Source organism: Stegostoma tigrinum, chromosome 28 (genome assembly GCF_030684315.1).
Source record: "Stegostoma tigrinum isolate sSteTig4 chromosome 28, sSteTig4.hap1, whole genome shotgun sequence".
Lineage (NCBI taxonomy): Eukaryota > Metazoa > Chordata > Chondrichthyes > Orectolobiformes > Stegostomatidae > Stegostoma > Stegostoma tigrinum.
Genome location: NC_081381.1, coordinates 15,829,976 through 16,118,333, shown reverse-complemented (window position 1 = coordinate 16,118,333; position 288,358 = coordinate 15,829,976). Strand labels below are relative to the sequence as shown.

Sequence of the window (288,358 nt, the reverse complement as noted above, 5' to 3'; positions counted from 1 at the left end):
TTTTATTGCTAATGTGTACTACTCAACATAAACCATGCAATCTTGTTTGCACATACAAGATTTGGCTGGTCTTGATAATACCTACTGTATATTTAAATGGATTGGGCTCAAGCCAATCTGTTTACAAAACAGGATAGCTGCTGGAAAGCAGGAAAAAATAATGAGGTCTACTGGAATACTGTGCATGCTAATGAGAATCAACACAATCACTACTGACAAGATAAATCATGCAGAAAATGCACATATTTCTCAGCAAAATAATAAACTTGATTTGAAGCATGATCAAGCATAAACTGGCAGCCAAAAAGGTTGTTTGTGTGACTTATACACAAGAAAATATACACTTCAATACCAAAGGCACAGAACAAGTTTAACCTTTTTTTTTTAAAAAGATTTATTCAACTTACTTCTTCAAATCCTAATGTTGCAAAAGGCATTCCACTTCTACACCGTTACAGTCAGCTCACCACAAATTCTATTTCCTTCATATCATTTTCTCGTAAGTGCCTTAACTTGTATTTAAAACCTTTCCCCCTGCTGAACAATCTCAAATCAATTAACTCAGCACAGTTTGAGAATTTCAAATTTGGATTATTCCATAAATAAATACAGTACTCAAACAGTCAATAACTGAGTCAACTTGCTAACAAACACAAGCAGTTTCCAAAACTTAATGAACATTTTCTTTACAGAAATAATGGATTCTTCAAGTACCAAAACATGACATATTTTACATATTTTAACATATTGCCAGAAGCTGAAATCTAAAATAGCAATTCAACTTTCCCAATAGGAATGCAAGAATGATGAAAACTTCAGGGCTTTCTTTAAATTGGTCATGGTCTAACAGAGAAAAATAGAATGCAACCAGTAATTCAAGGATAGAGATAACCAACACATGATTTGTAGCTTCAGAAAATAAACCAACAGATTTAATTTTTTTTTGGTAAGGAGCCGGTTAAGGCACCAACAAGTTAAATAAAGGCAAAGGGAAGGAAGGTGTAGGATGGGGGGGGGGGGGAGGGGGGAGAGACAAAGGAAAGGGGGATGAGATAGAGGAAAACAGGAGCTCGGGGAGAGGAGGAGGAAACTGGTGGGTGGAGATGGGAAAAGGAACGTCAGGGACGGCGCAAGTTTCAGAGACGGGGAAGTGTGAAGAAGTGAGTGGAAAGGAGAGAAGGAAACAAGAAAGAGTCTGTTAGTTTACAATCACTTGCAAGTATGCACAAAGTGCATACTAAGCAGACTATTATTCAGCTCTTAGCAACATCCCTTTTACTTTAAATATCAAATACAATGCATCAGTATCAGAGCAGGCATGCCTCACAGAATAGGACGAAGGAGTAAAGCATAAACATGGAGTGTCAATTCCTCCAGTTACATTTAGGAAGGAAACATGTAACTCTTACTTTCAAGAAAGTTGGAAAGAAGAGCATTGCACTCCAGGCAACTTAAGTATATTAATGCAAATCTAAAGATGCGGAAATTTCAGTGGATGCATCCTGCATGAAACGTACAGAATGGCAGAATGCTGTTGAGCTACAGAACTATTTTGGATTATCTTAAGTGTAAAGAAAGAGGACAGTGAATGCTACAATTCAGACAACATGCATTCCAAGACATCATAATCTCATCTCGGGGGCCGAAGGAGTGCAAGCCAAGGTTTAAAAGACACCCGAGACAGGCTGCTGCTCAATAAGTGGAGTAGACAAAGATTGACTAGAAAGAGCAAAGGTTTCAAAACAAAACGTTACAGATTATCAAAACCATAAATAATAAAACCTGCTAGAAATATTCAGCAATCCTGGCATCATTGTAGGTACAGAGTTAATACTTCATGTCAATTGCCTTTCGTGAGATTCTTTTGAACTTGGAGATCAATCACAAAGGTAAGAGATGGCATAGGATCCTCCTCCCATACTTCACTAAACATCAAAATGTGAAAAATACCCCCTCAACCCTCCTCTCATCAAACATTAATACAAAGCTATTAAAAACAGCTTGATTTAATAGGTGATTGATTCTCATATCTCTGTTTTTATGGGAATGTGGCTTAAAGAAATAGGCATAAAGAAAATTATTAACTGTCTGTACAACGGAGTAGCCTTAAAAGAATTTAACTCATTTCTGTAATGCATGAATCTTTATATGCAGCCACAACTCCTTCTGCATTTCTGCAGTGATTTGAAGGAACAGCAGTTACTGTGAAAGTTTAATGGTCTGCAATTCTGCTTGGTACAAATGTAGCCAATAGATGCTACCTGTTAGCTTTACTCTTGCATTTTCACGCACTGGGACATTCTTGGCTTCCATAATTCTCTTCAATTGTGAACTTTCACTCCAACAAACATCTAATTTGTGTGCCAAGAATTTCCATCTTGAACAACTGTTAACATTCTGTTAAGTCTTCAGATTTTTGTTCCAATGAATAGGGTATCTCCAAAACCTGTGTGTTTGCCTGGACAGGACATTTGGGGGGGGGGGGGGGGGAGAGAAGAGAGAAAGCAACCCAACTGACAAGCACTTCATTGTTAGCATCCAGCCTCCTTTTCAACTGCTGCTTTTACACTAGAGTTAAATTAGCTCATCCATCTGACATTCATGCAAAAAGCTACAAACCTTTCAAAATTGCTTTGACCTGATCCTCACCAAAAATGCTAACTTGTCTTTACTAATCAATGAGAGCATTTTCGGCTTTTTGTCCCAAAGAAAGTTTGCTAACCTAACCAAGTCTAGCTACCAAGAAAACCGCCTCCAGCATCCAGACCTTGGTAAGTTCATTTTGAGGATACTATTCACTGCACAAGGCAACTTGTGAGGATCCAGTAGCCCAAGCACAGGTCTCACATCCAATGTGAGAACTTTATGTTATTTCACAGTCAGTATGTCAGTACATCTTTAAGAGACATGATCACAATATAATCACTGCAACACAGCAGGTACTGGAGGATACAGGGATCGTTTATTCCTCTTCCTCAGGATCACTTGAAGCTTGAACTATTGGAAGCATGCTGCTCTGTGTATCTTCATAGCTGAATGTTAGCCAGACGCTAATGTGCCTGTGAATATAGTTAACTGCAGTAAATGCGTGTTGGATTTTTCAATACCACAAATATTCAATTCCAGTTTGTGTTACAGGAGATAACAATCTTTGCCACATCAGGTACGATGTGCTACTGATGCAAATTCTCAGTTCATAGTAATATTGCCAGAAGAGTTATGTTCATTATTACTTTGAACTTTGCACTTTCATCTAATGCCCCAAATCTACTCTACATGTTGTCCCGTCCTTTCTTAGTTTCACTGTGTTGCAGTCACATTTTTGTTGGTTTTCCCCTTGAATTAGTATCCTTGCAAGTTGTTCTGATAATTGCAAGATGAACACCTTTAACAAAATGAGTCCTGATTCAGCAAGTCATTCATTTCTGCTATAACTTAGAGTCCCAGATCTTGAATACTGTGGCACTCATATTTTTAACATTTGACATTTTAAAAGGCCATGTTTACCAACAAAATATTCTGATTACCTTATCTTCTATCCTAACCTTTTCAGTCTTTATGTCCAGCAGTGTGGATCATTTGCCCTTAAGACAGGTTGCTCAATAAAATGAATGCTGTCCAGTTACCTGCAATCTACTCCCCAGAGCTGGTAAGGACAGCTGTCATGCTTAGCAAATCCAGATAGTAATACAGTATTTCCAACAACTCACTATGATCTATATCCAAGAGATCTACTAATTGCTTATAACAGAAATAGCTGGAAAAAAAGGTTCTCAAATTGATTCAAAATTACAAGTATTTTGCTTCGAAAAAGGGTTTGTGACTGAAATATTTCCACATCAAAACACTCACTGAGCCAAATCACAGTACTATTATTACTCACCTAGATGACTAAAATTCACACAAAAATTGAAACCCATGATTGAACATTTCTGACACTAAAGCATATGTCAGCATCCCATAAACAGAAATAAAGATACCAAATGTTTTTTTTAATCTTATGCAAAATATCTACGACAGACAAATATGCATTCAGATTTCATTTGCTGTGTTTGGGCATAAAAGACAAGGAACCAAGCAATATAAATTCATCTATTTATAGCAGAAATTCAACTCGATTGGCACAGTTTGCAATGAAATTGCTAAATATTACAATTCAACCAATAATACACAATAAAAACAATTAAATTAAATGCAAAGTACCACTCTTATAACTGGGCTTGTGTGTGTGTGGACAAATTGAAATGTCATTGCTTATTCCTGACTGCTTGCTGTTTGATGTTAAATTCCCAGACACACTGTTTTAGGCAGGATACTTACCAATTGGAGAAATTGTCTGCAATCTGTCCTGCCTTCAATCTTGTTACTTTTCACTTTTGTTCCACTACCCCTTTTCCTGCCATTATACCTGCTTAACACCTGCTTATACCTCTAATGTTTTCCAGATGCAACCATTAACGAGACTCAGAGTACTCCCAGCATTTGTTCTGTAAAGAACATATCTTATCATTTCTCTTAACTTTTGAATGGGGCAAGGGCTGTTTGACATTAAAAAACTGCTATGCTTTTTTAAAGAAGCAAGTCATTGAAAGTCTGTGGTGTTTAAACTGCTGCTTTGAACTATCTTGAAAGTAGTAGTACAGATTGCTGGGCCTGCGTGCAATGAGAGCTTTGGCTGGCAATAGGCTGCTGATTGGTTTGTGAAATTATGATCAGTTATGAATGCCAAAGGCCATCAACCTGGCAACAACTATCTGACTGGCTCTCGAGTAGCTGAACAGCTTATTGGTATGAGAGATACTTGCACAAGCCTGCTGATAGAGCAGGTGGTGTGTTTCTCTCACCAGAAAAATTTCTGAACTCAAGTTTATTTTCTTCTAACAGTTGCTTTTAACCAATAAGTTGAAGAGTCTATAAATCATGAAGCAGTATTCTGTGTCTCTTGTCAACAAGTGACAGAATCTAAAGGAAAAGAGCAGAGAACAAAGATTTGCAAAAAAAAATTCCATCGAGCCCCAATGACAAGTGCTATTAAATCAATTCCCTAGTAAGTTTTTGCCCTCCGCCAATAACAACAATTTCTTTTATCTGTGTGTAGCGAATTTTTACGAGGTGGTTAGAGTTTTAATTAGTAGAGAGTTATATGTCAACAGTTCATTTCAGTTTTCTGGTATTAGAATATACTTCCTCCTAATAGTCATTCTTGTCAGGTACTGAAACCTAGTGTATTTTGTGTTAAGCTAAATTAATCAGACAAGAAAGAAGTTTTAACTTCTGTGACTATTCAGTGCCTCCTTGGTGAGTATACATTCACTCAACAAACCAGGATATTAATTTCTACTTTTTCCTCCAAATTTTCCATATAGAGGAAGGATCTTGCTCCAGGAAAATGTAAAAAGAATTGCTGGATCAAATTGTTGCCAGCAGGTAGTAATTCCAAATGGTACATGATGAACACTGTCAACAAAATCAATTGTATTGGACACGGTTCAGAGATTATCATCTAAGAAACCCACTTGAAAGCTGTTGCACCATAAACCACGCAACCGTTCAAAATACACATACAGGAGGGAGACGACCGGGCCTGGGAGCAAGAGAGAGTGAATGAGTGAGAGAGTTTGTGCGCACGCGCGCACACACACACACACACACACACACACACACACACGTGTGGGAACGTTGCAAATGGGGAAGAGATGGTCAAACAAAGCAGTAAGGGTAATAAGAGTCTGCAAAGAGAAGGTGAGGAGCTGAAAAGTGGATGAAATGGGAGTTGCAAAGGGAGACAGCAGCTTTAAACGTTTCAACAAAATACTTAAGTAACTCAGAACCAGGGAACCCAAAGCAATGAATTCCTTGCAAATGCATCTTGCTCAAGACTGCAGTAGTTCAACAGCCGTTCCATGGGGCAAATAGATTGGTTGCCATTTCGGCGGACTCCATATCAATTGCATAATTCAATACTGTAAATTTACATTTCAGGATTTGTATTCGCATGTTATAACTTCTCACACAATGAAACTTTTTTGGAGATACAGTGACTATGTTAACGTCAAAAATGCAATTCTTGAGTTGTGACCTCACCACTACATAGTCTGTCTAGAGTGATAATGTGTTAAAAAATAAATTTGCTGCTAACTTATGCTACGAAAAAAAAATTGACCCCATACCATACAAAATGCTGCAAGAAGGAAAATTCAGCTGAAGTAGTCAGCAGCTCCAGCATAGCACCAATGAATCACATACAAAAGTGTAACCCACAAAAACACTTGAGCAAGCAATAGATTTTGCACAAAAGAAAGAATGAAAAAGAAAAAAAGTTCGTTACCTGGAGGAGTATTTAGTGTCATTGGGACATTTATATTTAATTTTCCATGAAGCATCAGAAATATTACTGCAATGTCTCATCTCTCTTCCAAGTAGTAAAAAAAAGTGTTGTCTAATTGCAACATTTGTTGAGAAATTTAAAATTAGGTCCAATGCAAAATAAATCATTTAAAATCACAGATACAAGTGGGATGGCAGTCATCTAGCTAGTAGACAACCATACAGAAAAATACACAAGTCTGCGTGGAAAGAAGTGCAATTTATCATCAAAATTACCATACTACTTTTTTTGGCTCCATTAAGAATAAAAGTTTAAACAAGGAAAGTTAGGTGCAATATGAAAAGTCGAAATATACAAATAACAAAACAAGCAACATAACAAAGTAAAGCAGAATTACAGAAACGGGAATGCCCCAGCAAGAGAAAAAAAATCTATTATGGAAAGACACAAAACAGTTGGCCTGGATAGCCTGACATTAAGGCAATAACACAATCAAAGGAATCAAATAACTTTGAACTGTAAACAAGCTACTGGTGAGCTGACCTCAAAGCCAAAGAAATAATAATTAAGAGCTGTGAATCTGTGAAATAAACTACCTGCACGACGATGAAAATTTAATCTTTATAAATCATTCGAGACAGGGAGACAGGGAGATGAGGGGGGAGGGGAAAGGTGGGGTGGAACCTCAGTACAGATTGTATGGAACATGAAAACATGCACCAAAACTACTCCCTATCCATACTGATTGAAAGTCTAGTTTGCTGACAGAAAATAAGTTCCTTCAGTCTTCAAAACTGCTAAACCACAAATTCATCTTCCCACTTCTGGTACTAATAGTAAGTAAAAAAAAGTAACAAAGAGAACTTTATAAAAAGTTCTTAAAATCCATAATAATCAGGTGTGCTGACTTTCCTACCAACAGAATGTATGTACTGAATGGAAAAAATGAAAGATGAAAAATATATCTGTGGTGAGAGGCTACACACCAGGGAGCTGTTAGATATGATGTTAGTTATCAAAAGGAAAACCAGAACAACAGTGAACACCAAAACTGAACGGTAAGATACGACACTGTCTGTCTGATAAATCAGTGACCCCTGCATGAGTATGAACAGATTTAATACTTTCCAATTCAAGCTAGGTTAGGTTTTAAAAATAATGCTGCACTTGTTATCAGATTACAGACTGTTCCATTTGGCTTAGAGATTAACATAATTAGTAATTAGACCGCAAGACCATGAAATTTAGAAGGATGCAGCCAATCAGCCCATCCAGTCCAGTTGCTTGAATCAGAGGCCGAGTGTTCCATGCAGCTTTATTGAGATGGGACTTCAAGATCTGGACATTTTTTCTTTCCTTTTGGCTCAGTTTCTTATATTTCTGTTGCTTTTAAAGTCTGGTTTTTGTAACCAAGATGGTACTGGAGAATGGCAACTTTGTATACTTTTTACTTGACTCCAGTATTCCTATACTTGAGTACACATGACAATAAAATCTAATGCTAATTCTAAGCATGACTGATCTGATAATCCTCAACTCCACTTTCTTGTCTTTATCCCATAACCCTCTATTCCTTCACTGTTTAAAAATCCATCCACCTTAGCCTTGAAAATACTCAATGATCCAGCACTTACAACTCTCAATGGTAAAGAATCCCATATATTCATTACCCTCAAAACAAATTTCTCCTGCTATGTCGCTTAAATGAGCAATGCCTTATTCTGAAAATGTGTTGGCGAGTCTAGGACCAGAGGCCACGACAAACAACTTGTACACATTTATCATCTCAAGGCCCTAAGAATCTGATGTGTTTCTATACAGGTATCGCTCATTCTCCTAAACTCAATGAACATAGGCTCAATCTCTTCTTAGAAGTCAGTCTCTCCATACGCAAGATCAATGAACCATCTCTAATGGATTGCCTCCAATGCCAGTACATCTTTCCTTATGTAAGGGGAGTAAAACTGTTCACAATTTTCCTCCAAGAATTCTAAGAAATACGATCAGCATGATTTACCCTTTATGAGGTCATGCTGACTATGTATTTCTAAATGCTCTGCTATTACATCCTTTATAATAAGAATCTTAACATTTGTTAAGCTAACATTTTTTTTGTTTCCTTCCCCTTTTTAAATAAAGATACTTCATTGCTTATTTTCCATTCCTCCAAGACATTTTCAGGAACCAAGGATTCTTAGAAGGTTACTACTAGTGTATCAATCATCTCTGTAGCTGTTACTTTCAATTGTAGGATATAATCTATCATGTCGAGAGGACTTGGTTGATCTTTAGCCCCGTTAGTTTCTTATTTATTTTGCTCCTTTTCCGCCTTGGATAATATAGTATTTTTGGAATGTTATTACTATCTTCTACTGTAAAAGACCAAGGTAAAAAAGTTTTAGATTCATCTGCCATTTCCTGGTAATCCATTATTATTTCCTTGGCCTTGTTCTCCAAAGGGCCCGTATTAACTTTGCACTCTCTCTTCTCTCTTAAATATTTAAAACAACTCTTGCTATCAGTTTTGATATAACTTGCAAATTTACTCTCAAAGTTTATCTTCTCCTTTATTGCTGGTTTTGGTTGTCATTTGTTGATTTTTAAAGCTTTCCCAATCCTCTGCCCTTCCAGGGATCTGTGCCACAGCACGTTATTTTTCTTTTAATTTGATGAATTGATTATCTTGAACATTAAATTAACTTCTGAAAGAACTGATGAAACCAGGTGTCAGCAAGCACTTTGTGCAATGCCAGAACAGAAAAGAGTACCCCACAATACGAAAAGCAATAACAAGTGGAAGGAGCCTGAAACTGATATTTTCTGGATGCTCAAGATGCTAAACTCAGGAGGGATGAGAGCTAAAGCAATTTAGAATCACTAACTAGGAGCAATATTGAAATCATTGATCTGGAGGCTGTTAATGGTAGGGAAAAGTTGCAACAAGGCAAAAAGTGGTCTGGAAAAGAAGGGGTTGAGAAAATAAAAACAAGTAAGCTGACAATTCTGCTAATAAAGGAAAGCAAAAGAGTGTGCAATGGAAGCAGAGATAGACAATAAGAGTTGGGGTTTAGGATACAAGAAGCAGATTGCAACAAAGCAATTGAAACACTTGAGAAGCAAGGCCAGGGGTACCAGAGTGGTTGGGAAAGACTAAAATCGTAAGCAAGCTGGACTCAGCATGGGCTGGGATTAGGGTCTGCAACTGTGATTAAATATATACCTGGAAGTTTCATTACAATGATTTGCCCACACACACACCAGCTAATAGTTGGCTAACACCCATCCTTGAGGTACTGTATTCCATTCCAATTGGTAACCAAAAGGACACATTGGATAAAGCTCAGGCTGACAGCCAAACATCCATTTTTCCTACTTCCAACATTTTTTCTGACAAAACAGAAATTTTTTTTAATGACAAGATGATCTTTAAGCTCAGAAGGCCACCAGTCAAAGTATTAGAGGAAGCGAAACCTGAGGCAATGTGGCTGGATAAAGTAAAAAACAAAAGAACTGCGGATGCTGTAAATCAGGAACAGAAACAAAGTTGCTGGAAAAGCTCAGCAGGTGTGGCAGCATCTATGAAGAAAAATCAGAGTTAACATTTCAGGTATGGTGCTATCTGTTCTGAGGAAGGGTCACCAGACCCAAAACCTTAACTCTGCTTTCTCCTCCACAGATGTTGCCAGACCTGCTGAGCTTTTCCAGTAACTTTGTTTTTGCAACTGGATAAGAAGTTGTTTGATGAGGATGAAACTTCAAATTGTATCCATTATTCTTTAATAAAATAGGGTACCAAAATTTGTGCACCAATTGGCATAACCTTTGTAAACAAAGAACCAGGGGATTCAGGGTGTAAAATCATGGAGTTTTTAAAAAGGCTAGCCAAATAAGTCAAATTCAGTTATCTCAATATCTAATCTATAGTTTGATGGCAAAACAGCAACCTAACAAAATTACTTGTGGAATTGAATGCCCTGACAGAAAGCAAAGGCTAAAGTTTATATATAAATGCTGACTCCGAGACTACTTGGCTGGTGGAAAGACTGTTTTTCTTTTGCAATTTCCAACTTTATAAACAATTCAAAACAATGGTCACACACTGGAATATAATTGGAAAGTTCCTGCATTACTGCGCCCAGATTTTAATTGCTTCATAATTGATGATCGCACCTTCAGTTCGAACTCCAAGCTCCAGAAAATCCTAACATTTTGACCAAGCTTTTGTTCATCTAATACCTCATGACTAGGAATCATACTTTGTTTTGTTGTGCTGATGGAATCTTGAGTTTTGTTGCATTTCAGCCACTATAAAAACATTTGTTGTTGATACTTGTAATACATTCCAGCCATCAGATATTTTCAAAGTAATTAATGTTCCCCTCATCTGAAAAGGAATTACCCGATACACTTCGCTTCTCACACTTTTACATTCCAGTTTCAAGGTGCTACTGAAAAACAGCACAAAAGGAACAGCCAAAATAGTCAAAGCATCAAAATATTCTACACAACCATATGGGGACATATGCCAAACTCTGACATAAAGCTTTGTTCAATTGCTTCTCCTTCACCCTGGAGCTCTCACAAAGCGCAATGACAACTCAAGCCCAAATGCCAGCTTGTGGAATCAAACCTGTTTCTCACCATTCAATTCATGCCACTGTGCACTCAAGCACCAACACATTTCCTCATACCATTTTGAGTGTTGCTAAAAGAAAACACATTTTCTTGAAGCTTTTTGTCTTGCACTCAGAGCATTTCCCCACTTCAAAACATACCCACATCATAAACTCACTTAAATGGAAGTGGTTTGGCAACACAATTTACAATGCCACTAAACACATAGTAAATCTTTGATCATGTACTGTCTGAAACCAAGGAATTTGTTCTTCTGCATGGTTTCAATTCTGATGAACCTTCATCCCTCAAATGTGGAAAGATATTTGCTGAGTTCAAACTCCCGTACTCCCAGTTTTCCACCTCAGTTAGCGTCCACTGAAAACAGCGAATCCACGGATGCATGCCAAGCTCATCTAGTGCATGCATATTATAGGATTCTAAACGATTTGTCCAATTTTCACATTCAATGTGAACATCTGACAGCCTTGCAGGGATTGAAGGCCAATGTGGACACAGATCATAATAGTTGAAAAAAGGTGCTGAAATAGATATCCTTAATAAGTATGATTATAGCAACAGAATGCATGCCATTCTTAGTGACAGGTGAAAATGTGCTGCCAGGTGATGTACATGATATAGTTTATCTTTGCAGCTCACAGAGGACAACTGTACAAATTAAGCAGACCACACAAAACTGATGTCCCTTTACATGATCAGTTCTGCAATGAACTGGCCACATGGTTTGGTGAACAGCTCGAACCAATTTTGAGCAAGTTCTTCAATCACAGTGAAGCATGCTTCCACATTCACAAGGACCTCCTTATCAATAGTGATGTAGTGTCCATGTTTTCATTTGACATTGTTAGCCTATTCAAGTATCACTTGAAGAAGCTGTAGATATCTGCCTTAACTTGCCCACATCATGGCATTCCAAATCTGCCACCATTGCATGTATCAACTTATTAACTCAGCAAAGTTCAATTTCAACATGTTGCCAATATCTAAATTTTTTATTAAATTTTATTCCTTTTTTGATTATGGACTGAAATGGGAAATGGACTGTTTATAAACCAAGTGTTGTGGTACAAATTGCTGCACTCTTGAACAGCAGGTCACAAACTTACTACAGGTCATACTTACACTGCTGCAGCATACTGCTGCATACTTACACAGGCGTAGCAGCATGTCTGTTTATAAAACAACCTGTTACCAGCAGGTGTACACAAATTGAGAGTGAGTTAGCAACAAGAAGCAAACTCATTTGTGAAGTCACAATCAGTTGTGATTGACAAAGGCCATCAGCTTTACGATGAGTACCTGATTGGCTTGAGTACTGAACAGCGTGTGGACATGAGCAATATTAGCAGAAGCCATCAGACTACTGCAAAAGGAGAGAGAGATGGTGTGTTTTTCTCTCCAGTAAAACACCTAAAGCCTGAAGCAAGCCTGTTCATTTTCCTTCACCAGTTACAGTAAGCTATGGCTTTAACCTGTAACTAACAGACTTTGCGGGGGATGTATCATTCACCGGTACCTCCTGCAAGAGGTGAAAAGGGCATAGAGGAGAGACAGAACAGCAAATCCTTGGATACAAAAGGGCTGTCTTGTGAACCCTGTGCGCTGAGGTCACTGAGCGGTCGTCTTGTTTTTTCTTTCCAACCAGAACACCAAATGTTCTTTTGCGTGTCTGTATGTGCGTGTAAATGGGACAGCTTTAGGAGGAGTTATGAGTTTTAACTAATAGAAAATGTCAACAAACTATAGATTCATTCGAACAAATGACTATTTGTAATAATTTGTAATTCTTGGATGTGAGTTTGCTCGCTGAGCTGGAAGGTTCGTTTTCAGACGTTTCGTCACCATACTAGGTAACATCATCAGCGAGCCTCCGACGAAGCGCAGGTGTTATGTCCCGCTTCCAAGGAAACCTAACCAGATAAATAGGAAGCGGGACATAACACCAGCACTTCATCGGAGGCTCACTGATGATGTTACCTGGTACGGTGATGAAACATCTGAAAACGAACCTTCCAGCGAGCAAACACATCCAGAACCTCAACCCAAGCTACAAATCTGCTCAAAACTCGCTAGCACCTATTTGTAATTCTTAAGGGCAAAAACCTACATTGTTTCCCCCTGGATCCATTCTGACAGGCAAATTGGGGACATTTTGTACTTTGGTAACATTATTAATTTGGGACAACTCCAGGAATAATATGACTTGATTTCCATGTACTGCTCCAATAAAATGTGACACATAAGATTCCCACTTAGCATAGAACCCAACAAAGATATTTGTGAGCACTATGAGAAACATGCCTTCAATGGAAGGAAACAATCTCTTCCCCCGTGCATACGTCCAATATGTTGACAATATTCTTGCTGTATTTAAATCCCCAGCCGTACGTAAGAATGCCTTAGTGGGCTCTATCCTATGCTCAAATTCACATTTGAAACTGAACAGTCAAGTGAGCTTGCTTTCCTCATCAAGAAATCAGCCAGGGCATTCTCTGCTACAGTTGACCACAAACCTACTATCAAAGTGTGCACAAACACTGGTATTCCTACAATGCCGAATGGATCTGCTTGGTAAGAAATCGTGTAAATAGGGACCAAGCTGTTTGTTCACCATACAAACTGGATACTGAAATGGTTGCACTTGGTCCTGAAAAGAGCTGAGTGTACTTCAGAGCTCCAAAACTTTGAGCAACAAATGAAGCAGCTGTTTCACACTGCCACCATGCAGTACTAAATAAGTAGTCTTTTCCAGAAATAGGATGCTGTCATCAAGCCAAAAAGATGCGCCACCCGTCATACATTAAGTAAGGTAGCGTATGCTTTCAGTGCCACTGTGGAGGCAGGAATAATGGCTATGCATCACAAAGTTTGGCATATTGTGTTAAATAGCATATCCCTTTGGCTATTTGCAAAATTCGCATGTGTATTTAACATTAGCTGAGATTCAGCAATTGGCAACAATTGCTGGCTAATTCTGGATGGACTGGATTTAAACGGTAACCAATACAGGATTGCCAATTTGCAAGTTAGATATGTTAATGCACAGGGCTCTGTTACTTGCAACAGATAGTACATATAAACAGAGTGCCTGTTTCATTGCAGCAAAATAGGTAACAGTCATTTGCTGTTTCATTTCTCAGGTCGATGTCCTAACCAAACAGAATCAACCTGTCTGATTTAAAAAAACAAACACAAAAACTAAAACAGAAATTATGGAAAAGCTCAACAAGCCTGGTCAGCATCTGTGAAGAAATCTGAGCTAACATTTCGTGTCCAGTGACCCTTCCTCAGAACTGACTGATTTAAAATTTAATAAAGCCTGGTTGATAAATGTCAATCAGCATTGGCAATGCCTCTTTCAGAGTTCATTTGCCAACTGCATAGCGATCTCCTTTCATGCAGTGTACATGCTGTGCTTTTTGGTGAAGTGCCCTGACAGGTGCAAATCAAAGAAATTTTACAAAACGTCTTTTTCACAGAAATATTCAAGTTGCATACTATTAAACAACTCTTAGAACATAGAACATAGAACAGTACAGCACAGAACAGGCCCTTCAGCCCACAATGTTGTGCCGACCATCTTATACACCATTACCCCATAGCGAAGCATATGCAAGAAGAGGAGACCATCAAATCCTGAGTGATGGATGGATGGAGCAAAATAAAAATCTTGCATTTATGCAATATCTTTTAGGGCCACATTATGACCCAAAAGGTTTTACAACTAATAAGGTACTTTTGAAATGCCACTACTGTCGTATCACGCTCAAAAAGCAATATAAGCTGTTTTGGTGATGCTGGTTGAGAGGCAAACGTGCTTCAAAATACTGGGAAAAATTGATTATTTTAGTTCGTAAAAGTGGTGTCCAAAAACGTTTTATGGTCTACTTCAGACGGCAACTTGGAAATTGGATTAACACCTCATTCCAAAGACAAAACATGACACCCAAACCCTCAAGATGACAATGAAATGAAAGCAGGTGTACCCTCGAAGTAATGTGCAACCATCTATACCAATAGTTCCCATATAACTTTGCAAATCTCTGGGGCAGACAAAAGAAGAAAAAATTGTCTTATTACTTTGCACCATGTGTATCTCCATGTGACAGGATGTGGTGCCGCATTTTGAAGCTACAAACGTTAGGAATAAGGGCACCTGAATTTCAGCCGTACGAAGCATCTTTTAATCAGGTTTCACTATTAGTGCGGCTTTGGAACAATTTTATGGACAATAGTATACCATCACAGTTGGCAAGCAGTCTCGTCAGTCTACTGAAACACAGGAATAAGATAACTAGAATTTCACAAATTGATAATCTGTTTTTAATCTTAATGAAGTAAAGGTCACTTTGTTTAGCAAAAACTCTAGACTATGCACATTTCAAAGACATCTATAATCTGGTTATAAATTATGCAATTATATTACTGTATATAAAGCACAGAAATGGCAGAGGAGCTTTTCATCTCCTTTTTAATGAATCCCATTAAAAAGTTCAATAAAGCTTGAAATTTCAGGATTTCTATTCACTCATTACTAATCCCATCAAAAGAACATTTTTCAGATGTAACTTGTCCACTAATTAGCAACAATGAACTAATCGAAACATCTCTCAATGAAAATTATCATGACTAGTCAACATTAACAGTCAGGATCATTATGGAAAATTATTTTTACTTAAAACATCCATATACCACCTACCTTTTTCCTCCTCTCCCAAAATTAGAAAGCATTTCATAAACTGATTAGAAAAGGTTCAAATACAGTACAGCAAAATGTCAGCTCATTGAAAATTTATTGGTTAAAACTTCAAGTCTCATTTAATAGGCCCTATTAAGAACCAAAACAGCAATTTAAAATGCCGACATGTAAAATGCTTGTATTCTTTATTGAAGTGACTTGAAAGAAAACATAAAATGATTTCTACAGTAAATAGATACTGAATTACAAATCACTGACCATGGAAAAAAGCCTTTGATTTAAAAGAACATAACCCTATAAGGCATCTTCAATAAGTCAAACTCAGATGTAACCCATAAATTACAGTGAATGTACAAAAGTAAATTGCCTGAAAGACACAACATTTTTAGCTAAGAACAATCCAAAACTGAAATTTCCAAATAGTTGGAGAGCCCATGAATAAGCAGATATAATGTGAACACGTTATAAGCAAATGCAAACAATTTAACAAAGACAAATGGAGCAGACGATAATACTTTTAAAATTTAAGCTAGGCCAACAGATGTATTTCTGTTGATAACACGAAAATAATGACATTCCATATTGCCATCAAAATAGCTAACACGTTCGCTGCTGCTAGCAGCTAATTAAAATGAAATTGAACTAGTTAAGAAACAGGTTGCTCCTATCTCAGTTAAATACTGTTGCCAACCACAACATACCATTAAAATTAGGACTGCAGCCCTCAACGGATATCCATGTCAGTCATGGCTTTGATGATCACACTCTTACCTCTGAACCAAGGAGCTGTAGATTCAAAGTCCACCCGAGAGGCTTGAGCACAATAATTAATAATTCAGTGCGGTACTGAGGGAATGCTGCACTGTCACAAGTTACATCTTTCCAGATGAAAAGTTTTACTGAGGCCCAATCTATTCATTTAGGTGAAAGCAAAAGATTGAGTGTCAAAGATGGTATCCTTGGTATCCTATCCAACATTTATCCCTCAATCAACATCACAAAATTTTAAAAAAAGATAGATTTATCTGGACATTATCATTAGTTTCCTGCTGTGTTGAAATTGGGTGCTACTTCTTCTTGCATCACACTTTAAAAGTACCTGTAATGTCCCAGGCTTATGAAAAAAGCATCATATAAGTAAAAGTCTTTTAATGAAGTACAACCATGAAGACCCACAGGTTTCTATGTTCAATCCTCAAACCAGAAGGCGTAGCAGGAGTAGGCTACTGATCCATCCAGTCTGCACTGCCATTCAATTAGATCACGGCTGATCTGATAATCCTCAACTCCACTCAATTTATCTTTCCCATAACCCTCGATTCCCTTACTGATTAGACACCTGTATGTCTCAGTCTTAAATTTACTTAATGATCCAGTCTCACTTCTCATCAGCAGTACAAGATTTCCACAGATTCACAACCCTCAGAAGAAATTCCTCCTAATGTCTTAAAGGGCGACCCTTACTCTGACTTAAATGCTTCAGTCTAGACACTCTCAAGTCAAAACAATCTCTCAGCATCTGCTCTGTCAGGCTCAAAGAATCTGGTGTATCAGTAAGGTCACCCCTCACGCTTCTACCTCCAATAAATGAAAGTCAAACTTACTCAACCACTCGTTTCAAAAAATCACCAGAATCAACCCAGGGATGCATCTCTGGACTGCCTCCAATTGAAGTGTATCTTTCCTTAAATAATGGAGCCAAATCCATTCACAGTATTTTGGGGATTTTTATGTGTTTTTTTTTCCCCCCACAAAAGGTGGTCAGGGAGGAAAAGTAGAAATTAATCAATCAATGTCTTTAGCATTGAACATTATCCACTAACCACTACTAAAGGGTTGATTCCCCCATTGTATCAGATGAAGGCAGGATTAGGATTAACTGCATGATACCACCAAACTCTCAGATAATGGCCATTGTGAGTAATCATGAATTTGACTGCAAATTTTATTTTTCCCCACATGTAAAAGATTGTTATTGAAGCAGAAATGCCTCAGAATGTGTTTAATTTAAAGGCATAGAAAGACCTAATAATGAAATTTTGGGCAATCTGCACCTTTACATGGAAATCAGTTTAATAAGCAAATTCAGGTTTAACTACTGAAACTATATGTTAAAACTTAATACAATCAATGCAGATCCAGCCCAATAGTTGAAGCAGAGAAACATCTGCTTCCTTTCTAACTGAACGAAATCACCAGAATGGATAGGAACGAGTTAGCTCTGGATCCTTCCTGAGAATCGGGGTCTCAGGGCAAAAAGTATCATCAGCTGTCAAGAACTGCCAGCTAGAGGCCAGTGGCACTACTCAGAACTGTAGGTAACTTCCAGGGTCTTCACCAGAGCAAATGACAGATCACTGGACTTAGATAAGCGGAAACAGCTTTGAGATCATGGAGGTGGCACAGGGATCAAAGGCTGACGTAAGGGGTAACAAAGGTGTGGAACTGGATGAACAAAGCAGGCCAAGCAGCATCTTAGGAGCAGGAAAACTGACATTTCGTCATTCATTTTTCAGACTGAGGGTCTAGGCCTGAAATGTCAGCTTTCTTGCTCCCAAGATGCTGCTTAGCCTGCTGTGTTCATCCAGCTCCACACCTTGTTATCTCGGATTCTCCAGCATCTGCAGTTCCTATTATCTCTGGAGGTAAGGAGTGTAGCTTTCAGCTACCACCTTGGCCCTAATGACAGGTTCCTCAAACAGGGATTAGAAAGAGGAACTCCCTTAGAAGGCTGCAGGTAAACCCATGAGAAATTGCAAGATGTCCTTCAGGACGCATGGAAAAGCTGAGCTGCTTGCATTTAATCCTTGAACCAACCGTAAATTTGTAAAATCACAGAACTGATAGAGCTGGAAGAGGCTGCTTGCTTGGCCCATTGTCTCTACACTGCCTTTAAGCATTTTGTCATAGTGCCAAACTCCTGGTTTCCCCCCATAACCCTGCACATTGATTCTATTTAAATAATCATCCCATGCCCACTTGATTGCCTCAAGTGAGCCTGTTCCAGGGATAATTGGTGTCAACTGGCTCGATAATGAGCCTAATTGACATTCCACCTCAATCAGGTAAGTTGCATTCCTTCCAGACTCCAAGTTAAGCACAGGTTTTACTAATATTGATGCATGAGGTACAGCCTCACCCAAAAGTGGCACCATTAAACTTAACCTTAACTTAAAGCTCTGGCTAACATTACTCTATGTAGCAACACTGTACAGCTCTACTTCATTCACCATAGTCAATGCATTTCAGGAGCAACACGACAGACTTTTTTTTAAGATCAATAAAAGGGTACAGGTAATCTGTCCAATTCAAACATATTCGAGCAGAACACTTGCTCTTTACGCACCAATGCAGTGACAGTTGCGACAGATATTCAATGGACTTCCACAGTAATGTAGTAACGTAAAGAGATACTGCAAGTAAAAAAGGTAAACTAAACACCTTGAGACAAACAATCCTTAAACTACATTATTTATTTAATTACCTCATTTTTGCTTTTCTATTTTGTAAATTGTTTTAAGTATACCATGTGGTCAGTCCCATGTGTATAACATGCTGTGTGTTAAAATACTGCAAACATGTCAAAATCAAAAATAAAATTTACACCACTTTCTACATAATGTCCAGATAGAAAAAAATCTGGATATTTGCGAATTTAGTGCCAGGCCACAAAATGGGTACTTTAAACATTTTAATATTTTAATTATTTCAGCACAATGAAGCATTACCGTGCTTCAACTACTGCTATTGTTGGATGTTTTGATTATTAAGTATTTATACAAATACAGCCTCTATCTTGCCAAAGTAATTTCATGCTTCCAAACAAAATTCTTTTGCAATAAATACAAAACAATTCTGTGGGTAATGTGTTACATTTACCAACAGTAACCAGACAAAATAACATTAGCAATTCCAGTGTCTAAAATGAGAGCAAGAAAGAGAGGAGTATATTTCACTGTAGGAATGCAGCTCTTTGAAACAGTTATCAAATTAATCCCACATGTCAACTTTTACAATTGAGCCTGCAAATTAGTCCTGTTCAAGTACATGACCAATGTCCAATTATTCTAAATGAATTCTGGATCTTAATGATTTGTGTGGAGAAACCCTTCTTTAAAATGCATTATATAGCATTTTTAACACAAATTCAATATCTAAGTATTGTGCAATGTGAGTTTTCTCTTTCCAATAACGTAAGCTAATTTACAACACAAAAACCATTTTCAGTTACAAATCTTAGTTTGATAAAATTGTCTATATCTGAAATAAAATTATGTTGACTATCAACAGCAGAAAGCCAGTTTCCCATGAGAAATTATCAAGAAGTAGACAATTAGCAAGAGTAAATAACAAACATATTTCCAAAGGTATGGATTTTCTTGTAGATGAAGTAATTTGTGGCAAGTGGTAGATATTGAAAGTACTTTTTCTGCATAACAGGGGAATTTGCAATTTGTGAGCAGGTTCTTCCAAAATGGCTCGTGGATTTAAAGAGCAAGAAGAACTAACGGTTCAATTCAACTACTATAAACAACTAAATTGCCCGCAGTCAGTGTTCTCATCTGCACTTCGGAGTTAAATTCATAGACCAGTATTGAAAGCACAGAAAATGCAACATTTTCAAATGTATAGCAGTCCCATGTTGGGTGCTTCATCAGATTCATTTACTTTCGAACTTCAATTGTTGAAATTGGTATTTGAATTGATCCAATATGATTGGGAAAACTGGCAGGTAACTGCCACAGTGTTCATTAATCCCTATTTTTTAACCGTTAAGAGCAAATCAGGTACAGAAAGATGATTATGAAATATTAATCATTATGTTAGTGCACAACTCCTATTTGTTCAAAGATACTGAATGAATTTGCAATTTGACTTTTCAAAAATAAATTTACCGTCCTCTGCTTTCAATTGTGGTTAAAAAAACTGATTACCTAAAAAGCAAGCAACATTTTTAGTGTGTAGAGCAAGTCAGGTGAATAATTACCACAAATGCACAATTGCAGAAGTATGTTAACAGAAGAGTTACAATTTTTACTATGAAACTTAAAATCCAATGGCAGTGCTCTGAAATCAAACATAAAAAGGTTTCTGCCACACAAAGTTTGTAATAGCAGCTTCAAATTGCAGGGAATGGTCATTTACAATGATATTACAGGAAGCGCAAGGGATGTTTGAACCTGAGCTGTTCATTTAATTATAATGTCTATGATACGCAACTGTCTAAATTGTTCCAAACACCTCATCAAAATTATGGGCCTCACATGTATAGTGACAAAAATAATAATAGTTTACCTAGGTAATTCTTTGGTTGAATTTAATTTGAATAGGTCAGCTTCCAAAATGGTTGCTCGTTGTAAATCACACAAGACCAAACAATTGCATTATCATTTCTATATGTCCTCAATCACCTAATCTTGGAACAAAGTATTTTCAATTGCTTTCAGTGACCAATATTCATGTCTTATTACTTTTTACGTACATTTATTTTTTAAGAATTCTGAATCAGTATAGAACCATTTGACATTTACAAATGTTAAAATAGCAATTTAACAACCACAGACTGATAATTATTTCCAGATGTTATACTTTTGATAAATAAAATCAAACATTCATTTTTATTTATGGTTTGAATGTAGTATTTCTCCAAAGCTTAAACTGGGCTAATTCAACATCCTTTAGTGAATATCATTTCCCTTTCTTCCCAATAATCTTCATAAAATGAAGCACACATTGCTTTCAACAAGTTAACAGTAAAGTAGTTGTTGTTCTTCAAAGCTCAGAAATAGCCACCTTAGTTCAGAGATTTTTACTGAAAGAAACAAATTACATTGCAGATTCCCCCTGAAGGCTGGTGTAAATTTAACAACCTTCACTTCCTTTTCCATTGTTATACATAAAGGTAGCCTGCTTCCCCACTTGCCACTAACAGCTCTGATCTAAACTTTACGTCAATCTATTTGACAAAATACAATACTGGATGCAGAGAAATTGTATGTATAAAATGTTTCCATTTTTACGTGACAGTGAATTTTTAATTTTAGAATAAAAATAGTTTATTTTAACATTCATGTCTTCAAATGTCACCTTTCAGAAAGTGAATTTTACCTCACTGCAGTTTAAATGTCATGACTGAAGCAACACAAAGAATTCAGATCAACATGTCATGCCAAGAGATCTAAACTAATATAGAGGGAAAAGATGCAATTCTGTTTCAACAGTAATGTTTCATCTCAAGCAACAAAATTCTGTTTTGTAACAGCACTCAAATCAGTGCATAAAACTCAAAGTAATTCAATCCCTGAAGTAGAATACTACAATACGCTGCAACTCTCATGCTGCGGAAGAACAATTCTCATTCTGGAGTATCAAATATTATCCAATTCCACTACCCCCACAAATAATTAAGACCTTCTTCTCAGGCACTATAAATTGTCTTTCCCTTTAAGAATTGGCATTTTTGTGGTTCTGTCTAATGAATGCAAGATTGAAAAAGCCAAACGAGACCGTTGAAACATACATACGTACATTTAATAAAATTACAAAATCAGGAGAAGGTAGAGTCCAATCACACTCAAGTCTACACCAATACTTAATAAAATCATACATGATCCAATTATTCCACATTCCTGGCTACCCACAATAACTTTTCATACCCTTGATTATCAAAAATCTAACTACCCCACCTTAAAAATCTTCAGAAGTTCTGTTTCCACTGCCCTTTGAGGGAGGAGTGTTCCAAAGATTCTAAACTCAACTTTTGTCTTAAGAGGGTAACCTGTAGTTCTGGGTTCCTCACAAGAAACAGTCTTTACACCATCCACCCTGTCAAGGTCCCTCAGGATCTTATATGATCTATCAAGTTGACTTTACTCTTCCAGCATTCTCTACCAAACCTAGCCAGTCCAGCTTTTTATCACAAGACAAACCTCTTACCCCAGGTATTATTCTGGTAAAACTCTGAACACCATCCAATGCATTTACTTTTTTTAAAAGGGGATCTACACTCTGGCTGTAGTCTCAGCAAAGCCCCAAGTAAACGAAGCACATTCCCTACTTTGTATTAACTTCCCCTCATGATAAACTATAACGTTCTATTCTTTCCTAAACAATTTGCTTTCTTACCCACCAGCGGATTTAATCAATGATCTCAATGGTATCTTCATCCAAGTCATTTATAGATACGGTAAAAATTTGAGGCCGCAGCATTGACCCTCGTGGCACATCTTTTGCTACATCTAGTCAATCAAAAAATGACCAATTTATGCCTACTAGCTTGTACTTTGTATTGCAGACTTCCAGAACTACATGCAGAAATCTACACAGCAAAACTAGTGACACAGTAACATTTCACCAATTCTTATTTAGCACCAAATATCATTGAAGTCTTCCAAAAAGAATGAGTGCTGCAGAAATAAAGTACCGTTTGGTGCTCAACATTATGAAGTTTCAAGTGGATGTATTTAACAAATTGCTCTGGGAATTTAGGCTGCTTTGAGAACTGCTACAAATACAGGGCTACACCTTAACTGTTTTCCAGGTAACTGCTCATGGGTCAGTTAAATATTATTTTGTTACATGGAGTCATTTTCCAAGCAAGTAAAAATCATTTGCACTTTGATACATTTTCCACCAGAGCTTCTTGAGTTACTTCAGGCTTGTTGACTCATGAATGTGATCTTGTGAGATCAGTGACATTTTGGGCGACTGTGCCTTAAAAAAACGGTCCAGTCTTTAAATGGCAGAAAACCTGATTGATCCAGACCCACGTTATCCTAATACATTGTAAACAATCTGTAAAATGCAGTTCACGTAGAAGTTAAACAAAATGCTTTGAAATCATTTATTAGCTTGTAATAACAGAAGTTTAACATTAATTAATTTGATGAACAAGTAATGAAATAATATTTTAACTGCCACTGTAAAATGAATGATTCATTCCACTTAATCGCTCACTGACATTGGCTGGCATGACTATGACCCCTATTTCAGAAAAAGTTGTGACTACAACGAAAACCATAGATACTGGAAAAGCCCACAAAATTAGCTTTTCTAAAACATTACTAACGTTCAAAAGAAGTACCTCTTATTGTGAAATTATTAAGCATGGAGTTAAAGGTAGTTTTAAGGTTCTACATTTTAAAGCTGCAGTATTGTCCTATTGTTAACAGCTCCCAAGTGGTGTAAATCAAGATTAAACAATGCATAATCAGTGACACAAATTGTTTTATTTGGATCCTCTTTTTGGAAGAGACATTATCTGTTACCTCCTTTGCTGAATAATGCAAAAAGTGGAATAAAAGAAATATAAGGAACTGTGAGACTTTGTGTAGTTTATGACTTATTATGTCAAAAGCACTGATAATCCTTTGATGTCCTTATTAAAAGGGATGCATCATTTAACAAAGGAAGTGATTTTTATATTTTAAAGACTGTTGATTGAAACATTGTCTCCCTTAAACATACACCATAGAGTATCATACATCAAGTTCACATTTCATCCCACATTTGCACTTTAAGTATAATAAGACTAAGAGTTACACACAATGTTACATGAACGAATGAGTTCAAGATTTTAAATAATGCATCTTATAAGCTTTCAGGATGTTACTATAAATCTGTGTCAAATTTACACACATTTTATCTGATCTACGCATTGTGGATGAGGATAGAGATATTGTAATCATGCCATAGTGCAAAACACCAAAACAAAGAAAAATGGAAATAGTGCAAAATATTTTACAAAGTACTGAACTGATACAGACAAAACTAGTTTTACAGCGGTTATTAGAGGTTGCCATTGAAGTCTTATTGTGGCATTTTATTCTGGTCACTGGGGAATGAGGAAAAATGATAACAGGAAATTGTGCACTGTATATTCAGACCCTGCTTGTTTTAATCTCAGACACACTGAAGATTTGAAGCTTAGAAATATGAAACAAAACTCAAGCAAACACACTAATGCATAAGCCCACTAAAACAAACAGACCAAGTCATTAAAATTTGTTACTGAAGACCACTCGCTGATGCACCACTTTCAACTGCCATTGAAAATACTAATGTAATCCTAGCCAATTCTATCATGCAGTCAGATCGAATGACATTCCTAGAACTGCCTGCCAAGCACCAATTGCCAAAGTACAATAATCACTCAAGTACTCTAGGTTTCGGAAGCTTTTCTATCAACAGTTCCAGAGTAGTGTTTTTTTGTGCAAATGTGTATAAAACAGTTTTTTTTTGCCTTTTTAATTTTCTCTTTGTGTATAATTAAGACCGCTGGGTAGCTGACTAGGTACGCTGTGCTCTGTGGTGATCAGAGACACATGTGCAACACAGTAGCATGGAGATGATAATGAGACAATGGCAATAAAGCTTTTTAGTTTCTCCACAAAACAATTCTTGTATATAAACAGGTCAAGCAGGTCCCTTTTTTAAAAAAAGTGGCCAGTCATTGCTAAATCCAAGGTATTGTGTAAACACATGATGAAAAGCTAATCACATACTTTGTACAGCTACCAGACAAAAACATAAAAAGGCATTCCACTTTCAGACACTCCCACACAAGTTCTGCCACATTAGAAAAATTGTGATAAAAGATAACTGAAAGGAAAGGAAAAGGATTTTGTTTCAACTTTCATTTTTTTCTCGTGTTAGTCCTTCCTTTCAACCTAGTCTGTACAATCTGTTAATCTTCAAAATTCCTTGAGGTGACAGCAACAACTTTACCGCAATTCTAGCAGCTGTTCAGCTGACCCCAGTGGACCTTCTCCGTGGCCTGGGCCTAATCCAACAACCAGGCTAAACAATGTCAGCGCTGCTGTATCCGTTAACAGCCACAGCCCATGGAGAGAAGGCACTTGCTAACAAAGAGGCCTGCTGCTTTGCTCCTCAGTCAAGCTTGGCCAGGACAGAGCTGCCAAGTTAAAAAGAACACACCGTTGTACATGTACAGCAAAGGAAATCAGAGCTGAATGGTTACCGGAGTCAGTGCAGATTGTGGTTTCTTTCACACTCTACGCTCAGCTGTGCTGCAGACACTCCACATGCCTGACGTAGTCTTCTTTATCCAGACACCAGTGAAGGAGAACAAACCTCCAACAACAAGCACCAGGAAAAACCAGGACTGGAATCAAATACACAAAGGAGCTGGATTGTGATTGATGACTGTTCTTAATGGCATGGTCAGCCAGAAAATGCATCAGCAAGCAAGATATTAGAGGCAGTATCCCTGGAGTCTTCTGCATCTCAGATCCATAGCTATGTGTGGAATATAAATGCACAGCTCAGATGAATATATGCAGATCAAAAAGGATCGACAGGATAAAGAACTGTCTTTTGACAATTCAAAGCAGCCAAGAAATGCACCTATGCTTTGGATTGCAAAAGGACTCGAAGCAAGCATTCGCATGGCAGTTAATTAAAACAATGTTGCCAAAATTCATGACCATAAAAGAAAGACAGACTTTTTCTTTAAAAAAATCAGACGAGTTTATCAACAGTTATGCCTCTCTCGCCCTGAAAGCATGACAGATCAATAAAAATTGAACACCACATAGCTTTAGCTGGCTGCGCTGAGAGACACACTGTACATTAGCCTCTCAATAAGTGCTGCCTCATGGGAAAAACACTGCTTGAAAATAAGCTCCATAACCAAGTGTCTTTGTAAGTGTTCCACACCTGTCACAGCATGAAATCAATCCCAAATTCCCAAAACCACAGAAGCAAGCATGCCATTTTCAACTGTGAATTAATCAAAGACAATTTTTCTAATCAACTATGGATGTAGATAGGGAATAAGAAAACTGCAATGAATACTATTATTCTCAACAACAAAGCATTCATTAATTCTTGAGTACTACGATTGAAGCTCACTAGAGTGTGTAACATGAAATAGTCCAAAGTAGTTTGTGTTGGGTTTTTAAATAACCTTTCACCAGGTCAGCAAATAGAACCACTTGACTAAATTAGCACTAATACCTCGTTTCTAACCACTGTTTCCAATTGTTTGAGCCATCCATTTTAATAGTGGGACTTGAGAAGGGACTATTCAGGCAGAGCCTAAAACAACCATGTTCAGTTGTGCAGCTGTATTTTAGTAAATTAGGCATATCAGTAGAACCACCATAGAAACCAATGGTAACTATGCATTAACCCTTTACTGAAAGTGGGTATGACAGATTTATTAATGCATTAGTTAATGCATTTAAATTGATTCTGCATTCCAAAGATCTGAATTCAAGTCACTTCTCACTAACACATAAAACACAAGCTACTGGAAAATAAAAACCCTTACATGAGTGTGAAGGCAGTGAGATTTTAAAATCTCAAATCGTGAAGTAGATAGGCCTACGTAATGTTGCAATGTATTCATATGGGAAGTACAATACACTTTTTTTGTAAGAGAAACACAAAATTACTGCATTTCAATGAACAATAAACTCCAGAAAAAGGTCTGACCTAATCTCCTGCATTTCATTATGCTCAACCAGTTTCAATCACTCCAGTCCATAAGATTAGTTTCAAGTATGACACTTCTTTTCCATTAATGTTCAGCAGACTGAGTAGCAACAATTCAATGTCATGTTCTATTTCTGAGTAGGTAAGGAATAGAAATATAAACATTTTCTATTTATACATTCAGTTATAAATCAATTATTAAATGGTTGTATCATAAAAAGATGCCCATTTGGCTATTTTCACCTGCAACCAAAAAAAACTGATCAAGATTAATATTCCCTCAGCAAGTGGGTGAAACATTTACCTAAATCTCTCAGTATTAAACTCATTTGTGAAAGCATTCAACACTATCAAAATTACCTAAGGGAAAAGTTCCTGCTTTGGGTTAATGCTAACAGTCTTGCTTTTCAGCCAGAAAGTCATGAATTGACACCTCAATTTAGAGACTTGAAAACAAAATCCAGCTGACATCTGCACGTTTATCACATTCCAGAAAGAATATTTCATTATCTACATCTTCTTTCATGTTCATTTGCTCCCTCAGATATTTTGTCTGTGCTCTGTGCTTTTGGGGCAATACTGGGAGCACTGCATTCTATGGGATAGAAGAGATGGCAAACAGAGATGCATCAACTCTCCTAGATGGGTGAAGTTCCAATGGTGTACCTTGAATTAATAGAGGAGAGTTCTCCCTGCCTTTCAAACAACATCAGGAAAAAAGTGAACTCATCACGTACTCATTACTATTATGGAAGCTTGTGTGTTACATTTTCCAGAGTTTCAAAAGTGACTATATTTTAAAGTTAGCTGTAAAATGATATAGGATTTCCAGAGGTGGTGACAGGGGTTACCTAAATGCAAGTCCTTGCTTCTGCTTTATGACAGTTGCAACCCATAGCGAACAAAACAGGCAGCATATTTCAGGGAATATTTCAGGCTTTGCTAAAAACAGAACACCATTTTCTCTTGAAGAGCTTCAATGTACTGTTTCTGAGTTGATTATTTAATAGGCATCCTACAATGTCTTGTTACAAGTAAGTACACATATCTACAGCTACAAAGCAAGCATAAACACTAATACTCAGTGACAAGAATCCAGCTCCATGTTTCACTGCAGCTTCCATTTATCACACAACCCTGTCATGTTGAGCACCATTAGCAGATAATGAAAGGAGACAACGGGTGCAGTTACAAGCAAAGCACTCTGCATTCTACAGGCCTAAACATGTAGCCAGGGGAGCTGACAGACTCAGCTGAATATCCTAGACACTTAACAGTCTTTGTAACTGAAACAATAAAAAAACTTTACTTTTCCTGAATCAAAACACCTTTTGTTTGAACTGTTTGGTAGCAACAGTGGGCATTATGTATGGGATGGCCCCAGAGAATGAAAGATAAGCAAGAATAAAGTAGTTTAGTGACTGATTAAATCAGACAGTTATGCCATTATTTTAACTCAGCCTATAAAACCTGAAGTCTGCTCGAACACACAAAAAAGAAACTAGATTCCGGAGTCAACAAGCTTCAAAAGAACATAGGAAGGCTGATGGCTCGCTCAGTGGATCATTGTAAGCAAATAAGAGGGGAGCATTGGATGACCAAGCTAGACAGTTCACAAGTTCATTAAGACATAAACAATGACCACTCAAGCCCTCAGATATTTTGGACCTTCACTGGATAAATTTAGCGAGGCAAGGGTACATGTTTACATTTTATGAAAGTAATTTAGACAGTATGCAAACATGACCAAAGACTAGGTGTATCCAAAAAGCATGAAAACTAATATAGTCATTCAAGAATTCAGTTAATAAGATAATCTAAGCAATTGTGATCCAAAAGCATTTTAAAACAAATAATACTTTATTTTGTCACCCTACACCAAAAGAATTTTGAGTATTCCACTGAAACATAACACATCTTTCCACATTTTTAAGCCTTCAACTTTTCTCCCCTCTGAAAACATTCAGAATGCCAACAGCATCCGACAAAGCCAACGGACAACACGAACCTAGAAACAGGTAAATGTTTCTGAAGGGTCCAGACCCGAAACGTCAGCTTTCCTGCCCCTTTGACGCTGCCTGGCCTGCTGCGTTCATCCAGCTCTACACCTTGTTATCTCAGACTCCAGCATCGGCAGTTCCTACTATCTCTCAGAGTATGATCTGCTTTTTCCTCAAAAGAAATTATGGTTCTATTGCAAACACAGCTTCAAGAAACAATAAAATAGATTAAAACATTGAGTTATTCAATAAAAAGTATAACTCATGGTTTTGGAATTACTAAATGAACCTTCACCAGCAACAGAGAACCAAATGTTGTGCATCTGCCAATGTTTCCTTTATACTTTCCATCAATTCAAGCTGATGTTCACCCTCCCTCAAACAAGGCATAGAACATAAAAGCATTAAAAACTTGATTGACGATATGCAATTAATCCATTATACAAGTATGACCTCTCATCAGACTCAGGACAGATAGTTATCTACCATCAGGACTTTAGAAATATCAACATATGCTTGCCATAAAAAATAAATACAAATGTAAAATTATTTGCCAACATAGTTCAAATGCAGTACATATAAAGGCAGTCTATTGAAAAGTATTCCTTCTCCACACGTCCTGCACTTCACATTCCCATGTTCATGGAACGAAAAGTATCATGGAAAAGTATATAGTTCATGGTTTTGGAATCACTAAATAAATGATTATCAGCAAGAGAAAGTCAAATAAGATTTCCTGCCAAATGTTTCCTCTTAGATGTTTATCATTTCAAGCTGATCCACCCCTCCCCACCTACCCAAGATTAAGCTGAGAAGATTTAACTGAATTGTATAAAATCAAGAGGGGGCACATTTGAGTGGCCAGGAAGGACTTCATTCCCTTTGCAAAGTGCTTAATAATCAGGAGGTATATATTCAGGTAGAAGGATTAAGCAGCAGTTGAAAAATAATATTTTCACCTGGAGTGTGCTGGAAACTCAATGCCTGAAAGCATGGTAAAGAAATCTTTGCAATTAAAATGATCTTGGGATATGTCCTCAGTTGTATAACTTGTAGGATTACAGGCCAAGAGGTGGAAAGCGGAATTCCACTGAACAGTTTGTTCTTCAGTAACACAGACACAATGGGTCCAATGGCCTTCTTCCATGCTGTAAATTTTGAAGATTCAGCAAGCCCACGAAAACAAGTTAGATACATATCCATTTATCCAGTGACTCAACAATGGTGTACCCACACTGCACGGGAAATCCAAGGGTCACAAAAACGAAGGAAATTTCCAGGATAGATCAGTTACATCAGCACAAATTCCAAAATGCAGAAATTAACAAGAACGAAATTAAAAAAAACCAAAGCAGTGCATATGAAGAAACAACATGTAAACTGCAGGTCGCAAAATTCTCCACGACCATGTATTAACAAAAATCCTGAAATACAACGAAGGACCAAATAATCTATTTTGGTGCTATCAAATTGATGGTGTAAACATTGATGAGCACACAAGACCAAACCTGCTCTTCTTCAAATTCTGCCACTGGACTTTGATTTGTTTTTTTTAAATTGCCTTAACCTTCTACCATCTTCGTCGTAGGAAATTCCAGGACACTGATCCGATGACAATTATGCACAGGACTTTGTGGTGGGAAACATATGAATTCCTACACTGCTGTTGCACTTAGCTTACTGGTAGGAGTCACTGGTGTTGCTGTTGCATTATACTTTGCGAATTGCTGCAGTATATCCTGTAGCTTGTCCACACTTGAGGGTTGGTTTAGATCAGTTGGCTGGGCAGCTGGTTTGTGACACAGAGGCAGGTCAACAGCCTGAGTTCAATTCCTGCAACGATTCAGATTTCCATGACGGATTCTCTTTCTCAACCTCTACACTCACCCGAGGTACAGTGGCCCTTCAGATTAAACCATCACAGTCATCTCTCTCTAATGAGAAAGCAGCCCAATGGTCCCATTGAAGGCAGAGCAAGTGAATATTAAATACACCGTGCAAGGTTCTATTCCAGCCAACAGTTCTGTCTCATAGATAGTAAGAACTGGAGATGCTGGAGTCAGAGATAACAGTGTGGAGCTGGGGGAACACAACAGGCCAGGCTTCTTCAGAAGGGTCCCAACCCAAAACGTCAACTTTCCTGCTCCTCCGATTCCGCCTGTTCTGCGTCCCTCCAGCTCCACACTGCATTAGTTCTGTTTTGTACATATGGAGATACTCCTGTTTCAGCCACACCCATAAAGGAATATGTTTATCATTCCAACATAAGCCTAACTTGAGTCTTGTAGATAGTGAACAAGTTTTTAAAAGAGTCAGGAGATAAAGTGCACAAAGTTAATGAGCTAAACCTTTGGTCAGTGGTGATGTGCCTCAGACAAACATTGATCACTACTTAACGTATCATCCAAAACTGGCACCTCTCAAAAGTCAGCATTTCCTCAGTACCAACGGACACGTAGTTTACATGACAAAGCTCCAATTTTTAGAATGCAGCTTGAACTCAAGAATGTGTGTCACGGGGAGGAAAAAAAAAGGTCCTAATAGATTGAGGCTTAACGTTAAGATAGATAAAGTACCAACGGAATTAACTGAAGTTTACCCATTCAACACCGCAATTCACCCAAATCAGAATCATGGGCTGGTGAGCAACTGAGATTAAATGAAAATGTCTAATTGGCACAGAATTAGGACATGGTTTAACAAAGTAATACAATGCTGATTCTACTTAAAGTAGTAGAAATATACAGTGCAGGTAGATTATGACATGTGAGATAATTTTAGGCTGTTCAGATTATTGGTCATGGCAGTAATGAAGCAGTTCACTTTAACAGAAAGTGCCTTGGGCTTTGCAAAATACAATTTCTGTACTGCATGTTTCAGTGGAAACTTCTTCATTGCACCGGAAGAAATGAATGCTTCAGTTATAAATCTGAAGGAAACAGTGTCAACGTGAGACTCTGTTCATGACAGCAGCTAAACTCGCTTAACCTTGCATTCCAACATACCGCAAACAAACTATTGAAATAACTTGGCTCAAGTACTCTGCCTTTCAGCTTTGATGTTCTTTAAACACTACTGAGGAAAGCTCTCCATATTTTAGAGATAGATATTACATGCTACAGGCTAAATGTAGATTATTATTGGATTAAAACAAATAAAACAATGCTACAGCACAGCCTAATAGCAAACTAAATAAAATGATAAGTGCCAATTCGAAGCATAGAAATGCTGCCTCCAGCCTTGGAGTCAACAATGCAGATTAGCTCCTTTAGGGATTTATGATAAGCAGCAACAAATTCTGTCTTCTGTACATTAAAATTTGCTACATAAAATCAAAAAACCCTGAATTAACCCAAGATCATATTTACAGATTGAAAATAAAATCAATAAAGTATGTTGAATGACAAACTCTCCTGATAAAAATATCCAGTTACTTCAATTTCACTGCCTCATTAGCTATCAATTAAACACAGCTAAAATTAAACCCTTGCATTCTCCCATCTGAGAACACAATCTACATTCAAGTCTTCACCTCAGAAAACAGCGAACATAAGAATAATGCTGGTGTCAAGTAAAAAGGGTAAAGTAATTACCATTATCAAAATCCACATTCGTGATTTAACTTACAAGTAGAAAAACAAGAGGAATACATGGATTTTTTTTAAAAAGTTGGAACATTAAAAATATATGCAAGGATACTGTATATATGGAAACATTATTGAAGAACTTGACTTGCATGTCTGAGGAAAACATCTAGAATGTGCTCATATTTAAGAACAGAAAACTTTAATTTAATGTGGACAGACATTTTCATTCCAGGGCTTTAAAATAAAAATGACTCTCCTAATGCCGCAATGAATAAATGCACCATCCACTAAGAAGTTAAAGCCTGGAGACCAAAAATACTGGATTTTCTTGCCTACAGGGTGCAGGTTTGACTCAGCAGCATTTCAGGCTTTATTTCTCCTCTCTGACACAGACTAAAGGAGATAACAGTGTTGAGTGAACAACAGCCAAATCTTCTAATGATCACTATCCAGTGAATGTGGCTACAAAGTCTGAAGAGAGGGCAGGTGTGGCTTTGATCATGAAACTTCTCAAAAGGTGAGCAGCCTGCTGGCCCCCTCAGCCTCTGGTTTCATATGAAATACAACTACTCTCACTTAGTACTGGCAAGCTAAGGGCTGCAAAATTGTGTCATAGCAGGAATATGAATCGGAAAGAAATTAGAAACAAATAACAAAAAAAAATTCTTTCACATCTATATCATCTCCTAACCCTTAGGGCAATTTGTTCCTAAAACTGTTTATTAAAACAAATCAAAAACATAAAAACCATCTTTACAGCTGCAAACGGGTTGGGTTAGGGTTAGGGTTAACCAGCTAGACTCAGAAGCAGTTGAGTCACAAAGATCAGACAGGTCTGTAGTTCCATACCAAATTGTTTTCAATGGGCATCAGCCAGGACATCAGTACATTTGGTGTAATTTGACTCAAAAATTAAGGGAAAACCACCAAGCATTCTGATCCCGGTCACTAGTTAGTGATGCTGCTAAAGGACAGATTTGCATGCAAGACTATCGAGTGGGCTTTGCCATGATCTTCCGGTAGTGGATTCACTGTTTATGTTCAGAAATAAAACATGAGGTGGCATCAGCAGGGAAAGTGCATCACAGAATTACGTATATGAAGTAATTCAAGCAGTGCTTCCCAAATGTTTTTCCACTGTGGCCCCACCAAGGTTTGAAAACTGTTGGAGCCCCTTGATGAGAATTAAACTACTACAAGGGCACAGTGAGGTAGAGAACATTTATGAGAATTGGAGGCAAGGGTCATGTCAGCGATTGCTTCCTCAGAACTCACTAACCTAAAATGCTCAACTTGCAACTCCACTTTGGGAAGCCACTATAAAGGACAGGTGGCAGTCACTGAATCCATGCCAGTTCTGTGCAGCAATTAATTCAGTTCCTTTTGCTCAATGTAACCCAAAAGTCATGAAAATTTACTTCCTGACGATGATGATTCAATTTTCTTTTGAAGTCATTGATCAGTTCTACCTCCAGTGCCCGCAAACAGAGAATTCTAAGTCATTTCCTTGTGTGTACAACACGGTGTAAATAAGTTCTTCCTTACATACTCTTATTCCCCACTCCACCAAACAAACAAGCCTCTTACCCACATATACCTGCACCACACTCCCCATCCCCAAAGTCCCTGTACCACAAACTAATGGGGAGAAGTTTACTTTGTCTCTTACATAATCTTGCACATTCTATCAAGTTTCCCCTCAGTCTACTTTGCTCCAAAAAGAGAACAAACCAAACTTCTCCAACCTAATGCTGGAGCTAAAATTATTCATGCAATTATGCCAGTAAATTCCCTCTGTAACCTCTCAAAAACCTTTACATCTTTCCTAAAGGGTGGTAATAAGAACTAGAAACAGTACACGAGCTGTTGACCACCGAATTTTTGATAAGGTGAATAGTCAAGGTCTGTTTCCCAGGGTGGGGGGAGTCCAAAACCAGAAGGCATTGTTTAAGATGAAAGAAGATAGATTTAAGACAGACATGAGGGGCAACTTTTTCCACATGGAGAGTGGCCACAGAAAGTGGTAGAGACAGGTAAAACTACAACATTTAAACATTTGGACAGGTACATAGTTAGAAAAGATTTAAAGAGGGATATGGGCCAAACGCAGGCAAATCAGACTAGTTCAATTTAGGAAACCTGAACAACATGGAACAGTTGGGCTGAAGGGCCCGTTTCCACACTATATGACTTCGACACAGGAAGTTAAAGGTAGAACATGATTCCAAAAAGACGAAAAGCTTCAAGGATTTTCAAATCCATCATTTTTATTTTAGTAGAATCCCTACAGTGTGGAAACAGGCCCTTTGGTCCACAAGTCCACACGGAACCTCACGGCATCCCCACCCAGACCTATTCCCCAAAAACCCAGAGATAGTAGGAACTGCAGATGCTGGAGAATCTGAGATAACAAGCGTAAAGCTGGCTGAACACAGCAGGCCAAGCAGCATCATAGGAACAGGAAAGCTTGACGTTTTAGGCCTAGACCCTTCATCAGAAATGGGAGAGGGGAAGGGCATTCTGAAATAAATTGGGGGGGGGGGGGTGGTGGACAGAATTTGGATAGAGGAGAAGATAGGTGGAGAGGAGACAGACTGGTCAAGGAGGCGGGGATGGAGCCAGTAAAAGGTGAGTGTAGGTTTGGAGGTAGGGGAGGAGAAAGGTCAGTCCAGGGAGGATGAACAGGTCAAGGGGGTGGGATGAGGTTAGTAGGTAGGAGATGGGGGTGGTGGGACTTGGGGTAGGAGGAGTGGACGGGTGGGAGGAAGGACAGGTTAAGGAGGCAAGGACGAGCTGGGCTGGTTTTGGGATGCGTTAGGGAGAGGGGTGATTTTGGAGATTGTGAACCTGACTGCCCTAGTCGACCCATTGTCTCCACCTACCCCTGCCCCACGGAACTCTTCTCCACCTCTTTGGACTCCACCTTCTCCCCCTTGGTCCAGGAACTCCCTACCCAAGTCCATGACACCACCCATGCCCTCCACCTCCTCCAGAACTTCCAATTCCCCAGTCTCCAACACCTCATCTTTACAGTGGACATCCAGTCCCAAAACACCTGCATTCCCCATACAGATGGCCTAAAGGCCTTCCACTTCTTCTGGCCCTGCAGGCCTGACCAGTCCCGGTCTAATGACATGCTCATCTTCAGCGACTTCTCTTTCAATTCCTCCCACTTCCGAAAGACAAAGGGGGAGGCCATTGGTACCCACATGGGCCCAAGCTATGCCTGCCTCTTTGTAGGTTACATAGAACAATCCCCCTTTTGTATCTACACTGGTCCCAAACCCCACCTGTACCTCCATTACATTGGTGGCTGTATCGGCGCCACCTCATGCTCCCACGAGGAGCTCGAATAGTTCATCCACTTCGCCAACACCTTTCACCCCAACCTTGAGTTCACTTGGACCATCACCAATACCTCCCTCTCCTTCCTGGACCCCTCTGTCTCCATTGCAGGCAACAACCTAGAAACCGACATCCATTTCAAGTCCACCGACTCCCACAGCTACCTGGAATACTCCTCTTCCCATCCACCTTCCTGCAAAGATGCCATCCCCTATTCCCAATTCCTTCGTCTCTGCCGCATCAGCTCCCAGGATGAGGCATTCCACTCCCGTACATCTCAGATGTCCTCGTTTTTCAAGGACCACAACTTCACTCCTCAGTGGTTGAGAATGCCCTCGACCACGTCTTCTGCATTTCCCACAACTCACTCCTCACACCCCCGCCCCGCAATAAAAACCTAAACAGAATCCCCCTCGCTCTCATGTACCACCCCACCAACCTCCAAATCCAACGCATTATCCTCCGACATTTCTACCATCTGACCCCACGACCAAAGAAATTTTTCCCTCCCCACCCTTGTGCTTTCCGGAGGGACCACTCTCTCTGTGACTCCCTTGTCCGCTCCACACTCCCGGCACTTTTCCTTGCAACCGCAGTTCCTGTTGTGTCTTGGAGACCACTTTGCAGAACACCTACCCTCAGTTCTCACGAAACAAGTGTACCTCCCAGTTGTGAACCACTTCAACTCCCCCTCCCATTCCGCAGACGACACGTCCATCCTGGGCCTCCTGCAGTGCCACAACGATGCCACCCGAAGGTTGCGGGAACAGCAACTCATATTCCGCTTGGAAACCCTGCAATCCAACAGCATCAATGTGGACTTCACAAGCTTTGAAATCACCCCTCCCCCTAATGCATCCCAAAACCAGCCCAGCTCATCTCTACCTCCTTAACCTATCCTTCTTCCCACCTGTCCACTCCTCCCACCCCAAGCCCCACCCGCATCTCCTACCTGCTAACCTCACCCCGCCCCCTTGACCTGTCCATCCTCCCTGGACTGACCTTTCTCCTCCCAACCTCCCCACCTACACTCACTTTTACTGGCTCCATCCCCGCCTCCTTGACCGGTCTGTCTCCTCGCCACCTATTTTCTCCTCTATCCATCTTCTATCCGCCTCCCCCTCACTCCCTATTTATTTCAGAACACCCTTCCCCTATCCCATTTCTGACGAAGGGTCTAGGCCCGAAACGTCAAGCTTTCCTGCTCCTATGATGCTGCTTGGCCTGCTGCGTTCCTCCAACTCTACACCTTGTTATCCCCTATAACCCAACTAAACACACATCCCTGAGTGCTACAGGCAATTTAGCATGGCCAATCCACCTAGCCTGCACATCTTTGGACTGTGGGAGGGCACTGGAGCACCCCGAGGAAACCCACGCAGACATGGGGAGAATGCGCAGACTCCACAGAGACAGCTGCCAGAGGGTGGAATTGAATCTGGGTCCCTGGCGTGTGAGGCAGCAGTGCTAGCCATGGAGCCACTGTAGATACATTTTTACTTTTTATTGTTAAATCAAGAATTTAGACAGCACATGTTCCCTTTAGTTCCGAAGAAACATCAAAATATTAATTCAGCTAAAGATTTGTTGTCCTTACACACGTTCACTACACTGCTCAGACTTTGTTGATTCAAATTGGAACTTAAGACATTTTTAAATTATTTCAAAATGAATTATACGTAAACAAAAAGCTGAACCATTTTTTGAAAACTAAACTGAAGATGGACTGTTACAAGCAAGACAAATTATAAATTGTGCACATACATAACCAATAAAGCTCCAGAGCAAAATCTGTTAAAATACTTAAAGTCTCTAATATTCCTTGTTTTGAACTAAATGATCTGAATACTACAAGCAGAATTATAAACAAAGCAAATGGTTGTTAATTCAAAAACGTTGACCGTGTTCATCTGTAATATGCTATAACTTTGTCCAAACTGTAATTATGTTTGCAGGAACACCAGTGGCTTCCCAACAGCAACCCCCCCCCCCCCCCCACCCTAGCTAATTACAGGCATGATCAGCAGGAGATTATTGTAAATAACTGTCTCAAAATAGGTGAAATATAGCAAGAAATACAAATTTAAAAATGAGTTGCTGATTGTTTTCCTCAAGAAGACTTTTTACACATCTCAATGTAACTGAAAGCTCAAATAAATCTTAAGGAACAACAGGGTATTAAAAACCTCAGATCATGTTCTCAGACTATTTATTGCAATTTAAAAACAATTAGTACTGTGGAGAAATTTCATTTCTCATCGGAAATGCTTCAAGTAAATATGGAAGGCACCAAGCTATATCGAGAAAGCAAACACGGTTTTACTCTGATCATAAACAGTACCTCCAGCCTCCACTCTGCAACAGAGGTTACAACACTAACGTTATTGATGTATATCTAAAGCTGGAAGACAGCATAGTTGCTTAAACGTGTATGTGTTGTGTCACTCTCATTCAAGTGTGTGTTCTCAATGCCGGGCTTTCCAGCTTTGCACTCTCCACTCTCTCCCCATTTCCTTTTCTTTGGAACAAGCGCCTCACTGCAGCGTTGCTGGCAATCATGACTCTATAGGCAATGACCGCACAGTTTGCGGTTGTGATGTTAATAAACAGCTGTCTGGCAGCATCTTGGACAGAGAAACAGGACTAACATTTCAAGTCTAAATGACTTTTCCTTGGAACTCATCTATACCATCATAGGGAAGAAAATCTGCCACCTTGCCGGGTTGATCTACTTACGGCTCCAGGCCTACAGCAATATGCCTATCTCCTAACTGTTCTTCGGACAATCAGTGACAGGTAAAAACTGGCCAGTTAAAAGTGCATCCTATTAACAAATAAAAAAAACAAATTACGCAACTATTACTACTCATTGACTCTGACGTACATAGCTTACATAGAAACCATATAGTGATTTACACTTGTGCATAAGGCATGTTACGTTTGTCACACACTGGGGATTTCTTGGCACATTTCTATGACATCATTAGAGTTCATATTCGCAAAGCAGCAGCAGCAGCAGCAGCAGCAGCAATCATAAATGGAGGTTTCAACATGAAAAAAGCTAAAATTAAAAACTAATTAATTAGAATACGCTAAGCAAAATTGGCAGGGTAAGCAAAATCAGACAAGTCAAAAGGAAAGGTCAGGTGAACTTATGGGCCACACCCTTTGTTTTCTCAGAAACCAGAACACATTACACGAATAATGAGGCTATGATTAACACACAAAAGATTCTGCATTTCACAACATCATTAAACTTATTTGTAAAACATATTTTGTGCTTTTGAATCTTTTCTTGTTTGCCTGGAGGCATCCAAATCAAAAAGCATGGAGTCATAGTTTACAAGTAAATTACATCAGAGCTCCTTTTGGTGGAATTTCTAGGCCATATTTATCCTTTTAATAGTACTGTGTTTCATATGCTCAGTCACTGATCTACACATGCTCTACCATAGCATATTCTATTCTGTGGTATTAAAATTTCTTATTTTCAGCTTTCAGGCAAGTTTTTTGTTTTCTTTCCTGTCCTCTGTAGAGATGGCAATAAATAGTTATCCAAATATTCAATCATGCACGCACAGCCTTGAAACCAAGATTCTACACCTATTTCACTAAGGGTTAGTTTCAATTTCACAATTCTGTCATTTCTTAGAAAGATTTGTCAGGCTATATTGCACACCTTTAGTCTTCTTTTATGTTAAAAAAACCTCTTGATTTATTTTCTAAAACCAAAACAAACTTGTTTTTAAACTCCAACAATTGAAATGTGCAACACTGATTTCCAAAGCCATCATTGCTTCCAAGAGCACAGACTTGCTCACCACAAGTAACGATGTATGTGGTTTGATCAGGATAAAAGAAAAAGTTTGAACAAATCAATCAGTTAACCCATTAAATCTACTTTGTTCTTTTGGTTTATTTACTACCAAGTGAATACATGAAAAATACCATAATATTATTACAATTCTCCTGAAGATACTTTTAAAGTGCACCAAATGGTATTTCAGAATCAGGGCTACCTAATTTTTTGGATAAAGTGCATTCAAAGAATGAAGAAGTTACAGAACAAAGATGGACTAATGGAAAATATGGTTTCATATAGTTATAAACTGCAATATTGCATTCACATGGTACAATAGAACATGCACATATATTTTCTCAACAGATTAGTTTTAGCCTCCTGAAAATTCTTATTACTTCACAAAAGTAGTTTTCTTCAATTGCAGCATTCATTCAAAAACAACTAAACATTGAGAAGTAGACAATTTCACACTAAAGTGCTCAAAACCAGAACTATGATGGGTATCCATATATGCTGTGATAAATTCATCAAAATTCTTTTTGAAATTATTGATAATACAAGGAAGGTAGGTTGCATAATATTGGAACTATTATGCAAGCATTTATTAGCTGGTTTTCAATCATATTTTTGCCATCAGAACTTGAAGCCTGAATATTACATAGTATATGACCAGTACATTTCAATGCAATCCAACATAAGATGAATTTTTGTTAAATTAGTTTAAAAGATTTTTGAAAATAAACTTTATTAAAGAAATCAACTATTGTTTGGAATGTAAATACAAGCATAAGGTCGTGGCAATACTACTGAAGTCATGCAGTACCAGCAAAGGTAAACAGGTTAGAATTTCTCAAGTATCAAGATGTCCTTCAACACATGTTGCAATCTGTAAAACATCAGCTGTAATGTTCAGACTGCAATTTCCTCATCATGCTCTGCCTACTGTTTTTCAGATGCTAGTTTAAATTTATGTTTGGTGAGTCAAAGTCTCCATAGGTTCCAGCGTACAATCCCACAGAACGTGTCACATCGCAGTGGAAGTTGCAGCAAATTGGTAAAGTCACTGGATTACTATTCCAGAGTGCCATGCCCTAGGGACATGGATTCAAATTCCAGCCTTTGTTGTGCCATTCTATACACACATCCTCAAGTCTGGGTTTAAGATGGACTGTTCAAGAAGGCAGGGTCAAGTACTGACTTCAGCTTAGATTTCTCTATAACGTTGATTGTTTTGATCAATTCATTTTCTAATTCATTTGTGCAACGTGGGCATTGCTGGCCGACCAGCATTTCTTGCCCAATCCTAGTTACCCTTGAGAAGGTAGTGCAAGTGAGTTGCCTTCTTGAACCACTGCAGTCCACGAGCTGTAGGTGACCCACAGTGCCATTAGGGAGGGAATTCCAGGATATTGATCCAGCAACAGTAAAGGAATGGCAATATATTTCCAAGGCAGGGTGGTGAGTGGTGCTCCCATACATCTGCTGCCCTTGTCCTTCTAGATGGAAGTGGTCGCAGGTTTGGAAGGTGCTGTCTGAGGATCTTCGATGAATTTTGCAGTGCGTCTCATAAATACTACACGCTGCTGCCAATGACCGTCAGTGGTGGAGTGAGTGGATGCTTATGGGTGTAGTGCCAATCAAATGGGCTGCTATGTCCTGGATGATGTCAAGCCTTTTGAGTGTTGTTGGGGCTGCACTCATCCAGGCAAGTCGGGAGTATTCCATCATATTCCTCAATTGTGCCTTGTAAATGGTGGACAGGTTTTGAGGTGGTGAGTTACTTGCCATAGTATTCCTAGCTTCTGATCTGCTCTTATAGCTACTGTGTTTGTGTGGTGAGTTCAAATGAGTTTCTGGTCAATGATAACCCCAAGGATGTTGATAGTGGGGGATTCAGTGGTGGTAAGATATTATTTGTCAAGGGTTGTGGTTAGATTATATCTTACTGGTGATGGTCATAACCTGGCAGGTCTGTGGCACAAATGTCACTTGCCACTTGTCAGATCAAGCCTGGATACCGTCCAGATCTCGCTGCATTCAAACACAGACTACTTCAGCATCTGGTGCTCAACACTGTGCAATCGGTAAACATCCTTACTTCTGACCTTATGATTGAGAGTCAGTCATCGATGAAGCAGCTGAAGATGGTTGGGCCAGAGACATTAAATATTACAATACACCGTAATCAAGGTTATAATCTTAAAGCTACACAAGTGAAAAATTATTCCATAAATTTTATTAGTTCATGCTAATTAGTCTACTCTGCATATTTCCCTGCGCACGTTCCTCTTTCTAGTCTTTGACATCAATTCCATCACCGTAAGGATGCACCACAGTCCTAAAGTCCTGACTCAAATCCCAACATAGCAACTGGCAGAATTTGATCCAATTAATCAAACCTGGAATTGAAAGCTAGTGTCACCTATGGTGACCGAGAAAATATTGGCCATAATGAAATAGTAACTCTTTTGCTAATGCTCATGGAGTAAGAATATTTGTCACTATACCTGGTTTGACCTAAATGCAACTCCAAATCCACATTAATATTAATTTTAACTTCCCTATGAATTGATCCCTTCTCTTTAACTGGTATTAACAGAGCAGAAGGAGGGGCAGTAGTAAGGTAAAATGACTAGGCAAATTTTGTTAAATTCAATATAAGAATTAAACTCAGTTTAATATGCTGATATATCTAATGTGCATTTCAATTTTTTTTCCATTTTAAACAACTTTTGAAAGATTCCCAACTTCTTACTCAAGGTTCCTCTTCAATAACAAATTGAGGACTGCAAGCAAGACCGTTACAGTTCAATTTAACACGTGTTCATAGGTGCCGATGTGTTAAAGAGTCATGATTCAATTATTTTACTGCGATTTCTATTTTTCAACAAATACACGAACCAGGTCTGACCCATTAGAACATCTAACCGCTTTTTTAAAAAAACAAACCTTTCCACGTCTGAGGTCTTTCTTGCAATAACTTTGCTTTAAGAAGGTGCCTACAAAGTGTTCTCCAAATGCACAATTTTCTTGTATGGAAATAGACCACAATGTCCTTGGGAAGTAACAGTTCATATTTTAATCTGCGTGCATAGTAAGTTTACTAATGTTGATAATTGCTCCAATTCAATTCCATATAGCACAGTAACAGGTCCTTCAGCCCACCAAGCCTGTGCAGATTCCTAACCCTTATTTAGGCCCACTAACTATTGCCCACGTGCAGTTTCTATACCTCAGTTCACCTCTCTTTCAGATGTCTATCAAGATATGACTTAAACGTTGCAATGTTGTTAACATGCCTGCTTCCACCATCTCCATTAACAGCGCATTCCATGCGCCCTCCATGTTAAAACGTCCCCCTCTCATAGTTGACCTTTCCATCCCAGGAAAGAGCCTCCATCTATTCACCCCACCCTCTGAATTCTGTAGACCTCTATCAAGCCATCCCTCAGCAACCGGCTTTCCAATGAAAACAATTCACGTTTATCCAACCTCTCCTAAGAACTAAAACTTTCCAGATCAGGCATCGTCCTGGCAAACGTTCCTGCAGCTTGTCCAAATCAATCACATTCTTCTGGTAGTGTGATCACCTGATCTGTATGCAATATTCCAAATGTGGCCCAACTTAAGTTTTGTACAGCTGTAACAGGACTTGTCAACTTTTATATTTAATGCACCAGCCGATGAAAGCACATGCGCTGTACGCCTTCTTGACCACCTTATCCATCTGTGTTGCACCTTTCAAGGATCCATGGACCTGTACGCCCAGAACCCTCGGTATGTCAGTGCTCAAAGGTTCTGCCATTCACTGCATAATTTGCACCTGAAATTGATCTACCAAAATGCATCAACTCACATTTGTCCAGATTAAACTCCATCTGCCATTTATCTGCCCAAATCTGCAATCTATATCACAGGCATTTTCTTTTGCCTTCATCAGAACAATTCACATGGATACTAACAAGAGAGAAACCAATAGTCATACTGCATTAGAGGACAGTGCAGACTGGCTAACAAGTGGACTACAATTGGTATAACTCAACAAAATAGGTGGCAGTTGACAGCTGCTATATTTCTCAGGGCAATTTCCTGATCAGTCAGCCTGCCCGGTTTGAAATCTAGATATTTTCTCACCTGTTCAGAGATGTTACGTATAACTCTGGAACAGGTAGGACTTGGAATGCAGGCCTCTTGGTCCAAAAGTAGTGGCACTACCACTGGGCCACCACAGCCCTTATAAGAAATTTAAACAAAGCCAAGCAGTCACCAATCATTAGCTACTGCATTCTCTATGGCAATCCCTCTAACTTGCTAAATAAATCAGCACTCCCTTCTCATCCAATACAAACTGTTCCCCATTACGTCAGTATTTCTTGCAAACATTCTGATGAATGCAAGATGAGAAGCTTTGACAAAATGTCCTATCAACAATACTCAAGTTCTATGATGAAATAGTTAGTTATTAACATTTGTTTGTTGCTTGTCTCTTTAAAATTTGTATTCCAGGAAATGTTTAACAAAGCTCATGGCATATTGTAGACAATAATATAGTTCATATGTAAAAGTGACATTCACATTCAGACATGTCTCACTCACTTACAATTTTTACTTTCATTAAGTTCAGGTGACAATTATAAACATTGAATTATGATGCCTGCATTAATCAATGACCTGCCAAAACAAAACACTCAAAGCACATCTCATAACTTGAATAAGAACTGACAAAACTCAAATCGGCAAACAGGGTAAGCAAGGTAGCCAATGGAATTAAATCTACAGAAATCTGTTTCGATGATATATAAGGTGCAACCTTAGTTACCAGGCAACTCTGAACACGCATCTTGAAACAAAGTGAAATATTACAGCCAATGTACGAGTTTGAATATTGACAGCTAAATAGACTACTGCCTTCTGAACGCCACTTCCTAAACTTCTCCACCTTGAAATTCCTTTCCTTGGTTGCAAAATTATCCTAAACAATTTTTAAAATAAATTTTGATGTGGCCTTTCTTCAAAATGCTGTCACTGCAGCATTCTTCTCTGACCTTGCAAGGTACATCATCTGGCAGCATCTTAGGAGCAGGAAAGCTGACGATTTTGGGCCTAGACCCTTCATCAGATATGGAGATGGGGAAGACGGTTTTGGAATAAATACAGAGAGAGAAGGGGAGGCAGACCGAAGATGGGTAGAGGAGAAGATAGGTGGAGAGGAGACAGACAAGTTAGAGAGGCGGGGATGGAGCCAGTAAAGGTGAGTGTAGGTGGGGAGGTAGGGAAGAGATAGGTCAGTCCAGGGAAGACGGACAGGTCGAGGGGGGCAGGATGAGGTTAGGAGGTAGGAAATGGGGGTGCAGCTTGAGGTGTGGAAGGACAGGATAGGTGAGAGGAAGAACAGGTTCCTCTATCTCTAACACCTCCCTCACCTTCCTGGACCCCTCCATCTCCAACCATCTAGAAACCGATATCCATTTCAAGTCCACTGACTCCCATGGCGACCTAGAATACTCCTCATCCCATCAACGGGGATGAGCTGGGCTGGTTTTGGGATGCAGTAGGGGGAGGGGAGATTTTGAAGCTTGTGAAGTCCACATTGATACCATTGGGCCGCAGGGTTCCCAAGTGGAATATGAGTTGCTCTTTCCGCAACCTTCGGGTAGCATCATTGTTGCACTGCAGGAGGCCTAGGATGGACATGTCATCTGAAGAATGGGAGGGGGGACTTGAAATGGTTTGCGAATGGGACTTGCAGTTGTTTATTGTGAACCGAGCGTACGTGTTCTGCAAAGCAGGCCCTAAGCCTCCGCTTGGTTTCCCCGATATAGAGGAGGCCACAACGGGCACAGCGGATGCAGGAGACCACATTAACAGATGTGCAGGTGAACATCTGCTTGATGTGGAAAGTCTTCTTGGGGCCTGGGACGGGGGTGAGGAGGGAGGTGTAGGGGCAGGTGTAGCACTTGCTGTGGTTGCAGGAAAAGTGCCGGCTGTGGTAGGGCTAGAGGGGAGTGTGGTATGGACAAGGGAGTCACGGAGAGAGTGGTCCCTCCGGAAAGCAGACAAGAGTGGGGAGGGAAAAATATCTTTGGTGGTGGGGTCGGATTGCAGATGGCGGAAGTGTCAGAGGATGATGCTTTGGATCCGAAGGTTGTTGGGGTGGTACGTGAGGACGAGGAGGATTCTGTTTTGGTTATTATTGCGGGGACGGGGTGTGAGGGGTGAGTTGCGGGAAACATAATCGAGAGCATATTCAACCACTCGGGGGGGGGGGGGGGGGGGGGGGGGGGGGGGGGGGGGGTGGGGTGGAATGTTGCGGTCCTTGAAAAACAAGGACATCTGAGATGTACGGGAGTGGAATGCCTCATCCTGGGAGCAGATGCGGCAGAGGAGAAGGAATGTGGAAAACGGGATGACATTTTTGCAGGAAGGTGGGTGAGGGTGGAGGGGGACAAAAGGTGAGGGGGGTGTTAGAAGTAATCCAGGTGAATGTAAGGTTGGGGTGGAAGGTGTTAAAGTGGATGAACTGTTCGAACTCTTTGTGGGAGCATGAGGCGGCATCAATACAGTCATCAATGTAACAGAGAAAGAGTTGGGGTTTAGGGCCAGTGTAGGTGCGGAAGAGGGGCTGCTCCATGTAACCTACAAAGAGGCCAGCATAGCTTGGGCCCATACGGGTACCATGGCCACCCACTTTGTCTATAGGAAGTGGGAGGAATTGAAAGAGAAGTTGGTGAGGGTGAGGACGAGTTCGGCTAAGTGGATGAGGGTGACAGTGGAGGGGGACTGGTCAGGCCTGCAGGACAGGAAGAAGTGGAGGACCTTTAGGCCATCTGCATGGGCATTGCAGGTGTATAGGTACTGGACATCCATAGTAAAAATGAGGTGTTGGGGACCAGGGAATTGGAAGTGCTGGAGGAGATGGAGTGTGTGGGTGGTGTCACGGACATAGGTAGGGAGTTCCTGGACCAAGGGGGAGAAAATGGAGTCCAGATAGGTAGAGAAGAGTTCAGTGGGGCAGGGGCAGGTGGAAACAATGGGTCGACCAGGGCAGGCAGGTTTGTGGATTTTGGGAAGGAGACTGAAGCAGGCGGTGCGGGGTTGCGGAACAATGGAGGTTGGAGGCTGTGGGTGGGAGGTCACTTGAGGTGATGAGTTTGTGGATGGTCTGGTGCTCTGGAATGGGGTCATGATCCAGGGGGCGGTAGGGAGGCGGTGTTGGAGAGTTGGTGCCTAGCGTCAGCGATGTAGCGATCAGTGTGCCATACAACGACTGCACCTCCCTTGTCAACCAGTTTGATCGTGAGTTTGGGATTGGACCGGAGGGCTGCACGTTCTGTGGTGGAAGAGTTTTGGAGTGGGTGAGAGGGGTGGAGAGGTTGAGGCTATTGATGTCTCGACAGCAGTTGGAGATGAAGAGGTCGAGGGAGGGTAGGAGGCCTTGGGGTGGTGTCCAGGGGGAGGACTTGTGTTAGAGGTGGGGTCTGCAGAGGGAGGGTTCGGCTCATGGTTAAAGTAGTAATGTCTCAACGTACAAACGTGACTAGTATTTGATGATGTGTGGGTGGAGGGGGACAAAGGTGACCGTTCGTCCTCAGTAAGGGGGGAGGTCGGGGGGGGGGGGGGGGGTGGTGGAGAGATGGTGAAGACTCGCCGCCTCTTTAACTTGTTTGTCTCCTCTCCACCTATCTTCCCCTCTATCCATCTTCACTCCGCCTCCACCTCCCTCTCTCTCCCTATTTATTTCAGCTCCCTCTTGCCCTCCCCCTTTTCTGAAGGAGGGTCCAGGCCCGAAACATCAGCTTTCCTGTTCCTAAGGTGCTGCTTGGCCTGTTGTGTTCATACAGGTGTTCTACACCTTGTTATCTCGGATTCTCCAGCATCTGCGGTTCCTATCATCTCTCTCCAAGGCACATCATCTTCCTGGAGAAGTGTCTTAAATCGGTGTAATCGATCATACTTATTGTAGAGGGATAAACAATGTTTTTTTCTTCACAGATGCTGCCAGGGCTTTTCCAGCAACTGTTTTTGCAAACAATAACATATCATGATCTAAAAGAAAGTAAACTGCACCGTTATGTCAATTTTATTTTAAATTGAACTCGTAAAGATGGGGAATCTTTCTCAAGTGACAAAACACAGCATTGTACATCTTAAAACAATGTATGTTTAGCAAATTTCTAGAAACCCAATGAAAAGCAGACATTAATATATTTCAGAGAACAGAAAACATTAAGAAATTCAGTCAATTTTCAGCATCTCTTTGCAATTATTTTTACTAATAAGTAATAATCAATTATATTTCTCAATTTTCTTTTAAGCTGTCAAAAAGGTAGTAATTGAAATAACTGATACATATAAAACGCTTTACAGAAAGTACTTAAAACATATCTGTAGAATAAGCAGGCTACCTTTTAATTCTACCAAGCTTGTAGCAGTTCACGGCAAAAAAAATGCATGATTGAAAGGACTTGAGTTTCGCTGCCCTCTAGTGTCAACAACCATTTATTTCGCTGAGAAGTTAAAGCACTCGAAACAGCAAAACCCTTAATCATAAGCAAAGACATTTCCTACTTTTAAAGATAATAGCAGGCATCCAAGTTATATATTTAGTCTAAAAGCCCAGCAGCAAATTCAATAAAAACATCCTCAAAGCAGATCACCCAGCACTGAAAGGAACTTCAAAGGGCTTTCAGTCCTCCCAGCAAGACATAATTGAAGAACTCATCCCCAGGCTGCCGCCAGTAGATCTTAGTTATGCGCAATCTTGCTCATACAGTCACTGTTTCATATACTTATGTAGTCATTATGTAGTCTAAACAAATTTTAAACAGGGATTTTGCCACTATAGAATAACTCACTGTGAAACACAAAGCTACAGTACATTGCTGTAGATTGACTGGAGCTTTGTGATTTTTCAGTGAAAACTGACATTGCATTGACGCTATTCTTACTGTGAACACAGGTCTCAATTTATGCAAGGTTTGAAGAAGAAAACAGTGCTTTTGAGTACTAAAGGCAGGAAGATTCAAAATGACTACAGAGATAATACGAACTGCAGATGCCGGAGAATCCTAGATAACAAGGTGTAGAGCTGGATGAACACAGCAGGCCAAGCAACATCTTAGGAGCAGGAAAGCTGGTGTTTCAGGCCTAGACCCTTCATTGACGTTTTGGGCCTAGACAATGAAGGGTCTAGGCCTGAAACGCCAGCTTTCCTGCTCCTAAGGTGCTGCTTGGCCTGCTGTGTTCATCCAGCTCTACACCTTGTTATCTCAAAATTACTATAGTTTTGTTAACTGCTTCTAAATGTAGTATGGGGTTGGGAGGGGCTGCACAATTTAACAGGAGCTTTTGATCAGCTTTTTTTAAAACGAAGTGTGCAAGAAGCAGAAATTTCAATCCTTTGCAAAATCTGCTAACAGATTATGGACTAACAATTTGCAAACAGCTTAAGGATTTATGGGATTGCAATACAGATATTTTAAACTTAATGATCTAATGGTTTTTGTATATTGAACATTTTTGGTAAAAAGCTAAACACCCAATTTCCCACAAAGTAATTTGCACAAAAATTCTTCAAATTCAGACCAGGCATCAAAACCATGGCTTAGCATCAAAATTTCATTTTTATTTAAAAATAAATTCCTTAGGGGAGACAGTCAAGCAGAACAAATGTGTGAAGTTTTTTTTAAGTCATTCTTGGGATCTGATTTATGTTACCAAGCCTACGTTTGCTAGTCATCACCAACTACCCCAAGAATGATTGGTCTTCATGTACCACTGTAGCTCCTTTAGCAATGTTGTTTCCACAAGCTGTCAAATGGGAAATTTCAACAGTAACTTAAACACATCCCTCAAATGTATTTTACTGCATGCTGGTAACTGATGATAGAAATAACATTTGAGTTTCAATGTTGTTGGTAAATATGCTGGTGGTTAATGAATTTTGCAGCATATTTGTTTAGACTTCATAAATTCTGAGTGCAGACCTAATGTTCTAGTTGCACTCTAATCTACTTGTTCTTCATTATGTAGATGGTCTCAAACTGCCAAGTTGTTTTACGTAATGGCCAAAGAAAACAAGACCCAAATCCCTTATTCGTGTTTACTATTCAGCAGTAATTCTAAAAGGACTGAACCTTGTTCTCGTAGGCTCAGCACTGTTGTGACCTCTACTATAGATTTTAATGAGAGAAATAAAAGCTCAAGTACAGTCACCTAAATTAATGGTACAGATGAACAGCAGGCAGTAAATTAAACAAACATTAGATAATAGGATGATTCATCTGAATAGTTTTATTCTCATTCGAAGTTATGATGTCATGTTGGGTTAGTGGGAGGTGGGGGGAATACTTTGATCAAAATATCTTCTTTAATGGCAATCATTCATGCAAAGAGCAACAACGGAGCAAAAATCTCTTTCACAAGTTATGGTATTTCCTATGATCATGGTTCCATTACATGTAAAGGAGAAGGGAAAAGGTCATTAAATCCTTGAAAAAGAAACAAGCATGCTCTCATTATCACCTCTGCTGAGAGTTTTAGTTCCCAATAATAAAATCTAGATCAAATCCCCATGTCAATTAGAGGGCTTTAAATGGTTTCAGTTGATGCCTAAAGACTCAACAAAGTAAACCAGTAGTAAAATTTAAGGTTAGCTTCACTTTTGAAGTAATTCCTATTTAATTCAATGCCACTGCCATTCCAACATTTTAACTCACTAATTGCCAAGACCTAGTTAAGGATCATCCATCCAGGTTAATAACACTTAAGCTTGGCTGGGCTAAATGTACGACTTTAAACTGGAGAAGAGGTAACAAAGGTTGATGAAAAGCCTGCATATATGTAATCGTGTTTTTAATAGTGAAGGAAACAATTACACAATTGGAGCTGATGTTTCAAACAAATCTGAAAAATGTGTGGACGGTGGGGGGGGGGGGGGGGGGGGGGGGGGGGGGGGCCCAAAACAAACAAATTGAGGCCTGACTCTTAAAAATACGACAGTCAATTTACAATTTGAAAATAAAATTCACATGTTGGCTTTCTACACCAAACAAGTATCCTCTATCCACACATTCCTTCAATTGTGCTGCAGTGAGCAATTCAGCTCCATAAATATAAACATTGGACAGCCATGGACTCTAATCAAATAGTTGAGGTGATGTGATATACTTAAAGAGCAAAGTTCAGGAAGTTTAGAAGCCTTCTATAAATGGAGATTAGATTCTTATTTGGCTTTGTATTTAACATACAGTTTCAGTGGAAGTTTTATTCTGTTTCTTTGGCAATTTCTGCACCAGAGACTGTTGATCAGCTAAAAATTGAAGGAGAACACACTAACTCGATATGACTTCTATTTGAACTGTCAAGTCAGGCTGGCTGGTCACATATGGATCAGACAGATCTACACACTGCCATGATCAATTAGATTGTAATGGAATTTAGAACTAGGATTAGATTTTATTGTCACATGTACTCAAGTGCGGGAATAAATGAGTACAATGTAAAGTGTAAGAAGTCACCATTTTCTGACACCATCTTGATCGAAAAACTAGGAATATTAAAAAAAATTAAAACAGCCAAAACGTAAAAAAATGTCGAGATCTTAAAAGTCTGATGTCTTATCTCCATAGAGGTGTTTGGAACACTCAGCTACTGATGTAGACACTTGGGTCTAGTCACAGCCTGGAGTCTAGGTCAGTATGCAAATTGATTACCACTTGGACTCATGCACTTGCAGCCTTTGACGATGAAACAAATAGTATGGGAATGGGGTAGCAAAGTGAATTAAGGCTAAAGTTAAACCATGGGCACTGAATAATGTAGCAGGCTCAAAAGGGCCACATGTCAACACTTTCTCTGTCTATAACAGAAGAAATATCACTGGGCCTATGCAGACTAAAACTAAAGCAATTAACTATTATCTTTATCTTTAAATGTTTCAAACACAACATAAAAGCATTTTTTTGTGACTTGTACTTTAAAAACATTACTCCTTCTTCTTTGTATGTAAGCTACACAACCTATCCAATGGCATATTGCTCCCCAAAAATCAATTTTTAATTAAGCCTTTGTTAAATTTGGGGAAAATAAACTTTGCACCAAGCATCGAGGGAGAGGAACTGTTGATCATTTTTAAGAATCATCGAATACAGGATTAAATTTGAAACAAACAAAAAGGACAGTGTTAGTCAGACATCAACTGTTTTTTTCCCTACAGATACCAAGCAAGTAATTTATACTGTTTAAACTGAGCATTTTAGGTAATTAACATGCATTTTGCAGATAGTCGTTCTGAAAAGGCATACTCCGCAGAAACGACAGGAAAAGATGACAACACAAACATCTGAAATTCTAAAAGTCACTATCATACAGCATGCAAAGAGGCCCTTCAGCCCAACTCACCCATGCCACCCAGGTTTCCCTAACTGAACTAGTCCCGCATGCCTGCTTTTGACCCATACCTCTCTAAGCTTCTCCTATCCATAGTACCTGTGAAAATGGCATTTAAATGTTGTAACTGTACCTGCATCTATCACTCCATAAACGTACCACCCTCTGTGTGAAAAACTTGCCCTTCAGTCTCCTTTAAATAGAGTCATAGAATCATACCGCATGGAAACAGGCCCTTCACCTCACATCATCCATGCCAACCAGGTTTCATAAACTGAATTAAAATCTTGTCCCTATTGCCCCACCTATGCCTTCTAGCTTTGGACTCCCCCACCCAGGATAAAGGACCTTGGCTATTTAGCTTATCTATACCCCTCATCATTTTATGAACATCTAAGCTCAGCCCTTAGCTCCCGACGCTCTAGAGAAAAATATGTCCCAGCTTATCCAGTCTCCTTTTAAAACTCAAACTCTCCAGTCTCAGTAACATTCTTGTAATTCTTTTCTGTACCCTCTCCAAATTAATAATATCCTTCCAATAGCAGGACAACCAAAATCGTACACAATAATCTCCCAACACTCATTTTCTGATCTGCGTCTGCCTCTCAGCCAGTACCACGGCCTGTGGTCTCCTGCTTCCTGGGATCACATTGATATTCAGCAAAATCTAGCTGAGTCTCTGCCTCTACCAACCTTCCAGTCTTTGATGCTAGATATCTCAGGGAGAGTTCCAGTTCCTAAGACGTCCCGCTGCCCGTGACTGTGATGAACCTCAGAACGGGGACTCACTTCTCTCAACTGACTTGGTCCCTGTCCTGCTCTCACTTTCTATCAAAGCTGCAAGATGTTGTTACACAAAATCTGCTCTCTTCCGTGATAGAAATTTACAGGGTTGTCAACCATACTAATCTTTTCCCCTTTTTTAGGAAACAAAACCTAGTGAGGTGTGCAATAGGAAATCTGCAATATATATTTCTTGACAGCTTAAGATATTTACTCTGTTGGTGACCACCTCACCCTGATTGTTTGCATTTGATAAAGATCAATAGCTGGCCAGAAACAACTTGGCACCACCATACAACTCTGGATTTCCAATTTTGAAGGGTCATACGTTCTCAAGTGGATCGAAATATTTTGCGGAAGCTGCATATTAGTTCAGTAAAAATCAAAGACTGGACTTCCATACTGTTCATCGCCGGATTTAAAACTTGCACAACTTCCAGTTTTGAAACTTACACTGTACCAGAACTTAATATACAGGCACATCGATTGTTCCACAATAATAGCTGTTGTATTACATATAAAGAACACCTCAGCTGAAAAAGAAATTTATTCATCCAAGACTATAGACTTAAAAGATAATCTAAAGCAATTCATGACGTGGAGGCACACATCAAGACATCATTGCCTGAAAAAACAATCACAGCTACAGCCAATAAAAGTGCCAGCTATCCAATGAGAAGTTGTACCTGAAGCAAGCTTTGAAAGTGCTTTTTAACCCCAAGTAAAAATAATTAAACTTAGAGTTTCAACAGAAATTTTAATCTGATAAAAAACTGACTTAGACTTTAGAGTCATTGTGAATTGGGGCTTACGACAAATTGTTCTGACAATGCATATATATTGAACTGCAGGTTACAAGTGAAACACACTCCTTTCAAGGATACCTTGTATCACTCAAAAGTCAAAAATGCATTTCTCACCTTGGAGCCTTGATAAAAGAAAAACAAATCATAAAAATTAGCTTGCACATTGTTACAAAACAGTAGAGTCCATTATGAAAGATTTAATAGCAGATTGGAAAACAGTGACAGGATCAGACAGAGTCAGCACTGATTTACAAGAGTAAAATCAGATGTGATCAATCTATTAGAATTTTGCAAGGATGTAACGAATAGAATTGACATTTTTGAAGGTTTTCAATAAGATCAGCATATGAAATTAGTGAACGGTACTGGCAGAGAGAACAAAGTGTAGAGCTGGAAAAACACAGCAGGCTGAGCAGCATCAGAGGAGCAGGAAAGCTGATGTTTTGAGTCAAGACCCTTCTTCAGAATTTCTGAAGATAGGTCTCGACCAGAAACGTCAGCCTTCCGGCTCCTCTGATGCTGCTCAGCCTGCTGTGTTCATCCAGCTCTACACACTTTGTTAACTCAGATTCTCCAGCATCGGCAGTTCCTACTATCTCTGTAACACTGGTATTGGCAGTTGTGTCCTGACATGGTAGACAGGAGAGAAAGGAATCCAATTCATCAATGGGTCTTTTTCCAAGAGGCAGGCCATGACTAGTAGGGTACAGGGATCAGTGCTTAGGCTCCAGCTATTCAGAATGTATATTAGCGATTTAGATGAGAGCGCCAAATGTAACATTGCTAAATTTGCTGGCAATACGAGGCTACGTGGGACGGTGAACTGCAAGGAGGATGCACTGACGTATCAGTGTGATTTGGACAAGTTGAGTGAGTGGCAAATGCACAGCAGATGCAGTATAATTTTGGATAAATGAGAGATTATTCATGCTGGTAGCAACACCAGGAAAGCAGATAATTACTTGAACGTCAATAGATTAGGAAACAGGGAGGTGCAACAAAATCTGGTGCTGTACACCAGTCACCAAAAGTAAGCATGCAGGCGCAGATGGTGAAGGTCGAAAAGGTTTTGTTGGCTGTCATAGCAAGGTGATCTGAGTACAGGAGCAGGTATATTTTGCTGCAATTATACAGGGCCTTGGCAAGACCACACCTGGAGTAGCGTGTATAGTATGCAGGGCTGTCGTAAAGAGAGAGACTGGATCAGTTAGGATTATATCCATTGGAGTTTACAAGAGTGAGGGAGGAGGAGAAATCTCATGGAACCCTAAAAATTCTAATGGGATTAGACAAAGTAAACGCAGGACAGATGTTCCCAATGACTGGGAGTACAGCACCAGAGGTCACAGTCTAAGGATACGGGGTAGGTTATTCAGGACTGAAAAGAAGAAAAATTTCTTTACTAGAGAGAGGGGTAAGCTTCTTGAATTCTCTGCCACAGCAAGTGTTTGAGGTCAAAACATCGAACGTTTTCAAAACAAAAAGAGATAGATTCAGTTCCTAGGGCAAACAAAATCAAAGGGTATGGGGAGAAAGCAGGAACATGGTACTGTGTAGGATGATCAGCCATGATCATCCTGAATGGTGGACAGGCTCAACGGGCTGAATGACCTACACTATTCCTATTTTCTATGTTCCTATGTATCTTCTTGCCATAATTCACAATTGTGAAGAAAGCCTCTTTGTGGTCTTCCCTACAAATATTGACTATACAGCCGATCTTTCCTCAGTTCTCTTAACATTCAGTAAAGCAGCCAAACAACATTGCAAACTCTTTTACATTAAGTGGCGCCACAACTATCTGGATCAGTCAAATATATATCAGTTAACTAAAAAAAAGGGAATGTGCAAGCCTGGATACATTTTACAGCCACTGAATTAACCATGGACAAAATGCTTCCTTTACAGTCCATCAAATAAGATTAGTCATTGCTGTTAACGTTTCAGGTCCGGTGACCCTTCCTCAGAACGCAGAACATTAACTGTTTTTTCCTTCAGAGATGCTGCCAGACCTGCCGAGTTTCTCCAACAACTTTCTTTTTGTTCCTGATTTGCAGTATCTGCAGTTCTTTCAGTTTTTTTCTTATGACTCTATGGGTGCAGCCCCAACACTGACGTAGCTTATCATCCAGGACAATGCAATCCACTTGACTGACACCACATCCACAAGATCCACTCCCTCCACCACTGATACTCAGTAACAGTTTGTACTCTTTCCAAGATATACGGCAGAAATTCACCAAGGCCCCGAGAAAGCATCTTTCAAACCATTCTACTCAGAACAACAAGAACAGCAGATACATGAGAACACCACCAACTGCAAGATCCCTGCCAAGACACTTACCATTGTGACTTGGAAATGTGTTGCTGTTCCTTCACTGTTGCTGGGTCAAATCATGGAATTCCCTCCCTAAGGTCATTGTGGGTCAACCTACAGGACGTGGGCTGCAGGAGTTCAAGGTGGCAGCTCACCAGCACTTTCTCCAGAGGCCCGAAACGTCAGCTTTTGTGCTCCTGAGATGGTGCTGGGCCTGCTGTGTTCATCCAGCCTCATATTTTATTATCTTGGATTCTCCAGCATCTGCAGTTCCCATTATCACAGAGCCAATAAAATGTTTGCCAGCCAGCAATGCCCACAAGTGAAATTCAAGAAAACAACTTTCCCTAGCCTCCCCGTCACTCTCAGCAAAAAGGAGACTGACTCCCAAAGCAGGCCTCTCCTCTGCTCGTGCTCTCTGGTGCAAGCATCCTTTGCTCCTGCCAACAGTGCAGGCCACCCTACTCACTGCTTCTGGCCTTTGACCTACACCCACCAAGGTCTCATTGATGGCATCACTGCACAAGGAACACAGCAACTCATCTGGGGATGCATGAATGTTTCCTACATGCATGCCCTGTCATGGGCAGGTGACTTTACGTGTCAAATTTGTGGTCATCATGTCACGTTATGGATAATCACCACTTCAAAACTAAATTAACTTCCGTAGAATGACTTTGACCAGCCAGTACTCCACGCATGATATTGGCCATTTACAATAACTGGTTTTCTATACTCCAGATCTACATTTACACGCAACAGGAGATCACAAAGGTACTTTGACTATGTATTTGACGAAAACCATCATTTGCCTCATTATAATAGTCAGATTTGAAATTGGTCACAGAAATGATATAGATCTAGCTTTGGTGTGAGTGGTTAAACTGTTAAGGTTTCCAACCCAAAACGTTGACTTTTCTGCTCCTCAGATGTTATCTGACCTGCTGTGCTTTTCCAGCTCGACATTTTTTGACTCCAGCTTCCAGCATGTGCAGCCCTTTCCGTCTCCAAACTGCAGCACCAAGCCTTGAACATAAGAACTAGGAGGAGTAGGCCGCCCAGCCCTTCAAGCCTGCTCCGCCATTCAGTAAGATCATGTTTCTACAAGAACCCTCCTCAATCTTCTGAAATTCCAATGAATATAGTCCTGATCTACTCAGTCTGTCCTCGTGAGCCAAACCCCTTGACTCCGGAATCAACCTAGTGAAACTCTTCTGCACCCCCTCCAGTGCCAGTACATTCTTTCTCAAGTAAGACGACCAAAACTGCACACAGTACTCCAGGTGTGGCCTCACCAGCACCTTGTACAGTTGCGACATAACCTCCCTTCTTTTAAACTCAATCCCTTTAGCAATGAAGGACAAAATTCCATTTGCCTTCCTAATTACTTGTTGCACCTGCCGACCAACCTTCTGCGATTCGTGCACAAGGACACCCAGGTCCCTCTGCATAGCAGCATACTACAACTTTTTACCATTCAAGTAATAATCCTTTTTACTATTACTCCTACCAAAATATATGACTTCATATTTATTTACATTGTATTCTATCTGCCAGGCCTTTGTCCACTCAATGTATCTACGCTCCTCTGCAGTTTCACAGTCCTCTGCACACTTTGCTCTGCCATTCATCTTCACGTCATCTGTAGACTGTGACATCCTACACGTGGTCCCAACTCCAAGTAATCTATACAAATTGTAAAAAATTGCAGTCCCAACACCGATCCCTGAGGCACACCACTGGTCACTGTTTGTCAGCCAGAATAGCACTCATTTATCCCCACTCTTTACTTCCTGTTAGACAACCAATCCTCTATCCATGCTAATATTTTACCCCTAACGCCATACATCCTTATTTTATGCAGCAGCCTCTTGTGCTGCACCCTGTCGAAGGCCATTTGGAAATCTAGGTACACCACATCCACTCGGTCCCTACTGTCCATCTTGCTTGTAATGTCTTCATAGAATTCCAAAAGATTTGTCAAGCATGGCCTGCCCTTCATGAATCCATGCTGCGTCTGCCCAACAGGACAACTTCTATCAAGATGCCCTGCTGTTTTTCCCTTGATAATAAACTCAAGCATCTTCCCCACTACAGAGGTTAAGCGAACCGGTCTATAATTCCCCATCTTTTGTCTACCTCCCTTTTTAAACAGTGGCGTAACATTTGCTGTTTTCCAATCTGCTGGGACTGCTCCAGAGTCCAGCAAATTTTAGAAAATTACCACCGGTGCACCTGCTTTTTCTCCCACCATCTCTTTTAGTTCTCTTGACAACCTACTTTCATCTGATCCAGTCAAATTGTTCCTTCTAAAGAAACCGGTAATTCCTACCTGAACTGAAGCGCATGTTTAAGTTTGTCTCACTATGGACAGCTATCAAGTAGCTCATGGTACAAGGAGATCTCTATCACCAAAGCTTCCAACGGAGAACAGTTTAGAGACCTGTAATATTACACAAGTACATAGTTTCAAATCAATTTTGCAGAACCAGATGTCTGTGATCATTGAACCCTTCACATCTACTGTCAGGGGTGCTACCAGTTCAAGCTCAAGGCATACTTTTAACTGCAAATCGAGACTTTTCAATATGTGAACTGCTTCCTTTAACTTTCAGGTAGCAAAAGGAACTACACAGTTGACAACAAAGTTTTTAGCATTTCCAATTTGCAATCACTTATCTAGAGTTAACAAATTACATCATCAAATCTAGCAAGCTGTTCTTTTGCAAAAGAGTAAGGTAATAGACCAATCAAGAAATGTTATTTTATTTGGAATCAAAGGTGGAAATAAAGCAGCTTTTTAAAAACCAACTGTTCAATTTGCAAACCATGGTTCACTAAAAGGTGCTGATAAATCATGTTAAACTTAAGATAAAAACTGTAGCAAAAAAAAATTTGACCCTGATAGAATTATGTAAATCCTAATCAATAGCACAAACATGAGACCAACTGGCTCATGTAATTAATGAAAAGCTTCCTCAAACAAGATTCTAATTTTAAGGTAAAATTTGGGACGGAGTTGACTGTCATAAAACATCCCATAAATCATCTTTATTGTCACAGATGGTAAACTGATTAAAGCCAGATAGGCTCCAGGTTCAAATCCAGTCTGCTTTACCTAACAATGGGTACAATCATATTAGCTCCAAGCCAACAGGTCAGGACTCTGCATCCTGATTATTACGTACGTATATTTAAAAGATATTGCAGGATACAAGATGTTAACATATATCATGTGTCTAGGATTTGGCATTTGCAGTTAACATTGTCCATAATCCTCTATAATCCTCCATAAACTGGAGGTCATCCAGAACGCGATTGCCTGTATCCTGACTCATGCCAAATCCTTTTCACCCATCACTCCAGCGCTCGATAACATAGACTTTAAAACTAGCAATTCTCTGATGTTAAATGTAATCCTGGTTTTCAAATGCTTTCTTGGGCTTCTCCTTTTCTACCCATAACCTGGTTTAGCTCAACAGTTCTCCGAGATCACTGTCCCGTTCAAATTTGGCCTCTTGCACATCCCTGATTTTCATCATTTCACCTCAGCAGAGGCCGATGCAGCAGACTTGACCCCAGCCTTTGAAGAGACATCACTACACCTTTGCCCCTCTACTTCTCTCATATTCCAAAGGAGCTCCCTAATACCTACGTCCTTGACCAAAATTTTATTGTTTGCATTAACATCTCCTTACCCGGCTCAGCATCAGATTTCATTTGAGTATGTTCCTATCACGTGCCTTGCAACAGTTTACTACATTAAGGGGGATGTATGCGTCAAAGCTGCAGTTGTTGAAGTCATGATCTTCATCTTTGATTATAAAAATACGTAAGATATTGCGACAATGCTATGGCTTCAAGAGATGTATTTTAATTTTCATTGACAAAAACAGGACGAGACAGTGGTATCAAATAATCCACTGCAAAGCTAATAAATTAAACAGCTTGTAAGACCTTGGGTTTTTTTAAAAATAGTTGAAGCAATAGAAGCAGCCTGTACTGAAGGGATTCCACGATTCTTGGTCATTGGTAACCTCAGGTTCATTAGTAGGGGTTCATTAATGATAAGTGAACATCAACTTTGAGTCTCATTGGTGATGGTCATTGTTTAGTATTTCTTGTCTTGAATGTTACTTGTCACTTTTCAGCCCAGCCTGGATATTGTTCAGGTCTTGTTCTGAGGAACTCCTGCAGAGATGTCCTGGAGTTGAGATGACTGACTTCCGACAAACATGACGTCTTCCTGTATACTGGGGTAAACTCCTACCATTAGAGAAATTGCCCCTCATTCCCACTGATTCTAGTTTTGCTCAGGGCCCCTAGGTGCCACAGTTCATCGAGTGAGTAGTTCAGTCAAGCTTGCACAGAACCAGGAAATTTCTCTTTGGGGTTTAGCTTTCTGTAGCACATGCTAGGTTCTTGAAGCTAGATGTGAAAGGTCTTATTTCTTTCTGTTACAGCTAAAAGTTGGGTTTCTCTTCCTGTTGCTAGAATTGCATATGAGACAAATCTACTTTACTGAATTTGCCTTTGCCAAGAGAGTGTTTGAGATGTTACTAGATTGGAACAATTACTGTTTAGTAGTTTAATAATCTATGATTCTGTTAAGTTACCCAATAGAGTTGTTATTCTAATTCTCTTTTTTGTTGTATTTTAACTATAGCATATAAATAAAGACTATTTTGCTGCCAGACTGGTAGTTTGACTAACTGAATTGTATCTAGAATGCAACGCCTGGCACTTACTTTTAAAATAGAAAAGGTTAGGGTCTAGGCTGTCTCCTTGACGCATTTTGAGGGGATTTGGTCTGGTCCATAACAATAAAATGTAAACAGGATATTCATCCTAAGTCGGCCAGCATTTAGGCCTCAATCAAGTCTTATCTTTCAAATTAGGAACATGCGTATAGGAGAAGGGCTTCCAGCCCATTAAGTCTGCTCTCCCATTTAATACAATTATAGCTGAATGAACATTCCAGTGCTTTTTACCCAGGCTATCCCCACACCTCTTACACCATTGCTAATCACAAATTCTATCTACTTTTACTTCAACTCTAGAAAGGCTAAGCTTCTCTAGACTTTTAGGCTATAGAATTCCAAATATTCACAACCCTCTGAAGTAAAAAAATCCACTATGGTCCAAAACTGCATTTCCCTTATTTTTAAACTTGCATCTCCTGGTTCTAATCAGGGCAGTTTGTCTATCTTTCCTTAAATTTATCTATACTATTCTCTTCAATTTCCTTTGCTAGCAAGAACCAGATTATCTCCTCTTTTGGGTAAAGAACGGTCTTCAAAATTTCTTTTTGAATTTCTTGGTAACAAGCTTATATTGACAATGTCTAGTTATATGCTCTTCATCAGGAGAAAGAATTCTCTGCAATAACCCTGACAAAAAATTGCATAATTTTACTTCAATTACATTTAGGTCACCTGCCTTCTTTATCAATTTTTTCCTGAAATGCATACCCGTGTGTTTGTTATCCTCCTTACAAATCTTCTTTACACCTTCTCAAGTACTTCTGTATCCTTTTTAACAACATGGCTACCAGAACTGTATGCCATATTCTAACTGTGAGCCAATCAAACTTTTTTACTGGTTGTGCATAGCCTCCCTACTTTCTAATTCTACACTTGAGAAATCTAGCCAGCTACTTGTTTTGTGACTTTTATACCTTGCTAAATGGTGGAATAACTTTTACTGATTGATGTACATGTACTTCAAAATCCCTATGGTCCCACATAAACATTGCACCTAAGTAATGTGACCTCTCTATCCTTTCAGTCAAAATGCACAATGCCATATTTATCTGTGCTTAATTTCATTACAGTGCTGTGTAGTATCGACCACCCACCCACCCCAATTTCAACCAGTCATCTCAACTCCAGGACATCTCTGCAGGAGATCCTCAGAACAAGGCCTGAACAATATCCAGGCTGGGCTGAAAAGTGACAAGTAACATTCAAGACAATAAATACTAAACAATGACCAATGAGACACAAAGTTGATGTTCAATTACCATTAATGAACCCCTACTATCACATCCTGAAGTTGCCAATGACCAAGAATCAGGTTAGATTTCAGGAATATGCAGCAAATAATTCACTTCCCAATTCCCCAAAGCCTGTTAACCATCTACGAAACACAGGTCTAGAGTGTAATGGAATTCTCCCAGCTTGCCTGGGCAAGTGCAGTTCCAATACTCAAGCAGCTTGACACCACCACAGACAAAGTTGCCCACTTGATTGGCATCACATTCACTCCCTCTACCAACGCTCAGTACCAACAGTGCGTACTATCTACAAGATGCACTACTGAAATTCAACAAGGCTCCTTAAACAGCATCTTCCAAATCAACGACCACTTCCAACCAGAAGGACAAGGGCAGTTGACTCCTGGGAACACCACCACCTGCAAGTTGCCTAGCAAGTCACTTACCACCCTTCACTGCTGCTGGGTCAAAATTATGCCATTTCCTCCCAAATGGCGTTATATGAGTCTACCTACAACACATGGACTGCAGTAGTTCAGGAACGCAACTCTGCGCCATCTTCAAGGGCACCTAGGGACAGGCAATAAACACTGGCCAAGCCAGCAAAGTTCACGCCCCACAAGTGAATTAAAAAACAGGGCAGCATTAAAAGAGTCATGAATTTGTGGCAGCAAGTCTATGATGGCAAACAATTAATTCAGAAGGAAAGGCAAATAAAAAGAGACAAATTGAAATGAGGATGTGGCTACAGCTCAGGAACATATGCTAGAAATTAGCATCTATAGGAAATTAATCCCATCCCAGAATTGGTTCTACATTGCTAGGTGATATTTAATTTACCAATCAGCCTGTGATTTTAAGTATGTATCCAATCATTCCAGTATTTTGTTTGGAACTATGCCACGAAGATCATGAAAATGTTTGGTTCAAATCAATGGATTCAGTTGTTAACTGATCTAAGCCAGGAAGGGAATAGGGAGGCCGAATTCGCCCAAGCACACGAGTTTGGAAAAGACAAGGAGAGAGAAAAAGAAAATCAGAGGCTTCCCTCTCAATTGCTATTTTTAATATCCTTTTCAAACTGCCTTAGCAGCTGAGGACAAGTGCTGTAATGCCTGCCATAATCCTCTTTCTTCTCTCAATATCACCAAACAAATGATTCAATGAACCCAACGAAAGGGCATATCAACATTGGAGGGGTGTTGAAACCACAAGTACACAAAAACGATCTGCAGCTGAGAAGGCAAAGAAAATAACTACTGCAAACTGAAAATGTATTGATAGCTGAAAAAATCCTCAAGGCATTAGATAGCATTATTCAGCTCACGCAAGCTCACAGATCAGTATTAATGTAGCAACCAGTATCCATCAAAGCCAATTACCCAAGGGAGTTACTCCTGCTAGGACTGTGCTGTATGTACACCTTCTGTAACTGTCAAAGACTGCACTCGAGAGATCTTTGGGCATCTGTCACACCCAATTACTCAAATGTTTTCTTAATGCCAGGATCAAGCTGATCAGTGTACAGAAATCTTTTTTATGAAGGCATGGAAAAATGCACTGAGAAAACGTTAGTTCAAGTAATGATTTATTGTAAATGCATTATTGTCCAACTCCTTCATTTTGCATTAGATAGTTGAGGGAAATGCTAATAATCCAGCATAGTACCTTGATGTTAACTTGAACGTGTATGAAATGTTCTCTCAAATGTGGTGCTGTTAGACATTCATGCCACCCTCAACTAATTATTCTAATATTTATATTTTATTTAATTTTAGTAGTTCTATTGTATTACTGACGTCAAATGTACAATAGAGTATCAATAGTCAACTATCACGCATGTATATAAAGTGCAAATAAAAATAACCATGTAGAAATCCTAGAATTGTTTAAACTCACCAATGGAATATGACAAGTATAAATGAAAAGAAAACATATTCCATGCAAGTAATCAAACTAACAAAAACTGTCTTCATGAAATGTATTAGATTTGCTTTGTCAAGATCTTGAAAAAAGTAGTTAGTAAACAGCATTTTCTGCTTTGATGAAAAGTTATCTGCAAAACAATGATCACTTGCTCAGCCATTGGAATTATATGCTAGGATCAGATGCATGCTTACGTGGAAGAAATGTGCTTAACTATTTATTTATGCAACTGTTACAGGATATTTTCAAGGGCACATCGCAAAACAGGCTGAACCATGGAATGAGAAGATATTTTAGCAATAAAATGTGGGAATCTCATGTAGTAAACAACAAGCAGCCCCTGTAAAGTAAAGGAACGCTAGCAATTCAAAATATATACAGATTCTTATGTTTATTTTCAAACCACATCAGAGGAGACTAGGCTTTATAAAAGCAGAAATAAAAACATTATTGCACATGCTAGAACAAAGTAATTTGTCTATTTAAAATGAAACCTAGACATGTCAACAGGACAACCACTTAATTACTAACACACCAAATACAATGATTGACGTGTGCAATGACTACCTATTTCTTCATATCATAAACAGCAGGTACAAAACAATTGCCAAATATAGGTATTACATATCAAATAAATTATAACAGCTGGAGGTTTCTGTCACTATCCAATTGTATAACGTATTAACTCTGTTGCAAGTATTCAGTTGCAGATCACTTGATAAACTTGTGTCATTATTTAACATTCTTCACATGATTGTTCACCTACTATTTCAATTGTCCTAACAAAATCTATTGCGATGCCCACATTAGCAAACAAAAAATAACTTATTATAAAGGGAACAAATGCAGCAATAGCATCTGTGTGTTAATATGACAATTGGGCACTATTTCAGTCATAACTTCTCTAAATGCAGCGCTGTCTGAAGTTTCAAAGAGAGGCCAGGACACAGTAATGAGCATTTGGTTATCAACTGCTGATTTTTGATAACTCCTGACTTTTAGTTAAACCATTACTGCAACCACTTGTACACCATCTTTAATTCACTAAATCATCCCAAGACAGGTGACAGGAACATTATCATTTGTTTCAGTACATTAATGACAAAAGTACTGAAAAATTAATCCACAAACTCTTGTAATAGCAACAATACCTTGTACATCCACAGTAAAGGATTCAAGCAATTAGATCAAAATTATATTCTTCTGTGCAGGTAGATAATTTGCAAAGCTTGTATTTTCAAAATTCTTTCAGCATAGCAAAGATGTCACTCAATTTTTTTCCCTTCAGTGCACTGGGGCAATAATAAAACATTCACCCTCGGCTGGGCAAAGTATCACTGTTTTTAACAAGGACCAGCAACAAAGAAGGGCTGAAAGGTAAATAATTTGAGCTTTAATTTAAACACTTAAAAAAAAAACTAGCTACATTCCTCAAGGCTATTATAAATTTATCATATTCAACCTCAGTGCATTCATTATGAAATAATATCCTCATATTCAAATATTGTGTGTTTAAGGGCAAATTGTGTATAAAAAGGAGAAAAATTCCCAAAAATTAAATCTTCAATGTGGTCAGCTATACACAATAAATTGGTTTCTACCACAGAAATGAGATGTTTATCTTACATTTAGTAGCAAGAAAATATTGACACTATTTTACTTATAAACACTCAATATTGATTTTTTAAAGAAGTGTTATGAAATGCAATCCTCCTCAACTAAAAATGCAAGCATTACTTAAGCTGCAGATCAATATAAATGATTCATGGTTTTGATATCATACTGATGCAATCTTCTCCCGAGGAATCTCCATGTAATTCTTCATGGGGCTCAAGCTGCTTCTTGGGAACAAAAATCAGTGTACTGTATTTTAATATCAAACTGCATTAGTTAGGCGATTAAATCACAGCAGTGCCTTTATTTCCATTTTAAAATATCAAATAATTTTTTGAGCTGCTCTGAATGTGCTTCAGTGTAACATGCATTGTCGAACAAGGTTTATTGATTTCATCACTCACCTTGCACCCAAGCCAAATTGAGAAGTGACAAGTAGACATGGGAAAACAGACTTAACAGCTGATCTCTTCAAAATACATGCACCATTAAGAACACAGCTAGGCAGCACTGTGACCAGAAAGCAACAGGGTGAACAATGCTGCTCATGTCTATTCAACTAGAAATTTGAGCATGAGCTGTCTGCAATGGACAAAAGACTTCTGATACGTGTCAACAGAAAGTAGATCATTCACATAACCAGATCTAGAGAGATCAAATTTACACATTTTAAAACCTATTTTCTCCATAGTTTAAAAAAAGCCAGAAGGAACACAAGTCAAACACATAACAACCATTCGTTTGTAGACATGCACAGATATAACACCAAAATAAACTGAACAACTTTCCTCTTTGTACCTCAAGCTAAGTTACACTGTTAGTCACAGAAAATAATGTTTTAGTCTGTATTTCACTAATGATATACATGACTTGGTTGCAGTCAAGTGTTTCTATCACATGCCACCAAGGTTTATTCACTTCTTCAAAATTCATAACAATCAATTTCACATGACATTGAACGCAAAGTCAAGATGAACTGAGATTTGAGGACAGAGAATATACCAGTGTTGTAAAGAACATTTTTACATATTACTGATTGTGGGCTGAAATGGCGAAAGGACTGTTTTTAAAACCAAGGATTAATCCACTTTTAAAAAGCAAATTACCAGCACTTATTGTCACTGCTGTTTGTTCAACTAGTGGGGAAAAATTACTTGCAGAAGAACACGGAGTTGGGGGAGTGATAATGGGAACTGCAGATGCTGGAGAATCCAAGATAACGAAGTGAGGAGCTGGATGAACACAGCAGGCCAAGCAGCATCTCAGGAGCACAAAACCTGGCGTTTCGGGCCTAGACCCTTCTTCATCCTCTCTGAAGGAGGATCTAGGCCCGAAACGCCAGCTTTTGTGCTCCTGAGATGCTGCTTGGCCTGCTGTGTTCATCCAACTCCTCACTTCGTTATCACAGAGTTGGGGGAGATGTACATAGTAAGATTCAGCTAGTAACAAGTAGTTGATTGACTGTTGTTCACAACTCCACAGAAGACCAATAACAAAGGCCAAGCCAGACAGGTAAATTGGAGATAACACAGCATGGAGCTGGAGGAACACAGCAGGCCACGCAGCATCAGAGGGGCAGGAAAGCTGACATTTCGGGTTGGGACCTTTCTTCAGAAGAGGGTCTGAAGAAGGGTCCCGACCCAAAACATCAGCTTTCCTGCCCTTCTGATGCTGCCTGGCCTGCTGTTTTCCTCCAGCTCCACACCTTGTTATCTCTGACTTCAGCATCGGCAGTTCTTACTATCTCTAAGTAAATTGGAGAATTTTGCATACTTTGATAAATTTTTTTAAATTTTGTGACAACTCCATGAATGTGGAGGTGCTGGTGTTGGACTGGGGTGGGCAAGGTCATAAAATCAGGCAACACCAGGTCAACAGGTTTATTTGAAATCACAAGTTTTTGGAGCATTGCCCGCTCGTCAGGTAAAGTGAGAAAGAAGCACACAGGCACAGAATTTATAGGCAGAGAGGTCAAAAGATCATACAAATAGTTTCTATGGCGTGTCATCAGGCCGAATAATAGGTCACTGCAGGTTACCAAGAGTGTCAGACAGCAGGAGTAAATTGTCAACAGCTGAATAACAAAGGGACGACCCATAATCCGATTAAATGGGGCAGAAAGAAAATTACAAAAAATTAAACATAAAGTGGTGCTGGAGACCAATCAAATTATTGGAATAACATAATAAAGCGTAAGAGTCGCATGTTGAGGGTCTACCCAAAGTAGTATGTAATCCAAAGCTGTACAAACTAATTAGAGAGAGATCATAATTTATCAATGTAATGATGTCGAAACAGGACAGTAAGGAAGATTTTATAGGTACAGAACAGTGTGGTAGGGTCACGGTTAAGCCCATCTTCATGAGTATGGAACTCAGGAATAGTGCAGCTTGATTTCCAGTACATCATCCCAACAAGTTATGACAGTGTGAAAAGGTTTGGATCAGGAAGCAAGTGTAATTAAGTTCTCGCTTTAAAGTAATGCATTCTGTCCTTAATTTTATTGTTCTCTAACAAATTAAAATATCCTAATTTACTACCAACCACAAATATAATAATGTTAGCCTACGTCAATGGAAATAGTGTACATTACATTTTACACCCCTTTTAAGTACTTTTTTAAAAATTTTAACACTTCTGTTAAGATTTGGTTTTTAAAAACAACTTCCAAAAAAAAGAGGTAACAAAATTATTAGAACTTGGTGTGGGATAAATGAGCAGCAATGTTTTGGGTGAACTGAATTGCCAACTAAGGAGCATGGGAAGCCAGTCAAGTGCACTGGAGTGCTCCCGTCTGGCTATGCAGAGACAAGTGACAGATTCAGTGGCACATGAGCTGAGAATTAATATTAGATGTACATGCGAGCTGTTACAATTACATAGACAACATCAGTTGGAAAGTCAATGTAGCAAATGGTCGAGTTCAATGACAAAGCACCTGGGAAGAAAGAATCACAGCTGCCAGGACATAATCATTGGGAAGAGTCTGAGACCTGAGCCAGGATTAAAGATGATTTTGCTTGTGGAATCCTCAGAACTACTCATGATGTTGCATGAACTGGTAGGTTTGCCGCCACCATCCTCTTTCCTAGTATGATCGATAGGACCCATGTCTAGTATGGTAGAGGAAATCCACTCGGTAGTCTAACAAGGACAGAGTCTTAAAACAAAATGTAGTTTTGACAGCAACTAGGAGGCAAGTTAAATTCATATGATAGCCTTTGTTAAAGAGGCAAGGAATACCTAAAAGTTAGGTCATTCACTTTTGAGATCTTAAGTATTCTACCAGCAATCCTCATGATATTATCATGACAGGCATTGAATAACAAACACTTTTCAGACCCTCACACTTTTATAAAATCTTCAGTCTTTAACTGAAGGGAACTGCCACTTTTCTACAGCAGTCCACTCCTATGAGTTCAGGTGAACTTAGTCTTCACCACTTGGATACAATTAACCCCTGACATGAAAACTAATTAAAACTCCAACTCTTTCTGCATAGTTTTCTGATTTTTCTAGGGATAGAATAACAAAAACTGCTGAACAAACAGAGCTGCTATTCCATCAAAAAATGTGAAACTCAAGGAAGGGGATATAGCCTTTGAGTAAAAACTTCGAGCTGACAATTTTGGCTCATTTAACAATGTTAGATACGGTGACACACAGCATTTCGCTGTCAGTTGGTCCAAATAATAATAAAAATGGCATTTTATTCAAGAAGTACATTCACAGCCCATTACTACATTGCAGTGCAATGTACTTCTGAAACGTTCTTATGTAGGATAAGTAAACAGGTTAAAAACATGCAAACACACAGCAATCACGTAGGGCTCGTGGTAGTCAGTAGAGTCTTCATCTCTAGGTCTGATGCCCATCTGATCTGCCCACAGTTGTGACCAAAAAGGTTGAGTAAAAAATACAAATTTTAAAAAAGGTCCAGTAGCAATAACAGACAAATCAGCAAGTAACAAAAAAAAACTGAAAATGGAATGACATTTCATTCATGTTAGACTTTTAACGTTGCAAAACATCCCTATGAGTAAACAAAATTTGGCATCAAACTACACAATAGAATATTAGGACAAATGACCAAAAGCTTGGCCAGAGATTAGTTGTAAAGAAAACTTAAAGGAGAGAACGGAACTGGCAAGATTGAAGTAAGAGATTCTTTATCATCTTTCATGTGACATGGGCATCATTTGCAAGGTCAGCATTTGTGTTCCATCCTCAACTGGACTTAACTCAATGGTTTGGTGGATCTTTCAGGTAGTCAACCACATTACTGCGGGTCTGGAGTCACATGTAGGCCATACAAGATAAGGATAACAGATTTTCTTCTCTAAGAAAGGACATTAGTGAAGTGAGTGGATTTTTACAACATTTGTTGATGACCTCACGGTCACCATTTCGGGAGGCTAGTTTTCAATTCCAGATGTTATTAATTGAATTGAAATTTCACGAGCTACCATAGTGCAAATTTAAACCCCTGGCCCTAAAGTATTAGTGTTGGCTCAGATTACTGATCTAGGAACATTACCATTATACCACCATCTTCCAATAATTACAGTGTTTCATCCTGTAGGAATGCCCACCCAATGGCATAACTACAGGAATGATAAAGAGGACACAGAATGGAGAAAATTAGAGGTAGAGAAAATGAGAATCTATGCAGGGATTTGAAAATAAGCTAAGGATTTGTAACAGCAGTTTCTTGATCATTCCTAAATAGAGTACGGGTTTTATTTTATAAAAGGTGGTCTGCAGTCATGAGCTAATCTCTGAAAATTTTGATTTTTATAAACTTTGTCCCATTTCTGGCAGATTAAAAACTCATTTTTTAAGTTGAGATATATAACCGACTACTTCAAATGTGACAAAACACTGGGCAAAGAAATAACATGCAAACACATGAAGTGCACTGTTGGTAATATTCTCAAAAGTAATTTCTAGGCATTGGTCTTCAAATAAATAAAATAGCAATATATTCTATAAATAATAACAGTTCATCACATTAATTGCCACATATTCATGAAACAATGGCAACCTATGTTTTATAGACTTGAGTGAGTCACTATCTTATACTTTTAGGCAGAAGTCAATACAAAATACAAAAAGAGGACGTTAGTTTAGATCCACAAATGCAGTCTTGTTTTGTTTGAGGCAAGAACTGGTTTTCTGTTGTCAGTTCTCTTCATCTTTCATTGTATCCAAGTTAGTTCATATTTTCACTGCCATACCAGTCTTCAAAATTGGAATTTGGGATCGTAAAAATGAACGTGGGCAAAGTTACCCCCAAAAAAAGTCTTAAAAGGATTGCTAACATATCAAAAGCGAAAGAATACAAAACTAAAATTTTAACACTTTCAAAAAGAGGTGACATAATCAGATGACAGTCAAGCAAATCAATTTACGGATCACAAACCACCTCAAATTTGACTATTAATGTGGCTCTTAAAATTTCTGTTGAAACTGTATCAATATTTCACTGAGTGTGGGGAGACAATAAATTATAAAAATGTTAAATATGCATGATGACAATGTACGCTATGATATATAATGACTGCATTAAAGTATGTATACAGTACATACAAAACATAATGAATGCTAAGCATTAAATAGCATATTTGAGCTTTATTCATACAATAGCCTCAAGAAAATGAGAATACTAAAAACTTTGCTAGACCCCCTTGCGAAGTAATAAGAAAAAAATTATTTTACTTTAAAATTAAAACTAAAGTTAGCAGGGCAATAAACAGTAAGGCCAAATTCTATTGGGCTGAAGAAAGAGGTACAGTATTTGTATTATGCAAGAGAGTGATCATTGTTATTTGATGGAGGTTACCAAATCTGAAAGTGGAACATCCAATAGCCAACTTCGCTCATGTGCTATTCAATTTGACTGTTGTTTTAGGAATTATTAATAAAATATACACCAAATCATACAATAATTGGTACCACCAGTTCACAATGAGCAGTGAAGTCATAAAAATTCTGAACTATGCCGGCACAACCCATAATTTGTAGACAAAGCCTTGGGTCCTAACGCTAAGCAGTAATTTTTTTGCTACTTTGATATAGCACGGTTTCATTAAGGATATTTATATTCTGTCATAAAACAACACTAAGGACACAGGTAAATTGTTTAGGAAACTGTTTTCAGGCATGTGGTCCACAGTAAATATGACCACAAGTAAGAAAGCTAAAGAAAAGAGAAAATAGTTGGTTTGAAAGTAAATTGTATTGAAATTTTGTCATTTTGTGCGAATGCATTGCTTGGAAAGAGAAACAACTGTGTCCCAAGAAGAATTCGGAGTAATGTTTTATGGAGATGAAATCAAATTTCAAGTTATACATTATTAGATAAAGTTCACAAGAAAGCGAGAAGTGGAATGGAGAGAAAAGAGACAGGAACTTACTGGAGCAAAAGATGTCAGATTATTGCTTTTAAAAATGCTCTGCCCTGCAACTTTCTAAATGTGTCTATACATATGAAAATAAAAATTTAAATAGATCCACGGTTTAATTTCCATCATCTCACTGACAATGTGAGAAGACGATTTTTGCAACATATTCCTCAAGTGATGATCATTTGAAAAACTATTTTTACAGATTCACATTGCAACTAAGTATGCATTTCTCCGAAAAGTACATATTTTGTAAAATCTACATTCACGCAGTGTTTAGAAAAAGAATTCTCTTTAAACTATCACCAGCAGAGATGAAACAAACAAAAAAAGAAAATTAAAGGATAAGATAATACTGGACTGAAGTCTGGGAGGTCAGAGTTGAGGGTATGCCCTCCAAAAAATGAGAGAGATACAAGTTGCTGTTTTTGAAAATTGCACGCATATAAAGCCTTCAATTGCCCATGCCATTCTAAAGTAAAGCAATGTAAAACAAAGCTGTCACCAAGCCATATAAGATGATATCAAGCTATTTGAAAGAGATGGATTTTAAAGAATGAAACTGAGGTAGTTTAATGTAAGGAGGGTTATATGCAACTAAAGGCATGGCCACTGATGGTGCAGCAATTAAAATAAGAATGGAAGAGCAGCCAGAATTAAAAGGAATGTGATTATCTCATTGGGTTGAAGGAGATTCCAAAAGGTTGGGAGGAGTGATGCCACAGAGAAATTTAAAAACAAGGATGAGAATTTTAAAATGAAGAATATTTTCAAAAGAGTAGCTCCATTTCCTGCAAAAAGGAACTTTTTTCACTTCATCATTATTTGGAAAACAAATATCCTTCAAGTGGAGATTTTTCAAACTTCACAACAAAATTTCTGGAGTTACAAATGCACAATATTTTGGGACATTCTGAATAAAGGCTTTATAAATGCTTTGCGACTGGAGATTAGCAATGTTGAATTTCTCAACTAAGACAATTGCATATTTTGACTGATTATGGACATGTTTTGTGATCATTCCAGTTCTAAACGGCATCACCCATGAAAAGGCAATGACGGAAAGCTCTTACCACGTATACATTTTAATTGTTTAGGGTAAAAAATAAAAAAATTAGGAAGGGTCTAGGACAGAAACGTCAGCTTTTGCGCTCTTAAGATGCTGCTTGGCCTGCTGTGTTCATCCAGCTCTACACTTTGTTATCTCTGACCAAGATGCATCAGGTTAGATGTTCAACAAACTGTCTTTTTAGTGGCAAAATTGGAATGTGATTGTAAAGTTAAGGAACTGCATGATGCCAAAAGCATACATTCCCCCATTGTGACTCGTGTAACTCACGGCAAGTGACATTCTCAACACGAGACAGAAATAAGATTGGAACCTCAACTTTACAAAACACTAACAATCTGGAAGATTGATGGAAGTTTTCCATTCTATTCATGCAGTTTAGAACTACAGCGACTACCCCTTTTTATGGTTGAATTGAAACAGACTCTGCTTTTAGAGATTTAACTGCACTTGTTCAAGTACTTCCCATGGCAATATGTAGTTTTTACATTTAAATTTAATGGAACCCACATGACAGTTTGTGGTACTTGCTACACATTTTAAATTTTTCATTTTCATTTCTGAATTTGAAAGTTATCCAGGCAGTATGATAGCAGCTGAATTCGATATCAAGCTCTAATCCAGAATGTACTCCAGACAACAGTAGTGAGAGTCACATATTGTAAGTGCTGGATCAAAATCATGCACTTCATTTCACAATGATTCCGCCCCCCGGCTTATTTACACCATCTTTTAGAGTTGGTAGTTTCCAAGAAACCACAAAAGGAAATCAGAGAGGCCAATTCCAAGAATGTCAGTTTATGTCAATTAATTTACAATGTACTCCACACAAGTCATAAACATCTAGATATAGAATGTGCAGAATAATAGGGACACAACCAAGGAGAACTTTGGGTTCAATACAAAGACCTGATCATGTTCTCAAGATAATGCACAGAAATGATTCAAATGAGCTGCAGCAATTCAAACTGAAGGCAACCATGGCTTCCACTCCCAATAACTATCCAATAACCTTCTGGGAAATGTAAGCAATAGAAATAAACACAGGTATGAACACACAGTCACAGTCAGCTGTGAAAGTTCTCATTACAGACCACTGACACTGAGTATGCAAGTCAGTCAAGTGAACCTTCAGTTTCATTAAACTGAACTCTATCATTAATGCTTCAGGATGGGGAGAATAAAATGAAGAATAATAAAAAAAATTTATTCTCCATCGCAAATCTTCACTTTATTTATATTCAATGTAACTCATCAATTTTACAGCTAGCTTTGAACATTGATTCTTACCCAAATCATCAAGCAACTTTCTTTCCAATCTCAGTTGGGTTCAATTACCAGTGGATCAATTTTTTTTTTAAAAAAATCAACAAAATTCGAAGTCTAAATCTAAAGAAAATTTTCGTATGGTTTCAACAACAGCTTGATCCTCTAACAGCCTCAGCCTACCATGGCCAAAACAAGATTTCACACCCACAAATACCCAGTTAGTTCAAACTGGGATTTTGGCAACTTACAAAAAGGCATTTGGTCAACAGATTCCACAAGGGGAAACTTGTTTTTCAATGATAAATCAGTCAGTCATTGGGGCAACTCCTGCTCATCTGCTAGCAGTGATATTGTCAAGTCATGATGAAGGCCCAGAAGGCCTTACCACTTTCTCAGTAGTGTTTGATGTGAGGTCTAAACAAGTGTATTAGTCAATGATTACTGAAAAAAATACACACTGGTTCCTGCATTGCTCTATCCTCATCATTCCTTAAATAGGCGAACAAAAGAAACTAAAACATCAGTGGACTATCAAATGTTTTGGCAGGACTTACAAAATGTCTCCTCCATTTCATTTGCAATGTTCATTTGAAATGACAAATTCAGTCATCAATATGGTTCCACAGAGAGTTCCTCTCTTCTGCTCTTACACACAGCTTAGAAAAACAAACATTCATTAAAGATCCATTATCCCTACGAAGTATTTCACATCGTGTTCTTCTCTCTTTGCAAGCATAAAGTTTACCAAACACTTAAATGAGCATAAATGGTCTCTAAAAGCATTTTTACACTAAAGATTATTTCTACTATATTTCACTCTTCAATTCTAAATAATACTTCACTAAATATCTTATTGGGAAACATACATGTATTGCTATAGAATTCAATCACACTGAGTAAAGATCAAACTTCAGTCGTGGGTGTCTCTTCAGTTAGAGAATTTCTGGCAAGGTAGTAACGAGGGTCTCTTAGTATTTCCACAAAACAACACTGTTTCCAGTCCTAATTCTAGACAAAAATAGAAATTGCTGGAAAAGCAGAGCAAGTCTGGCAGCATCTGTGGAGATAAGTCAAAGATAACGTTTTGGTTCAAGTGACCCTTCCTCCTCAGAACCAGTCCTAATTGCAATGAGGCATTGATAGTTTTAGAATCAAAATAGAAAACAACTCCGTCTCATATCACCAGCAATATCTTCAGCACGCTAACTAGTGTGGGTATTGCAAGTGTCACAACTCCCTAGGATAAGGCTCTGAAAATCAAGCCCTGGTTTTCCCACAGTCATCACAGAAGTTAAAGTTTAAAGCAAAAAGACCCAAAATTCTCGAAGCAGGACAACAGCAAGGACAGACCCATTTTCTTTACAACAAAAACTGCTATTTATTGCAAGTAAATAGACTTTAGCTACAGGTGAACAGTTATGAACTATCAGGGTATAAATTTCACTAATCAAAATTCTAATCCCCTTTCGCAAAAGACAGCATCATAAAAAAACTACATGGATTATGGACAGAGAGAAAGGCTAGGCAAACAATTTTGCAGTTCCTGCACACAAAGGTTTCTGAGATGATTTTTACGACTCTTATGCTGATCAGATTGTCAGAAAAGCCCATCTGGTGCACTAACGTCCTTTAGAGAAGGAAGCTATCATCCTTATCTGGTCAGACCTACATGTGACTCCAAACCTGCAGCAATATGGTTGACTCTTAACTGCCCTCCGGGCAATTACAGGTGGGCAATAAATGCTCACCTGGCCAGTGACTTTCATGGCCAGTGAATGAATTTTTAAAAGCTGGACAGGGCCTTGGCAAGACCACATCTAGATGTTGTGTGCAGTCTCCTTATCTGAGGAAGGATGTTCTCACAATGGGGTAAATGCAGTGTTCCTCAGGATGGCAATGACTGACATGTGGGGAGACACTGAACAGATTAGAACTACGTTCAAAGGGGTTTGGAAGAATGAGGGGAGATTGTGTAGAAATCCCACTTCCTACAGACTAAGGGGGTGGCCATGGGGACCCGCATGGGGCCCAGCTATGCCTGCCTCTTTGTAGGTTACGTGGAACAGTCCCTCTTCCGCACCTACACAGACCCCAAACCCCACCTCTTCCTCCGGTACATTGATGACTGTATCGGCGCCACCTCTTGCTCCCCAGAGGAGCTCGAACAGTTCATCCACTTCACCAACACCTTCCACCCCAACCTTCAGTTCACCTGGGCCATCTCCAGCACATCCCTCACCTTCCTGGACCTCTCAGTCTCCATCTCAGGCAACTAGCTTGTAACTGATGTCCATTTCAAGCCCACCGACTCCCACAGCTACCTAGAATACACCTCCTCCCACCCACCCTCCTGCAAAAATTCCATCCCCTATTCCCAAATCTTCCGCCTCCGCCACATCTGCTCCCACGATAAGACATTCCACTCCTGCACATCCCAGATGTCCAAGTTCTTCAAGGACTGCAACTTTCCCCCCACAGTGACCGAGAACACCCTTGACCGCGTCTCCCGTATTTCCCGCAACACATCCCTCACACCCCGCCCCCGCCACAACCGCCCAAAGAGGATCCCCCTCGTTCTCACAAACCACCCCACCAACCTCCGGATACAACGCATCATCCTCCGACACTTCCGCCATCTACAATCCGACCCCACCACCCAAGACATTTTTCCATCCCCACCCCTGTCTGCTTTCCGGAGAGACCACTCTCTCCGTGACTCCCTTGTTCGCTCCACACTGCCCTCCAACCCCACCATACCCGGCACCTTCCCCTGCAACTGCAGGAAATGCTACATTTGCCCCCACACCTCCTCCCTCACCCCTATCCCAGGCCCCAAGATGATATTCCACATTAAGCAGAGGTTCACCTGCACATCTGCCAATGTGGTATACTGCATCCCCACCGCATCCCTAAACCAGCCCAGTTTGTCCCCTCCCCCCACTGCACCACACAACCAGCCCAGCTGTTCCCCTCCACCCACTGCATCCCAAAGCCAGTCCAACCTGTCTCTGCCTCCCTAACCTGTTCTTCCTCTCACCCATCCCTTCCTCCCACCCCAAGCCGCACCCCCATCTACTACTAACCTCTTCCCACCTCCTTGACCTATCCGTCTTCCCTGGACTGACCTATCCCCTCCCTACCTCCTCACCTATACTCTCTCCACCTATCTTCTTTTCTCTCCATCTTCAGTCCGCCTCCCCCTCTCTCCCTATTTATTCCAGAACCCTCTCCCCATCCCCCTCTCTGAAGAAGGGTCTAGGCCCAAAACGTCAGCTTTTGTGCTCCTGAGATGCTGCTTGGCCTGCTGTGTTCATCCAGCCTCACATTTTATTATCTTGGATTCTCCAGCATCTGCAGTTCCCATTATCTCAGGACTCTAGTAGGACTGGACAAGCAGGATGGATGTTCCCAATAACCAGGTGCTTCAGAACCAGGGGTCACAGCCTGGGGATAGGATGGACTATTGAGGGCTGAGCCAATGCATTGGACTTTTGCTGCACTCAATCCAAAGCATACAAGATGATCACAAGAGTCCAATCTCCAGGAGCAGTGCCATCCAGTCCTCATCCTTTATAACATACATGGCTAAGAGGCCATTGTCACTGGCACCCGATAACCTTCCATCACCATCATGAAATGGACACATAGCGAATCAAATCCTTTGGGGCCTGGGGAGCTTCGTATGTTGCACCTTTGCTGTTAACTGAGGAGACACAATTCCTGAGAAGTGGGATCAGCCAATATCACCTTATAATGATGGCCAGCATTTCATAATTGGCCAGAGCTCACTTGCCAGCACCATTTTATAATGCTAGGTACGATCTGGCATATGGGGATACTCGCTGCCACTAGTTTAATTTGGAGTTTTCATTTAGGAATTTAGTTTGGATAAATGCGAGGTATTGTATTTTGGTAAAACAAACAAGGGCAGGACTAATGCGACTAAAAGTGAGGCCTCGGGTAATGCTGTAGAACAGAGACACCTAGGCGTTTACATACATAAATTTTAGTAGTTTTCATCGCAGAGATAGGGAGGTTCAGAAGGTGTTTAGCACACTTGCCTTCATTGCTTAGGCCTTTGAGTATAGGAGTTGGGACGTTATGTTGAGAATGTACAGGACATTGGTGAGGCCTCTTCTGGGGTACTGTGTTCAGTTCTGGTCACCATGTTGTAGAAGGTCATTACTAAGCTGGAGAGGTTTCAGAAGAAATTTCCCAAGATATTACCGGGTATAGAAGGTTTGAGTTATAGTGAAAGGCTAGAAACGCTGGAACCTTTTTCAATGGTGCATGAGAGATTGAGGTAACCTTATAGAAGTTTATAAAATAATGAGGGGTATAGATAGAGTTGATGGTAGTTGTCTTTTCCCCAGGATGAAGTTTTCAAAACTAGAAGACTAGAAAAGACAGAAAAAGACATGAGGGACAAATCTTTTACACATAGGTAGTTCATTCCACGCAGTAACCATTCTAAGAAGTGATGGTTGCAGGTACAGTTACAAAGTTTAAAAAAAAATTTTGGATAAGTAAACGAAAAAGGACAGGTCTGGAAAGATACAGGATGTGGAGGTCCAGTGTTGGACTGCGGGGGACAAGGTCAGAAGTTACTGGACAGCTGGTTGTAGTCCGGCAGATTTGTTTGAGGTCACAGGCTTTTGGAGGGCTGTTCCTTCGTCAGGTAAAAATGGAGCAGCTTGTGAGGGGATAGCACTTCGAGGGATTATGATTTCAGCTGAATCTGTTGGACTGTGGCCTGTTGTCATGCGACTTCTGACGAGGGATACAGGACATTACATGTAGGTGGGGCTCACTTAATTTAGGATTACGGTCAGCATGGGCTGGTTGGACAAAAGGATTTGTTTCTACGCTATACGATGCTGTGGGAGGGTGGCACGGTAGTTCAGCGATTAGCACTGCTGCCACACAGCGCCAGGGACACGGGTACAAATCCACCCTCAGGCAACTGTCTGTGTGGAATTTGCATATTCTCCCCATGTCTGCGTGGGTTTCCTCGGGGTGCTCCCGTTTGCTCCCACAGTCCAAAGATGTGGGCAGTAGGTGGATTGGCCATGCTAAATTGCCCGTAGTGTAGTGTTCAGGAATGTGTGAATTAGGTGGATTATAGGGGAATGGGTCTGGGTGGGATGTTCTGAGAGTCAGTGTGGACTTGTTGGGCCAAAGGGCCTGTTTCCACACTGTAGGAATTCGATGATGCTACGACTATGATGAGAACGCTGCTGCTCTTTCCTTTTTCCAACACTTTCACTGGGTTGCAAGAGGCAGAAAGGTGCTGGTTCACTTATAAAAGGTTTTGAACTCATCAATTAAAAAAGCACAGCTAATCACAACCAAGGGAAGATTAAACCTGAAGAAATTCAGTTCAAGTGGCTTACTGCAGAAAATAAAGAGCACATTCCTAAATTGGTGGTGACCAAAGGTTTCTCTACGCTGTTCACAAAAAAATTGTTCAGCTACTTGAAAACCAATTGCATAATTGCTGGCAGGCGGAAGACCTTTGTCATTGGTAACTTGTCACAAGTCAACAAATCGTTCCACAGCTTCTTGCCAAACAAAGCTCTGTCAGGACATAAGCCTTTAGTTCCAGATCTTCTGCAACCACTTCTGTAATGCACAGCTGTGTGAACAATGTTCACACCAAGTTATTTACTTTCAAACAATGCAGCAATCCTAGCAATGCATTGTTTTAAAATAGTTCTTCTCTTATTTCAGCCCAATATTTTTGTGGTTTTCAAGAATTAAAACAGAGACAGTCTTTAGACAAGAATCTCCAACAATGCCAAATCAAAATATTGGCAATTTTGCAGCACACTTCAGAGTCAGACTTTATTTTTGTAGTTTTCTGAAAAGAGAGAGCAAGCAACAGGAGATTGATGAGTACCGATATGCACAACACACAGGGCAAGGAAAGGGATGAGGTTGTGCATAGAGAATACAGGAAATTAGGCAGGAGGTTAAAAAGTAGGTCCTCAAGGGTCACAATTTCTGGACTACTACTGGTGCTATGGGCTAGTGAGATAACGAATAGGAGGATAGAACAGATTCTGGAGGAAAGAATCCACATTTTTGGACAATTAAGATCTTTTCAGAATATAAATAACTTGGGATGTAAGTTTGCTCGCTGAGCTAGGTGGTTTGTTTTCAGACGTTTCGTCACCATTCTAGGTAACACCAGTGAGCCTCCGGTGAAGCGCTGGTGTTATGTCCCGCTTTCTATTTATCGGTTTAGGTTTCCTTGGGTTGGTGATGTCATTTCCAGTTCTTTTTCTCAGAGGATGGTAGATGGGCTCCAAATAAACGTTTGGCCAACAAACACATTGATTTGGAGCCCATCCACCATCCTCTGAGAAAAAGAACTGGAAATGACATCACCAACCCAAGGAAACCTAAACAGACAAATGGAAAGCGGGACATAACACCAGCGCTTCACCGGAGGCTCACTGATGGTGTTACCTAGAATGGTGACGAAACGTCTGAAAACAAACCTTCCAGCTCAGCGAGCAAACTTACATCCAGAACCTCAACCTGAACTACAAATCTTTGCAAAACTCAATATAAATAACCTGTTAACGAGATGGGTTCCACTTGAATTGGAAGGGGACCAATATCCTTTTGTGCTAGTCAGGAGGCTTTAAACTAGTAAAAGCGGGGAGAAATCAAAGCAACCATGAGAAAAATAGGTTGAGGCTGGTACAGTAGAAAAGGGAAGCAAGTCTAGTGGTCAAGGCAGACAGGAGCTGGGCAGAGAACAAGGTAAGACTGACAAATTAAACTGAATTTACGTCAATGCAAGAGGCCTTAGGACAGGTAAGACCATAAGGCACAGGAGTGAGAGAGTAAGGCCATTCGGCCCGTCGAGTCCACTCCGGTAAGGCAGATAATCTTTGGGCATGCTTGGGAACATGGCACTGGGATCTCATAGCTAATACAGAAGTGTGACTCAGGGATGGTTAGGACTGGCAGTTCAATGTTCCAGAGTATAGATGCTATAGGAAGGATAGAAAGGTAGACAAGACAGAAGAGGGAGAGTGTTTTCGGTTAGGCAGAACAATACGGTTCTATGTCGGGAGGATATTCCTGGGAGATCAACAAGTTATATGGATGGAACTGAAAGAAAGGGACAATCATCTGGTTGGTTTTGTATTATAGGCCCTCCAATATTCAGCAGGAAATTGAGAAGTAAATACATAAGAAGATCTCATATCTGGAAGAATAATAGGGTATTTATGGTAAGGGTTTTTAACTTTCCAAAAATAGACTGGGAATGTCAGTGTTAAGGGCTTAGATGGGGAGGAATTTGTTAAGTGTATACAAGAAAATTCTTATTCGAAATGTGGATGTACTTACAAGAGAAGGAGCTACTTCTGTTGGGAAATAAGCCAGGGCAAATGACTACGGTGTCAGTGGTGGAACACTTTGGGTCAAGTGATCATATTCTATTAGTTTTAAAATAGATCAGTTCTATCCTTTTCCATAACTAAAAGTTAAGTTTAAATTGGAGGAAAGCCAATTTTGACAGTGTTACGAGCTTTCAAAAGTTGATGGGGGAAACTATTCACTGGTAAAGAGATGGTTGGGAAGTGGGAGGCCTTTAAGAATGAGACAACGAGAGCTCAGAGACAGTATGTTCCTGTTAGAGGGAAGGACAAGGCTGGTTGGTGTAGGGAATGCTGATGACCAGAGAAAGAGGCGCTCTGGTCAACAAACAGGTGACAGCATATATCAGGGATAGACAGCTGGGATCGAGTGAATCGTTGAAAGAGTATAAGGGCAGTAGGAGCACACAGAGGTAAAAATCAGGACTGCAAAATGGAGACATGAGATAGCTTTAGCAAACACAGTTAGGAAGAATCCAAACAGATCCTATAGATACAACAGGGGCAAAAAAAGAGTATCTGAGAAGGAATAGGGCCCCTTAAAGATCAGCATGGCCATCTATGTGTGAAACCACATATGGATGAGGTACTGAACAAATATTTTGCATCAGTATTTACTGTGGAGAAGGACTTGGAGGCTAGGGAATTTGGGGAAATAAACACTGATGTCTTGAAGAGAGTTCATATTACACTCGAGGTGGTGCTGGAGGCATAATGGTGCATAAAGGTAGATAAATCCCCAGGACCTGATCAGGTATTTTCCAGAACTTTGAGAAGCTAGGGAAGACACTATTTGCATAATTGACAGCCATGGGTGAGGCACTGGAAGACATGAGGGTGGTTGCTATGGTGCCATTATTTAATAATGGCTGTAAGGAAAAGCCAGGGAACTACATAGCAGTGAGCCTTACATCAGGGATGGGTAAATTGTTCGAAGGGAATCTGAGGGACAGGATTTACATGCATTTGGAAAGGTAAGGACTGATAAGGGAAAGTCATCATGGTTGTGTGTGGGAAATCGGTGTCTCACTAACTTGATTGAGTTTTTTTGAAGAGATGACAAGATTAAAGGAGGCAGAGAGGTAGAGATTGTCTATATCGACTTCAGCACACTATTCAACAAGGTTTCACCTGGTACTGGTTAGCAAGGTTAGATCACATGAAATCCAGGGGGAGTTAACCAATTCGATACAAAATTGGCCTCAAGGTAGGAGATAAAGGGTGGTGGTGGATGGTTCCTTTTCAGACAGGAGGCCTGTGACCATGGTGTACCACAGGGAACAGTGTTGGGTCCACTACTTTTCATCATTTATAAAAATGATATGGATATGAATATAGGAGGTATGGTAAGTTTGCAGATGACACCAAAACAGGTGATGCAATGGTCAGTGAAGAAGATCTCAGAACAATGGGACCTTGATCAGATAGGGCAATGAAGAGTACTGAGATAAGTGGGAGGTGTTACACTTTGGTAATGCTAACCAGGACAAGACTTATACAGTTAAATGGTAGGATTGCCAGGGTGATGAAGGCGGCCTTTGGTTCACTTGCCTTTATTCATCAGTGCAAAAAGTATAGGAATTGGGATATCATGTTGTGGTTGTCCTGCACATTAGTGAGGCCACTTTTGGAACACTTCACACAATTCTTCCTTCTACAGGAAGAATGTTAAACTTGAAAGGGTGCAGAAAAGATTTGAGGATAGTGCTGAGGCTAGAGGGTTTGAGCTACTGGGATAGGCTGGTGCATTTTCCTCTTGAGCATCAGAGATTGAGGGATATAAAGGTTTATAAAATCATGAGGGGTATGTAATAGGATGATTAGCTAAGGTGTTTTTTGTGGGGTGGGGGGGGTCGAAAACTAGACAGCATAGGTTACAGAGAGGGGCAGTGGGAGGACTGTTTAAAACAAAGAGAACTTAGAGGGGGGGGTAACTTCTTCATGCAGAGGGTGGTGCGTGTGTAAGTGGCCACAGGAAGGGGTGGAGGCAGGTACAATTACACATTTAAAAAGGCACCTAGACAAGTATGTGAATAGAAAGAGTGCAGAGGAATATAGATCAAATACTGACAAATGGGACTAGGTCAGGCTGGGGTGTCTGGTTGGCATAGATGACTTAAATCAAAATGGTCTGTTTCCATGTTGTATGACTATATTAAAAACAGCACTAATATGTAATATTACTGATTCCTATGCTATGTAAAAACACATTTCAGTAATAAGTTGAAAAGACTTTAGCAAACGATGGAACATTAAATAACGCTAAGTTAAGACTGCCAAGTGCAAGTAATTTATATGCACCACTGGAACCTGCTAGAATACGTTACAACCTTAGACGACTTAGCATTCAAACTACTTATCCAATTTTACATTTCCCATCCAAACACCCACTCTGAGCTTTACTTTTGGGAGATTTAATCTTCAGATATCACTGCCAGCTACAAGTACAACAGTGGAGTTCTGCCATGTACATTTTCATTTTCTGACAGCAAGCATGGTGAGATATAAAAATGTGTTCTACGTTTTTAAAGAAAGTGCATCATAAAATATTCTTCAGTACAGCAAATACAAGAAATGCGAAAACAGAGCTCACCCTGCATTCATGCCATTGAGCAATACAACACTAATAGCACAACTGCACTCCTCCCTCTTAAATGCATTTTTTAATTTCTCCCTCCCCATGACACACACAATAAGAGAAAAGGCCTCTTACCAATACTCAGTAACCAGTTCATGTCAAGCTGTGTTAATGAGCAGTTGCATAAGTCAGCATTCGCAAGACAAGTTCCTTTTGATTATATAGAGTATCAACAGAATTGTGCACCACACAAACTTTACCAACTTTGCCAACTCCTCAATATGCAAATTGCGCACGGTTAGCAAAACCAACAAGAATACATTCACTAAATTTGCAAAGGCCAGCAGGTGAGATAATGCATTTTTTTTAAATTAACTCGGGTTGTATGGTTGTCATAACTCAAACACTTTCCAAACTTTGAGTAAAGCTCAATTGCATATCTTAATTTGAAATCATGATTATAATGGAATTCCTGAGCTTCTAGATATCATGACCTCAATGATGTTGGTGTCATGATGCTAATATCTTGTATATGTGCACTGGCAAATAGTCAACATAAACCCCACACGTACACAGATTCCCAGGATTCAAATACAAGATCTACAGACAGTAACTATACATTTTAATAATGTGAAGTCAATTAGGAATCAAACACAACATGTTGACCACCATATTTTGTTGTAAGATTAACCAAGACTTTGCACAAACTGGGAAAAAAAACAGTACACAGAAGTGGTATACATTTAAAACATCAGGTAATTAGATAGGCAGACAAGTTAAAAATCATCCCCATAAATGATGAGACCAGGATATCAAGGATGACAATGGGAATAAAATGTATGTATTTTTAATCAAATTACTTTTCCCCACACTTAAGTTAACAGGTGAGTGAGAGTCAACTTTCAGGAGAGAAGGGATGAAAAGGTAGGAAAGAACGACAAATATTTGAGTAAATTTTGTCGTTTTCATGTTGATCAGATGTAAGTGGCTTAAAATCAATATTAGCTACTGCATAAAAATATAATCCAGACCACAGCTGTAACCACAACTATTGCCAGCCAAAGTACTGTAAACTTTGTAGATTTCTTAGCACCATACATTATAAATATTCCATGTTCTTAGCATCACTGAAGCAGTTTCCACTTTTAAAAATGTTTAAATTTCAACATAAAGCCAAATCACAGCCCAACATGATTCACTTCACACCACTTTCAGTGTGTAATTCGAGTGCAATTGCAAATCTTGAATTTTCTAATTACTTTTTACATCTGCCTCAAATTAAATCTCCATAAAGGAGACAGTGGTCTTGTGTACTGCGTAAAGCTTTAAATTTTAAAACTTACTTCTCCAACTTTCTTATTCTCCCACAGAATTTAAGTGTTCATGTGTAACAATGAACTATTGCTCATTTTCCCTCCTAAACACAATGGCCTACATTTTTTCCATTCACTTCTAATTTAATCCACCTAAAATTAACAGCTCTCACAAAGTAGCTGTTTCTCTTTGCTTCAAAGCATTCATATGCTTTAACCAGATGACTATAGACAACTTTGTAGAAGGAGCTGTATTTCACTTTGTTAGGGGTAAGGAGGAAAGATAAAAATGGTCAGAAAACAAATAAGATGATTTTTTTTATTTTCATGTCATGAAAAGTACATGTTCCTGCCAAAACTGTGACTGGAGTCAGTGTAACAGTTATAAAACTAAAGTGAATTGGTGGTTTTTACAGCAATACAAGAGTTTTTTTAATTAAACAAAACCATGAGAGTTACTGGAAATATGCAAACCTTAACATGTTCAGGAGGTGACTTTTACATTGGGAGAAAAGGAAAAGGGTGGGACTTTTCAGCACTGCAGGTAAACATACTGTCCTTTCATCTGACACCAAGGTTCAAATACAGGCCAGGCCAATGAGATAAAAGGACCCTCTCAAGTTGTCAGCAGTAAGAGTTCTATGCAAAAATGAGTTTGAGCGTCTTAACCAAATTAGCTATCTCAATTCCTGACAGTCACAAATCCCCAGCAGAAAATTGCCTATAACTTGACATTTTCACTCAAGCATACGGTAAGAATGGATAGAATATGAAATGTTCAACGATGATATGCTTTTTAATTTAGAATTGAAGAGAGAGAGCTTATATCTTTTCTCCAGCCCATTCTACGATTGCGCTATTAGCCAGATAAAGCACTTGTCATTTTTAATCATGACTGACGCCAACAAAAATACCAAACAAAGACCTAAATATAACCAAAAACACTACACAATGGGGATTTCTAGGTAATCTTAATCAAGGTGTACATTCAGACAGTGCAGTTAAAATCTACATTTCTGAAGATCATTTCTTGTCAAGCTTTGATATTCTTACTTAATGAAAATTCAGAAAACACAAAAGTCGTATTGTGGTTAAAATTACCCTTCATTTTATCATCTCAACAGCACTATGATACAATTGGTTAAGACCTGGAATGCATGGACATGAGCGTGATGGAGGCAACTGAAACAATCAAAACTGGAAGTAAGACTTATCTCAAGAGGAAATGTTGTTGAGTTAGTGGTGAAGGTAGAGACCTAAACCTATTTAGAGACCTATTTGGACCTGCACATTAAGTGCTGTGAGCTGCAGGGCAATAGGCCACGTGAAGGAAGATGGGATTGGAAAGGGCATCTGGGTGCCTTTGGGTCATCATAGACAAGATGGGTCAAACGCCCGCCTTCTGTGCTGTATCATTTCTATTGTTCTATAAATACCATCTTTTCCTAGCTGCTGACAATTCTAAAGAGAGGTCACAAAATAGTAATCCTGTTTTCTTTTTGCAGATGCAGCCAATCCTCCTGTGTCTCTCCAGCAATTTCTGCTTTTGTTTGTTTCAGATCTCCAGCATCCACAGTCCTTTGCTTTGTTGCAGTAAAATAGTTACGTTACCACCAAGAATAATGGTGACACTAACAGTGTTCATGACTATGAAATAAACTAGAAAACAACTTCCAACATCTGCACATGTACAGATAAAGGCAGAAATATGAAAACCTCATCCTTTAAAGTTTGAGAAGATTTGCAGCTCGGCTTTTGGACGAGGTTGCAAACGTTTCATCACCATGCTAGGTGAGATTGTCAGTGAGTCTCCAGTGAAGGCGCACTGACAATGTTACATAGCAGGGTGATGAAACATTTGCAACCAAACCCACCGGCTTGGCGGGCAAGTCTACAACTTCAGATTCCATTCCGTTTGCCTTGTTCTGCTAGAAGCATTTTTAGAGGTACCACTGCAACAATAGATTCAGGATTGAAACAGGGAATGAATGAAACTGTGGCATTAGCTGGTCACAAAGCATAGAGAAAACCTTAGGATTTGCCCACTCAAGTATATGTGATTTTCAAATGTCATTCTAAGTTTAATTACTTGCAAATGACCTCTCTGGCATGGAAAGATTTATTTTTGCAAGCGTTAGAGATTTATCCCTTCAGGTTTTAATTATTATTGAAGATTTTTAAAATTAATTTTCCCCCCCACTTTTTTTTAATTTATCTCTCTCTCAATCTCATCTTTAATTTCCCTTTCTTTAGTTTGCTTTATGTATTTGATTCACATTGAATTAAAATATACTAATTTACACTTCTAGTTGATATTGTGTGCCTCAGTAAACATTCTTCAATCTGATTAGCTGAACAGATGAACTGTCATTTTTCAGGTTCACAAATATCCCAGATACCCTGTACATAGTATCATCCTGCACTGTTCTCCAAATGACTAAATTACCACGTAATATCTGTGGGTCGCTGTAAACATTATGAATAGTTAGTATAATTCACTGGGTCACCACTGAGAGCAAAATCAGGTTGGTGTCAGCTAGACTCATTGTAGTATAAACAGGTACGTAATAAGGACCTCAGGTTTGGTCCTCAGAACCCCACAGAACAGTATTCTCAGAACCGATGTGTGACATCCAGTAACAGTACTTCCTCGGATGGAATACTGATATTGCCCAACACTCTACTTGGGATTGCCTACACAATAAATTCCTGATCCATGCCATCCTATGAAGAGGAGACATCAAAAACCAAGCAATTTTGCAAAGACATATTCATAGATTGAGTCAAAAGCTCACAAACTTCAGACCCAAAATAAGCACTGGTAGCTATTTCTAAACAGGAAAAAAAACAAAACCCAGATGATGGTGATTTAAGTACAAGATTCCTAAGAGCAAAACTAAAAAATGTTGAGATTTAAAAAATGGAAAGCAAGTTATCTTTTCAACTGCATTCATCAATAGATTTTTCTTCAATCTTCTCTGCTTCTGAAGGCATTATAATTGCTGATGAAAGGTGTCACAATTGTTCACTGTCCTCAAGTACTTTCCTAAATAAACATCTTTGTATACACATGCAAAGTCATCACAGGTCACAAATGTTTCTGGATGAAAGTCAGGAAATGCAACCCAGTATGGTGTTTTTCCTCCCTAATTTATAAATATTTACTCCAGATTTGCTGGCATGAACTGCACATGAACTAAATGTAGGATCTTGTGGTCCTGTTCATTTGATGTTTCACTAGGTTTGTATTTATCAATAAATCTAGTAGTAAAACGACAAATAAAGTTTCTGAAGTCAAAGTTAATTATGAATTTGTATTAGTATTTTGACTTTGTTTAGTTGTCCTTGGATTTCTGCCTCAGAATTTTACACAAATAATAAAACCAGAACTCAGAGGTGAATTGGGAGATGAAAGTTTAAGGAAATTCACAACGGAGGCAGAGATCAGAAAAATTGCAAGTTCAATTACCGGTCTATAGATTATCTCAGCCAGGGAGCAACACTTCAATTCACCCTTGCATTCATCGACTAGAAGAGGGTAAAACAAAAATTTCTTTCTTCAATTGTCAACAGCAATTATCCAATAACGATTGCTGAGAGACAAGATCAGACTTTCTACATTTTGCCCCCTAGTTGGATAAAATAGTGACTGTGGAAGAATAACCGCCTAGAAAAGGCAGAAAAAAATTGAAGATAAAATGGTGAATTCCTTATTTTTATACTGTCCAAAACTAGTTCATACAAAAGGAACGATCATTAGGGCAAGATACCAAATAAAGCTAGGTTCCTACATCAGGAGTCTGTCCTTCCACGTGTCACTGTTAAATCAAATCTGCTTGCGACAAAATAACTAGATTTTTAACCAGCTAATATAACGGGGCAGATATTGTTGCAAAACACACTCAAATTTCTCTTGTATCATACTAACACCACTAGATTTTGATGAGATTTCATGCAGCCATTGGGTAACATCAGACTGATTTTGCCAAAAATTGATTCTCCCCTGCAGCATGTCTTAGGAAATCTGGCAAGTCCACTTCATTTCTTTCATTTCACTGCTATGGTGATGTCAAGGGCCTGAAGCATAAAAACACCACTATAAAAACAAGTTTACATTGCCATGTTATTTGCAGCCAATGCAGAATGCCAGATTCACTAAAGCTGCTAATCAGAATAAATTGGTGTGGATGAGTTGTCACCATTGTCTTCAACCAAAGAAAATCAAGCAAGTTTATCTAGGTGCTACTGCCAGCTGTGTAACAGCATAACATTTGAATGCAGTGGCATCTAACATAATATAAATGCAGCTTCAAACAACTAGAGTTAACATTAATCCTAGAGCTGGTGGCAGTAAACTAAGCGTGTTCTGGCATACAAACATGAACGATGGAATGAAAGGACCTGGAAGATGTATGATTTGGGGTGATGTTTTTAAGGTTCATCGTGGTTTTTTTGAACTAATGATGACTAAGTTTAACATACTCACATTGAAAACATCTTTAAAAATAAAAAAAAGTCTCAGATTGTCTCTATGATAACAAGTGGGCTACAAAACAATAGATGTGAAAGCTATTTCCATTTAAAGCGCCCACTGACTAAGTCATCCAGCTTAATCCTTCATAAAAAGGAAAGGATTCTTCAGCACCTTTACTGAAAACTAAAGGATTTATAAATGGAAATGTGTAAACCAGTGAACATGGTGTAATGATTATTTTAAGATCACAAAAATCATTTGTCAAAAAGTAGTAGGAGAGAGCAGGGAAGAAAAACACGTGTTCCACATGGCGTCAGTGTGGTGACCTCATCAAATCTAATAGAACTGCACAAGTACACATTGGTGAAGGAAGAATCAGACTAAACCATGACATCTCCCACAAATAAATGGTCTAGTAACTTAATCTCCAGGCACACAGACATGAAAAGTACATATATGAAGCCAACAGAATGGCCACAGACTCATACCTAGAATAAAGCAAGTATAAGCCACTATTTTCAAGGAACATTTCTTAGAGATGAAAGCCAGAGGAAAGTTTGGACATATACATACAATTAACAAAAATTGCATGGTTTAGCTCCCATTCTGATAATTTAAAGCTCTTTAAAGTGTTTGCAGTATCAATAAAACACAGTTCTTTGATGCTCGCACATCCTTGTAATATTTATCTAGGCTCCAGCATCCTCAGTCTATACTGAATTTGCAGATGATGATTGCCAGTGACTTTTTTTGGGGGCAGGAGAGGGAGAGGGGGCGGGGGCGGGAGAGAGAATGGGCAGCAGGATGTGCCAAGTTAAATGAAAATACCAATTAAAGGCTCTTACACATTCTACACAGGTTTAGCTGCACTATCCAGGGCGGCACGGTGGCTCAGTAGTTAGCATTGCAGCCTCACAGCGCCAGGGACCTGGGTTCGATTCTAGCCTTGGGTAACTGTCTGTGCGGCGTTTGCACATTCTCCCCGTGTCTGCGTGGGTTTTCTCCGGGTGCTCCGGTTTCCTCTCTCAGTCCAAAGATGTGCAGGCTAGGTGGATTGGCCAAGTTAAATTGCCCATAGTGTTCAGGGGTGTGTGGGATGCTCCAAGAGGTAGTGTGGACTTGTTGGGCCAAAGGGCCTGTTTCCACACTGTCAGGAATCTAATCTAATCCATAACTGCCAAATAGTCTGCCAGCAATCATGAGCCTAAGTGATGACTTAATGATGGTCACTGAAAAATAGCAGGAGAGTTGTTGGTCCATACTCTACGAGAAGTCGGTGCTTTGACAGAGAAGGAGGAAACATGGGTGAATGGTTAGGAGTCCACAGCCTTTTTTTTAAAATTATGGTACTTGTAAAAAAAAACAAAATACTATGTCAAATACAGGTTCTGTTTCTGTAATGCATTTTGACACCATTCTCGTACCACCAAACCTACTGAGGACAATGGTTTTGCTTTGATTTACATTGATGAACCCACCTTTCATCTAAAATGGAGCATTTTCACAATTAATAATTCATGCCACTAACAGTACAGATGCAAATTCTGCCTCCAAACAGAAAGAAACACAAAATCATTGTTATTACATGTTCAGTACAATTCCCATAACTTTAACTTCTGTAAGCAAGATGCTTAAGTGACATATTTAAGTCGCACACGAAATACATTGGACAACCTTCCAGTAAGTGTTTATTCTGTAAATATTTAGAAAGGTTATTATGAATCATTTATACAAATATATTATGTACATGAGACGGATGGATGTTTTGTAATAGATATAGTATCACAAGAGCCGATAACTGTGTTCCTGTGAAGTTTATAACAAATAGTTTAGCATGCAAAGTACAAAATACTTGAAAATAAACTATTTACCTGTAGAAAATATTTTAAAAATGAAATTGAACTTTAAGAAAAATATGGAATTTAAATTACATAATATTTACAAATTTATTAAGCTTACACTTTTAAATGCAATACTTTGCGCAATCACAGATTTTTAACTTGCATCCAACATGTTGGGGGTTTTCTTTAAAGAAAGCCGTTCTGGAGCAGATTTAGAAAATAAGAAACAAACACTATAGAAGGAGGAACCTTGTACACAACTGCTGTATCCATTAATTCTATAGACCTTTAGTTAGTACATTGAGCTTTATGCACCTTAATAATCATTTGCATGCCTTCGGACACAAACATTAGAAACTTCAGACTCTTTCTATACATTCATGCAAGATCTAAAACATAAGCTGTATTTTTCATGAAACAACAGATGGCCGAGGGCTGTTACCCAAGGTGATTGTAGTACTGGTTTTAAGCATACAATGTCCACAAATGGCAGCGTGACTCACACACAGCATGACAAAGAAACAAAGCTTGGGATGTACAATCTATTGTTTCCTGAACAAAACAAAAACCAGGTCTGAAGTAGGGTCACTGCACCCAAAACAGTGGCTCTGCTTTCTCTCCACAGATGCTGCCAGACCTGTGGAGTTTTCCAGCAATTTTTGATTTTGTTGCTGTTCTTTCAAGAAGAATTAGTTTTAAAACTGTTCAAATACAAACTCCAGCTAACTTACATTAATAAAACAATATAATTGAAAAATGTCAAAGCTATAAACCACCTGAATGTATCTTGAGCCATTTTAATAACCAGTTATACAGGGAAGTCACAAGTGGATGCAAAAGTAAACACTAGATGCAATTACTTAAAATTAAATCAAACTTAAAAGAACATGATTTTACATTAAAAGTTGGCATCCCATACATATCACCAAAATATGTTTTACAATTGGACCTCATTTTTATGCAGCTGACCATCCAGAAATCCAAACTATGCAAAAACTGTACTTAATTACAGATTGGGGAACTAATATTAAAGTGGTGAGTATTTCAGCTTATAAGCTTAGTAACAGTCTGAGTTTTAAAGCAATCTGGTCCTACAAAAGAGCAGTCTCTATTGTGAAACAATTTCAACCATGTTTGAGCAACTGCTCACCATTTAAATCTAAGATTAGTATCTGCACATTGATCAAATTTTTTTTTTTACACTAAACATCAGTATAAACCCATAACAAATCCAATACAGGCATAATAACAAATTGTGGAGCTGGATGAACACAGCAGGCCAAGCAGCATCTTAGGAGCACAAAAGCCGAAGTTTTGGGCATAGACCCTTCATCAGCTTTTGTGCTCCTAAGATGCTGCTTGGCCTGCTATGTTCAACCAGCTCCACACTTTGTTATCTTGGATTCTCCAGCATCTGCAGTTCCTATTGTCCTTAATACAGGAATAATGCTGGCTGTAAAAAAATTGCCTTAAACCAGGCCTACCATCAAGCCTCATCTTCCCTCCCCTACCAAGGCATGTTCAGTTTACAGTTGTTTACAAGTTGTGGGTGTTCAAATTCATAAATTGTGAACTCCCAGCAGGTGAAGCTAGTGTATTAAGTCACATAAATAGCTGAAAAACCTATTCCACATCAACTTATAATAGGTAACAAAAAAAAGACCAACACTGCGTCATTAGATGCAATGCCATCTGACCAAAGCAACATGTTTAACAATTAACTTGAACAGTTATTAGCTGGAATTACTTGGGCAATCTCTGATTATTAAAAAAATGGAAGCATCTACAAAATCATCTGAACACTCCTGAAATGATTGTCAGATATAGCAGATGTTTTAGTTTTGGTAGCCTGATAAGCATCACACAGGACACAGTGTGCCTCTTGTCCACTATGTTTGCATCAGCCATCAGGAATTGATTATTCATGCACTGCCAGGCCAAGTTCAGCATTAGGCAGTCCCAGGGTAAACTTCCTTTTGCACTACCAATGAGCCTTAAGTTTAGTCTTCGAAAATCATTCATTACTGTGCATTTGCCACAGCACTCATTCTGAACTGCCTCTCAGCAAATTGTGCAATTTTAATGCCTACCCATATGGAGGTTTCAGTACTACAGATTCCAGTACATGAAGAACTGGCTTGAACACATTTTAGAAAACTTGCGAGCAGCAGAGAAAATAAAATGCCTTTTCCTATCAGCCTGGATTTGAATGCTGGCTGCCAAAATGAAAAAGGATGAGTTCAACTCATTGTCTACACACTACCCTGAACTGACAGCGAATTACGTAAAATTTTTGGAAAGGAATTTTTATGTTCAGTTCAATAGGTATTTCTTACTTAAGTAAATGTGACAACATTTTACTGGTTATTTAGCAAGTTTTTTAAAATTTCTTCAACTGTATTTGGAATGAAGGATACTGTTACATATAAAAATGAACTGGAAGGTTGATGTTATGCATTTGTCTAGAATCTAATAATGAAGGTAACAAAGTGTGGAGCTGGATGAACACAGCAGGCCAACCAGCATCTCTGGAGCACAAAAGCTGACGTTTCGGGCCTAGACCCTTCATCAGAGAGGGGGATGGGGAGTGGGAACTGGAATAAATAGGGAAAGAGGGGGAGGCGGACCGAAGATGGAGAGAAAACAAGATAGGTAGAGAGGAGAGTATAGGTGGGGAGGTAGGGAGGAGATAGGTCAGTCCAGGGAAGATGGGCAGGTCAAGGAGGTGGGATGAGGTGGTAGGTAGGAAATGGAGGTGCGGCTTGAGGTGGGAGGAAGGGATGGGTGAGAGGAAGAACAGGTTAGGAAGCAGAGACAGGCTGGGCTGGTTTTGGGATGCAGTAGGGGAAGGGGAGATTTTGAAGCTTGTGAAGTCCACATTGATACCATTGGGCTGCAGGGTTCCCAAGCGGAATATGAGTTGCTGTTCCTGCAACCTTCAGGTGGCATCATTGTGGCACTGCAGGAGGCCCATGATGGACATGTCGTCTGAGGAATGGAGGGGGCGTTAAAATGGTTCGCGACTGGGAGGTGCAGTTGTTTGTTGCGAACCGAGCGGAGGTGTTCTGCAAAGCGGCCCCCAAGCCTCCGCTTGGTATCCCCAATGTAGAGGAGGCCACACCAGCTACAATGGATACAAATATACCACATCGCAGATGTGCAGGTGAACATCTGCTTGATATGGAAAATCATTTTGGGGCCTGGGATAGGGGTGAGGGAGGTGGTGTGAGGGCAAGTGTAGCACTTCCTGCGGTTGCAGGGGAGGGTGCCGGGTGTGGTGGGGTTGGAGGGGAGTGTGGAGCGGACAAGGAAGTCGTGGAGAGAGTGGTCTCTCCGGAAGGCAGTCAAGGGTGGGGATGGAAAAATGGCTTGGGTGGTGGGGTCGGGTTGTAGATGGCGGAAGTGTCAGAGGATGATGCGTTATATCCGGAGGTGCTGGGGTGGTATGTGAGAACGAGGGGGATCCTCTGGGGGCGGTTGTGGCAGGGGCGGGGTGTAAGGGATGTGTTGCGGGAAATGCGGTCAAGGGCGTTCTCGACCACTGTTGGGGGAAGTTGCAGTCCTGGAAGAACGTAGACATCTGGGATGTGCGGAAGTGGAATGCCTCATCCTGGGAGCAGATGTGGCGGAGGTGGAAGAATTGGGAATAGGGGATGGAATTTTTGCAGGAGGGTGGGTGGGAGGAGGTGTATTCTCGGTAGCTGTGGGAGTCAGTGGGCTTGAAATGGACATTAGTTTCTAGCTGGTTACCTGTAATGGAGACGAGGGGTCCAGGAAGGTGAGGGATGTTTGGAAATGGCCCAGGTGAACTTAAGGTTGGGGTGGAAGGTGTTGGCGAAGAGGATGAACTGTCCGAGCTCCTCTGGGGAGCAAGAGGTGGCGCCGATACAGTCATACAGTTTGCAGTCCCAGAAGTGGTGTGCCCGGCAGTGGCGGATGTGACATCATTGGTGGGGTCACCGGCCATGTCCTCATGGTCAGTGGCGGCCTCTTTGTAGGTTACGTGGAACAGTCCCTCTTCCGCACCTACACAGGCCCCAAACCCCAACTCTTCCTCCGTTACACCTTCCTGGACCTCTCAGTCTCCATTTCAGGTAACCAGCTAGAAACTGATGTCCATTTCAAGCCCACTGACTCCCACAGCTACCTAGAATACACCTCCTCCCACCCACCCTCCTGCAAAAATTCCATCCCCTACTCCCAATTCCTCCACCTCCGCCACATCTGCTCGCAGGATGAGGCATTCCACTCCCGCACATCCCAGATGTCCACGTTCTTCCAGGATCACAACAATCCCACCCCCCGCAGTGGTCGAGAACACCCTTGACCGCGTCTCCCGCATTTCCCGCAACACATCCCTCACACCCTGCCCCCGCCACAACTGCCCCCAGAGGATCCCCCTCGTTCTCACATACCATCCCAGCCACCTCCGGATACAACACATCATCCTCTGACACTTCCACCATCTACAAACCGACCCCACCACCCAAGCCATTTTTCCATCCCCACCCTTGTCTGCCTTCCGGAGAGACCACTCTCTCCGCGACTCCCTTGTCCGCTCCACACTCCCCTCCAACCCCACCACACCCGGCACCTTCCCCTGCAACCTCAGGAAGTGCTACACCTGCCCCCACACCTCCTCCCTCACCCCTATCCCAGGCACCAAAATGATTTTCCATATCAAGCAGATGTTCACCTGCACCTCTGCCAATGTGGTATATTTGTATCCATTGTAGCTGGTGTGGCCTCCTCTACATTGGGGAAACCAAGCGGAGGCTTGGGGACCACTTTGCAGAACACCTCCGCTCGGTTCACAACAAACAACTGCACCTCCCAGTCGCGAACCATTTTAACGCCCCCTCCATTCCTCAGACGACATGTCCGTCATGGGCCTCCTGCAGTGCCACAATGATGCCACCCGAAGGTTGCAAGAACAGCAACTCATTCCGCTTGGGAACCCTGCAGCCCAATGGTATCAATGTGGACTTCACAAGCTTCAAAATCTCCTCTTCCCCCACTGCATCCCAAAACCAGCCCAGCTCGACCCCTCCCTCAACACATCCCAAAACCAGCCCAGCCTGTCTCCGCTTCCCTAACCTGTTCTTCCTCTCACCCATCCCTTCCTCCCACCTCAAGCCGCACCTTCATTTCCTTCCTAACTACCACCTCATCCCGCCTCCTTGAACTGCCCGTCTTCCCTGGACTGACCTATCCCCTCCCTACCTCCTCACCTAAACTCTCTCCACCTATCATCTTTTCTCTCCATCTTCAGTCCGCCTCCCCCTCTCTCCCTATTTATTCCAGTTCCCTCTCCCCATCCCCCTCTCTGATGAAGGGCCTAGGCCCGAAACGTCAGCTTTTGTGCTCCAGAGATGCTGCTTGGCCTGCTGTGTTCATCCAGCTCCACACTTCGTTTTTTTTTGGAAGGGGGTGGTTAAGGGAAGGAGGGAGAGCTGCACAGTGGGAAGGGAGGTGCGAGAGAGCGAGAGAGGTTGAGAATAGGTATTTCAAATTTTAGGGCCAAGTCACCTGAAGCATAAGTTACCAATGTTTGGTTGAAAAAAAAAATGGGGATACTCACAATGCTAGAAATCGGAAAAGCAGAGAACTCAAAGTTCTCGACAGTGTCCTCTGTAAAAACTTAGTTGTTGCTAACATGCTGTTTTTCAGTTTGCCATGTCTTTAAATTTTTCAGCATGGCCATACACACATGTAATTAATCAACTGACAAGGCCTATACTGTGCTTTTCAGGCAGCTGCAGGACCATGCACGTGCACAGTTTAGCAGGAAAACTGGCTGTAGGGCAGGAGATTACTAGAGATATGTACTGGCAAAATGGGATTTGAAAACAAGGATGAGAATTTTAGATCAAGGCAGCTAAATCAAGAATCAATTTAACTGCACAAGTGCAGAGGTAATAAGCAAATGAGTCTTGTTGGCAATGAAGGTGCTGGTAACAGAGTTTAGGATACATTCATGTCTATGGCTGTAACCATAGACATCCCTGAAAAACAGGAGCAAATTAGTGTGGCTTTTCCAATTTACCAGCTTTCATTAATATTTTCTTTAGCACACAGTAGCAAAAATTACAACTAGTGCATGGCTTCTGCTGTATGAACTTTCTTTCTCTGGATAATTGGTCCATGACCATTAACACTAAACTACAGCCCTATTTTGAAAGTGAATCCTCAATACAATTTTCTGAAGTGAAGTTCTCTGGTTTTATTTTAAACCGCAAAAATATTTTCCTCATTCTCCAGTAAACTGAACTAAATCATAGTTTCACGGCACATAATGGATAAACTACAAACAGAACAATTAATTTTGTAATCTCCACCTTTTCAATTGCATCCATGTCCATTAGAAATAAGTAGTTCTAAGTGTAACCTCAGCAATATATTACATAATGGTATTAATCATTGCTGGTTGGTACTTCCCAGATTAAGCAATGCCCACCAACATTCTGTTCACATTATTCAAGACTTCAAATTGTAAACATTTTTTGTAGTAATCATTACAATAAAGTTAATTATCTTATAGCCACTCAACTGCATATTAAAAGGTATTGTAAAACAGTGAAGTGTTCCGTACTCAACACTTGCCCAAATTAAGCAATGCGCCTAGAATACGAAGCCTTGTACTTTAGTCAGCAATTGAAATAAAAAGAATTTGGGAGAGCAATGTTCTTTCTGTTCGAGGACAAAGAGAAGTCAAAGGACTCTTGATATGGAATGGTACTGCCTTGGCACTGTTCTGGTGATTGATTTGATTGCATTACATTCACACTAAACAAAGCAGATCATTTACTTTCCGCTGTATTTCTTCAAAAAAAGTGATAATTATCTATTGCCTTCCCCAAACTTAAAACTTCTCATTAAAACCACAGAATTTTGCTGAGACATGTTTGCAAAATACACATGCAAGAATATTTCAAATCTGAACTGGTGTTGTTGGGTAAGCAGTGTATGGAGAAATAAGAGATAAAGACAAGGGGAGGGATTTTCTCAGATGTTTTCAAAAATTTTATACAGCAGGTTTATTAAGCAAACAAAGATCTACAGTTCAATCCTCACTCCTCATTAGCTGAATTCAGTCACAGCCATATAGGACCACTGAACTGAATTCAGATTAAAGAACATTAAAAAAATCAAATCAAGATTCCCAATCCCAATTTAAAAGCCAATGGCCCCAGCTGGACAACGTACATCTGTTGACATCAGACTCATTTGCAATGCCCCCCCCCCCCCTACCAGATTCAAATAACTTGCTGGCACTCACTACCAAGGCTTGCAGATATATAAATATTGTTTGAATGATGTACTTGAGGGCAACTAATGCCAGTCAGGACTTCAAACAGTCCATGCTTTCACGAGAGGAAGAAGAGGGGAAATGGACAGGTAAAAGGAAGTCACCTGAATTAAACAGCCCTTCCACATGCTTTACCTGATGGTTATTACTAAGTGATGAGTAGCTGCCCAACAATTGTTTCATGTTTAACCAGCCCCTGTCACAGGATAAATACATTACATCTTTCACATAACAGCTGTTGTAACCCCTCATCCCGTTGCTGCCTTCAAAAAGAACTGCAACACACAACAGACACCACAGCACAGAAACCACCAGTTAACTACAAAAAAAACATAGTCACTGTCATAACATAACAGCTGCACTGGAGTAAGTTACAGGCTGTAACCCAATCTTGGGGACTCAAGTCAGTTGATGCTCACAAACTCCGTGCTCTCAGTTTATGAAATCTGAACCCCTTGATTATATTACAATCCTGGCAACACACTAACATCCAGTTTCACGGTTATTGTTGCACACATCTTGAAACATGTAAAGCTTCTGTTTACATATAGATACCATGCAATTTTAGTATGAGCTCTTCAGGCATTAGGTCACACCATTTTGTCACTGTCACCACGAGAATTTCTGTTTATTCAGAAAGTAGGAGTTGTGTCTGTTCTACAATTCGCTACTTCACTCTCACCATGTGTCAGAAAAAAAGGTTCTCAATCCTTACTTTTTTTTGCCCTGGTTTTGTTTATCTGAACACAGACTATTTCAAAGTAAGTAAATATTTGAAATGTACTGGAATCACACCATCTTAGCAACAAGCATATTTACATTCAACAATCCAAATGTTCAATAATCAAAGTGAAACATACACATTCTACACCCATATCTCAACTAATAATGACCTTGCCATCTGTACAACAGCTTTACTTTTTAAAACAAAAAACCATAGGCTGAGCCTACAAATAAAATCTCATTAAAACCACTCCTGTGACAAAAATGCACAAAAGCATTTCTTAAAAATAGTTTTCTTAAAATTAAATATTTATGATGGGTTGAGAAACTGCAGTCTCTAATCGCCGCAAGAAGCGCAACGAATACTATTCTTAACTAATTTCTTTAACCTTCTGGAGATTTCAGTCCAAAACCTACAATGGTGGCAAGGTTTTCTTTAAACTATCATTCACTGCAAACATGAAACCAAACACAGTTCACATCAACATATTAAACACAATTACACACAAAAAACAAACAACACACTCTAGTTCTCATTCAGCCTGGATAACATGGGTTAGACAATCCCTTTATGGCCTACTCCACCAAGATTACCCTGGATCTAATTATCACAGATTTACCACTAGACTTGTAACCCAACTTTATCACATTTATAAGGTTTCAGACACAGCAGAGGGAAAGGTGGTGTGGTGGGGAAAGAGAAACATGAACCAACATCAGTGGTGAGTATTCTTAGGCAGTTGAAAAGAGACATAAATAAATGTTAGTACAGAAACCACAATAAAAGAGACAATAACATTCACAATCTCCACAAGTGTCACTCTTAGATTCAACATCACACACAATGGCCACGTTTGCCCTGGTACAGAGTGAAATTTTAAAAGCCAGGCAGGGAGAGTATTTGTATGGTGTGGAAGATGGGGAGGGGGGAGATGGAGGAGGGATGTGGAGGGTTTGATGTAGAAGTGCTGAAGGGAGATAAAAGATTTGGTGTGGGGGGGGGAAGCTGGGTGAGTTTCTGAGTGCCAGTCCCAGCCACACTAATTGCATAAACACACCCAAAAGAAAACGTCCAGTCTTTGAACCCATTCCTTACCTTCCGCCCCTTTACTGCATGAATACCTTGGTTGCTTGGAGCTTCACAAGGGAAAGAGAACGAAGAGTTGTTGGAAATTGCATCTGAATTTTCTCCCTTGTTTTTGTCCCCAGGTGATTCTTTCTCTCGTGTGTGTGAGGGGGATTTCTTCTTCCCTCTCTCTCTCTCTCTCTCTCTCTCTCTCTTTGTTTCCTTCCCTGGCGAGTTTTTGTTTGTAGCTGAGGATAGCGTCTTTCTTCTTCTTGTTGTGGGGAGAGTGTCTATTCCTTGCTGCTAGAAACACAAGAGATTTCCCTGAGAGAGGAGGAGGAGGGAGCCCAGGGTAACCACAGGACACCGTGCACCCGCCAATAATCGCCGCCCTCATTGGACCAGCCCGCAGCCCTCACCCCGCACAGCCAATCAGCCGCAAGGAGAAAGAGGACTGAATTGATTTAAAAGCTCAGTCTCCAGAAACAATGTTTCAGAGAAAGGACAGACTTTGGGAGGTGGGGGAAATCACTCACACTCACACTCACACTCACACTCACACTCACACTCACACTCACACTCACACTCACACTCACACTCACACTCACACTCACACGTTGGGGGGGGGGGCGAATCTCACACACACAGTGGGGGAGAGGCAGTCATGCACACACTGGGGAGAGGAATAAAAACAGACCCAAAGTGTGTGTGGGGAGAGAGAGGAAAATCTCACACGCAGTGTGGGGGGGGGGGAGAGAGAGAGAGAATCAGAGACACACATAGAGTATGGGGGGGAGAGAGGATCAGAGACACACATAGAGTATGGGGGGAGAGAGAATCATGGACAACCACATTTAGTGTGGGGAGGGAGAGAGAATCACAGACACACGAAGGGAGAGAGGGAATCAGACACACAGAGTGTGGAGAGAGAGAGAATCACAGACACACACAGGGAAGGAGAGAGGGAATCACACACAGTGTGGAGAGAGAGAATATCACACACAAGGCAGGGAGAGACACACACACGGGGTGGGGAGAGAGAAAATCACACACACACACGGGGACGGAGAGCGAAAATTGCACACATGCACAGGGAGAGAGAGAAAATCTCACACACACACACACACACACACACACACACACAGAGAAAGAGAGAGAATCATACACCCACGGGGGGGAGAGAGAGAGAATCACACACACACACACACACACACAGAGAAAGAGAGAGAATCATACACCCACGGGGGGGAGAGAGAGAGAATCACACACACACACACACACACACACACACAGTGGGGGAAAGAGACAGAATCTCACACACACACACACATAGACGGGGGGAGAGAGAGAGAATCACACACACACAGTGGGGGAGAGAGAGAGAATCACACACACACACACACACACACACACAGTGGGGGAGAGAGACAGAATCTCACACACACACACATAGAGGGGGAGAGAAAGAATCACACACACACACAGTGGGGGAGAGAGAGAGAATCACACACACACACACACACACACAGTGGGGGAAAGAGACAGAATCTCACACACACACACACATAGAGGGGGGAGAGAGAGAATCACACACACACAGTGGGGGAGAGAGACAGAATCTCACACACACACACATAGAGGGGGAGAGAAAGAATCACACACACACACACAGTGGGGGAGAGAGAGAGAATCACACACACACACACACACACACACACACAGTGGGGGAAAGAGACAGAATCTCACACACACACACACATAGAGGGGGGAAAGAGAGAATCACACACACACACAGTGGGGGAGAGAGACAGAATCTCACGCACACATAGACGGGGGGAGAGAGAGAGAATCACACACACAGTGGGGGAGAGAGACAGAATCACACGCACGTAGAGGGGGGAGAGAGAGAATCTCACACACACGGGAGAGAGAGAATCACACACACACAGTAGGGGAGAGAGAGAATCACACACACATGGGGGGGGAGAGAGAGAATCTCACACACACGGGGGGGAGAGAGAGAATCTCACACACACAGTAGGGGAGAGAGAGAATCACACACACGGGGGGGGAGAGAATCACACACAGATACAGCGGAGAGAGAAAATCACACACACATACAGGGGAGAGAGAGATAATCACACACACACACACGGCGGGGGAGAGAGAAAGTCACACACATGCACATCACACACACACGGGGGGAGAGAGACAATCACAAACACACACACACGGTGGGGGGAGTAGGGGATAGAGGAGGTTTGGGGGTGAGTGAGAGACCGTGGGGGCAGACAAGGGGTAGAGATGTGATAGGGTGAAGGGGTGGTGTTGGGGGGAGAGAGATGGGGTGGGGAGGACGAGAGACAGAGAGTAGGGGGTTTAGGGGTGTAAGAGAGGGTGTGGGATGGGGTGTTCAGGAGGTGAGAGGGAGGGTGTGGGTGGGTTTTCAGGGTGTGAGAGAGGGGGTTTTAAGGGTGAGAGAGAGAGGGTTTTGGGCGTGAGAGAAAGGGGGTTTTGGGGGTGAGAGAGAAGAGCTGGGTGAGGGGTGAGCAGCATGGGTGGGTGGGTTTTGAGGGTGAGAGAGAGTGGGTGGGTGAGGGTTTGAGCATGAGAGAGTGGGTGGAATATGGGATTTAGAGGGTGAGAAGTGTTTGGGGGTGAGAAGGCCTTGGGATTTGGGGTTTAGGGGTTTAGAGAGGAAATGAGAGAAGGGGTACTGGGGTGAGTGGGTTTTGGGTGAGAGGGATATGGGTGGGGTTTTTGGGGGTGAGAGAGAGGAGCTTTGGGGGTGAGTGAGAGAGAGAAAGGGGGGGTGGAGGTGGCATGGGGTGAGGGAGGGGTGGGATATGGGAATTAAGGGTGAGAGAGAGAAAAGGCATGGGTGGGTGGCTTAGCGGGCTGAGAGAGAGAAAGAGGGAAAAGGCGGGTAGGCGGTCTTAAGGGGTGAGAGAAAGAGGGTGGGGATGCTGAGGGAGTGAGAGAGAAAGGGGGCCGGTAGGGGGGTTTAGGGGGTGAGAGAGAGAGGGAGTATGTGGGTGGGGGGGCTTTGGGGGTGAGAGAGAGAGGGGTTGGTTGGGGGCTCAGGGGTGTGAGGGAGAGGGTGAGGGGATTGGGGTGAGATAGAGAGAGTGTAGAGGGGGGAAATTAGGGATGAGAGAGAAAGATAGAGAGAGTGTTGGTGTAGGAGCTTATGGGGTGTAAGAGAAAGATGAGGGAAGGGGAGAGTTGGGACAGGGAGGGGGCAGGGGGAGATGGGTGGTATGGGGGAGATGGGGGGTAGGGGAGAGGGGGAGATTGGGGCTGGGGGAATTGGGGGTGTGATGAGAGGGGTTGCGGGGGGGGGAGATAGGGGTGTGAGGAGAGGGGATGAGGAGTAGATGGGGTGGTGGGTGTGGGGGAGATCTGGTTGGGGGGAGATGGTGGTGGGGGGAGGGGGAGATGGGTGTGAGGGTAGATGGCGAGGGGTGAGGGTGGGGGGGAGATTGGGGTAGAGGGGGGGCAGAGGGTGAGATGGGGTGGGCAGGAGATGCAGAGGGGGAGATGGATAGATGGGGAGTGAAGGGGGGAGATGGGGTGGTGGGAAAGGGTAGATGGGGTGGTCGGAGAGGGGGAGGTGGAGATGGGATCAAGGGACAGGGGGAGAGGGCTGGATGGGGGTGAAGGGAGAGGGGGAGATGGGAAGGGGGAGGGGGAGATGGGAAGTGGGGAGGGGGAGATGGGGTGGGCGGTAAGAGGAGACAGGGAAGTGGGGAGGGCAGAGCGGGAAGGGGAGTGGGAGAGTTGCAGAGGGGGAGGTGAGGGGGGAGATGAGGGAGGAAAAGCTGAGGGATGGGGAGGGAGGAGAGTGGAGGTGGAGAAGGCAGAGGGAGAGATGGGGAGGGGGAGCGGGAGGAGAGAGGTAGGGGGGATAGAGGAGTTGGAGGGGTAGATGAGGAGGAGGCTGGGGTAGATGGGATGTGGGGGCGGGGGAGATGGGGTTGGGGAGGGGGAAGTGAGAGAGGGAGAGATGGGAGAAGGGGGAAGGGCAGATGGGAATGGGGGATGGATGGGAGGGAAAGTTGGGAGTTGGGATGGGGAGATGTGGTAGGGAGAGAGGGGGAGGGCGGAGGGAGAGTTGGGGGACGTAAGGGAGAGAGGGGTCAGGACAGTGGGGGAGTGGGGGGACGGAGATGGAGGAGTGGGGAAGGGTAGTTGGGGTGGGGAGGAGGGATAGAGGGAGAGATGAAGGAGTGGTGAGGGTCAGATTGGGGAGGGGCGGAGGGTGAAATGGGGTGTGGGTTGATGGGGTGGAGGTGATGGGGAGAGGGAGATGTGGTTTGAGCGAGATGGGGTGTGGGGTGGGGGAGATGGGATCGAGGGGATGAGGTGGAGGAAGGGGGAGATGAGGAAAGGCGGAGGTGGAGATGGGGGAGGTGGGATTGGGGAAGGGGACATTGTGTGAGGGGAGATGGAGGAGAGAGGGGTGGCGCAGATGGGGAGATGGGAGAGGGGTGGAGGGAGAGATGGGGAAGATGGAGATGAGGGACGGGGGAGGGAGAGATGGGGGAGGGCAAGAGGGAGATGGATGGACAGATGGGAGTGATTGGAGGAGTGGGCAAAGGGAAAAGAGAGGATGTAAATGGGGGAGGGAGATGGGTGAGGAGGCAGGGGGAGATGGAGGAAGGAGAGGTGGGGGCAGGTGGAAGGGGAGATCGGGGAGGGAGAAAAGAGGCAGGGACAGAGGGTGAGGGTGAAGGGGGAGATGGGGGTGTGGAGAGTTGGAGGAGTGGGGAGGGAGACGTGTGGGAGGGGAGAGGGTGAGATGGGGAATTAGGGAGAAGAAGATGGGGGAGTTGGGAGGGAGTTATGGGGGAGGCAAGAAGGAGAGATGGGAGATGGTGGAGGGAGTGATGGGGGAATGTGGATTGGGGAGGAGGGAAAGTGGGAGGACGGAGGGGGCAATTGGGGAGTGTGCAGGGTGAGTTGGGGGACGTGGATGGGAGAGGGAAAGATGAGGGAGGCTGGAGGGATAGATGGGTTGGGGGAGGGGGAGATAGGGGAGGGAGAGAGGGATGCGGGTGGAGGGGGGGATGGGGGGTGGAATAGGAGAGATGGGGAGGGGAGATGGGAGAGTCAGGTGGGGGAGATGGGGTGGAGCGGAGAGAGGGGAGAAGGTGGAGAGAGGGTTGGGGGAGAAAAGGGGCATTGGGTTGGGTGAGAGAGAAAGGGTGTGAGGATTTGGGGGAGAGAGAAAGCCCATGTGAGAGACAGTGGGTAGAGAAAGAGAGTGGGAGTGAGAGATATGAGACGGGGGGAAGAGAGCACAAGAGATGGGAGAGAGAGTGAGCGGGGAAGATAGAGAGATAGCAGGTGGAGAGAGAGAGAGAGAGACAGCAGGTGGAGAGAGAATGGGTGGAGAGAGAGAGAGAGAGTGAGCGGGTGGAGAGAGAGACAGAGAGATAGCTGGTGGAGAGAGAAACAGAGAGTGAGTGGGTGGAGAGAGAGAGTGGGTGGAGAGAGAGAGAAAGAGTGAGTGGTTGGAGACAGAGAGAGAGAGTGGGTGGAGAGAGAGAGAAAGAGTGAGCGGTTGGAGACACAGAGAGAGAGTGAGACAGTGAGCGGCTGGAGAGAGAGACAGAGAGAGTGAGCAGGTGGAGAGACAGCGAGAAAGGGAGAGAATGAGTGGGTGGAGAGACAGTGAACAGGTCGAGAGAGAGAGACAGAGAAAGTGGGCGGGTGAAGAGAGAGCGCGGCGTAGAGAAAGAGAGAGAAAAAGAGAAAGCAGTCGGGAGAAGCAAGCTGAGGCATGGTTAGAGGGAGGGAGGGAGTGAGGGGGAGGGAGGGAGGGAGTGAGGGGGAGGGAGGGAGAGAGAGAGTGAGTGAGGGTGAGGGAGGGAGAGAGACAGTGAGTGAGTGAGTGAGGGGGAGGGAGAGAGAGAGTGAGTGAGTGAGGGGGAGGGAGAGAGAGAGTGAGTGAGGGGGAGGGAGGGAGAGAGAGTGAGTGAGGGGGAGGGAGTGAGTGAGGGGGAGGGAGGGAGTGAGTGAGGGGGAGGGAGAGAGAGAGTGAGTGAGTGAGGGGGAGGGAGGGAGAGAGAGAGTGAGTGAGGGGGAGGGAGGGAGTGAGTGAGTGAGGGGGAGGGAGGGAGTGAGTGAGGGGGAGGGAGGGAGTGAGTGAGGGGGAGGGAGAGAGAAGGTGAGTGAGTGAGGGGGAGGGAGGGAAAGAGAGAGTGAGTAAATGAGGGGGAGGGAGAGAGAGAGTGAGTGAGTGAGTGAGGAGGGAGGGATGGAGGAAGAGAGAGAGAGTGAGTGAGGGGGAGGGAGGGAACGTGAGGGAGGGAGGGAGAGAGAGTGAGTGAGGGGCAGGAAGGGAACGTGAAGGAGGGACTGAGGAACGGGGCAGAAGAAAAGGAGAAGAGGAGAGGGAGAGTGAAGTGTGTGGGAGGGAAAGAAGGAAAGGGGGAAGGGTCGAGAGATGGACGATAGGAGGGTGAAAGAGGAAGGGAAAAAGAGTGTAGGAGAGAAGGGGGAGGGAGAGTATGGAAGACACTGTGTTGGAGGGAGGGTGATTGAAAGGGGACGGTTGGAGGGAGAAGAAATGATGGGAGGAAAGGGGTGAGAAAGAATGGGGTGTTGGTGGAGGAGCAAGAGTGGGAGTGAGTGTTAGAGGGATTGCAGGTGGAGAGATAGAGGGATGGGGAGAGTGAGAGGGGAGAGATGTGAAGAGAAGGTTGGGAAGATAGCAGGGGAGGTGATGGCCTAGTGGTAATATTGCTGGATGTCAATCCAGAGACCCAGATAATGTTCTGGGACCCAGGTTTGAATCCCACCATGGCAGATGGTGGAATTTGAATTCAATAAAAATGTCTGGAATTAAGAATCTAACAATGACCATGAATCCATTGTCAATTGTCGGAAAAATCCATCCAGTTCGCTAATGCCCTTTAGGAAAGGAAGCTGCCATCCTTACCTTGTCTGGCCTACATGCGACTTCAGATCCACAGCTATGTGGTTGACTCTGAACTGCCCTCTGGGCAATTAGGGATGGGCAATAAATGCTGACCTAGCCCTTATCACGTTAATGAGTAAAAAATAGATGGGGCGAGAGGTGCAGTAGGATGTGGTGAGAGGACCGGAGAACTAAGAAGTGGGCTGGTTTAGGAGATTGATGATAGGGGCAGGGTAAAGGGAGTGAGAGCTGTGATTAGGGATCTGCGGACAGATTGCTGAGAAGATAGGTATCAGGAGGGGGAAGTGCTGGGAAATGGTGATCTAAGGTGAGAGGGCTATATGACACATGAAGATTGGGGCAAAACTGAAAGCAAGATAAATACTGCACAAACAGGGCTAAATTAAACACTGCATAGTCTGTGGTTAAACTGTAGGAGAGGTGAATGCTGTACAAATGGGTTAAACTGGGCGCGACATTGACTGAGATTAAACTGTTACACACACTGCGGTTAAACTGTAAGTAAATGACAAGGCTAGAATTTAAATGTTGTACACACTTGATTGTATTTTGAAAAAGTCACTGAACTGGGAGTTAAATGCTGCACATGCTAGGTTAAACAATGCATAAATCACCAACTGAGATCTTAAATGCTGCATGGTGGAATGTCACAGTTCACTCAGGGAGTCTGAGTTGCTGTGGCAACACATACTTTTACACGCATGTTGCTGCCTGGAGCAGTGGACAGTGATGGCAGAGGCTCCAACTTTCTTTCTATCACATTGCCGTCCAGGAATCTCATCCACTCTTATTGTTGGCCATTGGCATGTGCTGGAAAGATTAGCAGCTTGATATTTATCTTCATTGGCCACCACATCTTGATGTGGGATGTAAATGCATTGCATCAAAAAACCTCAAACATTGTACAGAGGAATTCACTGCAGAAAGTTGCTGAAGATCTTTAGACAGTACCTTCTAAACCCAAGGCCAATTCCATCCTAAAGGACAAGAGCAGCAGATAATGGGAACACTTTTTTCTCCAAGTTCCTCTTTAACCCGCTCACCACCCTGACTTGGAAATATATCGCCATTCCTTGAGTGTTGCTGGGTCAAAATCCCAGAATTCTCTCTGTAACTGCATTGTGAGTCAACCTCCAGCACAAGACAAGTGCTGGCCAGCCAGCAATAGGAATATCCTATAAGTTAATAAAAATTTAAACTATAAATACGTTGTTAGAGGCTAAATAATAACAAGGATTTTTAAAAATATAAAAGTAGTGCATTATTAATTCCATAAGGAAATTAGGAATCATGTTTGTTAGCATCTTTCACAACTTGAGGTCATCCCTCAGTACTTTACGACCTTTTGAAGTGTCGTCAATATCTTATTACATCCTCACAATGTTTCAAGGCCCAGTGAGCCAACAAGTTACCTTTAACTTGCAGATATGGTTGCAGAATTGTAAACCAATTGGCTCATACCAATGTCTTGTAGCAACAGTGAATGACCACTAGATTATTTATTTATCATTGTGCTGAATGAGGTGCAAATTTCAGGCAAGCTGATGGAAAATCTTCCTCAAATAAAGCCATGGGAGTTTTTATGTCTCCCAAGTATGCAAAAGGTACTTCAATTTATTGTTTCCTCCAATAGATGATTGAATTGAATTAATACAGTGTGGAGCTGGAAGAGCACAGCAGGTCAGGCAGCCATCAGAGAAGCAGGAAAGTCAAAATTTCAGGTAAGGACCCTTCATCATGATGCCCTGGTGAAACATCGGCGGAAAACATTGTTGGCACAACATCGAGGGCTGAAGGGCCTGTTCTGTGCTATATTGTTCTATGTTCTATGAAACATCAACCTTCCTGCTCTTCTAATGGAGTCTGACTTGCTGAGATCCTCCAACTCCGACTCTGACTTCCAGCATCTGCTGTTCTTGCTATCTTCTTGAGCTAAATTAGCTTTATTGTCCTATGTAATTGAATGAGTACAGTGAAAAGTTTACAAGTCGCCACTCAGGGCATTATCTTAGGTACCAGATACCTAGGTACAGAAACTTAAGTATTAGGTATAAAATAGAAAAAATAAGATATAAAAACATCTCTGGCAATGCATCTGCTCAGTGCTATCAAGCAATTACAGCCTATGTTATATGGTTACCCATTGTTCAAAATGCTAACAAGTTCTCCATAAAGTTGTGTAAGGCTTTGAATCGCAACGTCTTAATGATGATGCAGAGTAGTGGCAGAGAATTAAAGAATAGGAGGCAAGTCTAACATTCCGGATCCAGCTACTTTATGGAATTTTCGGCTCCATGTGCCCAAAGATTTACAGGGCTTGGGTCAGACTGCTCAGTCATGTGAATACTCCCAGCCAAAATGTACATCCCAGTTCAGATAGCTCTGGCAAATGGAACCAACGATTATTGCTAAAAAGAGAAGTAAAGCCAAAGATGGTGATCTTCCACTGATTAGGGCTGAAACGCAAGGAAATCACCTTTTAGAAAGATTGTTTCTTGCCTAAAGTTGAATTTCTTGCATTTCAGTCCTGATGAGCTCCAACTTATGCATTTCTTTCTTAACAAAGTTTAGGTTCTGTACTACTAAGCAATTATTTGAAACCCATAATACAATCAATAAATATTAGATCACTCTATCCAGCAGTGTGCTTTCTTTAATCTATTCATGGGATCTGGGCATTGCTGGCTAGGCCAGCTTTTATTAGCTGTCTGTAGTTGCCTTGGAGAAGGTGTAACGAGCTGCCTTCTTGAAGTGTTGCTGTCCATTTGGTGCAGCTACATCCACAATGCTGTTAGGGAAGGAGTTCCAGGACTTTGATCCATCATTGCAGAAGGAGCAGTGATGCATTTCCAAGTCTGGATGACAAATGGTTTGCAGAGAACTTGTAAATGTTGGTAACAGAAATTGCTGGAGAAACTCAGTGGGTCTGGTAGCATCTGTGGAGAGAAAACATATTCGAGTCCCGTGACTGCTCATCAGAACTGTCCACAACAGGTATTAGTGAATTTTTGATAAACATCTGGTGGATAGAACACACTGCTGCTCTTGAACATTGGTGGCGGAGGGAGTGGATGTTTGTTGGATGTGGTGCGCTCACCTCAGGATAATGTGACCACTGGCTCCATGGTAATACTTCTAAAACTGGCTCTGAGTTCCATGGCTGAATGTTCTGAATAACAAGTTGGCATCCAATGGGGACACCTGTGGCTGCAGGAGGAGCCACAGGGTGTAATGAGTAGGTGGGTCTCTTCAGCCTAGTCTGTTGCCTATCTCAGAGAAAATTATTCAAAGATAAAAACTGTTTGGAAACAGCACCTCAGCTACACTTCATAGTAAGTTTCTCAAGAATTTTATGTGCCTTGTGTTTGCTTAAAAAATAATTTCTTGTTAATATATTCAGCATAAAATGTATCACAATAATGCTGCTTTTTAATAAAAATTAAAATGTCAGCTTCATTCAACAATGAAATCAATCCATGAAGAACCGAAGCATACCAATATCTGTACCAATAAAAAAAAACTATTGTGGAAGATTGTTCTCTCTGCGATATGTGTATCAAAGCATAAATGCTTTTATAAAGAACTGTTTATGGTTTTGCTGCACAGAGCACAAAGGAAATCTTACTACAAGTATCCAAGAAAATGTTACTGACAGTTTATGATAGCAATTGTGGATGCTCGGGAGTTTGCGTCTAAGCGTATTCATTGTGTTGAGCTTAGCCCTGATGTCATGGGACCACTACAGCAGTATGGCCCAGAGCACAGAGCTATGGAAATGACAATAACAAGTTATATTTGCAACTGTCCTTTTGGAAAATTAAAATGAAACAGAAACAACCTGTGTTGTTTTGTTTCAATTTCTTTCCCCTGTCCACAAGGCCCTGAGTCCCAATGGGGTTCTGGCAGTCCTTCAGTGCTTTCCCCAAGTGGCTATTTTTCAAGACAATAGCAACAGCTTGCATTTATATAACATCCTTAATGTCTTAGGATGTCTTAAGTTGCTTCACAAAGAAGAAACAGATTTTTTTTTCAAAAGTGGAATAGTTAAGCTTGAAGTCAGGGTTTGAGGAACCTCTCACGAGATCTAGAGAATGATCTGGATGTCCTAGTGCATGAATTGTAAAAGATAAGCATGTAGGAACAGCAAGTAATTAGGAATGCTAATAGATTGTTATTGTTTGTTGTGAGGGAATGTGGAGACAAAATTAGGAAGGTTAAGTTCAATTATACAGGACCACATCCAGAGCTACGTGTACAGTCTTGGTCTCTATATTTATGGAAAGATGTAAATGGGTTGAAAAATGCGTTCAGAGGTTTACTGGACTAATACATAGAGTAGACAGGTTGTCTTACATAGAAAGGTTGGACAGGCTTGGTTTGTACCTGCTAAAGTTAGAAGAGATGGAGACAACTTGACAGAAACATATTAGATACCAAGGAATGATATGCAAGCTGGTGAAAACTTACTGGGTGCAGGCAAGATGTGAGTTAACAGATTAGCTGTGATCTTATTGAATTATCAAGCAGGTTAGAGAGGATGAGTGGCCTACTCCTGCTCCAAATTTGTATGTTCGTAAGTATGTTTCCATGTTTGTAACCTTTCAAAGATAATGGTTAAAGCAGCAAGATTGAATAGCTTAGGAAGAGTTCCAGAGAGTGGGATCACCTTAAAGATCTGCTTGTATTGATCAAAAGCAGGTACAGGAATAGGCCATTCAAACCCAGGGTCTTTTTCTATCATTTATTTTGGGTCATTGCTGATCTGTATTTTGGCTCCATTTACCTATCTCAGTTCCACTTTTCTCTCCTAAGTCTATCAACCTCAGTTTTGAAATTTCAAATTTATCTTGCTTTATAGATTTACATCATGTTTTGTATGAAGAAGTATTTTCCAATTTCATTCCTTAATGCTGTGCCTCAAATTTTAATCTGATCATGGCTACATCATTAACTTACAAATTTGATCTGATAATAAAAGGACTACACTATGACATAAAAAAGACATGCTTAAAATTAAAATCTGGTTGTACAACAAAATGCTATCACGTAGATCCCACAATTATAGGAAATTGCAGATCTTTCAAGACACCAAAACTCACTTACAAAACACTCACCCAATGTTTGCACAGTTAAGTAATAATCATAACCATGGCTAATACCTGCAAAGACTCAATTTAGCATAATCATACACTGTACTTCAATGTTTAATATGAGGAGAGCACAACTTTGCTTTCCATAATGTCTTTATAACATTAAGTTAGCCAGTTAAGCCAACAGCAATCTCAGTTAAATACTATTCATTTGGGAGATATAGGCTTACAATGAGCTTTTACCGCTGCCACAGAGACTTTTCTGCCTTGAGGCACCTTCTGCAACCTGCAGACAGTGCTGATCCCATAGGAAAGATGGAGACAGAGAAACCTTTATTAATGTAATGGCACTTCATTTCATGTGCAAAAAATGTGAGGAAAAACAATTTCAAACATTTACTTTCACTAATATTTTGTTAACAAAATTTTCGCACATCGCTACACAGGTCTGATATTTTTAACACATTAGAGGACATACAATCATGCAAACAAAAGCTTCTTCATGCAAGAACATTATTTGTTACTGAGTGCAAAGGATGCCTAGAGGCAGATGCTGTTTAGTTGGTAAAAGCTCATTAAAACAGGTAATATTAGTCTTTGGTTTTATTTTTGAATTTATTTCCAAATGTAATTTGCTGCATTCTGTTTAATCAGAATGTATAATGGAGCATGTAACTGATTGTGCTGTAAATCATGAAAACTGTGCACCGGGTGCTTATTTATCAGTACATGATCATATTATAATGTGGGATGTGAAAGGTTTTAATATGGCTAATCAGTGCTATTGGATGTTTAAGCAGTTCTGATAAAAGTAAGCTGATAACATAAAATTATACACTTGAATAAAACACTTATTCTGAGAAAGGAATCGAAAACCAAGACTGTTTCCATCGGAACAGACAAGGTTAAGAAGGAATTTAATGGAGATTTTTATGATCAGACGAATAGAAAAATTTCATTTCCTCCGATTAAGAATTCAGTGATGAGGAGCCATAAATTTAAAATTGTCACTGAGGTTGTGATAAGAAATGTTGCGCAAAATTTCTTGGGGCAGAGAGTTGTTTGGGTTCTGTCACAGGAAACAGTTGTGTTAGAGACAGAAGTGTCTTTTAAGGGAAGAGAAAATAAGCCTTGGATGCAGAGAAAGATACAAGACATGGGGTGAGAGGTAATAGGATTTGACGAGACTAGTTCTGAGAAAGACACAATGAGCAAATTGCCTTTCTTGATTTTGCAGACCTGAAGAACTATCCAGCACCATTAAGATTCACTCCTTCTATCACTGGTGCTCTGTGGCCTTAGTCTGTATTATCTACAAGACAAATTAGAATAAATTGCTAAAACTTATTTCAATGCTTTTCCCAAAACTAAGCCACATCAAAGGATAAGGGCAGCAGATGCTTTGGAACACTAGCATCTCCAAGTTGTCATAAAAGTTACAGAGCAACCTCACTCAGAAATTATTGTTGGACTTTAACGTCCTCTTGGGTCAAAATCTTGGAATTTTCTCCCTTGAGGCAGTACATGGTATCTTTATTTCTTCATGGGATCTGGATACTGCTGGCTATACTAGTGTTTATTGTTCCACCCTTATTGCCTTTGAGAGGTTGATGATGAATGACTCTTAAACAGCAACAATCTGTGAGGTAGAGGTACATTTGTAGCTCTGCTCAGTAGGAGTTTCTGGGATTTTGACCCAGTGACAGCAGATGTAGTTCCAAGACAGGATGGTATGGTTTGGAGGGGAACTTACTTCTGATGGAGCAGCTGAAGATGTTTGGTCCAAGGTCATGACCTAGAGGAACTGTTGCAGTGATATCCAGGGACTGAGATGATTGACCAATAAAATTAAATATTTTCCTTTGTACTAAGTATTGATTCCAAACAGCGTATTGTTTTCCTCCCAATTCCATTGGCTTCAGTTGAGTTAGAGGTTTTTGATGACAAGTTCAGTGAAATATTGCCTTAATGTCAAGAACTACAATGGTTCAAGAAGGCAGCTCACCACTATTTTCTTAATTTTTGTTGCCTGGTTCCTCTTTAAAAGACAACTCCAACCAGAATGTTATGTATGAATTTTCCCTGGTGCCCCACAATGCCAAAGCAGCCAAATCAATACGAGCACAAGCAGGGACCAAAGCAAAACAGTCCCATTTTACTAGGAATAAAATTACAAAAAATTTTAACACTAAACATATTATCCAATCTTATTTGGCTGCTTAAGGTTACAATACTTCCTGAGTTTCTTGTAAATTTACACAGTTGTTGGCTCTGTCGTTCCGTCACTGGGTCTGCATCTCTCTCTCTCTCTCTCTTTCTCTCACTCTCTCTCTCTTGCTCTCTCTTGCTCTCTCTCTCTCTCTCTCTCTCTCTCCCTCTCTCTCTCTGTTTCTTGCTCTCTCTTGCTCTCTCTCTCTTTCTCTCTCTCTCTCTCTCTCTCTCCCCCTCTGGTCTCTGCCTCTTCCAGAATGGTCCCCTCAGAAAGCCTCAGGCGATTCCAAAAGAGGTTCTAAGTGAATGGTCAGCAGCTGTTTGTATACCTTTTAGAAGGTTTTCTGGAACTTCCTATAGTTCTGACCAATCAGGGAGATACACTTAATAGTTTGAAACAACAGTCAATCAAATAGATGGCCAGGCAGCATCAGAGGAGCAGGAAAGTTGACAACTTGGGCTGGACCCTTCTTCAGAAATGGAGAGAAGGGAGTTGGGAAATAAACAGAGAAAGTAAGGATGGGGCTTGGGAAGGTAGGTGGGATGGTGATAAGTGAGTGGAGGGGATTGATCAGTGGGATGGATGGGACATATAAGTGAATTCCATGTTTACGCCATTGGGCGGTAGGTTCCCAAGGCAGAATATGAGGTGTTGCTCCTCCAGTTTGCGGGTGGTGTCATTGTGACATTCGAGGAGGCCATGGGTACCCACATGGACCCAAGCTATGCCTGCCTCTTTGTAGGATATGTAGAGCAATCCCTTTTCTGCTGTTACACTGGCACTAGCCCCCAACATTTCCTCCAGCACATTGATGACTATGTCGGCACTGCCTCGTGCTCCCACAAGGAGATTGAACAGTTCATCAACTTTACTAACACCCTCCACCTCAACCTCAAACTCACCTGGACCATCTCCAACACCACCATCTCCTTCCTGGACCTCTCTGTCTCCATCTCTGGTGACCATCTTGAAACTGACACCTATTTCAAGCCCATTGACTCCTACATTTACTTGGACTACCTCCTTTCACCCAGCTTCCTGCAAGAATGTGATCCCCAATTCTTCTGTCTCTGCTGCATCTACTCCCAAGATGGAGCATTCCATTTCCAAAGTTCCCAGATGTCCTTATATTTCAAGGATTGTAACATCCCCCCTTTGGTAGTCGAAAATGCTCTCAACCGCATCTCTTGTATTTCCTGTACTTCTGCCCTCGCACCCTTTCCCCCCAACAAAAATAAAGACAGAATACCCCTTGTCCTCACATATCACCCCATTAACCACTGTATTCAACGTATCATTCTCCGCCACTTCCGCCACCTACAATCTGACCCCACAACCAAAGAGATATTTCCCTCCCCACCCCATTTGCCTACTGTAGGGACTGCTCTGTCCACAACTCCCTCGTCTGCTCCACACTCCCCACTAACCCCATCAGCCCCGGCACCTTTCCCTGCAACCACAGGAAGTGCTATACCTGCCCCTATACCTCCCCACTTACCTCCATTCAAGGCACCAAACTAACCTTTCATATCAGACAGGGGTTCACCTGCACATCCGTTAATATGGTCCATTGCATCCGCTGCTCCCAATGATTCCTCCTGTACGTCGGTGAGATCAAATGAGACTCGGAGACTGTTTCGTAGGGCATCTGCACTCTGTATGTGACAAATGACAACACCTTCTGGTCACTAACCATTTTAACTTCCCCTCCCAATCCCTGGGTGACATGTCCATCCTGGGCCTCCTCCAGTGTCACAATGACACACCCGCAAACTGGAGGAGCAATATCTCATATTCCACCTCGGGAGCCTACAGCCCAATGGCCAAAACGTAGAATTCACTGGTTTTAAAATCTCCCCACACCAGCTTCATCCCATGTCCAATCCTCCCTCTTAGCCCCACCTCCTTGACCTGACACAACCCGTCCATCTTGTCTCCCACCTATCCGTCCCACACATCCCACTGACCAATCCCCACCACTCCCCATCTGCATTTACCTAGCACCATCCCACCTACCTTCCCCAACCCCACCCGTCCTCACTCTATTTATTTCCCAGCTTCCTGCCACCTCCCCATTTCTGAAGAAGTGTCCTGACCTGAAACATCAACTTTCCTGCTCCTCTGATGCTGACTGGCCTGCTGTGTTCCTCCAGCTCCATACTGTGTTGTCTCTGACTCCAGCATCTGCAGTTCTTCCTATCTCTCAATCGTTTAGATGGCATGCTACTGTCAAGTTTCTTTGTACAGCAGGAGCTGGTGCCTTTCTATTTAGGCTGCCCTATGTTTAGGGGTTGGGGGTGGTCTGTGCAGACTATTGTCTTTTACATTATGCTAATGTCATTAGCACCTGGCTGCTATGATTGTACAGTGCCTACTGTTTGGGTTTTGTGATTGCAGACTTTAACTTGGCCAATGTACCCAGTATCCCTTGCTATTGAGTCAAATCGGCAACCAGTGTTTTAGCAGCCAAGAGACTGCTACAATGTCAATTAAGGACAGGCAAAGATGATGGGGTTGCCAAGAACACTCACATCCCACAAATTAATAAAGAAACAGTGAATGCTAATATGCAGCTCACGTAGAATCAGCAGACAATATTAAAGCAAAAGAAATTACTGCAGGTGCTGGAAATCTGAAATAAAATTAGCAAGGGTCGCACTAGTCTTAAAACTTTCTAAAGAAGGGTCCCGGCCTGAAATGTTAGCTTTCCGGCTCCTCTGATGCTACCTGGCCTGCATTGTTCCTCCAGCTCCACACTGTGGTATCTCGGATTCCAGTATCAGCAGTTCTTACTGTCTCCTACTTAAAACTTTAACCTTGCTTCTCTCTCCACAGAGGCTGCCGGACCTGCTGGTTTTTTCCAGTAATTTCTGTTTTTCTTTCAGTGAAAGGTATTCCTTATTTTGAGAGTCCTTCAGGAAGTTCTTCAGGGAAGGAAATCTGCCATCCTCACCAGGTCTGGCCTACATGTGACTCCAGACCCACGGCAATGTGGTTGACTCTCAGTTGCCCTCTGAAATGGCCAATCAAGCCATACAGTTGTGTCAATCAGTATAAAACCTCAAAGAAATGAAACTAGATGGATCATTTGATTACCCTAGGCACCGGAAAAGACAATGGGAGGAAAAGCCCTGTTGACTCCGCAAAGTCCTTCTCAGTAACATCTGGGGGTTAGTGCCAAAACTGGGAGAGCAATCTTGCAGACTAGTCAAGCAACAGCCTGGCATAGTCATAGTCACAGAATCATACCTTACAGACAGTGTCCCAGACACCACCATCACCATGCCTGGATATGTCCCACCAGCAGGACAGTCCCAGCAGAGGTGGTGGCCTAATGGTGTACAGTCAGGTTGGAGTGAAAGTCTGAAATCACTAAACCCAAACAGCAGTCACTGTACAACCATAGCAGCCAGGTGCTAATGACATTAGCATAATGTAAAAGGCAATAGTTAGTCTGCACAGACCACCCCCAACCCCTAAACATAGGGCAGCCTAAATAGAAAGGCACCAGCTCCTGCTGTACAAAGAAATCTTGATTCTGCACCCCATGAAGTCTCATAGCTTAAAGTTAAACATGGGCAAGGAAATCTCCCCATTATCATGTACCATCCTCCTTCGGCTGATGAATCACTACCCCTCCATGTTGAACAACACTTGGAGGAAGCACTGAGGATGGAAAGGGCACAAAATGTACTCTGGGTGGGGGATTTCAACATCCATTACCAAGAGTCACACGGCCGGTATACCACTGAGTGAGCTGGTCGGGTCTTGAAGGACATAGCTGCTAGATTCGTTCTACAGCAGGTGGTGAGGAAACCAACAAGAGGGAAATACATATTTGACCTCATCCTTACCAATCTGCCAGCTGCAGATGCAACTGTCCATGACAGTATCGGTAAGGGTGACCATCGCACAGTCCTTATGGGTCGTTAAAAAAACACACAGAATTAAAGGAGGAGATATTAGGACACACAGCCATACCTTAAGAAGGTCTTGTGACAGAGTCGTGGTGTCCCAACATCTGGGCCAGAAACTCCAGGTTCTCACAATAGGACTTGAGGTAAGAAGGTGTAGAGCTGGATGAACACAGCAGGCCAAGCAGCATCAGAGGAGCAGGAAAGCTAATGTTTCGGGCCTAGACCCTTCTTCAGAAACTATCTCTCACAACAGGGCTTGGTGGCTATTGAAGGTGCAGTTGTAATATGGCCAAACTCAATGATTGTTAGCCTGTAAATCATTCCAATACACCAAATCGCAGGCGGTCAGAGCCAGAGAGTTTCCTGGTAGTCATATTGCTGAGGGCATTGGAGTCAACTACTCCATTACTTTGCTTACATACCTAGACCATTCAGATGGAAGCCCATGGCTCAATCATTGGAAATGGGGACAGGAGAAAAGAAATGCAGAATGTTAGGCCATAGAGGTGGGTTTTGAAGGTCATAAAAGTTAGGGTTGGGGCAGGGATACGGCAAGTCCCTTAAGAGGGGAAACCGGAATATATGGGCTACAGGGAAGATATCAAGCTTAGCTTGAGCAATGGAAAAACAGTGGTGGGTCATTGGGACCACTGAGGGAGTAAAAGCCAACTGTTGCATGCGTTTGTTCTCCTTCCACCAGGTAGACATCAAATTCTGAAACATTACCTTTCACTGCATCTGTTGACCATTCACTTTGTTGTTGAACTTCTGATGGCAATTTAATTGATTCCACTTCCAACTGACATTTGTTGGTGAATATTTACAATGTGGGAATGCAAACAGTGCAGGTTCTGGAAAGAGCACTACTCCATGAAGTGTAAGAGTTTATAGGATTCAAATCACAGGTTTGGTGGAATTCTGCAGCATTAAAGATGATGTTTTTTGGAGTAGAGTTTACGCATGCTTGCCAAGAACATAGTCATTTTTTTGGAAAAAGTTTGGGGAGTTTTCCAACTTCCTTGGTCAACAGTTATCCTCAATTATCAAAAGATAATTTAAAAAATTGACTGATCATTCATGTCATTGTCATTTGTGAGATCTTGCTGAATGTAAGTTTGTGTTTGTGCTTTGTTACATGAAAACGTATGGATGTCCTGGGCACATAACATGAGGTACAATGTAAATGCAAGTTCTCCCCCTCTTTAGAAATCTGTGGGAAAAGCCCCTTTCTAACATCTTTCCTCTGGGGAAGCCTGACCTTTAAGCCCCCCGTCTACTCCCGCCCCAACATTTGGTCACAATACAGCTAAGGTTGCGAATTCACCCCCTCATGGAAGATAACAGATGTGTACCCATTTTGCAGCAATGAGTCACGCATGTAGCCCAATTAAAGTCACCGTAAAGAGTCCTTCTGCATTTTCAATTAAGTGAGGACAACTGAAATACTAATTCATTACAATAAGGATGACTCATATTGCTTCTGGGATAACACAGTAAGAAGCTGGAGGAACACAGCAGGCCAGGCAGCATCAGAGGAGCAGGAAAGCAGACGTTTTGTGTCAGGCCCCACCTTCAGAAATTTCTGAAGAAGGGTCCCGACCCAAAACATCAGCTTTCCTGCTCCTCTAATGCTGCCTGGCCTGCTGTGCTCCTCCAACTTCTTACTGTGTTATCAGATGGTTAGGGTTAGGGTTAGGATTAGAGCTAGAATGGGTTTCTGAAGAAGGGTCCAGACCCGATTCCAGATCCTCTGACGCTGCCTGGCTTGCTGTGTTCATCCAGTTCCACGATGTGTTATCTCAGACTCCAGCATCGGCAGTTCTTACTATGTCTGAGTATTGCCTCTGGGCTCAGTGCCACCTCCACTTTCACTCTGTGACCCAAACCACAACCTCACACTCCTCACCCTTATTTTTTAGTGGATTTTGTAACAGAGTGCCAAATGTGAGAGTTGTTTACTGAATACAAAAATAACCCTGCCACAAGGACTGTGTATACAACAGCATGTCTGTACTGACTAGCACATGATAGAAGCAGCAACACAACACACAAATGATTCAGGACTGAATCTGCATTAAAATGTAGTCTACCATTAAGAGCAATTAAACACAATTTCTAAGACATTACCCACAAGCACCACTGTAGATAAATGCACTCTCGCCTTAGATGGTTTAAACAATGTTGCAAGCTTTCAGCCTTGAGCTATCTTCTGGCATGCATTTAGCAAAATAAACCAAATTAGACCCGATGATGATATAATTGAGTACTGATAAAACTATTTTGGCAGGAATGTAGTGGCTGGATGAGGATTTTGCTAATTATAAACTACAGATAAAAATAACCAACGGTTCTGTCTTTGCACCACAATCCATCAAATTAATCACTCAACAACACTAAACTGACAAGAATGTACACAAACAGTTTCTGCACAAAACTGGTTCAACTTCTGAAATGCATCTGCTGTCTCCACATTAAACTTGACAGGGGATGGATTATTTTAATCTCCCAACGATTACAAGTATATAATTAGGAAGCATTTAATGCTTGGAGGGGTTGTTGTGTTTTTACACTGTACTTGGATCAGGAATTTGTGAGTTGGAAAAGAAAAAGACCGTTTTGGCACACAGGCTTTCACTGCTTGGACGAATTTATGTGTCAGGCATGCTTAATATTTATAAGAAGTCCTTTTACAAACATACTTTACAGACAAGATTACCTTTAAGACATGCTTTGCAACAAGGAAATACAGACAGGAATTTGGTGCAAAAGCATACACCCACAAGCAGCAATGTAGTAATAACCAGAAAAACTATTTTAGTAATGTTGATTGAGGGATAAATATTGGCCAAGACACTGAGGCTAACTTCTATCTTCAAGTTTGTTAGAGTGCCAAGAGATCTTACATGCTCACCCGAGAGGCCAGATGAAACCTTTGTTTGACCAGCTCAATCAAAAGTTTTGACAGAGCAGCATCCGCTAAGTACTGCACTCGAGTATTGGCTTTGATTTTTGCACTCACGTCCCGCTGTCGGGCTTGAACTGACAATTTTATGGTTGAAAGGTGGTGTCACCAGCTGAGTCACATCTGCCACGCAACGAGAAAGATTATTTGGGAAGTGTTGTTTGTACAAAAGAGTTTAGTCAACTAATGGAGAAACCTGGTGACTATCTCTGATTCTCTATCAAGTTACAAACAGAAGGCATTGAGGATAATTTTGACTTTTGCCAACGGAGAAACTGTGCTGTACGATGCCAGGCATGCAAAGTTGGAAACTGAAATAGAAATTGGGATAGAGATATAATGGGCAGCTGATTCTACATCAACAATTCTACCTTGTGATCTAAAGGACTGAGTGGCCTGCTGCTGCTCCTATTTTCTGTGTTGCTATGTTTCTATTCATTTGCTAGATTGATGGAAGTCACATATCATAGTTCTAGGATTATGCCGATCTTCTATGGTGGTAAGGAGATTCAAACACTGTTGTTTTAGTGCTGCAAGAGAGGACTTAAAACCTTCAGTTCCTCATAGGATGCACACTCCTACTCATATCCTGGCTCATCAGAGGAATTCCTCCCTTACCAAGAAGATGAGAATGTCAGAATAGCCTGTTCTCATCCATTTCACAGTAATTTGCTCAGGAACATCTTAAAGCTGTCACTTGTGTGCCCTCAGGTCTAGTGAGTTGTGCAGCTTTGTACAGCTCGGTGTTCCAATATCTGAGAGAACATCAAAGAAGAAGCAGCAACAAAGGAAAATCAATGTGAATGAATGGGGCAACATCAAGATAGAAGAGCACCCTTGCAGAATGGCGAAGGTAATATTTGGAAAACAGCCTTAATTGAAACAGCCTCTCATCTAATCTCAACACACTTCATGGCTAATTGATTATTGTTTGAAGCGTTAACGCTGTGACAATGTAGGCAAACAAGGCAAGACAGATTGCACACGGCAAACTCTCCCAGACAGCAAATTGATGAATGGTTGGCTAGATAATCTGTTCTTCATGGGGCTGATTGAGTCACCAATGCTGGTCAGGATAACAAGAGAATTCAATGATTTTCACCAGGAGAATCTAAATGAACCGGTAGTGTACCCACTCTAAGACTGTATTACCCCAGCTGTGGTGTGCCACTTCACTTAGTAGCCTCACTGAGAGTTACTAAAGTTTCATTTGCACATAATCATTTCTCCTTGATTTTTTATAATCACCTTTTCCTCTGCAACAATATATAACTTATTTCTCAAGCTATGAGAAAAAAGTACCCGGGTGAAACAAATTTAGACAGTTCTTTCAAAGAGGCATAGGAATACAGGCCTCCTCCTGTCCTGTCTAGCACTGAGATTTACAGATAAGCCAAATAAGTTGTTAAATGCATGAAGTGAAACTCATGCTTGATATGTGCCATCTTGAGCGGAGATGCGATGAGGACATAATGTGAATGCCAGCGCAGTGTGACCGTTACTAGTCCTGTGTTCCATAATCATAAACTCTCAGCCCTGAAGGGACTGTTTGTTGACTGTGGGGTGTCTGGTACAACCATTGGCACATAAAGTCACTTGGCAAAAAAAGGCTATATTTAAATTAATTTTTTTGACAGAATTAAATTGCAAAATATTGGCAACCACATCATTGGATCCAGATGTTAGAGAACTGAAATCTGGCTTCTTTTCCCATTTAGATTCTCTGCTAATGCCAGCAGTTTCCAGTGTTTCTCCCCCAGAGTGAAACATGCAAGTAAATTGAAAAGGGACAACACTAGAAATACTTGGTGCCTTTGGAGTGAGAAATAAGATCAGGTCAATGAATTTATGGCAGTTACCCTGCGAATTAGCCCCATATGGCTCAACGGATGAACACACCACTGAATTTGAAACTGAAAAGTTCATTTGCCATCCTATGCAAGTAAAGTACTACATGTTCTGGAAATATGAAGTAAAAATAGAAAATAAAATGTGAGGCTGGATGAACACAGCAGGCCAAGCAGCATCTCAGGAGCACAAAAGCTGACATTTCGGGCCTAGACCCTTCATCAGACCCTCTGATGAAGGGTCTAGGCCCGAAATGTCAGCTTTTGTGCTCCTGAGATGCTGCTTGGCCTGCTGTGTTCATCCAGCCTCACACTTTATTATCTTGGAATTCTCCAGCATCTGCAGTTCCCATTATCACTAAAAATAGAAAATGCTGGTTTTATGACTCACTGGCATAATGCACGATGCTCACTATTTCTGGAGTCATCACAAATGCAAAAATACTTAGTCAAACTGTCAATTTATCTGATTGACAAACTAAGTTTAAAAGAAAACATTCACCAGGTTCTGAACCTAAGAAAATAACTGTTCATTATGAACAAATTGTCTTTAACCAATGGCAATTAGAAAATATGAATTGCTGATTAATAACTCTGCAACTTAAATGCTGTACGTCTTGATTTTACTCTCTGACATACGACAAACGAAGGCAGAGAGGTATATGGATATTAAACATGCAAAAGAAAAGAACTATGCAGTTCCATTCCATTTCACAAAATGCACAAACCAATGAGTTTGCTGGATGCAGTAACTGTGTTTCACTCTGGATTAATTTACCTTTGGCTGCACTGGGAAACTGAAGCACTATTAATTATTTTGAAGCTGCTGAGCTGTTGGCAAATACTGTTAAAAATTCCACCCACTTTAATTGCAAACACAAACAATGCAGAAAAAAATGCATAGTTCCAATTTTTATTCTATGTTTTCAAAAAGAAAATTGGGTTAAAGCTGGTCGTACCAGTGCTGGCTGGCTCACTGTGGGACAGCACATGTCTGCAGCAGTGAGCCATTAACTTTGCAGTTAGAAGGGAAGAACTGATTGCATTTTAATGGAGCCACTCCAAGCAGCTGAAGATTTTGCTTTAATTGTGCTGCAGTGACTTACCTTTGATGTCTAGCTACTGCAAAAGAATTCCTCAAAACGTGAAGGAGCTTTGTTTTGCAAATAAACTGAAATATAACCTTGTAAAATGTAATGAATTAGTTCCACAACTACATTGTAAGCATAGCACAGTATTGTTGCCAAGCTAGGGAGCTCCTCTAAGAATTCCTCAACACAGGAAATTGTTAATTGCCATGTTAAGCCCCAGTTTTCGAAGAGATCTGGTGATATAGCAGATTGCACCTTTCGCCTGTGAGTCATAAATTTTCAGGTTTGAGTCACACGCTTGGACTTGATGTTCACAAAAGGCAAAAACAGGTGGACTATACATCTGTAAATCCCTACAATATGTGTCTGGCAAGCGATGAGAGCATGTGAGTCTTCTGATTAGCCATGCTTGAGTCTATGGAGACAGTCTACCAACCTGTTCCAAGATAGGTTAGCCATGGAAGCTGACATATCACATGATTTTTCTGCTTCGTGCCGTACTAGATGCATGAGAGCCTTTTGAGACACAGTTATTTTGTCCATTACGTGGGGGGAGAGAAGGCAGAATGGGCTATCTCTTTCTGCACTGCCACACTCAATGCAGCTCAGGGGGACATAAGTGCAGGCTGCATTTATCTCAAAAACTGTTAACTCTGGTCAACCTGAGGAGCTGGTGAGACTTTTCTTTGAACCGGCATGACTCTTATGGTGATGGAATTACGTGGGGAATTCCAGTGAAGCAACAGCTGTACAGGAGCAGGTTGCAACAATGGGCAACTAGGAGGTGATGGTCTTCTTTTGACATTGTTGCTTGTGTATTCCTCAGTGCTACAGTTTGCAGAGAGGAAGATGCCATTGTGCTGACTTTTGTGTATTGCTGAGATGCATTCTGCAGGTCAAATATATTGCAGCCACAATATGCCAGTGATAGTGGGTGTAAATATTGGTTCCAATGAGAAGAACACTGTCCAAGTGAACTGCTTTTACAAATGAGTGTGACTATTCTATCACCCCCTGACTTGAGCATCGCTTATGGATATGCTTTGTGATGAAACACTTGCTGCAGAACTCCCTGTTGAATTCAGATCCACTGAAGCAAGGAGCAAAGTAAGGCTGTCAACTCATAATAAAGTTCGATTTCTGAGTAGGAGCTGCTTGATGAAAGGTAGCCTACTTCAGAATGAAGAACCAGAAGACACATTGTGGAGAAAGAGAAACAGTTAGACAGAATATGGCAGGAACTTTTGCCTTCGAACATGAGGTGAGTATTGAAGCAAGAGTCAATGAAAATTCATATGACTGGCCAGCTTCTCATGGCTGCCCATTTACCTGAGGCACAATCAGCAGTCAAAGGGCTTCCCTTCTGCAAGTGGTGAGTTATTGATTATTTGGGCTTAGTAATCTATTATGGCCACTTGTCAGAGGACAACTCCAAAGCTGTCCTGTTCATTGATGGACAGAATACAGACTCATAGAATCCCTACTGTGTGGAAGCAGGCCATTCAGCCCATCAAATCAACACCAGCCCTCCAAAGAACATCCCACCCAGACCCAATACCCCAACCCTAGCATTCCCCATGGTTAACCCACCCATCCTGGACACTATGGGAAATTTAGCATGGCCAATCCCCTGAACCTGCACATATTTGGACTGTGGGAGGAAACCGGAGCACCCAGAGGAAACCCACGCATACACGGGGAGAATGTGCAAACTTCATACAGACAGTTGCCTGAGGCTGGAATCAAACCCAGGTCCCTGGCACTGTGAGGCTGCAGTGCTAACCGCTGAGCCACTGTGCCACCCGGAGCTGATGAGTTCCAGATAGTTTCTCCAGCTGCCACAAGCTGCCCTGTGGAAAGGCTCTCCCTCCAGTGTGGTTGCTTGCTTACTGAGGCCATAAAATGTGATTGTCAGTTTTAATACATGTAAAGAGGGCACCTCCCTTTACTCCCCTCACCCTCTTTCCTCCACTTAGGTTCTCACCTTTTCCATATCAAACAGCCTCCTATTGACCCCACACCCCCCATGTTTTCACCTACTGTCCTGAATTAGACCAGTGAGTCTGTTCGCTGGCCACTAATGAACATATTTTCTAATCAACCTGTTCGGAAATATTCTTTTATTCCTCTGAAGCAGGTGGGCTCAGTCTCCTGGCTCAGAAGTAGGGACACTACTCGCATACAAGTGGCTTTCATGAAAAATAAAAGTCCAAAATATAAAGTAATAACTTGCCTCACAACTTGGGACATGGCCTAAATATTAGAGCCAGACCTTTTGGTATTGAATTAGGAAACACTTTGAGATACAACAGTGATGTAAGTCTGCTACTTTCAATTGCAAATGGCAATCGATGTTGGATGAATTATTAATTGCAAAACTGATTTTTGTTTTGCCAACCAGCAGTATTAAGGGATATGGGGAAATGCAGGATTAAAGAGTTAGGTCACAGATGGTCTCACGGAGCAGTGGAAGAGGCTCAAGGGGTTAAACATGCTGCTCCTGTTCCTATTTTTATAACCTGAGCTGATTACTGTTACAATTAAAATAGTAAGTGTAGAATATTGCTTTGCGATTGGCTACATTTAACCGAGAGCCTGCAATTAGTGATTATTTATATTACGTTCCACTTGATCCTTTTGTGAAACCCACAGTTCATTTTTTTATGTGCTTAATCTGTCATCACTGGCAAATGACATGTCACAACCAGCTGTCAGCCCCGTCTCATCTGAGTTTGAAGAGAACGCGTTAATATAGTTAGCAATTCCTTGGCTTAATGAATTTATTTATGTTGCAGTTTACACACATAAGTGATGGAGGGGTGGGGATGCTTGGGGCAGGGGTCATGGCTGTCGGTACAGAGCGAGGCTCATGTTTTTCTTCCTTTTTCTTTAATGGCCTGTCGATGTCTTTTTGTGCAATATCGAATGAGACATGTGGTGAGAAAAACCTCAGGGTAAACATTAGTGTGAATCACCAACTTACACAGGATTGGCAGTCTTGGATATTTACTCATAAAAGCCACTGAATTTCACATTGCAAGAGTCATTTTTTCAGTCAGTGCTAAAGTAATAACACTTTCCCTGCAGTACACCATGATAAGTAGCAACATTTCACAGAACAGAATCTGCCACTGCAAGCGTTTAAAAATGCAATATTCATCCACATTTATGGCCTGTACACCTGATAGTCTATTCACAGAATATATACTGAGTATTTATTGACAGATCTTTTTAATAAAGGTAAAATTTGAAAATGCAGAAAGAGTATTTTTAGAAAGATATCAAATTGAGCAAACAGCAAAAATATAGGTTGAAACATAAGGACATAGGAGCTGGGGGCAGGGTAGGCCATTTAGCTGCTGAAGTCTGCTCTGCCATTCAATACGATCATAGCTGAGCCTCAACTCCACTTGCCTGTTCCTTCTCCATAACCCTCTAAGCCCATTACTGACCAAGCATCTGACTGTCTTCTCCTTGAATTAACTCAACGTCTCAGCATTCATCGTACACTGGGGTCGGTGAATTACACAGGTTCATGACACTTTGAGATAAGTAATTTCCAGTCATCTCTGTTTTAAATCTACTACCCCGTGCCCAAAACTATGACCTAAAACTATGGAGTTTTAAGTATTTTGGACTTTGAGCCTAAGGATCGCGGTGGGCATCAGTTTGTAAGTCAGAAGATGGTAATCCCAAACAGCACTATCCGTTGGAGAGCACTATACCAGACTGAGTTTTTGTTTGCTGAAAAAAGTCCTCTTGTTATGAAATACAGAACCATGACATTGATCAGTCTATCAGCTCGCAAACAATTCTCAAAATTGTGTCTTGCGTAATCACACAATGCACTCACATTGGTGCTGATCTCCAACACCGCCACCTTTAAACCCACCGCCCCGTGGGAAAAATAAACAGAAACATGGGGTAGAGCAAGTGTTAACTTTTTACGTATTGCAAATACATGTTTCAAGGTCATAACACGTCAAGTTGATATTGATAAGTTTCTCACGCGTCACTCCCATGCTTTATGACATTGTTCCGTCATCTTGATGTGGTCCTGCCTTGTATCGTGGTGAAGAGTATGTACCAGGTCACACGCAAAATGTACTGTTTGCAAACAACCATGTGCCTGTTGTCTAGTCATTCAGAAAGGCAAACTAACTGCTGCCAAATTCCCATTTGAGTGACTAATTTGCTCCCACAAGGGTTTTGATCAAGGAATAATGCCACTTTCACGTCTTAATGTTCCAAGTTCTCATCCCTTCTTTCTCATTCACCCCTTTCTCAATGCTCAATACAACTTAAACACACCGTTATTATTGTACTCTGGCACTGGGCGCTCTTTAGATGGAAATGACTGATTTCCTCACCAGATCAAAGAGTCCTCTAAGTGAAACGCAAAGTCAAATTTCACCTGAAAGCAAGTTAAGAAGTGAATTCACGTCTGACAGGGAGATGAGCAGCAGGGAGAGAAATCCCCTCTCAAGGCATTGGGATAAGACATGTGCTTACGAGATGGGGAGATTGTTTCCGTAATGGGACTGTGGGGGAGTGAATGAGCTATCTGTGAGGAGACCTACACTGACGATAGGAGTTCTTGCAAAGTGACACAGAGATTTGCATCACCTTGAGCAGGCAGGAGCAGGTAGCCTGAGGTCTCCCAGCATATGCACGATGTTAAGTGTAGGGGAGATTGAGCCTGTGCGGGGAGAGGGAGAACATTGCGATAGAGGAGCCCAGTGCAGGGGAGATCAAACCCTTATGGGGATTGTGAGGACAACTTGGCTAAGCACTTAAGAAGGACTGTAATGCTGAACTTGCAACTTTATTTATTTTTCTACTTTCTGATGACTGTTATGTTGAACTTACAACTTTATTTTTTTCTCTGCTTTGTACCTAAGATGCTGTACCTCGATACCTTTGTACCTAAGAAGATGCTAGGAATGGAGACTTTGTACTCTTTTCACTGCACTCATGTATCCTGAACTTGAGTACTGTATGCGTGACAAGAAAACTTAATTCTAATTCCAATTCTAACAATGTCAGGACCTCGCTAAACACTTTGTAGTCAATAAAATAATTTTCTCTATTTTAACACAGAAAATATGGCAGCCAGAAGGAGCATAGAAGAAGAACAATGTTTAAGAAAGTGTTGGTCTGGCTTATTTGTAATCCTACCAGTCGCTGCTTCATTCTTGATCAGTTTTGAAGTAAAAATATTTAAATTTAACTAAAATTAACAAATGTACAAATTTAAAATTTGGAGCTCATCTTGGTGTTTCCCAAGACATGCACATTATTCTCCGTACACAGAAGGGTGGTGACTACTGAGAGTGTGTAATTCCAAGTTTGTTACATACAGTCATGAAGGTAACATGAAATAAGACCTAGTCTATAATTTACATCTGTTGGACAAAAACCATCAAAATTACCATGCTTTTATAGAGTGTTTTTTATTTAGTCGACTGTTTTATAATGTAAATATACTCCTAAAGTTTGTCTGTGAATTTACTCAGCAAGCATGTTGAACAAGAAGCAGCATTGATTCCTTAAGTAAACAGAATGGGGTAGAGATGAATGGGTAGGAAAACCCTTGGTACTATTTGGCAGTGAAAGGTCTTGGGTATTTTATGTTATTTTTGTATGGCACTCAAGCAAGAATTAAAATTTCCTTACACTGCTCTCCTTTGTTTACATTTCTGTTCTGAAATTGAGGCCAATAACCCATAATTGTCACCATGTCAAAATGAAGGTGGAGGGCAGTGGAAAAAGGATAATTGGGCTCTGCATTTTGTCTTTTAACTGAGAAGCAACAGAAGCTTGTGGGACCCAACTAAATCTCTGCCTCCTACAGCCTGGAGATTATCAACATTAGAAGTTGCTGTAATGCTGGTCTTATGTTCTCATCCTTGTCTTCAAATCCTTCCCCCAGTACCTTAGAACATAGAACAGTACAGCACAGCACAGGCCCTTTGGCCCACGATGTTGTGCCAAACTTTTACCCTAAACCTAAGGTCTATCTAACACCCCTACCTTATACTATCATCCATATGCCTATCTACCTTGCCCCTTCCAGCTTCACAACACTCAGATGTCTGTGCTCCTCAAATTCTCACCTCTTGCACATCTCTGATGTAGATCTGTCCTCCATTGGTGCTTACATTCTCATTCTGGATTACCTTCCCCACACCTTTCCACCTCTCCACTTTGCTTTCCTATGTTTAAGATGCTTCTTAAAATTTACCTCTTTGACCAAAGCTCAGGTTAGCTAACCTAAGTAAGCCTTTTGCAGAGCTGGGAAGCCTCCATTTCCAATGATTCCATTTTTTGTCAATAGAGGAAAGGGTTGGGACATGGATCACACAGGAGGAACACCCAAACTCAGCATGGTCATTCAAATGGATTCCACTTTGGCTGTTACAAGGGAACGTTTGATGGACTGTACATTAATGCTCTTCAAGGGTATACAAAGTTCATGTTTCAAGATCTGAAAATGTTTACATATTTGTTAAATTAATAAAAACTGGCTGTAGCTGTTAATGAGACTTTAAAAATTCCTGGTGGCCACTTTGATTGACAGGCGAACATATAACACCTGGTTGTATAGTTTCAGTAGAGTTCTTTGTTGACAGTTTCCCTCGAGCTATTATTATGTCCTTGTGACTATGTGGCTGAATTTCAAAAGTCTCGTTATAACTCAATTTGAGTTTACAATTTGATTGACACCTTGAAGAAGCAGTGAAAGGATTAATTGTCTTTAATATGGGGTCTACATAGAAGTTTGTTTGCTTTTTTAAATGAGTGATTAACCAATTGAAGAAAACTTTCAATCAATTTTATGATTAGTTTTTTTCACAACCAGGTATGTTGGACTGGGAGCTGTGTTAGGTCATTAGAAGTTAATTTTTCATTCCACCACTGCTCATGCGCTCTGTCCCTGGTTACCAGTAAGTGGCAATAAAAGAGATATGGATGGTACAAGGGTCCACTGACATTGGTTGGAGGACATGAATTGGTATGAATGACATGAGAGGTTATTGGAGGTGGGAAGAGGACATGAGATGTGATTGGTATGGAATTGGTGGGATGGTGAAAGGTGTGAAGGATGAGACAAGGGGACTGAACAACATCTGAAACAAATCAGGCAATGCCCAAGACAACCAATGCAAATGATTAAACTACTCTGCCTTGGCACTTACCTGACCCATGGCTGTCTATGCTCTGCTTCCAGACCTGGTAGGCCTGACTCTGATCTGTTCCTATGTTCAGGCCTCTGCCCAAGCCCAAGTCATGTCTTTCAAGGTATTTGTCCAGCTAGATGGATCCAGGAAATTGGTAAATTTACTGAATCAAGCTACCACCTTGAAACCAATATTTAACCTCTAATATCCCTTTATGTGCTTAGAGTTATATTTAATTTTATATTGTTCCTATGAAGTATCTTGCAACATTGCATTACATTAAAGGTGCTTTATAAATACAAGCTTTCGCTGTTGTTAATAGAATGTTAGTGCCACAATTTGTGTTGAGTCATTGTCATTTTTATTGATTGCAACAATGTAAACAGTCAAGATTTACAAGGATATTGCCGGGGTTAGAGCGTTTGAGCGAGAGGGAGAGGACAAATAGGCTGGGGCTATTTTTCCTGGAGCTGCAGAGATTGAGGGGAAATGTTATTGAGGTTTATAATGAGGGGCCTGGATAAGGTAAATAGACAAGGTCTTTTCCCTGGGTGGGGGAGTCCAAAACTAGTGGGCATAGCTTTATAGTAAGAGGGCAAAGATTTAAAAGGGACCTAAGGGGTAACCTTTCCACGCAGAGGGCGGTGTGTGTATGGGATGAACTGCCAGAGGAAGTGGTGGAGGCTGGTACAATTACAACATTTAAAAGGCTCCTGGATGGATACATGAATAGGAAGGGTTTAGAGGGATATGGGTCAAATGTGGCAAATTGGACTAGATTAATTGAGGATATCTGGTCAGCATAGCCAAATTGGACAGAGGGTCTGTTTCCATGCTGTACAGCTCAGTAACTATGACTCTGTGACACCAACTTTAAATAAGAAACAGGGCATTGTAATCCTGACATTGTTACATCAAGGGCTGGATATCATGAATGTAATTTCTCAAACCTTGCATTTTGTTAGATGTTGGTCATAGTCTTCATTCACGGTGTGACGATGAATGTAAAACAATTGGTTTGATCTAAGTCAGATGTGTGTCAAGGAAGGAGACACTGAATCGAAGGTATGCCATCTCTCAGCTGCAGACAGGGATTTTGTGGAGGATAAGATGCACTTACTGGATGAAGAGAACATTGGTGACAGCTGAGAACATGTTTTAAGTTATTGACGACTTCAGGAAGGAATTTACAAACGCAGAATACTTTTCCAAGTGAATGCACTGCAAAAAGCTTACAACCTGTTCAGAAAACTTTGTGAATGGGTTGTTATAGTTTATACAGTTTAGTTTACTGTTGAGCTATGCTCAGCTGGGAAGGTCCTGTGTGCTTGTATGTTTTGGGAATTCAGGTTATGGGAAAATGATAGGGTTAGGGTTAGGGTTACGGTTAGGGTCAGCACTGAAAATGATTTACTGCTTGCTGTGGAGGTTGGGGTGTGGTGTACGTGTTGGATGAGAACAGGATCAGGCGTGTTGTGATATCCTGCATCATAATGAAAGGCCAACTTACTGCTGGGCTCAAGCAGAGGAGCAAGGAAGTAGGGGTTCAAAATGTTCACACCACTGTCTAAGTTCAAAAGCAACAGGAAAGCTTTAAAATTTGGAAGATAATGGTTTGAAATAGGGTAAGGAAATGCATTTCTGAAGACCTTTCAAAGCAGCCAACATCATAGTGTCTTACAATGACACTCAGAATTCAAGGCTGCATGGTCTGCAGCTTTGGTAATCCAGTCCTCTAAGTAGAAGTAATACATCTAACCTCAGTGTACCAAAGGAGCTCATTCAACCCATTGTTTCTGTGCCACTTTGTGAAAGCTGCTCATTAGTCCCACTACCTGATTCTTTCACAGGGGCCGATCGACACTTTCTAGTTCTGTTTGCATCTGTTGTCAGTCACTTAGCAAGTCTGGCTGCATCTGTGGAGAGAAAATCTGTGTTTACATTTTGAATTGCATGAACAGCTTTTCTCTCACCACAGAAAGTTTGTCCAGGATTTTGTGTTTGTAATCAGTAATGTTAACTGCTTTTCTCTCTCTCTCTCTCTCTCTCTCTCCACAGCTGCTGCCAGATCTGCTGAGTTTCTCCAGTAGTTTCTATCATTATTACATAGCTCCACAGTATTATGCATTTAATTATATTGTGTTAGTTGTTCTGTTTTATTTTTAAAGTCCCTACAGTTTTGAAAGATTCAAAAACTAACCTTTATCACCAACTTGAACTATAGCCAAGTAAGTGGAGGGGTAGATTCTAGTTTTCCCAGCTCGCCAGTGGCAGTTGTGTCCAAGTCACGTGTCCTCATTACTTGGAACTCAGCTGCATTGCTATCACCCTTACACTTGGTCCAGAGACAATGAAACGTCACCAGGATTGTCTCGGGCTTCTGTGGGACAACCACATTAACTGGAGGTGGAGGAGAGTGAGAGAGAGAGACAGGGAGACATAGAGAGAGCACAATACAATCTAAAGGAGTGAGGGGTAAAACCAAGAAGTAGCCACTGTACCAGAGAGTGGGTCACCAGGCCTCAGTGAGGGGGAAGGGTTGTGAAGGCGTGTCCTTTGTGGTAACCTCAGCCACAGTGGGATTGAAACTGGATTGTTGGTATTATGCTTCATTGCAAACCGGCCATCCAGCAAACTGAGCTAACCATCCCCCTCATGAACAAACTGGAGGGGGGAGGGAGAAAGAAACACAAACTAGGGAAGAAAGAGAGAGGAAAGCACAAACTAGAAAGAGAGGGAGAGAAAAACAAAAAAAAGCTATTGAAGGAATGGAGAGAGAAAGAAATAAAAAGCTGTTGAAGGAATAGAGGGAGAGAGAGAGAAAATGACAAACTGGAAAGAGACTTCATGCAGTTCTGTGATGTGCACTGGTGTTTACTTGTTCCAGGAACAAGCTTTGGTGTTTCACCGAGCTCTGAGCTGCACTTTCATCCAATATCCAACACCCCTCCTCCCCAGCACCACCCGAAGCTAGGCTTCCATAAATGTGATCTAGTTACTTTTATAACTTGGCATGAACTCTGGGACTTTGTAATAGTGAAAACATGTAGTGGCTTTGGCAAACAGTGGGCAAAAGTCATTTGATCAGGTGTCATGTGACCAAGAATCATGAGCAACATTGAATTCCACGTCATCACATAGCAACAGAGGTGATTGCCAGGTGGTATTATTGCTAGACTATTAATGCAGGCAACTCAGCTAATCTTACAGACACCTGTGTTCAAATCTTGCTATGGCAGAGGGTGGAATTTGAATACAATCAATGTCTGGAATTAAGAATCTAGCGATGATCATGAGACTGTTGCTGATTTTTTGGGGTGGAAAATGCCATCTGTTCAGGAAAGGAAATCTACGATCCTTACTTGGTCTGGCCTACATGTGACTCCAGACCCACAACAATGTGGTTGACTCTGAATTGCCCTCTGAAATGGCCCACTCATCCACTCAGTTGTATCTGTAGTAATTGCAACGAGGTCAGCCAGGTGAACCCCATACAATATGAGTTCCCTGATTGGGGCTGGTAATCTGGCCCTATCAGGGATCCCTGACTGACAGATAAGAACAAGAGTGTCCAAGGTTCTATTCACTCTGAGACCTGGTTCTGAGGAGTTTGGATCAGTGCTAGGGACTCTCCACATGTAAATAAAGGGTGGCTTGGTGATGTGATACTGGCCTCTGTGGAGTTATTTCAGTGGCAACGAGAGTAAAGCATTTCCATTGGAAGTCAGTACCAATGTGGCCAGTTCAGTGCTTGCAGCACCAGTCTTTAACAAAATTTGTTCTGGAAACCAACCCTTAAGTTTGTGCAAGACCTTGGCTAGACTGAAAAGCTGTACCAGGAAGCCTCTGCAGATTAAGGGTACAACTTTGATTCCGGTCTCTTGTGAGAAGCAGCTGGTTTAGTTCCCCATTTTTGCAGTAAAAGGCTCAGGCCCAAGCTTGATGGGATGAAATTGGTTAAGAAAGATTCACCGAGATTGGCTCTACACTTTTCAATTATAAAATGGGTGCCTGAGTGAAGTCCTAATGAAATACCCACAGGTTTTTCAGCAAGGTCGACACACTATCAAAGGAGCCAAGGCCAACTCGCATGTTGACCAGGAAGCAATTCCAGAATTCTGCAAGGGGCCCAGTGCAGTTGCCTTATCTGCAAAAGTAGGCACAGAATTCAGAAGGCTGGAAAGTGAAGGAATCATCAAATCGGTCCAGACTGCAGAAAGGGTAACATTGTTTGGACCGATTGTCATGCCTGATGGATTTGTTTTGTGGGGATTTTAAACAAATGATAAGTCACTTTATGCAGCAGAGGAAAGCTGGCAGAGGTGCTGTCCTTCATGATGCTTGACAAATGTACTTGCAATTGCAGATAGATGAGCATTTCCAGAATAAGGCTACAATTAATACCCATAAGGGTTTGTACCAGTTTACGTGACATTGCCAATTAGGTTATCATCAGCCTGTGCAATTTGTCAATGGGTGATGGAAAAATTTTACTAGGTCTACTCCAGGTTGCCATTTATCCCATTGATGTGCTAAAACTGGGAAGACCAATAAGAAGCACTTAGAGAACTCGGAGATAGTCTATAGATGTTTCTCCCTGGTGGGTGTACGCCTTAGAAGGGAAACATATGTGTTCCACTTCCTCAAGTGATCTACTTGGGCTACAGAGTTGACATGAACTGTTGGAAGATAAAGTGAGTGTGATCAAAGGTACCCCAGCTCCCACATCTATATCAGGGCTTAGGTCTTTCCTTGGGTTGGTGAATTATTACAGAAAGCTCACTCATTAACCGGGCCTCCATCCTGGCACCTTTGCATCGATTCTTAAAAAAGAGTCAGCCTTAGAAATGGTTGCATAGCCAAGGCATAGCTTTCAACAAAGTGAAGAAATAGCTGTCAATCTCTAAGGTGGTGGCACACTATGATCCCAAGTGAGATCGGGTATTGACATGCAAAATTGTCTGCCTGTATGGAATCGAGGTGGTATTAGCTCATAGGTTCAATGGAGAGTAATACCCAATAACCTATGCACCCAGGACTTTTTAGCTAATGTAAAGCATAAATACGCCAAGATTGAGAAGTGTGGCTTGGCAGTCATATTTGGAGTCAGAAAATTCCACCAAAACTTTCACAGACATAAATTTGTAATAATGTCGAACCATAAATCCCTGTAAGATCTACTTAAAGAGGACAGGGCAGCTGCCAATGGCTTCAGGCTGGATTCTGCAGTGGGCTCAAATACGAAGTGTGTATAACTACACACTTAAAAGTGCGCAGGAGGCCAAGTAGCAAATGTGGATGCATTGAGCTGCCTCCCATTGGCAGGTATACCACTGGTGTTACCACCACGGCAAGAGTCCGTAATGGCTTTAAATTTTCTGGATGCCCTTCCAGTCACAGCTGCCAATATCAGACTATGGACTGAAATATTTGAGGCGGGATACCAAAGGGCCATCTCAACCAGAATTGAAACTTCTTTTGACTCAGTGAGGCCAGATCACAGTAGAGAACAACATATAACCGTGGGGTGCAAGACTGATTACCCTGAGGAAATGTCACCACTAGATACTGGCTGAACTCCACCTGGGTCATTCAGGGGTATCCAAAATGAAGATGTTGGTGAGGAGTTATAGCTGGGGGACAGGATTAGATGCAGACATAACTGCAATGCGGGGGGGGGGGGGGGGGGGCAGTGCCCAGAGGACCAACAAGGACAAAATTTGCCGCCAGCAGCTCCACCACATTCGTGGAAATGTCTGGGTAAACCCTGGAACTCGGTTCCACATTCATTATGCAGGTCCTTTCATGGGCTCAGTGTTCTTAATTATTGTGGGTGCCCACAAAAAATTGCTGGACCGGCATAGAGCTCATTTGCCAAACAACAGGGACGATGATAAAAACATTGCGCATGTCTTTTGCAATTCATGGACTCCTGGTCACAGGTAATGGGCCATCACTTACCAGCAGAGAATTTAAGTATTTCCTGAAGTTGAACAGTATTCACTATATGACGAGAGCTCCATATCACCCATCATTCAATGGTCTGGCAGTAGGAACAGTCCAAGATTTGAAAGCAGGTTTAAAGAAACAGCCTGCATCTTCACCAGATACCAAACTGTCCCTCCCATTCCTCAGACGACATGTCCATCATGGGCCTCCTGCAGTGCCACAATGATGCCACCTGAAGGTTGCAGGGACAGCAACTCATATTCCGCTTGGGAACCCTGCAGCCCAATGGTATCAACGTGGATTTCACAAGCTTCAAAATCTCCCCTTCCCCTACTGCATCCCAAAACCAGCCCAGCCTGTCTCTGCTTCCTAGCCTGTTCTTCCTCTCACCCATCCCTTCCTCCCACCTCAAGCCGCACCTCCATTTCCTACCTACCACCTCATCCCACCTCTTTGACCTGCCCATCTTCCCTGGACTGACCTATCCCCTCCCTACCTCCCCACCTATACTCTCCTCTCTACCTATCTTGTTTTCTCTCCATCTTCAGTCCGCCCCCCCCCTCCCTATTTATTCCAGTTCCCACTCCCTATCCCCCTCTCTGATGAAGGGTCTAGCCCCGAAATGTCAGCTTTTGTGCTCCTGAGATGCTGCTTGGCCTGCTGTGTTCATCCAGCTCCACACTTTGTTATCTTGGATTCTCCAGCATCTGCAGTTCCCATTATCACCAAATTGTCCCAGATCATAGGGCCACTTCTCATGCAACTACAGGGATAGCTCCAGCAGGGTTGCTAATGGGGAGAAGGCTTTGCACCAGGTTAAACCTGATCTTCCTGGATCTGGGAGGAAAGTGAAATGGCACCAGGCACATGAATGCTGGACGCAAGACTCCGCTACTTCGGGGGATGAAGTGTGGCATAGGAACCGCAGAAATGATGCTGTATGGGTAAGAGGCATGGTTGATGCAAGGCCAGGTCCAGTGATGTATGAAGCTCGGGTAGGTACAACAGTCCTGTACAAGCATGTGGACCATCTGAAAGCTGAAAACTTGCAAACGGTGCAGGAGCGAAAATATGCCCTGCTCCTCGACAGCTGTTCTGACTGTTCCAGAACCTCTGGGTTCTCCCTCTCCATTAAACGTTGAAGGTACCTCCAAATCTGAGATGGACTCAGCAGATTTCACCTGAAATGACACCTTTGCCACCTGAAGAATGAATTTCTTCCAGGTGCAAGGGGTGAGCTATTGTGTGTTACATACTGCCAGTATTGAGGCAGAGTTGGAAGAACCTTACCTGATGATTAAACACCCTAGAAGGATGCAGTGATTGTATTGGGGTCAGCCAGGTGGACCTCAAAGAACATGAGTTCCCTGATTGGGGCGGTTAATCTGGTCCAATCAGGGAGCTCGAGCTGACAGATATCAACAGGAGTGCCAGACATCCTGTTCAATCTGAGATCTAGCTCTGAGGGAGTTGGATCAGTGTCAACAACTTTCTACATGTAAATAAAGGGTGACTCAGTGACAGGACACCAGCCCCTGTGGAGTTATTTCAATGTCAATCACGGCAAAACATATGGACTGCAGAGGTTCAAGAAGGCAGCAGCTCACACCACCTTCTCGAGGGCAGTCAGACACAGGCAGTAAATATTGGGCCCAGCCAGGAACGTTCATGTCCCACAAGTGGATTAAAAAAAAAAGAGAATTAAATCTTACACTTTTACAGGTGGCCACCACTGCAAAGTCATCCAGTTGGGTAGACTGTGTAACCCCTGCTGTTTAAAGGAAACAGCTTTAGCTCCTCATTTGATAAATCTGCGTATAAATCCTTGCTGTTCACATAAACCACTCTTTTATGTCGTTCTTGCAGAGACTGCAGAGCAGAGTGCATGGTTGAGGAGGACTTAGAAGCAACAAGTTTAAGGACATGAAGAAATACAGCAAAGCAGACCAGTTCACAATGATCTTTATTGTAAAATGTCAACAGACTAAGTCGTTCAGTCACTATGATTAGTATTACAGCACCAATTAAGCAGTTTTGGAATGGGTGGAATCCAACATTTCAGTATTTAGCAAACAGAAACACCTTGTTTAAAAGTATTTTCTGGACATTTAAGCCTGACCTCCGTTTCAGTAAACACAGGAAGCGTCAGTCAAAGATTTATTATTTCACTTTGAGAAGTGAACAAAACAAGTGACTTGGAACTGTATGCAGGCTCAGTTGGTTATTCTACACTTTGGCATGTTTTGAGACAGACACGTTAAGGGTCATTCAGCTAAAGTTATTGCATGGAAGAGTCAAAACAGCAGAACACCACATCATTTCCTTTGCCAAACTCCTGTTTGGCTTAGAAATCAGAATGTCAAATTAGCTACTCTCTAATAGATGAAGGTGGTGAATTTGCACAAACAACATACATTTTAATCACTGAGCTGCACTGGCACCAGTTCAGGCCATATTTGCATTTTAAAATTTGTCATCCTTGTTTTCAGGCCTCTCTGTAGCCTGTCGTGGGCACCTCTCACTGGAATCTCCAACAACCCTAGAGATATCTGCACTCCTCTTTTTAGCATCAACTTTAATATCTCTATCGTTGGTGAACTGCCTATGGCTGTTCCCAAGCTTTGGAATTCCTTCCCTAAAACTCCATCTACTTTTAAGAATATGATCCTTTCAAGCTATCTGCCTTAGTATTGCCATTTACGTCTCTACATCAAAATTGCCTTACAGAACCACTATGAAGGTACTAATCTGTTTATTAAATTAGAAGGTCGCATGGGAATACTAATGCTGTTATAAAACTTCTTAAATATAGGGGTATCTCTCAAGGTATTGTTGAAGTGTGAAGAAAATAGCTCTGACGCAAACAGGCAAAGTATTAAACAGGATAGCTACACTCTTCAGAGTAATGGGTGGCATGGTGACTCAGTGGTTAGCACTGCTATCTCATAGCGCCAGGGACCTGGGTTTGATTTCACCCTTGGGCGACTGTTTGTGTGGAGTTTGCACGTTCTCCTTGTGCCTGCGTGAGTTTCCTCTCATAATCCAAAAGACGTGCAGGCTATGTAGATTAGCCATGGTAAATACAGGGATGGGGTGGGATGGGATGCTCTTCAGAGGGTTGGTGTGGGCTTGATGGGCAAAATAGCCTACTTCCACGCTGTAAGGATTCTAGTAGGTTTTAAGATGTGTTATAAAAGGAGCAGAAACACTATTTTATTCCCAGAAAGGAATTCCAAAGAACAAGGTCTAAGCAGCTAAAATCGGGGAGAAGTAAGGAAGTGGAAAGTGGAGAAGAGAAATAACTGCCGTTGAGGAGGAACTCCACATTAAATCCCCAGGTGTATCGCAGAGCTCTGTAGGAAGCTCGTGAAGAGATGGGGCTGGACCCTTTGCTGAGATATTCGTATCATCAAATCAGTGAAGTGCCGGAAGACTGGAGGTTGGCTAATTTGGTGCTGTTATTTAAGAAAGGTGGTAAGGAAAAGCCAGGGAGCTATAGATTGGTGAGCCTGACATCAGTTGTGGGCAAGTTGCTGGAGGGAATCCTGAGGGGCAGGATTTACATGTATTTGGAAAGGCAAGGACTGATTAGGGATAGTCAGCATGGCTTTGTGCATGGGAAATCATATCTCAATACACAAAGTTGCTGTAAAAGTTCAGCAGGTCTGGCAGTATCTGTGAAGGAAAAAACAGAGTTAACGTTTCGGGTCTGGTGACCCTTCCGCAGAACAGAGGTCGCCAGACCCGAAATGTTAATTCTGATTTTTCTTCACAGATGCTGCCAGGCCTGCTGAGCTTTACCAGCAACTTCTGTTTTTGTTCTTGATTTACAGCATCCACAGTTCTTTCAGTTTTAATCAAATCTCAATAACTTGACTGCACTTTCTGAAGAAGTACCGAAGAGGATTGATGAGGGGAAAGCAATGGATGTAATCTATATGGACTTCAGTAATGTGTTTGACAAGGTTCCTCATGGTAGACTAGTTAGGTCAAGCAAGGTTATGTGACATGGGATACAGGGAGAACCAGCCATTTGGATACAAAAATGGCTCAAAGGTAGGCTCAAAGACAGAGGGTGGTGGTGGAGGGTTGCTTTTCAGACTGGAGGCCTGTGACCAATAGTGTGCTGTAAGGATCAGTGCTGGGCCCACTGCTTCCTGCCATTTATATAAATGACTTGGATGTGTATATAAGAGGTGAATTTACGGATGACACCAAAATTGGTGGTGAAGTGGACAGTGAAAAAGGTTATCTCAGACTACAACAGGACCTTCATCAGGGGTGACAGATGGAGTTTAATTTAGATAAATGTGAGTTGTTGCATTTTGTTAAGGTAAATCAGGGCAGGAGTTATACATCAACAGTAATGTCCTGGGGAGTGTTGCTGAACAAAGAGATCTTGTAGTGCAGGTTCTTATTTTGTTGAAAGTGGAGTTGCAGTTAGATGTTGTGGTGGAGAAGGTGTTTGGCATGCTTGCCTTCATTGGCCAGTGCACAGAGTGTAGCAGTTGGGAGTTCATGCTAAAGGACAGATATTGTTGAGCTGGAATGGGTTCAGAAAAGATTTAGAAGCATGTGGCCGGGACTGGAGGATTTGAGCTACAGGGAGAGGCTGAATAAGCCTGTTTTGTGGAAGGGTCACTGGACCTGAAACATTAACTCTGCTTTCTTTCTTTACAGATGCTGCTGGACCTGCTGAGATTTTCCAGCAATTTCTGTTTTTGTTCCTGAATAGGCTGGAGCTTTCTTTCCCTGGAGCATTGGAGGCTGAGGGGTGACCTTATAGAAGTTCATAAGATCATTAGGGGTATGGATAGGGTGAATAGCCAAGATCTCTTTCCCAGGGTAGGGGAGCCCAAACCTAGAGGGCATAGGTAGAAAGTGTGAGGGAAAATGTTTGAAAGGGACCGGAGGGGTAACTTTTTCACACAGGGGGTGGTGCAAGCATAGAGCAAGCTGCCAGAGGAATTGGTAGAGGTGGGTACAATTACAACATTTAAAAGGCATCTGGATGCGTACAGGAATAGGAAGGTTTTGAAGGAATATGGGCCAAATGCTGGAAAGTGGGACTAGATCATTTTAGGACATCTGGTTGTTGGGAATAGGTTGGACTGAAAGGTCTGTTCCCGTGTTGTATAACTCGATGACTATCACTTTGATGTCAGAAAGAACTCAGGGTATGTCCCTGGTCCATGACAAGTTAATTGCAATTAACTGGGATAGCTTCAGGGATCAAAAAGGGGCTCAATATCCTTGAATGGGAACAGAAGAAATCAAGCTAATAGTCGCCCTAAAATACCACAGGATAATATCAATAACCCTTATCTCCAGAAAGGAGAATGAGCGGTTTGGTGTGTATGTACCAAAAACTGAGAGCTGGTTGGTTTACAAGCTGTTAAATTAAGCCAGGTCCTTCAGGTTGTGATGGACCAGACTCAACATTTATTTTACTAAGAGAACTGATCTCTGTTTTAAAGGGAAAACATTTGTAGCGATGTAAAGAAGGGATTGGGATTAATTGGTAGCATTTTCAGAGAGTGGGTAAAGGCATGATAGGTCAAATGGCCTCCTTAGAAGCTCAAAAAATTGTTAGTGAGATTTAAGTGCTCCCTTCATTAGAAAAAATGCAAACTGATTTTGTTTTTGCTCATCCTTTGTAGATTAAAGCAATGACAACTTTGTGATTGATAACGGACTGCTAAAATTCAGAACTATATCAACCTGCCAAGCGGAAAGTCTTCATAAACATTCAATGTTCTAACTCAACTGACTCTCTGGAAGAATGAGTTTCAATAACCTTCAACTTATACACTCATCTGAGATGATATGAACATCATTACTCATAGAATGCAATTGCAAGTACAAGGTTGAAAAGATTGTCCACAGCTCCTCAATGTTGAGCTATTTCTTACAAGACCTCTGACACTCTTCCAATTTTATACCATTTAATTCATCTAGATTGTTAAGCGTCATCAGATAATGTATAACTTGTCTTTTTTCCAAGTGACCATTGGAAGACTGGACTAAAATGAACCGTTGGATACAATAATTGTGAATCATGAGTTGACTTGTTTTACCATTTTTAACATGTTGCAATATTGTTAACAGCCACTGGAGGGAACTCATCACCTAATGCTTTCATAATTGGAATGAATGCTTGGCAAAGTGTATCCTTCAACATCAGGGGTCCCCATGATATGAGCACTTGCATTTACAAACATGACCACATACAGGGGTGTCATTTTAAAGATGTGACGTATTAACATTTCCTGTACTTATGAATGGCTCCTGCATTGTGTTCTGGCTTGCGTACAAATTGACTTAGGAACAGGCTCGAGAAACAACCTGGGGACTACCTGTACCTGTGTTCGAACGCTCACTTAAAGTTTCAAATACCAAGTGAATTAGCTGTCGCTATGTAACTTCAGATCATTGCGGATAGGAAGGGAACAGCAATGGCTGTTTGGTCTCCGTACCCTGAGAAGATACATAATGACTCTTAGACAGAGCACAATATGGTCTACCAATTTGGTTCCTGGGATGGGAAGGCTCTCACAGGTGGACAGATTGAGCAGAATGGGCCACATGTAAAGTGGAGGAGTACATTTTGGCAGGAAGAAGAGAGAGGGTTATGTCATGCATGGAGGATGCAAGTCTAGCTGGCGTTGAGGAACAGTGTGATCGCAGCTTAAAAATATTCCAAGTCACCATAAATTGCACCACAGATTACCAAACTCACAAAAAAAGCAAAGATTTTATTTCTACTGGCATAGAACTGAAATGTCATGAAGTTCCACCAAATCACTATCGAACTTTGGTTTGACCACATTGACTGGACTGATCCTTACGTCACTCCATTAGTTACATCTTTCCAATCTGAAAAAGATCCATTAATCCTGATTTTGTGTTCTGTGTGTTAACCAATCCTCAATGGTGAGGTGATGCATTTTGATAAGAAGAACATGAACAGATGATACAAAATAAGTTGTACAATCCTTCAGAGAGTGCAGGAGCAGAGGAATACATCAGTGAAGGTGGCAGGACAATTGGAGAATAAAGCCTTGAATACTGAATGGTTTATTAACAGGGACCTAAAGTACAACAGCAAGGATATTATATTGAACTTATACAAGGCACTTGTTAGATCTCAGATGGAGAATTTTGTACAGCTCTGGGTATCAGACTATAGGAAGATGTGAATGCTTTCGACTGGAGTGCAGAAGAGGAAATGATTCTGGGGTAAGAAATTTTAATTATGAGGAGAGATTTGGACTGCTCTCCTTGATGAAAAGGTAGCTGAGAGGACATCTGACAGAAGTTTTCAAAATCATGAAAGGATTGGATAAAGGAGATCAAGAGAAACAGTTCATTCAGCCTCACATTTTATTATTTTGGATTCTCCAGCATCTGCAGTTCCCATTATCAAGAGAAACAGTTCCTGCTCATAAAAAGATTGAAAACAAGAGGGTGCAAAGTTAGTGATTTGCAAATGTGATTGAGAAATAAAAACTCTCACAGAATGAATGGTTCAGGTCTGGAATGCACTGCCTGGCAGTATGGTGGAAGCAGAATCAATTGAGGCATTCAAGAGGGCATTAGATGTGTATTTCAATAGAAGCAATGTACGTGGATATGGGGAAAACACAGGAGAATTGTACTAAATCATACTGCTCATTAGAGAGAGGTGGGAGAAAACATGATGGACAGAATGGCCTATGTGCCGCTGGTATTCTAAACTAAAAGCCTGACCAGCTCCCTGTCACTTGCAGGTGGGTATCGGGTGCCTGAATGTTGCTCATGCAAAAAAATGACTCAGAGGTGCCAAGAAACTGGCAATCTGACTGCTGGGGTTCTTCTCAGCCTCCGTCAGCTTCAGACCCCAGTTTTTGGTATCTTGCACAAAACCTAGATAGAGCATCTGTGGTGGCAGGATGATCAACCATGAAGGACATCAGAGCCAAGCCTGGTTGATGTGAAGGCCAACAAGCTGCATGCCAGGTCATCATGGAGCGAGTGGGGACAAAATTTGAGATCAGCTGATTCAACCTGGGTCACTGACCAAACCAAGAGCAATCCCTGTGCTGTACCAGACACTGGGCCAACTAGAAGGGACATGGTGATGATGAGTGCAAGCTCAATTAGCAAAGCATTCTGAAAACAAAATCACAGAGATTCTTAACCTAACAAATGCAATGTCACAAGAGCAGGAACATTTAATTCATTTACATTTAACATAGCCTGGAGACACTTAGCTCTCAACATCTGGACAGCCTTTTGTGTTAAGCACAGCACATGCACATGATGATTTAAGCCTTGCATTTATTTTTTTTCTCTCGAGAAAAGAACACATCAAAAAACTTGACACATTTCCTTTTCCTCTCCCAGAACAGTAATTCTGCAACAATGACAGTACAAAAAACAAATGTCAATTCTGCTGGTACAGGAGGATCAAAGTGAAAGCTGCTCTAAACACTGGATTGTTGACAGAAAACATGCTGCCTGGTTTATTTGGCAAGAGGGTTTTGGAAACTTCTGCCAGCAAAGCAAGCCGTCTGCCCAAGCTCCTCTTCAATTCTGTTGAAAGAAGTTTTAGTGACAAGTGAACATTTTACTAAACGTGTTGTCATCTTACTGGTATAACCGTCATGATACCGCAGCACAATTGGAAAGTGCTCAGAATTAAAGACATAGGGCTATGAAAGCAATTCTGAATAAATCCTATTCATTCACTACTTTTTGATCAAGCGGCAGCAGCAAAACTATCTGAGAAGGATTCACTAGCAATAGCTTAAGGGTAACCTAATTTCTAATTATACATTTGCCAACTGAGGGTCACTGAAACACTTGTGTTAATCTTTAACATATATGGCACAAGAATGTGCAATTAGCCTTGCAAATTAGTAGGTCAAACAAGAAATTCAAATTCCTGAATTGTAGAATGGGGCTGCACAAAAAGAAGCTACTTGTTCTGCTCGAGTCTGATCTGCTTCTTTCGGAAAGCAATGCAACTTGTCCAACTCCCGCTCTCTCTCCTCTGTATCCCTGCAATTTCTTTCCCCTTCTCAACATCCCTGGGAACTCTTACCTCTTCAAATATTTATCCGATTCCCTTTGTGTAAGCCATTTGCGAACTGGTTTCCATCACACTACCAGGCAGTGCATTTGAAATCCTAACCGGTCCTTATGCAAACTACTTTCCCCCTTTTTGTCATGACTGGTTATTTCCCCAATTACCACAAATCTTTGCCCTTTGATTATCAGCTGGTGGGAGGACAGCAAATATAAAAATACTGTTTACGACCCACATGACTTTAAACACATACATTAAATAATCCTCTTTTGCTTTCTCTGCTTTGAAAGAGAACCACACCACAGAAGACAATTTTTTTTAACACTAACCAAAATCAGCAACATAGTGGGATAAAGCTTCATCGGTGACCATACGCTCTCTCACAGCTTTCCCATTTTCATACGTTAAACTATAATCACCCTGCTTTATCTTGTCCAAACCAGACATTTAAATGAACAAAGGAGAAGAAGATGGACCAGAAATTACTTTAGGAAACAGATCACCGTCTATGAGGAAAAGGATACCTGGGGTAACAAAGTGTGGAGCTGGATGAACACAGCAGGCCAAGCAGCATCTCAGGAGCACAAAAGCTGACATTTCGGGCCTAGACCCTTCATCACACTTTGTTATCTCGGATTCTCCAGCATCTACAGTTCCCATTATCTCAGGAAAAGGATACCAGTTTGATTAACTCTTTCCCATCCTTAGGGTGAACAGAGCATAATTGTTGAAAGCCTACAACTCACCTGCTAGAGCTCAGTTAATTCATATAAGTTGTAGAAGTAGGCCATTCAGCCCAGACCCTCCAAAGAGTAACCCACCCAGATTTCATCCCTGCAACTCCGCATTTCCTCTGGCTAATCCACCTCACCTACACATCTTTGGATTATGGTAGGAAACCGATGCTAAACACAAGGAAAATGTGCAAACTCCACACAGACAATTGCCCAAGGCTGGAATCAAACCCAGGTTCCTGGGACTGTGAGGCAGCAGTGCTAACCACTGAGCCACCGTGCAGTCCACTCAACTCAGTTGAGACCAGCTGTACCTAATGGTCTCAAGTACCTTGTGTTCAGACAGAATATTTATCAATTGAACCATTAGTTGTGGCAAGATGTGTTTATGACCTGAACAGGAAATCATGCTAGCTCCAGTGCTCAATTGTCTCCTTTTGATTAGATGTTAAACCAAGTTTGCAGCTCCCTGTTCAACGATAGCAAAGAGGACAATGACTTTTATTTGGCATTCTGGCTTATCTCCCTCACAAAAGGTTGGCACAGACAAAATGGACTGAATGGCTTCTTCCTGTGCAGTAACCATTCTACGATTCAGTTGCAAGTGAAATCAGTGATGAAGAGACAGACTAATCAATCACCCACACATGACCTGCCCACACATGTTCACCCATATCAGTGTTTATTCTGGATAAATTCAAGTTGTCTTTATATTTATGATTCTCAGAGCTTTAGGGTAGGACTTCAGCAAAACAGAGAACCTTCCAGTGAAAGAAAATGATAGCTTTGAGTCAAAGAAGTCACTTTCCTTTTATCTTCTATCCAACTTTCCTTCAGCTCCTTTTAACATTATTATTATGCCATTCTTGCTTCCTACAGCCTTGGAGATAGTAGGAACTGCAGATGCTGGAGAATCTGAGATAACAAGGTGTAGAGCTGGATGAACACAGCAGGCCAAGCAGCATCAGAGGAGCAGGAAGGCTGACGTTCTGAGCTTTTTTCTGAAGAAGGGTCTAGGCCTAAAACGTCAGCTTTCCTGCTCTTCTGATGCTGCTTGGCCTGCTGTGTTCATCCAGCTCTACACCTTGTTATCTCCTATAGCCTTGGAGCTGCTCTGTGGGACCAGGAGAGAGCGGGACATAAGATTACGGCGAGAGAATCATAGAATCCCTATAGTGTGGAAATAGGCCATTCAGCCCAACAGGTCCACATCACCCCTCTGAACAGCATCCTACCCAGACCCATTTCCCATGTCTAACCCACACATCCTGGGACATCCTCTCAGCATTTACCCTGTTAAGCCCCTTAACAATCCTGTGTGTTTCAATGAAACCATAAGATAGTCTTCTGAACTCCAGTGCATAGAACACCAACCTATTTATCCTTTTTGCTCATAACACAATCCCGCCGTACTAGGGATCATCCTAGTGATCTGAACTGCTTCCAATGAAATTCTCTTTCTTTAAATAACATGATCAAAGTTGCCCACAGTAACCCCGGTGTGTCTCACCAGCACCTTGTCCAGTTGCAGCAAGACTTACCTACTCTATAGGTCATTTAGCATGGCCAATCCACCTAGCCTGCACATCTTTGGACTGTTGGAGAAAACCAGAGCACCTTGAGGAAACTCACACAGACACGAGGAGAATGTGCAAACTTCACACAGACAGTTGCCCGAGGCTGGAATTGAACCCAAGTCCCTAGGGCTGTAGGGCAGCAGTGCGAACCACTGAGCCACCGTGCTGCCCCAAGCTAGTTTGCCAGTTTCAGTTGAGACTTCCTAATGGTGCATCCAGTGCAGAAGCAGGGTTGACAATATGACTGGCACAGAATAACCATGGAATTTACCTAAAGTACAATTATAGTGCCTCAGGCGATTAATTGTGCAACACTCCATCCAGTCAAATGGAGTGAAGATGATGCTAGAACAGCTTATTGAAATTAAAGGGGCCAATTTTAATTTCTCCCGCTGGGCAGGGAATAAAGGGATAGTGAATGGGATGTTTGATTTATGTCCTGCCTAATTATCCAGAAGTGGGATGGGTGAGCCTTAAGTTGATTAAATAACAAATCAAGAAATGTGTAAATGGGTGGCAAAGTGCTGTCAGCCACTCATTGATTTTGTTTTAATATTGTAGGCAATCTCAGAAACAAACCAATGTACAATCTTGGATATTACTTTAGACTGATCTCACGATCTTGATGAACAATGCATGTCAATTTAAAAGCTCTTTACCTCATTAACTGGTTGTATTTAGCCAGGCGTTCTGACCTGCAAGGAGCTCCAGTTTTGATCTGAGAAGACATCAAAAATTCATGACATTTCAATCCAACGTACGTGACTTTCACTACACTTTCAGTTCTCCAGGTGATGAAACAAACGCCCCAAAGCAATCTTTAACTGGGCGTTTATTACCAAACCCAAGTGAAAACGTGATAACTTTGTCAATGGCAGTCAAAAGGGAATGTCAAATCACCGTCTTATTGATTGCATTCAGGATTTATCCTGGAAACAAGCACTCCTTTCAGATCTGACTATTACCGTAAGACCAGATAAAATATGAGCAGGAGCTGTTTGGCACCTTGACTCTGCTCCACCATTCAATAGGATCCTGGTTGATCTAGCATTCCTCACGTCCACTTTCCTATCCTTTGTCCATAACCCTTGATTTCCCTACTAATCAAGAATCAATTTACCTGTCTATTTCAGCCTCAAATATCCACTAGGATTCTGCCCCTGCAACTCTCTGGTGGCCAGGAGTTCCAAAGTCACACAACCTTTTGAGAGAAGAAATTTCTCCTCATCTTAGTCTTAAATTGGTGTCCCTTTATTCTGAGACAATGCCCTCTGAACCGAGACTCCTTCATGAGGGGAAACATCCTCTCAGCATTTACCCTGTTAAGCCCCTTAACAATCCTGTGTGTTTCAATGAAACCATAAGTTATTCTTCTGAACTCCAGTGCATAGAACACCAACCTATTTATCCTTTTTGCTCATAACACAATCCCGCCATACCAGGGATCATCCTAGTGATCTGAACTGCTTCCAATGAAATTCTCTTTCTCTAAATAACACGATCAAAGTTGCCCACAGTAACCCCGGTGTGTCTCACCAGCACCTTGTCCAGTTGCAGCAAGACTTACCTACTCTTAAATAAGATAACAAGGTATGGAGCTGGATGAACACAGCAGGCCAGGCAGCATCAGAGGAGCAGGAAAGCTGATGTTTCGGGTCTGGACCTGTCTTCAGACCCTACTCTTGTACTCCAAACCCCTCTACATAACGGCCAACACTCTACTAGCTTCGCTGATAACCTCCTGCACCACCAATCCCTTTATATTGTTGTTTTCTCCATTATAATAATATTCTGTTATTTTGTCCTCCCTTCTAAAATATTCCATTTACAACTTTTTGCCCACTTACCTAACCTATAATATCTCTTTGCCAACTGTTTGTATCATTCTCGCAACCAGCCTTTCCACATCCTGTACAGCTAAATGTTTGATGACTTGCGGTCCCTTGAGCTTACCTGTCCAGTGCAAAGACCAACGACCAGGTCAGCAATGAAAGTGTCTTCGGTCTCACCAGAACGATGGCTCACCATTACTCCCCATCCATTTGACTGGGCCAGCTTACAACTGATGGGAAGACGAAAAGAAATTAGTGCAACCAATAACAATATTAATGCACAAGGATTCCACTGTAAACATTTACCATTCAGAAATTAAGGGGATGATAAAGGGACAAGGTTATCTGTCAGTCACCATGTTGGTATAATCATCACTGCATTCAAATCCAGCCATGGCATGTTGTAAAATCAAATGAAATAGTGGTAACTTGGTGACGAGGTCCCAGGATTCAAATACATTAAACACACTAGATTCCCATAATGCTCTAATTGATTTACACATGTCCTTGAGGGGAGGGGTCGTGTCACTCCTACCTGACCTTATTCTACATGAGACCCCTCAATCACACTCGGATTTACTCCATGTTTCACAAGTTATCATTGCTGACCACATCCAGAAAACAGCAGTATGGCAGGATCTTGAAGTTCCCCTGTTTTGTCCCTATGTCTAGAAGCTTCACTGATTTCAAACTCAGTTGAATAGGCTGGGGCTATTTTCCCTGGAGCATCAGAGGCTGAGGAGTGACCTTATAGAAGTTCATAAAGTCTTGAGGGGCATGGATAGGGTGAATAGTTAAGGTGTTTTCCCCATGGTAGGGGAGTTAAAAGCTAGAAGACATGGGTTTAAGGTGCGAGAGAAAAGATTTAAAAGGGACCTAAGGGGCAACATTTCATACAGAGGGTGGTGTGTGTACAGAATGAGCTGCCAGAGGAAGTGGTGGAGGCTGGTACAATTACAACATTTAAAAGGCATCTGGATGGGTACGTGAATAGGAAGGTTTCGGGGGATATGGGCAAAATGCTGGCAAATGGGACTAGACTAATTTAGGAAATCTGGTCGGCATGGAGGTGTTGGACTGAAAGGTCTGTTTCCATGCTATACAGCTCTACAGCTTGATGATTGCATAACTATAATAATTGTTTCTAAGGCTGTAAGGTACAAGCTTCAAAATCTCCCCACTCCCGACCTCATCCCAAGACCAGACACCCTCTCATCCCCGCCTCCTTGACCTGTCCATCTTCTTTCCCATCTATCTGCTCCACTACCAACTTCTACCATTGTGCCCTCCCTCTCTATTTATTTTAAAGTCGCCTTCCCCTCCCCCATTTCTGAAGAAGGGTCCAGGCCCAAAACATCAGCTTCCCTGCTCCTCTGTTGCTGCTTGGTCTGCTGTGATTGTCCAGCTCTACACCTTGTTATCTCAGACTCCAGCATCGGTAGTTCCCACTGTCTCAACCTGACAATCAAGTTCTGTGGCCCAGCCTGGAGAACCAGTTTGTAAAATCCTTTTCCCAACCAAGTGCTTAGCAGTATTTTGTTTTTAGATTTCACTTTTTTTCCCACCACTCTCTTTCCTCACCCAGCCTGGCACTGTATCACATTGTAGTATTTACTTAATGTGTGGATGAGCACAGGATCAGGAGTAGTCTTATCAATAACTAGATGGCGTTCCTTTCAGCCTGTAGTGAGCTTCCACTTACTTTGCTGCCAGGGTTACCAGGAGTTGGCTGCCGGTTTGATCGTTTTCTTCCTGCGCCTAAAAGGCACTGAGAAACTCTTTTGGTATGCCTTCAAGAGGTTCAGATAATCCAGTCCAAACCAAACAATTAGTATTACCAGAGATAACAAAGTGTAGAGCTGGAATAACACAGCAGGCCAAGCAGCTTCAGAGGACCAGGAAAGCTGACGTTTCAGGCCTAGACCACGTCAGCTTTCCTGCTCCCCTGATGCTGCCTGACCTGCTGTGTTCATCCAGCTCGACACCTTGTAATCTCAGATCCTCCAGCATCTGCAGTTCCTCCTATCTCTGAATTAGTATTACCACTAGGTGGCACGTTTAGCCACCAGGCCAACACTAACTGCTTGTACAGTGAACAGGCTAGAAAGCTGATCCTATTAAGCCGAACATAAGCCAACCGTGCCTACTGCTGCTCCAGTGTTGCCCAAACTCATTTAAATAGTAATGCAAGTTATGAAACAGACAGGAGTTCCGACAGTCTATTTAATCTTCAACATCTGATATGTCTGGCTCATGCCTGGAGTTTATTTCTAGGCTTGGGCTGCAATAGATATGTAGCCGAACCAGACTGTGCATAGCTTAAATGGCAATATACCCCGAGATACTGTACATGGCAAAAAAAACTGAAGTGAAACTAAGATAGCTTTCATTCAAATGGTTAGATCGCTTTGAGCCAAATATGAAAAATGCTCAAATCCTAAAATATTGGTTTCCACATAATAAGAGATCAGACCTGAGGAACTCAAGGCTGGTCAAGAGCCAATTGTCTGTTATTTCTCCTCAGAACTCTCTGGATTCTTATCCGTCTTATCAGACCATTGGGCTGCTCTCTCATTAAAGAGAGGTGACCGATAGTGGTCACCAGAGGGTGAGAAGGAGAGTCCTTCATGGTAATGTCATTCCACAATGGAAACAGACCATCCAGTCAACCGAGCTACCCAAAACTATTTGCATTTAGGAATTACTTAGTAACGGAATTCCTTATCGCATTTCACACACCTACACCCACGAAGCAAGTCTGTCAGATATTTTTCTGCAAACTCCATGACCTTGGATTATTAAACAGTTTACCTCAAACTAGCCAAGTTGGCCTGTGAATTGAAGCTGTACTGCAAATCCAACACACACTTAACAAGAGAAAAAGCTAGAGTAAAACAGAAGGAAACACAAAGGGGAAAAAAAATGAAAGACGGCCAAAGCAGATGCAACTAAAGACTTGGCAATGAAGACGTGTTCATCAATATCTCAGGTGGATGTCTGTTACAAAGTCTGTCCAATATGACTTCTATCCAAACTGTAACTTGGCCATGCATTTTTGATGCCTGATACCCACAACTGAGGTTCTGCCCTTCCAGTGATTGTCACACAAGAAAACACACTTTGAAAAAGGTGTCTTGTGCACAAAAAATACAAATTGGCAAGGGAACCCCCAAAGAAAAAGAGGGTGTTAAATCTTTCTTAAACAGATCACTGAAATGATATATCACCTGGAGTGCTTTGTGAAGACGCGGCTTCCACATTTAAAAGATATACTTGCATTGGAGCAGTGCCGGGCAGGTTCACAGAATTAGGGGCTGAGCAAATTGGATCTATTTTGTCTGGCCTTTAGGGGATTCAGAGGCAAGCTCACTGGAACGCTCAAGATTCTGAAGGGGCTCATAAGGGTCGAAGCTATCAGATTGCTTCCACTGGTAGGGGAATCTAAACTGCAGGGTCACAGTCTCAGGATGAAGGCTGATCATTGAGTTGTGGTGAAGTTACTTCACCCAGAAGATTGTGAATCTTTGGAATTCTCTGCCTCGAGGGGATTGTGAAATCTCCCTCCTTGAAACACTTAAGACTGGGGTACTCAGATTTTTGATCTGTTCGGCAAGTGGGTAATGCTGGCTGGCCATCGTTTATTATGGATCCCAATGGCCCTTGGACTGAGTGACCTGCTAGACCGTTCCAGACAGCAGTTAAGAATCAACTACTTTGCAATGGACCTAGAGTCACATGCAGGCCAGGCCCAGTAAGGATGGCAGTTGTCCTTCCTTAAAGGGCATTAGGTGAACCAGATGGATCTTTTAAAAATAACAATTAACATGTTTACCATTTGGCCAATTTTGGAGTCCAAATTTTTACTGAATTCAAATTTCACCATCTGCCATGGCAGGATTCAAAACCGGATCCTCAGAATATTATCTGGTTCTCTGGGTTAACAGTCCAGTGACAATACCACTAGGCTATTGGCTCCCCTCTGGATTCCTCAGATTTGACTATTGCAGTACTCTCCTGATTAGGCATTCAATGTGCATGCTTTGAACTTTGACTGAGTGAGCACTTAACTACCCAGCCTTCTTGTCAGTACACTCATGACTCCTGTACTTGCAGAACTATATTGGCTCCTGTCCCCTAGACATTCTGTGTGTTTAAATCCCTCCATGACATTGCCTCTCCTTCACAGCTCCCCAAGCTCCTCGATTGCACCAGAATTGTCCATTTCTCAGATGCTGCCATCCGTTCTGTTTCCCTTCCCTCACTGTAGCATTGGTAGCCATACCTTCAGTCATTTAGATCGTGTACTCTGGAATTCTCCCTGTAAACCCTATGCCCTTCTACCAAATCTGAGCCCACTTTTGGTTCCTTTTTCCAATATCTTCCCTGCTGCATGGACATTTCAACAGCAACTGGGAACTTTTTGCTACATTGAATGAGGTTGGTAGGCAATGAACCATTGACCACAGAGAGGCCTCTCTATTAGAGAGAGTGAAACAATCATAGAACATAAAATAGCACACTACAGGAACAGACCCTTGGGCCCACCATGTCTGTACTGACCATGATGCTATTCTAAAATAATTCCATTTGCCTGCATATAGTCTGTATCCCTCTACTCTCTGCATCTGTGTAAATGCCTCTCAAACCCTGCTATTGCATCTTTTCTACCACCTCCCCAGGCAGCCTGTTCCAGGCACCAACTACCCTCTGTGTAAAAAATCTTTCCCTCTTCACCTTAAACTTATGCCACCTAGTATTTGACACTTCCATCCTAAACTGGTAATATAAACTTGAAGAACACCACTCTACATGAGCAGACATGTCCAAGTACCAGTTGAAACAGGAGCTGTAACCATGCCATGGTGTTATCTTTAATCCCACATTAGCTGGTTAGATACCTGAGCTAACCAGCCTCACTACCATATAAACAAACACACACAAAATAACTCACGCTTCAATGGACTCTGTGACTGTGCCAATCTGGTTCACTTTGAGCAGCAGGCAATTGCAGGCTTTCTCGGAAACTGCTTTTGCAATGCGAGTGGGGTTTGTCACCAGTAAGTCATCACCAACCACTTGGATTGTTGTTTGAGCTGTAAATTGCTTCCAGGCTGCCCAATCATCTTGGTCAAAGGGATCCTCGATAGAGACAACTGGAAAGCAGAGTTTTTTAAAAAATCTCTTCACACAGTTAAGGACAACATTAATGGTAAAAAAAATTCGAGAACCAATTCAATCCAGAACAAGAAAAAGTCCAGTTGGGTCTGTCAAACCCAGCTGCCTGCAGGAATAACTGTGAACTACATTCATCACCAACAGCTCAAATACTAATTTAAATAAAAGGGCCACATAATTCAATGTTTGTTTCTTGAGGATTGAATGGGTGGCAGAAGGCAACATCAAAATGTATTTTGTAACCTCTTTAATCTTTAGTCCTGCGTCTCCATGTTTAGATCTAGAAAATAAAGTGCAAATTTCAATGAAATCAATTCCTTAAACTCTATTTCATGAGTCCATTGTCCTATGGGGATAATATCTACTCACCTCTAATTGAATGTCCAAACCCCTCCAAATCTCAAAGGCTGCTTCAAGCATCTGAATTCTAAACTTATATCTTCCAGTGCTACGCTTGTTACTAAAGGCCTCCGTCTCAGTCTTACTTTGTACTAACTGGAGCTGTTTGGTCCCTTGAGACTATTCTGCTCTTTGATAAGATTATGGCTGATCAAATTGTGACCTCAACTCCATTTCCTGGCTACCTGCTATACCCTTAGATTCTTGACTAAAGCAGTCAATCTACCTTTGCCTTAAAATAATTCAATGGTCCGACCTCTACAGCTTCCAGGGGAAACAGAATTCCACAGGCTCACAACACTCAGGAAATTCCTGATCTCTATCCTAAATGGGAGACCCCTTATTTTCCAGAACTCGGGATAACAGTCTAAGACTATGGGGTAAGACATTTAGGGCTGAGATGAAGAGAAATTTCTTCATAGAGAGAGCGGGGAGCCTGTGGAATTCTCTGCGACAGAAAGTGGTTGAGGCTAAAACATTGAATGTTTTCAAGAAGCTAACAGATCAAGTTCTTAGGCCTAAATTAGGGCTAAAGGGATCAAAGGGTATGGAGAAAGCTGAAACAGGGGACTGAGTTGGATGATCAACCATGATCATAGTGAATGGTACAGCAGGCTCAAAGAGCCAGCTCATGCTCCTAAGGTTTATATTTAAGTTGTATCTCCTAGTCTCTCCCATATGGATGAACATCTTTTCAGGATACATCCTGTCAAGTCCCCTCAGGATCCATCTCTCATTCTTTTGAACTCCAATGGATACAGGTCCAGCCTGTCTAACCTTTCACCATTTCATTTTGGACATATGAGCCATGTCTCTTGCAGAATTATGTTTAGTCACTTTAGCCTTTGTTCACTCTTCTGTTTCTTCTTCCTCCTCACTACACCCAAACCTGGAATCAACCTGACGACTGATTTGATGAGGTACTATTGAGAAATTGGACAGAATTAGTTCAGTTACTCCCGACACAGAGTTCTTCTAGTGATTGGAATCAGGGCCAGGTGGATATCATTGACCATGAGATCCTTGATTGGGGTTGTTAACCTGGGCCAATCAGGGAGCCCTGGCTGACAGGTGTAAACAGGAGATTCAGAGAATCTCCTCAGTCTAGGAAGTGGCTCTGAGCTGGCTGGTCACAGCCCACATATTGTCCACACGCAAGTCAAAAATGGCTTGGTGATGTGATACCAGTCTCTAAGCAGTTATTTCATGTCTTCTTTCTCCTTTCTGTCAAGGTTGTGAGACCATGCTGTGGTAATTCAGTTACTGACTGAAGATAGTATTTATAAAACAGTGGACAGAGGTACTTTTTGAAATAAACTTTTCCTATTATTGAGATATTCACTTATTTCCTCTTTTCAGCAACTTACAGTAGTTCACGTCATTTAAGTCAACTTGTGGAACGTTGGAAGATCCTCCCAAAAACAGCAGTCGACTTACCAGTGAGGTGTGAGATGTTAGCCACCAGTGGTGTGTAAATAGTTGCTATTTTGTTATCAGGAAGAAGCCCGACCAGTAGTCAAATTAAAATCATTATGATGCATGCCATTAAATCAGTTTGACAAAGATAATATTAAATAACATTTACTGCATTCAAAACATTAAATAAACCAAAAATATTGATTTCAGCATCTGATGCACAGGGGTCACTGAATTCATTTGAGTCATTTCACGTAATCTTAGGGACCCTATTTTGGATCAGGTCTGATGCTTTTTTTTCCCCTCAGAATCATCCTTCCACAACAAATCATTGTCCTTTGCACAATCTGACAAAAGCAATACATTCCACAATTTGATGATGAAACCCAAAGGGGCAGTAAACATATCACCACTCTTCGCGATGTCAAGGTTTCCTTAGCTCCAATGGCTATCTGACTATTGCGTACAGTGTGAGAATTGTCCTTGAGTGACTTATTGAGGCAATCGTCCAAAAGATTCATCTACAGACTTTCGATCCCAGTATAAGTGTAATTCAGGTGTCATTGAATTACAAATGGCTTTTCCATTAATTGCTTGTACAGTTTCTGTACATATTCCACACATTTACTAACTGTATTTACGTTGACCACTGAGATACCTGTTCCCCACTTCACTGATCAGTACTTTTACTCCATCCTCATCCGTCACCATCACAAACCCTGCAGGGAACATGATTTTTGGTAACAAGACAGAAATTTCTGGAGAAACTCAGGAAGTTTGGCAGCATTTGTGGACAAAATAGTGCTAATGTTTTAAGCACAGTGACCCTCTTCAGAAGTGAAGAACTTTTGTTCCGGATGCAAAATGTTAACTTTGTTTTTCTGCAGCATTTTCTCCGGCAGTTTCTGCCATTGTTTCAGATCTTTATTATTTGCAGCTTTTTGTTCTTTTTTTAACATGATTTTCAGTGTTTAGCTAAGCACAGGCTTTACTTCTGTTCAATCAGACCAGTTCCACCAAAAATCTTGTCTTATTCTCATCTTATAGTTTTCACTAGGATAGCTTTCAACTCTCTCCACTCCAGTGGTTGGTTGCTTGTCAAATCAAAATTAGTAGCCTTTCACCAGTGTTGCTGATATGATATAAGGCAACTTGTATTTTTGGCACTGTCTGACAATGAAGCACTGGAAGCTGGTAATTTTAGCAGAGCTCTTTTGGTAGTTTCTGAACTATCCTGAATGTTTGATGCAATGCCAGATATTCTGAAACTTTTAACAGTTTTGGGGCTTAATGTGGCCCACTTAAATGTGGAAATACAGAGTGTTTCAGGTAACCATGGAACTGTATTGATGACTTTCTCGCACCCTCTCTGATCCATACCTCTCAAGATCAGGCCAGTGGCTGGTCCCTGTTTTCACAGTTTGTTTGGTTTTGGCCATTTTCTTCAGTGCAGATTCTTCCACCCTTGTACAAGTTTTTCTCTAACACCAAATACCTTCACTGCAGCACAGTTTATAGAATCATACAGTATAGGAGGACCTTTGGCTCATCACCAACAAATATACTACCTACACAAGTTCTATTTTCTGACACAAGGCTCATGACCTTGAATACTATATCACTTAAAGTGCTCATCCAAATACTTTTTAAAGGTTATTATGTTTCCTGCCTCAACTACCGTCCCAGTCAATGCATTGCAGACCCCCATCACCCTCTGGGTGAAATAAAGGTTTATTCAAATTCCCTCAAAATCTCCTTTTCCCTTGTTCTCGAACCTAAAGGGAACATCTGCTTTTTGTCCACCTTTTCCACGATCCTCAATCTTATGCACTTCAGTCAGGACTCTCCCTCAATCTTCTCCTTCAAAGAAAACAGCCTGAGCTTATACAGCCTCTCTTCATCGCTGAAATGATCCATCCCAGGCAAGATCCTGGTGAACTTTCTCTGCACCCCCTCCAGTGCAATCACATCCTTTCTATAATGTGGAGACTGGAGGTGCACACAGTGCTCTAGCTGTGGCCTAATCAAAGTTCTATACAGGCTCCAACATAATCTTCCTATTCTTACAATCTATGTCATGAATGATAAAGGCATGCATCCCAAATGCCTTAACTGTCCTATTAACCTGTCCTGCCACCTTCAGGAATCTGCGGGCAAGCACCCCAAAATCCCTCTGTTCTTCTGATGCTCCCAGGCATCCTGCCATTCATTGAGTTATTTAATGAGTCAGCAAATGTTATAGTTTTTACCTTGAAATCACTTCATTTCTGTTACTGGAGAACCTATTTCCAAGCATCATTTAGCAGGTATTATCTGCTCTGTGTGGGCATTTTAAATCACCACTTCTCTGTAACACAGCCCCTATTACTCGCTCTTGATCCCATGACTTCTAAAAAGGTTAGTAAAACATGTATTTCTGAGGTGAAAAAAATTGAGGCTGACTCCTAATGCAAGTACAGTATTTCTTAGCAGAAGGGAGTTAACTTACTTGCCAAGTATAGGCCCAGAAATGAAATATGCTGCTGATAAAGAGGGGGTTGATTTATACTCCACGATCTGTGTTGAGAATTGTGCCTCAGGCATAACGAGTTTACATTGTAGATCAGTAGGTAATCAAGCAAGTGTGAATTCCGCTCCCTAACCCCCAGTGTTCCCAAGAGACCAGACTACATGGTAACGAGTAACCTGTAAACAGCAAACTTTAAATTGTAAACGGGTGAAGGATACATTAGATAAACCACACACGCTGCAATACTGGGGAATAGAATCAGTGTTTCCATTCTAACAATGTTCTTCTCCTTGCTCCACACGACTAACATCAATTATCTGATTCGAACAACCAAACAGTTACCATCAACCATATAGGAGGATGACGTCGGGTTGTACGAGGGGGCATAGCTGCAAATCGAGGGGTGGTAGATTTAAGACAGATGTCAGAGGCAGGTTCTTTACTCAGAGAGTGGTAAGGGTGCAGAACGCCCTGCCTGCCAATGTAGTTAACTCAGCCACATTAGGGGCATTTAAACAGTCCTTGGATAAGCATATGGATAATGATGGGATAGGGTAGGGGGACGGGCTTAGATTAGTTCACAGGTCGGCGCAACATCGAGGGCCGAAGGGCCTGTTCTGCGCTGTATTGTTCTATAACAAGGTGCAGGGCTGGATGAACACAGCAGGCCAAGCAGCATCAGAGGAGCAGGAAGGCTGACGTTTTGGGCCTAGACTCTTCTTCCTGCTCCTCTGATGCTGCTTGGCCTGCTGTGTTCATCCAGTTCCACACCTTGTTATCTCAGATTCTCCAGCATCTGCAGTTCCTATAATCTCTTGTTAATCATGGAATGTGTTCCACCAACTCTGAGGGATGATACAATCGAGTTGAAAAACAAACAGATTTTGATACTAATGCCGACTGTACAGCAGCTGACCCTTAAAATGGGTGAGGGATGGTTCAGGCCGTTGTATTAAAGATGTAATCAGTTGCTAGATTTAGCAATGGTCCAGTGAGTCGAGTGCTATTGCTGAAATACAAAACCATATGAGCTTAGCAAATTTTAACTGGAGCAACCAGAGTGCTAAATTTGACCAACGGTTAAAGTGATGTCATCATATATAGGTTTAATTCAGAGAAACAACAACTAAGCGATATACAGTCTTACCAGGGTAATTCTTTATGAAACTCATGTAAAGTTCAATCAACTTGTCATGTGTGACATAACGGTTGGGATTAGGTGGGGATTTGAAATCCAAGTCGTATTTCCCATCACGGAAGAACTCAGAGGCTGCAATATCCATTCCAATTACAACCTTGTCAGAATACCCAGCTTTCCCAATGGCGAGTTTCAGCAGTTCTAAAGCTGTGGAATAAAAAAGTCAGATTCTGAGCAGCTACACCTCAATTCCTCAACAGTACTTGCAAATTGATTTCTGCTAAGGCCCCACATAGGGGAGAAAATGTCAGGCAAAATTCCTAACCCTGAACACGAGTGGATTTTCCAAATTGGGTTACCAGTGACTTTCTGCTGAAGGCTATTTGATAACGATGAGTTTGGAACATTGGCTGCTATTATTACGGTCATGCTGCCTCAAACCCCTGCTCAAAAAGTTACTAGCACTTGTTGTGCTGGAAGAATGGTCCCCTAGCTAAGGCATCAAGGCACCTAGAATTGTACAACAACTGAAAAAAACATTGTAGGCGAGTTGAGAAAATTGGGAAGATGGCTTCTAACATATTACTCTCCAGTTCACTTTGGAATTACAGTAAAATGTTACGCGTTAGGCAAATAACCTGTCGCATGATCATGTGAACAAAAATTGGTCTGGTGCATCCTGATACATTTGGATTAATATTGAACAACATATTGTTTTCTTTTAATGAAGCATTGCACTATATTGGAGCACCACAACTATGAAGGGACAGATATAGATTGAATACTCATGAAGGTCCTTACATCTTTGTCACCAATGTGAATAAAGGCTACTCTCAGGGACCAGTCACCTTGTTGCACCTTGGCCTAACATGAATTCATACATGAGCTTCAATGGAAAGTGTCAGCAGGTTATCCAACTGTGTTAGACACCATAACCAGGCCTGCTACTGTCCTCAGTCAGTCGTTACTTCCAACAGGGCATTGCAATATGGGACCATGAGTGATTTCTCAACCCCTCAACCCAGGAAGTGCTGTTGTCAATTGCATCTTCCCAGTAGCAATGAGGTTAGCTAAATCAGCCAAGAACAGTGTTTAGACTGGAGCTCTCTCAGACCTTTAGAGACTGATACATAGCCATTGGAACAAATCGCTTCTATTTTGTTGCAGCAAAAAGCAATTTCAGCATAGTCAAGGCAGTTTAGTAGCAACGCCTAGTTGTTCCTCCTTTTGACAGATAATATTTATAAAGTCATTCAATTTTCATCCCCAGCAATTTTCAATATTGAGCCTGTGTTAATAACATTTTCCTACATCAACCCAAGTTTAAAAACACTGCAGGCATGATCATTAGTTTACAATCAGCAGGCATAGAAAAACATTGATCTGCCCCACACTACTGAGAGAGAAATAAAACAGTTTGTATCCTGGCCAAGTTCCATTCCTCACTGCATTAGCGCTGTGTTGTAAACTGTAATCTTTTAGAAGTCAAAGATGTGCAAGTTGGGTGGATTGGCCGTGCTAAATTGCCCATAGTATTCGGGGATATGTAGGTTAGGCGCATTAGCAGTTGGAAATGCAGGGTTCCCAGGATAGGGGATGGGTCTGGGTAGGATGCTCTTTGGAGGGTTGGTGTGGACTTGTTGGGCTGAATGGCCTATTTCCTCACATTAGGGACTCTATGGAAGCCAGTAGTCTACATATCAACTGGTGTGAATGATCAGTGACTGGAATAAAATATTCAGTTTTAAGGTATTGCCTACATTAGGAGTTTCAGGATGATTTACAGGATTGAACTCAGGAAAAATTTAACAAACCTAATATTTCAACAGCATGAAAAAGTCCCACATTTTCTGTTCCCCAACCTTGATGTTCAGATGCAATCATTCCTCTGATAGCGAAATAACATTAGCCTTTGAAATAGTCTTTCAACTCATATAAACCCCATTAACTCACTTATTACTTATTTTCCAGTACAAAGAACATCATACAAAATATTAAACTTCTTTTTAAAACACATTACATTGCTTGAAGGTCCTCCTGTTTATCTTCAGGCTTCAGATGAAAATGTACATGTCTGGAAAATAAGTTACTTGAGAGGCTACGGATCACAGCCATAGCTGGCAGTAAGCAGCAAACTTTAGTTTATTTGCCATCAACATCATAATTAATCAGTACGATGTGTAGAAGAGTCGGCAATCCAGAAATTTGTGAGATTCAGTAAGGTTTATGGTTTCAATAATGATCCAATACTATGCTAAATTGCCATGCTAAATTGTCCATAGTGCAGGCTGGGTGGATTAGTCATGGGAAATACAGGGTTACAGGGATAGGATAGGGTGTTGGGTCTGGGTGGGATGGTCTTTGGAGGGTCATTGGACTGAATGGGCTGAATGGCCTGTTTCCACACAGTAGGGATTTGATGAGATTGGAATCACAGGTAAGCTGATTTTAACTAGGATTAACTTCACAATTATTAAGATAAAGAGGGGAATGAAGAGGAAAAGCATCCCCAAATGCTGACCCCACCCTCCCAGCTATCCCAGCTTCTCCAAATGTGAAACTCATGACTGTCAGAGGTAACAAGATTACCCTTCTGTCTGATTCCTACAGTCAAACAGTTTGTTCACACTCATCCATCTAAAGCAAAATGAAAGTGCTGGCATTTATAAAGCACTCTTCATGTCCCCTAGATATCCCAATGCGCTTTACAGCCAACCAAATACTTTTGATATGTAGTCACTGTTGTAATGTAAGAAACAAATAAACCAATTTATATGTAGGAAGCACCTACGAAGAGCAATGCGATAATGATTAGATAATCTGCTTTTATGAACATAGGATGATAAGATGTTAACAGCATTAGGCCATTCAGCCCATCAAGTCTGCTCCACACCTCAATGAAATCATGACTAATCCGATATTCCTCACGTCCACCTTTCCCCATAACCATTGATTTCCTCAATTCTTAAAAATATGATTATATCAGCCCTGAATATAATTAATAACCCAACCTTGACAGCCCTCTGCACTAAAAAAAATCAGACTCACTACTGTATGAGAGAAGAAATTCTTCCTAATTGTTGTCTGAAGTTCCTGTCAATTCCTTTAAGAATCTTGCATGTTTCAATAAGGTCACCTGTCATTCTTCTAAACTCCGATGAGTACAGGCCCACTGTATTCAATGTCTCCTCATGAGACAGTCCCTCCATACCCAGGATCAGCCTAGTGAACCTTCTCTGGACTGCATCCAGTGCCAGCACCTCTTTCCTTAGGTAAGGGCCCCTAAACTGTTCTAGATTCAGACTAAGTCAACATTTCCTGGCTTCTCTCAATGCAATTTTTAAACTGGCCACATTCATAGCGACTTCAGCACATCACCAGGTCTAGTTGATTATTAATTTCGGTGGATAGCTGTGTTGCATCAGCCCATTATTATAACATTCCACGAGTGATGTAACCATTTTTAAATGAATGCAGATAATTTTGCAACAGCTTAGTTGCTGCAGCATGGGATTCCCCACCCTCCTCATAATAGCTCTTTGATATTTAAGTTTTGGATTGCCACTAAGTAAGTAATTGGGTGTCCAGAAATGCAGTCTGCTGCATTGGATTAGGAAATAAGAAATGAGTAATGGATGCTGTGGTTGGATAAATGGTTTTTATTTGGCTAGATGATAACATAAAAGTGATGATAATCAACTGCTTTACTTCCTTAGTTACTCAATAATGGCTGTGTTAGGTGTGTATACATTTACCTACATGGTGTGTAAGCAACATACTCTTCTCAGAATTGGCTTACATTGCTATAACTCTGCCTGTTCCATGTATCCATATCCAGCCTCTATAGCCTTGAGAAATCCAAAAATACTACACAATGTTCAGCATCATTTGCAACTCCTCAGATACTGAAGCAGGCCATATTCAAGTGCAACAAGATTTGCACAGCATCCAGGCTTGGGCTAACAAGTGGCAAGTAACATTCGTGCCACACAAATGCCAGGCTATGACCATCTCCAATAAGAGACTATCTAACCACTGCCCCTTGATAGTCAACAGTGTCACCATCATTGAATTTCCCCACCATCAACCTTGGGGTCACCTTTGACCCGAAACTCAAATGGACTTGGCATATAAATACAGTGGCTGAAAGCGTATCAGGGGCTCGGAATGCTGCAGGAGGAAACACACTACCTGACTTCCCACAGGCTGTCTACCAGTTACAAGGCACAACTCAGGAGTGTGATGGAATACCCTCCACTTGCTTGCATGACTGCAGCTCAAACAATGCACAAAAAGCTTGATATGATCCAAGACAAAGCAGCCTGCTTTATTGGCACCAGATCTACCCCCAACACCACTGCTGTTCAGTTGCAGCAGTGTGCACTATCTACAAGATGCACTGCAGAAATTCACCAAAGATCCTCAGACAGCACCTTTCAAACTCATAGATAATGGGAACTGCAGATGCTGGAGAATCCGAGATAACAAGGTGTAGAGCTGGATGAACACAGCAGGCCAAGCAGCTTCTTAAGAGCACAAAAGCTGACATTTCGGGTCTAGACCCTTCATCAGAAAAGGGGGAGGGAGAGAGGGGCAAGTGGATCGAAGATGGATAGAGGAGAAGATAGGTGGAGAGAAGACAGACAAGTTAAATGGGCGGGGATGGAGTCAGTAGAGGTGAGTGTAAGTGGGGAGGTAGGTCAGTCTGGGGAGTACGGACAGGTCAAGGGAGCAGGATGAGGTTGGTAGGTAGGAAATGGAGGTGCAGCTTGAGGAGGGAGGAGGGGATAGGTGGGAGGAAGAGCAGGTTAGGGAGGTGGAGACGAGCTGGGCGGGTTTTGGGATGCAGCGGGGGGAAGAGGAGATTTTGCACACCTCCTCCCTCACCACCATCCCAGGCCCCAAGAAGACTTTCCACATCAAGCAGATGTTCACCTGCGCATCTGCCAATGTAGTACACTGCATCCACTGTACCTGTTGTGGCATCCTCTATATCGGGGAAGCCAAGCGGAGGCTTGAGGACCGCTTTGCAGAACACCTACGGTAGTCAGTTCGTAATAAACAACTGCACCTCCCAGTCGCAAGCCATTTCAACTCCCCCTCCCATTGCTTAGACGACATGTCCATCCCGGGCCTCCTGCAGTGCCACAACAATGCCACCCGAAGGTTGCAGGAACAGCAACTCATATTCCGCTTGGGAACCATGCAGCCGAATGGTATCAATGTGGACTTCACAAGCTTCAAATTCTCCCCTCCCCCACTGCATCCCAAAACCAGCCCAGCTCATCTCCTCCCTCCACTACGTCCCAAAATCAGCCCAGCTTGTCTCCGCCTCCCTAACTTGTTCTTCCTCTCACCTATTCCCTCCTCCCAACTCAAGCCGCACCTTCATTTCCTACCTACTAACCTCATCCCGCCCCCTTGACCTGTCTGTCCTCCCCGGACTGACCTATCCCCTCCCTACCTCCCTATCTACACTCACCTCTACTGACTCCATCCCCTCCCCTTTAACTTGTCTGTCTCCTCTCCACCTATCTTCTCCTCTATCCATCTTCGATACGCCTCCCCCCTCTCCCTATTTATTTCAGAACCCTCTTCCACTTCCCCCTCTCTGATGAAGGGTCTAGGCCTGAAACATCAGCTTTTGTGCTCCTAAGACGCTGCTTGGCCTGCTGTGTCCTTTCAAACTCTGAAATTTCAAAATTTCAACTTCTCTCTGAAAGGACTAGGGCAGCAGATACATGCCTGCAAGCTCCCCTCCAAGCTACTCACCATCCTGACTTGGAGATATATTCCTTCAGTGTCACTGGATCAAAATCTTGGAATTCTCTTCCCAAAGGCTGCAGCACATAGACTGCAGCAGTTCAAGGAGGCAGCTCACCACCACCTTCTCAGAGGCAACTAGGGATGGGCAACAAATGCTGAGCCGACCGACAATGCCCATATCCATGAGAGAATGAAACTAATAAGCATTTTTACACAAAGCAACTTGCAAGTCGTCTGATGTATTTAAGGAGGTGACTTTAAAGTTAATCTAAGCTGACCCTGACATGCATGACCTATAATAAGAGCAAACCACTACACAGAATGCTACCAGACTTGCTGAGTATTTCTAGCACTTATTTTAAATAACTTGAGTAACAACTTGTTTGATGAGGCAACAGGAAACAGTATTGGATATTTCATTCTCTGAGATGCTTTGGCAGCTCATTAAATAATCCAACAATGCCCACCTCTGAGGCAGATCACAATCCACTTCTGAAGATAAAACAAGAACTTCCATCTGTTATATAGAAACAGACAATAGCAAGAGGAGTAGACTATTCAGTCCATAGAGCCTACTCTACTATTCAACAAATTCATGGCCGATCCTCTCGCCCAAGGCCATATTCCCATTCTCATCCCATATACCTCAATGCCTTTAGTTTCTAGAAATCAATCATTTTCTTAAATATACTCAGATCTGCTTCCAGAGTCTTCCGTGGTAGTTAATTCCACAGTTTCACCACCCACTGAGCGAAGAAGTGTCTCCTTAAATTGGTCTGAAATGGATTCCTGTGTATTCTAAGACTGCTAGCCCTAATTCTAGATCCCCCGGTAGAAGAAACCTAATCCCCAATAACAGCCTGTCCAGCTCTGTCTGAATATGACATGATTCATTGAGAGCCCCTATCATTCCTTTGAACCCTAGTGAATACAGGTTCATTGCCCCAATCTCTCCTCATCCCTAAGCCTGCCATCCCAGGAATCAGAACAGTGAATCTTCATTGCACAATGGAACTTTCAAATTTCTTTAGTTAAGGAAACCAAAACTGCACACGATACTCCAGTATTTAACTTTATATAGGATGAACTTTACATCAGTTCTCATAGCAAAATTCTTACAAGTGATCAATAATGGGCTGGTGTGTCTAAGGGCTCTAAGCGCAGCCTGCAACAATTTGATTTATTTATTGTCTTGTTACAAAATGCAGTGAAAAGTATTCTATTGTATTGCCACTCTCTGGTGCCACCTTAGAACACAGAAAAAAGAAGAACTAAAGAAAGCATCCAACTTTGCAGTCCTTTTTGTGAAGTGGTCCATCATGGGCTTGGTGGTCAGACGAGTCCCCTTCACTGCCACTGGAAAGAAAGCCACCAATCTCTGGTGCCGTCTCGCCCCCAAAGATGCCCTCATCACTGTACCCTCTCAGACTTCGGCCAGCGCAGAAGCTGCTGGGTAACGCACCAGCCCAATCTCAACTCCTGTGCCACCACAAGCTTCGGGCCCATCTCACCGATTTAGCCGGGTCTCGTACTGGGTCCAAACCCCACCCGGTCACCATCTCCATGATGCTGTGAGGAACCCAAACTTGCCTCCGCCGCAGCGGCCATGAGTCAGGGCCGAAATCGCCAGGAACATAAACCTGCTTTTGATGCCATCACCACCAGCCTATGCAGCTGGACTTACTCACCACCCTTGTGCATGTTTAGGCAACGTTCATTCGGAGTCAGTTAGGCTTGAAATGGCTGTCAAGGATTTAGTTTCATAAAAATATGTTTTCAGGATATGGATCACAGTTTTTGGTGCGGGGGCAGGGTGGCAAGAGAAAAGCAGGAAACAAAATACTGCAATAAATTGAAAATATCCACACAGACTCCCTGGGATAGAAGGCTGCTGGAAAGTGGCAGATATGTATATTTGGCACACGGTGTAAGAGGCAGAAGGAAATTACAGAGCCCTCAGCCACATGATTAGCGGGATCACTAAGAGACGGAAATACAGAGGGACATTCAGGAAATTGTGCGGGATGATTTAAACAGAAAAAAAAAGGAAGCAAAGAACATCATTAAAATGACAATAACTAAATCCCAACCACATTTTTCTTTCTGCTCTTTCTCTACTACTGCAGAAATTGAAGGTGAAGAACTTAATCTTTATGTTGGAATGAAAAATGTGAGACCAATCACATACCTAACCATGCACTTTACAAAACATTGTTATAATTAAGTAATAGAAACAAGTCATAGATCATAGAATCCCTACAGTGTGGAAACAGGCCCTTGACCCAACAAGTCCACACCAATCCTCAGAGCATCCCATCCAACTAACCCACATATCTCTGAACACTATGGGCAATTTAGCACAGCCAATCCATCTAGCCTGCACATCTTTGGACTGTGGGAGGAAACCAGAGCACCCGGAGGAAACCCACGCAGACATGGGGAGAATGTGCAAACTCTGCACAGACAGTTACCCGAGGCTGGAATTGAACCCCGGTCCCTGGCACTGAGAGGCATTTTGGGAAGTTATTAAAATAAGGGCTGTTCCCTTCCAAATTTGAAGCTAACTTGTGAAAATATAGCCTGATTGTATTGATTGAGGTCAAGGCTATTTGATCCATAGGTGACTGGGAACCAGGTATCTAAATTAAAAATTAGGGGATACAGTGACATGGTGGCTACTGTCCTGCTCTAGTAAACTAGAGGGCTAGCAAAATAATCTGGTAAATCAGAGTTCAAATCTCACCACAGCAGCTGGGAATTTAAAATCAGAACACCCCACACATTCCTCTCCAAGCCACTTATTATCCTGACTTGGAAATGTATTGCTGTTCCTTCACTGTCGCTATATCAAAATCCTGGAATTCCCTCCCCAGAGGCTCTACTTATAGCACATGGACTGCAGCAGTTCAAGAAGCAGCTTTCATCACCTTCTCAGGGCAATTAGGAACGGGGCAATAAATGCTGGCTCAGCCAGCGATGCCCACATTCCAAGTGTGAATAATGGATAAAGAGAATAAAAAACTAGCATCTGTAATGATAAGCATGAAAGTACTGGGCTATTGCTAAAGTCTGTCCATTTCATTAATATCCTTTTTGGAAGGAAATCTCCTGACTTTACATTTAACTTGCTCATTTGCAATGCCTGACCCGCAGAAATGTGGTCAACTCTTAAATACCCCTGAAATGACTGAGCATGCCTTTTGGTTCAATTCATGGTGTTTCACAACCAGCTCCTCGAGGACAATTAGGAGTGGGGAAGAAATGGTGGCATCATCAGCAATGCCTATTCCTGAGAATGAATTCTTCTTCCAAAAAGCAAACACTATAAAATGTCAAAACATATAACTTTGCTCTGGTGTAATTTGATCCAATATGGTTATGGCATCAATGCTTTTTCAAAAGTAGGTCCACCTCATTATCCAGTTAGCCCATTAGAATTGTATTTTAGTGTGCAGGCACATTTGAATGATCACAAATCAATGCTCATTGTTCCTCTGAAACTCAATTTAGTCAAACTTGACAGGAAGAGAGGAACAGGAGTAGGCTATTCAGCCCCTTGAGCCTGTTCCAGCTTTCAATGAGATCATGGCTGACTTGTAGACTAACTCCATATACCTGCCTTTGGCCCATATTCCTTAATACCTTTGCCTAACAACAATTTGACTCTCTCGAAATTAACAACTGATCCAGCATCCACTGCTGTTTGTGGAAGAGAGCTCCAAACTACTATCACCCTTTCAGTGTCCAAGTGCTTCCTAACGTCTCTCCTAAATGGCCTGGCCTTAATTTTTTGGACGATGCCCTGCAGTTCTCGAACCCCCAACAAGTGGAAATAGTTTATCATTATCTAACCTGTCTTTTCCCGTTAATGGTCAAACCTTGCTTCCAAAGGAAAACAGTTCTTTTACAGTCTGAATGCATCAAAAGACTTCTGTGACCAACGGCACCAACTGCTTCATCTCTAGGTTTTGATGACTTGCTGGGATCGAGCCTTATTGGACAGTTTGTGTCACTTAGCTGCATTGACATTTGCTTCAGAGGTTCAAGACTGATGATGGATAATCTAGGGTTTTCTAGGCTGACCATACAGCTTCACACTGAGGGGTTGTTATATTCTCGATGTGCTATCTTTCAGATGGGTCATGAACCAGAGGCCCTACCTAATTGTTCAGGAAAACAAAAATCCCAGCAAAACAATACAGGCATTTCTCCCTGTTACTGTCAACCGGGGTAGTCTCTCAAAAATAGAGACCCAGGTTTTTGTGCTGAACAAAAATGATTAGATATTACAAGTAATTAGGCTGTTACTATAGGTAACAGCACACACACACACACACACACAAAGCCAGGTCAGTGAGTGATCTGTGAGATGATACTTCTTGGGCTGGCCAGACCCGTTGTAAGAAGTGCAGAATAACTCATTCACTTGGAAAATGCCTCTAATTTATCAATTGCAAAGTCACAGCTTACAGCAACTGCTGCAGGAAGAGTAATGGGTTTTGTTCAAGTTTAACCTGTATTTGACTGCAAAAAAACATGCAGCTCCTGGGGCTGGGAGAAGATCTGCACACTTCTTTGCCCCACCAAACCTCCCCCCTCTCTCTCAGCATCTGCGTAACTTGTTTCCAGCTCCAAGCTGCTCAGGCACTCGAAAACCAAGCAAAACGTCTCTGTCATTGACATCTTGGTAGTTCACAGATTGACCAACTTCTAATTGCCACCAAGAGCCGTATCCATACACACCCTTGTTCGCAACCTGAACTTCAACTTGTTCAAACAAGATTGTTTATAAAAATCACAGAGATGTTAAGGCTCAGAAGGAGGCCATTCAGCATAATATGTCTGCATCATCTCTCCAAATCAGCATCATGACTTAGGGCCAACCCCCTGTCTTTTGCCTGTACCGTTTCTATAAAGACTCTGCCACACTTTCAAACACTGGTACAATACCTCCTCACTTCAAACCACAATTTTTTATAAACATAAACATAATAAGACACAGGAACAAAAAACAGAAGTTGCAGGAAAAGCTCGGCAGGTCTGGCAGCATCTGTGAAGAAAACAAAAAAATCAAGAGTCAACGTTTCGGTTCTGGTGACCCTTCCCCAGTTCCAAAACAAACGCAAAATTTTCTGGAAAAGCTCAACAGATCTGGCAGCATCTGTGAAAAGAAATCTGAGTTAATGCTTCAAGCCCAGTTGCCCTTCATCAGAACACCTCAGTTCTGAGGAAGGGTCACTAGATATGAAACATTAACTCTGACTTTTTCTTCAGAAATGCTGGCAGACCTGTTGAACTTTTCCAGCAAGTTTTGTTTTCTTCCTGATTTGCAGGGCCTGCAGTTCTTTTGGTTTTAGTAAGACACAGTCCTTACATCCCAATGTCCAGACCCACACTTGTTCATTAATCAATTCTACAACATTAAAAAACCCCATCTCATTCATTGCCTCATCTTTTCAACTAAAACTTTAGCAAGAATACAATATTCTTATAATCCTTACAAAGCTAATGGGCTCTTGTGGTGCAGGGGAAGTATCCCTACTCTGAGCCAAGGGATCTGGGTTCAAAGCCCATTTGCTCCAGAAGTATGTAATAATATGTCTGAACAAGCTGAATATAAAAGATTTTTTTCTGAAGAAGGGTCTCGACCTGAAACGTCAAACTTTCCTGCTCCTCTGATGCTGCTTGGCCTGCTGTGTTCATCCAGCTTCACAATGTGTTATTGAAAAATATTTATAATTAGTTCTGAAGCATTGAGACTTTAGAGGAAGCACAATGTATTCTTGAGTTCAGAGTTTATTTTCTTCTAAACAGAGCAAAGATTGAAGAAAAGGTAATCCTAACAGATTGGCAGTTCAATGAATTCTGATTGTAATAATGCTTCGTGTTCTCAATTGCCTACATTCTAAACTTCTGCATGAGTATTCCGCATGAAAAATGTGCTGTAGTTTGGTTCTAAGTCTGATACTTAGTTTTTAAAAATCCCATTCTCAATCCCACCTTTCTTTACCGCAGTTACATGGTGGGAACTCTGCTTTAAACTGCCCTTACAGCCTCAAAATGCATGGAAAACCCTCTTGTTGCAAGGTAAAATTCCAGAAGCACTACAGGTTGTTGGGAAATCGAGAGGTATGGCAGATGACAGACGCAGAATTTACTAGACCAAAGATTGCTGGATTACAGAGGTATTGCAAATTCCACTGCAATTTTATTGAAGAAAATAAACATATCTTGTGTTGCATATAGCAGTAAGCTATGATTAGTTGACAGCTGTTTTGCCAGTCTTGCAGATTCAGCACTCAAGAAGAGCAAGCAGGTCAATAGTTCAGCTTTCTTCAATCTTACCAAATTTACAGCATGTTATGTTCAAGTCTGGTTTAACAAGCTGCAGTTCAACAAAAGTTTATTGTGGTGTGTACAATCTGAGGATCTCTTTTGAACTACAAAAATCCAACAGAGAGAAGATGCCCAATATCAAACCTATGACAGTCCAGTAGGATTTAAAATCAAAGATTTAATACACTAACAGCAACCAGAAGTCTCAATGGTAACACTGAAGAAGTTTGAATTCATTCCCTAATCCAAAGACCACAGCACGCGATTTAGATCGACACTTTAGCGGAATATGGTGGGAGTGTATTGTTGGGATGCTGCTTTTCTGCAACAAACATCTGTCCATCTGAGCAGTGTAAAACTTCCCATGGTACCAATGAAGAGTCCAGGAAATCTCCCTCTGTCCTTTCAAACCCCCAAGCACGAACTTCACTGACATCAAGTTATTTCTTCCCTTTGAGAGACTCTGCTGTGTACTAATTACCCACTGCATTTCCCTTTATTGGAACAAAGGTTACACTTCATAGGCTGTGAAGCTCTTAGAATTGTGGCATGAGAAGCTGCTCTATAGACAAAATATAAAAATATGAAGTTGTTCTTTATTCAAACCACCTACTCTCAGAACCCAGCCTTTCATTTACATCAGTTAAAAAAGAATGCACTTACAGCTGTACACAATAGTGGTTTTTAACTGTTAAAACATGGATTAAAAATGTGTCAATTTACCTTCCTTGTTTTCCAAGATGTTGGGTGCAAATCCACCCTCATCACCAACATTGATTGCATCCCTCCCATACTTGTCCTTGATGACATTCTTCAAGTTGTGGTACACCTCAGCGCCAATGCGCATTGCCTCCCTGAAGTTGGCGGCACCAATCGGCAGGATCATGAACTCCTGCATGGCCAACTTGTTACCAGCATGAGATCCGCCATTTATCACATTGAAGGCCTGGAGAGATAAACACGAAATGTTTAATCAGTGTTATCAGCGGCTGGTCTGATCCAAGCTACCCTTCCGATGTAACGCAGAATCAGAGAATCTTCTTTCAAGGCTATTGTGGAAAACCTTATTTGCATTGCCGAAAGAACCAAAATTTATGGTAAAATATCTATTTCAGCCTGGAGCCACCATCGAAATTAGTTCCGACTTCAACCAAGTTGGAACCCTGGTAAATATTGCTTCACTCCCCAAGTCAAATCTGTACCATCAAGAAAAATGGTTCTCACCTCCCAAAGGTGGAGTGGCATCTTCATGTAACCTTCTTCCCCTCCTCCTTTTATTTACCCTGACCCAACAAAACATTTGAAGAAATCTGAATTTGAAGACTTCAACTTCATATTAAAGCAATTACCTCCAGAAATGGCCATCACAATCTGGTTTGAGCTCACACCTGGATTGACAAACCCTGATGAATTAAAACCCTTTATTGCTACGTCCACACAGATGCTGCCTACCGTAAGATTGGAGTGTTAGTGCTCAGACCTACACTGTAGAGGCTGCTTTGTTTGACTAGAACTGCAATTGTTCTGAGTCTGCTTCATCTCTGTCTCTGCCTTAACTAAGAGGGAATATTGCCTGATTATCTGGGGTTCTAATATTTACATATTAATGGGCAGAATACCAATCTTTGTATTATAGCTTTCAAATACAGTTATTCCATTCTGTCTTCTCAGTCTTAATAGCACGTGTCTGCTAATGGTCAGTGACACATCATCATATGTAAACATGCCATTAAAATATACACTAACATTAAACTACAAAAATCCATTCCCATCCTGTCCACCTTAACACATGGAACTAACACTGCACCACTTGCATCTTAGACATTGGAAATGCTTAGCTGGGAGTCTCTGTGTACAGCGTGAAACAGCTTTTCTCAACTGGCACAATTAAGAGGAAAGAATTAAACTTCTTAAGTGAAGAATTATCTATCCATATCCTTCAATCAAGTGCTGGCAATGTTTCTGAACTTATCCCAAAGGAATCAATCAATGCAAAGTCCCTTTTGGCAAATGGAGGTCATATTTCACTGGATGAGAACAGTTCTCAGCCTTAACTGAAACATGAGTATTTGGTTACTTCAGTGTCCATAAATATATGCCTACATGCCCCTGCACAATATATATAATGTACTGTGTTTGAACAGGGCCTTGGGGTTCTCAATAAAGTTTTAATGAGCTGGAACACAAGGTATTTGTAACACTAGACAAGGTCCAGATGCCTCAACAGCTACAGCATCTTGTAATTGAGCGTAATTAGCTTTCCATTACATGTGTACAAATGATCTGGTACTGACAAATCATTGAGCAAAATCAAACAGTAGATGCTTACTTTCAAAATCTGTGTTCGCAAATTGCACTTTGACAACTGGGAGAGTCACTACATCTACAAACAACTGACAGAGCGAACTTGGTGCTCAGTCCAATCCAAATGTGGAGATGTTGCCATCCCATGAGTAAGGAAACGGCGAACAAATGGTTGTAGTTGACAGCTCCATCCCTGGTTGGAATGAAGGTTTCACCAAAACAAAGGAATCCCTGCTCCCACATCAAAACAATGGAAATCAGCCTCTTGTGCAGAATTGCAGAAAACCATTTTATAATTGTTCAAACTGAACTGGAGACTTACTGGAACAGGCAGGATGACCTGTGTGTTGCCTGCAAGATGGGAAATGTGACGATAAAGAGGCACTCCTTTCTCTGCAGCCCCAGCTTTACAAACAGCCAGCGAAACACCCAGAAGAGCGTTGGCCCCATATTTAGCTAAAACGCAAATAAAGATTATGACAATTCAGTTCACGAAAATAAAAACTGTCTCCCTGGTAGGCAAAGGCATGTGTGAGGCAAGTGATCTAAAACAGCAGGGCCCAGGTTCGGTCTCAGCCAAGGAGGGAGCGGGCTGCACATGTCAAACGTGGCTTTAAAACCTGGAAAATCCAAGCTGCTGGCTTGCAGCCCTTGCCAGTGGATTTTCATGCATGAATGAAATGGCAAAGCAGTGCCACATCCTCACGTTTAAATGGCCTGTTCCTAATCATCAAGTCTTAGTTGAAACTATATTGTAATCTGTGGGTTTGTGAATTAACAACAGGGTGAGAGAGGTCGAAGAAGCATTTCACGTTGTCCATACATAGGTGCATCCGTAACTAGATTACAGGGAATGGGTATAGTCTGGATTGGTCAGTTACTTTTTAAAACCAACAGTTGTCATTACCCAGTGAGGGATCTTAACCACAAGCATTGGCTAATCTAGCAACAATCAAAGTGGTCTAGTAGTAATGGTATTGGACTAGTAGTCTAAAAACCTAGGCTAATGTTCTGGGAGTAAAACCAGAAATGGCTGCAGAAACTCAGCAGAAAGCAGAGTTAATGTTTTTGATCCAGGGACTCTTCATCAGAACTAGTATGAGCAAGGTGGTGTACATGCTGAAGATGGAATGGAAGTTAAAGGAATCATAGTTTTCCCTCACCATTATTTATGTCTCATGCTAGCTGCAGTGCTCCAGCAAGACTCAGCACAAGCTGGAAGAACAGCATCTCATTTTCTGTTTGGGAACCCTGCAGCCTTCAGGACAAACATCATATTCAATATTTTTAGACCTGAATACTTTTTTCTAGGTTCTTTTCCCACTCTACACCCTAGGCATTGTTATCACATGGGCTACTTCCAGCACAACCAACCCCTTTTTACCCACTTCTGGCTTTTGTAACCAGCTCTTCTCCAGTCTTGGCTTATCACTGTCCATCTCCTTGTCTGACCAACTGCTGTTCTCTCTCTTTCTTTCTCTCTCTCTCTGGGTTCCATCTCTACCAGCTGTGCTCTTTTAAACCCCTTTCCCGCGTCCTCAGCATATACACCAACTTTCTACTAGAAAGAACACTGGACCCAAAATATTAACTCTGCTTTCTTTCCACAGATGCTGCCAGACCTGCTGAGTTCATGCAAAAATTTCTGTTTTTGTTTCAGATTTCCAGCATCCACAGCTCTTGGCTTCATTCTATGTTCTGGCAACGTGGGCTTGAATCCCACCGTGGCAGATCATGAAACTGATTTTAATAAAACTTTGAGACAAAAAGATAGCCTAATGTTGACTGCGTAGCCACTAGATTCTTGTAAAAACCCTCCTGATTCACTTAATGTCCTTTAGGGGGTGAAATCTGCATCCTCACTTGGTTTACCCTACCTGTGACTCCAGGCAGATAATGATGTGGCTGATTCTAAACTGCCCACTGGGCAATAAAAGTTACCGTAATCAGCAATACCCCTATCCCATGAGCCAAGACAAAAAAAAGCTCATGATTTTGTTCAGTCTCAATCAGCCATTTGACTACTCATCAGGCTAAACTCCAGTTGTGTGGAATGGATCCTATATAACGGAAAGCCTGAATTCACAATCTGACTCTCATGTCTTTGTTGGCAAAATAGACTGTCCCAATCCATCAGGAAGGACCATGTTAAATGAGAGATTACGGAGATCATCTCAGACATAAATAACTTCAAAACTGAAGACTGTGCACACGTTTGTACATCCGTGAGGCATGGATAGAGTTAACAGCCACCATTGCCCACTGACATAGACCTTCACTGCACATGTACAGATAGCCTCTTGGCAAGGGGCTGTGAACATGCTTCAAAAATTATAGATTAAAAATAAATACAAATGAGCACCCATCATTCTCTGAGCTAAAGATAATTTGCCATCAAGGGTGATGAGAAGAAATCACTCTGAAAAACTTAATTGCATAAAAATCCATAAAAATATGCGAGTGCATTAGATTTCCATTGGCACAGCAGGTTTAGTGAGACACATGCCTTAGAAACATGCACACCTACATTTGTTCTCAGTGCCATCCATTGCCAGCATCAGCTTGTCAATTTTCTCCTGTTCGATAACGTTTACATGCTGTTGGGAAGGGAAACAAGAATGTCAGAAGATGTGCAGCCCCGTCAATGGGTGATTAATGAAACCCAGTTTCGGATTAAAAATAAATGAAAATTGTAAATGAGGTGCAGCATAGAGAAATCACATTTAGCCAAAATCCACTTTGATGTTTGGATTCATTCAAAACCAGCACTTTACTGAGTCTAGGCATTGATTGCTAGAACACTAACGTACATATCTGGTTAGTTCAGTTGGCTGGTCAGCTGATTCACAACAATGAATGATGCCAATAGTGTGGGTTCAATTCCTACACGGCTGAGTTTATCATGAAGGACTCCCATTACCTAAGGGGAGATGACTCTCCTTTAATGAGAGAGCTTCCCTATAGTCTGTGGAATTATGGTGCTGTTAGCTTTAAAGTAGATACCATTAGAGAGCAGAGATAACAAGGTGTAGAGCTGGATCAATACAGCAGTCCAAATAGCATCCGAGGAGCAGGAAAGCTGATGTTTTGGGCCTAGGCCCTTCTTCAGAAATGTTATCAGAAACACCTTGTTATCTCAGATTCTCCAGCATCAGCAGTTCCTGCTATCTCTGAAACCATTAGAGAACAGTTTGGAGATGGGGGATTGAAATTACTCCAAAAGAGGCCCATTTCCTGTCACCAAGTCACCTTTTATTGACATGTGGAAAGTCTTTGACACTAATCAAGCTTCTTCAGAGCCAGCTGTCAGTGTCCAAAACATCTGAAACTCCTGTTTTCATCTGTCAGCAAGTGCTCCCTAAATGGACCATATTATCAGCCCCATTAACAGCCTGGGGGAGGTGATGGTTCAGTGGTATTATTGCTGTATTGTTAATCTAGAGACCCAGAAAATGTTTTGGGGACCTGGGTTCGAATCCCACCATGGCAGATGGTGGAATTTGAATTCAATAAAAACATCTGGAATGTAGAGTCTAATGATGACTGAGAGTCCATTATTGAATGTTGGGAAAAGCCCATCTCGTTCACTAATGTCCTTTAGGGAAGGAACCTGCCATCCTTACCAGGTCTGGTCTACATGTGACTCCAGGCCCACAGCAATATGGTTGCCTCTTAACTGCCCTCTGGGCAATAAATGCTGTCTAGCCAGCGACACCCTCATCCCCCTTTCTTTTCAAGCCTTTGCAAATAATATATTTATTTCCAAAAGTGAGCTCCTCACATCTGCTCATCTGCCCTTACCACTGCTTTGTGTCACGGGCAGCGTAAAACATGGGTCAACAGACTCAGTAATAAGCTTCAGTGCCCACTAATTAAAAGTGGAAGGCTGGTTACCCAGGTTGGCACTCATCCACCCACTATATTATAGGGAGTGGGTCAGAGGTGGATTAGAATTGATGGGCTTGCCGCGCAGTCATGTTTTACATGGTCACCTTATACCCCCTGGTGGAGGTGAAATCCAGCCCACTCTGTAGTTGTCAGAATGTGGGATATAACCCAGAGGACAAAGTGAATTTGCACTGGGGAGCGGGGAAAATGCTTCACACTGACGACAAGTTTATTGCTTAGATACCTGCTTGTATGTGAAATCACGGTGGCTCAGTGGTTAGCACTGCCGCCTCACAGTGCCAGGTACCCGGGTTCAGTTCGATTCCACCCTCGGGTGACAGCCTGTGTAGAGTTGGCATATTCTCTCTATGTTGGTGTGGGGTTCGTCTAGGTGCTCCAGTTTCCTCCCGTACCCCAAAGATGTGCAGGGTAGGTGGATTGGCCGTGCCAAATTGCCTGTAGTGTTCAGGGATGTGCAAATTGGGTGGGATGCTTTGAGGTTAGGTGTGGACTGGTTGGGCTGAAGGGCCTGTTTCCATACTATAGGGATTCTGTGATCCTATCATAGGATCGGTATAAGTCCAATGATCAAAGTACTGTCTTGGTTTTGATTAGAATGCATAACTTCTGGCTGTTCATTGCAGATTACACAACTGCCATCACTTTCCATTTGTTCCTCATCTCTGCCTCACACATTAATCCAGTATTTACCAGCATCAAATGCTAAAGGTTGCGCCCATGCAGATATTAGCTCTTGTATGAAGAACTTGCTTCATTCAAGCAATAAATTAGAACCACTGCAATACACATCCCAGATGAATTGCTGCTTATTACAGGCTATAACACAAGTGGATAAAAAGGTCAAGTATACACAATGCTGCTAATAGAAAAAACATGTGGAAAAAATCTTTAGTAACCATAAAAAGTAGCAGCATCACACTACTCTAAATGTTAGAATAATATTCATGGGAATCATGCATATCATTCTTATTTTAATGATTTTTCAAACAATTTTTCAACTGGGAGTTTAACTGTTTTAAAATCACGGTAATACATGTACATTAAAATACATCACAGCACTCCCAATAGAAATAAGAGAATAGGATAGACATATGGAGATATGAGGAATGTTTCTTTAAAAAAAATACGAATGAGTAGCTGGAATTTGGAATGCACTCGGAGTTGTGGAAACGTATTCAACAGTAGCTCCCAGTATGAAATTGATGAAGGGAACAAATTTTCATGGATATCTGGGAAGTGTGGGGAATAGCAGGAATAATCTAATTGCATTTCAGGGGAGCTGGTGCTGTAGAACAGAGACCTAGGAGTTCACGTATATAATTCTTTGAAGTTTGCAACACATTGAGATGAGGTGGCTAAGAAGGTGTTTAGCATGCTTGCCTTCATTGCTCAGTCCTTTGAGTATAGGAGTTGGGAAGTTATGCTGAGGCCTGTTCTGGAGTAGCATTTCCAGTTCTGGTCACCCGGTTATATGAAAGATATTATTAAGCTAGAGAAGGTTCAGAAAAGATTTACCAGGATGTTGCCAGGAATGGAGAGTTTGAGTTATAAGGAGAACCTGGATAGGCTGGGACTTTTTCCACTGGAGCTGAGGGTGTGACCACATCAAGGTTTATGAACTCATGAAGGGTGTGGAAGAGGTAAATGGTCAAAGTCATTTCCTCAGGGTAGAGGAGTCCAAAATTAGAGGGCAATGGTTTAAAGCAGGAAGGGAAAATTTGAAAGGGACCTGAGGGGCAACTTTTCAGGCAGAGGATGGTGCACGTATGGAATGGGCCACCAGAGGAAGTGGTAATACAATTATAACATTTGAAAGGCATCTAGGTTGGTACATGAACAGGAAGGGCTTAGAGGTATACGGGCCAAATGCTGATAAATGGGACTAGATTAAGTTAAGATTTCTGTTCAGCATGGACGAATTGGACTGAAGGGTCTGTTTCCATGCTCTATGACTCTATACCTAATGCAGAATTAAAATCTTTTCTACTCCCTAGTTCCCATTCCCTACTCCCAGCTATCATGGTATTAACTTTTCAGAAAGTTACCAAAATTTTTGTGGCATTGAGCCCAAAACGCTTACAAGGCCCTCTCAGTTTTCCTAAAGCAAGTCTTGAAATTTGATTTAACGAGATAACAAAATGTGGAGCTGAATTAACATCACCTGATGAAGGGTCTAGGCCCGAAATGTCAGCTTTTGTGCTGCTAAGATGCTGCTTGCACTGCTGTGTTTATCCAGCTCCACACTTTGTTATCTCGGATTCTCCAGCATCTGCTATCTTTGAAATTTGATTTGCATGTTTTTGCAAGTTTATTGTTGTTGGGTTAGCATTTCTTTTTATCTTGAAATTATAACATGAATGCAGAAAATGGTAGTGCCCCTTCAAATCAGATGCAATTAAACCAATAATGGGGCATGAGAACAAGTACAAAAATAAGTCATGCTACAGGGCAACAGCTGAGTTGTCATGGATGTGTTATATTTTGCCAACATTGTCAGATATTGATTTTAACAAAACATCAATAGAAACCATGCCAGAATGTGATAGTATCTGGGGTTCCCAAAAGTATTCAAATACCTTTTATCCTTAATGCCTGTTCAACAACACCGTGGAGAGAGAATATCCCAAGAAACCTATATCCAAATCTAAGTTCAAACAATCCATCAGTAGTTAAGAGAATTAAGAGCCTATGGATGCTGTGTCAATTTTATGCGGACAGCAGCACACAGTTTTAATGGGAAGCTGTGTGAAAATTTCTTACAAAACATTAGCAAAAATTGATTTGCAAAAGATATCCCAAAAAGTGCTCAATCTATTTAAATGGTTTATGGCACAGTATGCTTTAGGACCTAGCAGCAAGAATTTGCATCTAAGCCATTTCGGCAAAGTATACCACTGTCCCCAGGAGCTTCAAAAGTTGGGCAAATTTAATTTTGACTAAATTCTTTTTAGAACTTTCAATTCTTCTGCTGTTTTACCATTGAACAAGGCTGGTTGTAATGAACAATTGGCACCATGATACTAGATACATTTTGATTTGATTTGATTTATTGTCACATGTACCTGGATAAAGAGAAAAGTTTTGTTTTGCATGCAGTACAGGCAGATCATTCTATACAAAGTGCATTAAGGTAACGGAACAGAATGAGGAATACAATGTTACATTTGCAGAGAAGGTGCACAGAGAACGAGATCTTTACAGGTCCATTTTGATTTTAACTCGTCCATTTGACAGGCATTAAAATAACTTGTATTGGACAATGGGCTGGGATGGGGCTGGGGGCTGCAGTTTTAGTCCCTCCACTCCAACCTAGCAGGCTGTGCTCGGCAGTCTATCCTGTATATTAATTGACATTGGCTGTAGTTGAATTCAAGCATGCTCACTTGGTGAGATATTAACCCTCCTGAGGTTGCTTGCTTGAAGGAGGTAATGTTCAGGTCTTCTCAAGTAATAGGGAAAATAGATTTTTTTGAAATTATATGTCTTTTAAAGCTACAGTTTTCCGGCTGCAGTTACAATGTCCAATGGGAGAAGAAAAGGATTATAAATCATTTGACTGCATTTGCTCTGAAAAGCCGATCTAGCTCCTCTGTGCATTATTCATGTAGCCCTTGAAATACCAGAATACTTTAGAGTCATTTCTGCACATTGATGTTGAACAGGCATTGAGGATAAAAAGTATTTGAATACTTTTGGGAACCCCAGATACTATCACATTCTAGCATGGATTATATCGATGCGTTGTTAAAATCAAAAGCCAACAATGTTGGCAAAATATAACACGTCCAATAACCTTAGAGAAAAGTAGGTCTTTCATCAAAAGCAATTTCTTTTTAAGTTCAATGCATTAACTTTTTTAAAAAATTTTCAGAGAGTGCAGACCTACTGCATAATCCTGGCATTTATGTTTGCATTCAAATTTCCTGTAATAGTAGCTTTCCAAAGAAATTCTATTAACTATTTCCAATTTTGCTGTTTGGTGTGTGTGGTAGAAGTCAAATTGACCTTCTGTAGTTCAGCTAAATTAACCAGGTCATTATCAAATGTTTTTGAGATAATAGTTAAATATGTGGAGCGAGAGCAAATCTTCAAAACAAATCACAAAGGAACACCTCGGCTCGGTTCGCGACAAACAACTGCACCTCCCAGTCGTGAACCATTTCAACGCCCCCCTCCTATTCAGCAGATGTCATGTCCATCCTGGGCCTCCTGCAGTGCCACAATGATGCCACCCGAAGGTTGCAAGAACAGCAACTCATATTTAACTCGGGAACCCTGTGGCCCAATGGTATCAATGTGGACTTCACAAGCTTCAAAATCTCCCCTTCCCCCAATGCATCCCAAAACCAGCGCAGCTCATCCCCGCCTCCCTAACCTGTCCTTCCTCCCACCCATCCACTCCTCCCACCTCAAGCCCACCCCCATTTCCTACCTACGAGCCTCATCCTGCATCCTTGACCTGTCTGTCCTCCCTGGACTGACGTATCCCTTCCCTAACTCCCCATCGACACTCACTTTTACTGGCTCCATCCTCACCTCTTTAACTTGTCTGTCTCCTCTCCATCTATCTTCTCCTTTATCCATCTTCTATCCGCCTCCCCCTCTCTGCCTATTTATTTCAGAATCCCCTTCCTCTCCCCCATTTCTCAAGAAGGTTCTAGACCCGAAACATCAGCCTTCCTGCTCCTCTGATGCTGCCTGGCCTGCTGTGTTCATCCAGCTCTATGCCTTGTTATCTCAGATTCTCCAGCATCGGCAGTTTCTGCTATCTCAGTAACAATTTTAACCACAATGTTATCAAATGTGATGATATCATGACACTATTAAATACATGTCTCAATACTGTTTTAATTTGCAATATCCTAAATTCCCACTGTTGTAGTTCGACTGGGTTAAAACTAAATTTAGAAGCATAGTAATGCCCCATTCACTTTAAGGATTAGCATCGATGACAAGATTGGAGGTCAGCCATCCAGTGCGATGGAGTCAGTATAAATAGGCTACTTTTTTGCAAAAATTGATCATGGAATGTAGACATTGCTAGCAAGGCCAGCATTAGTTCTCAATCCCCAATTGTCCTGGAGAAGACAATGGTGAGCTGCCTTCGGAACTGCTGCAGTCCTTTGGAATACCTGCAGTGCAGTTTGGAAGGGTCTCATCCTTCTGCAAGAGTCGCAGACAATTTTACCACTTTGTAAGCTTGTAATTTTGAAAGGAGGTCAGAGATGAGACACTTTAGTATCAGTTTTGTCAATGCCCGTTCTTCCTTACTGCACCAAAACTACCATAATTTGGAACTACTTCCATAACAATCAGGGTATTAGGCACAAACTGAATTTAATTGATCGAACTAGGCATCTCTGATCAAGGTATGAGACATATATACTAAGAACTTTCAACAGAACAAGTATGACAATAAAACCTACCTGTTTAATCAGCTCAGGTGCTATTAATGTATTGATGTTATCAACAGCTGTTGTAACTCCTGGAATAAACAAGCAAATTAATCATTGTTTAACCACATGCACTACAGGCATTAGTGGACCACCTGCTTGAATTATTACAATACAGATTTCAAACCTGTCTTTTTACTCAACATGATCCATATGTAAACTGGGGTCACATCTGAATCAGGAAACAAAGATACATCTACTGATGCCTGCATCAAGTATTAGTTAGCAAAAGACATGCTCCCTTAGTTAGTTTCATCACAGATGCACTGGTTACCTGGCTACATAAAGCAGGTCCAAGGAACTGGTTAACATACTTAACGGCTCGCGAGACACCTGGCAAAAGTGAAAAAGGAGGTTCAGTTGAACAGGAAACATTGGAAAGGAAAACTGATCCATATAAGAGTGAAGTCAAGGTGACCCAGGAAGAAAGGGCCAGCATAATCTACTGAATCCTGAAATAACTCCACAGAGGCTGGTATCTCGTCACCAAGTCATCCTCTCTTTACATGTGTACAGTACTTGACACGGATCCAGCTCCCTCAGAACTAGCTCTCAGAGTGAGCCGAACCTCTGACACTCCTGTTTATATCTGTCAGCCAGGGCTTCCTGAATGAACCAGATTAACAGCCCCAATCAGGGAACTCATATTCTACGAGGTCCACCTGGCTGGCCTCACTCCAATCACAACAAATCCAACTTAAGACTCTTTGTGATATGTCCCTAATGAAGAACTGATTCCAATTGATGTGATAACTGAATTCAGCAGGCAGTCTGTTGGGCTGTAACACAGATGAAAGCACAGCATGTGCACACATACTGTAACATGGAAGTGGTGAGAGTAACAATTCCTTTCCAGCAACTATCCCAGTCTAGGCAGATATTTACAACTGCAAAGATACCATGGAATTCTGTGGAGACACTAAATCTGTCTTAGTTGTCTTACAAAAAGAACCAACACAATAAAATGAGTGTTATGTCCATTGCCCAGCGAGGCACTTACAAATAGATTACTGTGTTAAAGCACTCTGGAAAAATAAGCTCTTAAGAAGTGCTAAAAGGGCGTGGCAACGATTGTGCAGACACAATGCCAGACTCTCACCTTAAAAAGAAAGTACAAATCACAAATCAAACATTGCAACAGCTAAGTGTTTATTATTTGGTAAGATAAGAAGTCCAGCTTGTTTTTAAGGTTGAGAATATAAAAGTAATAATATTAAAGTACCAACTCCTAAGTCCCTTCAATACAGTGTGGAGCTGGAAGAACACAGCAGTTCAGGCAGCAGAGGAGCAGGAAAGTGGATGTTTTGGGTCAGGGCCCTTCATCAGGACTGGGGAGGGGAAGGGAGCTCAGAAATAAATAGAGGGAGGAGGGTGGGGCTGGGAGAAGGTAGGTGTTATGGTGATAGGTGGGTGTAGGTGGGGGAAGTGGAGATTGGTCACTATGAAGGGTGGATGGATAGGTGGGAAAGAAGATGGACAGGTTGTGTCAGGTCAAGAAGGTAGGGATGACAGTTAGGGTGGGACATGGGATGAGGCCGGGGGTGGGGGGGGGGGTAGAGATTTTGAAACTGGTGAATTCTATGTTGAGGCCATCGGGCTGCAGCATCCCAAGGCAGAATATATGAGATGTTGTTCCTCCAGTTTGTGGGTGGTTCATTGTGACACTGGAGAAAGCCCAGGATGGACCTGTCATCAAGGGAGTGGGAGGGGGAGTTAAAATGGTTGGCAACTGGAAGGTGTTATTGATTACAGTGTACAGAACACAGGTGCTTCGCGAATCAGTCACTGAGTCTGTGTATGGTCTCACCAATGTAGAGGAGACTGCATCTTGTAACCAGAAGGTAATGTTGACTTTAGCATACAGAACGCAGATGCGACAGAAGGTGACATGTCATGGAAAGTGGCTTGGAAAGTGTAAAAGTTCACAGCATTGCCATGGGCGTCACCCAAGATGATGTTAAATATCAAGGGGGTAAATTTTTAATTGTATCCTGGGCACATAATTGACATTGTACATTGGCTTTATGATTTCCACTGGGCTGGTGTTGCACCTGGTGTGAATGACATTGAGCAGATCTGTGAGGGCAAGATAACAAGTGTATCATTTACAGCACTGACAACCTTCCTCCTTCACTGAGGAAATTCGCTTCTGTGGTAAGCCCAGGAAAACTTCCATACATGATCTGCAAAGTTCAAAGTCTTTCCACTTTCATTTCCTGATATGCTGTAGGAAAAAATTAAGTGCTACATAAAAGCAAAGAGAACACATAAAAAACTTGAAAAGCTTCGTTTCCATGTACATAATAACCAAAGCGGCATCTTCTGACCCTCACATGAATTTGGTGTTCTGAGTCCTCAGCATAAACTGAATAGGTAAAGAAAACACAGAGGATGTTAGCACTTTTGTCCAGTTTAGTGATGAAACAGGATATCTGATGATATGGAATATTGGACTACCTGGAATGCTGTGTGTAGTTTTGGACTCCCTACCCGAGAGGGGATGTGCTTGTCATTGAGATAGTGCAGTGAAGGTTCACTAGGCTGACACTGGGGATGGAAGGACAGTTGTATAAAGGGACTGGTGTTATCTGGTCCTGGGCCTGTTTTCATCAGACAGTTTAGAAGGATGACAGGGTTGAAGATTTACCAGGATGTTGCTGGGACTGGAAGGTTTGAGTTATAAGGAGAGGCTAGATAGACTCGAAATTTTTTCCCTTGGAGTGTAGGAGGTTGAGGGGTGACCTTACAGAAGTTTATAAAACCATGAGGGGTATAGATAAGGTGAATGCTAAAGGTCTTTTCCCTAGTACATGGGAGTTCAAAACTAGAGGGCATAACCTTCAGGAGATGGGAAAGATTTAAGCGGGATCTGACGGGCAACTTCTTCATACAAAGGAATGAACTGCTAGAGGAAGTAATTGATACAGGTACTGTAAGGCATTTCAAAACACATTTGGGCAGGTACATGAATAGGGAAGGTTTAGAGGGATATGGGCCAAACACATGCAAATAGAACTGGTTTAGCTTGGGAAACCTGGTCGGCATGGACAAAATCGGAACAAAGGGTCTGTTTCCATATGACTCTAAATGTGTAAAATTCTAACAGGACTGCATCGAACAGATGGAGAAAGGGTGTCTCCCCTGGTTGGGAACCAGGGATCACAGTATCAAGAAATGGTGTGGGCCATTTAGGGAAGCATTTCTTCACACTGTGGGTGGTCAACCTGTGGAATTCGCTAACACAGAAGGCAGTGGAGGCTGGGTCACTGACTACATTCAAAAAAGACATTGAAATTTATTTTTGGACAGTAAAGGCATCAAGGGTTATGGGTAGAAAGCAGGAATATGGTACTGGGATAGAGAATCAGCCATGGTCATCTTGAATAGTCTAGAAGGGTCGAGAGGCTGAATGACCTACTCCTGCTCCTGCTCCTATTATCCATATTTGTATGTAAAATGCATCAGATGGAACCTTTAGTGCTATTATTTCATTGATTTTCATTTGCCCCAAGAGTACAAAGACCCTTCAAAAGCCAGATCACGGACAGTAATTCTGTTTTAGGTAAGATTAAAGGGAGATGATGGTATAGTGGTGAGGTCACTGGTTTAGTAATCCAGAGATCCACCTCCAACCCACAGCAGTGGATGTAATTTAAATTAAAGTAACAAAATTGAACAACTGGGTTGGTGTAAGTAATGGTAACCATGAAATTATCATCGATCATTGTTAAAAAAAAACCCATCTCATTCACTAATGTTCTTTAACAAAGGAAATCTGCTGCCTTTACCTGGTCTGGCTTCCAGACCCACACCAATGTGGTTGACTCTTAACTTCTGTCAGCAACACCCAGCATGCCACTCAGTTCGAGTGCAGTTAGGAATAGGCAACAAATGCTGGCCTTGCTTGGAACAATCACATTCCAGAAATGGTGGGCAGCACATTGGCTCAGTGGTTAGCACTGAGGCTTCACAGCGCCAGGGACCTGGGTAGCTGTCTGTGTGGAGTTTGCACATTCTCCCCTTGTCTGCTTGGGTGCTCGGTTTCCTCTCACTGTCCAAAGATGTGCAGTTAGGTGGATTGGCCGTGCTAAATTGTCCATAGTGTCCGGGGATGTGCAGGCTGTGTGGATTAATCATGGGAAATGCAGGGTTATGGGGATTGGGTGGGGGAGGGTGTAGGCCTGTGTGGGAAGCCCTTTGGAGGGTCAGTGTGGACTTGATGGACTGAGTGGCCTGCTTCCACACTGTAGGGATTTTATGGATTAAGAAAAAAACAAAGCATAAATTCCGATGAGAATCGCCGATTATAATTTGCCAACATTCATCAGTCAACTAGGGCATGATCGAAAAGTGTTGCCGATGAAGAAAGTTCCTTGCCTAAATTGCTTATGTAAGGCAACCATTATGCATTTCAAATACATGTGAAATTATTTACACTTGAACAGATATTCTATGCAGTGTTGAAATGTGAAGATCAAGTCAATCGTTTAGGTCAATAACTTCAGGAATGAGCCAGGCTTGGTTGTTAGTTTGTGATAAGTTAGCAATCACCAGGAACAGCACAAGGGTTCCACAATTAGCATCTCTGACAAAAGGCTCTCTTCCCACCTCCCCACCTCTACCTTCCTCTAGCCCTGCAAACCTGCAAGAATTCTACATTTGTCCAGTTCTCCCTCTGTGTGGTTCACCTCTTCCACCAGTTTTTCTTTATCCCAGTCTATGGAATTCCCTCTCTGAACCTCTCTCTCTCTTTTTCTCATTTAGAACACTCTTTATCCATTTGTCTCAGCTTTTAACAACCAGTCACAAAATTTCTGCTGTTGGCTTAGAGTAAATCCTTGTCTGATTACACAGAGAAGCGCCTGGTTTTACTACATTAAAAGGCGTCACATAAAGACAAAATTCTGTTGCTGGAACTCAGATTATCGAAGCAATGCATAACTGCAACTTTGCGTCTTCAACATACTAGCAGTCTAATTAAACATTTGGTAGGTTGTTGATGCAACATTAACATTCCATCGACAGCAAAGACAGCTATGCCAGTGGAATACTAAGATGCAAACACTACAAGCACACAACTAGGCAATAATAAATTTGTTGCCGTTAACACCCAACAGTAATGCCAGCAGACCTCTGCTTTTTAAATGTTAAAATTTGGGTTGTGCAAACATCACAAGTGCACAGTGCTAAGCACCCTGATATTACCCTAGATCCACAAACTGCTTTGGAACAGCATTTACCTCAAGACTACACATAGTACACAAGGGATAAATTTCTGCTGATCCTCTGCATTAAAACTGCAAGCAGAAGCTGTCAACTATAAATGGTACTGTCAAAGAACAGAAAGTCAATTAAATTACTCACCATTACTAATAGCATCAAAACCTGAGTAGGGGTATGTCCTTATCACAAGTTATTAGCTCCCTGATGAATTGATGCTTTTGTCAAGGCTTTAATATTGATCAGAGCCTACAGCAGTAGTCCCATCTCCTACTGGCACTAAAATGTTGAAACTGGTCCATTTATTCCACACTGGACTTAAGAGTCATACACTCACAGACATATACAGCACGGAAACAGGCCCTTTGGTCCAACTCTTCCATGCCGAATTGATATCCTAAATAAATCTAGTCCCATTTGCCGGCATTTGGTCCATATCCCTTCCAGATGTATCTTAAATGCTGTAATTGCACCAGGCTCCACCACTTCCTCTGGCAGCCCATTTCATACAGGCACCACCCTCTGTATGAAAAAGCTATCCCGGAGGTCCCTTGTAAATCTTTCCCCTCTCACCTTAATCCTATGCCCTCTAGTTTTGGACTCCCCCACCCCAGAGAAAAGATCTTGTCAATTTACCCTATCCATGCCCTTCACGGTTTTATACTTAAAAGATGTAAACATTATACTAACCTAACCTGTACATTTGGTTAGACTGTAGCACACTGTACATTAAAATGTGAAAACCATATTGTGGGGTAGCCAGCACTGCGTACCTGCAGTCACAGGGAAATTTACACTTTGGGTGTAGCTTACTCCACCTTACAATGAACTCCACGTGATCACAAAGTTTATATCACAACTGAGAAACAGGGCCAGCAGATTAACTTACCTTTTCCCAAAAATCGCGTTTTGTCACTATCTCGAAGTTCCAGTGCTTCATAAATGCCAGTGGATGCACCACTGGGAACTGATGCTCTGAACAGACCTGTAGGCAGGGTTTTAAACAAAGAGCATTTAATAAAGTCATAGCTGGAGATAAAATGTAAGAAGAGATAATGGGAACTGCAGATGCTGGAGAATACAAGATAACAAAGTGTGGAGCTGGATGAACACAGCAGGCCCAGCAGCATCTCAGGAGCACAAAAGTTGACATTTTGGGCCTAGACCCTTCATCAGAGAGGGGGATTGGGAGAGGATTCTGAAATAAATAGGGAGAGAGGGGAAGTCGGGCTGAAGATAGATAGAGGAGAAGATAGGCGCGGAGGAGAATATGGGTGGGGCGGTAGGGAGGGGATAGGTCAGTGCGGGGAGGATGGACAGGTCAAGGGGGCGGGATGAGTTTAGTAAGTAGGTATGTTTTCTTGACATTTCGGGCCTAGACCCTTCCCCCGAAACGTCAGCTTTCCTGCTCCTCTGATGCTGCTTGGCCTGCTGTGTTCATCCAGCTCCACACCTTGTTATCTCAGATTCTCCAGCATCTGCAGTTCCCACTATCACTCAAAATGTTAACTCCGCTTTCTCTCCACGGATGCTGCCAGACCTGCTGAATTTCTCCAGCTATATCTGTTTTTGTTTCAGATTTCCAACATCTGCATTTCTCTGTTCTATTTGTTGTTTTGCTTTTAGAGTACTTTTGTCTTTTTTAAAAAAGTAGTTAACTTTAGTCTTCAAGGGAAGTAATGGCACTTAAGAGTAATTCATTGCACATGAAGCCCTTTGAAATATTGGAGGTCAAGGTGCTAAATTAATGCCAGTGTTTCATTGCCAAATTTATTCAAATAGGCACCTGCCTTTAAAAAGATACCAAAGCTAATCAGAAACTAGACCCCAAAATATTTCATAATAAAGCCAAAAGATAGCAGACTTATTATAAAACTAAAGAAATAGTTAAATGAAGTTGAAACATTGACATTAGTTTGTTTATGAAAAAAAAAGTTTTGAAATTTCCCAAAAAGGATAATGCAGCAATCTTAAGGGGGGCACTGAGGTTTGAAGGACATTACAGATATTTTAAACACTCTTTACAAATGCATTGATCCAATTTACTCCATCATCAATCAATCCCAGATCTTGGCAGATGCAACTTCATCTGTTCATTCACCTTGAACTGGGATAGCACAGAAGGTGGGAAATGGGAAAATACTATTCACGCTTGGGAATGTTAGAACGCCTAAGTACAATTCATTTCATCAGTTTTTGGTTAAAAGGTTCTTTGTCTTCAAAATATAGTTGTTTAAAGATCAGTCCACTTTGGAACTATTCCCTTTAAAGGAGGTGTTTCAGTTGTCTTTAAAATTAAAAAAAAATGCTGGTTTCACACTTTTCTCAAAAGAGGTTCCTTTTTAAACTCAAAATTCCGAGAACTGATGTGATTGCAATTTTAAACATTCTAATTTTACAAGGAAAACTGTGTCAACAAGTAGCGAGGTTTGGAAATGCATAAGCAGCAAGACTCAAATCCTAAAGCAGGAAGATTTTAATTAGCAACAGAGGGCTTTGGTTTCACAGCTCATTTTCACAACTGAAACCTTCATTCTGTCTGTCAAAGTCAGTTTACTGTTGCTTAGACTGACAGACACCGCCCGCTGCTCTGGCCCGCCCGTGTATGGCAAAACAGTTCTGGAACGTAAACCGAAGCCTCTTTGCTGAGTTTGACACTTTAGTTCACCTCATGGTTTGTTGGGCATTCTGCAAAATCATATCAAAAACAGAAATTGCTGGAGAAGCTCAGCAGGTTTTGCTGCATCCGTGGGGAGAAGCAGAGTTAATGTTGCGAGTCCAGTGACCTTTCCACAGAACTTCATCAGATTCATAGAGTCACAGAGCTGTACAGCACAGAAACAGAACCTTCAGTCCAACTCATCCATGCTAAGTGGGTATTCTAAATTAATCTGGTCCAATTTGCCAGCATTTGACCCATATCCCATCATCGTCTGACACTTCCGCCATCTGCAATCTGACCCCACCACCAAAGACTTTTTTCCCTCCCTACCCTTATCTGCTTTCTGAAGGGACCACTCCCTCCATGACTCCCTTGTCCACTCCACACTCCCCTCCAACCCCACCACCCCCTGCATTTTTCCCTGAAACCGCAAGAAGTGCTACACCTGCCCCTACACCTCCCTCCTCACCCCCATCCCAGGCCCTAAGAAGACCTTCCACATCAAACAGATGTTCGTTTGCGCATATATTTTACTATCCTCCATGAGCCTATCCAAAATCGCTTCAGGCAGTGTATTCCAGATCACAACCCAGTGGAAGACTAGGATAGGCTAGACAGTCTTGCCCTGTACCCTCTGCAGTTTAGAATCATCACAGGTGGCTTAATTGAAATAAAGAAGATCCTGAGAGGTCTTGACCAGCTGGATGCGGATAGAATATTTCCCCTTGTGGGAGATTCTAGAACAAGGAATCATAATTTAAAATTAAAGGGTCAACCATTTGAGGAGAGATGAGGAAAAAATAGAATTCTCTCGGGTTGAGAGACTTGGAATTTCCTTCCTCAAAAAGTGGTAGAGGCGGAATCTTTAAATATTTTTTAAAGCAGAGGTAGATAGATTTTTGATGACCAAGGAGGGAATGACAGATTTTCGGGTATATACAGGAGTATAGAGTTGAGGTTAAAATTAGATCAGCCACGATCTTAGTAAATGGTGGAGCAGGCTTGATGGGCCGAATGGCCTACCCTGTTCATTGCCCACAAGAATTTAAAATATTTCTCATCTTCCCCGGTTCTGTTATGAAAACCTAAACTGGTCTCCTCTGTTTACTGACTGACCAGTTAAATGGAAATCATTGAAACCCCTCATTTTCAGCACCTCCCTGAAGACATTTTGGCACTGGTCATTATTCTCGTGAACTATAACAGCAAGATTTGTTTTTCACAACTGTTGTCAATTCTGTTCCATGCCAATGAATGAGCATACTCAGTGTGCATTCTAAAACATACTCGACTCTGCGCTGATCTAGGTTAAAGTTTGTACTTTTAAAAACTCACTGTTTCTGTGCGTATGCGTGTGTGCATGTGCATAGGTGTGCACGCGTGTGCGTGTGTGTGTGTGTGTGTGTGTGAGAGAGAGTGAGAGAGACAGTGTGAGAGAGTGTGTGAGAGAGACAGAGACTGAGAGACAGAGACAGAGAGAGAGAGGGACAGACAGAGAGAGAGAGACAGAGACTAAGAGACAGAGACAAAGTGAGAGACAGAGAGACAAAGTGAGAGACAGAGAGAGAGTGTGAGAGTGAGAGAGATTGAGACGGAGAGTGAGAGACAGAGAGAAGGAGACAGAAAGTGTGAGAGTGAGCGATAATGAGTGTGCGAGTGTTAGAGACACAAGAAGTTACAGTCACCAAACATAATAAAATGTGAGGCTGGATGAACACAGCAGGCCAAGCAGCATCTCAGGAGCACAAAAGCTGACGTTTCGGGCCTAGACCCTTCATCAGAGAGGGGGATGGGGGGAGGGAACTGGAATAAATAGGGAGAGAGGGGGAGGCGGACCGAAGATGGAGAGTAAAGAAGATAGGTGGAGAGGGTGTAGGTGGGGAGGTAGGGAGGGGATAGGTCAGTCCAGGGAAGACGGACAGGTCAAGGAGGTGGGATGAGGTTAGTAGGTAGATGGGGGTGCGGCTTGGGGTGGGAGGAAGGGATGGGTGAGAGGAAGAACCGGTTAGGGAGGCAGAGACAGGTTGGACTGGTTTTGGGATGCAGTGGGTGGGGGGGAAGAGCTGGGCTGGTTGTGTGGTGCAGTGGGGGGAGGGGATGAACTGGGCTGGTTTGGGGATGCAGTGGGGGAAGGGGAGATTTTGAAACTGGTGAAGTCCACATTGATACCGTATGGCTGCAGGGTTCCCAGGCGGAATATGAGTTGCTGTTCCTGCAACCTTCGGGTGGCATCATTGTGGCAGTGCAGGAGGCCCATGATGGACATGTCATCAAGAGAATGGGAGGGGGAGTGGAAATGGTTTGCGACTGGGAGGTGCAGTTGTTTGTTACGAACTGAGCGGAGGTGTTCTGCAAAGCGGTCCCCAAGCCTCCGCTTGGTTTCCCCAATGTAGAGGAAGCCGCACCGGGTACAGTGGATGCAGTATACCACATTGGCAGATGTGCAGGTGGCAGTATACCACATTGGCACAAAACCATCCCAAAACCAGTCCAACCTGTCTCTGCCTCCCTAACCGGTTCTCCCTCTCACCCATCCCTTCCTCCCACCCCAAGCCGCACCCCCAGCTACCTACTAACCTCATCCCACCTCCCTGACCTGTCCGTCTTCCCTGGACTGACCTATCCCCTCCCTACCTCCCCACCTACACCCTCTCCACCTATCTTCTTTACTCTCCATCTTCGGTCCGCCTCCCCCTCTCTCCCTATTTATTCCAGTTCCCTCCCCCCATCCCCCTCTCTGATGAAGGGTCTAGGCCCGAAACGTCAGCTTTTGTGCTCCTGAGATGCTGCTTGGCCTGCTGTGTTCATCCAGCCTCACATTTTATTATCTTGGAATCTCCAGCATCTGCAGTTCCCATTATCACAGTCACCAAACAAGTCATTTATGAGGATCTTGAGAGAAACAATCAATCCGTGCAGAATGACACTGATAATGGACCTTCAGTAAGACTCAAAAGCTCTTAATGGCAACTTCCTGCCTGCATTTATTCAACCAATTCTTCAATCATTGGAGTGACATCCCACTGATTGCACAAGAAACTCTTGTGCAGATTAATCTATATTGAAGGGCTTTTTCCACAGGCTGATTGATCAATTCTGGTCTCCCTGCCATTGGAAGGATGTTGTGAAACTTGAAAGGGTTCAGAAAAAATTTACAGGGATGTTGCCAGGGGTGGAGGGTTTGAGCAATAGCAAGAGGCCTAATAGGCTGTGGCTATTTTCCCTGGAGCGCAGAGGCTGTGGGGTGACCTTATAGAGATTTATAAAATCATGATCGGGACTGATAGAGTGAATAAGTGGAAGTCTTTTCCCCAGGGTAGGAGAGTCCAAAACTAGAGGGCATAGGGTTAAGGTGGAGAGAAAAGATTTACAAAGGACCTGAGGGACAAATTTTTCATACAGAGTGGTGTGTATTTGGAGTGAGCTGCCAGAGGAAATGGTGGAGGCTGGTACAGTTACAACATATAAAAAGCATCTGGCTGGGTATATGCATCAGAAGGGTTTAGAGGGATATGGGAAAAATGCTGGGAATGGGACTAGATTAATTTAGGATATCTGGTCAGCATGGATGTGTTGGACTGAAGGGTTTCCTTGCTGTACATCTCTATGACTCAATATAATCGACAAAGATACTTGTAGACTAATCTAGAAGATCATGCAGAAACTCAGGCAAATGATTAAGACATGGCCTTCCCCCAACCTCCGAAAAGCTATGTTATTTGGTGCCGCTGACCCTTTCTTCATTTAAGCAATCATAAAGATTCATAACCATAAAGACCCAGTCAAGCAACTCACCCATAACTAATGTCTGCCTAAGGGGACTATAATTCCCTGTATTCAATTGTTCATTGTTGTCGAAACTAAAAATATTTGAATATCCTCCCAATCAAACAGAATGATCCCAGGCTCTGCACAAACACTTCTACAACTTGCCATGTACATGAATTATCATCCTCCTAAGTTCTTTCAGAGTGTGCAGTCAGTACTTTCTAGACCTTGTCTGGACACATTAAGTAAAGGCAAAGGTCGATTGAATAAAATTCATCAAGCAGTCTAATAAATTGTGACTGATCTATCCAGCCATGTTGCCTTTGCCTTGAAAGGTCAAATCGTATTGCACAGAAGGCTGCCAGACTTAGCAAGCAACAACCATCTGCAAATTAGATGCAATGCAAATTGCTTGCTTCATTAAATAAGAAGTTGCCTGTGCCTGGAAATTCCACTACAAAAAGGCACGGTTCCATGCACGTTTAATACCAACTATTATTTAATTCAAGCTGTAAAAATTGAAAAACAAAAATGAACATTGACAATTTCCATTTGGGTAGAGCTTTTAAACGTGGAAAAATACTTCAAGGCATTTAACAAAGACAATCCAAAAATTACACTGAGCCCGGAGGAGAGGTATTAAGGAGAGCAATAGAAAAATTCCTCAAAGATAAGACTTGGGAAATATTTTTTAAAAGTAAAAGGAGGTGGATAGCGGGTGAATGTGGCTGTTTAGTCCCCACTCGCGAAGGTTAAACCATACACAATGCCTCGAATCAAAGGCCAAGTTCCTGTAACTGCAAGCTTGCATTTTCCTACATTTCCACCCTCTAAATCTTCTCCCTACCCTGACCATGCAAAAACCCCTGCTATTCCAAAGGTTGCTGAAGCTGTTATGAGCAACCAGAAACTTTTATTCTGAAGCATGAGAGACAATCAGAGGGTGAGAGAGAGAGAAAGATAGAGAGAGCTAGAGTTTGAACTTTAGAGAACAGTTCGCTCGTTTAGGCTTGCATATTTACATAAAGAATTCTGCTTCTAACTACTGTGGATTTTGAATGCCAAAACAAAGCTAACATTGGTCAACAACTGTTTTGTTTATTGGAAGGAGACTGTTGACTTTTTTAAAAAAACAGTTGTCTGGAAATTATGAAAATTCAGAAATAGAGTTTGATTAATCGTACTGTAAAATTGCGGCCTTAAAGAATCTCTTGCAGATTTGAGACTGTAGGAAATCTTCCTAATCCAACTATTCACTTTCAAAGGAATGGGCAATATCTGCCTTCAGGTTATCTTCCCATATATTAGAAATAGGCACATTTTAGACTTGGAAAGGTTAGAACATATTGTGTTTATTACAGCTCACCACACCGCCTGCTTCAGGCTGTCCTGTAACACAACACAGCGAAAGAAGTTACCTCAGAGTACAACGGGATCTTCATTAGATGGGCCAATGGGCCAAGGAGTGAGGATGGAGTTTAATTTAGATAAATGTGAGGTAATGCACTTTAAAGGCAAATGAGGTAGGACTTAGACACTTAATGGTAAGGTCCTGGGGAGTGTTCCCAAACAAAGAGACCTTGGGATGTAGGTTCATAGTTCCTTGAAAGCAGACTCACGGGTAGATAGGACAATGAGGAAGGTGTTTGGTATGCTTGCCCTTATTGGTTGGTGCCTTGAGTACAGGAGTTGGGATATCACATTGCAGCTGTACAGGACATTGGTTAGGCCACTTTTGAAATACTGTGTGCAATTCTGGACTTCCTGCAAAAGAAGGATGTTGTAAAACCTGAAAGGGTACAGAAAAGATTTACAAGGAAGTTACTTGCGTTGGAGGCTTTGAGCTATAGTAAGAGGCTGAATAGGCTGGGGGTATTTTCCCTGGAGCGTCAGAGGCTGAGGGCTGACCTTATAGAGGTTTACAAAATCATGAGAGGCATGGATAGGGTAAATGGGCAATGTATTTATCCCAGGGCAGAGCAGCCCAAAACTAGAGGGCATAAGTTTAAGGAGGGGGGGGGGGGGTAAGATATAAAAAGGTCCCAAGGGGAAACTTTTTCACAGAGGGTGGTGCATATATGGAATGAACTGTCAGAGTAAGTGGTGCAGGCTGGTACAATTGCAACATTTAAAAGGCATCTAAACGGGCATATGAATGGGAAGAGTTCAGAGGGATATGGGCCAAATGCTGGCAAACGGGACTAAATTAATTTATGATTTCTGTTTGGGATGGACAAGTTGACATCTGTTTCTGTACTGTATAGCTCTATGACTCTTATGATTAGATTCTCCAATGTAGTTGTGACTATCATCCCCTGGAATACGTACACAGAACAGTTCTTTCTTTGTTAATTGGGTCCTAGCTCTTTATGGGCAATACAACAATGTACTAATAGATACTCAAAGCATCTTTAAAAATTTGCAAATATTACGCTTGATCATTGTAAGAAACTTGGGCAATTTCAAAAGAATGGTTTTCAACTTTGAAACGAAACTAATTCCCAACGGACAAGGACATGATTTAATGACAATATTATATGAAATGCTCTTAATGAGCTCCCAAGCAAATATTGGAAAAGGTGACTCTAAAATTTCAAATAAAATGAGCCAAGTCTCAGTTCGTGAGTTTTATTCCATCCTTTTATTGTTCTCATGTGACTGTGAGATCCTTTATTTTATTATCTATTCAAAGTATGGGTCTAACAAGCATAATTAGATATCAATTCACTCTAAACAAAAACACATTATTTTTCATCATTCACTCACTGGCTGGCCAACATTTATTATCCATTCCTACAGTCCTTGAACAGAATGCTTGGTAGGTCATTTCAGAGGGCAGTTGAGATTCAGCTACATTGTTGTGGTTCAGGAGTCACACATAGGTCAGATTTTCTCTCCTGAAAGACATTAGCGACCCAGGTGGGATTTTCCTGTCAATTGGCCATGGTTTCTTCATCACCAGCAGATTCTTAACTCCAGATGTGTTTAAAAATCAAATTCAAGTTCCGCCATTTGTCGTGGCAGGATTTGAACTCACTTCTCTAGAACACTAGCTGAGATTCTGGATTAGTAGGTCTACTGACATTACCACTAGGCCATTGTCTCACCCATATGGACAAGTGAGTCCAGCTCCACACTTTGTTATCTTGGATTCTCCAGCATCTGCAGTTCCCATTATCTCTGATACAATTTTAACCTCACTGCGAAGCCTCTTCCAGGGATGCCTAACCTGAAGAAGTTGCCCTCCTCTCTCCGGACCAACCTCAGGGAATCTCTCCCTATTTATTCCAGAACCCTCTCCCCATCCCCCTCTCTGATGAAAGGTCTAGGCCCGAAACGTCAGCTTTTGTGCTCCTGAGATGCTGCTTGGCCGGCTGTGTTCACCCAGCTCCACACTTTGTTATCTTGTTTAAGAGAGTGTTGTTTCAACCAAAGTGAGTCAGATGTTACTCTGTTAATATCCTATGAATGAACAACTGTATAACATAACTCAATTCTCAAGTTGTCTACATAGCAGAAAAGATTTATAAAGGTCCATCAACAACAGAAACTTGCTTTTATATATCACCTGTAACATAATGAAGTACTCCAAGGCATTTTGAAGGAAGGAAATACTATCGAATAATTTGTAAAAAAAAATGATGTGAATTGACTAAAGAGGCTCTGCTTAACACAAAGTTAAAGTGGGTTACTGAGGACAGAGGGGTTAATTGGGAATGGGATTTGATGCAATAATGGACGTAGGCAGCAACATTTGAAAGGTGAAGGTAAAATTGCCATCATCCTATTGGACCACTGATCTGCTCTCTCTCTCTCTCTCTATCTCTCTCTCTCTCGAGATAGATGACTGGGTGTAGTTTAACCTGAGGGTCACTCTACCTTTAAGCAAGGGGAGAGGTTGCATGGGAGAATCCTTCATGGTGATCTCAACTGATGCAAGAATTGAACTCACGCTGTTGGCATCATTCTGCATTGCCGAGCAGCCACCAGCCATCTAAACTAACAAACCCCTGTCATCATCCTTATCATCATTCCTGATATTGCCTTGTTTGGATAAAATAAGTTTGTGAAGGGTAGAGTGTCGGAGAGTACCCAGGAATCTATTTGAATCATGTTATGATCCCAGCTGGTAGAATATTGGACAAGACAGATCCCAGAGCACAGCCTGGCTTGATAGATCATGAGTTTAATTTTTCAGATGATTTCCATGATGGTAAGTTACTGAAACATATTCACGTAAGGTTGCATATGATCTTTAAAAGAAGAACACAAGTCTACACAAAAACACTTATAGCTTAGAAAACTTAACATAAATAGCAAAACATAGCTCTAACCTGTTTTCTAGCAAAATATGTTACAATACTCAGTCCCAGAGAAATATCACTCCTATCTCAACTTTTTAATTTCTTACATAACTGACTCTTTGTAGCTCTCTTACTTGTGCTGCTTAGACTATATACTATAGTTTCCTAGTTTTGATGCCCAAACTTCTGATTAGTTTTGATAATTTGAAACCTTCTATGCAAACTCTGCAGCTTGGAGATTTCCCAAATTAAAACGCTTCTGCTAATGTGAAAATAGTTTTCCTGAACTTAACTCCTAATTCTTCTGAATTAAAAACATACTAAACTAATGACCACTGCTTTGCTTTCTCTGTTTATCATCAATTCAGCAGAATAAACATTTCATGAATTAACATCAGAGGTATTCTGCTAGGCACTTAACTAATCACATGCTTTCTTGGCTATGATGTATTTAGGTCACTCTACAAAATTACTTTCTGACCTCTTTTTAAAAAGTTACCTTCACAGAACTTAAACCAAACTCCATCTGCCCCTGTTTTTATAGAAGAGTGAAATCCCAGATAATGTGAATATATTAAATACATTTATTACAATAGTCAAGAATGGAACATTGTTTCAAGGAACAGTTGGTCCAAAATATAAGCCAACAAGATCAACATCAAGGTTAAGGCCTTTCATGAGAACCCTTAATCCCACTGCTCACATGATTCTGCACAACCAGTCAGCTCCCATACACTCGGCACAAGTCATCATTCACATAAGCAACAACGTAGTTTTAAAAGAAACACAGATGATATTCTTGCTTTCGTTTCATTAATATAAATAAGCAACAAGTATTCATTTCTCAGAAGCTTGTGATACAATGTTTCTAATATGTACAATCTCTTGAACTGTTAATGCTTATTATTTGAAAGTGTTGCTACTTTTTCTCCTGCCAGAACATCATAATTTACTGATGATAAACATGTGAATTCATTTAATGAATGTTTATTTGTTTGTTTAAGAGCAAAAAAATGCTTAATATTTAGAGCTTCTATAAGTTCCCATTAATTCTGAGGCAATTTTGTTCTGATGGTGACTGAAAGTGGGTAAGACAGAACTATCCTAATCTGCAATATTGTTTATCCTCACACTGGTCACTCTACCCCCCTCCACTCACAGGTGAAAACATTTTATGACCACAGGACTAGAGATAATTAAGGCATGCATTTATGTGCTCCTTGTAGTCAGAGGCTAATGTAGCCAGGACCTTCCACATTTTTGGAGGTAAATTTTATATTGACCAGTGATGATGTATGTGTGTCAGCTGGGAGGTCAACATGCACACATCCCGATTCAACTGGAAACCTGACACAATTACTGCGTAGCAGCAAATTACTGCAGATGCCAGAATCGGTACTGAAAACAAAAATAAAAATGCTGGAAACCACAGTGGATCAGGGAACATCTGTAACATTTCGAGTCGAGATGACTCTTCGTCAGAGCGGTTTGATTTGATGAGGCACCATGCAAAAGAACACTCCACCCAAATGGTTTTGTGTCTCCTAAACTTGTTCTTGTCTCTAGGCTACCCCTATAAAGTTTACGGTGTCAAGTGGTATATAGACAGAAGGTCTGCAGTAGCCTGAACTACAGAAGCTTTAACATAACTACTCATTTGAACTTGTTGATCTTGAAGATGTGAATTCTGTCATTGCTAATAACTGGAGACAGTATAAAAACATGCCTTCTGGAAAGTCTATTAAGTGTAATCCACACTTTCTAGACCATAATTCAGTAAAAGGCATTGATAGTTTTCTTCAGCACAGGCTGTAACTAAAAATTCAACACTGTCTATACGTGTGTTTGTGGCAAGAAAATTGGATTCCGAAACAAAAGTTCAGCTTTCAATTTCAGTACTGGTAATGTCACAAAGCAACACTTGCTCAACATTGCAGTATCAATATAGTCAAATAACACACAAGTAAACAACCCCTGTCTTGCAACCTAATGTAACATGCTCAATGCCATAAGACCACTTGACCTACAGTACTGGTGCCAGGATAATAAAATGTGAGGCTGGATGAACACTGCAGGCCAAGCAGCATCTCAGGAGCACAAAAGCTGACGTTTCGGGCCTAGACCCTTCATCAGAGAGGGGGATGGGGAGAGGGAACTGGAATAAATAGGGAGAGAGGGGGAGGCGGACCGAAGATGGAGAGTAAAGAAGATAGGTGGAGAGAGTATAGGTGGGGAGGTAGGGAAGAAGTAGTAGTAGTACATAGTAGTAGTACATAGTCCGCCTCCCCCTCTCTCCCTATTTATTCCAGAACCCTCACCCCATCCCCCTCTCTGATGAAGGGTCTAGGCCCGAAACGTCAGCTTTTGTGCTCCTGAGATGCTGCTTGGCTGCTGTGTTCATCCAGCCTCACATTTTATTATCTTGGAATTCTCCAGCATCTGCAGTTCCCATTATCTCTAGTACTGGTGCCAGTTTGAGATATCTATTTGGTCACTGTTACCTTTCCATGTTTGCTTTCCTTATTAATGCATTTATCCATTTCCCTTTCAGAGGGTACACTTGTTTCTGGCACAGTGCCTCATTTCTTAGCCATCTTCTGTATACAAATGTTTCCTCTTAACAGTGTCCTTGTTTGTTGAATGATCACATTACACTTTTATAATCTCCAGTTTCCGACTCACCAATAGTTTGCCTCAACTGAACTCTCCAATTTTCAAGGGCAATTAATAAGCAGCTCAGAAAAAAGTATATGTGGCTGTGGATGAAATATTTGCCTCAACTGAAGAATTTTTTATAAAAATGTTTTAGCGCATTCAAATCCCCAAAGCCAAGCAATCATCTCCTCATTTCGTGAGTTTCAGGTGATTAATCTGACACTGAACAGTGCGGAGCTGGAGGAACACAGCAGGCCAGGCAGCATCAGAGGAGCAGCAAAGCTGACGTTTTGGGTCGGGATCCTTCTTCAGAAATGGGCATTTCTAAAGAAGGGTCCTGACCCGAAACTTCAGCTCTCCTGCTCCTCTAATGCTGCCTGGCCTGCTGTGCTCCTCCAGCTCCACACTGTGTTACCTCTGACTCCAGCATCGGCAGTTCTTACTAGTCTGACACTTGACCTGCAGCCAGGTCATTCACTGCTCAGTAACACTCAGCGCCCTCTAAGTCTCTCTCCGCACATGCTAGAGGGGTTTATGCTGAGGCTCGTGGAGTCTCAGGGGTTCAGAGACCCTGGTTTGTTCTGCTCCTATTTAGCAAGATTGACTCTCACTGTGAGAGTTCAAAGCCTGCCATCTGACAGATGACGGACTGACCTTGCTATTTGACAAGACAATCAAAATATGAATTGAACTAAAGCATTTGTTGCTTCAAAAGTCGATGTTCAACATGCTTAAAAGTTCAATATTCAACATTCACCAAACAGAGTAAGCAAGATGGTAGAGTAGTAATGTTCCTTAGCAGAAGGTTGTCCATTCTGACTGCTTTTCTTTCCTTTTCCCCCTTTTCTTGTCTTTTTCTCTTTTCTATTTTCCTTACTTACTTCTTGGGCTTGGGTGGCATTGGCAGCAGGTCTTGGGCAAGCCCAGCAGAGACCGTGAGTGAGTCCAGCGTGAAGGGAGAGGAGGCCCAGCGCGGGGGGAGAGCAGGCCCAGCGCGGACCTTCAGCGTTTGTAAAACTGGAACCCTGGGGACAGTGGTGGCGACAGAGCGTGGCAGCAGCTGGGGCCCAGCGGCGGCTCGCAGCGACTGGAGTTGAAGCCTTGCAAAGAGTGGCAAAGCTTGGCAGGTCTTAGCTCAGCGCAGGGGAGAGCAAGACCTCTTGGGGTAAGCCCAGCTTGTAGCATCTGCAGGACCATGGCTTAAGAAAGGACTGTAATGTTTGATATTTTAATTTTATTTCTTTATTTTTCTACTTCTATGCTAAGAAGACTGTAGTGCTTAACTTTTTAAACTTATTTCTTTATTTCTCTATTTCTGTAACTAATATTTTGTACCTAGGTACTTAAGATGGCACAGATTACACTGTACACCTTTCACTGTACTCTTGTACTCCATACTTGTGTACACATGGGGCGGCACGGTGGCTCAGTGGTTAGCACTGCAGCCTCACAGCACCAGGAACCCAGGTTCGATTCCAGCCTCGGGCAACTGAGTGGAGTTTGCACATTCTCCCTTGTGTCTGCGTGGGTTTCCTCCGGGTGCTCCGGTTTCCTCCCACAGTCCAAAGATGTGCAGGCTCGGTGCATTAGCCGTGCTAAATTTCCCACAGTCTATCCCTGCATTTCCCACTCCAGACACTAAGGGGTAGGTCTCGGGGTGGGGTTTCGGATGCTCTTTGGACGGTTGGTGTGGACTCGATGGGCTGAATGGCTTGCTTCCACACTGTAGGGATTCAATGACAATAAAATGTAAAGAACTCTTGTTGTGTAGAGCAGTACCAGAGGCCATTGAAAATGGATTCAAACACATTTCAAAAAGTAAAATGGGTAAAGATTTGATCCATTGTGGCTCAAGCTGCTTCTCCTCCTACTCATTGATTTGTAGCAGGCTATGCATTTTCAGAGCACTTATCTGAAGAAAACACTCCAGTTTGAAACCCAAGGTTTAATACAAAGGATGGGGATTTGTCAGCTCGGGGCTGAATTGGATTTAGTAGAAACTGATAGGATACAGTATTCCTATCAAATCAGCAGTGTGCCAAGGCTCAGTTTATTGTATTCTATGCCTTCATTTGGGTCCTTACAACCCACCGCACATCAAGTGCAGTCCAGTGTAATAGAATTTAACACACTAACATACTGTACAAGACCTCCAGCTAAAGCAGGTCCAGTTACTGAACAGGCTGCTATATTTATCTTTGAACCAAGCCACAGACTCGCATACTGGCAATGTCACAGTGACTATTCTCTGGGGTTTACATCAGCCTCAGCAAAATGTATTCAATCAGCAAGAGACTCAGTTACATCCTACACAGCCTTCGCCAGCCAGCAAAGAGCAGATGGACTCTGAACCCAGGAAAGGTTAATCCAAAGAAATGATCAAATGACAGCTTGTGTGGTTTAAGTAGGGGTGATCCTGTACTAGCTATAGCAGGCTCCTTTCCTAATCTGAATAGCTCAAAAACATATCACTCAATGCAACACACTGGCATGATAACTAATCTATATCATTGTTGGCAGATCAGACTGTTGCGTGACTTTGAAATGTGTGACTTCCAGATCAAGGAGTAAACAATCTTAGCTAAACCACCAATCCAAATACAGAAGTGCTTCAAAAACTGGCAGCATCAGGAATATCAAATACACAACTTGTACTAGGTGACTATTTGAAGACCCATAATCCTGCCAAAGGCTATTCAGCCAATTTTATGGGCTAGAAGAGCAAAGAGATGCTACACTTCATGCTATCGGCAGTTCCAAGTTCCTTAGCCATTTTAAGCAACCACAAAGCAGCATGTATAATAAGCATTGACTTATTTTGGTACCTCCTGTCAGTGAAAAAAATGTCTTGTCTCAGGAATCATTTTTAAAACTAAATTTGCTTATAAAGACATTTCAGTGGAAATGGAAGCAATATAATAGGCAAAAAAACCCACCTTGGAGATAATAAATCCTGTTATTTTACAATTGAGTGCTTAAATTGGGCCATAATGTTCTTGTTTTGTAGAAAAGGCTTAATGTTGCAAGTAAAGTCACTTACCAGAAAATGGCATGCTTGCTATATTTTACATGCCTTCATGACTTCAGGTAAGTGTGCCATAAACACCACAATACCCAGGTCACTGAATGAAGGCAGCTCACACACACTGCTAATTAGAGGTGGACGATAGAATCACTGAATGGTGTCTGCTCAGAAGGAGGCCGTTCAGTGCATCATGTCCATGCTATTGCTTTGCAAAAATAATTCAATTCGTCCAATTTTTTTTGACCTGCAATTTTCTTTTTCTCTTCATTATCCGATTATCTTTAGAGTCTTTGAGCAAATTTTCCTCCACGAAGGTGTACTCCAGAACCTAACCACTTGCCACGTAAGAAAGATTTCCTTCCTTTCTGACACTGGTTCCTTTGTCATTCACATTAAATTGGTGTCCTCTAGTTTTCAATTTTTCCTTCAACTACTTTGCCCAGATCCCTCATGATCTATCAAATCTTCTCTTAATCATCTCTTCTCCGAGAAGGAAGTCTCAGCTTCTATTGATCTCTCCATGTAACTGAAATTTTTCAACCCTAGAACCACTGTTGTTCATCTCTTCTGCACCTTCTCCCATGCCTCAACATCCATCTGAAAGGGTGGTGACACTTGAGAACTGGATATTATCAGCAAACCAAGGAAATTACCACAGATAACCAAATTCATCTACAATTCGCCTACAGGTTCATCAAGAAACATCTGTACTGCGGAAATGTTATGTAGCACAGACAGCATTAACAGAACCCAAATGTAACAAGATTTACAAAAGTCACCTGTGTTCCAGTTATGCTAGACTGCAGAACCACTTTTGGCAATTAAATCTCCAAAGTAAACTGAACTGTTCCATCATAAAACATGTACCCAATGAAAAATAATTTGAATTACCTTCAAATTTAAAAAAAGCCTTCAATTAAAAATGTACACTGCTAAAAAAAACAATGTTGTACAGAATAATTCCGAGATGCTGCTTGGCCTGCTGTGTTCATCCAGCTCCACGCTTTGTTATCTTGGATTCTCCAGCATCTGCAGTTCCCATTGTCTCTTGTGCAGGATAATTCGACTGCTTTCCCCTAACTCCAATGGTTTTCCAGAATTAACCTACCATTTTGATTTAAAACACAGAGGTATAGGGTGGTATTTAACAGAGGGGACAAGTGACAGACTCACATTGTCTCTTTTACGAGAGATCTGTGCATCTTGTGTACTCACACAGTTGACAGGCATCCTGTGGGAGGAAGGACTCTGCTGGAGCAGATTCCCTCACTGAGACCTCCAAACAATCACAGACCAGCAGCACCAGAGCGGGGTGGGGGTGTGGGGAGATGGGGGCAATTGTGCTTCCAGCACTATACCCACCAGAGACTTTGGATTGTGGATGGACTCAGGCTACAGGCTATGGTAGGGGAATGGCTCTAAATCACAATGGCTTCCTGCAAAGTTTCCAATGTTAGGTCCCTCAGTCAGGTATTGAGTGTCTTTGGCTGAGGGGGTCACCATTACCCACAGCCAAGCGAGCCACTCAGTTCAAGGACATTAAGAGATGGACGACAAATATTGACCTCGCCCACATCCCCTGAAAGAATGAAGAAAACGACATCAAAACCTGCAATCACCCTCCCCTCCAAAATTCCCTCTCCACTCCTATCTCCTCTCTGCTTAAAGCTCCAAACCCCTCCCCACCAAACCCCCTCAATACCACTCCCCACCAAATCTGCCAAGCCCCCAGTCCACCAGAAACGTTCACCCAAGTCTCCTCCCCACCAAACACCCACTTCACCAAAACACCCGGTTCCTCTCCCCACCAAACGCCCCCAGTCCCTCTCCCCACCAAACGCCCCCAGTCCCTCTCCTCACCAAAACCACCCCCGTCCCTCTCCCCATCAAACCTCAAACCCAAGTCCCTCTCGCCACCAAAACCCCCTCAGTCCCTCTCCCCACCAAACCTCACCCCCCAAGTCCCTCTCCCCGCCAAAATGACCCCAGTCCCTCTCCCCACCAAACCTCACCCCCCAAGTCCCTCTCGCCACCAAAACCCCCCCAGTCCCTCTCCCCACCAAAACCCCCCCAGTCCCTTTCCCATCAAACCCCATCCCCCAAGTCCCTCTCCCCACCAAAACCCCCCCAATCCATCTCACCACCAAAATCCCCCAGTTCCTCTCCCCACCAAACCACCCCCATCCCTCTCCCCATCAAACCCCACTCCCCTGTCCCTCTCCCCACCAAACCACACCCCAGTCCCTCTCCCCACCAACCCCCCCAGTCCATCTCACCACCAAACCCCCCCAGTTCCTCTCCGCACCAAACCCCCCCGAACCTCTTACCACCAAAACCCCCCAGTCCATCTCACCAAAAACCCCCCAGACCCTCTCACTACCAAAAACCCCACTGAACCTCTCACCACCAAAACCCCCCAGTTCATCTCACCACTAAAACCCCCCCCGACCCTCACCCTGCTAAAACCCCCCCCCCCCAAGTCCTTCTCACCACCAAAATCCTCCCAAGATCCTCTTCCCACCAAAACACCCCCAGTCGCTCTCACCACCAAAACCCTAACACCCCGCCCTACCAAAACCATTCAATGCCACCTCCCCAAATAAATCTTTATTTCAATTAAAGGTTCTGATTAATAGTAACAGGAAGCACCTCCTTAATGTTTTTGGTAACATGAGACCATATTATAATCAGGAGAAGTCAGTGTACTGTCACAGTCTGGGAAAAACTGACCTTTTCCCGTATACAAGTCCACCTCTACAGTGGGGTTACCACGTGAATCAAATATCTCACGGGCATGAATCTTCAAGATGGACATGGTGATGTTCTGTGGAGACAAAAAGAACCATAAATTTGTATAGCATCTTTCATAAGTACCAAAGTGCTTCAGAAATGGTGAAGAACCTTTTTAAATGTAGCCATTGCTGTAACGGTGAAATATGCCAATTTGTGCGGAGCAAACTCTGACAAATAACAATGTCATAATGAGTAGATAATCTGCTTTTGTCAATACTGGCCAGGACAGTGAGGATATTTCCTCTGCTCTTCTTTGAAATAGTGCCATTTATATCTGTTTCTCTCTCAATAATCCCACAGTCAGATGTTTAGCCAGATACATATAGAATCTTCCCGCCTCCTTGACCTGTCTGTCCTCCCCTGACTGACCTATCCCCTCCCTACCTCCACACCTATACTCTCCTCTCCACCTATCTTCTCCTCTATCCATCCTTGGTCTGCTTCCCTCTCTCTCCCTATTTATTTCAGAACCGTCTCCCCATCCCCCTCTCTGATGAAGGGTCTAGGCCCGAAACATCAGCTTTTGTGCTCCTGAGATGCTGCTTGGCTGCTGTGTTCATCCAGCTTCACACTTTGTTATCTTACATATAGAATCAGAGCTGCATCAGCTGTTCAATATGGATCTTTTATTATTTATTCCTAGCAGACTCCCCATGTTGGTGCGTCTACATGGTACAGCCTAAAAGGAACGAAATGCACAATTCTATTTCAATACATTACGACATCCACCGAAGAGGCAGATGTGGCTTCAGTTTAAAGACTCATTTAAATGGCATCACCTTCAACACTGCTGCACTCCTTCAGTAATAGATCTGCATGCTCAAGTCCTGGAGTGGGCACTTGAGACTTGAACCTAATGACAAAGGCAAGTATGAAAGGTTTACAACTTAATAAACTGCTCTCAGCCCAATCCTCAAAGAAAATAAAGCAAGTGCCTTTCAGGATCATCCCTCATGCAACAAATTATTTGAAAACAGCACAAATGATCGCAGATTTGGACAAGAATCTCAGACATGTTTGCCTATCGGATAAATGCTGGCAATGTTTCAAACCACAGAAAACTTCTTTTATTTTTATTTTATTCCTTGTAAGTACACTGTTTTCCATGTTTAATGTTAATTTTGCTTCATGTTTGTAGTGATTTAATGACAGTGGAATAAAGAACCCCTCTTCATTATTTTTGGGTTCAAACAGGTGTGTCCCCATCCTCGCAATTTCTACACTTAAATAATACATCTGAAACTCACTGCACAAAATTGTATCATCTCATTTCCTGTTTACTCTGACAAATGTACCCAATGGTAGCAACATTCTCTCTGTAACTTTTTGATAAACTTGGCAGTGCTGAATATTAGAACTGTTTAAGTTTATTATGCAGGCATGACACATGGGTCAAAGATTGCCCCAAAAATGCGCATCTACTCCATCTGACAACAGGCTTTCATTTAATGCATGAAGTGGAATCACAGTGGGGGGAGGGGGGGTGGTGTCACCAAAAGACTTAAGATACCTGGATCAAATGGATTCACTCTGAGCTACATTTGCCAACACTTGCGTAACAGAACGTCTGGCAGCAGCTGGTGGTGGTGAGGGAGGACACTGAACAGGGCAGCTTGGGCAGCTGTGTCAGTGCCTCCAGTAACTGGTGGGAATGGTGAGGGAAGGCACCGAGATGGGCAGATGGGGCAGTCGAATGGGCCCTGAACAAAGGAAAGGCTGCTTTAGGTCAATAGTCCTGATGGGGAGAAGGATTAAACAGACAAAATATTATCTCATCCAGATGTAAACCAAATTCCCTTTAAGTACAATGCTTTCTAAGTTTAATGTTAATTTTGTTTGTAATGATTTAATGACAGTGGAAGAAAGAACCAGGGCTTCATAATCTTTGGGCCATTCGTGTGTTCAAATCTTGAGTTGCATTAAAAATTTTAACTAGGTCCTACACCTGGTGCATATCCCCTGGCTAAGACCCTCTGTGACACAATGTCAACACTCTGAGCTGCAGCACTTGTATTATATTTTAATCATCAAATACATCAGCATTTTCCTATAGGCACCAGGACACACTTCAGCATTCCTTTATGAAACAGCTGCTTTCAATCCCTGAACAATCCCCTTAAATAAAGTAGCCTGTAGTCATCGCATTGGAGTCAGAATGCTCAGGAAAAATTCCTTCAACTGATTTGTTCCACTATGGTCAGCAACAGTACCGATTGAATTTCCCCTTGATGTAAGGTCAACTACATAATATTTAACACAGGAAGATGCATGAGTGTCGAATAACAGCAAGGAATAGCTGGTTAGAAACTGAAGCTTTATATGGAGCATCTAGCTCTTGGAAACTGGGTTCCTCATTGGCTGTGGGAGGATTTGAATTCTGCATCCTCTTAATACAGTGTTTGAGGGATATTAAACAAGCTATTGGTGCAAGAAGGTCAGACCGTAAACTCATAGCATCGTAGAGTCACAGAGTCATGCGGCACAAAAACAGACCCCTTGGTTCAACTCATTCACACTGACCAAATTTCCAAAATGAAACAAGTCCCACTTGACTGCAATTGGCCTATATCCCTCCAAACCTTTCCTACTCACGTACCTGTCCAAAAGTCTTTTAAATGTTGTAACTGTACCTGCCTCTACCACTTCCTCTGACTGTTCATTCCGCATACAATCTACCCTCTGTGTGAAGAAGTTGTCCCTCAGGTCCCTTTTCAATCTTTCTCCTCTCACCTTGAATATATGCCGTATAGTTTTGAACTCACCACCTGCTATTCACCTTATCTGCGGCCCTCATGATTTTGTAAACCCCTATAACATCACCTCCCAACCTCCGGTGGTCCAGTGAGAAAAGTCCCAGCTGTTCAGCCTCTCTTTATAACTCATGCCCTCCAGTTCCAGCATCTTTCTGTCAAATATTTTCTGAACCCTTTTCAACTTAATAATACCCTCCTTACAGCAGGGCAACTAGAACTGTACACAGTACTCCAAAATGCCTCACCGAAGTCCTGTATTACCTCAGCATTATGTTTCAACTCCAATGCTCAATGGTCTGAGAAATGAAAGCAAGTTTGCTAAATGCATCTTAACCAACTCAACTAAAGTCCATGTAGACAACGTCTGCTGCTCCGTCGTCACCAGTCTTTTTTGTTATGTCCTCAAAAAACTCAATCAAGTTTGTGACAAATGAATTCCCACACACAAAGCCATCACTTTCAAAATCATTGCGGCAAAACAGAACATGCAATTGAAAAACTAGAAAGGGGTATCCTTTCAAATCAACATCAATATTAGACTGTGACAACAGCTGAATACAGGAGAAAAGGAAACAACAGACTCACATCTACAAAGCACCCTTCACAACAGCAGGTTGCCCAAGGCATTTTACAGTCAATTGAATATCTCTTTAAGTGTAGTGAATGGTTTGAAAGTAGGGAACAGGAAGGAATGAGAAAATTGGCCAAGGCATTTCTGAAGAAGGATCTAGGCCTGAAAGGTCAGCCCTCCTGCTCCTCTGAAGCTGTTTGGCCTGCTGTGTTCATCCAGCTCTACACCTTGGAGTCTCATGTAAAGGATGTGATTTTTCTCAAATTGTCTTGGCCAGATCCTGTTACAAACATTGGATGGAACACTGTGGATTGGTGTCCTCTGGTTGTCTTCAAAATAGTGCATGGGATCTTTTACATCAAGCAAGGAGGATGGGCTGGGCTCCACTTTAACGTCTGATCTGACAGATGATGCCTCTGATCATTGCAGAACTGAGTGTTGAGTGAAGTAGCCACTTGACCTCAGGACCTTCTGCCCAGAGGAGAGGTAGGGGGAGATATTAGTGAGTGAGCTGATTCTCTAAAGTTTTCCAGATGTTAACCACCTTATAAGAAGATAAGAGACAGGCAGCGGAGTTGGTTGTGTCTCCAAAGTCTGCTTTCATATCTCAGCTTTACTTTCCAGGCCTCTCTTGATCAAATGGCCCATTGGGCCGAGGACAGGCAGATGAAGTTTAATTTAGATAAATGCAGTGTGCTGCGTTTCGGAAAGGCAAATCAGGGCAGGACTTATACACTTAATGGTAAGGTATTGGGGAGTGCTGATGAACAAAGAGGCCTTGGAGTACAGGTTCATAGTCACTTGAAAGTGGAGTCACACGTAGTCTAGTGAAGGCGGCATTTGGTATGCTTGCCTTTATTGGTCAGTGCAATGAGTATAGGAGTTGGGAGATCATAGTGTGGCTGTATGGGACATTGGTTAGGCAACTTTTAGAATACTGTGTGCTAATGTTATCTCCCCGCTATGGGAAGCATGTTATGAAATTTGAAGAGGTTCAGAAAAGATTTTCAAGGATGTTGCCAGGGTTGGAGGGTTTGAGCTATCAAGAGAGCTGAATAGGCTGGGGCTATTTTCCCTGGCATGTCGGAGGTTGAGGGGTGACCATGTAGAGGTTCATGAAATCATGAGGGGCATGGATAGGATAAATAGACATGGTCTTTTCCGAGGGTGGGGAAATCCTTAGCTAGACGGCATAGTTCAAGGTAAGAGGGGCAAGATTTAAAAGGGACCTAAGGGGCAACGTTTTCACACAAAGGGTGGTGTGTGTACAGAATGAGCTGCCAAAGCTGGTGGTGGAGGCTGGTACAATTACAACATATAAAAGGCATCTGGATGGATATATGAATAGGAAGCGTTAGAGGGATATGGGCCAAATGCTGGTAATGGGACTAGATTAATTTAGGATATCTGGTTGGCATGGAATAGTTGGACCGAAGGGTCTGTTTTTGTGCTGCTACATCTCTTTGTCTCTATGACACTGCCTGATTCTTGCTTACCTGCAGGATCAAATGTCTGTCTATCTCACCTGTTATTGCAAAGTACACTAGATATTTCTAATCGACCTGTGCAGAGAACCTTTGGAGCAGGTAAGACTTAACCCAGGTCCCTGGTTTATCCTTCTTTGTAAGATGTTTCCAAGAAAGACAAGATCACTGAGAAAATGTTTCAATAACCTCATTCTTTCAAAGTACTGACATAATTACAGATTGAGGGGCGTCTGTTATCCAACATGACCACCACAGTTTGGAAACAGATTTAGATTTTATTGTCACATGCACTCGAGTACAGGAATACAGGAGTACAGCGAAAAGAGCACAAAGTCCATCAGAAATCTTTTGTGCATGCTTGAAAATATTCTGGACAACTGCACAATAAACATTATTCAAAGTCAGTGGTGAAATGTGCTTTTTGAGAAGGACTGTACAAATAAAAGTCTTTCTTTTGAGTTATATGGTACATGAGGGGTAAGAAAACCAATTCAAACGGTGTTAATGGAGATACCAGGGTCAATTGGCATTAACCGCAGACCACCATGAAGAGAGTCCAACTTCAATTTTCTCTAATAATTTGGATTTGTCCTTTCACACATCTTCGGGATGCAATGTTTGAATTGACTGGCTGATTAACTAGTTCCAAATCAAGAATAGCTACTGCAAATAACTAGGTTAGATATAAAAATGCATGAGAATGATTTGTCAATTTATATTTCACATGGATTAATAAGTAGCCAAACAGCATCCTTCATTTACATTGGTAATGTTCACATCCAGCCACAACCTAGTGATTTCTTAGGGTTATTCTCTAGGGTATTACTCGGTAGATTCTGAGGGATGGTTTCAACATTCAACATTTCTTTTAACATTGAACCAAATGAATTTTTCAGTTCAGAGAAGGGTCTCTAGGATGATCCCTGGAATGGAGGGATTGTCTTCTCAGCAAAGGCTAAACAGGTACAGATTGGAACTTAGAAGAATGACAGGTTAGTCTAATTGAGACATACAGGATTCTTAAAAGGCTTGACAGGGTAAATACTGTGAGGATGTTTCCCCTCATGGGAGAGGCTAGGCAGCAGAGGGCATAGATTCAGAATACAGAACACAAATTTAATACTGAGATGAAGAAGAATTTCGTCTCCCAGAAGGTTGTGAATCATTGGAACTCCTTGCCCTGTGGGGGCAGAGTCCTTGTGTACATTTAAGGTTGAGATAAATTCTTGATCAGTTGGGAAATCAAGGGTTATAGGGAAATGGGAGGAAAGTGGACATGAGGAATGTTGGGTCAGCCATTATGCTGTTGGATGGCCTACTTCAGTTCCTATTTCTCGTGGTCTACAACTCATTGCATCACTAAAGAATCCACATTTTCAATAGTTGACAAATGTTTACTTAAATGATTTCATGAAAGGCTTCATAATTATTATTGGCTAAAATGTCATTTGCAAATTGTGCAGTAATTAAAAACATGATTTTATTTTAACTAACAGAACTGCTCCTAAGTTGCAGTGAATGAGTGAAAAACTGAGTGAATCTTGAACATTTGACAATACGGTTTCTATCACGGTACTTTGCAATTCCTTTTCTCAATATTTTATTGTAATGTTATTTTAGAAATGGTCCCCCAGTTGAAGATTTAAAATTCTTAATCAATTTTGAGAGGTGCTTGAAATTGCAACAGTGAGAATGAACAGATACAAAAGCTTAAAAGATACAAAAGCTTAAGCACACATGCCAACAGATTCTAGAACAGCTTCTTTCCCACTGTTATTAGACTCCTGAACAGCCCTCTCAAATTTTGAATTTAGTGTTGATCTTGCTCCCTGTGCACCTTCCCTGAAGCCATAACATTGTAGTTGTCACTGTTCTATTACTCTAATGCTCTTTGTATTATAATCTGTCTCTACTGCAAGCAAAACAAAACTTTTCACTATACCTACACACATGTGACAATAATAAATCAAATCAAATTAAGAAAGACTGTTGAAAGTGACACAGAGAAAAGACTATGTCAGTATTCTGGTTTGTTGATCTGAAATGTAAAGCTACATGGATCTTGTTTCGAGGGCAAAATGGAAGGCTGCAGGAGGGGTCGACCTGGGCAGAGTTGGATGATGGATGTCACAGAGAGTTCTGATGGATGTGTGAGGATGGCACATGATGCACAAACATGACAGATCGCCTGCAGAGGTGGAAAGTTGTGCATTCGCCACTCAATAACACTAATCCCAAAGCAATTCCCAGAGAGGGACAAAGAAAGAGGAATCACGTCAGTTTAGGAGAGTGGGAGAGTTGGGGGAGGAGATGTGGGATGAGGGAGAAGGTGGACCAAAAACTCGGTTGAGAAGATATTTACCTCATTGAGGAAGGTTTTAGAAGCAGTTACTGAGAGCCAAGACAGTTGAAACTTTGGTCATGAGATGGAGCAAATAGATATAATGAGAAGACCGGAATGCTCAGGAGAGGATCTAGGTCTGGAGGGGATTGAAATGATAGGGGATGTGGGAAATAGACAAGGATTTTAGAAATAATACATTGGGAAGGAAAACATTGGGAAGGAAGCAGGATCCAATGCAGAAAAGAGCAGTGAACATATGGCACAAGAACGGAAACTGTTGCAAAAACTGAGCAGATTTGACAGCATTTTTGGGAAGAGAGCAGAGCTAAGGTTTGGAGTCGGGTGATTCTTCACCAGTTTCTCCAGCAATTTCCGTTTCTCTCGTTTCAGATCTCTAGCATTTGCAGTTCTTTTATTTCATTTTAAATGGACAAATAGCATTCAGTGTAGCGCAGAATGCATGCGGTAAAGGTTTGCACACATTAAATTGTGGATTATTGGGAGTCAGTTAAGAGGCCATGGAGACAAACAAGGTGACAGAGGGATATTTAGCTCTTCAAGTTTTGCAGAAGTTAAAAATAGACAATGTTAAGAAACTGGCATAACAATCTCTAATTTTGTTGTATAATTGTTACTGACATAAAAATAGGATTGTATAACAAGAGTAACAGTCAGGACATGGCCATTCTGTACAGATGAGCAGGTTTCTACGCTCCGAGTGAGAAACATTGGAACAGCTACATGTCAAGTGGACTGAGCTGTCGCAATACGGGTTAGAAGATCTTAGAAGTTATCTTTAGTGGGCGTGAAAGTTCTTGGACGGTTTGCTACAGTTGCAGGGACCTCTGGCACTGTCAAACTGTAGAACTGGGGTGAATCAAAACAAAATGACCTCAACTTGTACCACAGGAAACTCGAATTGACGAAAAATCCAAAGTGCTCGCTCTTAAATCTAGATTTAGCCCTTAAATACAAGAAGAAATAAAACTGACTAGTCCCGAACATTTTAGGGAGAACACTACGAAACTACAAACACATCAACAGCAGTTCTTATTTCCTTAACACTGCATACACATAAATCCATAATTCCAACACTACACTGGCGACCGAACACAGATCTCCCGAATGCAGGAACACTAGCAGATAACTAGGATTTCCCTATTTTTAGTCTCAAGCCATTAATGGGATTCTTCTCATATTTTCTGCACGTTAACCTTCTTGTTTGGGCCTATAAAACAGTCTTAGTTACTGACTCACAAACAAGGTAAATCCTGTACATTTCTAATTGCAGGTCAGTTACCCGCAGCGTTGTCGATCCCAAAGCAAATCCGACAGGAAAACACTGCCCGACTCAGTTCTGCAAACAGGCCAATATTACACACCCCATCGACACCAATGCTTGCAAATATATACACTTTTAAAAGCTGTTAAAATACTTCGTTCAACAGTTTTGAGAAGTTCATTCAAACTAAGTAAGGGAACGCCCTCTTTGCCACGGACTTTCTTGAACGAGCAGCAACTCTGTCAAACGAGCCAGTACAGGCGGGATGGGCAGAACGATCTCCCTTCCGTGCTCCGGCTGTGCTTACGCTCCTCCTGGACCTGGGGGAGGTTCTCACTTGCAAAGAAAAACAAAGAGGCCAAGCCGAAATTAAGGTGCAGACTTGTAACTGCTTGCTTGGCTAATCCCCCCCCGCCCCAGAGGAGGGGAGCGGCGCGTACCTGTTGCCCACAGAGAGGAGGCGGTGGGAGAGAGAAAGGGCCAGAAGCAGCAGAGACGGGCAGAGCAGCTGAGGACGCGACAAGGACACGAGCCCCGGCCGCAACAAAGAGACCGACCGAGTCCCAGCCGCCGCTCTTATTGGCTCGTTCCAGCACCGTAACAATGAGTAACCCTGGAAACAGTGACATCTGCCACTGTCTGACCTCACCCTGTGCGACGACACTGGGCTGGCATTGATTCCATTGGGCACTGAGAGCTTAACAAACACAGGGGGGTCACACTTACCCTCACATTGCACTGGGCACTGAGAGATCAACAAACACAGGGGGGGTCACATTTACCCTCACATTGCACTGGGCACTGAGAGATCAACAAACACAGGGGGGTCACACTTACCCTCACATTGCACTGGGCACTGAGAGATCAACAAACACAGGGGGGTCACACTTACCCTCACATTGCACTGGGCACTGAGAGATCAACAAACACAGGGGGGTCACATTTACCCTCACATTGCACTGGGCACTGAGAGATCAACAAACACAGGGGGGGTCACACTTACCCTCACATTGCACTGGGCACTGAGAGATCAACAAACACAGGGGGGGGTCACATTTACCCTCACATTGCACTGGGCACTGAGAGATCAACAAACACAGGGGGGTCACACTTACCCTCACATTGCACTGGGCACTGAGAGATCAACAAACACAGGGGGGTCACATTTACCCTCACATTGCACTGGGCACTGAGAGATCAACAAACATGGGGGGGGGGGTCACATTTGCCCTCTCATTGCACTGGGCACTGAGAGATCAACAAACACAGGGGGGTCACATTTACCCTCACATTGCACTGGGCACTGAGAGATCAACAAACACAGGGGGGGGTCACATTTACCCTCACATTGCACTGGGCACTGAGAGATCAACAAACACAGGGGGGTCACATTTACCCTCACATTGCACTGGGCACTGAGAGATCAACAAACACAGGGGGGTCACACTTACCCTCACATTGCACTGGGCACTGAGAGATCAACAAACACAGGGGGGTCACACTTACCCTCACATTGCACTGGGCACTGAGAGATCAACAAACACAGGGGGGTCACACTTACCCTCACATTGCACTGGGCACTGAGAGATCAACAAACATGGGGGGGTTCACACTTACCCTCACATTGCACTGGGCACTGAGAGATCAACAAACATGGGGGGGTCACACTTACCCTCACATTGCACTGGGCACTGAGAGATCAACAAACACAGGGGGGTCACATTTACCCTCACATTGCACTGGGCACTGAGAGATCAACAAACACAGGGGGATCACATTTACCCTCACATTGCACTGGGCACTGAGAGATCAACAAACACAGGGGGGTCACATTTACCCTCACATTGCACTGGGCACTGAGAGATCAACAAACACGGGGGGGTCACATTTACCCTCACATTGCACTGGGCACTGAGAGATCAACAAACACAGGGGGGTCACACTTACTCTCACATTGCACTGGGCACTGAGAGATCAACAAACACAGGGGGGTCACATTTACCCTCACATTGCACTGGGCACTGAGAGATCAACAAACACAGGGGGGTCACATTTACCCTCACATTGCACTGGGCACTGAGAGATCAACAAACACAGGGGGGTCACATTTACCCTCACATTGCACTGGGCACTGAGAGATCAACAAACACAGGGGGGTCACATTTACCTTTACATTGCACTGGGCATTGAGAGATCAACAAACACAGAGGGGTCACATTTACCCTCACATTGCACTGGGCACTGAGAGATCAACAAACACAGGGGGGTCACACTTACCCTCACATTGCACTGGGCACTGAGAGATCAACAAACACAGGGGGGGTCACACTTACCCTCACATTGCACTGGGCACTGAGAGCTTAACAAACACAGGGGGGTCACACTTACCCTCACATTGCACTGGGCACTGAGAGATCAACAAACACAGGGCGGGTCACACTTACCCTCACATTGCACTGGGCACTGAGAGATCAACAAACATGGAGGGGGGGTCACATTGCCCTCTCATTGCACTGGGCACTGAGAGATCAACAAACACAGGGGGGTCATACTTACCCTCACAGTGCACTGGGCACTGAGAGATCAACAAACACGGTTGGGGGGTCACATTTACCCTCACATTGCACTGGGCACTGAGAGATCAACAAACACGGTGGGGGGGGTTCACACTTACCCTCACATTGCACTGGGCACTGAGAGATCAACAAACACAGGAGGGCCACACTTACCCTCACATTGCACTGGGCACTGAGAGATCAACAAACATGGGGGGGTCACACTTACCCTCACATTGCACTGGGCACTGAGAGATCAACAAACATTGGGGGGTCACATTTACCCTCTCATTGCACTGGGCACTGAGAGATCAACAAAGACGGGGGGGGGGTCACATTTACCCTCACATTGCACTGGGCACTGAGAGATCAACAAACATGGGGGGGGGGGTCACATTTGCCCTCTCATTGCACTGGGCACTGAGAGATCAACAAACACAGGGGGGTCACACTTACCCTCACATTGCACCGGGCACTGAGAGATCAACAAACACAGGGGGGTCACACTTACCCTCACATTGCACTGGGCACTGAGAGATCAACAAACACAGGGGGGGTCACATTTACCCTCACATTGCACTGGGCACTGAGAGATCAACAAACACGGTTGGGGGGTCACATTTACCCTCACATTGCACTGGGCACTGAGAGATCAACAAAGACGGGGGGGGGGGGTCACATTTACCCTCACATTGCACTGGGCACTGAGAGATCAACAAACATGGGGGGGGTCACATTTACCCTCACATTGCACTGGGCACTGAGAGATCAACAAACACAGGGGGGTCACACTTACCCTCACATTGCACTGGGCACTGAGAGATCAACAAACACAGGGGGGTAACACTTACCCTCACATTGCACTGGGCACTGAGAGCTTAACAAACACAGGGGGGTCACACTTACCCTCACATTGCACTGGGCACTGAGAGATCAACAAACACAGGGGGGTCACATTTACCCTCACATTGCACTGGGCACTGAGAGATCAACAAACACAGGGGGGTCACACTTACCCTCACACTGCACTGGGCACTGAGAGATCAACAAACACAGGGGGGTCACATTTACCCTCACATTGCACTGGGCACTGAGAGATCAACAAACACAGGGGGGTCACATTTACCTTCACATTGCACTGGGCATTGAGAGATCAACAAACACAGAGGGGTCACATTTACCCTCACATTGCACTGGGCACTGAGAGATCAACAAACAGAGGGGGGTCACACTTACCCTCACATTGCACTGGGCACTGAGAGATCATCAAACACAGGGGGGTCACACTTACCCTCACATTTCACTGGGCACTGAGAGATCAACAAACACAGGGGGGGTCACACTTACCCTCACATTGCACTGGGCACTGAGAGCTTAACAAACACAGGGGGGTCACACTTACCCTCACATTGCACTGGGCACTGAGAGATCAACAAACACAGGGGGGGTCACACTTACCCTCACATTGCACTGGGCACTGAGAGATCAACAAACATGGGGGGGGGTCACATTGCCCTCTCATTGCACTGGGCACTGAGAGATCAACAAACACAGGGGGGTCATACTTACCCTCACATTGCACTGGGCACTGAGAGATCAACAAACACAGGGGGGTCACATTTACCCTCACATTGCACTGGGCACTGAGAGATCAACAAACACGGTTGGGGGGTCACATTTACCCTCACATTGCACTGGGCACTGAGAGCTTAACAAACACGGTGGGGGGGGTTCACACTTACCCTCACATTGCACTGGGCACTGAGAGATCAACAAACACAGGAGGGCCACACTTACCCTCACATTGCACTGGGCACTGAGAGATCAACAAACATGGGGGGGTCACACTTACCCTTACATTGCACTGGGCACTGAGAGATCAACAAACATGGGGGGGTCACATTTACCCTCTCATTGCACTGGGCACTGAGAGATCAACAAAGACGGGGGGGGGGGGGGGTCACAATTACCCTCACATTGCACTGGGCACTGAGAGATCAACAAACACAGGGGGGTCACACTTACCCTCACATTGCACTGGGCACTGAGAGATCAACAAACACAGGGGGATCACATTTACCCTCACATTGCACTGGGCACTGAGAGATCAACAAACACAGGGGGGTCACATTTACCCTCACATTGCACTGGGCACTGAGAGATCAACAAACACAGGGGGGTCACATTTACCCTCACCTTGCACTGGGCACTGAGAGATCAACAAACACAGGGGGGTCACATTTACCCTCACATTGCACTGGGCACTGAGAGATCAACAAACACAGGGGTGTCACATTTACCCTCTCATTGCACTGGGCACTGAGAGATCAACAAAGACGGGGGGGGGTCACATTTACCCTCACATTGCACTGGGCACTGAGAGATCAACAAACATGGGGGGGGGGTCACATTTGCCCTCTCATTGCACTGGGCACTGAGAGATCAACAAACACAGGGGGGTCACACTTACCCTCACATTGCACTGGGCACTGAGAGATCAACAAACACAGGGGGGTCACACTTACCCTCACATTGCACTGGGCACTGAGAGATCAACAAACACGGTTGGGGGGTCACATTTACCCTCACATTGCACTGGGCACTGAGAGATCAACAAACACAGGAGGGCCACACTTACCCTCACATTGCACTGGGCACTGAGAGATCAACAAACACGGTTGGGGGGTCACATTTACCCTCACATTGCACTGGGCACTGAGAGATCAACAAAGACGGTGGGGGGGCGTCACATTTACCCTCACATTGCACTGGGCACTGAGAGATCAACAAACACAGGAGGGCCACACTTACCCTCACATTGCACTGGGCACTGAGAGATCAACAAACATGGGGGGGTCACATTTACCCTCTCATTGCACTGGGCACTGAGAGATCAACAAACATGGGTGGGTCACATTTACCCTCTCATTGCACTGGGCACTGAGAGATCAACAAAGACGGGGGGGGGTCACATTTACCCTCACATTGCACTGGGCACTGAGAGATCATCAAACATGGGGGGGGGGGTCACATTTACCCTCACATTGCACTGGGCACTGAGAGATCATCAAACATGGGGGGGGGGTCACATTTGCCCTCTCATTGCACTGGGCACTGAGAGATCAACAAACACAGGGGGGTCACATTTACCCTCACATTGCACTGGGCACTGAGAGATCAACAAACATGGTTGGGGGGTCACACTTACCCTCACATTGCACTGGGCACTGAGAGATTAACAAACATGGGGGGGGGGTCACATTTGCCCTCTCATTGCACTGGGCACTGAAAGATCAACAAACACAGCGGGGTCACACTTACCCTCTCATTGCACTGGGCACTGAGAGCTCAACAAACTTGGAGGGGCTCACACTTACCCTCTCACTGCAGTGTACCCTCCAGTGTTTATCAGCTGAAGGACCCAAACATATGGTTTAATTCTACTGTGAATTCCAGTGTTCAGCAGCAGGAATCAGACTTATCTTTTAATTCCATGACGTTCTCCAGTGCTCAGCTACAGGAATCAAACTTATTCTTTACAGTTTAATTCCACTGTGTACTGCAGTGATCAGCATTTGCATGAACCATGATTACTCTTTATCTACATTGGGCGCTGGATGCTCAGCAGAAGCTTGAACTTATTTCCAGTGTGTTCCGCAGTGTGCAGCAAATTCACGACTCAAATGAATCTGTCCATTCCACTGTGACGGCCAGTGTTCAAGAGAGACAGTAATCAAACTTACCCTTTCTTTTATTTCTATTTTGTTTCGTTATAAGTAGGAATTTCTCATTGGTGTTCCTTTACACAAACGTGACCGGTATTTTTGATTTATTCACTCTAATGGATAAAAATCCTGATCTAATTGGCCGATTGTAAAAAAAAATTCAGTGCCAATCTTATACTCTATCACATAACAAAAGTCAGATCTCAAAATTGATAACTAAAGTTACTTGTACTTTGTATCTCAGCAGCTGAAAACATTTACCGCTGGTAGGCAGTTTGGGTTTGAAAGCAACCAGCGTTCCTTCAGTGTTGCTGCGTCTAAATCCTAGAGTTTCTTTCTTAATAGTATTGTGGGTTTACATACATCAAATGGGCTGTGGTAGTTCAAAAAGGCAGCAGCAGCACCACCTTCTCAATGGCAACTAGGGATGGTCAACAAATGCTGGCTCAGCCAAGGATGCTCGCATCTAATGAATCCACAAAAAAAATCGATTCCTCGCTTGCCAAACAACCTTCAATGTTACAGCAAGCTGGGTGTCGTCTTTTCTGTTGGTGTAAACATCTGCATTGGTACCAGCTTGGATCTCATATCTCTCAGGCAGAAATTTGTGCCAGTTCAACCGCACCCTGCCCCCACAACTTTGAGAGTGTAGTGGAGTTCTAATGATGAGCTTCACCGTGTTTTTGGAGGTATCATCTCTTGACTGAGACATGAAACAGATACAATTGAGGAAAATCTGAAAGAAAGAAATTCCTGGTGCTAGTCAGGAAAGAGTTTGACTTGTGCAGAGCTCTGTTCAGACAAATCAGTGTTTTATATTCAGATACATACAAACATACAAAATAGGAGCAGAAATAAACCTTTCAGCCCCTCCAGACTGCTTTAGAATTTAGAATTTTAAATTAGGCTTCTTGTCATGTCTCCTCCAGTTACAAAAGTACAGGAGAACGGTGAAAACTGTCCAATGTTTCCAACACATGGCACATCTTAGGAACAAAGTACCTAGGTACAAATCTTAGGTACAAAAAAAATAGAGAAAATAAATTTAAAAAGTTTTCCTTTTACATTCCTGCCAACAGGATATAGAACAGGATATAATAGAACAAATTCTCCTATAACTCCTCCCACTTCCTACAGATTAAGGGGGTGGCCATGGGCACCCGCATGGGCCTGCATCTTCATAGGGTATATGGAACAGTCCCTTTTCCGCTGTTACAATGGCACTATTCCCCACCTCTTCCTCTGCTTGAACAGTTCGTCAACTTCACTAATACCTTTCATCCCAACCTCATGTTCACCTCGACCATCTCTGATACCCCCCTCTCCTTTCTGGATCTCCATCCCCATCTCCATCTCCATCTCTGGTGACCACCTCGAAACTGACATTTATTTCAAGCCCACCGACTCCCATAGCTACCAGGACTACACCTCCTCTCACCCACTGTCCTGCAAGAATGCAATCCCCTACTCCCAATTCCTCCACCTCTGCCCTGAAGATGGGGCATTCCACTCCCGCGCATCCCAAATGTCATACTATTTCAAGGACCATAACATACCCCAACCAGTGATCGAAAATGCTCTCAACTGCATCTCTTGCATTTCCCACACCTCAGCCCTCAAACCCCATTTCTCCCAACAAAAATACAGACAAAATCCCCCTTCTTCTCACATATCACCACACCAACCTCTGCATCTAATGTATCATTCTCCGCCATTTCTGCCACCTGCAATCCGACCCCACCACCAAAGATATATTTCCCTCCCCAGTCCCATCTGCCTTTGAAGGGACCACTCTCTCCACAACTTCCTCGTCCACTCCACACTCCCCACTAACCCCACCAACCTGGCACCATTTCTCTGCAACCTGCCGGAAGTACTATACCTGCCCCTTCACGTCCTCATCTCCTCACTCACCTCCATTCAAGGCCCAAAACAAACTTCTTACAACCGACAGGAGTTCACCTGCACATCTGTGAACTTATCATCTGTAAACCGCTGCTCTCACTGTGGCCTCGTCTACATCGGTGAGATCAAGTGTAGACTTAGAGTCCATTTCATACAGCATCTGCACTCTGTTCGTGACAAATGGCATCACCTTCCGGTTGCCAATCATATTAACCCCCTCTCCCACTCCCTGGGTGACATATCCATCCTGGGCCTCCTCCAGTGTCACAATGACGCCACGTGGAAACTGGAGGAGTAGGACATCATATTCCACCTTGGGAGTCTACAACCCGATGGCCTAAACATGGCATTCATCAGTTTTAACACCTCCCCACCCTCAGGCTCATCCCATGTCCAACCGTTCCTCTCAGCCCCACCTCCTTGACCTGACACAACCTGTTCATCTTCTCTCCCACCTATTCACCCCACCATTCCCACTGAACAATCCCCACCACTGCCTACCTGCACTCATCTATCACTATCCCACCTACCTTCCCCTCCTCTCTCTATTTATTTCCCAGCTCCCTTTCCCCTCCCCATTTCTGAAGAAGGGTCCCAACCCAAAACATCAACTTTCCTGCCCCTCTGCTGCTGTCTGGCCCGCTGCATTCCTCCAGCACCACACTGTATTATCTCTAAAATCCTCATTATGCGCTTATCAGTAAAAATGTTTCATTTCTCTGTGTGACAAAATATACTGATGCTTTCTTATCACCTGGAGGTTTTCCAAATGCACACCTATATCTCCTATAGAAAATGAATGCTTCTAACATAATGCTGATAAGCTAGGTATCGTTTTCCACCTCTCTTTCTTCTTGAATATGTGGGAGGATTATATTTGCTAATTTCCCGTTTAGAATAATGGAATCCGTAAAGTGTGGAAACAGGCCATTCAGCCCACTGAGTCTACACTGATCCTCTGAAGAGCATCCCATCCAGACCCATCCCAAATCTGTAACTCTATATTTTCCACGGCAAGGAGAACATGCCAACTCCACACAGACAGTCACCTGAAGCTGGATTAAAACCCAGGTTCCTAGTGCTGTGAGGCTGCAGTGCTAAACACTGAACCACTATGTCACGCTTGATGGAGCCTTTCCTATATCTGGGAAATTTTGGAAAACTAATACTATTCCATCTACTACCTGAGCCCAGGTCTCATCCACTCTGTCAACTTTCTTTTCTCATTCTTCTTTTATCATTTCTTTCTTTGCTTTTGGTTTTTTCTACTACCTACCTTCTGGGGAGTGCTTGGTCACAGTGGCACCAGCGGTGATGGGATTGACAAGGAAGGCAGGAGGCAGTAGGAAGGTAGCTTCTTCGGGGTTCGGGGCATGGCAGTGGCTGGTGGAACTCTGGCGGACGATGATGGGCCAGCTGGTGAGCCTGGACCAGGGTCCAAGCTGACAAGGAGGGTGTAGCTGGCAGAGGGGCAAACATGGAACCTGGCATTGGCTGATACATCAGCAGACGCAACGTCAGTGAGGTAGGCACAGTGGCATAAGATAGTGCCTGAGGACTGGCGAGTTCAGAGTTGGTTGGGTTTGGGGCTGGTGGTGGTGAAGAGGTGGTGGCAGGATTATTGACTGTTTGAGCTATATCATTTCTAAAAATGTTATTCTTAAACTATTCAAAATTGCACAGTATCAAGCTTTTCACGTTATTCTTCACCATAAAATATACATAATAATAAAACCATTATTCATACCTAGGATCAATGTTTTAAGACCTAGGATGAAATCCATTTGGACCTTTAGAATCATAGAATCCCTACAGTGTGGAGGCAGGCCATTCAGCCCATCAACTCCATACTGACCCTCCAGAAAGCATCCCACCCAGATGCATCACCTACTCTATCCCTGTAGCCCTGCATTCTTTCATCTTTTATTAGTTACAGAAGCATAAGTGATTGAGGGAAAACATCTTTCACAATCAGTGATTTGGGTCTGGAAATATACTGCCTAAGATTATGGTGGTGGCAGGTTCAATTGAGTCATTCAAAAGGAAGTTAAACAGTTACTTGAGTGGAAGTAATTTGGAGAGTTTCTGGGAGAAGACCAGAGGAATGTAGCCCAGGTTTGCTAGAATTATAAACATGCTGGATTGGTCATATGAGGAACTCAGGTTGTAGAAACATTGGTTTGTATTTCATGAAATGTAAAAGATGAAACCTGATTGTGGCATTTACAATGATGTAAAGGAAAGAATTGTTTCCTCTGGTGGAGGAGTCCGAAACAAAAGGACATAACTTTAAATTTATAGAGATAGTAGGAACTGGTGATGCTGGAGAATCTGAGATAACACAGTGTGAAGCTGGATGAACACAGCAGGCCAAGCAGCATCAGAGGAGCAGGGAAGTTTGACATTGGGTCCCGACCTGAAACATCAAGCTTTCCTGCTCCTCTGATGCTGCTTGGCCTGCTGTGTTCGTCCAGCTTCACACCGTGTTATCCCTTAACTTTAAATTAAAGCTTTTCCTTTCAGAGGGCGATGTTGGACAAAGGGAAGTCTGGAAATTTCTCCAAAAAAGTTGTTGGGTTTAGGTCAATATTTTAAGACCGGAATTGACAGACAGACTTTTATGAAGATGAGTATTGAAGGTTAGATGGATAACTGACATTCAAACATTGATTAGCCATCATCAAATTGAGTGACAGAATAGATCAAAGGGGCTGAATAGCCATTCCTATTAGGATCATAGAGCTGTACAGTGTGGAAACAGACCCTTTGGTTCAACTTGTCCATGCCGACAAGATATCCTAAATTAATCTAATCCCATTTGACAGCATTTGGCCCATAGCCCTCTAAACCCTTCCTCTTCCTACACCCATCCAGATGCTTTTTAAATGTTGTAATTGTACCAGCCTCCATCATTGCCTCTGGCAGCTCATTCAATACACACATGGTCCTCAGTGTGGAATGGAGTCCATTTCCACTCCAATGCACCAAAGACAGAAATGCCTGAAACATTCAATGAATCAGGCAGCATCTGTGTTGACTGTTTTGGAACTGGACCCTTGTTAAAATTCTTCCAGATTTTTTTGAATTCTGTTTCAAATTTCTAGCTCCTGTGTTTCTTTTTTCTGACTTTTGTCTACTGTGTACCCTCAAAAACATATTTAGCTCATAATGTTGGTGGGTTTGTGTCGACCATATTTTGTGACACTGACAGAGGAGTCATTGGGTATGAAGTGGTTTGGAAGGTCTGGAAGATAGGATAAATTACTCTGTAATGCAAATTCTTTCTGATAGACATTGTGTCCTTTTGAACTGCAGGAGCACCAATCAATATTACCACTGATTAAAGTTATGGATTGTAAATCAAACTAATCAATATCTGTTGCAACACAATTCAAAGATAAAAATTTAAACTTTAGTTAAAGCTTTCAGCTCCAATCTCAAAAAAACTTAATAAAGCTAAAGATTTGTAGAATGCGGCTAGTTTAAATGCATGGAAATTAATGCTTATGTACTTTAACCCAGTCTTACTGGAGCCTTGCCATTATATTTCAGTTATGCCATTTGGGAATTAGTGTGTTTTACAGAACTGCTGTGATAGCTTTCCCCATTCATAAATCAGTGACATACAAGCAACAAAATGTTGTACACAGGTATCCGTGAGAACGTTTTTTGAGTCGATTTTGTTTTTGTTAAATATAGCACATCTGCAGTGATGTAACTGTCTTCCTACAACTGGATAACCCATAGTTTTCGCGCAAGCAAACCTACCATCCATTGGCTTCAAAAGAATAATGTCCCGTTTTAATTTTTTCCAACTTCAAGTTACCACTTTCTCTGCGAGACAGTCTAGAAAAGCTGCCTCACAGACTCTGCCAAATGACTTTCACAAACTTTGCTATAGAAAGTATATAATTAAACTAGAAAGAGTGCAGCAAAGGTGCTACCTGGGTTAGAAGGTTTGAGGTTGGATAGGCTGGGACTTCTTTCCCTAGAGCATAGCTGGCTGAGGTGTAACCTTACAAAGGTCCATAAAACCATGAGAGGCAGAGAAAAAGTTAGACAGCCAACAGCTTCTACCCATGGTAGGGGAGTCTAAAAGTAGAGGTCATAGGCTCAAGAGGGAACAGATACAAAAGGGTCCACAGGGGTGACTTTTTCACACAGAGGGTGGTGAGGGTCTGGATGGGGCTGCTAGAGATATTGGTGGACGTGAGTACAATTTTGTCATTTAAGAAATATTTAGACAGGTACGTAGATGGGATAGGTATAGAGGGATATGGACTAAATGCAGATGAATGGGATTCATTTCATTGTGAAAACTGGGAGGTATGGGTAAGTTGGGCCAAAGGGCCTGTTTCTAGGATGATGACCTCTATTACCCAGTAGGAGCCACAGGAGTTCATGAAAGATCATTCTTTCCAATAATTTTCCACCTTTAGCTGTACAGAGATATTTTTATTTGGTGCCTTCATGGCACTGTGTCTTGATTTGAGAATTTGTGCGAAATGTGGATGATATCTCTTGCCGATCATTAAGTTTTTTTGTGGGGGGTGCGGTGCAACTGGAAAATTATTCTGTTGCAGTGAATCTTTGATATAATTTCAACATTTAAAACTAGAGTGATATTCCATCCTGTTTTAGAAAATGCCCAAAGATCTGCTCTTTTGGTATTACACTTTCACCAGGGACAGGAAGATTATGAGCAAAGCCAGAATCTGTTTTCCACAAATCTCAAACTGTGTAGTGACTCTCTGCTTCATTAACTGAAAATTAATATTCTCACAAAGCATATGGATAACGAAGAGCCACAAGACACTCATCACTGAATTAAGCTGTTAATAGATGACCGTAAGCCGAACCAAAAATAGCAACTTGCAAATTTTTAGTTAAACTAGTGACACTGTCCTTATGAACACAGAATGTAATGTTAAAACCATTATAAAATCATTAATAGAAATTTCTTCAATTAAATTCACCATATAGGAATTCTACCAAATAAATATCAACTGAATCAAGTATTGATCCATCACTCTCGATGTACTTTTTAAACACAGTACCAAGTTACAAACAATTTAAATGCATTGAGACCAGCTGAAGATATATCTTTTTAATCATTAACTGAGATCAAGAGCTAAAAGGGGGAATTTCAATCTTCATGCTCTCATTCCATGCTTGATATTTATTTATTCCCTCTCCCTTCTCAAAGCATTGTGTTATACCACGCTAGTTTTCCTGTGGGACCTTACCTAAGTGATAATGGACTGTCAGTGTTGGTAAGTTAGTCAGTTGCAGAAGAATCAATTTCTGCCTTCCTCCAACCACGAACATTTTCCTGCTCAAGTCATTGGACTCTGTTTAGGTACAGAAATGGGGCTGTTTTCCTCTGTTACCAGCCTTAACTGCTATCCTGGTTGAGATCAGCCAACTCAACACCGATTAGGCAATGAAACAGCATGTCTTCATCAAGTGAGTCAACAGTGGGACCAGTAAGAAATTCATTGACACTGGACATCTGAAACATAGAAAATAAGAGCTGGAGTTGGCCATTTGGCCCATTGAGTCCTCTTCACAATTCAACATTATCACTGGCTGCTTCTCTACCTCAACGCTGCAATCCTACTCTCTCTCCCCAGATCCTTGACATCTTTAACCTCAAGAAACTTTTTACTCCTGGAGAGAATAAAATAATGCAAAATATGAGATAGCCTGTGACTGCCATGAGATACTGACAAACCCCCAATGTCAAAAGGCAGAACATAATGGAGCTAATGACCAAAGCAAAGAATTACACACCAAGTGGTAGCAAAGTGTGGAGCTGTATGAACACAGCAGGCCAAGCAGCATCTCAGGAGCACAAAAGCTGATGTTTCGGGCCTAGACGTCAGCTTTGGTGCTCCTGAGATGCTGCTTGGCCTGCTGTGTTCATCCAGCCCCACACTTTGTTACCTCGGATTCTCCAGCATCTGCAATTCCCATTAACTCTCACACAACAAGTGGTGCCTTTTATATGTAACGCTATGGGTGTTGGAATATTTTGATTTAAAGGCTGGAAGTAAAAGACTCAATATTACCATATGTGTATTAATGGTATTAGTCCTGCATATGAAGGATGTAAATTTAGCGTCAGCATTAATTTGAGAAACTTTCTATGAGAGAAAATAGAGCAACAATAAATATTTGGCAACATTAAAAGTGCTGCATTTAAAACCTCATCCAGCAGCCATTATTTTCTAATAGGACCTTATTGCAGTTTAATATTATTCAATATAAATTCTTCCCTTGTGCTGAATGTCCTTCATGAAGTTCATTTTCTCTGAGATGGAATTTTACACTGACTAATCATTACCTCAACAGACAGTTTGTTTCAGCCCTGCAGCAAATAGTCTTCACACCAGTGAACACTAGTATTGATTTTGTTTAACAAAATAGATAAAGGCATGGACAGGAGGAATAGATTGAGTTACATTAGATCACAGCCATGTTGCTATAGCTGTTAAATTAAATAAATGTCCTCTGATCAAACCTGTGCTGTCCTCCCAATGAACCTTTCATACATCAAAACTGAAAACCAATGACCAAATGACGATGTGAAATATAAGATTCTTAAACAACAATAAAAGAGATGCATTTGTAAACCAGAGATAGCAAGAACTGCAGGATAACAAAGTGTGAAGCTAGATGAACACAGCCGACCAAGCAGCATCTTAGGAGCACAAAAGCTGACGTTTCGGGCCTAGGGTCTAGGCCCGAAACGTCAGCTTTTGTGCTCCTAAGATGCTGCTTGGCCTGCTGTGTTCATCCAGCTTCACACTTTGATATCTTGGATTCTCCAGCATCTGCAGTTCCCGTCATCTCTGATAGCAATGATGCAGATGCTGGAGTCAGAGATAACACAGTGTGGAGCTGGACGAATGCAGTATACCAGGGAGCATCAGAGGAACAGAAAAGTTGGCGTTTTGGGTCGGGACCCTTCTCCAGAAAATTCTTCAGATTTTCTGAAGAAGGGTCCCAACCCAAAACATCAACGTTCCTGCTCTTTTGATACTGCCTGGTCTGCTGTGTTTCTCCAGCTCCATGCTGTGTTATCTGCATTTATTAACCAACTTTCATGGGTTCGAGATTTCCCAAAACACTTTCAGAACTCACACAACATCAGGTTATAGTCCAACAGGTTTATTTTAAATCACAAATGTTCAGAACAGCTGTTCTGTTGTGTGATTTCCGACTTTTCCAGCCCAGTCCAACACCAGCACCTCCACACTAAAATACCTTGCAATTGATGAAGCATTTTTGAAGTGTTAGTTACTTTGTAATATAGGAAACATGGCAGTCAGTTAGTGCACAGAGGCTCCCACAAACTGTTATAGATAGGGACCAGCCAATCTGTTTTAGTGACTTTGACTAGGGGTTGAATGTTGGCCAAGAAGAACTGCCCTGCATGTTTTTTTTGAACAATTGGTCTGCGTTGGTTTTCTGATTTTGCGGAATTAATTATGATTTCCTCACCAGAAGACTGGAATAATAATCTCATGAATAGTTGGCATTAGGACAGGATCAAAAGTAATAAACGAGATTCTTTGTATCATGAATGACAACCTCTTGATGTCTCAGGTGAACAGACACCAGTGGAAAAGTGACTAGTAAAGGGTGAACTGGAACACTTTAAGCTCAAAAGAGCTTTCCTGGCAGTCACATGATTTAGTCAATGGGCTCATGTACAAAGGAACATCGTTCCCAGGAACATCCAGTCATTATATTTCTGATCAATTTTTCAAGCAACATTATCTTCAGTAGTTCTCGAACAATAATAAAGTAACATTTCTTACATCACAACAGCAACTTTCACTTCCAAAAATGCTTCGTTTCCCGTGAAGAGATTTGGGATGCTCCAAGGTCATAAAGGATATTGCTATATACTTGCAAAATCTTTTATCAGAAACATTTCACTCTGTCACTTTTCACTGCTACAGAGAGGCGACATTTGTTTACTTTTGCAATCCTGTTTCAGGATCATTTGTTCTTACTTTTCATTTACACAGCAGATAGGGGCGCAGCTTTGATTTATTTTCCAGCTAATCTTAGCTGTAATATTAGGATCATAGAATGGTTACAGAAAGAAGGAGCCTATTCACCCTTTTATGCTTATATCAGCTCTCCGCAAGAGCAACTCTCCCAGTTACAATTCCTGCCATTTCCCTGTTCTGATTATTTTTCCATTCACATGGTTATCTAACAGTGGCATGGTGGTTAGCACTGCTGCCTCACACTTCAAGGGGCCTGAATTTGATTCTAGCCTTGGGTGACTGTCTGGAGTTTGTATGTTCTCCTCGTGTCTGCATGGGTTTCCAATGGGGGTTCCAGTTTCCTTCCACAGTACGAAGACAAGCAGACAAGGGGAATTGGCCACACTAAGCCGCCCCAAGCGTCTAGGTTTAGTGGATTAGCCATGGTTAATGTGGGGCTTTAGGGGTCTGGGTTTGGCTGGGTTGCTTTTTGGAAGCTTGGTGCAGACTTGATGGGCTGAATGGCCTGCATCTACACTATAGGGATTAAATTAGTTTTCTTTATGGAAACCATAATTGAATCAGCCTCCTCTTTATTCCAAGGCATTTCATTAGAGATTCTTGCTGAGTAAAAAAATTCCACCTCTGTCAGTGATAATGGGAACTGCAGATGCTGAAGAATCCAAGATAACAAAGTATGGAGCTGGATGAACACAGCAGGCCAAGCAGCATCTCAGGAGCACAAAAGCTGATGTTTCGGGCCTAGACCCTTCATCAGACAGGGGGAGGGGGCGAGGCAACTGGAATAAATAGGGAGAGAGGGGGAGGCGGACCGAAGATGGAGAGTAAACAAGATAGGTAGAGAGAAGAGTATAGGTGGGGAGGTAGGGAGGGGCTAGGTCAGTCCAGGGAAGATGGACAGGTCAAGGAGGTGGGATGAGGTGGTAGGTAGGAAATGGAGGTGCGGCTTGAGGTGGGAAGAAGGGATTGGTGAGAGGAAGAACAGGTTAGGGAAGCAGAGACAGGCTGGCCTGGTTTTGGGATGCAGTGGGGGGAGGGGACGAGCTGGGCTGGTTTTGTGATGCAGTGGGGGGAGGGGAAGAACTGGGCTGGTTTTGGGATACGGTGGGGGAAAGGGGAGATTTTGAAGCTTGTGAAGTCCACATTGATACCATTGTGCTGCAGGGTTCCCAAGCTCATGTCATGCTGCTGCTTTCAACATATGCCTTAACTCAGAGTATTCTCGTTCCTGACCCTTCTGCCAATGTAACACTTTCTTCGTCTTTTGTTCAGACCCCTTATGCTTTTGAGCCCTTTGATCAAAATCCCCTTTAAATATTCTATTTCTTAAGTAGAACAACTCAGCTTCTCCAAACCATGCAAGTTATAAAGTTTCATATCTAAGAAACAATTATGAAAGTTTTCTGCACACTTTCTAAAGTGTGGGGCCCCAGAATTGAACACAATATTGTAGCTGAGGCTGAACCAGTGTTTTCTACAAGTTCATCGAAAGCACTTGGCTTTTTCACTCCATGCCCCTGTTTAGAAAGCCTTGGATTCCATATTCTGCTTTCTCAAACTACCCTACCAAACTACAGTGATTTGTACATACCTACCGCCAAGCTCACTCTGCTTCTGTGCACCTTTTTAGATTTGGAGAGTGTTAAATGAGGGCAGGAGATTTTTCACAGCAAGACTGGTAACTTTGGAATTTAAATTGTATCGGAACTACCTCTCACAACTCACAATTACTGCTGAAGATTAAGTTACCAACCTCTGTTGTGTCCACCCACACAGCACAGAGAAAATCTGTGTTAAATGAAGAAAAGGCAAAAAAGGGATATCAGACTCATAATGGTTAGATGAAGGAATGGTTAATACATTTGCAGATGACATCAGAATTGGTGATATAGTGGACAGTGAAGAAGTTTACCAAAGATTACAAAGATGTAATCAGTTGGGTCAATGGGCTGAAGAGTTGCTGCAATTTGGATAAATGTCAGATATTGAAGAGTAATTTGGATAAATGTGCAGTATTGCATTTTGCTAAAACAAACAAGGGCAGGGCTGACACAATTAAAAGTAAGGCCTTTGGTAGTGTTGTAGAACTCAAGAGACATAGAGTTTGGTCTGATTGGACCGAAGGGCCTGTTTTCATGCTGTGTGACTATGGCTCTATAACTAGGAAATACCACGACAACGCTGCTTTGTGACATGTAAGTGTTACTTATAGTTTTGTAGCAGTCCCAGTGGAAAGAAATTGGAAATGAAATAAACAGCTTTTATTTAAAAGCTTCAAAATTATGTAACACCTAGGGACCACAATCGCAGAAAATAGAGGCCCACATTGATGCCACGATTAACATTTACACATGGTTTCCAGTGGGAAATTTCCAAAAGGGCAGCACCTGTCAAATGAAGGAAACAGAATAATATTTTCCAGGAATGTCCTAAACAATAAGCTGACCCATTTGTAGGATGAATGAGAAACAGAAACGGATGCAACGAAACATCTTTAATCCCCGGCCCAAACTCTTTGCAGGGAGTCAATATTCATAATTCACGGATGTTCTCAGCTATTCTCCTCCTGATGTTTTAACATTCGGTTTTATTCAGGGACCTGCTTATAGAGTCAAAGAGTCGTACAGCACAGAAACAGACCTTTCGGCCCAGCCAGTCCATTCCAACCATGATCGCAAACTAACCCAGTCCCACCTGCCTGTACTTGGCCCATACCCCTCCAAACCTTTCCTATTCACGTACTAATCCAAATGTCTTTTAAACGCTGTGATTGTACCCACATCCACCACTTCCTTAGGGAGTCCATTCCAATTATCAGTAAATTCTGTTGAAAGATCTTAACCACAAAATGTTAATTTGCAATTTCTCTTCACAGATGCTCAATGGTCTCCTTTACATCCGGTTAAGTTAATTTTGTTTGTGCCTTGTAAGAATACTTTTCCCCTGAGTGAAATTCTGTAACTAGTAGTGCCTCCTTTCTCCGACTCCAAAACTGTCCTTGGCAGCATCTGTTGATTGTAAACTTTCTTGTGGTCCTTTCAGCCCATTTTGGTCATGTAAAAAATGCCAATGACGTTAACTACAAATCTGCGGCCGTCTGCCGCAAGATAGACCCCCAGAGAAATTCTCTTGCAACTCCATTAGCAGCCAGATATGGAGCAAGGAATCCATGCTTCTTTTAAAAAAGAAATGGTCCTTTTCACCATTGAGAAATTTCCTCAGCAGCCCACTCAAACTGCAGACTGAAGGAGTAAAAATGGCCAACTTTACCTGCAACGGTTTTAATTAAAACGGGTTTCAATTTCACAAATGTTGGCGTGACCCATCTTCTGAAGCATTGATTTAATTAAAAAAAATAACACTCATGACTGTTTCATGCAACCAAGATGAGTACAAAATTTGTAATTTGAACAGATGATTTGCTTACACCCAGGCTACATACTAGCATTTTAACTGGAGCATCAGTAGAGTACTCTGATCTGTCTAGGACTGATGACCTCCTGACTGTCAGTCTGTGCGCAGCACTGCAATTAACTAGCGTGTGGGATAATTTCTGTCCCAGGCACATGGATTTGAGGAAGTTTGCTTTGGGAATTTTTATCCTGCTTTGCATGCGGTCAGGTATTGCTAACAAGGAGCACTGGAGCTATCAAGGTAAATAAAATGCTCACTATATCTATGATTTAATTTCACGCAAAATTTAGATCAGCAATAATTGTCCTAATTTTCAACCAGAATGCATGGATTGGAGAAGGAATGATGTCCTGGAAAATTAATTTGATGCTTAGATATAAAGTTGTAAGAAATTTCTGCCCGTGAAAAAATGTGGAATGCAAGGTAAGAGTTTGACAGTAAATGGGTGTGAAGGTGTTTTCTGAGTTTCTCTGTCCTTTACATGTTTACTAGAAGGAGACTTGAATGAAGCCGTTTGGGGTTTGAAGTATCCGGCCTGCATTGGCTTGCACCAATCTCCAATCGATATTCAGAAGAAAAAAGTGAAGTTTAATATGACTCTACCCCATTTGGAGTTAAGTGGATATGATGGACCACATGAGGGACCATTCCTGATGATCAATAATGGACATTCAGGTCTTGCTTCTTTTCATTCTACGTTTTATCAATGACATGGCCTTTTCTTTAAATTTCCTGAAATAATCATACCTATGATTGATTGTCTAGTGTATCCTTTCCTTAATTTTCCCAATCCTTACTAAGAAGGTTTTTCCTCTTGCTGATGCTATTTTCCAAAGATGGGGCAGCCCTTTGCATTTCATCCAAATGATTTATTCCCATGGAGTGCTGCCATTAGCTTATGTGTCCCTTGAATGGAATTAATAAGCTTGGGTTCCTACTCCTCAATGATCTCTTGTAACCACTGCTCACAAATGGACCTGTGAAACGGCTTTGGCTCTGATAATTCTCCATGGAATTGTTCCATGTGCTACCTAGCTCTCTCTACTCCATTTTTGGTGTCTGAACCTTCAACCCTCCGCATCTAATTTTGTGGATCTTGCTCCCTGAACCCTTGCTCCTTGCTGCCTTCATCTCAATCTTTAAATACATTCCCTTTTGATCTGCCCTTGACATTTCCCTGCTAAATCTCCAGCTGTTACCCAATGTCTGCTTCTTTGTGTAGCGACATAAGTCATTTTTCATGTTAAAGGCACCACATAAATAGGCATTGTCATTAAATCCATTGTGTTTATGGAAGCAATTCGGAGGTACTGTAGTTACAATACGATGCCTAAAATTCATTATGCAAACTTACAAAGATAATAATTAGCTGTCAGGACTGTGTTCAACACATTTCATGGGACTATATGTTTTATACCTGCTGTATATAGTTAAAAATTAACAGTTTGTACATTTATATGGTTCATGATTTTAAAACTATTGAGCAATGCTCTGAGGAAGATGCACATTTTAACGTGTAACCTTGTGCATTCTGCTTTCATAGTTGCAATAAACTTGCCACCCTCCATGTTTATCAGCAAAGGGTTGCCAAATCGTTACACAGCCGTTCAGATGCATTTCCACTGGGGTGGCCTTGACCTGGAGAGCAGTGGCTCAGAGCATACAATTGATGGCATCCGCTATGTGGCAGAGGTATAGAGAATACCCTAAACTTACAGCCAATTTCATCTACATTTCAGCGGTAACTACTTCAAGAAAATAGTGTGAGCTGTGGCATACTTTGTGATAAGCTGAGATTGTGAATGGAACTGCAGAAATGAAAATCAATCTTTGCAATTCCACTGTCAAGGTGCCTTCGAAACAAACATCTTGCAATGTTGCAAATATTAGTTTTCTCGTAGCATTGAGAGTGCAATCTGTTTATTATTTTGTTTTAAAACACAAGCCAGTTAATAAGTAAATTGTTGAATAAAGTATATATTGATTGATTTAAAATATAACCAGATGATACCTGTCTGGCCTTCCTGTAAAAGGGTTGATATTCTCCTGAAATAATTTGAGCAAATTAGGCATCTGCCAAATGGTCTAATGGTCTACGAGCCCGGATAGCTGTTTGTTTGCCACTCTGCCCAAAATCTAGACGCGGCTCCATAGTTCTTGCTTGGTCTTTCAAACCAGGCTTCTAAAGCGAACAAATAATCCTACAAAGAGCCCCATTGCAGTGTTGTAGTTGCTGTCAGTGTAAATGTCCACAGTGTGAACATTAGTGACTAGGTGAATGGATGTATGAGTGAATGGGCAGGGGATTGGGTAAGGTGTAAGTGGATAGGTGAAGTAGGAGGACCTGGTCGCAGGCGAGCAGGGTGATAGTGATCAGGTGGGAGCTAGGCAGGGTGGTATGTGGGTAAGTAGGTGAGTGGGAGGTGGGGTTTGAGAGATTCTGGATTAGGTTGCAAAGAGTAGTCAGATCTGGTGCTTGGTAAGTCTGATCAGGGGAAGGGTCTAGGCATGGTTGGCGAGTGTAGTTGGGTCAGGTTGGTGTTTGTTTGGAAGAGGGTTAGGTGTGCATTCAGGGGTTTAGAGGAATCAGAGTTAGGCGCTAGGTTTTAGGCATGGCAGCTGAGTGGATAGCACCGCTGCCCCACAACACCAGGAGCCTTGGGTGACTCTCTGTGTGGAGTTTGCTCATTCTCCCCCTGTCCCTGTGGGTTATCTCCGGGTGCTCTGGTTTCCTCCCGCAGTCCAGAGATGTGCAGGCTAGGTGGATAGGTCATGCTAAGTTGCCCCATAATGTCCTGGGATGTGCAAGTTAGGTGAATTGTCCATGGGAAATGCAGGGATAGGGTGGGGGATGGGTCTGGTAGGGATACTCTGCAGAAGTTCTGTGCAGGCTCGATTGGCCAAATAGTCTCTTTCTGCACTGTCGGGATTCACTGATGGGACAGTCAGGTTGAGTTGGGAGTAGTCCAGATCCTGGAATTGGGTATTTGGTGGAGGGGGTGGACTCAAAAAGTTGAAAGTGTAAAATTTCCCAAATAACTACCTCTGTAAGTACCACAGAACTGTCTAAAGTCTATGACCCTCCCTCAGAAGATGAGATTTTTTGCGGAGGCTGCCATATTTGAAGGCTGAGTGGGGGCCTGTGATATAAAACAGGTGGCCATCCCATTGCCTTCCCAGCCACCATCCAGTTGTCCTAGCCCATATCATGGTGAGGCAGGGTGGAGGTTAAGGCATCAGCCTGTCCACTATTTGGCATTTTGAAGGCCTTGTGGCTAATTAAGACCACTCAGGGCCTGAATCCATCTCTGCCACCATATAAGAGTGGGGCAAGAACTCCAACTTCGGGTAAAAGTTTGAATAAATGGGGAGTACCTCCTTTGCAATGTCCTCTATGGCCAGCCAAGATGGTAACTATCCCTTTGTCTCCCCAATACCTCACCTTGTTAAACAATCTCCTCCACTCCATCATCATGAGGGTCCTTAATTCCCCACTGATCTTCCTTTGACTTGCTTGCAGTTCCAGCAGTGGCCACTACTTAATCCTGGTGCTGCTGGGACTAGTCAGCTTCCAGGCGGATTGGCTACATCTCTCAAGTGCAGGACCTCTTGTCCATGAGGGGAGAAAGTCCCATTCACTCATTGTTAAGAACACCCTCAACTTAGTATCAACTAAATTGGTGAGCTGCTGACCCACCTTTTTACCAGGATTTGGTAAACAATACACACATGCCCTCTCTATAAAATTTAGACTGACAATGTGTGAACTGTAGCCAGTGCTATACGCTTACCTTAAGTGCAAAGGATACAAATTTAACTTCCTAACATGTTGGTGAGTAACATACTGGTTTGTAGAAAGACATCATCTGGTTTGATTTTGATTGCATAGCACCCAGTTCTTGAGTTCTCTGTTGGAAGGCAGATCTGACCCGTAGCTCCGCTATGGATAGGGTAAGGAGGACGGTGACAACTCTACCCCACCTAGAACGGGAATCATCCCCCTTGCCGTTAACACCAATCTGTCACAGCAGCTGTCTTACCAACCGAGCTATCCACTCCCCCACCTGAATTACCATGTTGTGGCCAAAAGGTACAGATGGTGCTGGTGAGAGATAGTGGGAGCTGCCGATGATGGAGAATCTGAGATAAAATGGTGTGAAGCTGGATGAACACAGTAGGCCAAACAGCATCGGAGGAGCAGGAAGACCGATATTTCGGGTCGAGACCCTTAGAGCTTTACTATCTTTCCATTACACTGCTGGGGAGCATAATTTTTGACATTGTAATTTTCACCCACTTATTGCCCAAGATAATAAAGTGTGAAGCTGGATGAACACAGCAGGCCAAGCAGCATCTCAGGAGCACAAAAGCTGACGTTTCAGGCCTAGACCCTTCATCAGAGAGGGGGAAGGGGTGAGGGTTCTGGAATAAATAGGGAGAGAGGGGGAGGCGGACCGAAGATGGAGAGAAAAGAAGATAGATGGAGAGGAGAGTATAGGTGAGGAGGTAGGGAGGGGATAGGTCAGTCCAGGGAAGACGGACAGGTCAAGGAGGTGGGAAATGGAGGTGCGGCTTGGGGTGGGAGGAAGGGATGGGTGAGAGGAAGAACAGGTTAGGGAGGCAGAGACAGGCTGGGCTGGTTTTAGGATGCAGTGGGGGGAGGGGAAGCGCTGGGCTGGTTGTGTGGTGCAGTCGGGGGAGGGGACGAACTGGGCTGGTATTGCCCAATGCTAGTGGGTTAATCTGTATAGGTGTGTGCTCCTACCACCTGAACTCATTCCATCGACTATTCTTTGTGTCAGCAGCTAATCGTACCAACCCTGACCTCACCCAGTGTTCACATTGTACTTATTGTACACCCTAGACTCCCAGATCACTTCAGTAAGCACATTGGAGTTGGGATGTTCCTGGCTGCTATATAATATAGAGCCATTACGGCTCAAAAGGAGGCTATTCAGACCTTCAAATTCACACTGTGGTTTGTGACTCATTAGCTGGACAGATGATTTCCAAAGCAGAGCGACACCAACAGCATTTGCAGACGTTACTGTAAAGGATTGCTCTTCGCAAACTCTCCCCTCACCTGAGGGATGTTGACCCTCAGGTTAAACCACCGCCTGTTGTCTTTCTCTAATGAGAGAGCAGCCCTATGATGTAAGACGATAGTGACCTTTATCTTACCTACCAGTATGCCATGTAACATGTTCAAACAGCACGACTGAAAAGAGTGGACTGCAATGAATTGATACCTTTTTAAAAAAATTGTTTTTCAGCTGCATATTGTTCACTATAATTCAGACAAATACAGCAGCTTCTTGGAAGCTTCCGATAAAGCAGATGGATTGGCCGTGCTCGCATTTTTCTATGAGGTATGCTTCAAGGGAAGTCATGCAAACGCGACACTGGTAAGACAATAAAATCCAGGCTCTAACTTTTTAGCAGAGGCTCTGGCATCCTAACCAAGTGACCATCAGGATTCCTAGCTGGAAGAGCACCAGGATATGCTGAGCAGTCCCCATTGGGTTAGTGGGTACAAACAAAAGTGTGTAGCAACTGGTGCGATCATCTTTTATTGTGATTGATCATCAATCTCTCAGTGACATTTACTGGGAGAGCGTCATTAGGATCTCTACTGGTTAAAAGCTGGTTTGATTTTAATCACACAGCACCGTATTCTTGACTTTTGTGTTGGATGGCAGATCTGATGGATAGCTCCATGATCTCCACTATGGATAGGACAAGGGCAGGTTACAAGCTCATCAATCTAGTTCACACATGCTGTCATACCAACTAAGCTATCTGCTCCCACATCAGAGTGGGAATTACTGTGGTAACATCCATTTTTACACACTTGTTGTAGCCAGGATCTACAGAGAGTACTAGCAGAGGCTTTACTTTCTTTCCATTACATAGCTGATCAGAAACCTAAGATGCTGCTAGGCCTGCTGTCTTCATCCAGCTCCACACTTTGTTATATCATTGATCAGAAACCTTTCCTATTTTTAACCACCCGCCAACAGCCCGGCTATTAGCAGGATCACATGTTAGTACTCGGCCTGTTTGACCACATTATAAATCCAATTTCCACAGCTGGAATGGTACTGGAGCTTCCATTTCAGAGGCAGGGAAGTTACTGACAGTGCCATAAAACCCATTGTACTTTATCCCATTGAATTAGGTTGATGTGCTTCAGGCTTTGAAATGCAGTGACATACTGTACCAAATACTTTGCTAAAAACACTCTCAAAGAATGGTTAAACAAACTGCTTTTGGTCCCTATTGGTTGAGGAGGGAATACGGGATCACCATTTTCTAGCATGGCTCTTTAATGTACTGTGTCAAAATTTGGAAAGATGCTTCTTCCTTCCAAAGCCCTCCTCTGAGACTGACTTCTGTCTGTGGGAGTCACTACTCTCTGTGGATCTGTTAAAGCTGAGGGCCATTATCCTCCATGTGGAAGGACAACAGAGTCAACCCAAGCCAACAGTGTACTAAGGAACAGAAATGAAGGTAAATTGCATGTTAATTCCTCAAAGGGAGTAGCTTCAACAAGACAAGCAAAACATATAAACTGTTGGAAAGGCTAGCATGATTGAACTAAGGTTGCTGAAGAGTGCATGTTGCATATGGTCATACAAATCAATTAAACTTCACGTCTCTGAGACTACTCTTCAATTGAGTCTAGTAGATTAGAAAAAGCTGTAATTAATTACACAAAGGGTTGATATCATTTATTTAGCATTGTGAGGGTGCTTCATGACATAAGATGCAGAAATGGCACTGCATTACTGCTGATGTTAGTGAAGTGTAGAATGGTTAGGACTGCATAAGTATCAAAATGTCAGTCCTAATTTCAAACCAAACACATTTGACTGACACAGAACAATGAAACACATGCACAAATTCTGACGAGCCATCAAAATAGAAAAAAATGCTGCCAATGTCTAATGGATCTGTCAATTTCTGGCCAGGAAAAGATGGGTGGAAGTTACAAACGTAAACCTTCATCAGACCCAGGGTGAATGCTCATTATTAATTGTACAGGCCACTGAAGATGCCATGCAGTGCCACAGTGTGAAATGAGGCAGTGGGGTACCATGGGCAGGTTGGGAGAGCAAATTACTTCAGAGAATGGACCCTAACGAAGAAGAAGGATGGGAGCAGGAGAATGTGAGGGGTTCATAAAAAAAATCCAGATAAACGCCCAAACTAGGAGAAATTCAGTTTGGACTGTAAGCTTGTTTGTTTAGCCCGAATTGAATTCTGCAGTGATGCACGCATCCTTTCTGCATTTTGTGTTGTCGAGTGCCCGAGGTTGTATGTGCGCAATTAAGAAGATAAATTGAAAGGGGTCAGTGACTCCTGCACTGAATTTTAATCATGATTTCACATGGGACTGCGATAGATTATATTGGAGTCAACTTGAAGAGAACTGGTTACTGCTGGGTTTTGTCCTTGTTCTTAATTAGTGGGATCAACTTGCTAATTAAGTGCGTCTTGAATTGTTTTATCTGTCAGTTAGGAAGCCTACTTCCAACTTAAAAGTGCGCCTGAGTGAATCGGAAGTCCATATTTGGCTTAGTGAGCTTGCAACTTGATTGGATTTATCACAGAGCAATAAAAGTACATGGTTAGAAAAAAAGATTGGAACCGAAGTTGTTACTGTGTCACTGCCATGGCTAGGGCTGTCGATGAGACACATTTTCACTGTTTCCTATTTAAGCAGACTTGCAATCCACCTGTATCAGTTAAGGTGGAACATTCATTATTGAAAGAGCACCTCTTTTGTTAGATAATAACAATTGACAGGTAATTCACAATCTCCAAATCTTCTTTCAGCAGGAACCATAAGCAAACATCATCCAAAAAAAATCCCATCCTGCTGCCTATAAATTAACTTGCACCAAGTCTCCTTCAGCTCTCATCCCCGAATGTGCTCACTCATATCATCTGCAGGGTCCAGCTACATCTCAATATTGAACATTCTCACCCTTGCTTTTGACCCTTGCTGTTTATTTTTCTGTAATCTTCTCTAGCCCCATAACCTGCTGGGAATTCTGCATTTCTCTAAGTCTGACATTTGTCAATCCCTGTTTTCCTTCACCCCTTTCATTTGATTTCAGAGGTAGCTGTGTATCTGGCTATCAAGACCCTAAAGCTGTGCAATTGTATCCCCAAACCTCTCTGCCTGTTGAACTCTCTTCTTTCGTAAAACCTACCTTTTCAATCAAACTTTTGATCGCTTGTCCCAATGTCTCTCTTTCCGATTTGGTGTCTGATTCTGATGGATAATGCTGCTGTGAAATGGATCGGATGCTTATTACTTTGGAGTCACTACATAAATGCAAGTTGGCCTTTGATTTTATAAGCCTTTTAAGGAAAAGTACAGTTTCTTACACTTGTGACAGAAGAGTGAAGCTAGTGGGAAGACAGGTAATGCACGTTCTAGTGTACTCACATTCCAGAATCATACAACATGGAACAAATCTTTCAGAAGGAGAAAGCACATCACAGACCCAAATAACACAAAGTTATTTATTGCTACAATATTGAGGCCATTTTCAAAGACCTCCTCAAATATTCTTCAAAATGATCCTCTTCCAAGTTTTCCCATCCAGCTTTCCTCCATATCCCTGCCCCTGCTTCCTCTTGCTATATATCTATTTCACTCTGTCAAAGTCCTTAGAGATAACAGAAGTGCTGTAGAGTAAGTTGAAACACAGCAAATGAAATAGTCACTAGGCTTGTGTGGCAGGGATGTGTCCATCTGTGATTTTCTGACTGGAATTTGGTCTTTTCTCAGGATGGGCACTTCGAAAACACGTACTACAGTGGCTTTATATCCAGCCTAAGCAAAGTCAGATATGCAGGTACATTGCTTTCTCTGCAAACTTTCTAACCTTTCTGGCAGCCTTAAGAAAGAACTTGCATTTATGTGGCACCTTTAAGCATGTCCAAAGAGCTCTTAAGGTGGATTTAGTGTTTTAATGGATGGAAATGCAGCCTTTAATTTGCACAGGATGGGGGCCCACACAACAATCATAGAACGAAGCAGCACAGAAGCACCATTGTATCTGCGTTGTCTGTTCAAAAGAAATAGCCAAAATTCCATTCCCCTGATCTCTCTCCATAACCCTGCAATTCTCCCTTTCTCTTCAAATAAAAGGTAATGAAATACATGGATTGGGAGGTGATAGCTAGTGGTCGTACCACTGCTAATAATCTAGAAAGCCCGGTAATGTTCTGGGGACCTGGAACTGAATCCTGCCATGGCAGATGATGGGATTTGAATTCAATAAAATCTGGAATTAACAGTGTAATGATGAATCTGAAATTATTGGGGGAAAACTCACTTGGTTGACTCGTTCTTTACAGAAGAAGCCTTCCATTCTTACCCGGTCTGGTGTATGTGACTTTTAACTGCCCTCTGGGCAATTAATGCTGGGATAGCTACATCGCTATGAATGAATGAAAGTATACAATGTTGCTTACTAGCATTGGTTTTGGGATAAACATTACACTCTTTATCTTCTTTAGATATTATCCTGGGTACTTTTACATCTAAGCGGTTGGAAGAATGAGTCAGCTCTAAGTCATTATTTGAAAGATGTTATAGAACATAGAACATTGAACATAGAACAATGCAGCACAGAACAGGCCCTTCGGCCCTCGATGTTGTGCCGACCTGTGAACTAATCTAAGCCCCTCCCCCTACACTATCCCATCATTATCCATATGCTTATCCAAGGACTGTTTAAATGCCCCTAATTATCTTCTGCAATACTGTACTCCCTTGCCATTAAACTGAAGTGTCAGTCTGGATTTTGTACACTAGCTTCTGGATTAAAATTTGAGCTCAAACATTCTGACTCAGTGCTGAGAGTGCTCTCCATTGAATTACAGCCGATACTGCACAGTCCCAATCTATACTTCCCACATGGGAAAATGATAAAGGTAAAAGCTCATGGGATTCAGGGTAGCTTGACAAGATGGATCCAAAGTGATGGGAACAGAGGGTAGTGCTAGAAGGCTGTTTGTGTGACTGGAGCCCTGCGTGCGAGGCATACCACAGGGATCAGTGCTGGGTCCCTTATGGACTGTGATATTTGTAAATGATATCGAAGGGAATGTGGAAGGGATGGTAAGTAAGTTTGTTATTGACACGAAGATTGACCAGGTGGTTTACAGTGAGGATCTTGGGTTACAGGAGGATATAAACAGATTGGTCAGATGGACAGATCAGTGGCAGGTGGAATTTAAGCCTGGTAAGTATGAGTTGATGCACTTTGGAAAAAGGAAAAAACCGAAGAGGTACTCAATGAATGGCAACTAGGTTGTCTCAGAGGACAAAGGAATATCAGGGTACTTGGTCACAGAACCCTGAAGGTGACAGGATGGGTTAATAGGGTATTTAGCAAGGCATATGGGATGCTTGCCTTTATCACACGTGGCATACACTGTAAGAGCAGGGAGGTTATGTTCAAGGTGCATAGGACTTCAGATGGGCTGGGTTTACTGTACTGTGTGCAGTTCTGGTTACCACACCATAAAGGGTTACAGATGAGATTCATGAGGATGTTTCCTGGGATGGAGAACTTTAGCGACAATTAGAGACTGGATAAGCTTGGGTTGCTCTCTTTGGAATGGGGAATGTTGAGGGGGACCTGAAAGAGGTTTATAAGATCGAAGGGCGTGGACTAGGTGAATAGAAAGCACCTGTTCCCCTTAGTTGAAGGATTATGAACAAGGGGATATGATTTTGAAGCAAAATGCAGGAGGTTTGGAGGGGGTTTGAGGAAACGTTTTTATACCTAGAGGCTGTGGTATGGATTTGGAATGAACTTCGGGAGGGGGGGGGGATAGCTGAAATTGTAAACCTCTCAATCTTTAAAAAGTACTTGAATAAGCATTTGAAGTATCATAAAATTCTGGCCCAGTGCAGGAAAGTGGGACTAGTGCAGGTAGTAATGTATTTTTGCAATACAGATTTGTTGGACTGAATGGTCTCTTCTGTACTGTATGGTTTGATGATTATATTGAAAATCATTGCAACAGGAAATTAGGTGCAACTAATTTAAACACTAATATGAAATATTGCCCTTCCAGAAATAAAGGCATTTCTCAGGCTAATAAAATGTGAGGCTGGATGAACACAGCAGGCCAAGCAGCATCTCAGGAGCACAAAAGCTGACGTTTCGGGCCTAGACCCTTCATCAGAGAGGGGGATGGAGGGAGGGAACTGGAATAAATAGGGAGAGAGGGGGAGGCGGACCGAAGATGGAGAGTAAAGAAGATAGGTGGAGAGGGTGTAGGTGGGGAGGTAGGGAGGGGATAGGTCAGTCCAGGGAAGACGGACAGGTCAAGGAGGTGGGATGAGGTTAGTAGGTAGCTGGGGGTGCGGCTTGGGGTGGGAGGAAGGGATGGGTGAGAGGAAGAACCGGTTAGGGAGGCAGAGACAGGTTGGACTGGTTTTGGGATGCAGTGGGTGGGGGGGAAGAGCTGGGCTGGTTGTGTGGTGCAGTGGGGGGAGGGGATGAACTGGGCTGGTTGAGGGATGCAGTGGGGGAAGGGGAGATTTTGAAACTGGTGAAGTCCACATTGATACCATTTGGCTGCAGGGCTATTGTGTGTCAAATTGTATCATTAATGAAAAGAAGAAAATATGCAAGAATTTATTTCACACTGTCTAAATAGATTTCCTTTTAATGTTGCCTATTGGCTTAATCTACTCTAGATGGAAAATCAAAGCATTTGGACACCTACCTTTTATTTCTGGAGGTTCACTTTGGGGGATGTGGGTGTTTAGCCAGACGGTTTGGGGTGGATAGCCACCAGGGGCAGCCTTTGCAAGCAAATCATAAGCAACCTTTGTCCCCCTACAACCACACATCAATGAATACCAGTCACGGTTGGACATAGAGCAGTTTTTCCGCCGTCTTCGCCTCCATGCCTACTTCTTCAACCGGGAACCTAACCCTCCTTCCACTGACCCCTTCACCCGCTTCCAACACAAGTCCTCCTCCTGGAAACCACCCCCAGGCCTCCTACCCTCCCTCGACCTCTTCATCTCCAACTGCCGTCGAGACATTAACCGCCTCAACCTCTCCACCCCTCTCACCCACTCCAACCTCTCCCCCGCAGAACGGGCAGCCCTCCGCTCCCTCCGCTCCAACCCCAACCTCACCATCAAACCCACAGACAAGGGTGGCGCAGTGGTAGTATGGCGCACTGACCTCTACATCGCCGAGGCCAGACGCCAACTCTCCGACACCACCTCCTACCGCCCCCTCGATCATGACCCCACACCCGAGCACCAAACCATCATCTCCAACACCATTCACGACCTCATCACCTCAGGGGACCTCCCACCCACAGCCTCCAACCTCATTGTTCCCCAACCCCGCACGGCCCGTTTCTATCTCCTTCCCAAAATCCACAAACCTGCCTGCCCTGGTCGACCCATCGTCTCAGCCTGCTCCTGCCCCACCGAACTCATCTCCACCTATCTGGACTCCATTTTCTCCCCTTTGGTCCAGGAACTCCCCACCTACGTCCGTGACACCACCAACGCCCTCCACCTCCTTCAGGACTTCCAATTCCCTGGCCCCCAACACCTCATCTTCACCATGGACGTCCAGTCCCTATACACCTGCATCCCGCATGCAGATGGCCTCAAGGCCCTCCGCTTCTTCCTGTCCCGCAGGCCCGACCAGTCCCCTTCCACCGACACCCTCATCCGCCTAGCCGAACTCGTCCTCACCCTCAACAACTTCTCTTTTGACTCCTCCCACTTCCTACAGACTAAGGGGGTGGCCACGGGCACCCGCATGGGCCCCAGCTATGCCTGCCTCTTTGTAGGTTACGTGGAACAGTCCCTCTTCCGCACCTACACAGGCCCTAAACCCCACCTCTTCCTCCATTACATTGATGACTGTATCAGCGCCGCCTCTTGCTCCCCAGAGGAGCTCGAACAGTTCATCCACTTCACCAACACCTTCCACCCCAACCTTCAGTTCACCTGGGCCATCTCCAGCACATCCCTCACCTTCCTGGACCTCTCAGTCTCCATCTCAGGCAACCAGCTTGTAACTGATGTCCATTTCAAGCCCACCGACTCCCACAGCTACCTAGAATACACCTCCTCCCACCCACACTCCTGCAAAAATTCCATCCCCTATTCCCAATTCCTCCACCTCCACCGCATCTGCTCCCACGATAAGACATCCCACTCCCGCACATCCCAGATGTCCAAGTTCTTTAAGGACCGCAACTTTCCCCCCACAGTGATCGAGAACGCCCTTGACCGCGTCTCCCGTATTTCCTGCAACACATCCCTCACACCCCGCCCCCGCCACAACCTCCCTAAGAGGATCCCCCTCGTTCTCACACACCACCCTACCAACCTCCGGATACAACGCATCATCCTCCGACACTTCCGCCATTTACAATCCGACCCCACCACCCAAGACATTTTTCCATCCCCACCCCTGTCTGCTTTCCGGAGAAACCACTCTCTCCGTGACTCCCTTGTTCGCTCCACACTGCCCTCCAACCCCACCACACCCGGCACCTTCCCCTGCAACTGCAGGAAATGCTACACTTTTCCCCCCCACCCACTGCATCCCAAAACCAGTCCAACCTGTCTCTGCCTCCCTAACCGGTTCTTCCTCTCACCCATCCCTTCCTCCCACCCCAAGACGCACCCCCATCTACCTACTAACCTCATCCCTCCTCCTTGACCTGTCCGTCTTCCCTGGACTGACCTATCCCCTCCCTACCTCCCCACCTATACTCTCTCCACCTATCTTCTTTACTCTCCATCTTCGGTCCGCCTCCCCCTCTCTCCCTATTTATTCCAGTTCCCTCTCCCCATCCCCCTCTCTGATGAAGGGTCTAGGCCCAAAACGTCAGCTTTTGTGCTCCTGAGATGCTGCTTGGCCTGCTGTGTTCATCCAGCCTCACATTTTATTATCATAAGCAACCTGTATTGTGTGACTTCATGTTTTGCAGCGTTTATATTCTGTATGACTAGTGATGCTGTTTGTTTTTCTGTTCAATTTCAGGGCAATTCACAGAAATACAGCCAATAGACATTAGGAACATGCTGCCCCATAACCTCTCAAACTTCTATAGGTACAGAGGGTCTTTAACAACTCCACCCTGTTTTGAGACAATAATCTGGACCATTTTTGACTCAACAATTGTGCTCTCATCCAATCAGGTAAACTTGACCTACTGCCTTTTAGATTTGTCTGAGGTTGTGTGAATGATAATGGATGCATCATGCTGCTGTGATCTTAAACCCCAAGTCAAAAGTTGCATGGTACCAGGTTATAGTCCAACAAGTTTATTTAAAATCACAAGCTTTCACAGCGCTGCTCCTTCATCAGGTGAGGTCCTGACTTCTGACTTTGTTCAGCCCAGCCCGACACTTGAATCTACACATTTTAAGCCCCAAGAACAAAGCCAGATTAGTCTTTGCAATATTTAGCCTTTTCTTTTAGCGAGACAACGTTTGTTTTAAAAAGGAGACTTGTTACTCTCCCAATGTAAGAGCAGAGGAATTTGAGAAATAGGAACATAAAGTAGGCCTTGAGTATGGAGTACCATTCAATATGATCATTGTAGTGAGTGTGATGAGGTCAGCCTAGTGGATGTCATAGAATATGTGTTCCCTTATTGAGACTGTTAATCAGGGTCAAATCAGGGAGCCCTGGTTGACAGAAAGAACAGGAGTGTCAGAGGTTCTGCTCACTTTGAGAGCTGACTCTGAGGGAGTTAGATTAGTGCCAAGGACTCTCCGTGTGTAAATAAAGGGTGACTTAAAGTGACAAGATCCTGGCCTTTGTGGAGTTATTTCAATCATGGCTGATCTTTTATTCAACTCCATTATCCTACCTCCCTCCCTATTCCTGACAAACTAAAGATCGTTCTATCTCAACCTTAAATCTACTTCATGACAGAACATTCCCAATCCTCTGGGTTGGAGAATTCCAAAAGAATCAGAGTACCCTGAAGAAATTCCCCAATATTGGATTCCTGACGGATTGATCCTTTATCCTGAGACCATGCCCTGTGTTCGAGATGCTTCATCCAGTGGGTACAACCTCTCTGTATCTACCCTTGTCTATAATCTTGTGTGTCTCAGTGAAGAATCCAATGAGGTAGTTCACTGTATAAATTGGGAGAGCTTCCACGTCAGAGCTAATCAGCCAGTCTCAATTAGGAGCAGCACCAGCGGTTCCAGGATTAGAAGAGGAAAACTCAGCAAGATTCTCACTCCTGGTTGCTATTCAGGGAGCCCTGCTGGATGTTATGCAAGGTTGGACATCAAGTGAAGAGGGATTGAGTTTTAGCAGTGAAGTGCATCCCATGCCAAGAGGCAGCTGATTTTATCAAGGAGCACATTGTAGAGTGAATGAGCTACTGCTCATTGTTACCAGCAAGTACAAGTCAGTGATTTGGTACAGGAGCAGAACATAGAACACAGAGCATAGAACATGGAACATAGAACATTACAGCGCAGTACAGGCCCTTCGGCCTCGATGTTGCGCCGACCCGTGAAACCAATCTGAATCCCCCCTAATCTACACATTCCATAATCATCCGTATGTTTATCCAAACATTGGGGATGGGTAAATGAAAGTGAGAGAAAATAACAGCTCGCTTTTATATAGTGCTCCGAGGCTGCCCCAAATCCTTTTACAGAAGGTGGGAGAATTAAAGATGTACATATTCTTTATCCTTTATGGACTCTTCTAAAAGACACATAAAAGGCTCGATAGGATTTTGCAGTGGACAAACAGCTCTGCATTTGTCACTGTAGCTCATTAAGCAGAGCGAGTGAGCAGCCAATGGAGACACGTGTTTGTCTGATGACCTGACAGTGGTTGGGATTTCACTGCATTTCTGAATTACAGATGCCAAAAGCTTGACTTTCTTTCTCCTGGCCAGCACACACGGCCACCACTCCACGTGTACGTACCTTCCAAGGAAATAATAATGCATTAATGTGCAAAATCGTATTGACATGAACATGTGCATAAGGAACAGGGGGATCAGCTTCTTGAGACATTCAATAAGATTGAGCCTGCTCTGCTATTCAATAAGACCGTGGCTGATCCAACTACGGAAGGTCTCTGATTTATGAATGTCTGACTTACCGACGCACACGCTTAGAAGCATTGCCCTGTACAGGGGTGTAATTTTTAACATACAGCATACAAGAATTTCCTGAGTGGTAAGGGTGTGGAACGCCCTGCCTGCCAATGTAGCTAACTCAGCCACATTAGGGGCATTGAAACAGTCCTTATAAGCATATGGATAATGATGGGATAGTGTAGGGGGAGGTGCTTAGATTAGTTCACAGGTCGGCGCAACATCGAGGGCCGAAGGGCCTGTTCTGCGCTGTATTGTTCTATGTTCTATGTTCTATGTTCTATGAACGACTGTTTTACATTAGCCTGCATTGTGTTCCAATTTGTGTACAAATCAATTTGTGAACACACTCAAGGATGGAACAAACTTGCAGTTAGGAGAGTGTCTGATATTCCTGCCTACCCCTCTTAAGCACTCGCCCCCTCACTCCAACATGAAAATACTCACTTCTGCCCTGGATATTGTCGGGTACATTGCTTTCATTGCCGTTTGAGCTTGAGAGTTTCAAAGATGCACTTTCCTTTAGGTGATTCTCCTCTCCTTATCTTGCCTAAATCAACAAGAGGAGCTTGGACCTGGTAGAAACATATACTTCCTTTCATTGCAGGCACGGATTTACAACTAAAGTGGATAAAAATAGGAAGTTCTGGCTGAACCATATCATTTTATCCAACATGATCCTTACTTTATAGCTCACTCTATTCCACAGCCCTGGAATAGAAGATGTAAATTGACATTATCAAGATGTCAGAGATTACATTGACAAGATCTCATTATTATTTGGGAGTTCAGGAAAACAGTTACCCAATATAGGCAGTAAGAAAGTTTCAGATTATTTATTACAAAAAGGCAGTTTGGAGATAATACATTAGTGAATTAAATTCGGAAATTATCTTCACTTGTGGATGAGGATGATTCTCTTCCACTCTCGGGATGAGTTTGTAGGGTCTCTGTACAAATCGATATGACTACTGCAGGCTTTGTTATATATGGGCAGATGGTAGTCATGGTAATGGTTGGGCAGTGCACTCCTTTTGCTGTGTTTGCCCGTCTCCCACTTTTTCCCAACAGCAAGTCGCAAGGTTTTCGACACCTTCTCGAATTTTCCTCCTCCACTTTGGACGGTCTTGGGCCAGTGATTCCCAGGTGCCTGTGGGAATGTCGCATTTTGTCAGTGAAGCCTTGAGGGTATCAATGAAGCTCTTCCTGTATCCATCTGGGGCTCACCTGCCACTTTGAAACTGGGAGTAGAGGGAAGTGTAAAACCCTTCACAATTGAGGAGGGTCACTGATACCAGAGAATGAGAAGACAGTTGGCATGGAGTGTGATGATCTCATCAGCCAAGGTGATAGGCATCTCTTCCTAGGTCTTCGCTCAGTCTGTTCTGTTCTTGCATTTGAAGAAGGAAGCTACCTGATGACAACTGCTCCTCACTGAGGACTGCTCCTCAGTGGAATGAGTGGAATGCCCCTGACTCTGAATACTTGTTGATAGGCCCCATTTTTAAGGCTGGTGATTGACACTATGTTAACCACTTGTCCCAATTCTTCCAGCCAATGAGCATGGGCACCTCCTCATAATGTCAGGATTGCTGTCATCCCCTTGCCCACCTTCATGTGAAAGTTAGTTTTCATGTATTCTGGGAGCAAAGCTTTTATTTTCCCAAACATGGTATTGTTAATGGCATATGCATGGTGCGAGATAACAATCTGATAGCTCATCGAATACAGCAGCCTCAGTGATATTCATTACCACATTTGCATTATCCTCATTTATTAGAAATTGTGTACATTTGGGGAAAGGAAGTATCTGCTGTAATAGCCATCATGTGAAGTCTAATGCTATGCAGGAAATTCTGGAAGATCTCAGTTTTAAAGAGACAACAATTTCTGACAAAATGCTGCAATTTGTTCACTTTCGGTGGTGAGGCTCCTTGAAAATGTATGGGTTTAGTTTTAGGGTGAGGACATAGTCAAGACCTACCTCTCACACTCCTCACGTTTGAAAACCTTGCAAAGACCTGAGCACGGTGAATCAGTCAGCTTCTCAAGTACTGGTTAAAATGTGCCCCTGTCTGAAAGCAATGCAGACTTTCTTTTATTTTCTGAATTCTCCCATAGGATGTGCTACCATTTGCTGCCCATCCTTAATTGCCCTTGACACCAAGTGGCTTCCTGGGTCACGAGTTAGAGTCATCAACAAAAGAAGAATTTGCTGGAAAAACTCGGTAGGTCAGGCAGCATCTGTGGAAAGAGAAATAGAGTTAACATCTTGGGTCCTTCTTCAGAACTCAGCCAGGAGTTAACAGTATTGTAGGTTGGACTGGGTAAGGTTAGGCTGAGGTTAGGCTTCATCATTTTCTGATGAAGGGTCCAGGCCCGAAACGTCAGCTTTTGTGCCCCTAGGATGCTGCTTGGCCTGCTGTGTTCATCCAGCTTCACACTTTGTTATCTAAGGTTAGGCTGAGTTATAGTTTCCTAAGAGTTGACATACAATTATCTCTGAGCACCAGACATGTAGCATATGCTGTAATGCCAATTTTATTTGGACTTTTAAAATTGCGACAGGTCCATGCAGTATCACTATATTCCTGCTGATGGTGCTGCTGAGATACGAGATACGCATCACAAGCAACAAATTTGTTCTCAGAATATTTAAGGGACAGCCATAAGTTAATGCAGGAGAGGAAACCTTGCATTTTCATCCCAGCTTTCATGGTTGTCTTCAAGTGCCTTGAGATAAGTGGAGTGAAGTAATGCATGAATTCTGACAATGAGCTCCCATAAACAGCAATACGATAATGACGATATAATCCATTTTTGCCAAGATGATTGAGGGATAAATATTAGCCAGCACACCGAGGGTAATTTTCTTGCTCTTCTTTGAAATGGTGGTAATGAATTTACCAAGTAGGCAAATGAAGCTTTGGTTTAGTAACAAACAGAGCAGAAATTGCTGGAGAAAGTCTGCAGAGAGAAACCAAGTTAGTGTTTCAAGTCCAGTGACCCTTCCTCAGAATATTGTCACTGGGCTCAAAACGTGAAATTTGTTTCCGCTCCACAGATGCTGCCAGACGTGATGAGTTTCTCCAGCAATTTCTATTTTTTTTGTTTCAGAATTCCAGCATCTGCAGTTTTCTGTTTTATTGTTCTTAGTTTAATGCCTCACCTGGAAGGTACTGCAGAGGGCTGTAGAGTTCAAGTCATTGAGTCCATTTAAGATAAAGTTAGATAGGTTCTTGATTGGTAAGAGGATCAAAGATACAGGGAGAAGGCAGGACAATGAGGTTGAGAAACATATCAGCCATGGTTGAATAGCAGAGAAGATGCGATGTACTCAATGGCCTAATTCTGCTCTTATAGCTTATAGTCCTATCAAAGCCTACTTGGCAACTAATCAATACTCAGCTCTCATACTGTATAAAGCTTGGTTTCCCCATTTTTAAAAACAAAACTTTGATGTCTTTCTGCAGATCAGGTTATTGGAAACTTCTGTGTTAGATTGGGAAAACAAAACTTTGAAGAATGATTATCGACGCGCACAGCCTGTCAATGACAGAATTGTGGAAGCCTCTTTTCAACCTGCTGTGATGAAGGGTGCCGTAATAATTACTTTTAACTCAAAAATACTAAGTTTTTAACCACCCGTGGACTTGAGTGATTCTTTAGTCATATTCATTTTCTTCAGCAGGTTCCTGCCATCTTGAAACAATTCATGAGAAATTGGACAAAATTGAAGCGATTCTGAACAATGTTGATGCAAATGCAGAATCAAGATGTCCAGGTAAGTAATCAAGACATGTAATTTGCCATTTCTGTCAGGAGAAAGTATTGCAACAAAACATGTTCTAGAGTTAGAGATAATGGGAACTGCAGATGCTGGAGAATCCGAGATAGCAAAGTGTGGAGCTGGATGAACACAGCAGGCCAAGCAGCATCTTTTCTGATGAAGCGTCTAGGCCCGAAACGTCAGCTTTTGTGCTCCTAAGATGCTGCTTGGCCTGCTGTGTTCATCCAGCTCCACACTATGTTGTCTATGTTCTAGAGTTACCCTGCTTAGAGTAAATGATAATTCCTGCTGCATTCAGAATAATGAAATTGTAATTATCAGTTCTAAATAATTTGAGGAGAAATTTGTTCACCCAGAGAGTGATGAGCCTGTAGAACTCCCTGCCACAGAAAGCAGTTGAGGCCAAAACACTGAAGTTTTCATAAAGGAATTAGATTAGGTTTAAAAGGTAGTGGGCAGAAAGCAGGAACAGGGGGCTGAGTTGGATGATCAGCCATGATCATAATGAATGACAGAGAAAGCTCAAGGGCTGAATGGCCTGGTCCTATTCCTATTTTCCATGTTTCCACGTGAATGATAGGACTTAAGATACATTCAGACCCTTTATATTTTGTTTATTCAATCTTGGGACGAGAGTCTGAGATAACAAGGTGTAGACCTGGATGAACACAGCAAGCCAAGCAACATCTTAGTTGGCCTGCTGTGTTCATCCAGCTCTACACCTTGTTATCTTGGATTCTCCAGCATCTGCAGTTCCTATTATCTCTCATGGGATGAGGGTCTCTCTGGTTAGCTAATAATTATTGCTTAATTGACCTGGGGAAGGAGGTGACGCTGGTATCCATGATGGAGTCGGGACATTTCTTGGGGCTGCGGGGAAGGAAGTTCTAGGATAGAGAGAGTACAGATTCCAAGTCAGGGTGGTGAATGGCTTAGAGGGGCTCATTTAAGGATGTGGTGAACCTAAAAATATGAAAACCTTGTTTTTCAAGGCCTTATGGTCTGGTAAGACAATGGTGACTTTACTATTTAGAAAAGGTGCTATGTAAATGTTAAATTACCTTACGGCTGCTCTCTCGTTAAAGAGAGACATGACAGGTGGTGTTTTAATCTGAGGGTCACCACACCTCAGGCAAGGTAAGAGATTGACAAGGGCAGTCTTTCATGATAACCTCACCTGGTGATGTGAATTGAACCCATGCTGTTGGGATCACTCTATATCACAAAACAGCCATCTGAGCTAACTGAACCCCCACCCCCTTGGTGCTACATAGAACTGTACATTGTCGGTGCTGTTCTTTAGTGAACTCATAGTCTGTGCTGAAAGATGTAGGGCTGATTTCTGAAGCAGCTGTTAAAGTATGCACTGTGAAGATGTTTCTCATTTACTCCTGAAGATGGCAGTGAAGCATTTAAACAGCCTTTCTCTTCCTGTAGCTTCTGCAGAATCTTCTCACTGGGCCATTCAGTTAATCGTCAATCTGTCCCTGGGTTTCTGCTTCTCTCTGTTCCATGCACTGCATTCCCCATTAAAGGGGCATACACTTGCTGATGGGTCTCCATCATTGCCATGATACAGCTGAAGCTGATAAGGATTGCCTGGAGAGAGATTTTACAGCAAGTGCCAGACCTGGAAAAGGAGTGGACCGTACTGCACCAGGAGCCTGTTCTGACATTCAGTTACAAATTGGCTGCTATGCATTTTAACCCAATCTACCTGTTTTGCCTGTAACTTTTGATACCCTTGTTTAACAAATATCTACCAAATCCCATTGTGAATTTTCAATTCGCCTAGGCTTAATAGTTTTCTTTTGGGAAAGCCGATTCCAGATTTCCAAGAGCTTAAGTGTGAGGAAATGCTTCCTGACACCAGATTGAGTGATAGTTTTAAGATTTTAGAACCCTATTGTGTCACTCCTGCACTAAGGTGTACAGTTTATCTATTGCTAGTCCAGCACGTTCTTTAAGCATCTTACACATCTCAAATGGATCAGCCTCCAGAAATCTTCGAAATGCAAAGGAATTCAGACCTAATTTGGACAACCTGCTGTCATCATTGCTCCAGCTAATAATCACAAAGGATGAGAAGCTCTGAAACATGGGTAAATAAGCTGGAATCCTCTCTCAGCATAGCAGGCAAATGGCATATACTCATCTGATCTCTCTGGGAGGTATTTTTAATCAACCAGTTCAGTGATGTAATAACACACCTCTGGAGCAGATGTGTCTTGAACAAGGGCCTCCTTGCTCAGAGGTAAGGACACTGTCCAATGTGCCACAAGTGTCCTCTCTGACACCCCTTGTGTACTTCAAAATGGAGGGAGGTCCACTGGGGCCATTGGAAATGATATAGGGTTCCACTAGAATTTGACTCAGAGCAGAATCTAATGATGTCCTCAGCGGCAAATGAGGTTTGGGGGTATTTAATCAGGTGGAAGACTGCTGAGTGGAGTCCCCTATCTAGCTGTGAGCCCTGATTAAGTCCAGGGTGGTGTGCTTTGTGAGTAGCCTTCCCACCACCTGAGGTTTTGATTGGGTGTTTAAGGGTCTCAACATGCTACTGCTCCTGGTGATGCCAACCCAGCAGTGGATGAGGGCAGGGGAGAGGCCTTACCATGTTGGGAAGGCCACAAACTATCCTGTTTGGAGTCACTTGTAGGTTCTAGAGTGTGTGAGCAGGGGATTCTGGTGCCACTTGAAGGATCGGATGTTGAGAAGGGGGCAATGCTGGTAATTGACCTTCTCAACAGCCCTTGTTGCTGCCCCCTGTCTTCCCCATGACCCCCACTCCATGGACCACCTGCCTATCAGCTTTCACTGACCCTGTGGCCTGGGCTAAACCCTGCCATGGTTGGAAACAAGCAAACCAGAACTGACTTACTCTATTTTGAAGCGGGCAAATTTGATGAGTTGCTCTAGTATGGACCATTTAACCGGATTTTCCTACTGGGGTGGGATACAGCAGATACACTAGGCCTCAGGTACATGGCACTTCTCAGTCGGGCTGCCCTCCATTAGAGTTGCCAATCTTCCAGCAATGTTTGGGTTGACCACCCTTTCACTGCCCCTCCCCACTCACCCCACAGGGGGAAGGGGATTGGTTCTTGATTCAGGACCTGCTAATGAATAGTCAGAGGCCCCAGTGGCACTCAATATGGTGGGCCTTCCCTGAAAAGAGGCTACATAGAGGTCTACATTATGGAAGAAGGCCCTTCAGCCCAAGGGAGCCAGCCAGAAATAAGTCCCTGGCTATTCCAAACCCATTTTCCAGCACTTGGCCCAAAGCCTTGTGTGCTTTGGCATTTGCAAGTGGACGTCTAAACACTTCTTAAATGCTGTGAGGTTTCCTGTGGGGAAATGGGGTAGCTGCCATGGTTTATCGCTGGGTGGAGCCCACCTGAGAAAAGACTCGGTGCAATAGGATATTCAAACTTAAAAGTTTCATGAAACACTTTCTTCACCCAGAGTTTGGTAGAAGTATGAAATATGTTGTGGAGGCCGGTGGAGGCTAATCTTTCACAACATTTAAGAAGCACCTGGATGAGCACATAAAGTGCCAGGGCACAAAATGCCAGGCTACAGACAAAGATCAGGTAAATGGGATTAGTGTAGTTTGGTGTTCGTTGGCCAACGTGGACATTGTGGGCTGAAGGGCTGTTTCTATGCTATTTGATTCTATGACTCTATGAATTCTGGATGGACTTGCCTGCAGAAATAAGAGTAGGAAAAGGATCCTATTTGGACAATTTAGGCTTCTCATGACCCAGTTTCCCTCCCCTTTCTCATCACAAGATTCTCTGATAACGATTTCCTGAGCATTTTCACTGAGCGCTGGACATCTTTCCTTTTGTCCCAGCCAATGGCATGTTGCTGTCCAGGAATACAAGCCCATTCCCCACCCTCCCACCAGCCAGTTGCCACCTCTTGGCCAAATCCGTTGATGGTGGGGGCTGATGGGGGCTAGGAGACAGGAGCCTTGTGTTAAAGTGGCCTGGATCTCTATGTGGTAAGGACCAACTCTCATTTCATATCAGTTTAGTATCAGCTTCAGTTCAAGTTCATGAATATTTGCTCCCTTTGGGATTTAACCCAAATTGGAAAGGGGAATTGTTAATTTTAAATCTGAAATAGATAACCTTTAATTAACCAAAGTTATTAAAGGATATGAGCCAAAGACAGATACGTGGAGTTAGGCAACAGATCAGCCATAATCTCATACAGTCATAGGGCTATACAGCTCAGAAATAGACCCTTCAGTGCAACTGCCTATGCTGGCCAGATTTCCTAAATTAATCTAGTCCCATTTGCCAGCATGTGGCCCATATCCCTCTGACCCCTTCCTATTCATATACCTATCCAGATGCCTTTTAAATGTTGTACCTGTACCAACCTCCACCACTTCCTCTGGCAGCTCATTCCACACACACACCGCCCTCTGCATCCAAGGTCAACTGTGAATTCATTCAAAGATGGAACAGGCTGGAGGGGCCAAATGGCTTACTCATGTTCCTTGTTCCTAGCCAGAAAAGCAAGCCAAGATAGAAAGAAAAGGCTATCCATTGGCAATCAACACAAAATTTTCTGGAATTGCACAGCAATCTGTTACCCTCTGAAAGAGAGAAATTTACTAATATTTGGCAAAGCATTAACCAGTCTTTCCCTCTCAAATGTAGATTGACAGTAATCTTTGGCTTTGGCTTCTTAGCTAACAATAGATTTGGATTTCACCAGTTGCAGTGCAGGTAGTTTGGCATTAGATATTAGTGTTAATACATTTTAGAGTTCAGATTTATGTCGAGAACTTGCTGGAAAATTATTGCACAGTCCTTCAAGATCTAGCTGTGACTGAAATATGGTGGATGGGCCATGAAAGCTAGAAACAACAGACCATAAAAAGTGAAGATTTGGTCTGAAGAATTGAGTTGGGGATGTAATGATTGGCCAGACCTGGTTTTTAAATACCTGATGATCAGTCATAGGATTGTAGGAAATTTAGTTAAACAAGGAGGGTGTAACATGGATTTGGGGGGCGGTGGTTGGTCAATGTAAAATAAATGATATCGATCAGCTGCTGGTTATACACTGCTCCTGATTTTCATTTCTGTTAAAGCAATTGAGACTGAAAATGGGGAGAGGTGGAAATAACGGCAGTGATATTGCTCACACATTATGTCACCTAAAATCAGAGTAAGGCGCAAGAGACTTGATTTCAAGATAAAATGCAAACATGAGGCTGAGAATATAGGTGAGAGGGATAAATTTTCATCTTCACTGTTTGAGTGGTATCTGGCAAAGTCTGTCACAGTAGAAGGCACATGAGGTTTTGATCTATACGAGGCAGCTGTCAAATTGCACCTGGAATACTGTGAACACTTTTGGACCCCTGATCTAAGGAAAGGTAAAACTGGCATTTCAGACCAAGACGGTTTGCCAGGCTGACTGTGAGGATGGAGGGATGTCCTTATGTGGAGAGTTTGAGTTGGTCTGTACTCTGTGAAGTTTAGAAGAATTGGAGGAGACCTTATTGAAACATACAAGATTCTGAGGGACTTCAACATGGGAACTGTGGGAAGATTGTTTTCCCTTAATGGGAGAATCAAAAATCGGAGTCTGTTGGAAAGGGGAATTGGTAATTTTAAATCTGAAATAGGTAGCTGTTTTGTTAAGCACAGTTACTAAGGGATATGGACCAAAGGCAGATAGGCGACAGATCAGCCATGATCTCATTCTTAGTGCAACAGATTGTCTGCACTACATTTGGTGAAACCCAAATCTTCTGTTAGCTGAGAAGTCAAAGCCCAATGATCACTGTCAATCTATATTTGAGAGGGAAATACTGGTTTATGTTTTGTCAAATATTGATGAATTTCTGTCTGTCAGAGGGTATCAGTTCTGCTGGGCAACTCCAGAGCCCATAATCTGGGAGCAAGAGGTCACTCACTTAAGACAGAGATGAAGAGGAATTTCTTTTCTCAGAGGGAAGTGATGTGTGAAATTCTTTACTGTAGAAGAGTGTTGAGGCCAGTTCATTAAGTATATTATAGGCTGCCACAGATTTTCAAACAGTAAAGGAATGAAGGGAAAAGGCAGGGAAATGCAGTTGAGGAATATCACTTCAACCATGATCTCAATGAAAGGCACAGCAGATCAATGGGCTGAATGGCCTATTATCGCTCCTACATCTTATTGTCTTATGGCTGTAATCCTTTAAAATAAAGAGAAGAAAAATTAGTTTGGATCTATAAAGGGATCTTCCCCTTCCTTGCCCAGGGTATGAGATGAAAATCTACATTCTCTTGTACTTATTGCCTAGAAGTGAACTGCTGCAGCAGATGGAGGGATTTGAATTTAATAAATATCTGGAATTAAGACATGGTGACCATGAATCCATTGTCGCTTGTTGGAAAAATCCATCTGGGTCACTAATGTCCTCTGGGGAAGGAAACTGCCATCCTTACCTTGTCTGGCCTATATGTGACTTCAGACCACAGCAATGTGGGTGACTCTGAACTGCCCTCTGGGAAATGAGGGTTGGGCAATAAATGCTGCTTAGCCAGTAATGCCCTCATCCCGTGAATGAATAAAAGAAAAAAAAACTGCCACCGGAAAAGAGATTTTGAGATAAAAGAGAAACCTGAATTTGGTGAGATTTGACACGATGGAGTTACGGGCAGGAAAATGAGGCCTAACCTCTTGGTCTATGAAAGGTAAATGTGCAGCCATTGAAGATAAGGGATATATATGTTACCAAAGTTTCTGTGATGTGAATTAAAATGGACTACTCAAATGGAGAAACTGAGAAGGCAAAGAGACTGTTCATACTTCACACTAAATTGGTCGTAAACAGGTAGGTTCCTCCTAGCTATTTTTCATCAACCCACTCAAGGATATTATTATAGAACCATGGAGTGGATAGGATTCAAACTCAGGCCTCCTGGTCCAGAGGTATGGACCTCTAACACTGCACTGCAAAAGTCCTTGTATGTTTATGCTGAGAGAGAAGCTAAAAGTCAAACCCAAGCAGTTGGAAGTATTTTTCTGAAATTAAGGTTAATTCTCCATTTGAGGTCAAGCGGTAAAGAATTCCACGCTGTAGCTACAAGGAGCAAGGTGTCGAAAGTGTTCCGTTTTTCAGTGTTGATATTCCTCATCCCAAGAAATAATAATTGTTATAACAGAGAATGAAAGGTACCTTAGAAGTAGAGTGAGCAAAAATAGCTAATGACACTTTTTCTTCAATTATTTTGGAAGGCAGCAAATTGTTTTCCCATCCCAGTTTTCACTTCTCGGAGGACAGCCTCTCCAGTTTCGTGGAAATCCAAACTCTTCGCAACATGAATCTCAGTTCCTTTACCATCTGCATGTGGGTCAGGACAAGAGACTCCCAGCCGAGAATTCTTCTGTCATATGCAACAGAGGATAGTGACAATGAACTGGTTATCTCTGTGGGTCTCGATTGGGGAGTATGGATTGGAGGGCACTTTGTAAACATGACATTGCACTTCAGTCCAAATGAATGGGTGCACTACTGTGTGACGTGGGCTTCTCAATCAGGAGCTGTGGAAATGTGGACTAATGGACTGTCAGGAAGGATCAATTATCTGAAGAAAGGGTATGTTATTAAAACTGGTGGTACCCTGCTGCTGGGTAAAGATCACGACGGCATTGTGGGAGTGTTATCTGATGCTTTCATTGGTGACATCACCACTGTTAACATGTGGGATTATGTTCTCAGTCCCTTGGAAATTCGAAATTTAATGGAATGCAGATATAGATGGAAAAGGGGAAACGTTATAGGTTGGGGAAAGAGTTCCACAGCAGTATTTGGAGGGGTGAAACTCGAAGAGGATAGTATTTGTTTAGGGTAATTTATTCAAATTGCCATGTGCCATCTGGGGAAGGCCAGGGAACTGTTAACCAGTTCACCTTCACCACTAGTGTGTTGGTTTGGGAAAGTAGAAACCGTTTTATATTTACAGACTGATTTTGAAAATCATTAATAAACAGGTCACACAAAACTACAAATTGGTTATAGAGGTCATAATCAGCTCCATCAGTAAATGTGGACCCCATGGTTATGGGGAGACAGACACATGTGGTAATGTCACTGGATGAGTAATCCAGACCCAGGCTAATGCTTTGAACATGGGTTCAAATCCCACGCGGTAGCTAGTGGAATTTAACTTCAGTGAATAAAGTTTGGAATTGAAAGTTAATCTCTGTAACAATGGCCATGAAACTATCATCATTGGGTATAAAGAACCCAGCTACTTTACTAGTATCCTTTAAGGGATGGGCTTATGATGCAATAGTAGTGTATTTGACTCCAGATCAGAAGATTGTGCGTTCAAGTCGTGTCAGGCTCAGAAAGCTTGGAGCAGCATGGTGGCTCAGTGTTTAGCACTGCTGATCTACAGCGCCAGGGGCCTGGGCTTAAGCCTGGTCTCAGGCAACTCTCTGTGTGGAGCTTGCACATTCTCCCTGCACTTATGTAGGTTTCCTTCCACAGTCCAAAGATGTGCAGGTTAGGTGGATTGGTCATGCTGAATTGTCCCATAGTATCCAGGGATGTGCAGGCGAGGTGGATCATTCATGGGAAATGCAGGAATGGGGTAAGGGATAGTGGGTCTGGTTGGGATGGTCTTTGGAGGGTCAGTGTTGACTTGATGGGCTGAATGGCCTTTTCCACACTATGGGGATTCTATGATTCTAAGGGAAGGAAATCTGTTGTCCTTTTCCAGCCTGTCCTACTTGTGACTTCAGTCCTGCAGCAATATGCTTGACCCTTGAATGCTCCGTGTCATGGCCCAGCAGGTCTCCCAGTTCAAAGGCAATTGGGGATGGGCAACAAATGCTGGCCTTGTCAACAACATACACACCCCTTGAAAGAACAATGAGAAAAACCGTTAGAGTGTATAACAGGAGCTTGGTTAGGAGGCTTTATTGTATCTTAAAGTGATGAATAAATTCATTATCTGGAAAAACTCACTGTACTATTGCCTACATCCAGCAAATCTTGTTAACCACATGGTGAGGACCATGGTGTAAGATTCCCAAGTTTCACAGAGCTGAAGTTTAACCAGTTCATTGTGTATCCTTTCTGTGTGAGGCACTGATAAATTATCCATTGTTTGTCTGGCTGGATCACTGGTATGTCTGGTTGGAGCACTGGTTTTGAAAGTTACCAGGAACCGAGTGAGATGAATCCAAATAATGATGCAAATTCTGCTGTGAAAGATAACCAGTTCCTGAGGGCTGGGCAATGATGGTCTGGGATAACCTGGGCCTTCCTATTTGCACATCATGTTATCGAGGATGTATCAGTAAACCATTGCAGGAAAATGTGTTCATATCAAGTGAAATTGGTTCCTGAACTTCAGGTTTGCTTCCTTCTTCTGCCAGGAGTGTGCCATCAGTTTGGACTGATGGGCATCTCACATGCTATCCCGAATCGATTCCACATTGGACTAATAGCAGCTTCGTTTCTGTAGCGGGGAGTGGTTCTCCGGGTCAGTCTAGTTGGAGAACGTGCAGTTGGAGAAGGTCATGTATTTGACTGATCCATCAAATTACCATAGTAACAAGATGCCACACTCAACCAATAAACTTCAAATGGCGTTAGTGTTTCCAATCTTGTGAAGCTTCCTCAGAACTGGTTCTAGTTCTGAAGAAGGATCATTGCACTTGAAACGGTAACTCTATTCTTCTCTCCACTAATGCTGTCAGACCTGCTGAGTTTAATAAAAAAGAACAGAATACAGTACAGCACAGGAACAGGTCCTTCAGCTCACTGTCTCTGTGCTGACCATGATGCCATTCGAAACTAATCTAAACTAAACTAATGCTTGCACATGGTCTGCATCCCTCTATTCCCTGCCTGTTCATGTGTCTGTCTAAACGCCTCTTAAACTTTGCTGTCAGACCTGCTTCTTCCACCTTCCCTGATGAAGGGTCTAGGCCCGAAATGTCAACTTTTGTGCTCCTGAGATGCTGCTGGGCCTGCTGTGTTCATCCAGCTTCACACTTTATTATCTTGGATTCTCCAGCATCTGCAGTTCCCATTATCTGATATAATTAGATACTTAGCTTTTTGGTAGCAATGATAGATCTGAAAGTACAAAAAAGGTCTTTTTCCCAGCAAAGGAGAGTCCAAAACTCGAGTGCATTGGTTTAAGGTGAGAGGGGAAAGATTTAAAAGGGACCTAAGGGATAACATTTTGATGAAGAAGATGGTGCATGTTTCGAATGAACTGTCAGAGGAAGTGGTGGAGGCTGGTACAATTACAACAATTAAAAGGCATCTGGATGGGTACATGAATAGGGAAGCATTTACAGAGACAAGGCCAAATGCTGGAAAATGAGACTAGATTAATTTAGGATATCTGGTCAACATGAACAAATTGGACCAAAGGGCCTGTTTCTGTGCCGTACAGCAATGTGACTCTATCACCTTCCAGCCCTGTCACCCTCAGAAATGATCAATCCTTCAAAGAAGGAGATCCAAACTGGGACTGTGCTTGTTTGAAATTAATTTATGGGATGTCGTTCATTCTGAATTGCCCTTCTTGAATCACTGCAGTCCATCCACTACAAGTGCATCCACAGTCTGTAAGTGAGGGAATTCCAGGCTCTTGACCCAATGACAGTAAAGCAAAGAAATAATAGCATCAACAAGAATATCAAAAGCAATGTAGTAGCAAAAATAGGGATTGGTGCCTTAAAGGATAAACCTTGAGATTTAGTAATGGGAAACAAGGTTATAGCAGAGGCGTTGCTCCAGTATTTTGCATCTGTGTTCACAATGTAAGGTTATAGCAGAGGCGTTGCTCCAGTATTTTGTATCTGTGTTCACAATGTAAGGCACAAACAGTATCCCACGATTAGAAAAAAAATCAAGGGTATCAGAAGGGCGGCAGGAACTTAACACAGTCAATATCACTAGGGAAAACGTTTCTGGGAAAACTAATGGGACTGAAAAATCCCCTGAACATGGCCCTGTACCCTAGGGTTTTAAAGAAGTGGAGGATATGGATGGATTGGTTGTAATCTTCCAAGATTCCTCAAGTTCTAGAAAGACCCAGGGAATTGGAAAATGGTTACATTAATCTTCTAGAAAGAAGGGAGATGGAAATTAAGAAACTATAGGCTAGTTTGCCTGATATGGCATTGGGAAAATGTTAGAGTCTATTGTGAAGGAAGCAGAAGCAAGTCATTTACATGAATCATAACACAGCGAGGCAGCAACAACGTGGGTTTCTAAAAAGAAGATTGTGTTTCACAGATTTATTAAAGCTCTTTGAGGATGTAACAGCAGGGTGGATGAAGACAACCGGGAGATGGAATACATTTGGATTTACAAAAGGCATTTGTTAAGGTGCCATATGTACATTTGGTGCACAAGATTAAAACTCATGGTCTTGGTGGTGTTATATTAGTGTGATTACAGGATTGGCGGTCTAACAGAACACAGAGAGTTGGGATTAACAGGTTATAGAGTCATAGAGCTGTACAACATGGAAACAGACCCTTCGGTCCATTTCATCTATGCCGACCAGATATTCTAAATTAATCCAGTCCCTTTGCCAGCATTTGGCCCATACCTTGCTCAACCCTTCCTATTTATATACCCATCCAGATGCCTTTTAAATGCTGCAATTGTACCAGCCTCCACCACTTCCTCTGGCAGCTCATTCCATACACGCACCACCCTCTGCGTGAAAAATTTCCCTTTAGATCCCTTTTGAATCCTTCCCCTCTCGCCTTAAACTTATGCCCTCTAGTTTTTGAATCCCCCACCCTTGGGAAAAGACCTTGTGAATTTATCCTATCCATGTCATTCATTATTTTATAAGCCTCTATAAGGCCAACTCCCAGTCTCTGACTCTCCAGGGAAAATAGCCCCAGCCCATTCAGTCTTTCCCAATAGCTCAAACCCTCTAATCCTGGCAACACTCTTGTAAATCTTTTCAAGTTTCAAAACAACCTTCCTATAGCAGGGAGACAGGAATTGCACACAGTATTCCAAAAATGGCCGAACCAAAAGTGACCTAAACGTTTTCAACTTATCAAAAATGAGCTTATGGAAAGACACAGGGACCATTACTGTGGCCTCAACAACTTATGATTTATATTTGTGATTGAATGGAGGGCCCAAATATATTCTGGTCAAATTTACTGGCTATACTAAAATAGGTGGAGTCGGAAGCTGAAGAGGATACAAACAGCCTGCAAAGGAATGTAAGATAATCAAATGTGAGGCTGGATGAACACAGCAGGCCAAGCAGCATCTCAGGAGCACAAAAGCTGACGTTTCGGGCCTAGATGTAGACAGGTTAGTGAGCAGACACAATATTGGCAGATGGAATACAATGGAGGAATGGTGAGGCTGTTCTCTTTGGAAAGAAGAATACAAGAGTGGTGTATCATTCCATTGGGGAGACACTGTAGAATGTTGTGGCATAGAACATGTTTCACAAAATGTTAGTATGCCGGAACAGCAAGTAATTAGGGAGTGAAATGAAATGCTTTATTGCAAAACTTCGCAATCTTTAAAAAGTGCTTTGATGAACACTCGAAATGTCATAACATTCAAGGCTACAGGCCAAGTGCTGGAAAGCTGGTCTTGTGTAAATTTAAGTTCAACATTTTGTCAGTGCAGACTCGATGGGCTGAGGGGCCTCTCTGTACCGTATGATTCTATGATAAGAAGAATACCAGCTGAGACAATTGTTTATGGAGGAAGCATTTTTAAAAATACCGATGGGAAGTAATACAAAAGAAATAACATAACATAAAAACTTCAGTTTTGAAGAAGTCATTTCGACCCAAACTATCAACTGTTTCTCTCTCTACTGATGCTGCCAGACCTGCTGAGTTTCTCCAGTATTCTCTGTCCTAGCAACTGCTATTTTGCTTTTATTAATTGTGAGGTTTCTCGCCTCAACTACCCTCCCAGGCAGTGCATTCCAGATTCCCTCCACTTTCTGGGTGAAAATCCTATTCCTGAAATTCCCACAAATCCTCCTGCCTATCACTTTAAAAGTGTGATCCCTTGTTATTGATCTTTCAAATAATAGGGAGAGCTGCTTTCTATCTACTCTGTCCATGCCCCTCAGAATCATTTACATTGATATCAGGCGACCCCCTCAGCCCTCACCAAAGAGGGTCAGAAGTTACACAACACCAGCTTAGTCCAACAGCTCACAAAAAATCCCCAAGTCTATCCAGCCTCTCTTCATTTCTAAACTGATTGTTAATTGATACCATATAAAGCTTCCAACAATTTTTTGGGTGCAAACATTTTCTAATGATTATCTCCTTCTTCTGTGTGTGGCAGTGGGTAGATGTTCATACATGGGGCTGTCCTGAAATAGGGTTAAACCTTTACAAATAGAATGTACAACAGTGACCAAGAAGCATCCATATCAGTATCGTCCAAATTTGCAACCTCTCTTACATGATGCAGTCAGGAGTCACACAACACCAGGTCACAAGCTTTCGAAGCGCTGCTCTTTCAGCATTCACTCACTCTGAGCCTACCTGGATGCTCACAGTGTTCTTGCCTTGCGTTGCCTTTGTGCACTTTGACCCGTCAGTCAGACATACCAGTCTCAAACTACTTCCGCCTTGCTATGTCGCTTACCGTGGACACAAAGCCAGAAACATTGCCCACCACCTGTCTTGATTATTGTTGCCCTATGGGTGACTGCTCAGGTCCTGGGGTGAGAGAGACAGAGACAGCTGTTATGGGCGATGAAAGTGAGTGGCACAACTATTTCTGTTGGCGCCTTTGGGGAGGCGACTTGAGTGAGTGGGTAGTGCAGAGTGGTGTTGGGGGTCGGAGTGTGAGAAAGTGGAAGACATGGTGCAGGTAATAGTGAGAGCGGTAGAGCATGAGCCTTGGCATGAGGTGGGTACAGTGATGGAGACAGAGTGAGTGTAAGGTTGCAGAGGGAGATGGCGATGTGTATTCTGGTGAAGAGGAGATGAACGTTCTTCCTACAAAACTCTACATTCCTCCAGATGGCTAAAAAAACATTGAACTGGGATGTAACTTTGACCTGGTCTGATATTGCTTGCTGTTGCGTCCCTCACTGCTGGTCTGGGGAAGAGGAAGTCCTGGCTCTGTACTACCCCATCCACCAGGACCTCTTGATCCCTGCCTGGAAAGATTCCTCAAGTCTGCCATGTCTAGTGAAAATATCAGGAACTGTGCCAGGCAGATTCTTGTCCCAGGGCACAACAAACTTCTAAAGATCAGTTCTGAGGAAGGGTCACCGGACCCAAAACGTTAACTCTGTTTTCTGCTTCACAGATGCTACCAGACCTGCTGAGCTTTCCCAGCAACTTTGTTTTTGTTCTAAAGATGGTGCCTGTATAAGGAATATCAGTTAATTATGGAAAATCCTGCTGGTAGTGAGTTGTTCTGGGAATGGTGCAAGTTAAGATGGGGCTGCAATTGGATGTGATCAATGCCCAATGGCAGGATATTTAGTGAACAAGGTAAGTTTGCCAAGATATGGTGAGAAAGTCCGCTGGGCCTCAGGGTGAGTAAATCCTACACAACTCACACTTTGCCAAAAATAGGCAAGATTCAGCCCTACTGTCATATGGTTGTTGACATGCTTGATTTGCAAAGTGAACATGGGGACCCTACGATCGAAGTTTTCTGCCACTTGGTCACCAAGGTCCCTGCAGTGGGCAACTTGTAAACCTTCTGTTTCCAATGGTAAATGGCTTAGCTGGATCCTCAATCAAAACAACACAAGCCAAATATCCTAGCCCTACTCCTATATTTGTCAGTAACACCAATATTTCTATATTGTGGGAAGCAGTGAATTATAAAACTATCGTAGAAATGTACTATTGTTAAATGTCAACTATTGCCTGGTGTATGTTGACATGTCTTCGCAACTGCATTGAAACAATAACTTGCGTTAGGTAGAGCCATGAGCACAGTGAAATGACCTAAAGTGCTAACAACCATTATCTGTTCCTTCTAGTCTCTCTGGAAACATTATTTAACGTCTCTCACTTCAATTCACAATAAGATGTTTGAAATGTATCTCAATGCATATCAATGGTTTCACTAACCAAACACAGAGCTACAGAACAATCTTAACAATACTGAATTGACTGTCAATATGCTGTGCAATGAATGCCATCTCATGTATAAATATTGTACCTGAAATGTATTAGAGTACACCAAGTCACTTCACAGGAGCATAATCAGATAATAATTGACTCTGAGCCAACAAAGGAGACATTAGGACAAGAGACTTAAATGTTTGGTCAAAGAGGTAAGTTTTAAACAAGGGAGATAACAAGGGGTAGAGCTGGATGAACACAGCAGGCCAAGCAGCAACATAGGAGCAGGAAAGTTGACGTTTTGGGCCTAGGCCTTTCTACAGAAACCCTATTTCTGAAGAAGGGTCTAGGCCCAAAACGTCAGCTTTCCTGCTCCTATGATGCCGCTTGGCCTGCTGTGTTCGTCCAGCTCTATACTTTGTTATCTTGGATTCTCCAGCATCTGCAGTTCTACTATCTCTAAGCTTTAAAGGACATTGTTCAGGACCCAGAAGAAGAAGGTGGAGAATTGAAAAGTTTTCGGGAAGTTTACTAATTCAGCTGTCCTTTATAATAATAGACCCACTTTCTCTGCAATGAAAGGCAAATGTGATTGAGACAAACTCTTATATTTGTTGCTTATACCACTCCTCACTCAAAGGGTATCTTAGACTTGACTACAGTCTTGTGCTCTTCACTGCCTTGCATTCATCTATGTTCCTCTTGTGCAATTCAAGGTGCTCTGATTCCAGTTTAATTTCAGTTTTGTTCTTCTTTGCAAACATTTGGCTGATTTCCAGAAATGTTTTGTTTTTTGTTTCGGGAATGATGATGAAAATGAAGAAAAAGGTTGCCAAGCAGATGCCTCCAAAGATGATGAAACTATATTCACCGAGTCCTTTCTGAAAGAGAAGGTTTTTGGAAGTTAGCCATCTGAGGAATATAAGTATACAATTATTTCCCAATTTCCATTCCCAGTCATTAATGAAATATCCAATTGAATATCAAGATGATAAACAGATGTAGCAATCAGCAGTAACTTCTAAACCTCGACTTCTAACACTTAGGTCAGGGGAAGTCTGCACATGAAGTTCCCTTTTAAGCCAGTCACTACCCTGGCTTGGAACTATATCACTCGTTCCTTCTCTGTCACTGGTTCAAAATGCAGGAACTCCCAACATTGTTGTAATTATCCCGAAACGTCATGGGCTGCATCCGGTTCAGGGGACGTCAGATTTAGACCTTTAATTTCCATGGTATTTGTTCTCTGGTGGTTGTGGTTATTTTGACTTCTCTGAGCTGGTCCCTGGATTTTGCATTTTTCTTGGGATGCTTTTTCTATCTTCTACCACGGAGGGTGCATATAAAATGTTTGTTCAAAGTATCTGTATTTCCTTGTTTCCCACTATTAACTCTCAGACTCATCCTCTAAGGGCTCAATGTTTATTTTAGCTACTCCTTTCCTTTGCATGTAGTTGTACAAGGTCTTCCCATTTTTAATTGTTTTGTTAGTTCACTCTCAAATTCTAATCTTCCCTTTCTAAAATCAACTTTTGCTTATTTCTAAACATATTGCAATCTTTTGGCCTACTCTAATCTCTGCAGCATTGAATGTCTTTTTTTCAATTTGATGTAATTCATAACTTCCTTGATTAACCATGGATGGTTCATCGCTAATGTGTAATATTTGTTTCTTAAAATCACCTTAAATGTCTTCCACTGCTAATCTCCATTTTACTTTTTAATCTATTTCCTGGGCTAGTTCAGTCAATTCTATCTTTGCGCTTCTATAATTCCTTTATATAATTTTAAATACTTAGTTTCAGCTGCAAGTTTCTTACCTTCAAACTTAATATGAAATTCCTTCATGATGGGAATAGTCTTTATTAGAGAATCACTTAGGGTTACAGAGTGATAGAGATGTACAGCATGGAAACAGACCCTTTGGTCCAACTCGTCCATGCCGATCAGATATCCTATATAAATCTAGTCCCATTTGCCAGCATTTGGCCCGTATCTCTCTAAACCCTTCCTATTCATGTGCCCTTTAAATGTTGTAATTGTACCAGCCTCTGCCACATCCTCTGGCAGATCATTCCAGCCTGTTCAGCCTCTCCGTATAGCTCAAACCCTCCAACCCCAGACACACCCTTGTAAATCTGCTCTGAACCCTTTCAACTTTACTATGAGGTCATAAATTAATCCTGTCTCACTACTCATTACTAGGTCTACAATACCTGTTTCCAATTAGTTCCAGAATGCACGTCTTAGAAACTATCCCAAAACACTTTACGAACTCTTCCTTCTGGCTAGCTTTGCCAATTTTATTTCTGTATAGGTCAAATAAAGCTTAAAATTACTCATTACTAATGATAGTATGTCTTACAAACACTAATTTTCTTCTTGATCTTTTTCTTCTCTGGTGTAGTTATTCAGGTGATATATAAATTACTCTCACCAATGATTTCTATCTTTTGCTACTTTTTATTTTCACTTAAATGGGTTCTCCATCTTGACCATTTGAACCAGGATCGTTCCAGAGTACTGCACTGATTACATGCTTTACTAACAGCATCACTTCATCCCCTTTTTGTTCCTTCCAATCCTTAGAAAGGGTTGAGTATTTTTGAATATGTACTTCTTTTGGGACACCTTCTGACTATGTAATGATTTTCATGTCATACTTATTTATTTTTATTTATACCCTCAATTTGTCTACCTTGTTGTGAACGCTGTCTGCTTTCAGACAAACAACCATTAATTTCGTCTTTTCACTTTTGTTTCCTATTCCAACCTATCTGCTAATGTGCTCATATGTTTGTACATTTTGTCCTATTGTAAGATTTCTATATATATAAATAAGCCAGCAATAAAGGTATATGTTGAGCTGAGTGAACAGTGGAACAACAAGAGTTAAAGGCAGTATATCCTCTGTATCAACGAATTGTGAATTTTCTTATCCATGCCAAAAAAAAAGTAATAACAAAAATTGACATTTGCGGACAACACTCACATATCCATGATTTTTAACCTACCTTTAAATGAGCTCTACACTGGAGGCTTTCACCATCCATTGGGGTTCCTCAGGAATTGAACCCTCGTGGATATGGAGGAATGACTGTGCTTATGTTTATTTCTCTATCTGTATCCCATTTAGACACACCTCAACCAAAGAAGGAGTTAGATGTAGGTTTTAGGGCTAAAGTGATCAAAAGGCAAGGGAGGAAAGCATAAAGTAATGAGTTATGTGATCAGCCATGATCTTATGGAAAGGTAGAGCTCAATGGGCTGAATGGCTTACTCCTGCACCGATTTTCCATGTTTCTTAGGTCCTGAACCAGGCTCAGAAGCACAAGTTTTACAATTTCTCTCATTCCTAATTGGCTGTCGCCATCGTTTCTCCCAGTGAAGTTTTCTGATTTGGGTTAGCAGTGCTTGATAATCAGGTTCAAACCTCTCAGAGTAGATTTCAAAATATTAAGGTCAACATTTAGACATCAAGTGAGTGAATGTAGGGTGACACTTACCTCTAAAAATGGGAAAATAAGACCCACAGTGAAGTTGGATAACCAATGCACTGACCCTGCCACCATGAAAGCAGCTGGCCGGGAAGACTGACGAAACATTTCTGTTGTTATCACATATGGGATAGGGCCTTGAATTGAGAAAGGTAGAATGAGTGCAGTTAGTGACAATAGCAGATATTCCACAATGTTCTTCCAAAATTAATGGGGAAGCATTGGACTGTTAATCCAGAGACCCAGATAATGTTCTGGGGACCTGGGTTCGAATCCCGCCACAGCAGATGGTGGAATTTGAATTCAATGAATATCTGGAACTAAGAGTCTAATGATGATCATGAATCCATTGTCGATTGTTGGAAAACCCCATCTGGTTCACTAATGTTCTTTAGGGAAGGAAACTGCCATCCTTATCTGGTCCAGCCTACATGTGACTCCAGACCAACAACAATGTGGTTGACCTGTAACTGCTCTCTGGGCAATTAGGGATGGGCAATAAATGTTGCCTTGCCAGCGATGCCCTCATCCTGTGAATGAAGAAAACAAATCAACCTCCATTTCATGTAAGATCAAAATTCTTTGCCCTTGTCTGAAAATCCTTTGTTGAATCTCAGGTTCAGATTCAAGTTTGGTTGGTGCCGCGGCTCTAACCAGCTGGAAAAATGGAAAGGATTCTTTCTGTTCTTTCTATTCAATCTTGGGATGTGGGATTTGCTGGCTGGGCCAGTGTTTATTGCCTCAGAGAATGTGATGCGCGATCCTTCTGGAATCTATCTAGTCTATCTAGCGTAGGGGCACCTGCAATGCTGAAAGGGAGGGAGTTCCAGGATTTTGACCAGCGACACTGAAGGAACTTGGAGGTGAGGGTGTTCCCATGTATCTGCTGCCCTTGTCTTTCTAGCTGGAAGTGGTTGTGGATCCAGTGTGAAATGACGTTGAATATCAAGGGTTTAGATTTGGTCTTGTTGCAGATGGTTATTGGTGGTTGCACTGTGTGAATGTCAGCTCAAGCCTGGATATTGTCTAGGTCTTGCTGCATTTGGACAGAGACTGTTTCAGCTTCTGAGGTATTGCAAATGCTGCTCAATATTATTTAATCATCAGCAAGAAATTCCCACTTCTGACTTTATGATGGACCGAAGGCCTCTTTGTGGAAAAGTCTTATCTGAGGCAAAGTATCACAGTTTCATCCCATACTACTGTTGTGCAGCCTCATTGCTACCATGAAGTTATATTATGTGGAAACATGGACGTACACTCCAGGTCCGATGTTGCATGAAGGTCAAGACTACCAAGCTGCTATTACAAAAATGGGGCTTATTTTCATTTGTTAGAATTATCCAACTGTGGATAATCCATACCTGTGTTTCTAGGCTGATATTATAGAATTTGGGTGAGAATCATAGAATCCCCACAGTGTGGAAGCAGGCCATTCGAATCTACACAGACCCTCCAAAGAGCATCCCACCCAGATGCTTGCCCCTATCCTATCCACATACCCTTGAACACTACGGGCAATTTAGCAAAGCCAATCCACTTAATTTGCGCATCTTTGGACAACAGGAAGAAACCAGAGCAACCAGCACAAACCCACAGAGACACAGGGAGAACATGCAAACTCCACACAGATAGCTGGGGTCGAACCAGGGTCCCTAGCACCGTGAGGCAGCAGCACTAACCACTGAACCACCACGTCACCTGTGAGCTGGTGAGTATATATTGTATAGTACGAGTTGTGTGCCGCAGATTGCAGAGACAAAAGCAATTTGTTTTCCTGTCTGCCATTGTCAGTGTTAGTTCATATGACTTCAAGAAATTGCATTTCTATAGAACGGTTCACAATGTCAGGTTGTCCCAAATTCTCCACCTCTTTTTTAAGCTGTCGAGTTGGTTACCACTTACAATGAGATTTTTAGCAGAGGGAGGTCACAACTTGATCATTAAACTACATTTAGATTTTCAAGTAGGCCTCAAGCACAAACTTAATCCTTGATGGATGCTCACATTAATCACATTGAATCGTGAATTTAGGCTCCAGTGTCTGTAATTGTCTCTTAAACCTCTCTTCTCTCTTGTTCTCTCTCCTCCTAGAAGAAGTTCATTAAAACTCTTAAATCTCTTTGACCAAATGTTTGGTCATCTGTCCAGATGTCTCCTTACATGGCTCAGCATCAAATTTTGTTTAGTTTATGCTCCTATGAAGCATCTTGAGATATTCACTGCATTAAAATTGCAATTTGTCAGGGTACAAACATTTCCTCTCTTTCATTTCCATTTTCAATGTAAATGGGTCAAACTTGCTTTTTCATATATAAAAGACATTTTTTATTTCCCCAGTCTGCCTATCATCCCAGCCAAGGGCAGTCAAATGACTGCCCACAGGCACCCTGCCAATGCTAATCAATTAGTGACCCCGTGTCCTTCTATTTTATGGCACAGCAAGTTAAAGGAACAACACTTCCCCAGAAATATTGCACATTCTTGGGATGGCAGGGCTGGGAGCAGGAGGCAGATGAATAGGATACAGAAATAAAACAGATAAATTAAACTCTTGGACATGCAAAGAAAAGCCACGGAGTAAAGCTTTGGCTGTGTAATGGAGTGAATGCTTTGATGTTTAAAGAGCAATGTTCTGGCCCTAAGTCAGCGAGAGATTCTGCAGTCTCAAGTTCCTTTCAGCCTGCCCTGTGAATCTGCTCAGCAGATTAGTGCTGATCTGCTGGCTTCACTCTCCTAGGGATTTATCCATGCTGTGTACGTCCTCCTGATGGATACCATCCCTCAGCCATAGGGATCACTGAGCCATTCAGGTCTGGTCAATGCAGCAAGCTTGGCTGTCCAGAACATCTTTGCAGACAAGTTGTGACCAGGATTTCCCATGCAGAATGGCGTTCACTGGATAAATATAACAAAGTTTCTTTTTCAATTCCGTTTTTTTACATTCATGGGCCAGCATTTATTGCCCTTGCTGAATTCCTCACAGGGTAACCACATTGCTGTTGGTCTGGAGTCACACATAGGCCAACTCCAGGAACAAATGGAAGCTTCTTTCACTAAAGGGCATTAGTGAATGAGATGGGCTCCCCCCCAACAATTAACAATGCTCATCATTAGACTCTTAATTCCAAATTTTTACTGACTTCAAATTCCACCATCTGCCCCGGCAGGATTTGAATCCAGGTCTCCAGAACATTACTTGGATTTCTGGATACACAGTCCAGCGAAAATACCATAAGGCTGTTGCCTCCCATACTTTATTCCATCTATTCAACGTGACCCTCTCGTTCACCCACAGAGGCCTCCAACTGTTTCTTAAATAATTCCAGAGGTGTAACCTTCCCTAACCTGTGTAAATAATCTCTCTGTGGGCTAATTGCTTTGATGGTTTCTAAATAATGCCATTGGGTCTTTGACGTTCACCTAGAAACACATCTGGCTACAAAAATGTCCATAAGACCATAAGACCATAAGACATAGGAGTGGAAATAAGGCCATTCGGCCCATTAAGTCCACTCCGCCATTTAAATCATGGCTGATGGTCATTTCAACTCCACTTCCCTGCACTCTCCCCGTAGCCTTTGATTCCTTGTGAGATCAAGAATTTGTCGATCTCTGCCTTGAAGGCATCCAACGTCCCGGCCTCCACTGCATATCTGATTTTGTTCTTGTCAGCCTGGATGATGTTGGGACGTACTGGTGAGGCTTTGACTCTTAAACTCCGAAAGAGTGGTGCTATTTTGGAGAAGTATGAAAGGGAGGAACATTACCTGTGATGAGAATGGGTTGGGGACTATCATTAGTTTCGATGGCTCAAACTGAAGTGAAGACTGGCACAGCCTTTGAAAATGCAGAATAAAGAAAAAGTTACAGAGCAAGGCCACTCAGTCTGTCATATCTGGACTAAAAAAAAATCTGCACAGGACCCACCTTCTAGCTCTTGTTTTGTAGCTCGAAAGCTTTTGCTAAGTGAACTGCATATCCAGGATTTTGATAATGATGGTAAGGACTTCTGTCTCTATCACTCTCTCAGCCAGATGTCCTGTTTCCTATTGTTCCATTCCACTCCTCCAACTCCAGTGGGATTATCTGTTCTTTCTAGTTGGCAGTTAGGCACACCATCGTTCTGCCATTTTCACATTCTGATCAATTATTCTGAACTATCAATGCCTTTTCTCCCCCAACATTTCACCACCAGCACCCCCAATAAATGCTGCAACCTCCACACATCACACCAGCTCTGAAGAAGAGTCATCTGGACTCGAAACGTTAGCTTGGCTGTCTCTCTGTGGATGCTGTCTAACCCACTGGGATCTCCAGAATATTTTGTTTTCAGTACAGATTCCAGTTTCTGCAGTAATTTGCTCCTATGATTCTACTTGCATTAGTTCCAGTTACTATAGTATATTCACTGCTGGCAATGAATTCTCTTGTTCACTGGGGAGACCTCATGCATTTGAGGGTTTTGCCTTACTGAACAGTTCCGGACAGTCTACTGCTATGACCTCAATACCGACCATTCACTACTTTATTACTGTATCCTTCTGCCGCTCTCATCCCTCTGTCCACAATGTCCAGTGCTGTTTCAATGAAATGCAACTCAAGCTCAAGTAATAGCTTGATTGGCACTCCATACACCTTCAACATTTACTCTCTCCAACACTCACCTCACAGTGGCAGCAGTATATAATGTCTACACAATGCACTGTAGCAACTCAAATTAACCCCTTAGATAGCACTTTCCAAACCACGAACCTTTACCATGCAGAAGGACAAGGGCAGCAGATACATGGGAAAACCCTGTCCTGAAAGTTCCCCTGCAAGCCACTTACCATCCTGGATTGGAAATATATTGGCCTTCCTTCAGGGTTGCTAGATCAAAATCCTGAAACTTCTTCCCTCACAGCATTATGGAGGGCCCCCAACAACAAACAGATTGGAGCAGTTCAAAAAGGCAGAGCATCACCACCTTCTTGATGGGCATGGCCAAGTGGTATTATTGCTGGACTATTAATCCAGAGACCTAAGGGGTAACTTAGAGGGTGGTGCGTGTGTGGAATGTTCTAGGGATCCAAGCTTGAATCCTACTATGGCAAATGGTGGAATTTGAATTCACTAAAATGTCTTAGATTAAGAATCTTATGATGACTGTGAACCCATTGTCAAATATTTTTAAGCTTTAATATGGGGATCCAATATAATAGTTGACCGATGCAATTCCATTGTATCGTGTCCGCATTCTGGTCCAGACAGATATATGTGGGTACAAACCCTACACAAAACAAAAGCTGAATATATAGTAGAGGGATATGACTAGAAAGCTGGTGGTAATTTCTCCCCTGCAGAATACCATGGCAATTATACAGTTAACTGTCTTTCCTCAGAGCTTCCACAGCACCTAAGGACAAACTGAAGGATCCATCAGGGAGTTGGAAGTTCCTCAGCCTCAGTAGTGCCACTGGGTGCCATGGCCATTGCTGGTACTGCAGCAGACAATCCCAGAACAAGTCCATGGGACAGAACCAGATAAATTCTGATGGTTTGCATCATTGCCACAATCCTGGGAGGCAATGGCCGAGTGGTATTATTGTTGGACTGTTCATCCAGAGACCCAGATAATGTTCTGGAGACCTGGGTTCGAATTCTGCCACAGAAGATGGTGGAATTTGAATTCAATAAATATCTGGAATTAAGAACCTAATGATGACAACCATTGTTGATTGTTGGAAAACCCCATTTGGTGCACTAATGTCCTTTAGGGAGCGAAACTGCCATCTTTACCTGGTCTGGCCTACATGTGACTCCAGACTCACAGCAATGTGGTTAACTCTTAACAATTAGAGATGGGCAATAAATGCTGCCTAGCCAGTGATGCCCTCATCCTGAGAATGAATAAAGGAAAAAAAAAGTGATAGGCAATAATACTGGCCCAGTCAGTGACATCTATATGCCACAAATGACTCATTCTTATAAAAGGTATTTTATACATTTCCAATCTTAATATGAGCTTTGTAAACTTAAGATCTCCAATTATGACTCACAATTTCTTTTGACATTCTTTAATAATTTGCACTGGGCCCATCTTTCATTTGTGTTTCCCCATTATTCCCCAATTTCCCCTAAATACCTTGCTCCTTTGGTCAATTAATCTTTCCTGCACTCCAGTCAGCTGCTTGAACATGTAACCCACTGTGGTTTTTCTTTTTCAGAATGTGGATGCTGCTGGTATTTGAAACCCATCCAGTATTGCCTTCAAACTTCATAAGTTGCTGATTATTTTGGATGGCTGTAATGAGTCAGCCACATTTCTGTGGGCTGGAGTCACATATAGACCACACCAGGTGAGGACAACAGATTTCCTTTAACAGAAAATCTGTTAAACTGAAGTGGGGGCGGCACAGTGGCTGAATGGTTAGCACTGCTGCCTCACAGCACCAGGGACCCAGGTTCAATTCCACCATCAGGTGACCATCTATGTGGGGTTTGCACATTCTCCCCATGTCTGCATGGGTTTCCTCCAGGTGCTCCAGCTTCCTCCCACAATCCAAAGATGTGCAGGCTAGGTGGATTAGCTGTGCTAAATTTCCCATCGTGGCTATGTTCAAGTGCCCAGGGATGTGAAGGTTAGCTATGAAAAATGCAGGGTTGCATGGAGTGGGCTGTATGCTGTTCAGAGGGTTAGTGTGGACTCAATGGGTCAAATGGCCTGCTACCACAGTGTAGTGATTCTATGATCCTATGAAATGCTGACAAAAAGGACTAGATTAATTTAGGATATCTGGTCAGCATGGACAAATTGGACCAAAGGATCTGTTTCCATGCTGAATGACTCTGGGCCCAAAACATTAATTCTGCTTTCTCTCCACAGGTGCTGCTGGGCCTGCTGAGTTTCTCCAGCAATTTCTACTTTTGTTTCAGATTTGCAGCATCTGTAGTTCTTTGTTTTATCATAAATATTTGCTAATTTGTTTGAGGGAAGGAAGTGATCATAGAATCTCTACAGTGTGGAAACAGGCCATTCAGCCCAACAAGTCCACACCAACCCTCAGAGCATCCCAGTCAGACACATTCCCCTATAACCACCTAATCTACACACCCCTGAACACTGCAGGCAATTTAGCACGGCCAATCCACCGGTCACAGGGAGTTTGAAGGCAATACTGGATGGGTTTCAAATACCAGCAGCATCCACATTCCGAAAAAGAAAAACCACAGTGGGTTACATGTTCAAGCAGCTGACTGGAGTGCAGGAAAGATTAATTGACCCCACACAGACACTCGTCCGAGGCTGGAATTGAACCTGAGTCCCTGGCACTGTGAGGAGGCAGGGGCTAACCACTGAGCCCCTGTGCTGCCCCAACGTGGCTCATTGCCCTCTAAACCCTTCCAACTCATAAGCCCATCCAGATGCCTTTTAAATGTTGTAACTGTACCAGCCTCCACCACCTCCTCTGGCAGCTCATTCCACACACGCACCACCCTCTAAGTTGCCCCTTAGGTCCCTTTTATATCGTTTCTGTACCATGTTAAACCAATGCCAGTGATCCTTTTTCAGAACGACCCTGGTTATTTGGTCGTCATTACTGAGATTAAAACTCAATTCCAGATTTTATCATTTGAATACAAACCCCCCCAGCTGTCATGGTGAGAATGTGAACGTATTTCCTCAGAGCATTAGCGTTGGGCCTGTGGATTACTTTAGGTTTGCATTCTCTCCACAGATGTTGCTTGAGCTGCTGAGCATTTGCAAAGATTTTGATGTTTTTACTTCTATGATTCAGTGTGTGGCTGTGGTTCTGATTTCCTACATTAGATTCCAGTTGTTCCTTTCTCATGGAGTCAGTATCACTTTACCAATGTGAACAATGTGACACCGTGTTTGGAAAGTGATCAACCTCAAAACACACAAGGGACAAGCTCATGTTCAGTCAGGCTCCTTGAGTTATAAATACTGTTCAGCCTCAGGGTTGCTATATACAGAGTCTGATTGAGAAGGAATATAAATAATTCAGTTGCACAAAAGATTCATTCATCATGTGAATATTTTTAAGCTTTAGTATGCAGATCCAATTTAACAGTTGTCCAATGCAATTCCACCGTATGGTGTCCACATTCTGGTCCAGAAGGATACATGTGGGTACAAACCCTACACAAAACAAAAGCTGAGTATATAGTGGAGGGATATGGCTAGAAAGCTGGTGGTAATTTCTCCCCTGCAGAATACCATGGCAATTATACAGTTAACTGTCTTTCCTCAGCGCTTCCACAGCACCGAAGGACAAACTGAAGGATCCATCAGGGAGTTGGAAGTTCCTCAGCCTCAGTAGTGCCACTGGGTGCTGTGGCCATTGCTGGTACTGCAGCAGACAATCCCAGAACAAGTCCATGGGACAGAACCAGGTAAATTTTGATGATTTGCATCATCACCACAATCCCCATCCCAATATTTGTTTTACAACTTCTTTTAAATTATCCAACCTTTTTCTCCGACATAAGATACAATTAGATTGGAAAAGGAACAAAAAAGTAAAATTGCTGGTGAAAATCCACAGGTCATTCAGCAGCTGTGGAGAGAAAGCAGACTTAACATTTTGGGTCCGACGACCCCTCTTCAGAATGTCAGTTCTCCAGACCCGAAACATTAAATCTGCTTTCTGTCCACAGATGCTGACCAACTGGCTGAGATTTTCCAGCAATTTCTGTTTTGGTTTCTGATTTCCAGCATCTGAAGTTCTTTGTGTTTTTTTGTTTGGATTGGAAAAGAACAACATGTTAAACATGTCAGAGGTGAAAGATTGTAACTCAGCAAGGCTTCAAATCTTAGTTTCAACAACCTAAAAATCCAAGTCATGTAGCAATTCAATTACTTAAGTTTTTATCCACTCAGCGGTTGTGAGTATCATTGCCTAGAAAAGCATTAATTGTCCATCCCTAATTGCCCAGAGGGAAGTTAAGAGTCGACCACTGCTGTGGGCCTGGAGTCATATGTAGTCCAGACCAGGTAAGGACGGTAGTTTTCCTCCTTAAAGGACATTAGTGAACGAGAAGCGTTTTTCCTGACAATTGACAACCGTTTCACAGACATCATTACACTCTTTAAATAATTCATTGACCTCAAATTCCACCATCTACCAGGGCAGGATTTAAATCTGAGTTCCCAGAACATTCCCTGGGCCTCTGGATGAATACTGCAGCAATAATACCACTAGCCATTGCCTCCTCCTAAACCCAAGGAAATACGGGACTCCTATCCATCGGATGGACCTTTAAACTGCAAACATACTTGTTCAGGTCTGACAATTCAAGCAATAAAGGAGGGAATTCACCTGAGGTCATCTCTCACAAGCAGATGAGTTGATCCTTCATCTGTTGTACATAGAGATTTCAAAATGGCAGTGACTTAAGCAGAAGATGTAAGAGCTGAAGTAGACCATTCAGCCCATCAAGTCCACCCAACACCCACTGAGATCATTGTTGACCTGATTATCCTCAACTCCACTCTCCATCTGCAATTGTAACTCGCCTTCAATTCATTTGTTAGATGAGTACATAGGAGCATATGGAGAAGTCAGAGTGCATTATATAAATGCAGGTTCATTTTATGGCACTACAGTGCTGTATTTTGCTGTGAAGCTGGGTATCACTTCACTATTGGGGTTATTGTTATTCCACAATCAGTGGCTGTTCTGTCTAAGTTACTTGTAAAACTCAATTTGAAATCCAACCGTATTAAACCAAATTCGACATGACTGAAAACAAAATCTATTGATGTGGGAAGAACTCAGCCGTATACACAAAAGTACACAGACTGAAATAAGGCCAAAGAGGTTTCATAAAAAGGAGAGTATGAAGAATCAAATAAACAAAAGAATACTTATTATACTTACTGGGTCCTATTGCGTGCCCCATAACATAAATGATTATGCAGGCTATGCTTAGATAAGGCATTCCATCAACGTTATCCTGAGGAGAGAACATATTTATGCTTTTTAATGCGTTTTAACATCCGTCTTCACTTTACATTGCAGTTTCACAATTGTCACCAAATAGGGGGTTCATCGAACATATTGATATTAAGCAATGTGTGGACTGATGAAGGATTAACTGTCAGCAGAACATTTAGATCTCATGCCAATATTTCAATGTAGAACAGGGGAATTAGCCCTAAGTATTCTGGTCAAGGTTTCTCACTTATTTAATATCAAAAAAATTATATGTCATTACTGTATGGGCGAGTTTGCTGTGAATAAATTGGCTGCTGTATCTACATTCAACAATGACCTCATTTCAAAAGCACTTTATTGGCTTCATTGGGATACCCTGAGGATGTGGAAGACCCTATATAAATGCAAGTCTGACTTCCTTCCTTGCTTTCTCTCTCTCTCTCTCTTTCTTTCTTTCTCTTCCACTTTCTCATTCTTTCTCTGGTATAGCTATAGGTGATATCATCACTGTTATCATCCTAGCTGATGGTCATACTGGACATGTTAAATCCCATAGTGAAACCTGGCTTGATAGACTGTTAAGTTTTGTTTGGGCCTTTCTTTTTAGTGGTGGGCTGTCACTGAACATATTCACAAGAGGCTGCCAATGTACTTTTCAAAAAAGAAGAGCCCAGACATTGATATAAAAAGGAACAGCTGAAATATCAGATAGAACATAGGAACAAGAATCAACCATTTTGTCCCTTCAGTTAGATCAGGTGATTGATTCCAGAATGTAAACATTGGTAAAAAGAGGCAAGAAGATACAGCTTTTCATCTTACACTCATCAGGACTGAGAAGCAAGAAACCAAACTTAGAAAGGGTATATTAATTTAAATACCAGGATCCCTGGTTGGCATGGAGAAGCAGCAGGATCTGTTAGTGGTCAATCTTAGCTCAATGATTAATTTTGGACCAGAGAAGTAGACTCTGATTGGTCAGGGTATTGCCATGGAGAATGTAATCAGATCATGTATCTTAATGTCCTTTTTCTCTGCTTTGTCATGATGAGAGCAATTCTTCTCTCTTTCAATATCCTGATCAGAGGTTTGATCAGTGCAGAATTATGGGTAAGCTGGACCAACTCACCAGTAAAAGGTCCTGGGTGACAGTATCTGAGCCATTGGTAGGAGGTATGATCGATGAAGATATATGGGAAAAATATAAACATGAAGACACAAGTCTACTTTCCAGGAATTAACTTGAGCTGAATCTTACTTTGCCAGCTCAAGTATTTTACTAATCTTAGTTAGATCCAAAATAATTAACTGCTGAGCTAATGGTTATTTACAAAAAAATGTTAATTATTATCTACTAATGATGGAGAGAAGTTATAGAGATTTGATGCTGTAGTTTAATATTATGTTCTCTAGAGTTGCATCAAAATTCCCAGAGCATTTCCTGTTCCCTGTTTACTG

The 288,358-nt window shown here is 42.1% G+C and overlaps 4 protein-coding genes across 24 annotated transcripts in view; 1 reads left to right on the top strand and 3 right to left on the bottom strand.

The window, feature by feature from the left end:
- The window catches only part of rerea (arginine-glutamic acid dipeptide (RE) repeats a), a 685,623-nt gene extending 584,136 nt beyond the window's left edge, over positions 1 to 101,487 (bottom strand). For 4 of the 7 annotated variants that reach the window (XM_048561799.2, XM_048561803.2, XM_048561804.2 and 1 more), the window contains exon 1: positions 101,155 to 101,487. The gene's annotated coding sequence lies outside the window, so the exon portion shown is untranslated. Of the gene's footprint in view, positions 1 to 25,641; positions 25,756 to 101,154 lie in introns of those variants that run through there. The other 3 variants (XM_048561805.2, XM_048561800.2, XM_048561802.2) reach the window with 3 other exon arrangements.
- A 44,197-nt stretch (positions 101,488 to 145,684) lies between these two features.
- eno1a (enolase 1a, (alpha)) lies at positions 145,685 to 219,373 on the bottom strand. Of its 12 annotated transcripts, XM_048561248.2 has the most exons (14): positions 219,242 to 219,350; positions 219,020 to 219,137; positions 211,144 to 211,217; positions 210,302 to 210,395; positions 192,047 to 192,142; positions 185,911 to 185,969; positions 179,103 to 179,172; positions 176,898 to 177,031; positions 174,995 to 175,217; positions 162,179 to 162,376; positions 156,484 to 156,685; positions 151,654 to 151,762; positions 150,360 to 150,418; positions 145,685 to 146,893 (listed from the first exon to the last, which is right to left on the bottom strand). In XM_048561248.2, the coding sequence occupies exons 4-14, from the start codon at positions 210,384 to 210,386 to the stop codon at positions 146,824 to 146,826; spliced, it is 1,305 nt and encodes a 434-aa protein (XP_048417205.1). In that variant the 5' UTR covers positions 210,387 to 210,395; positions 211,144 to 211,217; positions 219,020 to 219,137; positions 219,242 to 219,350; the 3' UTR covers positions 145,685 to 146,823. The 12 variants fall into 12 exon arrangements, with proteins under 12 accessions (XP_048417205.1, XP_059494087.1, XP_048417206.1 ...); XM_059638104.1 differs by lacking the exons at positions 185,911 to 185,969; positions 219,020 to 219,137 and adding an exon at positions 186,212 to 186,270 and having other exon boundaries at positions 219,242 to 219,354; XM_048561249.2 differs by lacking the exon at positions 219,020 to 219,137 and having other exon boundaries at positions 219,242 to 219,354.
- A 19,066-nt stretch (positions 219,374 to 238,439) lies between these two features.
- Positions 238,440 to 267,303, top strand: ca6 (carbonic anhydrase VI). 3 transcript variants are annotated; one of them, XM_048561604.2, is made up of 9 exons: positions 238,440 to 238,664; positions 238,917 to 239,099; positions 239,968 to 240,116; positions 243,698 to 243,793; positions 247,228 to 247,294; positions 252,488 to 252,645; positions 258,056 to 258,179; positions 258,274 to 258,366; positions 265,624 to 267,303. In XM_048561604.2, the coding sequence occupies exons 1-9, from the start codon at positions 238,577 to 238,579 to the stop codon at positions 266,238 to 266,240; spliced, it is 1,575 nt and encodes a 524-aa protein (XP_048417561.1). In that variant the 5' UTR covers positions 238,440 to 238,576; the 3' UTR covers positions 266,241 to 267,303. The 3 variants fall into 3 exon arrangements, with proteins under 3 accessions (XP_048417561.1, XP_048417560.1, XP_048417562.1); XM_048561603.2 differs by having other exon boundaries at positions 258,271 to 258,366; XM_048561605.2 differs by lacking the exon at positions 243,698 to 243,793 and having other exon boundaries at positions 258,271 to 258,366.
- Positions 267,304 to 273,855: 6,552 nt separating this feature from the next.
- Positions 273,856 to 288,358, bottom strand: part of slc2a1a (solute carrier family 2 member 1a) — a 46,699-nt gene continuing 32,196 nt past the window's right edge. For both annotated transcript variants that reach the window (XM_048561629.2, XM_059655648.1), the window contains 3 exons: positions 286,844 to 286,919; positions 276,966 to 277,093; positions 273,856 to 274,340 (listed from right to left, as the gene is read on the bottom strand). In XM_048561629.2, coding sequence (XP_048417586.1) covers positions 274,116 to 274,340; positions 276,966 to 277,093; positions 286,844 to 286,919 — 429 coding nt within the window. In that variant the 3' untranslated portion in view covers positions 273,856 to 274,115. The remainder of the gene's footprint in view (positions 274,341 to 276,965; positions 277,094 to 286,843; positions 286,920 to 288,358) is intronic.

What these genes read in the sequence shown, in the direction of transcription:
- ca6 (XM_048561603.2), top strand. Translation starts at nt 238,577, where the DNA reads ATGGATTTGAGGAAGTTTGCTTTGGGAATTTTTATCCTGCTTTGCATG. An exon ending in GGAGCACTGGAGCTATCAAG is followed by an intron (nt 238,665 to 238,916) that starts GTAAATAAAATG and finishes CATGTTTACTAG; the next exon opens with AAGGAGACTTGAATGAAGCC. An exon ending in TGCTCGCATTTTTCTATGAG is followed by an intron (nt 243,794 to 247,227) that starts GTATGCTTCAAG and finishes GTCTTTTCTCAG; the next exon opens with GATGGGCACTTCGAAAACAC.
- eno1a (XM_048561245.1), bottom strand. Translation starts at nt 210,386, where the DNA reads ATGTCCATCTTGAAGATTCATGCCCGTGAGATATTTGATTCACGTGGT. An exon ending in GGATGGCACTGAGAACAAAT is followed by an intron (nt 177,032 to 179,102) that starts GTAGGTGTGCAT and finishes TTTGCGTTTTAG; the next exon opens with CTAAATATGGGGCCAACGCT. An exon ending in TTGGTCTTTGCACTGGACAG is followed by an intron (nt 150,419 to 151,653) that starts GTAAGCTCAAGG and finishes ATGTCTTCTCAG; the next exon opens with ATCAAAACTGGAGCTCCTTG.